Genomic DNA, 288,358 nt, shown 5'->3' with positions numbered 1-288,358 from the left:
AATGAAAGAATATTTTAAATTTGAGAACCCTCTCATGTAAATTACACCACAAAATTTTAATGCTCTGATAAATAAAGTGAAAATAAAAATGCACACTATCATTCTGTATTATCATTTCACTTGATAACTTATGAAAATGTAATTGAATGCAAGTAGTTATTAGCTGCCAATAGCACTGTAAAAATCTCAAAGGAAAGAAAAAAGGAGCAAAAAGAAATATCTGATATTGTAGTATACTGCTGGACTATTTGAAAAACTACAATATTAGCATGTAGATTCATAGAATCATAGAGTAATTGAATTATTTGAGTTGGAAAGGACCCTTAAAGGTCATCTAGTCAAAATTTCCCTCATTCAACAGAGGCACCTGCAGCTAGATTAGTTTGCTTAGAGCCTGTTCCAGCCAGATCTTGATTATCACCAGGGATGGAGCATCCACAACCTTTCCAGGCATCCTTGTACAGTGCTTCACCACCTGTAAGATATTATTCTGCTAACATCAGTGTCTCAAAGCTTGCTGGGGACACAGATGGACTTATACAAGTCCAGGCAAGTCCTGGGCGAAGGTGGTGAAATCCTTTGTCTGAAGGACATAGATGAACAAGTCCAGGCAAGTCCTGGGCAAAGGTGGTGAAATCCTTTGTCTGGAGAACTTTGATGGACAAGGCCAGGGGCAAGGAGAGGAAGATAAGCTGCAGCTAAATAGCTGTGAAGCGGTCTTTTGTGTGGACTTATCTCAGGATGATGGCCATCTCGGGGGGATAGCACATGACTCTTGCTCAAGCGCCCAGGGATGTCATGTAGGCAGGAGAAAAAGGAGGATAAAAGGAGGAACCGAAAACCATGAGAAAGGTGTCTGCCATCAGATCCCTCACCACCGAATTCCTGCGTGCTGGCGGATTCCCCTGGGCCTGCTACCTGAATCTTGCTGCTTCCTCGTGGATCGGCTCCGCGACTTCCTTCTGCCACCTGCTTGCTGCCCAAGGCCGGCCACGCTGCTTCTCTCTCCCCCCCTGCTGCTTCTACCTCGGACCATCGAAACGTCGTGCAACGGGATCACCGCTGGATCCTGGTGGTGACTATCCCCGCTTTACGCAATTCTTGCTTCTTTCCTCTCTTTTCTATCACCTTCCTTCCCTTCCCCGTCTCCCTGATTAGGATTATAATAAACTGGTCGGACCAATATTTGAACCGTTGTTTCTTAATCTCACGCTGGGTATATAATGTTAAAAGAACCTCATCTCCCTCCTATAAATCGGAGCGAGACACCACCCCAATGTAAAAAACTTTTTATTTATATGCAATCTAATTCTCTCTTCTTTAAGTTTTAAAACATTTCCACTTATCCTGTTACATTAGACCCATCTTAAGAGTAATTTCTGTGGCCCTCCTGTGGATGTACTCCAACAGGTCCATGACTTTTCTGTACCGAGAATTTCACATCTGTACAAAGTACTCCAGGTGAAGTCTCACCAGAGCAGACTAGAGAGGCGGGATCATCTCCCTTGACCTGCTGATCATATGTCTTTTGATGCAGCCCTGAATACAGCTGGCTTTCTGGTCTGTGAAGGCATTGCAGGCTTCTGTCCAGCTTGCCATCCACCAGTACCCACAAGTCCTTTGCCTTTCGTTCCCAGCTTGTATTGATAATGGAGGTTGTTGCAACCCAGGTGCAAGGCCTTGTTCTTGGCTTTGTTCCAATCTCATGAGGTTCACCTGAGCCCCACTGCTCAAGCCCACTTTAGTCTCTTTGAATGGCACTTCATCCCTCAGGCATGTTGAACACATCCCACAGCTTGGTGTCATCTGCAAAACTGCTGAGGATGTGCTCAATCCCACTGTCAATATCATTGACAAAAATATTACAGAGTAGAAGTCCCAGCACTTTGGATACCCTCCTGTGGGACACCACTGGTCACTGATCTCCATCCAAACATTGAGTCATTGACCACCACTCTGTGAGTACAGTCTTGCAGCCAGTTCCTCATCCATCAAACGGACCACTTGTCAAATCCATATCCAGTTTGGAGAGAAGGATCTCGTGGGAGACAGCGCCAAAGGGTTTACTGAAATCTAGATAGATGACATCAGTGTTCTTCTTTTGTCCACTGATATAATTACTCCATTCTAGAGCACAGACCAGAGGTGAAGTGTTGTAGGATCAGGTGGTCATCAGTGGTTACCAATGTGGAGAATATTGTTAAAGATGTTAAGATCAAAAGCTGCCTGTAGCAAACCTGGTTGAGTTCATGATCTTTAAAGAACACGGGCCTGGCAAAGAGTGGAATAAGGACACTGAACTTCAGGAGAGTGAACTTAAATGACCTTATTTAAGGATTTATTGGATAAGATCTCATAAAATAAATCCTTAGAGACAAAAGAGTGGAAGAAAGCTGGCTACTCTTTAAGGATGCCTTTCTGAGATCACAAGAACTCTCCAACCCTCAGAATAAGAAAGCAGGCAGGGCAGGCAAGAAATCTGCATGAAATAGCAAGGACCTCCTGGTCAAATTGCGAAAAGAACAGCAAGTACAGTGGAAGAAAGAGTATGTCACCTGGAAGAAAATAGGGATTCTGTCTGAAATTGCAGAGATGTGATTACGAAAGCCAAGGCACAGATAAAACTGAACTTGGTGAAGGATGTTAAAAACAACAAGAAATTCTACAGGTACATAGGTCAGAAGAGATAGGCCAAAGAGAGCATACCTCCTCTGCTAAATGAAAAAGGAGAACAGGCTAAAACAAGTATGGAGAGAGGGTTGAGGTACTCAATGAGTTCTTTGCCTCAGTGTTCACTGGCAGCCAGGATTCTCACATCCCTGAACTTCAGTTCTCTGAACCTGAACCGCTATGTTCAAACTGGGGGATCAAACTGTCCCGCACTGTAAGGGTGAAGCAAGTGTGAGACCAACTCATAAGACTGAATGTGCACAAGTTCATGAGACCAGATGATATGCATCCCAGAGTCCTAAAGGATTTGCGTGATGTAGTTACTGAGCTGCTCTCCATCATGTTTGAAAAGTGGCTGTCAAGCAAAGTCCCTGGGGATTGGAAAAAAGGAAACATCATTCCCATTTACACAAAGTGGAGGAAGGAGAACCGAGAGAACTACTGTCTGGTGAGAGTCACTCTGAGCTTGGGAATATGCATGGAACAGATCCTGGAACACATGTTAAGACGCATGAGGGATGAGCAGGTGTTCTGAGACAGCCAACACAGCTTCACCAAGGGAAGGTCATGTCTAACCAATCTGGTAGTCTTTTATGATGGAGAGACTGCGTTGTTGGACAAAGGTGACTGATGACACCTACCTGGACTTCTGCAAGGCCTTTGACATGATCCCTCACCACATTCTTATCTCTAAATTGAAGAGATATGGATTTCAACTATTGGACAGTTTAGTGAATAAGGAATTGGTTGAAAGGTTGCAGCCAAATGGTTGTGGTCATTGGTTCTACATCCAGGAGGAGGCCAGTTACAAGCAATGCCTCCCAGGGGTCCACCTCGGGACCGATACTCTTTAACACTTTTATTAATGTCATAGATGATGAGATTGAGAGCACCCTGAGCAAGTTTGCTGATGATGCCAAACTGAGTGGTGTAGTTGATAGAGCAAAAGGAAAGGAAGCCATCCAGGGAGGACCTTGATAATGTGAGCTCTTGTGAACTCAATGAAGTTCAACAAAGCAAATTTCAAAGTTTTGCACCTGAGACAAAGTAATCCCAGATATGTATACAAACTGGGAGAATTCCTTGAGAGTAGCCCCACTGAGAAGGCCTTAAGAGTCTTGGTTGATGAAAAAATTAACATAAGCCAGAAGTGTGTTCTTGCAGCCTAGAAGGCCAATGGTATCCTAGGTTCCAGCAGAAGAGGGGTAGCCAGAAGGATGAGAGAGGTGATTATCCCTCTCTATTCTGCCCTCATGAGGCCCCAGGTGGCATACTTTGTCAAAGTTTGGTGCCCCCAGCCCAGGAATGATGTGGAGCTTTTGGAGAGGATCCATAGAAGAGCCTTGAAAATGATCACCGGCCTAGAGCACCTCTCCTATGAAAATAGGCTGGAGGAACTGGCTTGCTCAGCTTAGATAGGAGAAGGCTGTGGGGACAACTAATTGTGGTCTTCCAGTATTTAAAGGCGGATTATAAACATGAGGTGGATTATCAACATTTTATTTGGGTAGATAGTGATATGACAAGAAGGAATGGTTTTAACAAAAGGAAGGGAGATTTAGAGTACATGTCAGGGGAAGTTTTTAATTGAGAGAGTGGTGAAGCGCTGGAACAAGTTACCCAGAGAGGCTGTGGATGCCCCATCCCTGATTGCGTTTAAGGCCCGGTTGGATGGGGCCTTGAACAGTCTGATCTAGTACTTGATCTAGCAGCTGGCAACTCTGCCTGTGGCAGGGGAGTTGCAACTTAATAGTCCTTGTGGTCCATTCCAACCTGTATGTTCTTTGTTTTCTAGCTCAAAGCTTGCTTCCTAGGGTATTTCTTGTGATACGACTGACTTGTCTAGGAGATGAGTGATGAGTGTTGCCGTATGGCAATCAACATCACTGTGTGGACAATTTTACACTTGAAAGAATTTCTCTGGAGTTGTTTGCCTTCGGAAGAGAGTGCTCAGGACTGTTTACTGGCGGGAGATCTAGCCTGTGACCAAATAACTCGAGCTTGCTGTGGGAATTTGGAGGATGATACTATTGTATCCTGTGAAGGTAAGATACAAGTGAGCATCTCCTTGCTCCCTCTTATCTGCCAGCAAGGCCCAGCAGATGGGAACAAAAGGAGTTCCTGCTGAGATCCAAAAGCCAGGAGCTGTCACTCCAGAAAGAGCTGACTCAACCACTTTGGACTTATTTATAAGTTTATACTACCATTGTAAAGTAGTCGCCATTATTGCTGTGATTACCGTTGTCATCAACGAAACAACGCCTGATGACCCACCACTACTGAAGACTGAGCCATAAACCACGCTGGATCCATGGAGGTGACTATCTCTCTCATGCTTCCTATAAAGACTCCTTGCTTCTTCTTTCCTATCTTTTCTATCGCCCTCCTTCTCTTCCCCATTACCCTAATTCATAATAGTGTCCATCCTCCCTTTCCCCATCTCCCTGATTAAGATCGGTAATAAACTGGTCAAACCAGCATTTGAACCATTTTTTTCTTAATCTCACGCCAGGTATATAGATATCAAAGAACCTCCTCTCCCTCCTATAAATTGGAGCGAGACACAACCCAAGTCATTCTATGATTCTATGATTCATTAGAAGGCCACTGTTAGTCAGGCAGGACTTGCCTTTGATGAAGCCATGCTTGCAGTCTTGTTTCACCTCCCAGTTTTCCATATCTTAGCATAGCTTCCAGGAAGATCTATTCCATAATCTTCCCTGCACAGAGGTGAGGAAAATTAAAATTAACACTTAAATTTGAAAAAAGAGAGAGAGGGAGAGAGAGCGAGCATGAGAACAGTTCCCTACTACCACAGATTATGCAGTTCAGTTTTCTGCATTTGAGATCACAGGAGTCAGCACACCCAGAGTGCAAGGAATGAGCCTTGCTCTGAGAAAATCACCTGCCTGATCATGGTGTCTAACCTGCCAAGTAAGTCTGTTCTCTAAGGTGTGGAACTGTGGAGCTCCTTGAGACTGAGAATGTGACAGTCTGATATCTTGAACAATTTCCCCCAGTCTGTACACAAAGGTGGGTCATTTCTGCATTCATATGTAGGAACATGTGCATATCAAAATTCAGTGAAAAATAGTCTAAACATGGCAATCAGTCTTAATTTCAGTTACTAGCTTCTCAGATTGTAACTTCTTTATCCTTTTTTAAACTAACTGTAATCATCAACATCATTGTTATCATCATTGTCCACTCATCTTTCTCTCATAGAGAGTTGAGTAGAATGTACTCTGTACGTACAAAATATATTAGAACATTAGCATCTCCATTTTAATTACATTAACTAAAAAATGAAATAATCCTATGTTTTTATATGATGATACATAATGATGTATTATCATTCTGTAAAAACAAGAAATTATCTGGGATTTTTGGTAATATGTCCTCTATCCAAGTCATTTTTTTCTATTTGAAAAAGAGTTAAGAGTACAATTTATCTTCTCCATTTCCCAATTAAAACTTCAGAAAAATGTGGCAAAGAGTAAGCACAAAAAATGTAACCATCCACTGCTGTTAACAAGAGAAGAGTGTACTGTAACCAGAGCCTTTCATTAAAAGTTTCCCCATCTCTCCGTGTGTACAGAGGTTACTGCTCTTCCAAAGCACTTACTGACAATGAAATGGCTGTTTGGAATATGGATTTGAAACATCCTCTCTTTCTAAAAGACAACAGTTTTTTGAAAGGCTTGCTGTTCTTCATTAGCTTCCTAAATACATTTAGGGTCAGCTTGGTGTCAGCTATGATTCATCTTCTAAAGCCTTACCCAGTTTACACTCAGAACAACAAAACATATACCTGATTATAGTGAAACACTAAGCTTAGTGACACCTTTCAGTCAGGTCTTCTCATGTGAACAAATGAAAAATTTTGCCCTATCTTCATCTTTTCTCTGTTTGAAGTTCTTCTGGTCACTTATTTCAGTTCATTGCCTGCAGTGCATTTCTACAACATCTTTTAACACCATTTGAGATCCTTAATCCTATAATAGGAAATTTGCCACTAACAACAAAGCTAAATACAGAGATATATTTCACATTTTACCTGTTCAGTGCAACTTCTTTTTTCTTCATCTTTCTTTTTTTTTTTTTTTATCTTGATCACTTTTGTGATAAAATAATATCTGTAATATTTCATGGGCATAGAAAAAATAATAAAACAAAGAAGTAACAATATAAAGAAATACATCATTCACTGAAGCAAATCTACAGAAAAGAATCTAAAAATCTATCAGAAAAGAAAAAAAAAACTAATCCACCAAATAATCTCCCAAGATAACCATTCTGGAAGAAAGAATTAGTCATACAAGTGACCACCTTGAGTAAGCTACAAATAAGTCTTAATATCAAGATACTATTTTCTCTTTATTGTACTACTTCAGTTTCTCTACTCACACTGATTGATTCACTTGTTTAATTTTCATCTCTCTTTACCTAAAGCTATGATTTATGTGTGTGGGTTGAAAGTAAAAAATAACACATTACAGATTTTTTTATTAATGAGGAACAGATGAAGAAAGTTTAACATTCAGTCAAAGGAGTTAGAAGATAATATTGCCATAATTTCACAGAAACTGTAGCAATAAATGGAAAATGTTTGTCCTAAAAAAGCAGTAACAACCAACATGCATGCACTCCTGATTTTAAAAAAGTGATTCATCTTATGAAATAATAGCAAATTCTTGAGGACACAGTTTCAGTGTGCATACTAACTTTATTGATGATTTTCTGAAAAAAAAAAAAGTAAAACATGTATTTATTTCAGTTTTTAGTCTTCTATCACAGCCACACTTGTATGATTTCATTTTAGGGACTTAATGTTGCTCCTAGTTATAGTCATCATATTCAAGAAATCTGAACCCTCAGTTTTAGAGAAGGTTGCTGGTTTAGTCTTTTCATTAGAATATTTTATTTTAAAAAAACATGTATTTTAGTATTGACAGTTATGCACTGAAAATACAATCTTTCTGGGGCAGAGTCATAAACTGTAAGGAAATTGAAAAGTATCGGGATTAGAACTCCAAATCTTAGACATACAGATCAAGCATTTGTTTTCCTTTAAGCTAAATGGACTCCCTACATCCCAAAAATTACTCTAAAAACATATTGGTTTGGCCCACCAGAGGGAGCCCATAATATTTCACGAATGGAAAAGGAACACACTGGCAATTACGTAGAAAAATAAATGAAAATTAGTGGTGGAGCACATATATGTGTGTTTGTATTTATTTATTTGCTATGCATTGCCTAGCATGGCTAAAATCCTAGCATTTCTGTTAGATAATAATTAGGACAGTAATAAGTGCATTTCCATGAAATGACACCAGGGACAGATATGAACCATTTTATATTGTAGTAAAAATTAGAGAACAGTAGCATGTTGAAGTGGAAGAAAGGCAAATTTTTATTTATGTCTATATAGAGTGTAATTATAATTTTGGACATACTAACGCTTTACCTTTACTTAATAACAAGAAAGGAGCAGCTGCTGAGCAAAATGCTACTTATATTTTGACCTTCCCAAAAATGACACAGAACAGACGTGGATATGGACGTGGAAAAAATCTAGATGAAATATGTCCTCCACAGAGATCAGATGGAAAAATGTGGGAGACTCAGAGCAAAGACAGTGAAATGTTTCTTGTGACTCTATATTTAAAATTATTCTCCTAGGTTGTTCCTAATAACATCACTGCAGAAACTATCCTTTCTCCAGGCATATTTTATTTTCCATGATTGTATCTTAATAATATCTTTATCATCATTTGCATACACAGAGGACGTTAACGGCAACATATTTACATTAAATTAAGGCTAACATGGGATTTCTACTTTTGGACATGTATTTTATTTTTCAGTCCTTATTACTTAACCATTTCCAAAATCCAAAAGTATCCCTTTCGTTTTTTTGCCATCAGTAGTCCTTCCACTGAGGACAGACTTAAAAATTCTCTATCTCTTTCATGATTTGATGAATTGCTGGGGCAATCCCAGCTATTTATACAAACTACACAAACTAAGGGAAGATCTCCTTGAGAGCACCCTGTGGAGAAGGACTTGGGGATCCTGGTGGATGAGAAGCTGGACATGAACCAGCAGTGTACACTTGCAGACCAGAACACCAATTTTGTTCTGGGCTCCATTAAAAGAACAGTGGACAGCAGGGAGAAGGACGTGATTGTCCCCCTCTACTAGCTCTTGTGAGGCCCCATCTGGAATACTGAATCCCCCCCTAGTCCAAGAGACATGGAGCTCTCAAAACAGGTACAGAGGAAGACCACTGAGATGATCAGAGGGCTGGAGCACCTCTCCTATGAGGAAAGGTTGAGAGAACTGGGCTTGTTTAGCTTACAGAGGAGAAGGTTCTGGGGAGACCTCATTGTGGCCTTCTAGTACTTGAAAAGAGCATGTAAACAGGAGGGGGAATTACTGTTTGCAACGGTTGATAGTGGTAGGGCAAGGAAGAATGGTTTTAAACTGAGACAAGGAAGGTTTAGGTTAGATATTAGATTTTCACTCAGAGAGTGGTGACACATGGAACAGGTTGCCCAGAGAGTTTGTGGATGCCCCATCCCTGGAGGTATTCAAGGTCAGGCTGGATCTGACTCTGGACAGCCTGGTCTAGTAGTTGGCAACCCTGCACATAGCATGGGTGTTGAAACTAGATGGTCTTTGAGATCCTTTTCAACCCAGGCCATTCTATGATTCTGTGATTCTGTGAATAAATTTTCCAACAGTTTTAAACAGCCTACACTTTTTTATTAAGAGTACTACATTTCTTTCTATAAGAGTAAGATTAAGTTTGATTCTAATCACTTCCAATCTCTGCAAAATTCTATCATTCACAAATATATGAAGATCTTTATCATTTTCTCTGCACAATGTACTTCACCCCAACTTGGGAGGCCAGCTTTCAGGGTAGCAAGGACATTACAGTTTTGAAGCTTATTCCTTCTTCAGCAGGAGTTATTTACCCATTACCTTCACATTTACTTTGTATGCATATTTAAATGAGAAAGTTGGAAAAAAAAATCGAAACAGATTTGAAAATATTTACTGAAAAAAAATTTAGTTCTCTTATGCCAAGTATATATTGAATTGGACTAAATTAACACATCTTGGCTTCTAACCGCTCACTTTAATAATTCACAGATAAACAATTTTGTTTTCTTACAGGTTTTAAGCTTTTGTTCACAGATTCACAAAAGAAAAAACAAATCTCGTAAACCATGTTGTACTAAGCTAAGTTCCAAAACTGGCTGACTTCAGTTATCTTTCCTTGCTGGTAGGTTAAAGTCATCAATTGCATCTTTATAAGCTATAGCTGCTGAAGACAATGAGAAGAGCTGAAAAAGTTAAAACAGATTTAAATTCTTGTCAAATAATTAGTTGTTATTGTCAGATAATCTCTCAAAATATATGCTCTGCACCAACTCATCGTGAAAATCAAATAATTTAAATAATACTCCTTATTCAAAATTTTTTCTCGTTATCACAAATTTCTGATTTATTTGCTAATGATTTCAAAGCTCTCAGAGCACATCATCCCCAGCAAAATTTTTAGGTAACACTAGACGTTGTGAGCCATTAGCTAGTCATCAATTCTTTCATTAAACAAATATGAAGCAGACTTTGATTATTCAGAATTTGATTACTTGTAAACCCCTTCAAATCCAAACTTTCTTACAGAGTCTCCCTGTAGTTTTACTCAATTGATTAACTCCAACTTGTTTATCACTAAACCACTCATTTAATTTAACAATCCACTACAGAAAACCTCAGTTAAAATGCATCTTGTGTCTCCTTCTTGGATCTTAAATAATTACCCATGTCTGCTATGTCTTCTTAATCTCTTTCTTAATGAAGATCTTTAGCCCTTAATAATTTAAGAGGATGTCAAGATGAGACTTAATAAGAGAGGAATCTTTTAAAAGGCATAAACAGTAGTAAATGTTAAGATAGTGGAAAATGAGCAGCACTATTCTGTTATCAGTCATCAAAATCAAGGATGAAATATGCCAGAAAGAAGGTGATTTGAGGCAAGATCTAATAAAGCATTTGGTGCCACAACAGATAGTTTTTTCTTAGGTTGAATGTAGACTGCTGAAACTGGCTTACACACTGCTCTGCTGAGTATCACAAAATTTCATGAGGTGGCTGGCGCCCAGACTGGATCTAATCTAATTGACTCACACCTAGCCATCCCAATTCGGTAGCTTAAAATGGGATTCATAATAGCCTCATTGCAAAGATCTTAAATGATTGTGGTGAGAGTGCATGCTTGGAGAGTGCTTACTAAGAGGCCTGACTGGAATCATGCAGAGAAACTGCAGTTTCTTGGTAATGATCTGACTTAGGCTGCTCAGTCTGTCAAGAGAAGAGCAACCCCAAATACGTGCACATTTCTATGCATTTTTCTAGGCATCTTGACTATTGCTAAGGAAGAATAAGAGTTTGGACGTAAATTCTTTGCACCTGTGCAAGCATTCGTAGCACTGAATTCCACTGAGGCTTAAACATATACAGTATCCTGTTGTTATTTGTTTCTTTTTGCATTCAGAAAAGGAGTTCAAAAGAGATGTAAAAAAAAAAAAAAAAAAAAAGTTAATTTATTTTTTGGCACATTTATTTAATAGCAGACAGTTGTTCCTCACTGATTCCTTGAAAGTTTTACTTTGACTAGAGAGAGATTGTACGAAGAAATTCTCACTGACTTCTCCATTTCTTTAAATTGAATAAGTTCTTTGTGTAAACACCTCAAATAATCATCCCAAATAATTTGTCTCATTTGTTAGGACTGCATTATGACCAATACTTTCATCTTACACCTAGTAAATACAGACATCACAGTTTGTGTAACGCCCTTCAAAGGATCAAGTAGTGCAAGTAGTTCTGCCCAACTTTGCATCTTCTATCAGAAAAAGCCTAGTACATGGAATGAACAGAATATTTTTCTGAAGGTCCTGGAGTAGGACAGAAATTCCCTACTCCTTAATGCAATCTTAAGCTGGAGTGTAGACTTGCAAGATCACAATGGACTAAAAGAAGTAGGAACCATTTTAGTAACTGTAGGAATTACTGCAGGCCATTCCTAGCAATACCATCTACCTGGATTAGCATTCATGGTAAGTTGAAGCAGTTTGTGCTTTGCTATATTGCCAGAAAAAGGAGTCAAAATGTGACCCAGTGGATATCCTGCAGACATTATCACAAAGCTCCACCATTTTATCTTTGACCAGATACCACATACTGTAGATAGTCTCAGTGCTCTGTGTTTTTAAGAGGTTAAACGTTCGCTGTGCTGCACAGTGTAGCAGCTATGATATTGAGAAGATGGTGAAATAGTCACTTTGTGAAAGCTCTAGACAGCCCTACAATAGATAGGATCATTTCTTTGAATCTCTTTAGCTGCAACCACAGTTCTGGGAGACAGAAGCAGAAGGCTGCAAAGGTATATGGAAGACTATTATATCAGTCTATCCTTGACCTATGAATCCTTTTGCAGTTTTTAAATAGGTAGATGCAACTAAAGCAGCTTGAGCTTTTGCATAAGTAGACAAAGGTAATCCAGTTGTGAAACTTATATTTAAAGTTCTAGAAAATTCCTGAGAATATCTTTCATTGAAAGCTATAAAGACCGCGAGGAGCACTCTCCAATGAATTTATGACTGGAGAAATGATAGTAAGAACAGAGTAAGAAAAGACAGTCAACATTCAGTATAGAGGCAAGTTACCAGAAAAGTCCAACAGAAGAACTGTGGTCACTGTATGCATAAATGAATGGGAAAGTGAAACTTAGTAAAACAAATTGGTAATAGTAGTCTACATTTGGTGGAATGAAATCTGAAGTTATTAAGAGTTGCTTTGAAGTTTTGTAACAAAGAGTAACATGGTAAAATAGATTAAATAATGTGCTAAAATAAAAATAAATTTTTTATCAGTTGTCTACTATCAATTGTCTACGGGCTGGTTTGGCCTCGTTCCATGACTAGCAAGGCTGGGGGACACACATAACCACACGCTGGGAAAGGGAAAAAGGAAAAAGGGGGAAAAGGGTAGGGAGACGTGCCTAAAAACAAAATAGCAGCTCCATGGAAACAAATTATTTTACTAAATAAGATATCAGAAGGCGAGATAACATAATATAATACAATATAATACAATTGAAGCTAATATATCAAATAAAATGAGAGTGTCTAAAAACTGAAGGACTCACTCTAATGCTGAAAGCAAGATGTCTAGCTGGGACAAGCAGAAAGGCAAAAGAGAGGAACATCTCATGATTTGCAAACAGTTTTATCTTTCCCTCTAAGTGGAAAACAGACACAGAACAATGCAAATTCCTCAGGGGTATGTAGTACTTCTTTTCTGAGAACCAGGTACCCAGAAATATTGGCAGTCCTTGGAACTGGAGTATTAATTTTTCAACTTCCAGTGCACTGCATGATGTGAAATGCTGATAACAAAAAATCAGAAAACCATGACTGAAACAAAGAAAAAATATATCCATTAAATTAAATAATACTGGAAGAAAAAAAGGATATGACACCAAGCTGGCAGGCAGTGTTGATCTGCTTGAGGAAAGGAAGGCCCTACAGAGGGATCTAGACAGGCTGGACTGCTGAACTGAGGCCAACAGAATGAAGTTCAACAAGACCAAGTGCCGGGTCCTGCTCTTTGTCCATAACAACCCTAGGCAACACCACAGGTTTGGGGAAGAGTGGCTGGAAGACTGTATAGAGGAAACAGACCTAGAGGTATTAGTAAGGCCAATGGCATCCTGGATTGTATGAGAAATAGCATTGCCAACAGTAGCAGGGAAATTATCACCCCTCTGTACTCAGCCCTCACCATGCTAACTTTTGTACCTCTCACTACAAGAAAGGCATGTTCAACATGTTCAAACAAGGGCAACAAAGCTGGTGAGGGGTCTGGAGCTCAAGTCTTATGAGGAGCAGCTGAGAGAGTTCGGATTGTTTTGTCTGGAGAAGAGGAGGCTCAGGGATGGACTTATCACTCTCTACAGTTACCTGAATGGAGGTTGTGGTAAGGTAACCTTCTCCCGTATAATTAGCAATAGGACTAGAGGGAATGTCCTGGAGTTGTGTCAGGGGAGATTCAGGTTGGACATTAGGAAGTAATTCTTCTCCAAGAGAGTGGTCAGGCACTGGAAAGGGCTGCCTAGTGAGGTGGTTGAGTCACTTAGAGATGTTCAAGAAAAGTTTAGTTGTTGTACAGACAGGGTTTAGTGGGAAATATTAGTGATGAGAGAATGGTTGGACTGGTTTATCATAGAGGTGTTGTCCAACCTTGACAATTCTATGATTCTATGATTTCCAATTAGTGGAAAACACTGTAAAACGTTGAGCAGGCTTAAGAGAATGAAAATTGTTAGGAAAGGAATAGCAATTGAAACAAGTAGGTTATGGTGCATAAACCCTTTGTGACACCACATTTTCAGCAACGCATACTGCTTTGGTGTACCTATCTCAGAAAAGGTAAAACAGAATATAGAACAAGAAGGGCAAGAAAGTTGATCAGGAGTATATAGTGGTTTCTGTGGAAAGATAAACTAAAAGGCTTTTCAGTCTAGGAAAGAGATGGCTAATAATAAGACTAGAGGGAATGGCCTGAAGTTGCACCAGAGGAGTTTCAGGATATTAGGAAAAATTTCTTCTCTGAAAGAGTAGTTAGGCACTGGAATAGGCTGCCCAGAGAGATGGCTGAGTCACCATCCCCGGGGTGTTCAAGAAATGTTTAGATGTTGTACTAAGGGACATGACTTAGAGGGGAAATATTGGTGATATGTGAACGGTTGGACTGGTTGATCTTGGACATCATTTCCAGCTTTGACGATTCTATGATTCTGTGATTCTATGGCTAAGAATGTAACAGCAGTTTTTAATGGCATGAAGAAAATAGATAGGTATGGCTATTCACAATATCACATATACACAGCCTTGAAGGAAACATAATATTAGAAATCAGTTGGTTGAAAAGAAGAGGAAACACTTTTTTTTTTTTTTTTTAATAAAAGCTATTTAAATTGTAGTACATACTGAAACAATTTAATTAATAGAAGAGCAGTCAGGGGTAAAAAAAAAAGTTGTAAGAACCCTCTGAATACCTGAGTCAGTCAAGAAAATGGGCAGAGGTTCTCCAAACAAGAAACAGAAGTGCCCGTGGAGCTCACAGACTCACAGACTATGGTGCGGCCTGTGAAGGACATGATGTAAGAGCAGGGAACTACTGTGAGGAGAGAGGAGTGGCAGAGAGGAGCAATTACAGACTGACTCAAACCCCATTCTCCATGCAGTGCACAGGACTAGGGGGCAGGAGTTGGAAACTCAAGAGTGAAGTTGAGGCTGAGAAGAAGGCAGGGAAGGTATTTTGGTTTTTATTTTCATTTCTCATCCAACTACATTTTAATTGGTAATAAATTAAATGATTTTTCCTAATTTGACTCTGTTTTGCCCATTACAGTAATTTGTTATTGATCTCCATGTCTTTTCTATCTTATTTTTTCCTCTTCCACAGTCTTATTGAGGAGGGCATAAAAAAAAAAAAAAAAAAAAGTATGAGTCTGGGTGGACATCTAGTGGTCAACAAATCTCAGCCCAACAGAAGGTTCTGTCAAGTTTTTCTAAAAAATATTCAGCTAAAAAAAAAAAAATAGTAAACTTGCAAAAACTGAATAGTTATAAGTATTTCCCAGTTTCCTTTCCTTATCTCTAAGTAACCTCTACATGCCACATCAGAAAGGAATGGGAAAACTTATCTCCTCACTTACCTGTTTTTCTGCATGAAAAAAGGAAGTGTTGTGCTTCCATATTCAGCTCATCCAGAAAGATAAGATGGCACTGAGAGTCCAGACAGTGGAGGACCAAGTGGATCTACTTTTTAGAAAATCATCTAAGTGAAATACAATGAAATTATCTTTCTTTTAGTAAAAAGCATAAGACTTCTGACATTCATACATAACTTCAATAGCTCATCCACAACTACTTCAAAGAAAGGAAAAAATAAATCAGTATGGAAATAGATTTCAATGTCAAGCACTAAAGGGATAATTATAAACAATAACGAAGACCTTTTTAATTATGAAAAATAGCATGACAGTATGCTTTTAAATTATATATAATGGAAAACAAGGTGAGTCACATAATCATACACCTTTTGACACATAATGATCATCAGCAATTTCATCCTGCCCCCATGTTAAGAATGCATAAAGGGGGGCAGGCTCCCTGAAGTACATGAACATGAATCTAATCTAGTACTCTGAAAATCGTTATGCGTTCACCCATAAGAACTGCATTTTTGAAACCAGTCAACTTATTGTAAAACAAGTGCTGGTTAAGATACTATGAAATATTCACTGAATATCTTCTAATATATTTAAATAACTAGCATAGGATATTAAAGATCTTACAGATACAACTTAAAATCCTTACTGAATTTGTGGAATGTAACCTGAGAGAACTGATGTACAATGTGTTGTTGCAACTAGTTAGATACCTTTAAACACAGTTGAAATATAATTAACTATGTCTGAAGCCAGAACATTAGCTGTGGATTTTTTGTTTGTCTGTCTTTATAACAAAAACATGGTATACATTTCAATAAACACTAATGAGACGTTTGCTTTCAGCAAAAAAACACAAATTCTGGTCCCATATTTATGTCTGTGATATACGAGTATTTATAATCTGACTTGGCTTTTCCATCCTGTTTAGATCATTCTGCTGAACATTTAGTGTACCCCCAAGGTTCAGGTCTAAAAATCGAAATTTGCCTTCACAATTTGAATTTAAAATTCAAAGTAGTGATTTGTACAGCACAAGCTGGGAACACACAAGGTTGGTAATGCAACTCATGCTTTAAATTTCTGGGTTTTTTTTAGTTTGACCCAGGATGAGAATGTTTCAGATATAGCAAATATATATAATAAATGACTACACTTCTTTACAACGTGCACAGGAAATCAGTAGAATATAACAGGAGACTAAATAGATTTCCGCTGCTTTGTATTTGTCAGGCACATGGTTTATTATGTAAAATTAGCAAAATAATGCATTTCATTTTTTGGGATGCCCACTCACACTGGCTGGAGGGGAAGATATTTTCACCTTTTTCCTGATATCTTAGTTTAAGATATTAAGACTTTTTTATAGATAAGTGTCTCAGGAAAAGACAATCAGCTATATTTTATCACCACCTTTCCAACTCATAAGAACTAAAAAAATTCTGACTTGCCTTTTAAAAGAATCACTTGGTGATTTCACCCTCTTCGGATGAGGCCATGCTTTATCTCAGCCACAGTGAATGGAGATCCCATGAGCAGTGTGTGTATAATGGTCATAACCTTATATTGCTACCTGCTTAGCAGTTATAATTATTATTGTCTGCTTTAATGGAGAGAAAGAGATTAAGTTAATGATAACATAAATTATAGATATTTTCTTTCTTTTCCTTTTCCTGCATCCATGCTAAAAGGTAAAATAAATCTTCTGTACTAGATATACCTGTGGGAAATAAGCATAGATGCTAAATAAATTTATCTATCTATATCTATTTATCTAGATATAAAACAAGGCCTTGGAAGAGAAAATAAACAAAAGGGTGAAACAAAGGGCAAAAATATATCTTGCAAAATCTTTTTAAAAGAATATTACTAAGGACAGATATTAATGAATTTAGAACCTTATGAATGTCAATGTCTGAGAAACCAATTTTAAGGAAAAGAGACTGCCAATATAGAAAGAAACATTAAGCAAAATAATGTTATAAGGTGAAAGTCAAGGAATTCTGGTAAGCACTGCTTCTAAAATGAAATCACACCTATACCTGCTAACTGAACTGTATCTTAACCAGATTGCCAGAATTCAGACTGAAAGATAGGATTTTGCAATATAAGATATATTACTGCTGGTAAAGAAGTTACATTCAGAGAACCAGATGGATCCAAAAACTTACAGACTTCACAACAGGTTCATGAGATCAGTGGTACAAACAGTAGTGAACAGTTTCTCCACAAATGGGAAAAGATCTTTATCAAAAGAAAAATATGACCATCCTTTATGAACTTTAACTTCTGGAACTTGAAAAATGAATTTTACAAAAGATTTTCCTAGAAACGGTCACATCAATGTCATTGTCTTTTTAAAGTCTAACTTCATTTATTACATCTTTTATCTCCTTCCTTTCTGGAAGCCTACTTTACAGACCTTGTCTTAGTCTGCCTTCCTTCAGCCTTCGTCCACCTGCTCCAATTACTCTTTACCCAGAATGCAATTTACAGCAATCAAACTGAAAAATGAGTCAAATTTGCTTATTGTTTCATACTCATATATGTAAAAGAAATTATGCTATTTCAGTTCTCATTATGTATTAATGTCAAGGAGTGCGATTTTAAATTTGGCTCTTTTTTTTTTTCTTTTTTCCCCTATGACTGCCAGAAAAGGCTTTTTTGATGGTTTGGAATTTTTGTTTTGTTTTCTTGTTTTTTGTTCTTTTTTTTTTTTCTCCTACATCTTACAAAATGATCTAAACAAATAAAAAGATGATAATTTCTCCCCCTGTATCTATTTAGAGAAATGATTCTGGCACAATATTTTAGCAATTATTTTCATCCTTTGGGTAGGAATAATATAAAGCACATGCAGTATTCCAACCAGACATCACTGCCAGGTGATGTATCAGGCTTTATTCCAGAGTACAACCTTACAGAGTAGTGCTGGGAACAAATTATTTATACTATTTTATTTTATTATCACTATTTAAAAATGCCAACATAACTTTTATCAATGTCTAAATAATTCAAGATAAATAAATATAAAAATAATATATATAAATATAAATAGAAATAGAAATATAATGAAAATAAGATAAATGTACGTTTAATTCTCTTAACTGAGTATTTGAGATATTAACTAAATTATGGAAAATGTAAGTTATTCAGGTATGAAATCTAAAAGATTATGCAATTTATTTGAATGCTATATATATCCTGTTTATTTTTTTCTTATTTTAGGGACTGTCTTACTCTGGAGAAGGCAGTTTTAATACCTCCCAAAATGGTCAGCTGCAATGATTATTAGAATTTTGAGCATTTCTATAGTCTTTCAGTATACAAATCCTGTTCAGACTTCTGCAAAATCACTGAATCACTGGCCACAAGGATTTTGTGTGAATATGCATTCACAAATATTCACAAAAAAAGCATCTGGTTCAAGTTAGGTCTGCAAGCCTTAAGTCACATTAGAAGGTCCTGTGCACTTTGGGCTCCATCTTTGTGGAAGCAGCTTAACAACAAAGAGGAAAATTTCTAGTGGAGCTAAAAATTAAACAGAGGTCACCAGATTATCTTCCTGTTAGGATTCCTTCAGTGATGTACAGTCTTTTATAACTTGGCTTTTAGGAATGTAAAAATGTGACTGGTGGGCAAGATGAGGAGAGAATTCTTCCAAACAAACAGAACTCCATTCCTTCACATTTCTTCAGTATTAACTTCTTATTTACTATGCAGTTAGTTATGTGCTTAATATAAATTTCTTTAGTTTTTCAGAGCAGATAAGGCTGGCACTGGAGAACAGTGCAGGAGGGAAGCACAGGTATCCCAGAGACATTTTACTTTGTGAATAATGACAAGGATAATTAATAATTATTCTCTGCCATTGGAGAATTCCACTAATTGGTAATCTCCTGCTTTAATAGTCCTAATATTTTATTTCTGCTTATTGCTAACTATGAGGTAGAATGTTAATGGAAATGTGGATGAATTATGTTTTAATAATTACAGCTGTAATCACATGAAATCTTGTATAGCTAATTCCTGTATAGCTAACCTTTAATTACAATACTAGATGATGTAGAAAACTGGTTGCAGTCAAAAACATAAGTTAAAGTGGGAAATCATTTTTCAGTACAAAAATACTTCTTCCAACATATAAAACAAGTTTCATATAGAGCAAGAACTGATTATGAGTTGGTAGATGGTGGGTTAATGCAAGGGGTAAGCTGCATAATGCATGAACATGAACAAAAAAGAAAAGAAATAAATGAAGGCAGATTTACAGAAGAACACAATACAAAAGTACCCAGCAAATTTTATAGGATGATTTAAATAACAACAGTGAAATCAGATGTGTGCATGTGAAAACTTCACACATGTAATTTGGTAAGTCAGTATCTACTCAATTTCATTTAGGATCAGAGTTTCAAAAAGATATCTGGAAATACTTTTTTGATCATTTTTCAGGATGTGAAAGACCTGCTCATTCCGTATCTTCTGTCTTACCTGCTTTAGGACTGGTATGGCTCATCCCAAATATCTCAGGAGCTCATCTTTGCAGGGATATAAATATCTTCATTGGCGTATTTAAATATAAAATCAAAATCACTTATGTTTATTTTTTTATCCACTTTATCTCATTTCTAAAGCACCTACAGATTTGTTCCTATAGAAGATTGCTTACAGATTGATTTTTTTTTTCTTAGAAAATTGTAATATACATTGAAAGTCTCTGCTATATAAATACCACAATAAGATTTTGATGTCTGTATTTATTAAAACTGTCTTGGCAACTTTAAAATACTTTCTAGAAACTGGCTGTGTCATGCTTCTGAAACAGTTTATTTAGGAAAGTTAGCCAGTCCTTACTGCAACACATGGCTCGCTCGAGGTGATGTTGTCAATTGAAGACCACTAGTTAAGTGATGTAATTAAACAGAAAGGAGTGCAAGTAAGGAAAAGACTGAAAAACTAGAAAAACAAAAGGACCAGTGACCTCATAATTGAAATTTAGAGCATTAGATAAAACTGAATGGATGGAAATTTTGAAAGAAGTGTCATCTTCACAAAGTAGAAATTTATGTAAGCCACTTAAAAACATGTAAGCATTTTTAATCTTGCTGCTACCTTCACTCACAGTGCCTCATTTGTAGGCAACTCTTTATTTTTATCCTGGAGATCACGCTGAAATAAACTGCCAAACATCCCTTACACTTCCATGCCATCTAATTATAGCCTGTAACACTCCAGAATGCTGACAGTGCAGAGCTATTGACTCTTGACACTCTCTAAAGCACTTAATTTTCTTTTCACACAAGTCCCTTTCAGACCTGTCAACGTCTTCATATTGTTTATGAAAAAAAGTTACATATTAAGATTTCAGGACTTAAGCACCTGAAGTCAAACTTGTACATAGACGTGGGCTGTTAAAAGAAGAATTTTATAAATGACAAGAGGAGAGCTAAAACATTTTTTTTAATAAACTTATCAGATAATAAGGAAGAAAAATCTGAATTTGCATGCAGATTCCTAGTATAAACTGAGATAATTTGAGGATTTTTATTAATTTTAAGAAAGATTAAGGAGGCAAAAACACCAACAGGTAAGCAGTTATTTCCTCTTCTTATTCTGTGATGTTAGGACTCATATTTTGAACTTGGTCTCATTCTGAAGAACACATTTAAACATTTCAGGCAAGAGGTGAAAAAGAAGTTTTTTCAAGATAACTTTTGTTGCTTAGTACTACCAAGAGTGAAATCTGAAAAAAAAAAAAAAAAAAAAAAAAGATTCCTTGTTTGAAGAATAAACTGAAGTATTTGTGGGTAATACACTATGAATGACCAAAGTGATTTTAAATATTTGGGGAATTTTTCTATCTAAATCTCTGGAGATTGTTTGTTATGTGTTATTGGGTAATATAACATCTAAACTCATATGAAACACCGACCGTTCCCATAAAAAGAACTGCTTTCAAGGAAGATTCAGGTTGGACATCAGGAAATACTTCGTCTCTGAGAGAATTGTCAAGCACTGGAATGGGCTGTCCAAGGAGGTAGTTGAGTCACTGTCTCTGGACGTGTTCAAGAAATATTTAGATGTTGTACTGAGGAACATGGTTTAGCAGGAAATATTGGTGATGGGTGGATGGTTGGACTGGTTGATCTTGGAGGTCTTCTTCAACCTTAGTGATTCTATGATTCCGTGATTCTATATATAGGTTGAGAGAAGATAGATTTTGTAAAACTTCAAATTATTTAAAAAAATTAAGATTTACACTCATTCATGTGATCAAAGATGAATATGTGAAACTGACTTAAACTTTGTGCTGCCTTGTGTGGTACTGTATCTGTATGAGACAGATGCGTACCACATATATTAAGTCATGTACTTACCAAGTTACTGAGTTAAACTAGCAATGACAAGTATTAGTATGAATATCAAATATAACTCTAGAGCATTTAATATCTGTTGTTTGTTCTTCTAGTTATTTTGAACATTCAGAACACTTGCAAAAATTCAACTAGTTCCTTAGCATTTCCAAATAACAAATCCAAGAATCACATTTTCAGATATTGGAGCTACTTTGGAATGTGAACACTAACGTTAAAAACAAAAATTTAATCTGGAGTTTTTAAAAAATACAAACTTATATTTCAGGTGGTCTGTAAGACAAACTAGTATTCTGTTAAGTGTAAATGAACAAGTGTTCTATTGCAAATAGGCCTTTGTTTAGAAGATATGGTCTATCATATCATGTGCAGCTTTCCTTTTTCACAAGACTTACTAATCATGATTATTATGGATGTGAAAAATATTGTTTTATGACTGAATATACAGCCTTTAAAAGCTGACATTGAGAAAACTAACAGTAATAGCAGTTGCATGTTTTACATGCAGGAGGTATCTGGACAAGTTTATCCTGTGGTAGTGAAGCGCCTGTGTGCTTGACAATCAGTGGGTCAAGGTCATTCAGATTTTTGCTAAGTGACACCAAACAGTGTGTCCTAAGCAAGAAGAATGATTAGCTAAAAAGATTTGGTTGCTTTTTAATACAGCCTTAAATTCTATATGTGTTAAGACAATAATGAAGTGCCTCTGGAAAGGAAGCTACATGAAACTGAACAAAGTTCTTATCATTCAATTATAACTCTTAGAAAGCAGGAAACCAGTGAAAAATAAATGCAAATATTTATTTGCACTCATGCTCCTCACTTTATTTGAATTAAAGATGAGTCAACAAGATAGATAAGGATATAGGAGAAAATCATTAGAATGCTCTGATTATACAGAATCTGATGCCCACTGTATCATCAGTAACTATAGTTTCTGCTTTTAAAGCTCTTTAACTGTGTTTTTCTTTCATAATGGTGGAATCACATGTGCTCTAAAAAAATTATTTCATCTCTTCTTAGCCCTATTCTTGATCCTGAGCTCTCACAGAAGCTTTCTTTTTCTCCAGCCTTCTTTTACTTTACATTTTCTGCAATCACTTCTTTAACTGACTTTGGTGTCTTGGAAGGCTGCTCCTCTTACTGCTCTAATGATTGCCCTTTTGCAGTGTTTCAGAGCTTTACTCTGCTGCTCCGCTGATCTTTCCCCTTTCATGCTCCTACTGTGGCTTTTCCTTTTCCTCTAACATCAGTGATTGCCTGAAAATATGTGGTAGTTCACTCCTGAACTATAAGATTTGCTTTACCTGATTTATCAAGTAGTGAATGACATTTTGTTAATCAGAAGACCACATTTTCTGGATATTCCATATTATAACAAGCAGAAACTTACACAGAGCATGAATATATGTATTACATGGAATAGTTATGCACACTTTTTCTTCAAACCTTTATCTCATCCAGCTGAAAACTTCTTACTTTCTAAAGAAAAACTGGAAATTAAGATGGCAAGAAGGTGTGGCAAAAGCATTAGCCAGCCTACCGAAAAGAGAGATTTTCTTTCTTAAAGTTCATTGTAATGTAATTACATGATTCCTAGAGATCCTCAGGATTCAATTTCAAGATGTCTGTTATTCACAGTCAAGCTGGAAAAGAACTCAATTTCTCAAATTTGCTTTATAGTTCACCAACCATTCATTGGAGTCTATATGTCATAATTCTATGAAACACAAAATTAAATATCATAAAGATATATTTTAGAGGGTTATACACAATCTATAAATATTTTGCTGCGGGTCAAGCTTTTAACACTCTATTTAATGATTTTTCTTCAGTAATTGCCCCATAAATTCCTCCTGAATGTGAACTTTAGGGGAAAAAAAAACAAATTTGTATTCTCTTTTCATGTATTTTGAAAAGACATCTAAGATGTCTTTACTCCATAATTAAATTATCTCCTTTTTACTGTTCCTTACTCTGTAAGTCTCTCTAATCCTATTCATAGAATAAGCTGAAAGAGCAGTGACAACGTTTTTCCTTTTTGAGATAGAAGTATCTTGCATTTAAGGTTATTCTGTTTCTCAGCAGCCCAAATTAGACCTCTGTCTTTTCATAAAAGAATAAAATGTTCAATTCTACAGCATTTCACATAAAATTTGTTGATTTTGTTGTAATGATCATTTGAAAACAAAAAATTAGAATGCAATAAATATTCCCTAAACCTGAAACACTCGGTAGTGTATTGTAGCTATTTTAGCAAGTTTCTTACTATACAGTTAATAAAATGAAGGCAGAGTACATAGTTTCTCATCAATATTTCTAATGTTAATTCATGAATAGAAATACAATTTTAGAGACAAAAATCCCATCCCGTGTTGTATGGCAGAAATGAGATAGAGAAAAAAGATAAGCAAGTAATACAGTCTGTGCATCTGTGCCAGAACTGCATAAGTTTAAAGGCAGAATTATACTAGATAATACCAAAATTGGCTTTACTCCATATTTTGCATAAAATTTCAAACACTGTTTCTTACTAATTTCTAAGAATAAGACAATTTCAATATTACAGAGAGAATAGATGGAAACAAAAAAAGGATCACCTTCTCATTACATTCACTGAGATATAACCAAGGCCATCATGAGGAAACACTAGATTTCCATATGCTTGCCTTCAATGTAGAGCACACTTACTCTCACTTTCCTGTTTCTTAACTCTTTCCCCCACAGCTGCAACCCATCTGTAGGAGAATGAGAAACACTGTATTCTTGTATTAATCTTAAAACTTGGATTTTATGTGTTTTATTAGGAGGCATTCAGCTTTAGTGGAGTTTGGACCACACTAACACAGTGTCCATTTCTTATTGTCTGCTGTTACCTCTGGTAGCCTGTTTAAGCTTTGAAAAATAAATAAATGAATATATTTATTTATTGAAGCTGGCAAACACCCGACAAACTCATCATAAGGTTTAAAAGATATGAAGGAAGGAAAGGCTGAATTCAGAATGATTAGTTTGACACAAAAAAAAACTAGAGAAGCTCAATTAATTTAACTTCACTACAAATAGAAGTCACCCAATTAAGTTCTGATTTTCCTGAGAAAAATTCTCTTATTTAAAAAAATATATATATATGTATGTATATATATATATATACCTGCAAAGGGAATAAAATGAAGTGAAAACTATGAGCTAAATCTACTATAGTTATAAGCATTTTTAAAATGTAGGTAATTAAACCATATAGCATTTTATATTCTTCGTCACTTGACATCTTTATATTAATTCTTGATACTTCTAAAAGCCATGCTTTGGTCCAACAGGAAATTACAAACTTGAAGCAGATACCACTTGAGAAAATTCTGCTTTTTATCATAGTGGCATTTCTAGTCTTGAAATCTATTACTTTACTTGCCATGTACTTCCCCTAACTATATTGCATGGCTGTATATGGGACAGCTGAACAGTATGTTTTATTAAAAGATGCTATGTATTAGGTGTATTACATAACTTTCGATATAAACATAAGGAGAAGGAAATCTCAACCAAGAACCTCATAAAGCATAAATGTCATGATCTTAGATGTTACTGGTGTACAACTGGATTTCAGTAAGGCCTTTGACAATGACCCTCACTGTCACAAACTTGAGGTTTTGCCTAAATACCGTGAAGTACTCTTTAGGTTCAGGTGGCTGCACATTCTCCTATATTGCCCAGAGTATGTGGAGTTTTTTCCTCGGAGATCAAAAACCATCTAGATATGGTCCTGAACAACCTACCCAAGATATTCCTGCTTGAGTTGGACTAGCTGACTTACAGAGGTGCCTTCCAACCTGTGAATTGTCCTCATGAAGTAAGCATCACAATTCTGTAATCATCATTTATAAGTGTAGTATGGCTGTCCAGCAGTAAGAAATGACAGAGCATATAGATAGAGATCTGGAGATATTTAGACCATCTCATGCTCTGCATGGTTAATATTCATAAGCTTCTGACCCTCAGTATTTTCTGCAGTACATCTATCCCACATATAAAAAACAAATGATGCATGAAACTTTAGGTTTCCCAAACTAAGATTGCTTTTGATCATTGACAATGCGGGCCTATTTTTAAATAAATTTAAATCTAGATCATTTAAAATATATCTTCTTTCTCTCACTCTCTCTTATTTTTTTAAAGGTTTTAATATCCTTTCATGAACAATCTCCATGTTTCTCTGTATTGCATTTCTTTTCCTTGCCCAGCATTCTTTTGATTCCTTTGTGCACTCAAAACCACCCAAGAAAAACAAATAAAGATGAATTCTAAAAGAAATAAGATGAAGACCAGACTCTAAGCAGGACCTTGCTTTGTGGTTTAATGTACTTATGTAGAGGATAATTATCTACTTCTTCTGGAGTCTGTTTCTTTTATGTTGTATTTAAATTAATTACTATGGAAATATTTGTATCCTGACACAATTGTGATTTTCCTAGAGTAAAGCTTAATAAAAAACTCAAGCTTTGTTAGTACAGACATGGGGACAAATTATTGCAGCTTTTTCTCGTATTTTTACTTCCAATATTGGCCACAGAACATTCAGTGTTGATCAGTCTATAAATGCCAAGTTTCAAAAACGTAAAGTTCAATTAATTATGTAAATACGGAAAAAGAAGAAAGCAAGTATTCAAATTCTTATTTGCTTACGTAAATGACAGCATTATTTTAAATATTGCACTGCAATTTTTTGCTTTTAATTCCTTAAGAATTTATTTTATCTAAACTTTAAGTTAGTACCTACCACATTCATTGCCGCAGTTACACTAGGATATGATTTTTTAAAAATAATAATAATACAAATAAAAAATAACTAAAGCAAATCACAGAGAGTGAAAACTGGAATTTGTGAGAAAGGTTCTTGTTCCAAACAGAAAAGTTTTTATAAACCAGCTTTCCCTCTCTGGAGAAAATTGTTAATTTAATAAAAGTCTCCATAAAATAGTTACCATTTTAACTGTTCTCTTTCTTCAAATGAATGACGTTACAGGGTATAGAAATAAATTTCTAAAAATAAGAAGATAGATAAGATTTTTTTAATAAACATAGAATGCGGGTTAACACATGTATTTGGTGGTAATATCTAATGTGTAGCAGTGTATCTGTAGTCTTTGAAAATCAGATGGATTGAATTTTAAACTTTAACAGAGCAATTATTCATTCTGAGTGTAAAATAAATAAATAAGTAAATAACCAAACAGTGAGAACAACTAAAAATCAACTCCCTTTCCTTTAGTCATTTATTGGTTTTGGAACAAACATTATTCAAGGTGAAATATCTGGAGAGTTTCTGTTAAATACTTTTGGTGATATTTTTTTTAAGTCACTGATATGTCATACCACAAAGAGAATTTATAAAAGCAGTGAATATTTCACTTCTTAGAGTTATTTTGCTTCTCTTAAAACAGAACATCCTGGAAATAACCCAACAAAGACTACTCCTGGTAGGAATTTCATCTATGTGCAAAAGGCTGTCACTGCACTTAAACTTCCACTTAGCTTTCAGAAGAGACCACATGCACAGTGAGGCAGTGTGACTTGCTTTGTATAAACATGACAAATATTTGAATACTTGAGTGCACATATGTGACTTTGTAAGATTTTAACTCTCCTAATTTTTAACTAACAAATCACATTTAACAGGAAAATGAACTCACCATGTTTTCTACAGATAACAATTTTCAGTCTTTTAATGAGATAATGGCACTGCCTTGGTGTGCCCTAGATAGTGATAATGAAGACCAAAGTAGAATTTTTGTTGTTGCTTAAAATAGAATAAGCAAGAATTCCAAGCTTAGAGATATTTGCAAAAAGTGAAGTTATAGGATAGTGTTACATAGAATAATTGTTTTCAAGGAGACTTTATGCTCATAACACGTAAGCAAGTGAAGATCATTGCCACTCACTGAACAGCATATTTTCTGTCAATATATACGTCTATGTTTTTTACAGAAAAACTCCAACAAAGTGAGCTACAAGTTCTATTAACTGTAAAATATGTTCATTATTCTATTATTTCCTTGTATGTTCTGGTATTTTCTATTATGCTAATTCTTAACAGCAAACAGATACTTGCCATTTCTTTTTTGCTATTCTGCCTCAAATTTAATGTTTCATTAAGTTCTGTGGTAGTTCATCAAAATAAAATCTTCAAAGGCTCTAGAGCAATCAAAGTAATATATCTCAGAATCCTAACATTAGTTTAAGTTATAGGTTATAAACTCTCATTTTCCAAAAGAGACCTGAAATTTTCACAGAATCACAGGTTCACCAGGAAGTTCCTCTGGGCAACCTCCTTCTAAACCTTGTTCTATACAGTTGCACAGGAAAGCATCCAAATGGGTCTTCAATACCTCCAGAGGGGGACACTCCACAACATCTTCGGGTTGCCTGTTCCAGTGCTCACCACTCTCACTGTAAATAAGATCTTCCTCATTATTATGAAACTTCCTATGCAGTAGTTTTTGCCCATTTTTCTTTGTCCTGTTGCTGCACACTGCTGAAAAGAGTCTGGACTCATCCATTTGACTTAACAGTTTGCATTTTTATAACTGTGATGAGATCTCCTCTCAGACTTCTCCAAGCTGAAATGCCCCAGCTCTCTCAACCTTTCTTCATACATGAGATGTTCGAGGCCTTTTATTATTTTTGAAACCCTCTATTGGACTCTCTCTAGAGTTTCCTTGTGTCTTTTTTGAACTGAGGAGCTTAGAACTGGACACAGTACTCCAAATGTGGCTCCACCAGCACAGACTAGAGGAGGGGGATCACATCCCTCAGCCTGTTGGCCACACTCTTTTTAATGCACCCGAGGGTATCATTGACCTTCTTGGCCCCAAAGGCCAATACTGTTTGCTCATGGCCAACCTGTTGTCCACCACAACATCCAAGTCTTCTTCTGCAGAGCTCCTTTCCAGCAGGTCAACCCCTAACCTGTACCGGTGCATGTGGTTATTCCTCTCCAGGTGCAGGACCCTACACCCTTGTTGAACCTCACCTCACAACTGAATGTCCAGTCTGTCTCACTGAATGACAGAACAGGCTTCTACTGTGTCTGCTATTCCTCCCAGCTTTGTATCATCAGTAAATTTTCTGAGAGTGGATTCTGTCTCATCATTCAGGTCACTGATGAACATACTGAATAATACCAGGCCCCTGGGGGATACAAGCTACAGCTAAACTCTTTGTCACTGATATTTTGAATATTTTTAACAAAAAGCTCTTGGCACAGTAAATGTAATAAATTGGAAGATAGGCTGTTAAGAATGCCATGCGTAGTTACTATTAGTAGCTACAATTCATGTCAACTCTTAGTATCTTTGCCCACTAAAACCAAATTAAAATCTCTCCATATAAATCATTTCATAGCAAATCTCTGCAAATAGACCAGTTTAAAATGACTGAAACTACTTTGATTAACTGTAAACTATTTATTTCCCTTGAATACTGTATTGAGTTCAAACATTTCAGAAATATGTGCCAATGGATTATAAATCAACCTTGCGTGGTCAGTTTCACAAAGTTTATTGTGCAATTAGATAGGCATAAAAGGAGTGCAAAATAACTTCTTTTTTTAAAGGAGTGTTCTTTTAATTGCATTTACTGAAAAGTTATTATATAAGATCGCACACAATAAAAATCTATTTCAGGTTTTATTCCAGTTGGATACATTATGCATGAAAATGCATGAACATAGTTTGTGGGGCAGTTTTAGGACATTAGTGAAAACTGCTACAGCAAACTGATGTTATCATTAAGCAGAAATGTCTTATTTATAGTGCTAGTAATTGATTAATCTTCCATAACTTTAAATTACAACATTTACATACAAAGTCAATAAGAAAACTTTGAGATAAATCTCCATATCTTCACTACTCTGAAATAGTTTCATGGTCTTTAGAGTCACTTGAAGAGCTGTTCCTTTCCACTTTCAAACAATGAAACTGAAATGTTGTTGCACACCAAGATAGCAAAGACTTTATGTACTTTTATTAAAGAAGGATCATCCATAGCTATAATGTTGGTGTTCTTATAAAGTGTACAATTTCTGTGTGAGACATCGATTACAAACACTGTCAGCCAAAATTCCTTTTTGAAATATTTATCTCATAATATTAAGATTGGTTATCTCAACTGGGTCTTCCACCCAGACATCATCTCATCTCCAGTTTCTATGGCCCTGTTGCATTTAAAAGACACAAAAAGAGGTACAAACTACAGTTACTACTCTCAATACTCCTTTTGTGTTAACTGGATTCATATTGTTACTCTGAGAAACCTACTGCTTTGCTTCAAAACTCAAGGCCTGTAGTATGAATTAAATAGCTTCTGAGGCTGCTGATCCATAAGTGGAAAATACAATTGGATGACTTTTGATACAAATATTTTATTCACTTACTCCTAATTAACTTTTTAAGTCAGTTGTTTTGCCTCTCATGTATTAAGTAGTTAATAAAGCCAATGTAAGTAATAGATTTTACATATTATTGTTATATGTTATGATATTGTTATATGTAGATTCAAATTCAGAACTTTGAATTTAAATAGCAACATCTGGATTCATATTCATAAATTCCATTTCTTATAAGTTTATTTGACAATGACATTTGGCAGAGGAAACTTACATATTTTAATATCATAGTATGTAACTTGACTAACCCTCCTTCCTGCCCCTTCAAGTCAAGACTCAGGATCTATCAATTTGTGCAGGATTAGATATGTCTACTCATATTACTAATTTGTTGTGTTTTTGTTTTTGTTTTGTTTTGGTTTGGTTTTGGTTTGTTGTTGCTGTTGTTAAGTACTTTCAGACCTTTTCAGGAGCTTTTTGTATTTTGGACTACATTCTTCATTCACCCCAGAATTTTCAGTCCTGACACGAAGAGCTCCATGAGACTTCTGTAGGGGAAATATGACAATTTTCATTTTTTATCCACTCTTTGAGGATTTGAATCGCAAAATTACTGTGCTAGAGGCTTAGTATAACACAGGTCAACTACCATATGAAATCTGTGCTGTGTCTTTTGGTACTTTCTTGGGTTTTTTTTGTTTGTTTTTGTTGGTGGTGGCGGTGGTGCTTTTTCAATCCTAAACAACAACAGATTTTGTTTTGGTTTGGTTTGTTTTTCTCTGACTTCTGGTTTGTATGTGTCCATGGAAATAATCACCTATACTGCAATGAGAGAGAGCAAACTGTAAAAACTTTGAAATCCATTTGTTTGACTGAATTACTTGCAGACTGTCTGACAAACAGCAGAAGGACTTCTTTGTATTTATGATCCCATTTCCTAGTATTCTACACACAAGTCTTGGTGGTTTCATGATTATTGCAGAAAAGAACCTTGAACAGTTTGTACTGATTGCATTATGTAAGAGAAGCAATTTATTGTAACATGAGTCCTTCAAGTGTTGCTTCAGGTCTTGTTTTATTGATCAGTATGTGAATGAGCATGATTTATATGAGAAGATGCCTTTTTAAGGTTAACTCTCAAAGCTCATTCCATTGCTATCTTAAAATAGGTATACAAGGACATGTTGGGTACTATAAAATTAGTTTGCAATACAAATACTATTTTGCTATGTGTTTCATTTTATTTGTGGTATTTTAGCTCCCAGTTTTGTAACAGAAGTAGAAGCAGAAAGTATGTTTTTCATTTTTGCAGATGTAGCATTAAGTCATATAGCTTAAAGCCTGCATATCTTTCTCATTTTAAATCAGAACATCATAAAATATGACATCAAGAAGTTAGTTGTCCCTTAAAACTGGTCTTTCATTCATTCTCCTTTGAATTTGGACCAAAAAGTCTCCAGAAATAATATAAATATAAGAGTGCTGGCCAAGTGTCTTACTTTATAAAGCCAAGTAACTAGAAAGAAAGATGGAAAGACATCCATTTATATATCTCTTAGGACTTTTCTGAGGAAGAAGCCCTTTTACATTTTTAGAAATCTGGGAGAATACCAAAAGAGCAATGGAGCAAATCTCAGGTAAAAAAATGCTCCATGACTTTGAGAGTTTATATATTAGTTGGTCTTTTTGAGTCAACATGGGAGATATCACACTTCAAGATATTACCTTCAAAAGTTCAAGGGAAAAATATTCTATTCTCTCTAAACGCTATCAACAGGGTTTTGGAAGTGGAGAAATCATATGTCATCTTACTTTCTACCCTTTGTTTAAATCTAGCAGATCTCCATAATCCACTAAAACTTTAACCAAACTAAAAATAAATTAAACACTGAAAAGAAAAAAATAGAACATAAGTATCCTATAAAAAATTCTACTTAACCAGAATATTAAATTTCTTTCCAGTATGATGAAGTTAGTATCTTGGAAGGAAAAAAGTGGTTTACATTACCTGTCAGTAAGTTCCTCCTCCTCTGGGGCTTCAAAGAAATAATAGTATGTAATACAAATTTTTAAATCACCTTGTCTTCGAACTGTTTACCAAACTGTGGCACTATCTTATTTAAAAGATGGAAAAAAATAAAATAAAATAAGATAAAATTCGAGTGCAACTAGGCTGTAAACTAGTTACAAAGATAGTAGAATTGATGAAGTCTTCTAAGATTTATTTATGCATTTGTGTCACGTTATCATTACATACACACTAGATTCTTCACAAAAGAAAAAGGTGTGAGGGATGACTCAAAATTCAGAAGGCCCTTTAAACCAAACTTTTTTTTACAGAGAATGTGCCTTCTTTTCTTAAAGCACATGACCACCTAATAAATATCATGGACTAAGCAGCTCTCCACAACAGATAGTCCAGTGCTGTACATTCAGTCTTGTTCCTTTGATCTCATTTATACTTTTGATGAAAAGAAAGATGTGTCTTCAGGAAAAGCAAAAGCCAACTCCATTTCTACCTGACTCAAAACTATGAAGTTTTTTTGTTTGATGGGGACAACATGAGGAATAACTATTAATTGCACTCTGTTTGAACTGGATTTTGAGAATGTCACCTTAAGAGAGAAAAGCCTAGCATTGGAGCCATTTTGCTGTCCAGTCTAAAAGCTAGGTATGTATTTCTAATTTATGTGGCTATTGTTATGCATTTGAGTGGAAGGTTGTGCATGACAAAGCAGATAGATTAGGTTCAAAAGGGTAACATTTTCTAACAATATATTTCCTAAGAGAGAATAGTTTGAGGAAATGTTAGAACTATCTTAGTAAGAGCAGAAGTAGAATATATGTGATTACACAGAACTGAATTGAGTCAAATTACTGAATGCAATTTCATATAAAACAAAAGATATGGGTATGATAGCTTTCAGGTCAACTAATACTTGGCATTTCTTATTCTTTCTGCCAGCAGCTCCATCAACTTTCATATTTATTATCAAATGCTCCAATTTGAAAATCCATCTAGAAGTAGACACTCGTCATGAAGTATTCATTCAATACTATCGTGTATGAGGAGAAATCAGTTCAGAAGGAACAGTAGGACAAGCATGAATGTTGTATATATGCAAATGTGAATAAAATGTGCTTATTAAACTTTGTTAAATGCAGGGATCTAGATTGTGATTTTATAGATGAGAGGATAAAAGAGCATTTTAAAGAAATTATTTAATTAATGATGAGGTTATTCACTGAAAAAGTTTCATCTTTTAAAAGCTGGAGTGTCTCAAAGACAGTGGATGAATGCTGGCAACAGGCAGAGTAAAAAAAAAATAATAATAATTAAGCCTTCAGTCAGCTTGATCAGCTTGAAACTGTGGCAAGATTAGAGACCTTTTTCCTCATTTAGTATTTTATCACTGTTCAAGTAGATAAACAGTGTTATATTGTATGTATATGTAATAGAGTATACATAATTCATTATGTAAGAGAGCTTTCTTACCAAGTGAGATGTCCCCATTTCTCACAGCTTTGTTTACCAGGCTTTTTGGATAAGCCAGTTAATTTCAACATAATGTTTGTAAACTTTTCCTGTAAATCTTCAGATATTTTTTAAAAACAAGAAGAGATGGACATTTCTGTCTTATATTTCCCTAGGATTCTTTCTTAATAAATCTTCAGTAATTTTAAATAATCCAGTCTAAGCCTCATTTTCAGTACCCATTTATAGCAGTGGGACTCACAGCCCACTGGAGAGTACTTGTGATGCCTTGTCTGGGAGGTTCAATTAATATCCAGGCATCCTCACATGTACAGCCAGGCTCACTAGATCTCCCAAGACCACCAAGCAGATTCAGTGTGCAATCCTGTCCTCCCAACCCTCACCACCAAGTCCATTACACATAAATGAGTCTAAAATAACCTCTGCATTCAGAATAATGCATAATTCACTGACTGTTAAGTCAAGAAAGTAAATGAATTTACACTGTAGAGATGGCAAGAAGTAAATGATATACATATACTTATGTATATTTTTTAGCTTTTGATGGATGAATAAATGTCAAAATTCCTTTTTGTGAATCCAACTATCGTACTGTTTTGATATTTTTGTGTTTTTTGTTAATACCACCAAACAAACAAACAAACACCAAACCTTAAGATATACCACTTTGTCACGGAAGAAAATTAGCATTTATCATAAATAAAAGAGTCAATGTTTGAATGAAAACTTAAGGGTAGAAAAATGTAAAAATACATTCCCTATTGACTACATGCAGATGCAAAAATACTCTACTAATTTACATCAGCTCAAAATTCAAGCTTCAGCTGATGTTTAATGATAGCATTGCCTCCAGTTTTATTGATTTTAATATGAAGACTGGCAACAGTAATCCTTATGTGGCTACCACTTAATTTATCTTGGAAGAAAACCCATATGGTTTATTTTTTTCAGACAATTAGCTAAGTTATATCAAAATCTGCCACAACAACTACATAAAAGTCATCATCATAGCTTAGAGACAAGACTAGAAAATTTTTTCTCATAATAAATAAAAATACTGTCAGAAAATATATTTTTTGCAATTTTTTTGATTTAAAACATAAAATTCTAAAACTTAAAAATATAAAGCAAATAAGAATCTACTTTTATTTGTTCCTTAATTCTTTATTGAAATGTCCAAGAAAATATAAGAAATGCATAAAACACAAATGAACATAGAAAATACGTCTTTATTACCTCTGCTAGTTTTTTTCACATTTCTGTACTAAAATCAGATTTTTCAGTGGTGGAGCCACAGAGTTTAAAGTCTGCTTAGAAATACTTAGAAACTAGGCAAAAAACTAGGTGCAGAATAAATACATTCACCTAACTGATTTTGGATCAATTAAAGCAACTCTGAAACAGACTTGGGAGGTAGTAAATTTTGAAGAGTAAGAAAACATGCAGCAGAAAAGCAGTCCTATTCATGCAGAGGATATTAAGCTAGTCCCTCCTCTAAACAGACTTATAGAGGAAGAAGTGAGTAATAAAAATCCTTTTGTCCAGGGACAAATGAGACTTCATCTTCATGTCAGAACAAAATTCCATTTCAGATAAAAAATAGTATTTCTGTGAGTTGCTCAAGAAGAATTTCACCCTCCTCATGATTCTATTAAACATCTATCTCTATTCTGTCATTGACATGTCTGTATATGGGAATAGATGAGTGCCTGTCTATGTGAGGAAAGATTATTTCATAGCTTACTAAAAGGGATGTTTGTGTGCCAAATTGCCATTAAACAAGTTTCTATATTTTTGTGAGTTAGAAGTGCTGTTCTCAAACCATTACACCTGTTTTAATCCCAGAGTTTGTTTTTTTACACAATTAAGAATAAAATCACAAATAAAACAGCATCAATGATGGAAAATAGTAAACCAGAGTTGCTGTAAATGCTAGAACTGTTTCTTCAATGTGAATTAAGAAATTTTCACTAGCCTTTCTCTTCAGGTAGGGTAACATGCCTTTGAGAGTCCTCTGTGAGATACACGTCTATTAATTGGGTCAACATCATCGGTTGGCTAGATTACTAAGTGTTTAGCTAAATTTAAGCTTCTAAATCCTCCATAATGAGACTTAATACAAACGTATGCACTTCATTGATTCAATTTTTAGTTGTGGCTTTTTGTTCTGTAGACTAATCATGCATATGTATAATTGTCTACTTGATTTTTAATGTGTTCCTGGAAAACACACGCAACTGGCTTTCTCCACAAAACTCTAGAATGGATTATGAGCTCTGAAGGCCCAAGTACACCTGGATATTTGTATTCCTTTTGGCCCTCTGTCCAAATCAATACAAAAGTGGAACTATAATTTAAGGAGAACTCAGGGAAAAAGCATCGCCAAGTGAATTGGAAATCCATCACCACATGCGACTTCCCTAACAAACAGGAAGAGCTGTTACATTTTTCAGTTACTTATATCAGCTCTGAGTAACCTGAGATGACTTCTCAACCTAGGGAAAGAAATGTGAGATGAGATTAACACTTGGAAACTTTAAGTTTGTTCTTACAGTATGCAATGAATCTTTCCAGGGGCTTGACTGTTGAACTTCATAAGATAGGCATAGTCTTATGAAAAACAACAAGTGCATATTTGCTTTAAGATTTAGCTCTCTTGGGGAAACACTGTGATTTCAGGCAGGAGGAGAGAGAAGTAGTGATGAGTCCACTCAAATGTTACTTCTCTCAGAACACTGTCTGACTTTGATGCCAGAAAACAGAGTGAAGGATTTTCAAGTATTTAGAAATATTTAGAGATCCCTATGTCAAACACTACCACCAGTATCCCCCAGCCTTATTCTTTTCTTCCCAAAGCAGCTGCTTCCCAGCTATTTGTGTATGAAAGAGCAACAATGCTGAATCCTAGCAACAGCTGCTGCTTTTTCCATGAGCCAGTCTGGGACAGTGGGAGCCCCTGCCATTTTTGCAGTACCAGGCTAGCATCAGTCCTGGTCTCTGGCCAACACTGCTACAGAGAGTGGTCTTTGATTTTAAATCCTGTCAGCAAATGTCGGCTCTGGCGTGTTTTGACTCTGCGCGATTGGATTACAGAGCAAGGCCCAACTCCAGCCTTCATTGCCATGCTATTTATTTAAACAGATTGAATGGGAGATAGGAAGCTAGGAAAGAACTTTACAAAATCTCATGTCCTTGGAAATGACTTTTTTTCTTTATCATTCCTCAAAGATTTGGGAAGATCAACAACAGCAACAAAAAAAGTAAGAAAGAAAGAAGAAAGAGAATATTTAAATAAAAACAAATCAATTTCTGTTTTTCGAAGATTAAAAAAAAACAGCCAAATTTTTGAGCACTCCAGTAAGTTTCGGGACCAGGGTAAAGCATACGACTTGAGCATGATCAAAGCTATTACAGAATTGCTGGCAGTAACTGCAGATAGTGAAAGCTTTGGCTTTTTCCCTTTGCCATCTGTTCCTGGTCCAGAGGAGGACTGCCTCCACCTCAGCTATGCCTAGGAGGAAGGTCGTGTTGCAAAGTGCTGCCTGTGGCATCTTCTGTGAAATGGCAATCACTTCTGCTAAGCTGAGTCCATCAGTATCCTGGCTGATGGTAAGTCTGAGGCTGGTGGTGCCAAGCATCTTTGTCCACAGAGGAGCTCTGGGAAGTTTGTTTCTTTCTCTTGAGTTTCCTCTTTTTTTAATATTTCTTTGCTCATTTTGAAAGGAAACTGAAAAACCCTAAATACAGACAAGTCTGTAGTGAAGTGCTGAAGGTGTTACTGGACCTGAAAGGCAGATACTCTGCATCATCATTAGTTAGAGGCATTAGAAGGAACCAAAAAACTGCCAGAATTACAGACAGCAGCAAAAGCTGCCTTCTTAGAGGATAAAAGTCTAAGCAGATAGGAAGCTGGATATGGTGATCTAATGAAGATAAAAATAGGAAAGTAAGGAAAAAAAAAGAGCAAGTAAGAATTAGAGAAGTAGGCTTTTACAGTATTTTACATCTAGGAATTAATGCTCAATATATAAAGTAGAGTATATCTTCAAGATGCCTTCTAGATCAAAAAAGACAAGATCTTCAGAACCTCTTAATTCTATAGAATGATTTCTGTACAAAGTATGAGAAATTCTGCATGATTTCAGTGGACTCCAACCACCTTACATTTGCAACAAGCTCAAAATTTCTCAACAAGCTTTCAGGTTGGAAGCATATTGAAGGACTGGGAGGTAATACTTCAGAGATTACCATAGCTTAAGAATTAAAATGATTTATATTAGGTTTTAACAGACTGAAGTAAATAGCAAAGGAACTTCCTTTTTTTCCAGATAAGTTTACCTCCTTAAAAGTATCTTAATAAAAATAATTTGTATTTTATTTAATGGAAAACATAAATTTGTACATTTTCATATATGTCATACATAAATTTTCATATATGTCTTCATGCACGTTTCTTTAAAAACAAGCATTTAAAAATACTAACGACATTAACAACAGAGTTATTTTTTTTCTCTTCTCCCTAAAGTGGATCTCTATCAATTCATTTACTTCCCTGAAGGTACTGGAATCAAGTCTTCATATGAAGTGCCAACAGTGTTGTTCATTTTTTAATTCTCAATATTAAATTTCTGTTTTCATTATTAGTTTCAGATGATCCAGCTAAAATGTGACTAAACTAGTAAGTTTTCTAGGAGGTGTAGTACCTTAGTATTCTCATCTGTGATATTTGAGGAGAGCTATCTGGTCTGTATCCTGTGATAATGGTGTTTTTAGGTTTGTTCTAAACAATAGTAATTAATTATTCTTGTCTACTTCTGGATTTCTTTATGCATTTTAATTCTTATAATTATTCTTTGGAGAGTTATTTCTTGAATGAAAACACTGTATTCAGCTACAACAATCACCACACTTTCCAGTTCTCATCCTGATTGGAGATTTCAACTACCCAGATGACTGCTAGGAAAGCAACATGGCAGGCTGCAAGCAATCCAGGACACTCCTGGAGTACACTGAGGATAACTTTCTAACCTAGGTAGTAGACAAACCAACCAGAGGAGAAGAGTTATTGGACCTGGTGCTCACCATTGAAGAGGAGCTCATTTAAGAGTTAATAATGACATCAGTCATAGAATCATAGAATCAAAAGGTTGGAAATGACCTACAAGATCATCTAGTCCAACCGTCCTCCCATTACCACTGCTACCACAAGCACTAAACCATATCTCGTAGCTCCTCATCCAGATGCCTCTTGAACACTGCCAGGGATGGTGACTCCACCACCTCCCTGGGCAGGCCATTCCAGTGCCTGATCACTCTCTGAGAGAAAAAATTCTTCCTTATGTCTAACCTAAACCTCCTCTGGTACAACTTGCAGCCATTTCCTCGGCTTCTGTGACATGCGGAAATCAAACCCTATAGCTTGTAAGGATATAGAGAAGATATGTTTTATTGGCAATTGTGCAAAAGCCATGGTGCAAAGGGGATAGCTCCTCCAAGCTTGCACACTGTCTGCAAAAATTGTGCTACAGATATGGGCCAAACTAATACATAATCAACAGTTTTCCCAGAATTCAGATACATATTCATTACACCCCTGAGAATTCATTAGCATGCAGGCCCTCCCCTCTTGCACGTGCATAGTGGGTCGTGGGATGAAGTTTTGTTCTTTCTCATGGAGGCTTCTGACCTTTCAGGGGGGGCATCCCCCAAATCAGTTTCTTCTTGCCCTGTGGACATCTGATCACATCCCTGCCAGATGTCCCTGGGTTGTTCTCAAACCTTATCAGCATGGCCTTCATCCCCATCTCTATCCCAGACCCAGTGTCTGCCATCCCTTATTTGTCTAACAAGCTCTACATTCTTGCTTCTATAAACTATCTCTAATTATTCCCCTTCACTCCCCTTATTCTCAGTCACTGTGAAGCCTTCTTGCCCTTTTACTTTCACTTATGGGGCCCTTCTCACCTTTCAATTCCCCCCTTTTCTTTAATCTAGCAGGAGTTCCACCTGTTAGATTACTCCTTCTTTAGCTGTTAATAGATCTAATGCCATCCTATTTTGGAGTACCTCTTTGGACAAAGAGGATACCTCCTCTGGGATTGCTCATAATGCATTTGTTGTGGCATTTTCTACTATTTCTAAAGTTGCACTATAGCCTTTTCCAGCTGAGCTACTCCTAAGACTAGGATAAGGGCTCTCACGAAGCTATGGTATCCTGTATTATACCTTACCAATTGGTTATTTATTCTTTTAAACCTCCTTGGATTTTGATAAGGGCTCCAAATAGTTCTCACTATGCCTGGTGGGAATTTGAGCTCTCCCATCTCTGCAGAGCCACCAGAAACCTCTACCCAAACAACACCTGCTCATTATACTATTTCCATTATGATATTCATGCCCACTAATGAGAGTGTTATTACTTTCCTTAACAGCAGCCATTGTTAAATATAGAAATGTAAGGTTGATCCAAATAGAAGGGAGAAGAGTGACAATCATATATTTAACAATAACAAATAAATAAATATAACACAAAACATAGTACTATTGCAACCAAAATACAAAATGTAACGGCACACAACATCACCTTGCCACAGACTCCACCCCGTATACACCGAGATAAAGCAAATTAGTAACCAACTCATCTTTTCTTTATAAGTTTAACTTTCAACAGAACACTTTCCTTGACAGACCAAGTAGTTCATCAGTATCTTGCAATAATCTCCTGTAACAATACTTTAGTTAGCCCAAGTGCCTTGTTAGTTCTACAAGGGAATGCCTCTGGCCACTGTAAAAAGGTATCAGTTACTACCAACATATAGCGATACCCCCCTTTCCTTGGGAGTTCTGAGAAATCAATTTGCCATCATTGCCCTTTCTTCTAAATCATTAATTAGATTACTATATTTTACAGGTTCTGACTCAGGTTCGGAGATTTTAAGTTTGCTGTCTGGAATTAAAGCCTTCTTCAACTACCTGTTCTGCCACCTGACCCATCATCTTATTTATAGTTTCCTATAGTGTTACCTTTCTGATGCTTTTACAATGTGTAATAGCCACACTCCTTGATAGATTCATGCTGTTTTCCTTGTGTGTGCAATCCTTGCTCTTTTCAGATGGTACTACAAGTGTGTAGCATCCCAAATACATAATTAGCCTCTGTCCATATAATTAAGGCTCTTGTTCAGGCAGTTATTTCTGCCTTCTGAGGGAAAGTCCCCACAGGTAATGGCTGTGTTTTGATTACCTTGTCAGTTGCAACTACTGCCTTATGGTTTCCTTGTCTCACAAAACTACTATCGTTGGTAAACCAGGTGTCTTCTACATCTTCTAAGGGTTTGTCCTTCAGGTCCGACCAGCTGGAATATGCAGCTTCAGTTGTTTCAAAGCAGTCATGAAATACTGGTTCTCCAGGAGTTCTGCTAAGGAAAGATACTAGGTTGACAATATTAGTTACAATTATTTCCACATCATCCTGCACTACCAGAATGGCCGGTATTTCAGGAACCTTTGGGGTGAGAGCCAATGCCCCCCTTTTACCTCCAATACAGTAGACACTGTATGAGATATTAAAACTGTTATTGTTTGACCTAGCATAACTTTACTGGCTTCTTGAATATTGAGTACTGGTGCAATCACCACCCTCAAGTCCACTGGTCATCCCTTACTCACTTCATCAAGCTGTTTGGAGAAGTATGCCACTGCCCTTTGATAGGGTCCAAGGCTCTGGACAAGGACTTCCATGGCTATTCCTTGTTTTTCATGCGAAAACTGCCAGAAGGGACTAGTCATGTCTGGTAGCCCCAAAGCAGGGGGCCTTCACGAGTTCTTATTTCAGCTGAGGGAATGTCCTCCTTGCCTCCCCATTTCTATAATATTTTGGCTTTACCAACAGTCCATAGCTGTGTATCCATGGTTGGCACCATCCTGTCATTCCTGGGAACGTATAGAGTTCCTTGGCAGTCTGTGGCTCAAGGGTTTGGCAGATAGCTTCTTTCCTGGCAGTCCTTAAGGTTTGAAGTCCTGTAATCTCATATCCCAAATACATCACTTGCTCCTGAGTTATTTGTGCATTCTGTTGAGAAACTTGATAATCATTTAAACCAAGAAATTCCACAGACTCACAGCCCACTGCACACAGTCCTCTTTTGTTTCTGTAACATCCACGTACTGCAGCAAGTTTCCACCATGGGATGGAGGAACCCAAGTCTCGGGTTCACAAGTTGACCAGCTCTCAAAAATCATTGAGCTGTTCTCACAAGCCTGGCTAACACTGTCCAGGTTAACTGAGTCTTTTTATCCCCATATTAGGGTTTTTCTATTCAAAGGCAAATAACCTTAGGCTTCCTTTGGCCAATCTGGGCAGAAAAGGCATCCATCAATCCAAAAGGTAAACTCCACCTACTCATTCCTTAACTTGGTTAATAAAGTGTATGGATTTGCCACCACTGAGTGTATGCATTCAACTATTCTATTACTTGCCTTCAAATCTTGTACCAAACTATAGCACTTGCTTTCCAATTTTTCATTGGCAGGTTTGGAGTACTGTATTCGTATTCAATTAGCAACCCAAACTCCAAAAATTATCTATTATTTCTTTTAACCTTCTACAGTCACATATCCTCAAAGGGCACTGCTTTACCGTGTCTGGGTTAACTCTTGCTTTTAACTTCTATTTAGGGCTGCACTTTTGGCTCTGCCAGGTATGCCAGATACCCACACTCTTAAGCATATCTTATTCAAGATTTCTGTAACTTCTGGGGCTACAACCTTGTTTTTCCCAGTTTGTGCTAAAGCTGAACTTACAATTCTCAATCAATTAATATTGTTTGATCTTTAGCTCCAGTTTTATTTAATTTCTTGCCAGAGTAACTTGACATGCACAAGACTTTATGTATTCCTCCTTGTTTTCTCAGCCTATATATAATTGATCCCCAAAAGCCTTTTGTTATTGGGCATTAGCTTCTACTACTGTTACAAAATCATTTACAGGTGGTAAGAGGCACCCGTATCCACCAAAAGATAAACCTCTTTATCCTGGCTGGGATGCTCGGTAGGGCAGAGCTATGCAAAGCCACATGCAGTCCATGGGCTGTGGATTAGACATGCCTGTATCTATGCTGATACTTTTCTGAATGTCTGAAAGAACAACAAAAGGGAAGAGTACTCCAAACAGTTAGCTAGCAGATTGATTCAGCTAGCTTTTCCTTTTCTCCTTATTGAAGTTAATGCATATATTTCTCATTTTATAGATATTATTCTGTCTGGAAACTTTGCAATAAAAATAAAAATGAAAACAACACTATTAGAACAACAGAAACAAAAAGATGGGAAAAAAATCTGTTATTTACATATTACTTCTGAGTAGTATCTACAGAGACCCTTCAAATTACTGAAATATTAATTGCATAGGCACTGCAGAAAACTTATTTTAATATTCTTTCAAGTGTCCATAACAGCTCTTACTAAAACATTTTAGCTTATTGGGTCAAGACTTGTACAGAGAATCTTGAATTTATAGAGCACTGATCTGGCAGACTGTAAGGACTTCGGCCTAGCAGGTCAAAGTCAATGTATCGTGCCTCTTTATATTAACATAAGTATAAAAAACAACAGCCTATGCCCAGGCACAGAAATATTGGCTGTATCTAGCTATGTCCTTCATCTATTTAAGCTATACTTCAAACTGGACTTTTATTTTCTCTGTTCAGAAAGCGTTCACCAAAAAGTAGCTTTATAAAAAGAGAAGTCAAATGTGATGCTATTATACCATTATATTAATGCCAATAAAATATCAATAATTTATTTATAGAAGCAAAACCAAATATATGTGTTGTCTTTAAAAGAATAGTTAAAAATTCTGCTTATCTAATATCATACAGTGATATCTTGATGATTTTGGTAATTACTGATACAAATAATAAATATGGTTTGGTCTTACAAGTTAATAATCAAAGAATGCATTTCCCATTCTCCACCATAGATACAGTTGGTATTCTAATATACTACATATGAAAAACACTCTTCTTGGATTTTGGCAAGTATTGCTTACATGGGTCCATTGCACTACTGTACTAGGACAATAAGTAAAGTAGTTATCAGCTGTGAGACCTTTACATATGGCTTTCTCCTCTCTTTCTCTTTGGATGTCACATGTTACGGAGAGCAAAACATGCTTTCAATAGGACTTCTCATCCTCTCTGCTTGTCAGATTTGACTGGCAGAGAATCATTTTTGGAAATTATAGGCAGTTTTTATCAGGACATTTTTCAGACCCTTGTCAAACATCCTACAAATAAAATGGCCTAGAAAATATGCATGCGTGGACATTTCAGTTTTGTCCTCTAAGCAAAAGTATGTACATAGCCGGGTCTTCTGTAGATCCCAGTGATTTGTACTTATGAAATAATGCCTTAATTTCCTTCTGATTTCCCTACCTGTGCAAGATTATTCTTCAATACTGTTACATATTTAAAGAAAAAAATTTAAACAGCATCATAAATCATTCAGCAAACACCCAAGCTCTATTCATAGCTATACATATGTTGCCAGTGACAGATAAATATAGCATCATAGAAATATACACACAGACTTTGAGAAAATATGCCTCTAGACAGAAACATATTGTGCATATGCAAATAACTGTCTGGCACTGAAGCTTTGCCCTTTAGTTTTCACTTAGCTGTATCTCTTTTCTACCCCTGCTCCCTTCCATTTTTCCATCTGTTTATTTTTTCAAATCTTCACTTAAGAATACTGTATAATCTCTCAAAACTCAAGAAATACAGTTCTGCAAATATAACTGCCAAATGTAACATACAATATTTCTTATTGGAGGGGGAAAAAAAGGATATAGAGGAAACTACATTCAAATTTCCTTACAAAGGTTACAGGAAATGGGTTTTATCCATTTCTTATGAACGATGTTCATTCCTGGTTAGATTTCAAGTCTGGTTGCTATACTTTAACAAAAAAAAAAAAAATTGTATAATTCAGGCCTTGCCATCAGCTTTCTTAATTTATTTCCCTGAAATGACAGGCCTGGCAAAGGCAGGCTGGCCTCTCAGATGTCTGGATTACACTGTAGCTATGGAAACAGGTGTTAAAGTGCTATGAATTTCTAGTTACACTGATATTCTGCACATCACGTCTGTACTGATGACAGGTTATTTTACATGCTGACCAATACAGGAGCATCAATCTTGTTGATTTACAGGAGGCCATCAGGTAAGAAGGTCCCTGTGATTGACATGAGGGGCCTTCCTGTGTCCTGTGCTCCCTCCATATCATCACACATATGGGCTAAAGCATGTAGAAACCAGTAGGTACCTGCTGTCACCAGGCAATGAATGGTGAGTGCCTGAAGCCAATTAGCAAAGACATTTCCAGCTCAGTGATTATTTTCTTGTTTTCTTTCTCAAAGGGAGCCAGTTTGTAGTTCACCCCCACATAGGTATTGAGGCTTTTCAGTCCTCTTCTTGAGCTTGCTGGAGGCAGAGTAAATAGTGTAAGAAAATGTGAATGGTTGGAGTGAGGGAGGGGAGACAAGGTTGAAAAAAATGTCTGTGAGACAGAAAATCACCTCTGCAACCAGCGATCACCTCACTGCCTGTCTACATGCCTGCTGCAGTAGCAGCAAAATGAGGGAATAAGCTGGAAAGTGACAGCAGTTCTCGTAGTCCTGGAAGGAATTCAGCTCAAAATAGCAGTTCATTGCGTTACGACTTTCCCTAAGCACAAACCGTGAAGTCAGAATTATAGCTTTTGTGATTCAAGCCAAATACCTGCTGAAGTCACATGTTTTCTAAGAAATATGCGTCTCCCCCAGTCCTGATCTCTCTGCTTGTTGTTTCGATACACCCCATGTTGTTACTTACCTTCTCAATAGTCATGTTTTTGGGAAAGATTCTTATTATAATGTCTGTGTGGACATTCCACACAGTAGCTCAACACCTGCTTACTCCTTTGTGCTATAAAGTCAGTCCAATCCCTTCTGAACCTGCCTCCTCTATCTAAAGAGCCTTCTCTTCTTCTTGGATCTCTTACTCATAACAACACAAATGGTGACAAAGTCAGATTTGGTGTCAGATTGTATCCTTCCTCCTCAAGGATTTGTATACTGAAAACTTTTTTCTCTTAGAAGAACCATAAAACCTCTTTAAAACAAAGATTATTTTCTAAACTACAATCAAACAATAATCACCCTGGAAGACTTAAGAAATTTGTCAATTTTGCTACGTAATTATAAAGTTCTTCTTGTACCAAAATATGTAAACTCTATTATCAGTGATTATTGAGCTGCATATTGAATTTCCCTAGGCAGAGAAACAAACATAATACTTGCCTGACGAGCTGTCTGTCATTTTATATTGTCCACAATTTCATATTGCTTTTCAGGAACCTGCATGTGGAATAGTTCAGTAATGTATTTTTCATAAACAAAAAAACAAATAATGTAGATGTAGGTTTTTTTTGCAAGTTGGTTGTCTCTTCACTAGCACTTAGCATAGTTTAAGTATTATCTGAAAATTCTTCCAAGTGTTAGTGATCTTGAATTGATTTCAGCGTGATAGGATCACGCCAATAGAAAACTCAGGTGTCATTTAATCCTTTGAATAAAATGTTTTATTAATGAAAATCAGAAATGAATGCATATATGATTTTGAAATATGTATGCAGAAAAGTTGAGGTGAAGATAGGCATGAAATTTTTATCTATAATTTCGGAGATAACATGTCAGTTGAAAGCAGAATGAGAAGAAAAGAACTCGATCTCTCTTGCTCATGTAGGCAATATCATACAAGTAAACTGAAGACATAATTATTGAATTTAAGCACTGTTTATTTGCATTATTATATAAAAGATGTGTAGAAGTCTTTCTTGTTTCATGCCCATGTTGAAAAACACTCTGGTTTTCAAACAGAGCATCCACTTTAGTATAACAGAAATAGTATGCGGGGCTTTATTACTGCATTAGCTAAAAATGAGCAAAACGCAAGTTTTGAGTAGTCACAGCATTGTCTAGTGACATCTGTGAACTCTCTAAGCTAATGATACTGGTTTTTTTTTCTGAGCTATTCAGATTTTAAAAAGCACTATGCACATGACACAGTGGGGTCTGTTTTGACTGATCACAGCAGGAACAAGTATTTAAAGGCCATCTCAGTTCCAAGACTCTTTTCCCTATCCAAGGTTCTAAGAGCTGATGTTTCAAAAGATTTCTGTATATAGACAAAAGATCTTAGATCCACTGCCTCTATGGCAACTGAAGTCTTAAAAAGCACCTCGTTTTTTCTAAACATAATCTATCTAAATGGCACTTTTTGCATTATTATATCAAATCAGGCCCTTCCCTAAGGAAAACCTGATTCTGTTCCATCCGGTCAAAATAACTGCACCACATGACACAAGGTTTGCTCCAATAATTCCCCATTAATATGCCTGCATTGGTTTTACGCACAGGTCCCAGAGGCTAATGAATGGATCATTAAATCTACTGTGCAATCAATCCCCAGAGTATGCTCATTCTTTGCCACATCACTTGTTTAAGGAAGCATTCTGCTTAATGGCAAAGGCAGAAATTATAAGCTCAGGAACAGATGATCTAAACAAATAATTTCCCTTTTAAAAATCCTTTCTGCAAAGATTTGCCAACGAGGAGAGTGAGAAAAAAAAAATCAGGAAAAAATTATTTTGAAAGCTGTATCATAAACAGGTTCAACTTTTTTTTGAAAAGCAGTTATTTGATCTCCCTCAAACATTCACACTCGTTCTCTGTAGGAAACTAGAGAGGCCCGTCTGGGTTGTGAGACATCTAATACACACATGAAGTGTTAAGTATCACTGGCTCTTGCACAGAAAATGTCATCGTTCCCACCTCCCAGTTGGCATCTTTAAATAGCTTACTTTATTTATGGTGTACATAGTGTTAATGTCCTTCAGTTGCTCTATTTTCAAGGATGGAAAAGCAGTTGCTAAGCATTTCTAAATGACAACCCCAGGGTTCATTAAAAATATGGCAAACATTTGCTAAGCTCATTAAGTGCAATTTTTGTGTGTGTGTGTGTATCAGATTCCTCCTCTGCATGCTATGCGTGACCAAACATCTATTAACCCTAATCCCATTGATGAGTCTGATACATTCAAACCACCAATTAGACAAAACAAAAGGGATATTTATTGAGAGACTCACAAATGGGTTTTCATATTGGTCTAAGCTGTTACAAAATGACAGTTTAATTCCCTTCTGTTAATCCCCACCTACTAGAGTACAGCCTTTGTTTGATTATAGGTTGTCAGATTTAGGCATTCTGATTGAATCAAAATTTGAAATAAACTAGAAATACATAATAATTACACTGACTAGGCACTGCTGCCTATTATATAAGCAGAGTAAATGCAACACACATTTTAAAAAAATGAAAGAGAAATGATTTCAGAAATCAAGTACTTTAAAGTATCAATTTTCTGCATTTAAATTAAAAAAAAAAAATCTCTTCTGTTTTCCTGTGATATACCTTTTGATACTGTCACCTATAGCCACTTTTGATGGAGTCACAGTTTTCTCTACAGTCACAGAAAAGGCATCTCACTTTTCCGAAAGGGAATAGCCTTTTTAGCTCAGATCCATGCCCCTCTCACTCCTCTTTTCAGCCACTGTAAAGCATAGACATTAGCATGAGTTCTGCGAAAGATTTTTAGTATAAACTGCCAAGCAGATAGTCTTGAGTATGTTGTATGAAAAAAAAACTTCAAATACATTTGCTGAGAAAACAGCTGCCTGTTTAATTAACGGTGCTTGTAATAGCATTGAAAGTCTGTAACATTTAAGAATATTAGCACTGGTGCTGATCTGTAAAGCATGAGCTGGGATGAATCAGAAAGGAAGGAACATTATTTATTCTCCAATACACAAATTTTAAAAAATTTATATTAAATTTTTGTTAATAAATGTTAAGTACTCACAGCACTACAAGTGAAAAAAACTACAATTAAATAGTAAAACATACATGTGTAGGTCGCTATAAAAGTAGTGTTTCCTATTTATTTTCATGGAAACTACAACAGATACACAGAGCACAATAACACTGACTTATTGAACAAGTTCTCAGCTACAAAACATTGTTTTTTCAATATATTCAGCACCACTAGCTATGCATTCTCATCAGTGATGGATGAGAGCTTGCAAATAAATATGTGCACCAGCTGAAGTAATCCACAGTTGCTGTTGGTAAAACACACCACCCACTACCTTGCTGCTCATATCCACTGCTGGTCTCCATAAACATCCAGAAAATTCAAGGGGTGCCATTTTTTCGTCATGAAGGAACTCAGTGACACAATTTTGTGTGTCAGTAAATTAGTATTTGTCAGAAGTCATTGTGTCAGAATGCCCTTCTATTGCCATCTGTCACACAGCAACAAAACATAATGGAATGTTGGTGGGAGTGATCAACACCAAATGCCATGTGCCATGCCACCAACCTCTGCCTCTGATATTGTGGCCAATATAAAATAGGAGATATTTCTTTCGGGTCAACCTTGATGTGCATGTGCATGTGCATGTCTGTGCGCAAGAAAGCAAGAAAGATTTAATTCTGTAGCTTTTTCTTAACTTCTGTCAAGGAGGGGCTTTGCTTTCTACTGAGGGGATTTTCTTTGGCAATAAAAATATTATGTCTGAATGCTGCATAAGGATCATTAACAACATGAAGTCATTCTCAAATAATCTCTGTTTCGCTAGGAATCCCAATTCTTACTAAGCAAAGGACTCAGAAAAGTGATTACAGACAACCTTCAAAGGGAAATTCCCACATTCAGTTAAGATTTTTAATGAGCTATTCTAAGCTTTATTCATCAAGGAGAGAAGCTGCTTCTCAGCTCAGAACTGTAATAATTATCTAGAAGGGAAAATATTTGTGTACGTACGTGAATAAACATAGAGACAATCAATCCTGTATTTTCAATTGGGTTTTAAAATAACTTACTTTCCCTCTAATCTTATATACGAAGGAACATAATTTACTTTCCTCTGGAAATGCTGTTTCTGCAGGATTTAACTCTATTAAGTGATCCTTTCAATCTACTAGTGTATACTACTGACCCTAAACCTTCTATCTATTTAATTACATAAAAGGTATCTAACAGAAAAACACTATCCAGTGTTTCCATTATCCGCTCTACACTGTTAAACTCATAGGTTTATACCTTCTCCAGCATTGATATGTCTGTTATCCCCAAAAAAATCTCCCCAAAAGAAATACCTTTCATATAAGTGAAACAGTATTTCACCAGTTCATTAGTGTATTTTCAGTAAATGTGATACAGTTTTACTTCATGACCAAGACAGTGGAAAGAACCACAGTGCAAAGGAATTCCCCAGTGCTGAACTGTAGTATGCTTGAATATACTTCTGCTTATTTTTTAAAACATTTTAGGCTCATATCGCCCCACTTCATAAAACAAAAGAAAGGAAAACAAAATATCATGGATTTTTTAATAACCTAAAATCAATAAAATGCAGTGAACGTTAATGTCTTAATGTTTACTGTGTGAAGTGGTTGTTCTTGTGACAGAAGAGAACGTGTGTTTAGAGTCTTATGAGGAGATAGTGATAAGTAAATGGCTCATGAAAAATAATAGCAACAAATCTTTATCTCTCAGGATTTTTAAAACTCAGAATTGCATTTTTCATTAAATTTGAATTAAGAAATTTTATCAATAACTTGAGCTTTTCAGGGCTGGATAATAAAACTAAAGACATTTGGTACTGAAGATAAAAAAAAAAAAAAGCTGATGCCATTTACAATTATTGCAAAGGTAAATGTTAGTGCCTCAGACCCACATGGAAAAATTCAACTCTGATATGCCTTCCAGCATAGAATAAAAGACTCCCATCACTCTTAAGGAAAAGGGTTAATAAAGGGATCAAGGTCTTAAGGACCATGATGTAACTTGGTCACATACTTTCAGCTTTATCCTTTTCGAGTTTTAAAATAAAACTGGAACCAAATGCTACACTGAATATTCTGTACCATTCCTGCGTGCTGAATTTTATTTTAAATAGAAGTTTCAAGCCAATGTATGTTATTTACTAACTGCGTTATTGCAAAGTAACAAGGGCAAATATAAGTAAAGCCATGCCAGTACTAATGAAAACAGGAAGAATAATTGCTCTTGAGAGTTCACATTAAAGTTTGAATGTCTTTAATTTTCTAACTCAAATCATCCACATCTCTAACTTTTTTCATTGTATTTATTCATTTTTAACAAACTATTTGGGGACCAATCGAAAAAAAAACCCTCAGGCTAAATGACTAATGTGCAAAGTTCAAATGATATAATGATATCTAAATTTGTTTAAGCAAAATATTTTTCAGCTTAAGTAGCTGTACAATAAAATACTTGGCTTAATGGGCATCAGTGGCAAGAAAATCTTTCAAGTGCTACTTAGGTAGACAAAAAAGGGCTGATATTTTAAAAAGAGAAATGGAATCACAGATGAAATCACAGGCAAAGTGTTTCAGCAAGGAAAATGAAAAGCAGATTCTCCGTCCATTTTTACCTTCAAAATCTTACAACCTCAGTTGCCTGTTTTAGTAAAAGCATACAAAACAGAGAACAGCACAGAGTAAATGTAGTAATAAAACCATTTTCTGCTTGTGGTAAATGATGAATTGGCTTAATTTAGCATGATATTTTTCCACAGGAAGATGACATATATGATCAAATACAACAGAAAAAATGTATAAGCTGCTTTCCTTAATTTTCCCTTACTGCTCCTACTCATTTTAAAAATAAATTTGTAATGATGTGGAAAGATTAAACCATGAAAAGTTGGATTGTAAGTTTGTTATCTCCTAGACTTCAGGTAGTGATTTACAACATATAATGTCAGGAAAAATTAAAGACAAAGTTTCTCTCAGTAATATTAACATTTAGAAAAACTTTTTTTTTTTTTTTTTTTTTAGGTTTCTAAGTGTTGATGTTGGTTTTTTTTGAAGGCTCTCATATTGCCCACTTGTTTTTTTTCTTTGTATTTCTTTGCTTTGCTGCACCTCTTAAGGTACAAGTATCTACAATACTATCATATTAGACACTCCCTTTGCACTGAAGTTGTCTTTATATTTTTATAAAATCATCAACGTGTACCTTTGCTGGCATTGTTAAAATCTAAATAATTGAAGTATATCACTGCAGATAGCTTTTTCTCAAATATTTGAAAATGTCTGCAGCAATGTAGTGGATTTCCCTTCTCTTCCTACTGAGGACTTCATTTATTTTCAAAAACTTTGTGAATTTACTTTGAGATATTTTTAAGTATTTGAGGGACTTTCTATAATATTCTAAAAGAAACAATATAAATGAAAAGAAAGAGAAGAAAAAATAGGGCAAAAACCTATGCTAATGGTGTTCACACATATAGACGTGCAAGAATCATTCCTGAAAATAAACAAGAATTGTTCCTAAATTCTGCAATTCCTTTGACTATCACTTTCTGTACCTTCATCTCTCTTAATGCAAAAATAGTGTTCAGTAGAGCTTGTTTTCTTAAGAAAGATTTCATGTAACATTGTGTTTGATCCTTTAACTCAGTTGCAGTTCAGTTAATTAAAACCTTTGAACATGATTTTTTCTAACTCAAAATAGAGTTGTGATACCAAGCAGAACTTCTGTGCTAAAGTCAGATGTATCTCTCCTGTTCAACAAGGAATGACTTTTGAACACTCGTGGCTGTTGTCCTCCATTTCCCTTATTCCAAGATATATTGAAACTAATACTTCAAAGTAAGGCTTTTTCTTATTTTAATGAAAGAATGCCTCACACATAGTGTGGAAATTGGGAAAATTTCTATACATTAGAAGTCCATGTGCTACAATCTGAAATCTAGCTATTTAGAATTTTTTCAATGCATATAGTTCTGTTTTCTTGCAGAGAAAAGAAAAACAACAGTTAAAGAGTTGTTGCTTTCTTACAAAAGAAAGTTATATTGCTTTTAAAGAGCAAAATATTATATAACTCATATTTGTATTCATTTATTAAAATAATGAAGCTCTTTTACATGAAATTTTTCTAAGAATTGTTTCTGTAAATGTTCCCCAATTAGCTAGTTTCTACAGAGACTTTTGAAATTCTCATTGACATTAATGTGATATAAACTGCTCTTCCTCAGCATCTCAGTAACAGTGTTACTCTTCCTGAGATACTCCTGAAAAGAACCTCAGAGAAAAAAAATCCATTTCACCAGTTCGCTAAGATTCATGAAATATTCTGAACGTGTCAAGCTTTAGTTACATGATGGAGTTCAGAGATTAACTTCTTTTTCTTCTTTCCAAAAAAGGTTTATACATTTTAGAGAGGAAAAATGAAAAATAAACAAAAATAATAATAAAAAGTAGGAGGGAATGGGAAGCTTCTTTTAAGAACGCAGGTACACACACTGAATTAAAAAATAAAACAAGTAGCATTTCAAGAGCTAAGCTGCAAATGGAAATTCACCTACATATATGGTAGAACTAAAACATTGAGACAGGTCATCCAAGAAATGCTAGCCTTTAAACCCAAACTTTGAAAATAGCATCTTTCTGAAATCATAAGTGTGGAAATAATACTTTAGAAAAGAAGGAAAAATAATAGGATTTATTTGCAATGCTTTAAAGCTGGAGGTGTGGCAGAAACTAAATATCTACATTAAAAGAAATGGTGATCTCTGCCAGCAGTGCATCCAATCTCTAAGCTCTTCAGGACCAGCTGGTTAGATAGGGCTTGCAGATTGTCCACAGGCTTACTGAAAATTATGCTAAAGTATCTTTCAGCTCACAGAGCTCTAATTTAGATGCATATCCAATTACAGTGGAACACCGGGTTTCTAGATCTCAACATGCTGATATTTGCTCCAAAGTAAAACAGAACAAAATGGTCCATGAAGGTCTCATTCATGTTAAAGTGGCTTCTGCTTAAGTCACAAGAGTCTTGTTAGTTACTGAGCAACACAGAGGGACCCATACAAGCAATAAACTTACACTACACCAGTATGTGTTGGCATTACATATGCAAATATTCATCTGAATGCTCTAGAAGCCTTGGCTAATCCAGTCAAAGTTTGGAGTAGAATAGAATGGGTTAAAGTAGAGTAGAGTAGAGTAGAGTAGAGTAGAGTAGAGTAGAGTAGAGTAGAGTAGAGTAAAATATGATAGGATAGGGTAGGATAGGCTAGGCTGGGATGGGATGGGATGGAATGCTAAAATGAGATGAAATATCAGAAATAATTGTGAGCATAGTTACTGTTCAGAAACAGATAAAACATATATGCCTTCTAGAACTGACATCTCAGGTTGAATTTTTTTCTCAAAAGTGTGCATTGGAAGAGTTACTCATTACATCCAGTCCCTCTTACTGCTAATAGGATTTGTACACCCTGCTTTGAAAATGTAGTCCTTTAGGCTGCAGTACAGTTAGCATACCAAGTAGCTTCTACAAACGACCAGGAAGACTGAATATGCAATTAAATTGCAGTGTTTTCTGAATCAGTAAGAATTGCTTGAAAAATAAACACTTGAGCTTAATGTATTATGGTCATGCAAAAGTGGCCCTCTTCCTAAGTGTCATTTATGAAAGTCACCCTGACCTCTTATCTCTGTGTGGATAAGTGTCTTTCAAATAAGGGAAAATCTGCTAACTATCCCTTAGAGCAGAACAATAACAAAAATTGCATCATTTGACTAAATTCAAATCTGTATTATTAAGCATATTGAAACCATATGTGGACTTCAATTAACCGAGATCCACAGTACTGCTTCAAAAGGAACAGAATATTTTGTCTATAAGCTCACTGGAGGAAAAAAAAAAAAAAACTATCTGAAATTCATGTAGTCATTGAGTCTTTGGACTGTTAATATAATATCCATATCTATTCGAGAGAGCCAACTGACATGCAAGAAATAGTAAAATAAATCACTTAACAAAGGTGGTTAAAACAAGACCAAAAATATGTAGCAAGAGAGAAAAACTTCTAGATTTAATTCAGTAGACAATAGTTTCCTTATGAAATTGACAAGTGAGTAGTTTTCTGCTCTAAACTAACCAACCAGAGCACACCCTAGATAAGCATGAATTCTTTGAGAGAGAAATGAAAGTGGGGAATCAAACATTTTATTTCCTCAAGAGTTACTCAAAACATTCTAACTGTATACCTTCACCAAGTAACTTTCTTTAATTTGTAGATAGAAAAAAAGAGAGGAGATAATAAGGCATTACATTTTATTTGTTTTAGATGCAGGTTGGCATCCAGGAAAATTTTCTTTAATGGAAATTTTATTGAAGAGAAACATTATCCTCACTAGACTAAAAATTTAGTCAGATGGAGTCACACAATTACAGATTGTAATCACAGAAGGGTTAAGATTGGAAGTAACCTCTAGTCAAAACATTTCTAAAGCAGGGACAACCAAAGCAGGGTGCCAAGGCACATGTCCACTTCTCTGGCCAATCTCTCTGGGCAAGCTGTGCTGATATGCCATTACCAGCACAGCAAATAAGTGTTTCCTACTATTTAGACAAACCTTTCTACATTTCAGTTTTTGCCCATTATCTCTTGTTGTCCACACTGGACATCATTAAAAAGAAACAGACTTATTGCCAGATTGCATCCCTTCAGATACTTACACACTTGGATGCGATCCTCCTGAGCCTCTTCTCCTCCAGGCTGAACAGGCCCAGCTCTCTGAGCCTCCTCTCATGGGAGAGGTGATTTGCCCTTTCATCATCTTGACAGCCCTCCCTGAGATACTTTTCAGGACATCTAGTCTTGCACTGGGAGCCTAGAATTGGACACAGTTCTCCAACAGATTCACGAATGCTGAACAGAGAGGAATGATCACCTCCTGACCTGCTCGCAGTATTCTACCTAATGTGATCTTGAATACAATTAGCCTTCTTAGAAGTAAGGACACGTTGCTTGCTCGTGTACAGCATGACCCCTTGATATTTTTCTGCAGAGACCCAACAAAATGAGGAGTCACAGCAAATGAAGACATCTTTGGAATAGCTCTAAGATCCATAAGTAAAATCAGTTATTATTTGGAATGATTGCGGTTTCCTGTAGGAACGAAGTAAGCACATCTTTTTCCCCATGATTATTGGCATAAAATTCACAGTTCACATAACCCTGAGAAAGACTGGGTTTTCAGCCTGTAGCTGATGATGCCAAGATCTGACCAAGTCTTTGTGATGGCTGAGAAGACAAAGTATTCCACTTCATATAAAGGTTTTTTTCTCTGTGTTCTTACAAATCAGCCACAACAGGGAAGATTACAGACTAGGCTCAGCAGCACTCAACTACCCAAAGCACCTATAGCCAAAAGATTTATGTGCTGGAGTGTACCTTACATGGAGCTTTCCTTTCAGATCAATGGGATTTCACAGGCATTGTAATATATTTACTGAACGGAAGCCATAAAGTTAATTATAGTAAAATTTATACTGAAATTGTTGTCTTTTTTTTCTGAGTAATAGTGAAAAAATAGGTTCAGGATGATTTTTTTTTTCTTTTTTTTTTTATATTTTTATGAAAGAATTTCAGAATTTAAAGCCTTTCTTGATTTAGGTGCCAAAAGCTTAGGATTTCAATGCTTGAACTGTAGTAGCACAGATTTCCATCCTTATTTATATTTTTCAGAAAAGAGATCCCACAGAGAGATATTTATGCTTGATTTATTTTTTAGAACAAAAGAGAATTCTTGCTCATCCACTACAGTCCTTCTGCTTAAACAGAAACAAAAGATTTGTCAGTCTCAAACCTTCCTCCAACACCAAATTTTAAATTATTGGAAGCATTTGCAATAGATTTTAGTGATTTCTTTTTCCTTTTTTGTTTTTCACTTCTGCTATTGGGTGAGATACTCCAAGGCAGAGTAGTGATCTATTATCTTTATTGTGCTTATATTTTTTAAAATGACTGTCAAGCCATAATGGCTTCATTAGTTCTTTAACTTCATCAACACATATTTGTAAAAGGAGTTTTGGAAAATGTAATAAATATTTATTAACAGGAATACACTGGTAGTATAACATCTGACTTTGGTTGAATGTCTAAAAACGTAAGAATAATAAATACAAGTATGGGTGAAATGTAGCTGTTTTTCTGGTCTTGTGAGATTTTTATATATTTGTGTAAATTATGTAGGGAGTCAATAATGTTATGACAATGCAATTCTCTACATTTACAGTATGAAACCAACTTATTTTTTTTCAAAATTATCAAGGAGATACCAAGAAAGGAACAAAAAAAATAGTTTAAGAAAGAAAGTAAACTTAAATCTGGAATCACTCAATTTTATTTATTTCTTCAACTCTGATGTTGGGACACACTGCTCAGCAATGCAAATGCTGAGGGCAAAAGCCCCTGGAGCATAAAACTCACCTTCCTGGAGAAAAAAACTTTCCTTCCCTTAATATTTGCTTTTAAGTTAAGTTGCAAAATAGCATTATACTGTGTGAAAAGATGCATGCATAAGTATCGACTTTTATCGTATAAGTACCAAGATAGAGTACAACTTCTTCTTAAATGTTCCTAACAATTCCTTCAGAGCTAGCAAATCCTTATACTTCTCCTCACCAAACTCCTACAATCTTCATTCAGTGCTCATGTAGTCCTTATTAAGAAAAACTCCCATTGAAAGCAATTTCCATTTTGTATGTAAGAGACATTGTTGTACTGGAGATAAGACAGAAAGGAAGCAGACTGTACCTCCACTCTGAGGCTATTAGACAGTAATTTCACCCTTAGTTTAATCTCCTGAACTGGTCTGCATGATACTGGAAAGAGGCTGTGAAAGATATTTCTGTGACAGAACTCCACACGATGTCTCAGACTAACTGGAATCTTGAGGTTCAAGAATTTGTGTCTGCATTCTTTTTTTAGTGCTCAAGTTTGTTTTGCAATTTTTTTGAAGCCCAATTAAATTCAAAGTATTCCAAGATCAGATATAATTTACTACTGTACAGATGACAGGCTAGTCTGAAAGAAGAATTATTTGTTAATTAATAGAAATTGCACAGGAGAAGCATTTTAAAAACTGTGCAGAATTGTGAGGAAACATCTACCTCCTGACTCATATATGTGTGATTGAACAGTGGGAAAGAGCATAATCAGACCAGAACTTCTGTAGTGTTAATCCCGTTAAGACAAATGATAGAACTGTCCGTAAGGGACAGTTGGGCTGGCTAGTTTTTGCCAAGTGAGAGAAGGCTTTAGAAACACTCCTGAAGGAGCACTGGAGCAAAGTCCCAGTACCTGGGACTCAGTGAAGTGATTTTGGTGGTTTCTGTAAAATGTTACATTTCACAATTAGCTGTGCTGTATTCCTGGCTTGCATTATTCTTGCCAAATGCTCTCTTCCTCTTCCAAAAAAAAAAAATGTCTTTTTTGGGGCTACTTTTATAGCTTAGATCCCATAAAGGAACCCATAAAGGGTTTCTTTGTTCCTGCTTCCACTTTGTTACATGACTAGAAACTATGATTTGCATTTACATGGACAGATGTGATGTGCATGGGTAATCCTTTAGCAAGCAGCATATCCAGTAATATTAACAATTACAGTATTTACAGTGTTTGAAATATGTATTTTTAAAGCAGAGAATTACTCAGAGAAGTCAGTTTTCAAGGAATAAGAAAATTCCTAGTGAAAAAGAAACATATGGAAAAACCACGTATATAAAAATGGATTATCAGCAGCAACAAAAGATAAAATACAGTAGTATGTCAATTTTTTTTCTGTGGATCAAAATGTAATGATTATTTAATTTGTAGTATTTTAATTAATGCAGGTGAGGAAAATATGCATTCAGTGTTAAAATGGCTTCCCATAAAATGTGGATGTTAGTATCATCATTTTCAATACAAGATTTTAGAATCATAATTTTCAATAGCAACCGTATACTGAGAAGAAATTCTCTAACTCTAAAGAGGTAGTAAACATGTATATTTCATTTCTCTGATAAATTATTACCATGAGTCAGTATAGATACAAATTACAATCACATCTAATGATGGCAACTTTTCACTTTGTCTGTAAGCATCACTGACCCTTTGTTGTATATGATACTGTCTGATTCTCACAGACTTGAGAACTTTGAGATTTTGTGGATTTTCAATTTTGAGGTATTCATTCCTTAAGTTACAAAGAAAGTACATGAATGATGTGATATCAGGCAATTCTAAAACTTGCTATGTCTATAGCCAAAAATTTGAAACATGGACTAGATAAGTACAGGTTTGTCATGTCTTGGTTTGTTTGCTTTTCCAGTGAAAAATGTTATACATAATTATTTACCTGAGGTTACACTGAATTAACCAACTGTGTTTAAGTAAGCAAATTAATATTGCAACTTCTACTCATCATGGCATTCCACATCATTACACCATGTAGTCCATTGGGAGTTAAAGAGTTAATGCTCCAGTTCTATGGACTGTCTCTATTTCTGGGTCCCTGGTCCTCAGAAGAGAAGAAAAACTATGTATCCCAGAAGGTTTTCACTGATTCATTTCCATTTTCCATCTAGAGGGAAAGACAAAACTGTTCAGGACTCATAAGACTGCCTCATCTTTTACTGCTCATCTCTGTGGTGTGTGACCCCCTAGCCATCTCAACTTCAGCATTAGAATATGGCCTTCAGACTTGGACACTTTCTCTATTATTTAATTTATTATTTTCAATCCCAATTATATTGTATTATATTATGTTATCTCTCATTCTGCTATCATATTTAGTAAAGTGATTTTCCTCCTTAGCTCACTGCCGTTGTTTTGTTTTTAGGCCCATCTCCCTACCTTTTCCCTTTTCCCTCTTCCCCCACTCCCAGGGCTTGGGTCCGTGAGGCCCCATATCCCATTAGTCATGGAACCAAACCTGACCAAAAGCCGTGACACTTCTGTAAATCTAACTTTTAGTACTGGGGGTTTCCCTTATCTTCTTACAGTAGCCATTTTTCACAGAAATCACAAGCCTTCTCTGCTGGCTGACATCTTATTTGCTTAGTTACCAGGAATCTTCCTAGAGCCTTTCTGCTCCAGGGAGCCCACTTGGAAAGCATGGCCTCAGGGCATGTGCTCTAGATGTTTTACTCCTGTAAAAAATGGAAGTTCTGCCACTCCAAATTAACAACCTTCTGGCAACATCGTCAAAATAAAGGCAATCATTTTGTTTCAATAGGATTTTTCTAGTGGCAATGCATGGGCTTTCATGAACAATAAAGGCACGAAGTCAAAATGAAGTTCACTCAGCTTACAAGAATAAAGTATCTTACAGTTTAACAATGGTTTTCTTATTTTTCTGTCTGCAAGCCTTACTTTCTGCAAAGCTGCACTTAGTGAGATCTCCCGTGTGAAGGGAAGTCAGAACTGTGATCACAAAAAGGGTTACAGCAGGAAGAGCTGTAAAACCGTCTCTTGAGATGGCTCCTTCTAGGAGGGCACCTTTTGACCAGAGCTTGAAGTCCAGTCTCCAGGACTTCACAGCAACAAGCATTCCCATTCATCTCCATGGAATTTCTGACTGATATAAGAGTGGCAGAGAGATCAAGGTTCAGCTGCTCTCTCTCTCATTTTTTACCTTTTTTCTTACAAATATTCTTGATTTCATTCAGCTTGGTTTTTTTTTCCCCTCTTACAAATATCCAGGCGTATGCATTCAAAACCCAAAAAAAAAAAAAAAAAAAAAAAAAAAAAAGTGAGGAACATATGTGTTTAAATTGAAATGAGAATAAAGCAGAAAATGTAAAGTAGAAGTTACTGTAAGATCTACTTCATTGTGTTTGCCAACTTCTGAAGTCTGGGAGAGCTTCCCATTTCTGTGTCCACTGGATATTCTCCAAATAAGCAATTTCAGCACATATTTATTAGAAAGTAGCAAGTCATCCAACAAATGGAAGGATGGTACTAAGTCAGAGCATTGTATGTATGATAATTCTACAAAAAATAATGTTTCTCCAGTCTCCATGTTTCCAAGTATGTCCCCCACTTTAAGTCATTTGTTATCCTCCAAACGGGAGAGATGTTTGCACATTAAGAAAGGGCAAGTAAGGGGTGGAAATCGAGGGAAATCAATTGTAGAAACTATTTCTATGAATCAGGCATTCTTTCTCTTTACTTTTCTCTGTTGACATCACTGAGGAGTTTGTTTGTGGGTCTGTGCACAGGGAAGATAGCAGCTGCAGCCATGGAGTGGGAGCAGTGGGAAAATTTTCGGGGGCAAAATACCTGGGTGCAAAACACCTGCTCTATTATGTATGTGGCAGCTGTCAATTGTTAGGGAATGAGACAGATCGATCATGTCTCAAGAGATAAGGAGCACCCATACCAGTCTGAGAGGTCTATACCTTCCAAGGAAGCAGGCGAGTGCAATGTCTGCATCTTCTCAGTGGTGCTGGAGTGAAGGAGGCAAAACTAACATTCGGGAGCCCTCCGGTTTTCTTCTGGGTCATATTACATACATCAGTTCTATTGGATGCATCTCCTTCTTGTATCCATTTATCTTTTTCTGAGTATAAAGATTTAGCTAGAACTTAAATTGATTAAGAAAAATTGAATTTTTACTGAATTTTGCTCTGTGATCAAGTGACTTCTGCAAACGAAAAAAAAGGAGTGAGAGGAGAGAGGAAAACTGTGTTAGATCATTGTTACTACATTTTGTAAGCAAAACAGTTCTGTTCTTTAAGTCTGAAAACAGTTTTAGAAGTTAGATTAGACTTACTTTTAAGAGGTATTATAGATCAGAAATACAATGGCATGTTTTATTCCAGATTAAACAAAATATTTCCATCCAGTGATTGAATTTGTCTTTGGACTCATTTGTTTAGCTCATTTAGTTCAGTCTACCTGCCAGATAAATAAGTAACTCAATTTGCATAGAGCTTGAATTCACCATGACCAATCAGGTTAAGAAAATAGTGCTTGGCAACTTTCTGGAAGAGCACTTATGCTGAATGCCACAAATTCACAGGAAAGGCTTGTACATGATTTAGATAAGAAAAAATATGTTATTTTAAATAATAATAAAAGAGCTTGCCATTGCCATGATGGTCTAAACAGAAAGATGTGAAATGCTTTATAGTGTTGGTAACAGAAGAGTGGGTACAGCTCTCTTTCCTGCCAGCTCCATGGTCCCATCTCAAGGACCACAGCAGATCAAGTAGACCCCTGAGTTCTCACTGGGTTCAGGATCCAGGGTGATTCATGGGTGAGTGAAAAACAGAAAGCTGTCCATGCTGATGTCCCCTCCAGGCTCTAGCACTGAGCCCATCACACTTTGGCACTGGGAGCCCTTGGTACTACGAGCCCCCTACCACAGTCCTCTCAATACAATTTTATGTTCAGAAATAAATCTCATCTTTATTAATGAGAAAATTAACAGGAGAGACAATCTAATTTCAGACCTAATAAAAACAAAACTAGGTGTATTAAACAAGGTGTATAAATGCTATGGGAAACTTTTTCACCAACGGTCATGACTGCACTCAACATAATCCAATTTGCTACTGAAAAACTGCATCCCACAGATTTCCCATTTCGGAAGGTCACTTGCTCTTCTAAGCCTTGCCTTAATTTCTGTTGCATTAGTTTTACGACTGTGAGAGTGGCCTTTGAAAGAGTTGCTTCTCTCATAGGCTCATTTTAATAATAGGATATGATTAAATAGATGCAATCAGACAAATACAGTTCTTTTCTCATTGGCTCTAATAAAAGTTCATGGTGGAAAGCAATCCAAGAAAAATCAGATTCACCGCCTCTGTTTGCATTGTGGTGCAAAGCTTGTCTGATTATGCTGAAAGGGCTTGTAGATTTGGTAGGAAATGCTAGATTGCAAGCAGAATATTATGTCTAAACATGACATGTAATTTACTGCACTTTCCCTTATTTCACCTACATCTATTGTCAGCTTTTTTCTCCCTTTTCGCCCTGGTTACAATAAGGAAAAAGGTGTGATAAAAGTCAAAAGGTTGAAATTTTAAAGTTACAGTCTTATGCAGATGTGCTCATTTGTTAAAGCTTAGCATTTAACCATGGGCCATGACTGGAATTTATTAACTCACTAAAAAATGGTAGTATTAGGTCCTCAGCCATTGTGTAGTGATTCCTTGCTTAATTATCCATATCTAAAGAGTTAAATGGTGGCTTTTGCTGATTTGTGATTCTTCCAGCTTTGTGCTGGTGTGCAGTGTACTATGTATTAAAAACACAGGTCATTGAGTACCCACCAAAAGCTCATTCTGAAAATACCTGGAGGAGACATTGAACTCTTCAGAAATCTGTGTGACAATACTTCATGTGTTAACAGAATATGTGGCACAGTAATGCATAGCAAAGAATCAGCCCAGGTGGACATCAAAGTGCTCTGTCTTGCCAGTGAATGCTAGAGAAAAGAACTGTAATTTTATTCCAATTATACTCTGAGTGCCATGATGTCACAGCATAAATTTGTACTTTTGCATGCAGCTCATGCTGGTGTGATGACAGCTCTTAAAATATTGAGTGATTGTGGGCCCGTCAGCATAAAATTATTCTAAGATGGTGCCTTTATTAATGCTTCAATAAATGCCATTCTTCTTGTGTTCCAAGGTGGCATTTGCAAATGAGCTAATTTCTCAACAGTAAAATAATTGTGTTGCATTTATTTTGCAAGGTGGGGAGAAGAAAAATGCTGTTACATAAAAGGGGTTCTTTTGCCATCAAAACTACATTCTCTGCAAGTTTAAAAAAGAACACATTAACTAAATGACTGTACAATTATTTAAATGAGCTTGGTGCTCTACAAAGCCATAGAGGGATATAAACAACTTTTTCAAACCATATAACAAAAGATGTGACAGCCCACTCACAAGAAACATTTCCTGAAAGTCAAGCACAGACTATGTTTGCTGATTGATGACAGATATTTTGGGGTTCAAAGTGTATCTATTTCAACAAACTAAATCCAAACCAGATGTCAGTTAACTTACTTCATAGGATCAAATGAGAAGTTAAGACAAGTGGAGAAACAGATTCTAACTGTACCTGTTGACTTCTATTGATTATAATCTTGAAAATAGACTGAAGGATTCAGAGAAAATGATAAGTAAATTGAATGGTGAAATTGAAGTTCTGACTTAAAAGGATAGATCCATGCTGACTGTTTCCTTGAAGTGTACATGGAACAACTCATTTGAGAATATTTTCTGACAAAATACACTTCTTATTGCATGTTTAGGTACTTAGTCTTAAAAAATGATGATTTCCCACATTCGATACTTAGTGCTCACAAATCTGAAATTAGTTCAGACACTAAAAATATGTAATTTTCTAAATAACAGTTTTTAGAAAGATCTTACCAAATATGGTTTAAAATGAATTATTCTGTGGGCCAAGCTGTTTTCAAAACCATATGTCCCTTTCCTTCCTCCATCCCAGGATGGCAAAAAAAAGTTACTAAACTTAGAATTTGTTCAGTCAACAAAACATTCTTTTAAATAAAAGTTAGAAGGATTTGAAAATCCTTCATTATAAAGTCTGCTATTAGCATTTAGAAAAATAATTATTTAACATTATCTGCTTAGTTTTATATTGGGTCTCAGTGCTTTTTAATCTGAAAATACTTAAAACACATCTGCAGTAAAATCACGATGAATGCAAATTTTACTAAATACATCTTAAAGAAAGAACATAATATAATCACTTTAAAGAAGAAAATGGAAGTTCAATAAGAGGAAAAAAAAATTTCTAACAATGCTTAAGACATGTGGTTTTTACTTATAATATCAAATCCTGAATGAGGCTTGATTGAATCAAAGCCTGCAACAATGTTTTTTGCTATGTGAGAACAGGTTATGCTTAAACACAGCCAGTCATAAACTTAACAAGAGAAAATGAAAGCAAGCTGACAATGTATAACTATTACATAACTCCAAAACTGCTGGAGGTATGTGTGGCAAACTATTGAAGTCTTCTAGTGTTTTTAAGTTCATTTCTGTTAGCTATTTGCCTACTATATCTATACTAGACACCAGAATGAGTTACATCCAATTAACGTCTAGATACTGTAAGTATAAAAGCAAACAGACCAGGAACTTATGTTACTGTTTGATTAAACTGTGAGGCTTTGCTATTAAACTCACAGTAACAGAACATGTTAATGACATCTATATAAAAAATTTCACTTTAAAATGAATGTTTCATAAGTAGCTGAAATATTCCTGCTCCTGGTAACAGTAATTCAAATGCCTACTAGGATGCGATAATTGGCCATGAAACAATTTCTAGAAACTGTTGATTTGTGACTGATAAGTAAGTCTTGGCACTTAGTCTCGAAAGCCTTTCAGAATCTCAGCTACCAGCAGCAAAATTATCAATAGAGAGTGGTTTTTTCCATCAAATATAATGAGTAAAAATACATATGTAACCATCAGTCAAATCCAAGTAAATCCATCACTACTACAGTAACACTGATAATATTTCCTACACGGAAAGGGAAAATGTTGATTACAATGTAAGTAATCACAATAGTAAAAATACAAAGCCACTCAGGAAATTTCTCCCTACAATCTGATGAAAAAACAGACAGGCTTGTCTCCAAATTTTTGCTTTGGAGACATCCTAGATTATTTTTGCTGCTTTGCCTCTACATTTAGTAAAATTTTACAGCTGGGCTTGTGTACAGGTGTTTTAGCATCTATACTGATTAAATATCTGCAAATATTGTAAAGTAAATTGTTTTCTTATTATACAGTGAAAAGATTGATGTAAGTATTATTCCCTTAACTAGCTAAGGAAGATCTAGAAATATGGGGAACTGGAAGATAGGGAGGAGCAAAGGAAAGATGGAACAGCTCTCAGGGGCACTACAGTTATATTAGAGACATTTCTGATCTTATTATTCATACCCTTTCCTCAAAAAACTGCTTAAAAACTGGCAAGGGAGCTTTAAGGTCATCAAAGAAACATAGGGAGGGAGAGTTTCAATCTGTGTTTTATTGCAAATAGGGAGCAAGGGACAAAGAGAAAACAAATACGTACATGACTGGCAAGACAGAAGTCTGGATTTACAAAATGACATATTTTAGCAAGGCCATAATCCAAAAGTTAAATGGAATGCATAACAATTGTAAAGAAGTGATTAATAAATATTGATTTTTGTTTTAATTTTTTGTTTCTTTTTGTTTGTTTGTTAAAAATGAATGTTTTTCTTGAAGCTTGAACGAAAATATGAAAAGATATTCTTCAGTAAAACATAATATATAATCAATCCTAAAAGAAAAGTTATATTTAACCTTCCTCATTCAAACATCTTATTCACAATTAATTTCTTCTCAAATATAATTTTGAAAAACATTCTTTAAGTGATAAGTGAAATCTCTTGACCTTTTGAAAAGAAGATCAAAGCTATTAAAACTATTTGTATCAATTAATATATCTGTGTGAACCTATTTTTTTTTTTTTTTGAGTTGAATCCAAGGTTTTGGTAAAGTAATTTGTTCTGCTGAAATACTACTCAGCTTTGATTCATAGAAAAATAAATTTTGGTGGAACAAACACAAGGAGGTTCACCCCCATGCTATCAGATTTAGACAATCACCTTTATCAGAAAAGACTTCTGTTTCACTAGCACTTAAATAATGCACACATTTTTGACTTTGAAATATTAAGATTCAAGTACAAGTGTTCCTGAAACTTGAGCTTAAGTGAATTTAGTCCCAGTTTTGAAGATATTCTTAAGGAGCTAGAGGCAACTATGGAGTAGCATTCCTGATACAGCCACTTGCTGTGACAGAAATCATGTTTTGAAAATTTGTTTTGATTTGAAAGTCTGAATTTTCTTGCTGCTCAAGAGGAAGAGATGCTCCAATGTGAGAGAACTAAAATGGTCATGAAAGGCCACAGTGTTGAAGTGGTGGCCCTCTGAGGCCAGGACAGGCTATTTGGAAGCTTTCCTGAAGGAAAGGATTCTTTCTGATTTGTGATCTGAAGACTTCATGAACCAGAGATGCTGTCTTACTCCTTAATAACCCACTGAATTTTCTTAATGAACTGCTACTGCAAAAGTATGAAGGCTATGTCTTGGTAGTAGGATACTGAAGAGACAGAGATGCTGAATGCCTTCTTTGCTTCTATCTTTCCTATGAAGACTGCCAGTTGGGAATCCTAGACCTTGGAGGGAAGAGAGAGTCTGGGGAATGGAAGGCTTCCCCTTGGTCAAGCAGGATATAATTGGAGACCATTTAGAGAAAATTAATTTGCACAGATTTATGGGCCTCTATGGATCCAACCAGTTGTGCTGAGGGAGCTGACAGAGGTGATTTCAGAACCACTCTCTATCATCTTTGAGAGATCATGGAGAATGAGAGAATTGACTGAAGACAGGAGGAAAGTCAATGGCATTCCAGTCATCAAAAAGGGCAAAAAGATAATCCAGGAAACCACAGGCCAATCAGGCTCACCTCCATCCCTGGAAAGGTGATGGAATGACTTGTCCTGGATGCCATCTCTAAGCAATTGCAAAAGAAAACGTTATCAAGAGTAGTCAACATGGATTCACCAAGGGGAAATCATGCTTGACCAACCTGGTAGCATTTTATGATGTCATCACTGGCTGGGTAGATGAGGGGAAATACGTGAATGTTGTGTATTTTGACAGCGAGGATTTAACACCATATGCTACAGCATCCTTGTAATGAAGCTTAAAAAGTGCAGTATAAATGAGTGAATGGTGAGGAGGTTTGAGAAGTAGCTGACTGGCAAAGCTTAGAGAGTTACAAGTAGCATACAGTCTGATTGGAGGCCTGTAACTAGCAGTTCCCCAGGGGTCGGTGCCAGGTTCAGTCTAGTTCAACAATTTTAATGACCTGGATGATGGGATAGAGGCCACCCTCATCAAGGTTGCTGATGATACGAAGCTGGAAAGAATGGCTGACACACCAGCCTGTGTCAAAGCTGTGCTACCACTTGACAGGACCTGGACAGGCTGGAGATTTGGGCAGAGAGGAGCCTGACAAGATTCAACAAAAACAAATATGGGAGGAATAACCACATGCATCAGTACAGTGTAGAGGATGAGCTGCTGGAAAGGGGCTTTGCAGAAAAGAACCCAGATGTCCTAGTGGACAACAGATTGTCCATGAGACAGCAGTATGCCTTTATGGCATAAAAGGCCTATGGTTTCCAGGTGTTGGAAATATCCAAATAATTTTGTCAGGACTGATAAAAGCAGATTTTATTCGCGATTGCAATGGCGGGCGTCCCGCAAGCAGGAGCGCACCTATGGACACAACATGACAGCCTTTATACCCTATTTTCTCCCCCTTGCCTCCCCCCTCTCCCCTGTTTCCCCACTGGCTGGGTACTCCAGGTTCACAATCTTATCAGAGGATTTACATTTGTTATTTACTTGTTAATTTGTTTTGTTATCTGGTGTCAGTCAGTCGCCATCCTGTCGTTTCCAAGATGTCTCAGGGCTCTTCTTGTCGTATTGATATGGTGATTTGCTTCCAAGTCTTCGTTAAACAAGGATCACCGTGGTGGGAGATGATGTCAGGCCTTCCGATGTCTCTTCAGGTGCTTCCTCGGGCATGCCATCACTTGTTCTCTGGTTTGATCTGGTGCTGGATATTCTTGCAGTGTGTATGACAAAATATACATATATACACCTATATACACCTATATACAGAGCGTGCGTCCCTGAGAAGGGTTATCTAGACGATAAGTGATGTAAACTATCAGAGATCTTCCCCAAGTAAAGCAGAAAGACTCCCAGAAAGAACTATGACAGTGGAGATCATGAAATAAAAATATATATATTATCCAATTCTAATGCAGAAACAACATTTGATTCCCACACAGGGGTGCATTAAAAAGAGCGTGGCCAGCAGGTCAAGCGAGATGATGTTCCCCCTCAACTCTGCCATACTGTCCACATTTAGAATACTGTGCCCAGATCAAAAAAGACAAGGATGTCCTAGAAGGAGTCCAGAGGAGGGTGACCAAGGATAAAGGGCCTGGAGCATATCCCTTATGAGGAAAGTCTGAGTAATCTGGGTCTGTTCAGCCTAGAGAAGTGAAGACCAAAAGGAGATATGATTAATCTTTATAAATACTTAAAGAGGCAATCAGATGAGGCCGGACTCTTTTCAGTGATGTGTAGTGACAGTACAAGGAGCAATGTCCAAAACCTAGGAAGTTCCATAAAAATACGCAGATGAACTTCTTTACAGTGACAGTGACAGAGCACTAGAACAGGCTACCCTAGAAAAATTGTGGACTCTCTTTCCTTGGAGATATTCAAGAACCTTTTGGACATCTATCTATGTGACTTATTGTAGGGAATCTGCTTTATCAGGGGGTTGATCTTGGTGATTGTAAGATATTATTCTGCTAACATCAGTGTCTCAAAGCTTGCTGGGGACACAGATGGACTTATACAAGTCCAGGCAAGTCCTGGGCGAAGGTGGTGAAATCCTTTGTCTGAAGGACATAGATGAACAAGTCCAGGCAAGTCCTGGGCAAAGGTGGTGAAATCCTTTGTCTGGAGAACTTTGATGGACAAGGCCAGGGGCAAGGAGAGGAAGATAAGCTGCAGCTAAATAGCTGTGAAGCGGTCTTTTGTGTGGACTTATCTCAGGATGATGGCCATCTCGGGGGATACTCACATGACTCTTGCTCAAGCGCCCAGGGATGTCACGTAGGCAGGAGAAAAAGGAGGATAAAAGAGGAACCGAAGACCATGAGGGTAGGTGTCTGTCATTAGATCCCTCACCACGGAATTCCTGCGTGCTGGCGGACTCCCCTGGGCCTGCTACCTGAGTCCTGCCGCTTCCTCGTGGATCGGCTCCGCGACTTCCTTCTGCCACCTGCTTGCTGCCCAAGGCCGGCCACGCTGCTTCTCTCTCCCCCCCTGCTGTATCTACCTCGGACCATCGAAACGTCGTGCAACGGGATCGCTGCTGGATCCTGGTGGTGACTATCCCCGCTTTACGCAATTCTTGCTTCTTTCCTCTCTTTTCTATCGCCCTCCTTCCCTTCCCCGTCTCCCTGATTGGGATTATAATAAATTGGTCGGACCAACATTTGAACCGTTGTTTCTTAATCTCACGCCGGGTATATAATAATAAAAGAACCTCATCTCCCTCCTATAAATCGGAGCGAGACAATGATCTTTAGATGTCCCTTGCAAACATGCAATTATGTAATTCTGTGATTCTCAATCTACCATCACCAGCAAAATTTAAGGACCATGACCCTCAAAGTCAAAACCACAAATGGTCACTGAGAAAAAAAAGGGCCAAGAGGTCACTGAGACAAAATATAGTACAAATATGATTCCTCATATCCAGACTAAGTACTTTTGCCACCTGACTTAGCTATACAAGGTAAAGATGTTCTTCTGGCAAATAGAGTTAAACTGAAAAATAATCATCACTTCCATAATAGACCATGCCATCTCTTCATAGCTTGTTTTTTAAAATGAAGATCATTCATAAATGCTATCCAAAGAAACATGATCTACAGATACTGATAATTTGCAGCATAAGATGATCCCTGTCAATTCAGTTTTTCAGATGATGCACTAAAATAGACAAAATGCAGACAACAACATGCAGAAGTGTAGTTGAAGAAGTGAGGATCAGCATCACGCAGAGATAAACCTGCCTACAAATTCACCAATGGGAGCCTTTGATCTGCTATCTCCAAATCCATTCCAGTCCAGTGTATGAAGCACTTTTCCTTTTCTAGCTATTAATGCCCTTTCTCTTCCTTTAAGAATTCTTCCTAGCACGTACCTCTTTGTGCAGTTTTTGCTCCTTAATTCAAATCATGAATAATAATCCTTACATACTGTCTTTTCTGAACTGTTGTCCTGTGTTTTGCTGTGAATTTCTCATATCTCATTTTGACCATTAGCTTTTCAGATAGAACATTCGTCCTGTAAATTTATGCTGCTGCATGTGTGTTTAATGCTAATAACGTGCAGTGACAGGGCAGGGCAGATTCATAAGCAGTGCCTTGAAAAAGAGGCAGCTATTGAATTCATAATCTGGCACTTCATATTCACAAGAGAGGAAAAAGCTGTCATCTCAGAGTGGGGAAATCTGCTATAAAAGGAACACTTTTTTCACTAATGGTTATTCATATACTCCACTTCATTATCAATTCCACGTAGTAGTGACTTCTTCCTAATGTTACTCATACCATAAACTCTGTTTGATAAAGCTTAAGTCTGTTTGATCTCCTCTATTTGTTAAAAGAAAAGTTTTCCAAATAAAAAGGAAATTAGACCAACGGCATTTGAACATAACACCCACATATTCCTGCCCATCAAAATTCATAGTACAGGGAACAAAACAAGTTGGAATGTAAAGTGAGGTAGACAAGTATCTCAGTGACACTTAAGAAAGAGCCACAAAAGAAGGGAAAAAGGAAACAGTGTTATGGGTAAGCTGAATGAAAATGCTTAGGAGCTGTAGTATTGAAAGTGAAATGAAAGACAGAAGGAAAGAAACTTGTAGAAAAACTATGTTTACAGAATTGTTGAGGGCCAAAATACAATTTTAGTTTAAGCTTCAGTCTTACAGTAAGCTGAGCACTTCTCCAAGATAATTTTACTCATTTTTCAGAGGGAACAGAAGTTCCGGGCTGCTTTATCTTCTACAGGAAATCCAAGAATTTACTTACAGTTAAAGGGGAACCTCACTGACTGTGCTCAGATGTTTCTTAAAAGCATTAGCTAGAGGTAGAGTTAAAAGTTAACTTTCTAATTAATTTTCTGTTAGAAGAAAAAAAGAAGAAAAAAAATGGATAGAATTTTCGGGGAGATCTGTGGCAGAGAGCATGAAAACTGGCTTGAAAATATACCCCCAGTTAATCAGGGTTTCTTGCTCCTGCAGGAGCACTTCCAGGCTTGCTTACTGATTTCCAGAGGAAGCAGATATGGCAGTATTCACATCTACAACTTCCTCCAGTCTCCCTCTACTACCGCAGAATGCCATCCTCATGGTGTTCCAGAGGTAGACCTTGTGGGACACCTTCTTAAGCTGCACTGCCTTCAGCACAGCTCCCTAATTGCAGCATAGCAGGAATCTCAGGATGAAGTTTGCTGGTGTACTAGCCTGTGGTACTTGCATTGCCCACTGTCCGTGATATTGTCCAGGATTATTTTTTAATTTATTTTCATTCCTTTACACTCTGTTAATAGACTGTTTTCTGGAGTAATCAAGTTATTTTACAGGCAACCAAAATTTCTATGCTATAGCAGTTCTGTCCAACTCACACCCTGGAGATTTCATGCAGCCGAGCCCATCAAACTAACAACAGCAACAACAACAAAAATAAATTATAAAAAGAAATAAGATACAGTAGCAAATTAAAATAAAATAGAGGATTCCTGAGGTAAAGGAAATAAATTTTATATTACTTCCAAAATTTTCAAATTCTGTAACATACCCCATCAGCTTTATAAAGTTAATAATAATAAAAGTTAAAAACATAACTTATTTACTATTACCTTTCTGAAAGGTTGGTACAAGGAGATTTCATTTTTGTCTCTGGCTTGGATGTGACAATAATATACACTGAATATGTGTGGTAGGTCTCTTTCTCTAAAATATATTCTTTATGCAATGTATAAAGCACATTGTTGCCCCAGTGGTGTAACAGGATGTGAGAAGATTTGGTTTCAGTGTATGTTCTTCAAAAATTACATTTATTTCAAGAGACAGGCATCACAATTAAACTTTAAAGAAAGCAGTTGTCCCATCTTATGAGTAAAATTCAGTGTGATGTTATATGTCCCCAAAAGCATCTTTTTATATCCCATGAAAATGTATTCATAAATAGAATCATAAAATCACAGAGTATTTTGGGTTGGATGAAATCTTAAAGACCAACCAGTTTCAAACCCCTTGCCACAGACAGCACTGCCAACCAGTAGTTCAAGTTGCCCAGGGCCGCATCCAATCTTGCCTTAAACATTACCTGATTACCCTTTTCCAGCCTTCTTGTAGACTCCTTTAGGTACTGAAGGGCCACAGTAAGGTTTTCCCCAGAATCTTCATCAGGCTAAACAAGTCCAGTTCCCTCAACTTTTCTTTGTAGTAGAAATGTTACAGCCTTCTGATCAGTGTTGTAGACCTTCTTTGGACCCACTCTATTAGGTCCATGTCCATCTTGTGTTGGGTACCCAAGACTGGAGCTATAGAGCTTCTCATCAACCAACAGCCCAAGTCTTTCTCCTTCTCTGCAGTGTTGTTCTCAGTCCATTCTTTGCCCACCTTGTATCTGCTTGAGATTGCCTGACCCAGATGCAGGACCTTGTACATAGTTAAAGCAACTTGTCTGAAGATATCTGCAGATGCTAGGGCTGAGGCCACATAAGCTTTGGCTTTGAAAATCTAACTCTAACACAGACAAAGCTGTTAAAGTACTAGCTTGGGCTCTGCACTGTGCTAGTAACAGGTTTGCTTTTCTAGTTAGGCATAACCCACATGTACCACATGCAACATTTAGTTGTGCAGAATAAAAGTAGTTAAAGAATGAGATAAGAAAGTGAATCTGTTCAGTAGAACAGAAGTCATACAAAACACTTCCTTCAAAAGAAGCCATCAATCTTTCCAAGTTTGAGAGCTTAGAGGGCCAATGAAATGCTTTGTGAGCAGGAAAAATACAGCAGGTAGTAGAGAGGCCATTGGACAAATCCCTGTTTGTAAGACGAGTCTCTTTAAAAGATGGAAAGCTTAAAGGCATGCTTTCAGCATGTTTAGGAGCTGTACTGGAATAAGTCTGCAGCACTGGCCAAGAGATGCTCATGGCCTGATGTATAAATCAAGCAAAAGGCTTTTGGCATCCTAACTCTCTCCATTTGAAGAATAAATGGAGATAAAAGGGCTAAGGTTTAGTACATGTGACAAGGATAGGCATTTTTACTGCTGAAAATTCCATATGAAACTTTTATGACCCTATTCACACTAAAGGACTTTTTTCAATGCTGTGGGCAAGAAATTAAACACAGTGTTTCAGTTAACATCAGCAGCAGCTGAGCAGCTGCTAGTAATTTCCAGTTAGTTTTCAGGAAAAGTTCCTTCCACTGTAGCTGTTTCCATCTGCAGAAAACCACACAGCAAAACTCTTCTTTTTAAGCTGTAATAGAGCAGGAAATTCTGACTCATTTTTCACTTTTCATGGAAGAGACTTCCTTCAGAACATTAAGAAAGGAGAAAAGGCTTCTTAGCTATTTATTTTTCTGCTTAGATAAAGATTGTTATATAGCCTAGAAAATGCTGTTTCTGAAAGGCTTTCAAAGATAAACCACCCCAGTGTAGATTCAGTGACAGATAGTCCTCTTAATAATATAAACTCAGGATGGAGGATGGGGCCACTGTTCTCTGCTGCAGTTCACCACTATGACACAGTTTGTACCATTCCTTCATTCTGATACTTCCACCCCTCCGTATCTCTGCAGTTCCTGAGCATTTTACCTTAGGGAATAGCTTCTCCAGTCTCTTCTCTTTATGAAAAGTAGCCTTTAACCATGACATCCCTTTTTTCCTCCACTTCCACCTCTTCCTTGTGAAAATGTGTTCTGGCATTTTGTTTTAAATGCCATGACTGTGTAGATAAAGAAACATGATGGATCAGATGCCCTATGACTAAAATGATCAAGTAATAGCAAAAGATCAATAATTTTGGACACCTAAATATTAAAAATCAAGATCCTCTTTGCAACAAAAATAGATAGCAGTTACTATTATTGTTCTACCACTGAGAAATCCATTCTACATGTTGGAGGAATCCATCATACCCTTTCAAGCAAGTACAGATGTACAAGGCCATCTCTATCATTAGAGAATGAACATCTATGTGAACAGACTTTTTGCTGGAATCATAGAATCATGGAATCATAGAATCACAGAATCTCTTGGATTGGAATAGCTGGGGTTAGAAGGAACCTTGAAGACTATTTAGTTCCAACCATTCTGCCATGGGCAGGGTTGTCACCCACCAGATCAGACTGCCAGTAGCCTCATCCGACCTGGTCTTGGACGCCTCCAGGGATGAAGCATCCGTAGCTCCCCTGGGTAACATATTGCAGTACCATACCACCCCCATTATTAAGAACTTTTTCCTTATATCCAGTCTAATTCTCCCTTCTTTTAGGTTAAAATCATTGCCCCTTGTCCTACCACTCCTTCTCTGCATAAAAAGTTCATTTCCTTTCTGCCTATAAGCTCCCTTTACATACTGGAAGGCCAGAAGAAGGTCTTGCCAGAGCCTTCTATTCTCCAGACTGAACAAGACCAGCTCCCTCAACTTTTCTTTATAGGAGAGGTTCTCCAGCCCTTAGGTCAGCATTGTAGAGCTACTATGGATCTGTGAACTATTCCCTTATAAACAATCTGTGGTTGATGTGCACTTAGTTAAAATATTTTAGCTGCAATTTTTGTACAATATTGTTTTATCCAGGGCTTTTGCTTTCTCTTTGTTTGGGGATTTTAGGGATTGTTTATTTGTTGTCGTTATTGTTCTTGTTAATTTTGTTTTATAGCTTTTTGTCTGAAAGAATCAGTTCAGAAACCAAACAGTAAAATTAAAATGTCTTTGAGGTCTTCTCAGTTCTCTTCTCTAGAAAAGACAAAAATAGTTTCCAGTGCTACATCCTGTAATGCCTGTAGTTAGCAACTGACCCAGTCAGATTTTCCTAGGCAAAATGAAAATGCATAATTATGGATATAATTTGCAAAACACTAAGAAGCAGATGAATACTTTTTCTTCTTTAAAAAATTGTAATTCTAATTTCATCAATAAAATATCAGCAAATTTGTTGTATACAATCTTATCCAATCTTATCCAACCTCAACCTCTCTAATGCTCCTCTCTGCATTAGTGAGCACCAGATCCAGTAAGGCTTCACCTCGGGTTGATCCATCTAATACCTGGACTAGAAAGTTATCCTCAACAGACTCCAGGAATCTCCTGGATTGTCTGCCACTTGCTTTGCCTCTGTCCCAGCAGATATCTGGGTGGTTAATATCCCCCATCTGGACAAAAGCCCACGAGTGCAACACTTCCTAGAAAAAAAAAAACTTGTGATGTTTTAAAATGAGCCATTTTACTTTGCATCCTCAGTAGACAAAGGCACACATACTCAGCCAGATAGCAGGTAACAGTATAGAAGTAGTTTCCCAAAAGTAAGAAGACCAAGAAATCTCTTAACATATGCTTTGTTGTTTATAATCGTGTGGGTGCTTGTGCCCTCATAGAAGAAAAAAAAAAGGGGGGGCACTATGCGTAGAGTAGGATCTGATATCATGTATGTATAATTTTCCCTTTTATAATTTTTAATATTTATTTTCTCATCTCCACATTTCTACTAGTATATATATTTAACATAAGATACACATCCATGAGCTTATCATCAGAATAAGATTGTACCATTGTAAGTCTCTGGAAATCAAGATGGCTTACAAAACTCACATTGACAATTATTTGAAAGTAACGTTGAACTGAGCACTAAAATTTTCCCTGAAGCCCTGCCTGCAAAATTCCTGTGTATCCCATAGGAAATGGTATCATATTTCTCATCTCATTAACATGATGCCATGGAGATCTTTCCAACACCAAAAAGCTGGTTTACTAATCTTATGGAGGAACTATACAGTATAATAAAGAGTATAATACTATACCAGTTTAATCTACTGCCATTTATCAAATACAGTAAGCTTTTGCTTGAAAGCACAGTTGCCATTCAAAAGTGCTCTGCTGTTAGTGAACTTGCCTCAGTAAAAGTCTGCTGATCAAAGCATATCAAAGATTTAGCCATGGATTCAAAAAGAAGACTTCAGGTCTTCCCCACCAATCACAATGTCTTTGTGCTGCCTCACCATCCATGAAAGGGTCCTGCCTACCTGCACAGTCTGCTCATCAGAAGTAGGTGAATACCAGATTCAAACTATCCAGAAATTAAGTTTCCAGTGTGACAGACTGGATTGCACCTGGAATTATACTTATTTTTGAAATGAAACAGTGGAATTCAAGCCTTGATGAAGCAAAGACCCTGTCCTATAATTTCCCACTTGCACCTATTTTATCCTGTTTGAGTGGAGGAGTTACTATTAAACTGCGTCATTTTCCACTATTACCAGCTTGTCACTGGAGTATTTCACTAAACCATCTTAATTGCTAAAATCTCACATTTTGATTCTTCATAAATACTGACTAAAATCAATTCGTTGTCAGGCAACAGCTGTAACATTCACTATTACTGCTTCCCAGAAAAAAAAAAAAAGAAAAAAAAAAAATCTGAAAAGTGTTATTACCTTCAGCCTTCAATTGGAATATCAGTAATAAAAATTTTAATACACTCCCCTTTCTTTCCCCAGAAAACTTTAAGACAGGTTAGCCTGTCAAGAGTAGCATCGCCACTGATCTAGCTGAGACAGAGAAAGAGGTTGTATATTCTCATTAACACCATAATTGGCATCTGGAATCTGTTCAGAAATTCTGATTTACTTTGTAACAGAGGATTATGGCTGAATTTGGAGTTCTTTGTGGTCTGCAAGATGTTTGTGAAATTCAAATATAAAAACTGTCAGTTATTCATTTCACAAAACATCCTACTTTATACTAATCCAAGGAAACATGAGCAAGTGCTTGAGGGGATGAAAATCTACAACATGTTTTGGTAGCTAGCCACTTAACATTATCATTCTTGGGCAGTCTCTCTGAGCTTCTAGAGTAAACTGGGAGGTATCAGGACTCAGTTCTTAGCAGACTTTCAGCACCTAGAAAAAGTAGTCACCCAGAAACCTCTTAATATTTATGAATTATTAATGTTTGCATCCTTTATTTTTTTCTTTTTCCTTAGTTTTGCTTTTCTGTGTGTGTTCACCTGAGTAATTAAATAGACTGATAAAGACATGAGTAGTATACTAACCAGAACCAAGGCTAACCTCTAAAGTTTGTTAAAACTGCCACTTTCAGTGAAATACTTTCATTTTCCTTTTGCAGAACTGGCCTACAGACCTTATTTGTACAATTGATGCCAGCAGACGTGCCCCAGGAATTAGGTTTTAAGATTTTTTTATGCAGAAAACAGGTTCAGGAAAAGTGTCAGTTTTACAATCCTGATTAATCTACTCTGTCATCATAAGAAATATCTAAAAACATATGACAGGATCAGCTCATTGATTTGTAATATTTTTGAGGCAATTTTGCTTTATTATTCCTTAATTTTATCTTCTTCATTTATGCTGAGGAAATATAAGTATAATATATATAAAATATATATAATTTCAATAACTCCTCCTAGAGAGTACTGTTTTTATAATAATTTTCTAAGCATTTCATTCTTGAGTCCAATTTTGTCTCTCAACCATATTACTAGTATTTCCAAAAGAAATTGATAACTTGTGTTATGGTCTTTAACCCAAGTTATTATGCTAGGCTGAAAAAAATATATATAATTCTTTGAAAGATATGAGAATCTCCTACAGATTCTAAACTATCCAGAATATCCAGAAAAGCATAAAAAAATTCATGCCCCTGGTAGACAAGAAGATGATTATGGAACTGGGGAGAAAGACTAAGAATTATCACAATTCAACTTAGATTTGTTCACTGGTAGCACAGTTAAAAATGAGTGCCATTGCTTTTTTTAATCCTTATCAGTTCATAACATCAGAAGAAACTGATAACAATTCATAGCTTGGGAAAGTTGAGTAAAGACGGAAAGGTCACTTGACTAAGACTACACACCGGCCAGTTACAAAGTCAGAAACATAGTAAGCAAGCTTGATATCAAACTTTCCCACTGCAATTAAGTTGAATGATTGCTCCAAACAGTCGGACAAGAAACATTTTTAAAGATGTCTCTTTCCAGTGAAAAAATGTGAAAGCTATGCATTTAGTGTATGAAAATATAAATGTAAAATCTTGTGAAATGATTAAGATCTAAAATTAGAAATCACAAGTTGCTACTTTTCTAAATTAAACAAGATATAATACTGCATTACACTCCTAAGTAAGTGTTTATGGTTTTTATTACGAATTTATATCAGTGATGGGAACTTTGCAAGGAACTGATATTTCACATATCTGTGTTTCACCCATGTGCAAATCTTAAACTTTAAAAAAAAAAAACATTATACATGTTCACATTTTATTTTGAAGAACTTACACTTACAGTCAAATGTCTAAGACCGCTGCTGATTCTATAACACAACTTGAAGTCTTAAGCCATCAGAGACCATCCAAAGCTGTAAGAGTCAAGAAATATGAAACAGTGAAATTACTAGGAGCCATGAAAACATGGCTCGTGAAAGTCACTGCTTTTGTGTAGAGTTACAAATTGAAATAGGTATATGTAAGGTTCAGGTATTATTTCTCCTGTCCTGCCACATCCTTGTAAGTCTGTAGAGAATTAAGATCAACAAAGAGAAAATTTGAATGGAACTTAAATTCCAGCCTCGCATGGAATAATTTCCTCTGTTCTAGAGAATTTACACATGAGACTATCTCAGTGAGGAAAAAGTTGAGACTGTGTTTGTCAGGAATTCATAATCCCTTCTTACTTTCCTTTTCTCTGTCCTTGTATGTGTACTTATCTGAGGGTACACTAGATTTTGTTTCTCATCTCCAAGGAAGTATTGAACCTTGGGAGTTGTCCTCCTGCTAGGATCTGATTGAATGGAAATTAAAGAGTTCATCTCAGTCATTCATGACCAGGAACTTATGTTCACTCAGAATCTTTTGAAATAGAAATTGCTAGTTGACTATGCATAGTTATGAGCAATAATTTTCAGACTTCACAGTAATCTTCTCATACCAGTTCCAGATGGGCACACAATATTGGAACACCATGGCTGTAATATTGAATTTGCCAGGTTTGTAAATCATCGTAAAACTCTACACATACTTAGTTCTATGAAAATACATAGCAGTAGAGGAGAGGTAATGTATAAATAAATACATTACACCTGAACTCCATCACAGTTCTGAGACTTCACAGAGTAGATCACAGGAATGAGAGAAAATGTTTGCTTACTACTATGTTGCTAGCATTCAATTTATACAATTCAATTTATACAAGAAATTACTTATTCACTCATCTTTAGCATTAACTCTTTCATTTTTTCATATTTTCATTTCAAATCAGTTTGTGTTATTTTAGTCATGCAGATATAAACATTGCTATTAAAAAGAGAAGTAATCAGTTTACCAATATCACAGTACTAAAATCTCTAATTACACATGCTTTGTTCTCCTCCATGTGTTATCCAGTATGATTTGTTAACATTCATATCATATATCACAGCTATATTTCCAATTATCATGGATATGAATGCTGTAGACAAAACAGATGAGCTTCAAGAATGAAAATCACTCCAGTAACAGGAACAGAACAAAATCTGAACTAGATTTTTTTTTTTCCACGCCCCAAATCTACAACTCCATAGTCTTTTTCTTAATGAAATCTTCTACCGCCTGTAGTGAAAAGTCATAGAAAAAGGGGAACAAGACTACAAATTAAGAAAATCTATGGATAATATTTTTAAGAGAGATTGCATTGCAAGAGGAGAAGTTGGTTCTTAAATGAAGAACATAAAGAAAGTCCCAGAATCAGAGAATCACAGAGCAGCCTGGGTTGGAAGAAACCTTTTATCTAGTTTCAAGACCTTTGCTTTAAGCAGAGTTGCCAACCACTTAATCAGGTGATATCATGTCACCTGGTCTTGAAACCTCCAGGGTTGGGGCATCCACAGCTTACCAGGCCAACTTGTTCCACTGCCTTATCACCATGTTTTTAGTCTGTCCACTTTTCAGTCTGCCTCCCTCCTGGTTACAATCTCTTTTAAGAACTGGAATTCTACAATGAGGTCTTTCTGGATCCTTCTCTTCTCCATGCTGATCAAGCCCAGCTCCCTCAGCCTATAATCATAGAAAAAGGTGTTCCAGCCCTCTGAACATCTTCATGAATGTCTTCTGGGCCTGCTACAACACTTCATATCTTTCTTGTGCTGGGGGCCACAGGTCTGGGTGCAAAACTCTGGATAAGACCTTACAATGGCAGGTAGAATTAAATAGTCATCTCTTTTGGATGCAGAATGGGACACTGCACCTAACTTGCCTCACTGTTCCTGCAGCACACCCAGTCCTTGCTCTACTGCAGCTGTCCTGTTCTGGGCCTGACCTGTTTAATATCTATAGTGATGACTGGATGAGAGGGTAGAGTGCACTCTCAGTAAGTTTGCAGATGACACCAAGCTGAGAGGAAGTGTCAATCTACTTGATGGTAGGAAGGCCCTACAGAAGGATCTGGACAGGCTCGATAGCTAAGCTGAGGCCAATGGAATGAAATTTAACAAGACCAAGTATGTTAGTTTCTGCATTTTGTCCACAACAACCATAAGAAATGCAATAGGCCTGAGGCAGAGTGACTGGAAGACTGTGTAGAGGAAATGGACCTGGGGACATTTGTTCAGTTCTCAGCTGAACATGAGCTAGCAGTGTGTCCAGGTGGCAAAGAAGGCCAATGGCATCCTGGCTTGTATCAGAAATAATGTTGCCAGCAGGAACAGGAAAGTAATCGTCACCCTGTACTCACCTCTGGTGCTCTGTTCACTTTTGGACCCCTCAATACAAGAAACATTGAGGCTCTGGAGTGTGTCCAGAGAAGGGCAACAAAGCTGGTGAGGGTTATGGAGCACAGGCCTTATGAAGAGCAGGGAACTGGAGTTAATTAGTTTGTTGAAAAGGAGGCTCAGAGGAGACCTTATCACTCTGTACAACTATTGGAAAGGAGGTGATGGCATGGTGGGAGTAGGCCTCTTCTCCTGAGTAACTAGTGATCAGACAAGATGGAATGGCCTCAAGTTGTAACGGGGGAGATTCAGGTTGGAAATTAGGAAAAATGTCTTTAAAAGGGTGATCAGGTGCTGGAACGGGCTTTTCAGGGAGTTAGTTGAGTCACTGTTCCTGGAGGTGTTCCAGAAACTTTTAGATGTTATTCTAAGGGATGTGATTTAGTGGAGAAATATTGGTGGTAGATGGACAGCTGGACTGGATGATCTTGGAGGTCTGTTCCAAACTTGATGATTCTATGATTTTATGATTCTCTTGCTCTGCTGGACAACCCCTCCTTTGAAGCAATCCAGGATACTGGGTCACGTACAACTTTTTATTCACTAGGACCCCCAAGTCCTTCTCAGCAGCACTACTGTCAATGAAGTCTTCTCCCAGTCTGTACACATATCTGGGATTGCCCTGATCCAAGAGTAACATCTTGCACTAGGCCTTCTTGAATTTCATTAGGATTTCACGGGCCCACTTTCAGGCTTTGTATGACATCCTTTCTTTCTACTGTATCAAATGTGCTACTCAGCTTGTTGTCATCTTCAAACTTGCTGAGAATGCACTCGATCTCACTGTCTATGTCATTGATAAAAATGTTGAAGAGCACCAGTCCCAAGATGGGCACCTGAGTGACACCATTCATAATTGGCCTGCACCTGGATATAGAGCCAATGACCTCAACAATCCAGCTGTGACCATTTAACTAACGCCTTCTCTGTTGAATGATCCAGCTTCCAAATCCATACCTCTTCAATGTAGAGATAAGATCACAGTGCAATACCTTATTAAAGACCTTGCAAAAATCTAGGTAGATCGCATCGATTGACTTTCTTATGTTTGCTAATGCCATATCTCCATCAATGAAGACCATCAGAATGGTCAGGCACAGTCTGCCTTTGGTGAAGCCATGGTGGCTGTCTCAGATTACCTCTTCATCTTGTATGTGCCTTAAGATAGATTCCAGGAGGATCTTCTCAGGCAGACCTTGAAGCTCACTGACCTGTAGTTCTCCAGGTTTTTCTTTGTCCCTTTCTTAAAAATGAAAGAGATGTTTCCCTTTTTTAGTCACCAGAAAATTATCCTGCCATTCTGTCACAGAGTTAACTTGATCAATCTATGCCCATGATAGGGGGGCAGTAGGCTCCTGGGCCACCCCGGCCCCACAAAATGGGAAGGGAAAGGGAAAAGGGATAGGGAGATAGGAGCTGGGCTCAAGGAAGAAAAAAACTAGCAGCAGTGATCTATGGAGGAAAACTTATTTCACTAACTATGATATCGGAACGCAAGATAACACAATATAATGCGACCTAATTGAAATTGAGACTAATAAATCAAATAAGATAGAGAGTTCCTGAGACCGAGTCAAACCTGAAAAGCTTGGAACGGCTAGGAAAGCAGCCTCCAGCACCCACTGCAAGGCCCCACCTGGAAGGGCCGGATCCCATGACTTCCGTAATGTATAGGGATAGGTACCAGGAATTGGAGCATTAACACTTTAACTCCCAGTGCACTACATGATGTTATGATGTGGAATACTGAAAACCAAAAAACACAAAACCGTGACACATCCATAACTTTTCAAATACAATGGAGAGGTGTTTTGTCAATTACATCAGCCAGTTTCTTCAGAATCCTAGGATGCATGTTGTCTGGGCTCATACCCTTGTACAGGTTCAGTTTCATGATGTAGTTAGTCTTGAACTTTCTCCTCCAATTCCCACCCAAAGTTTCAGGGCCATGAGAAATGTGGGAATCCTGACTGTCAGTGAAGACTGAGGCAAAGAATTTGCAAAGTACATCAGCCTTCTCCATGTCCATTGCTGTCAGTTCTCCCATTTCATTTATTAAATGGAGTAACCTTTTTTTGACCACTCTCTTTTGACCAATGAGACTAGAATTTCATTTTATTTTTCATACCCCTTGCCAAATGCACTTCCATCTGTCCTTGGATTCCCCCATCCCATCCCTGAATGTCCTGACAGCATCCATGTATTATTTTCAGGCAGCACATTCTTGCTTCCACTGCCTGCATATTTCCCTCTTATTCTACAGTTTAACAACCAGACATTGCTCAGACATGCCTCATCTGCTTGATTTATTATGCTGCTGAATGGAGAGCTGTTGTGCTCTCAAAAAAGCATCTTTAAGGTCTGCCAGCTCTACTCCACTCATTTATCCCTAAAGACAGTGTTCTAGGGGATCTCATTCAATAATTTCTTATACAGTCAGAATTGCAGTCTCTTGAAGCTCAGGGTTCTGAATCTGCATTTGTCAGGCCATACCATATACCTTGAGATCACAAACTCAAATACGGCATAGTTGCTACAGCCCAGACTGACTTCAAAATTAACTTCTTTAATAAACTCCTCTGCCTTGGTGAGCATCAGGTCCAGTAACACTTCTCCTCTGATTGATCTGTCTAATATCTGGACCAGGTAGTTATCCTCTTTGCACTCCAGAATTCTCTTGGATTGATTGCAGCTCACTGTGTTGCTTTTCCAGCAGACGCCTGGGTGATCAAAATCCTCCAAAAGGATGAGACCCTGGTTCTGCCTTGGGAGGTGTGTGTAGGAGGGCAGAATTTAGAATAAAACAACATCAAACAAGTACAATCTCACTGAATGAAAATCATCATCACAATTAAAATCCCAGCTGAGAATTTTCATTGAAAGGGGCAACATTTGCTAGTCAAGCTAAGAGAGATGTCTCCATGAACAAAACCATAGAAGCTGGACTAATGTCTCTATCTGGTATCAACAGAACAGTTTTCGTCTTTATTTATCCCCTGGTGATGTTTACATTAGAAGGCAGACAAATTTCAGTCCAAATAATTAATTTAAGACTTCTGTACTTCTCGAGTATGACAGTCATCTTCTTGCTCTACTAGGAGCACACTGTCCCTGTATGCCAGTGAACATCTTCCCAGTTCCACCCAAGTGATGAGATCTGCTTTACTAGCCAGTAAAACAAGTTGCAGAAGGATATTCTAACATTTAACTTGGATTGTGAATCACCAAATTTCTAGGAATCCAAAGACCTAAAAAATATACTGCTCCAATACACAATAACACATAAGTGTACAGGGTACATAAAACTAAAATAAAAAGGAATTGATGACAGTACAGATCTCTTTGCATATGAGTATACTATTGTACACTATACACATTAATGCATATTATCCTATTCTTAGACCTAGCAATGTAAGGGAAAAATTGCACAACATAATAAATGAAAATTACATAGATCCTAATGATTTATCTGTAGAAACCTTCTAGTAAACCTTCTAGTTACCTTCTAGTAAAATTGCAACAAAACACTGCATACAAGGATGGCATAATTCATATATATTTCAGTACTTATATCATCCTTTTGATGCTTCTTTTACATAAGATGATGAGAAACTGAATGTACAGAGATTAATTTAGGTAACAATTACAACAATTCAAAATTGCTCTAGCAACTATTAAACTTCATTGTTCTGTAGAAATTTTAATGATACATTCCTGAGTGAATAAAAGCAGAAGATGGTTAGGAATAAAATTGTTTCTATGTATGCTGTCACTACTGCTGAGAGTAATTATGCATTACTAGGGCGACCTGTTTGGAGTTCAGAATAACTTCATTTTTTCAGGTTAAATGCTAATATGTTATTTCAACAAGCAGCTGAGTTGTGTGAGTACTAATGGACCCATATTGCAATTGATGGAACTAGTATCAGATGAAAGTCTAGAGAATTTCAAAATGATCAACTATTACTTTATTGTTTTCTTCTGCTGCATTCTTGTTCCTGATCTGCCAACAGATTCAATCAGTTACTGGCTATTAACTATATTATCTACAGTCAGAGCAAAAATCTATTACAAGGAAAATATCCTTTAGGGGGTTGGTTTGGTTTTTATTTTTTCCCCTTTTTCTCGTTTACTCACTGCATGATGCAGTCTTAAATCAGCTTATTACAGCTTCACGTAATACACTTGAATTAATCTGTACAACATAAAAAGGCAAGCATAAGAAAAAATATAGAATCAAATATACTGAAGACAAATTTGTGGAATCAGAGCTGTGCAAAATCTGCCTATTCAGATTTTCCCAGGTTACAAAGAACCATACAACAGACATGCTGAGAGAACTGCTTGATTACATTTTAGGCTCACTCTGGAAGCCAAAATTGAAGCAAATTTCAAGAACCTTTCAAATTATGGATATGAACCAAAAAGAGAAGGAAAGTCAACAAAGAAATGGAGAAGAAACAAAGCAAACAACAACAACAAAACCCCACTGCACTTCATAGCTATTTTCTCCAATTCTTTTAAAAATCCTAAGATTTTCATCATGATTTTAATTTGAACTCTTCTGTAATTAGCTAAAATCTGCCTTAACTAAGCATATTGCCACTATCTATAACTTGTCATTAAGATCAAACCCTCATCTGCTATCATAAGAGATGTGTGTATTTTTTTCTGTATTGAGTATTATTGCTATGTCCTCATGTCCACTTCATTTTTTCACCTTGCACAACTGCTTACAGAGGTCAAAACTTGGATTTCTCCATTAATATTTGATATTAAAATATCACAGACCTCGTGAAACAATATTTCTCAGATCTCTTTAAGATGAAATCTGGATTGGACTTTTTGAATTAAACTAGCCTTTCAGCAGTATAAACATTTGTGCTGCTATGAACTAAAAACAAACAAACAAACAAACAAAAAAAAAACAGGAATTGAGTTCTACATTATCAAAAGCTACCATCAGGGAAATAAGAGTTTAAAAAAACTGTGGGACTTTTAAAAAACCTGTAAAATATGAGACTGCAAAAGGAAACTTTGTGAACTTTCCTAGTTGAGGATGGAGAGGAAAGATCAATCACTCGTTCTTTAAATCTTACTGAAGAAATGCTTGATCAAAGTTACTGGACAAGGAGGTTGTAAGGAAGTAGTCTTGTGCTGAAGCTCTGTGATTCTTTTGCAAAATTCATTCTCACAAGCTTTAGGTTCTGACATCTCCCAATTACATGCTTGTCTTTCCCCCCTTTGCTACAAATGAATCCAAGAATCTTATCTCTTCCAGTAGAAAACAGGAAAATACTGATTTTTAAAGAATTTTTATTTTATTACAAGGAAGATAAAGTGAAATTAGCTTGATAAATTATAAGTGTAAGTTAAGAAGCAAATGTAAATATACGTCTAAATATATATGTCTACTGCAGAAATAATCAATTTCCCCTTACAAAAATAAATAAATAAATAATAGATAGATAGATAGATAATAAAAAAAAAACAACAGCAGCCTAGTCATCAATGACTGCAACTGCTCAATAAACTAGGAAGTGGTTTTGCTTTCATATGTCTTGTCTTATAGGGTGGATGTTAAGCTAAAGATCAAAGTTGAAATGTCTTTATCCAGAAGTTAATTTCAACTCATCCGCCACTTGCATGATACCAAAGTTCATCATTGCTGCCAGGATTGCTAAATATGCATCATCTGAAAACTGAAAAAAGGAAGAAGAGAAATGAAGAAGAAAATATTCTTTGTTTACTACAACATTTGTTCAAACAATTTTTGTTTGAATAAGATGGTATTAGCCATAGGAGAATATTGTTAATATGTGAAGCTTCAATTGGCCATTAGCCATTGGAGAATATTGCTAATTGTTTCACTTCAGTTACTAAATTTAAGATCATTTCTGGTCCTAAACATTGCATTTAATAACATCACAACAGTCTCTTCACAGTAATTTCTGGCTAAACTTCCTAATTCTACACCTTACTGGTATCCACATATCTCTTTTTTTAATTCCACTTCCAGTGTACCCCACTATTTACTTCATTCTAAATACCAGAGCATATTTATATCTCTGAGTTTTTTGTAGATAATTTGATTTTATGTTTTGCCTCAAACAAAACTGCTTCATAGCTTTGAACAGCTAACATGGGCTATATAAATAAATTAAAATTTCGTGAAGTTGTTGGTGAAATTATTCTAATTTAAAACAAAAGAGTCTTTGTAGACCAGTAGGTAGATGGCTGATTGGTTTGAATAGAAGCATGAGGAAACATATCAGAAGATAAAAGCCATAAATTATGATTTGAATTATCTCACAAGCTCTTCATTACAGTAATAAAAAGAAAAAAAAAATACAACTACAAAAGCTGAAATTGTTCATCTCAAGTCTGCTAAGCAGAAACTATTATTTCTTTTTAGTGTCAATTCTACCTGGAAGTATATTCAGTGAAACTTATGTCAATAATTTATTTTCTGTATAATATCATTATCTTCTTTTTTTTTTTTTTTTTTTGACATTTCTTTCTCATTCCTGAACCCTTATGACAATATAAGTTGAAATTAAGTTCATGGCTCCATTTTGATTTCATAAATTGTTTGACTGTATTTGCACCTTTGACCACTGTCTCACTGCATCTTCTTTGGCCTTCAGACCATCAAACAATCCTTGTATGGAAACACCAAGGATTTTCTATAGTCCATTCATCCCTGTGCCAGGTGCTAGGTTCAACTATACCAGTGTCATCCCTGAGAGACATTTTGCAAACTGCTTAGTAATATTCAGAAAGATTTCATAGGTTCTTTAGTAAAATATGTAGGTTTTTTATGCCAATATCCTGAGTGAATCTTACTTGCTTTAATGTTAGCATTCTGCTTCCTACTCTGTTCTTCATAGGCACAGATTATTCAGATTATAGATTACAGATTATTCAGTCTCAGAAATAAGACTACATTTTTCCTCTGCTTTCTCTTTTGTGTACTACAGAGGCAATCTCGGCAACATATTCTAGCGTTTACTGTTCACACAGTAAAGGAATTTGCAATGCAATTCCTTGAATTCAGCATATAATATTTGCCTCATATCTTGCCACCAGGCACTGCAATGAAGGGCCTGGCTTCATCTGGTTTACAGCTTTTGCAGATATTTAATTCTCTGATGAGATCACTCTGACCTTGCTGTTCTCCAGACCAATCTTTCTTGTCCTCTGCTCATACATCATATCCTCCAAGCCCTTCAACTTCATGACCCTTTTCTGGACTCACTGAATGATGTCTATGCCTCTTTTGGACAGAAGAGCCTAGATATGGACAAAGCACACAGATATGTCTGACCAGCAAGGGAGGAAATACCTCCTCCCTCAACCTGCTGGGAGTATTCTTCTTAATGGATCCCAGAAGGATGTTGGCCTTTTTTGCCTCAAGGTTGCATTCTTAGTTTGTTATCTGCTTGTTTTTCACCATGACCCCAAAGTATTACTCTGAGAATTCCTTTCCAGTCACTTGGTCCCCATCCAGTAGATGTGCATGGATCTATTTTTCTATAAGGATAGCACTTTGTTTTTTCCCTTGTTAAATTCCTTAAATTTCTTGTCAGCCCATTCCTGTAGCCTACTGAGATCCCTCTGAACAGCAGCACAACAATCAGTGATGTATCAGCTTCTCCTCCTAATTTTATATAATCTACAAACTTCCTGAGGGTACATTCTGTCTCAGCTTTCAGTTCATTAATGAAAATAAACAGTTCTGGATCTGATATATACATCTGGGGCATTTCACTAGTGACTGACCTCCACCTGAACTTCATGTCACCATTCACAAACCTTTGAGCTCCATAGTTCAGCCATTTTTCTGTTCATTTTCCATTTATCTAGTTCATACTTCATCAGTTTGTCTAAGAAATTGCTGTGGGAGACAGCACTGAATGCTTTCTTTTCTAGCTGTCATAACCCCTCACCATTTAAAGTCTCCAGCTTTTCCCATCTTTTATTTTTTCAGTTGAGTATTCCTGCCCATTGATTTGCACCTTTTACTTTCTGGCTGTCCTTCCACATCAGCAGAGATGCATTCACCTCAGTTAATGTTTTCCCATCAAGGTTTGCATATCCTTTCACTAACATGATCTAGGCCTTTTGTACTAAACTTGCCTTGAAATGTGATGCAATATGTATGTAATATGTCCGAAGTCTTACCTTCTTATTTCCTATGTGGAACTGAACACACTGTTGAAGGTTTGATTGTCGTCTCTTTTCAGGTAGACAAAATCAAAGGCTAGCAGTTCTTTTTCTCTGTAGGATGAACTAAAAAATTGTTTCAAAATCATTTTGGTAAGACAGTTAAACTACACTTTTAAAGATGGACAAAAAGTATGTCAGAGAATGGGAAAGTGGATACAATACTACACTACAGAAGTGAGTACTTATTATGGGATGACAAATGTGTGGCTTTTTTTTCATAGAGAAACAATTGTGTGGATAGTTAGAAACTGTTTTCATTTCATGAAGCCTTATCTTGTAAACATTTCTTATATGATTTGATGGGATGACATGTTGGGGAAAAAAATCACAGGACAATTTCAGTCTTCAGCTGCAATATTGACAAAATATTCAACAACCCTTCAAAATGTTCACTTGTATTATAATAAAGCCACTACTAAGTGCTGTAAATCAAACGAGTACAGATGTACAAACTGTCATTGCTGTTTTTCTGGGCTTGTCAGCATTTCTGCTTCCTCTGCACAATTTAGATGTGCTGCATCCCCAGAGCTGAAATGTGGCTCACAGATTACCAGCCTGGACATTATTTTCTTCAAAAAGATCTGTGGATTTGTAGTAACAGATTTACTTAAGGAGAATCCTGTTCACAGTGCAGTACAATGAAAAAGCAAAAATGTTCTCATTTGTAGCTGTACATGAGGTATAAACCTGCTATCAGGTAAAACTCTGAGAAGGAAAAAAGGGTACAGGACTTCAGTGACAGAAACTTGCAGATACTTGACGTCTCCTGTGAGCACTAATCTTTGTACCATTTTCGTCTGTGCTACGTGCAAGACATTGTGCCAGACACAGGTTGAAACAGTGTCAGAGAGGCTGGGGTTATTTGGGTTCAGCTGCTATGTACCAAAAGTTATCAGAGTTACAAATCAGGTTAACTTCAATACTTACGAGCAAATAAGAGAGAAAAGCTTCTCTCAAGTATATTTTTTCAGTTTCTTGACATAAAAGAAAAGCCTTGATCCTCTTGTTTCAGGCAGTATGATGCCTTGAGGAAATAAATAAGTGCAATATACATTCTGTAAGTGTCTGAAGTCTTACCTTCTTATTTCCTGTGTGAAATTGAGCACACCACTGAAGGTCTGATTGTCTTCTCTTTTCAGATAGAATCAAAGACTATTGATACTCTGTAATATCAGTACATTCCTGAACACAGATTCTTGAAAAGGACTGCAGGCTTTTTTGTGGTCATTCTTCTAGAGGAAGAATGTTCTAATTGCATTTCAGTGGATTCAGATCTGAATAGCTGCAACAGATTTTTGTTGTCAAACTAAGAAAATTTTATGAAAACTGAAACTCCAGGGTTTGAAGGCACTGTCTAAACGCAATGGATAATTCCATAGATACTTGTTGGCAGATCTGTGATGTGGAGGCAGACACTTGTGTCTTGCTAAAGAGACTTACAATATCCTTGTTCTATGATTTTTTTATTTTTTTTTCACACTACCTCTGGACCAAAACTGCCGTTTCTGACACTTCACAAGCAATTAGTTTACAAAGTAAACACTGTCTAGTATCGTAGTACATATTCAAATATCCCATTCATCTGAAATTCAACTATGTATAGAAACTGATGTTTACCAAATACACAGCATATAAGTCTGAGAGGATATGCAGAAATAACAAGCAGATGAGAGCACAGCTGATCAATCTATCTGCTATCATCTTGGCTTGTATTAAAAGACGCCTCCAGTCATTATGGAGAGAAGACCCTTCAAACAATAAACTCAAGCCTCTCAGGGTTGTCTGCCTCTCTTTTTAAAGATGATGAAATAGTAACTCCTTACATAAACTATCACATTCATTTTATCAAGTCTTTATACTGTTATAATCACCATAGATATCATAAGTGCTAACTTCTCAGCTGTTCAGAGCATGATGGAGAAATGGGGAGTTTCGTATTTTCACTTGTGGAAAAGCTGCAACAACTGAGATTGCAGAAGAGTGGAGAGGTAGTAACTGCTGACTAGAACCTTCATAATGATCAGTAGACTAGTGGAGTGTAAAGAAAAAGTAGCCTTGTTGAGCTTGAAGAGAGCAGGATTAAGCTTTCAAAAATTGGGAAGCACAGAGAATATTTATGCTGAGGGAGGATAATATATGCATATAATCAAAAGGCATGGCAGAGTGACATGACATAGACCACACAGCCTCATAGCTATTTCTTCCTGGTATTCAAGGCAAAAATTCATGGAAGTGTATTTCCATGAGTTTCTTTGTGGGAAGTGATTCATTTCCTGGTTCTTGAAGCAGAATGACTAATACAGTTTAAAGAAAGCTTCAAATACACGATGTTTAAACTTTGAGGGACCAAGGTATCTTGGAGTGTACAGGACATCAGCTTAATTGTGTCATGGTTTTATGATTTTTGGTTATCAGTATTCCACATCATAGCATCATGTAATGCACTGGGGGTTTGATTGCTGATGCTCAAGTTCCATGTGCCTGTCCGGAGGAGAAAAAGAACTACATTTCCCCAGGGGACTTTGCAGTCAGTGAGGAGATACAACTCCTGGCAAGGTCACCTGATGTTCTCTTCTTTGCCTGCGCTTCTCCGTCTGCGCTTCTCCATCTGCGCTTCTCCGCCTGCACTTCTTCATCAGCTCAATTGGACTGCACTTCTCACCTCAGTGTTGTGGTGAGGCTGATCCATCTTTCAGACACACACTCTTTCTCTCTCATTATATTCTGCTGATACTATATTTAGTAAATTAGTTTGTTTCACCTCAGATTGTTGCTGCTGTTTTCAATTATTTTGGGGTCCCCTATTTTCCTTTTCTGGGGGCGCGGATCCACGGATCCCTCTGCCCTTCTGGTCACAGAACCGGACCGAACCAGCCTGTAAACTAGTGACATTCTTGGTGGAGAATGTGGGCATCAGTTGCTTTTTAGCTTTTTGAATGAATCTCTCTCTCTCTGCTCTCAGAGAGCTTCATTGGGAAAGTTTATCTGTTTCACCGGTACTCTCTGAAAATGTGACCTTGAAAAGTCCAGGCGGACTGCCAATATTCTAGGATATTTGTAAACTTTGAGTCTTGCTATCTTGCTTCTGTAAAAGAAAAAAAGAAAAAAATGCTTTCTCTTCTGAAACTGCCTTTCAAGGGGCTGCATGCAACTGTTTCTCCTTTTTTAATGCTAAAAACATACTGGGCCTTAATTAAGTTCACCACTTTGCTCTATGGAACAATAGGTATATATAATCAATTGAAAACACTGATGGAAATAACTATGTGGCACCTGCATACTATGTGGCATACCATTCCAGAGGAAGCTGCTAATTTTACAGGACTGGGGATTTTTAAGCAGGTTTCCAGCCTCTCCTTTGAATTCTTTATGCAGATTTTCAATGCTCACCTGATCACGTTATTAATCTCCCTGAACGTACTGCTCACCATTTCACTCAGTACTAGTATTTATTATATTTTGAGGAAGTCCTCCCCAAAACCAGAGAATACTGAGTGGCAGAGAATGTGGAGAGGCCTGGGAGAGACTTTAGAGAGATGGAAATCTTCGGTGTTATGGAACTTTACTCCTGAACAGCTGAAAGACCCTGAGAATTTAAACAGATATTTGAGACAGGAATGTTGCGGCTCAGGCAGATTTGAGGAGGCACAAATTATTTGGGGCCTGGCTAATGCTTATCGGGCCTTATTCAATGCTATCCTGGAGAGGGAGAGAGTTTGTGAAACTGAAAAGGAGAGCCTCAGGGAAAACAGTGCACTTGTGCACCTCAGCCTTGACAGTGAATCAGGTAAGTGGATGGAAGACTGAGAGTGACACAGAGGATGTTGGAGCAGGCAGCATATTGTACAAGCTGCAAGTTGACAGAAGCAGCTGATTACTCCTCCAGAGGTGGAAAGAGAGAGAACGTGACATAACAGAATTCTTTCTTCAAACTCATCAATAAACAGACATGCCTTTGTGTTGTCAACCAGCAGTAAAAATCCATTTTCATTGCTTCATAAAGGGTCTCATTATGTTGAAATAATTTAAGGAAAGGATTTGAGGTTTTTGCTTTGTTTGTTTGTTTGTTTGTTTTGTTATGGATAATAATAATAATAATAAACAAGAGTAATGCAAAAGCACGAAAGGGAAGTCTTGCTGCAGGAACCCTGAGCAAAACAAAACATAGTGAGAATACCAGCAAGGCCTCTCTGTCCAGATTTGGTTACAGACAAGTTTTTGGAATCTAGTTTGGTGAAGATGTGAAAAGTTTTTTAAGATCCATGCACCTCAAACAATATTATCTTTTATCTCTATAAGGATTATGCTACTCTAATCTTAAACTTATACAGATGAAAAAAAGCAAATTCGTCATCTTTATACAGAATTTGTGTACATGTGCATGTTTTCTAGGGGAAATTTTGTTGAGCTGATATTCAGAATTCTCTGGTAAAAATAAATACATAATCAAAATCAAAAATTGATGTAGATCTTTTATTTGGGAGACTTATTTCACAAAGACAGAAAATAAACTGTAACATAGTGGGGATGAGGGGGTCAAGAAAAGCAGAAATTGAAATAGTTTTTAGATTTCATTAGTTGCTCTATAGTTGCCTGACCTTACTTTTGCTATGCGTAACTTCTCCATTTTATGTTTGTATTTTTATTATCAATATGTTATACACAAAATATTACATGCAGTATAAGTTGAGCTTTTAAATGTGCACTTCGGCAGAATGACTGTGTCTGTTGAGAATCCTAGGTTACTTCCATTAGAGAATGAATGTCATGCTATTTATCATTCAAAAGCTAATTTTCCTTAGACTTATATTAAGGTCTCATATTTTATGGTAACTCCTGTATTATGTTGATATTGGCATTTTTCATGTACCCAGACACACACTGCAGCAGGTGACTGCAACTTTGCAAAGCTTTACTTGCTGGAAATAATCTAAGGGTAATTGAACATCTACAGCTATATCTAATCTGTATCTATATCAATAACCCCACCCAAAGTAAATGATACTGTTTGTTTATTTCATCAGTGACAGTAGAAGATCATTTGAGTCCCTGTGAACACACCAATAAAATTCCATTTATGTAGAGTATATGTTCGAGTTAATTTATTGATCTGAGAAAATGCAGGATTAGAAGTTAATCTATTTCAGCCTGGATACCTGGCAGCTGTCTTGCAGGAAGCAATTTCTGGCTTGTCAAGAATTCAGCACCAATAAAGTCAAACAGTTAAGTGGTGTAGTGCTTGTGATTTTTGATGTGAGTTTCTGTGATTTCAGGGCTATTTAGAAAGTAATGCCTCCTATTTTATGATTTTGGCCTACAATGACAGAAGCAGATGTTGGTGGTATGGTAGTAGAGGCTGAACCTTCCCCCCAATATTCTGTTACATTTTGTTGCTGTCTGACATGGAAGTGCATATGAAGCAAAAGTGTGTCACTGAACTTCTCTACACAGAAAAAAAAATGCACCCATTTATGTTCTTCAACACTTGCTGAACATTTATGGAGACTAAACAGTGAGTAAAGTGAGGCTGTGGATGGTGCATTTCAACAGTGATGACCTCCATTGGTGCAGATTGTTACAAGTGCAGCATGCAGGTTCTTGTCCATTGCTAGTGAGAGTGCATGGCTAATGGTGATGATATTGAAAAATACTGTTTTGTTGCTCAGAATTTGCTATTTCAGAAAGTGGTATTTTGCTCAGTGTATCTGTTGTAGTTTCCATGGAAATAAATAGTAGGCATTACTTTCAGTGTGAACTACATTGATTTGTACATGGGTATTCTTGCCATGGGTATTTCTGTGAGAAAGATGACTGGATTTGAGTTAACTGCAAGGTCTGCTTTACATCTGACATAACAGCATGAAGAGGAGCTCCAATGAAAGAGAAGAGCTTGCACATTCTTATTAATGAGTATTAAAACAATTTGCAAGATATATTATTTAGAAACTACAACAAAGTTTCACAGGGTAAGGGCCTGGGATTGGCTCCAAGGGTGGAGTACTCAGTGATAATTAACCTTTCAGATTCCTCTTAGGTTATAGAGTAACTTGTATCCTAATTGAAATTAAATTGAGGGAGACGAGGAGCAACAGCTTTTGCCAAACTATAAATGGCAATAAAATGCAGCAGCTTTAGTTGTGTACACTAAATTTTTCTCATGGAGCACTTGGAGGTGCTGATACTAGCACTAAATCAAATCCACATTTTTATCTGACTAGGTGAGGCCTTGGCACTCCAGTCAAGAAGCAAAACAGATGCAGATCCCTCTGCTAGCAGCATACATTTCCTGTGGATAAAGAGAGTAATTTTCTGTCCCCTCGGGTGCTGTCTGCACTGGCACTCAGTGAGCCTACAAAAAATCCATCTGCTCTCACCTCAGAGGAAGAAAACACAAACGGCTCTAAACAATCTAACGTTTCCTAGAGTTCTTAATGTGGAAAAGTCAATGCTTTTTTGCCTCTTCCCCTTTTTTACATAATAAAAACCTACAGGTTCCTGTCCTCCCCAATATGTTGGAAGCCTGCAAGTGTAAATGCAGCCATTCGTGTAATTTGAATGATAATCGAAAATAAGCGGAAAAGGAAGATAAATTTATCAAACTTGTGAGAATATTCTAGGAAAAAAGGAATTTCCTGAGGTAACTGTCCTTGACCTGGCTCTTTAATCGAGTGAAATTTCATCACTTTATCTAATATCATGCTTCATGCTTCAAGCTCCCAGCAATTCTATTTTAGTGTGGTCTAATGGGCAGCTGACACATCCACTCAGCACCAGACTGCATAATATGTGCTGACACACTGTGTGGTGAGCACCCTATTGAGAGCTGTTTATTTGTGCCTGGCAAGGGAAAATTTCATCCAGTAAAGTCTCTTCATAACAATTTCAGTCTCAGTTTTCAGGTCCTCTGCAGAATCCACATTTTGAGAGGTTCAGAAGCACCTGCAGGGAAATTCAGTCACTTATTTGGGTCGCTGTACATTATCTGACTTTAGGTGAGAGGTTGTGAAAGCACCAGTTACGGTTGTCTGAAACCTGAATCTAGATTGTGTAATGAAGAGTGTCATTCTAACTGCTTTGAAGCCAGCTCTTCTCAGAACCCTTGATTCAGTTTGATATTCTGAGGTTAACGCACTGTATTGGGACTGAAAATAGGAATGCACACAAAAAGCTTTTATATTTACTCAATTCAGTAAACATGGCATACTCATTAACAGCTATTTGTACACTGTAGCCATGGTGGGACTTCCTTTGATGTTCTGGTTTATGCTTGCTATTTTTCCTACAGTATTACTTGAGAGTAGAAATGGACTCAAAAGAAAAGAAAGAAAGAAAAAAAAATGTGGCTCTCAACATAATAGCAAAGGACATTATCATAAGCAAAGCTACACGAGAAAATAAAGGAATGACACAATCACAGAGATTTTGGCCTCTCAACCTTAGGTCATGATTTAATTCACTAAGGTAGATATCCAAGAATGTACATCTAAAGACCCTCCTCTTGTTTATTGGTAATGGAGAAATAGGCAGTACATAAAGCAAGTTTTACATGCACACAGATAGTAAAAGAATAAGTGCAGAATTGCAGAATTGCTTAAAATCTGTGTCTCATCAGGCCATCCACACCAGAAAGTATAACTACATTATATGTAAACATACAATTAATATATGCCTTAATATTTAAAGTATGAGTGGAAATAAAATTTGTTTTGGAAACATTGTGGAAAAAATATGTCTCATCCTTTACTTAACCTGCGTGTATTACAGCAGATTTGTTTTCTAAAAGGAAGTGACAAGAACACATACAGATTGCATGTATAGTATTCACACCTATGGCTTGCAGGAAAAGTGTGTTGATCTTCACTGTTACAAATGTAATCTGAACTTTTCAATCTTCTACTCCTGAATATTCAAAGTAAGAAGTTTCAATATTTATCTATTTAGGAGGAAATCACTAGCATATTTTGCAAAGAGGAAAAAGTCAATCCTACAGACATAATAAACATACAGACTTTGGTTATATTCATCACTGATGGATATACATTTCTAGGATTAGAATTAGAGGGTTTTAAGGCTTAGGTGCGTCCACTAGAGTTTGCAAACGCTATAATTTGCTCTCATACAGACTTGGAACAGTAACAGTACTGTTACTGTTACTACAAACAGTAGGGGTACCTTTGAGGCTTTTGAATCTGAAAGTGCAGGATATAGATCTGCATTTAATGCTGTCTCAAGAATTATGGTGAAAAATCTATGTACAACAGTAAAACCTTTGAATCTCAGTTAGTAAGGAACCAAGTGTAGAAAGATTGGAGTTTTTTTCTTTTTTCTTTTTCCTTTTTCCTTTTTTCCTTTTTTTCTTTTCCTTTTTTTCCTTTTTTTCCTTTTCCCTTTTTTCTTACTCCTTTTTCTTTTTTCCTTTTTCCTTTTTTTCTTTTTTCTTTTTTTCCCTTTCTTCTTTTTTCCTTATTTTTCCTTTTTCTCTTTTTTTTTAACAACTGAATACTTTTAAAGCATTTACTTTAAAAACTCACATTTCCTTAATTAGAAAACAAAAGAGAATACATTTTGCAACAACATATATATATAGTTTGTCACAGATTTCTTTATCTCTTTCAATGTTGCTGATTTTTAAGAACAGGAGATCACATAAACACTGAATTTTCTTTTAAAAGAAGATAGTGTGTATTCATTTTTAGTAGTTTATTAGATATGTGCACTCAGTAAGTTTGAATGCCCCACTCACAAATGCAAGAATGTTTATTCATCCACCTATATGTAAATAAACTAATAAATATATGTAAATAATATGAAAATCTCCACAATGTACAAGTAAAATGATTATCTTAAAAAAAAAAAAGAGAGAGAGACTAGAAATGAAACAGCTTTGGACACTTCAATAGCATTAACTTTGCCATCTTATACAGACTAGGAGCAAGATTGTTAGTGCACATAACACTTTCTAGTCTTTATCACAAAACAGGGTTTACCATAAACCAAATGATTACATTAGTAAGAAGTCATGTTTCTTTATTTCTAGACATTCTCTTGTGTGTTTACGTCTAAAGTTCCTTGAAAATTAATATAGTTTCATTTCAATAGTTTCATCTCCAGTTTCAGAAAAATAATTTCAAGGAGTCTGATGGAAGGAAGCTTTGACTTTTAAAGAAGAATGAGACCATATGGTCTGTAGCAGTTTTTCTGAATATGTTTCGGAGATAAGCTGCATCTCTCACCACAGTCCTTGGTCTCACCTTTGCCTCTTAGTTGTCATGCACAAGCTAGCTCAGCATCAGGATGGAAATCAGTTTATGGTTGAGATAGTAGGATGAAGGAGGGAAAGAAAAGACAAAATTATCACCCAGAAGAGGATTTGGGGTGTTTCTGAGAACTCCATCTACTTCTCCTTATCTGTAAGAAAAGGAGATGGTTCAGCACAGCCTCAGGGGCCAGACCATCATTTCAGGTTAAGGACAGAGTTGTCCTAGCTCATCAGCTTCAGGTCTGTAATTTTCTCACTCTCATGCAGCAGTGTCACTTCCCAGAGTCCATTTACAAACAGTGGAATAAATCTCAGGGGAATGAAGAGAGAATAAAAGTGACAATGTATGCTGCAGCTCAATATATGGCTACTGTATACAAAGCCCAGTATCAAACAAGGAGCCTGTCCTTGATCTCACCAAGTGGATCTGCATATAATAATGGAATAGCAGAATCTGTCTTAGAACATAGAATGGCTTGAGTTGGAACTGACCTTAAAGATCACCTAGTTCCAATCTCCTGCTGTGAGTAGGGATGCCACTTACTAGATCAGCTGAATGTGGTCTCCAGCTCATAAAAAGAGAAGGAATAAGAGAAAATACTTCTCATGTGCAATTTGAGCCCTACAAAATAGCCACCAGTAATGACAAGCTGGCATTTCATCAGTTGTCTTCCACCACCATGTGTCCAGAAGCAGCCTTCTGGACTGTATCCAGCAGGACTTGGAGTATCAAGATACATGCAAACTATTTTTCTCTCAAAAGTGATCAGTTATTCAGACTTGCACCAACTAATTGAGCAAATCCTATCCAAAGAAGATACACACAGAAGCATTCTGAAGATTCCTTAATACCTTTTTACTAGAAGAAAGGTGTACATCTTTCAAAGTCCTTCATCTGTAAAGGTCATAGCATGCTTCAGCCTCCAGCCAGATAATATATTGATCTTGGCTTCTCAGCCAGACTAAGTATTTAGCAGTAAATTTCAGTTTTCAAGGGAGAACACAGTAATTGTGCACACAATTTAGAGAACAAGGTAATGCAAAAAGGTCCTTTAATGAGCTTGTAGAAGGAGGAAACAGCTCAGAGAAAGTTATATATTTCAACAGTAAGCTCTATTCCTGCACTGCATCCTAATGAAATCAACATGCTATTTATCCAAATGTGTAACAAAGAAACATGAAAGCAGTGGAAAGAGAAATGTCAAATGAACAAACACTTTCTAGTTTTGTATATATATCTTTCCTGAAGCCAGAATTCAGAAGAAAAAGAAAAGAAAAAGAAAAAGAAAAAAGAAAAAAGAAAAAAGGAAGAAAAAAAGAGAAAGAATACAGAAAATTCTATCAGTGACTTCATATGAGATTATACATGAGAAAATGTGGAAATGCCACTTAGGACAACTGAAGAACTGAAAATAAATAAAAATTATTTTTATGTGTATGTACGCATATATGTGTATCATTTAAACACATGTAAGTATATATGCTTTTCATTTAATTATGAGAAGTTTTTCTAGTTGTGAATCTTAGCTAAGCCTAGTAGTTTGAAATATATTGAATAAAGTAATTTGGAAATGCTGTTTAACCTTGAAGTTACAGTATTTCTCTTGCCCTTACTATGAAAGGTATAACTAGCATAGAGTTTGGAGGCCATTGCTGAATTCCAGTTATAAACAGACACTTGGATTATTTGCAAAGCTATATTCATTTCCTTCAAGAACAATTAATAAGGAAAAAATCTTGAATAATGTAACTAGAACCTTCCTAAGGAACATACGATAACAAAAGCTGGTGAAAAATGCATTCATTTGGCACTGAAAGCATGTTACATAGCAACACACATATTACATTGCTTCAGCTTTTTGGCTGTTTCCATAAATAATGAATTTAAATTACACAATTAATTAAGGAGGCCTAGGGTTCAATGTGGAATCAATAACAATTTTTCTGTGCAATGCTTTAGGTTAAGATCCCCAAATAAACATTTAATTTAAATTTTCATAAGGGAGTTACTGTGTGTATATACCAAATGATTATTAAATGCTTTTGCAGAACAAGAGATTAACTATATAATGGATGGAACATCTGTTAAGCAGATTTTCATTTCAATATTCATTTCATTTTTAATTCTACTATCCATTTCAAGGTACTAAACTTATCCTACAGGATCTGTATGGATACTTTTTGCTCAGTACAACATTGTAGTATAGTTAATAGTAGCCTTATATGAATAAGGCTGTATGAATGGATGTGATGGCAGTACAGAAAAAAAGCATGCATAGGAGTACTAAGCTCTGACATAGAACCGGAGGATGATGTATAGATTTATGCTCTGCTCCACATGGGACAGGCTACTGACAAGCCTACTGATGCTCATCAGACTTATTCCCTAGGGATTTTGCCACAGGGTTGCACAAAAAGAAAGCAGAACCAGGTTATGGCAGAGGACGAATTCTTCACAAGTTGCTTCACAAGTGGCTTCCTCTGCTCAGTGTCAGTAGTTCTGAATAACTGGATGGTATTCTTTTCACAAAAGCAAGAGAAATGAGACAGAACTACAATCATACTTTTCTCCAGATGGTCCAAGAGAGCTGTAATTTGGTAAATGCCCCATTTAAGACATTCCACCGCTTTTGCCCCTGTCCTACCAACAAGTGTATCCCTTTAAGGACTTTTGAGAATCACTGGTAGATGATGAAATGGTGGTGAAACAAGGAAGATATTAGATATTTAACAACTGAAGAAGCTGTGATTTTTTTTTTTTTTAATACACAGAAGGGAACAACAAATCATCTTTCAGTCTCTTAATCAGACATTTTCAACAGCATGAGAATCAAGCTGAAGATCTCCAGGACACATTTAACTTAGTCTTGTGTTAAATTGATTACTAAAAATGTGGAAGTAATTTGTTAAATGAAAGCATTTGAATATGTATCATGAATCTGACTGACCTCGCCAAAATGTTTACTTCGTAATTGTTCACTGTGTGATTTCTTGCACTTTCATGGAAGCATCTGGTACTAGCCATGCTCCATTGTAGAAAACAGGGTTGGGTTGGATGGAACCAATATTCTTTTATGTACAGACATCTTTCTGTATTAATTGGAATTCTCTTTAAATCAAAACTAATTTCAATCCTTTACCTAAGCTTACACCTAGTTTCCACTCAGCTTCTTTGAAAACTTCATCAACGGTCTGAGTGCTAGAGCTAGCAATTTTTGTAACATTTTAGATAAACAAAAAAAAAAAGTCATAAGCATGAAAATTTCCAGCAATATATGGGTGTATCTGAGTATGTTTGATAAAGATGAGTAATTCCTCTCTTAAAGTAAGTGTATATCCAAGACATGAAATCTTTACCTAGCTGAATGCAAGACTTTCATCACTTAGCTTCAGCAATATCAAAATTTACCCAGGAAAAACAAATGACTTTCTGAAGGCATGAGAATGAGTCCGTGACCAAGTGGTTCTTGGTTACACAAAGTTCCATTGTAAACTCCGAATGACATAGTACATAGTGCAGCTGCTCCCTGCTTATGGGTGAAAATCTGTCACTCTAATTTATCTGCTCCTACAATAGCATTTCAAGAGACAATGGAAAGGATTAAATTCTAAGAAAGGAATCTTTTCTCTAAGATGTACTTTGAGAGTTACAGTATTCTTACACCAAAAGGGAATCCTTGTTCAGTTAATTTCATCTGTAAGCCATATACTGATTATGTTTTGTGAAAAAATACATCTAAGTTTAGCAATGTAAGTCCTGTGTAAATAAGGAGGTCTCACCTATGTTTAACTACAATACTGTTCATGTCTATTTGCCAATGTAACAGTAAAGCTGCATAATTTGGCCACACAGGTACCACAGAAGAGGCATTTTCTCTGGAGATCACTCTGTGTGAGAGACTCTGCATTTATAGTGCTATGGGTAGTTAACCTTTTTTCAACAAAAGAAATTCTGAGTAACATAGCCTATAATGTAGGAAGAGACAGAGATGAAGGAGTAAGGGCTACTGGAGTTCCTCTGGGATTTTTATTGTTGCTGTTGTTTTCTAGCATACTCATACTGTGATCACAGCATAAGCTTTTCTTTCTTGTATTGCTACAAAGATCACACTGAAAGTAATGCCTCCTGTTAATTTCCATGTAAATGACAACAGATACAGAGAGCACAATAACACTGTTTTATAGAGCAAATTCTCAGCTACAGAACACTACTTTTCAACATAATCACCACCATTAGCTGTGTGATCTCACCAGCAATGAAGAAGAACTTGCATGACACACTTATAAAAGTCTACAATATTGGACATGAGCCATTGTCTGCTCACTGCTGAAATGCACCACCCACCACCTCACTGAGTTCACATCCACTGTTTGGTATCCATCCAACATTCACCAAGTGTCAATGAATATCAATGGATGCCATTTTTTCCATATGGAGAAATTCAATGACACCTTTTCTTTATGTGCTCTTCCATGTCAAACACCATTTTGCCCCTCTGCTGCCATCACATGGCAATAAAATGTAATGAAATATTGGTGGAAATGTTCAACCTCTAATGCTAAACCACCACCTGCTCTGAAGTTGTGGGTCAACATAATAAAATAGAGGGCATTACTTTTGAAGCAACTCTTGTATAGTCACATCTTCACTTACCTGAAACAAGTTTCTAAGAATACCACACACATGCACCATTCTTTACACCCATATAAAGCAGTTGTGAGAAATAATTTTAGGTTATCATTCACTGTTGACTATATTTTCACCAATTATAACCAGTACACAACAAAATTCTGAAGATACCTCAAAATTATAGACAATCACAAATTTGAAGTGCAGAATGAGAAATTCTTTCTCCTTAGGGAGAAACTCATTTTAAATTGTCTTCAACTGTATTTTATGATGATCTTAATTTGGAAATATATCAATGAAACTGCATAAGGTATGCGCAAAAATATTAAAATATGTTTTGCAAAATAGGTAGGAGATACAAAATTCAAGTTCAAATTCTTTTCCAGATCAGAAGATTCAAATCTTTCTCTTCCAAAAAAGTTCCTAACTAGCATGTATTGAAAAGAGAGTGGGGTTTGCAGATTCTACTGATGGTACAGTTCTTTTTGCCTCACCTACAAAAGTTATCAGGGACACTTCTGTGACTCAGTAGCGGCTTGACAGATGCAGACCTCAATTTTCATGAATATATCACATTTTATATGAAAGTGAATAAGTCTAAGTAGGCAGAGGGCAAATAAGAAATTTGAGTTAGGATAAAGTCCTGGGGAAAAAACAGTAATTCAAATTATCTCAGTCAGAGGGGGGCTTAGCCTGCATCTCTTGTTTTCCCCTAGAGATGTTAACTCTGGGCCAAGAGAAGAGGAGAAACCAGATCTAATATTCAGTTTCTATGTTTCTGTGTGCTGCAGTCCGGAAAATCTTTGCTGAGGACCTTGACAAGTGGCCTATAATAAGTAAGATACACAACCTTATTTTTAAAACTGGAGAAATTACATTACATTTAGATTTTTTAACCTAGGCACTTTGGACATTTCCTTTCAGAAATGGTGATGCTCCGTGGAATGGGCCAAGGTTAGAAGGCCAAGTATATTTCAGCTCGTGCTGGAGAGTGCTTGGAGAGCAATAAGTTGGCCTGTGCAGTCAAGAAAATGTGGGATGCTTTATAAAGGACACATTGTACAGAAGATAAATAAAAAAGTTCGTGCCAATAAAGAAATACGGATGTTCTAAAAAATCCTAATGTGTAAATGGTTTAACATGAAGAATAATGCATATATTAATTATTCATCCAGATGAGGATGAAAAGATACGTAAAACAGTGTGCAGTATTTTCTCATATGCTTGGCTTTGTTATAAACAACTTGGATTGAATCACTCAGCATATCTGATCATAAAGACAGGAACTCATGAGAAGTTTAGTTTTCTATTGCGTTTTAAACCACTGGATTCACCATGGCTAGGAATTTGAAATCTTTAATCCAAAAATGTTGCAGAGACACTGAAGAGAGCTACAATCTCCAACAGAGCTGAGTAAAGCAGAAGCAAGGATCTTTGTTCTACTAACACGTATAAAAGGGCTAGTGTTTGATAGATGCACTGTATCCCTATTATATCCTTTTCTCTCATCAAAACATTTCAGTGCTCATCATGGATCTTTTCATGCTAAAATAATAACAATAAACACAAAATATGATCAGCTACAGTAGCATTTCACACTACCCATCAGTTACAGAGCTTGAAACAGGAAGCACCAGTTTCCAATTTGAAAAGGTTTGAATGGGCTGTCAAAAAGCCTCTCAGTAAATGTGTTCCATTCAACAGAAACAAACCCTGTGCAAACAAATCAAGTGGTGCAGAAATCCTTTGCACAAGATGATAGGCGAGGCCTCCATGCTGATACAGTATGCAAGCCAAGTTTTTATGTATTATGATGGCTGACCTCCAACTCCTGACATATTCATTACATTTCAGCATGTTGGGCACAGATTGCATTGAAGTGATGACAGCTACAAGACAGCCAACGAGGAATATGGGCATTCTGGCAACAGGTGGCCTTTCACTTGTACAGGGAAAGTTAATCTAGTTTATCATCAAAGTATATTATGCTCAAGGAGTGTCATGTTTTGAGAAGTCTTGTGACAGATCAAACAGAAAAAGCGTTCTTCCATAGACTCTGACATTTTTTTGTAAACCAAGCCTTTCAAACTGCTCTATTGTTTATGCTTGATTTTGGTCAGTTAAAAAGTTACTCCATTGTCTCTGGGTTCATATCATTGGCTCAAAATTACAGTTTCTGTCCTTCATCAAAAGGTGATGGAGGCACACCATTAAAACATGCAGCCCTGGGACAACCATCAGACACAAACAAGGGAATACTTGCAAAACACAATACTTCTCAAGGAAATATAACAGCTAGAAATACTTCCAAGAATGTACTTCTTTGGTGCTGACAACCACATTAGCTGCAAATCCAGTCTTGAAAATCTTGTCCCACTGTCCACTCTACTTATCTGCTTCAACAGACTGATGAAAACTATGTAAAATTGAAATCATGACAGAGTACCCTAATTCAAGTTGTAGATGTGAACTCCTGGTTTAATTTCTGTTCTGCTATTGAAAATAGGTCAAAGAAATACTATGCCGTAGTTAAAGAAAACCACTGATTTTACATATGAAAATATATCCACAGAGCTGACAACAATTTTTCTGCTGAAACTCTTTTGGAGCAGTAGAATATTTTCCAACTAAACTAAGATTATCAATAAAGTATATCTACTTTCCATGCAAATTAAAAAGAAAAGAAGCTAATAGATATGAATGACAAGGCAAGATCACAACCCCAAAATAATTAAAGTGAAAATGAAATCCAGAAAACCTGGTGTAGCCTCTCAGATATTGAAGTTTTAATGTCCTAAAATCACTTTTTATATTTACTAACCACTTTCTGGGAAACTTTCTGGGACTTAGCTGAGGAAGTAAAATTAGGAAGCAAAACGTGGCTGTAAAACTAGGCAGATCAAAAGAAATGTGATCTAACCAGGGAAACTAAGCCACCAACAGAACTGGCAGACTCAAACGACAGCTCAAACTACAGCTCCTGTTGAGTACTACGGCAATGTTTTCAAATCAAAATTTCAGGGCTTCAGTTGAAATATATTTCTTTCTAAGTTACCATCAGAATGGAAAATGTAGACAAGTAGCTTCACTACATTAAAAAACTGCCAAGAGAGGAGGAAATAATCTTTTTAACATTTGTTGCTAACAATGTAGTTAAACAAAATATTCCTGAATAAAAATTCAAATGTAGTTCAGCAGATGGCCAGTCTCAAAAATCCATTTATATATGTAATAAAGAAAACTGCTATTTTTGTAAAGGTTAGTGTTAATAAGGAATCTCACAAGACTTTTACTTATGTGTTGGATACTGTAGATGGTTTACAGGCTGGTTCAGCCTGGTTCCGTGACTAGTGCGGCAGAGGAATCTGCGGATCCACGTCTCTGGAAACAGCAGACCCAAATAATTAAAAACAGCAGCAACAATCTGAGGAGAAACAATTTACTAAATATAGTATCAGAATGCAAGATAACACACTGTAATACAGCATAAATAGAATTGAAACTAATAAGTCAAATGTAATGAGAGCATCCAAAAAAGCTGAAGACTTTGCACTAATGGCAGCAGTCGGGATGAACAGAAGCAGGAGATCCTGATGATCAAAAAGAGGGACATCAGGTGATCTACCAAGGCCTTTTATGTGTTCCCCCTGAGCAGGAATGATAACAGAACAGCAAACAGTCTTCCAGGGTATGTAGTTCTTCTCTTCCAGACTGGTGCCCAGAACATTAACTCTTTAACTCCCAGTGCACTGCATGACATTATAATGCAGAATACCAATAACCAAAAATTATAAAACCATAACAGTCACAATATCTGCCAGATCTGAATTAATACAGGTGTCATTTTTTGAAGTTTTATGTAGGGTGAAGAGTGTGTTTCTTGAAATCTACCCCCATTGCTCTTCGGATTCCATCATGGAGTTGTCTTTGAGCACATGAACGAAATTATTTTGGAGCATAATTTTAAGAGAGAATACATTCCAGACTACAGCACATCAACCACCTGTTTCATTCCTTGAAACCAGATTAAAAATAATCCAAAGATATTTACAAGTAAATGATTCATTGGTATATATTTTTATATATTTTTATATATTTTTTATATCTGAGGAACTAATTCCTCAGATAACATTGTCTTCAATACATCTCATTTGCCTTCTTGATAATCTCTAGAAACTGTAAGTATTTAACATATTTGACGTGACTAATAAAAATAACCTTCTTACGAAGTTTTCATACATACAAACATATACAACTGTAAAATATTTTAAAGTGAGTCCTGAGAACACATCACCTTGAAAAGTAAAGCCAACTGAGGAAAACAAACAAACAAACAAACAAAAGTACAGGAAATAAATTACAAAATTTTGAAGGATGTGACAGATGAAATTAAGCTTAGGCCATTATGTAATAAGGAAAAGCAAAGCGAAACACCAAGTATACTATATTTCATAGATAAATATACCCAGATCACTACCTATCATGAATAAGCATGGACAGTCACTACTTGACAGCTGCAAATATCTTCACTTCTGTAAGTTTCTTTCTGTGTATGTAAGATTGGCTCCTCATTCATCAGTTGCTTACCCCAACTGGTCTAGTGGATTACACTAGACAAAGAAAGTTCTTTGTTTACCGTGAGGTACATCTATAGGTCACATCTATACTCTGCCTGAATGTTTCATCTCATCTCATTTTCCCTGTGCTCTGTTTACATCACATTCTTAGTACTAGTCAGTTAATGTATGGTAGTTACATGACTGTAAATCACTTCTGTGCCATGTAAAGCAGCAGCTGAAAAAGGAACTCCTGTGATTCATCAGCCTTCCACAAGAGCCAAAACTGTGTGTTAGGCAATCATACTTTTCTGTCTCATCTTTCTGTTCCTCTAGAGGTGATGTCAACAGAAACACACCTGCTATGGCAATGCTATGCACTAAGAAAAAGCAAGCTTCTTTGACTCCATCACGGGGACAGAATCCAAAATGTTTGCTTTTCAGTCACCTGCATAGGCAACAGCAATGGAAATTATTGAGAAAGAAAGAAAATATATATATATATATATTATTTTCCTTGCAAAAATTTGGTTTTGGATGTGTTTTTCATTGACAGTCATGCTGCTACACTGCCTGTCTTGCATTTGACATGGAGTAGATATTCATTCTCTAAATGGTATTTCAGATATTTACATTACCATAACACGTATTCCTAAAGCTTGTATTGCAGTATTCTGTTGATGCAGTCACTAACAAATGAAATATCACAAAACTAAAATGCATCGTAAAATACGGTCTTATTCTAGAATAGTTCAGAAAAAAAGAAGTAAGTTTTTCCTCTTAATACAAAAATCCTGTTTATAAAGACGCACTGCAGGTATCTGAATATGTGTAATTTCATGGCAAGAACTTCCAATGGCTCTATGATATTGCTACTAATTTTTCTTAATTTCTTTTCTTAATAAGAAGAATTACCTCTATGTATTATCGTGCGAATTTCTGGAGGTACACACTAAGGAGCTAGTGTACAGTAACACAAATTAGATGCAGCATGTCTCCGCTTAATTTACTTCATGCTGTTAATTACCCATCTAGAGAGATTTTAATGATGCCACATTTAATAATCTAGATCTATCTGTGTATAAACACACATTTAAGCTGAGTGGAACTGATTCTACTTTGGTACACGACTGGTTAGAGTAACCTGGGAATTTCATGTAATATGATGTTGAAGAGGCTGGTTTTTACCAGTCCTCTTGTCAGTAGCAGATTGATAGCGTAGAAGACTTCCCTTGGAGCCACTTTGTCCTGTCAAGACTCTTGTGGCAAGTCACTTAATCTCTTGGTTCCTTTTATTTTGCAATCCAAAACAAAGGGCTCAGTCACGTGTAGTTATACACTTGATACGTACTCTACAAAGAGCTATGCTTCAGAGGCAGTTCCTATACTTTTCACAGAGCCCATCCTCTGCTGCACTTCCCTAACTTTTGCTAAAAAATATTATGATTTGAACAGATTAAAAAATATCTCTCAGCAAAGGAATATTAGCAAGTTACAAAGAGTCTTGCTATGGTAAGACTCCTCCGCTTACACACAGAAACTGAAAGAGGATATACATAAGCATCTTCAACTAGGTCTCAATGTGATTCTTAAATCAGCATGGAACTCATGGTAGACTCTTCCTGTGTTTAACATGAAATACATATTCTGGAACTTGTTGAATTAGAATTGGGAATATTATCTCCTTACATGTTGTTTCACAAATTCACATTGGTGATGATTTCATTTATCTTTCAGATATTTTATTTGCACCTGGCCTTCCACTACCAGTTTGGTGGATAGAGTTATATCTTCCTATTCTCTGTTCTCCACACCCGAGTACTATTTCACAGAACATATTTCTTTAGATAGTTGGTCCTGTTCAACATGATCTACTACCCTCCATACAAGTACTGCACTCTAGAGAAAATTGGTTGAGTAATAATTATCAGTACTTTCCATCAAATTGCAAGACTTCAGCCTATAGAAACATGTTCAGAGGATAAAATTTGTAAACACAGATAAACTTAACTGATCTGTGCCTTTAGGAACTTAGATTGACCAGGGAAGGAAAACTGTTGATTTTCTTTACAGCACGTTCCATCATAAATCATGAAGATGAAGCCTATACAGAGAGAAACATTTTATGGTTTGCATGAGGAAACGTGCTCAATGTTTTATTTAAACACAATTAAGTAGTAGGAAAGTTTGGAATTGATAAATTTCACAAATAACTCTTACAGTCTTAATCTGTCCTGGCTCCCTCTCATCATGCCCAGTATATTAAAGTTCTATTTAATGTTCTGAAATCTATAGGAATAGCAAAGTGTTTGAGCAATAGAAACTAAAGTTAGGAATCTAAACTTAAATGATGCTGGTATACATGAGAGTTGTGTAAGAACAATCCACTGTCATCTCTTTATCCAGAAAAATGACACTGCAAACATCTTGCAGTACAACTTGTGCACATTTTAAAAAAGAACGTGAATGACTTATTGTAACTCTTTCAAACTTATATTAATCATAACGCATTGACCACAGAAGATCACTGTCAAAAGAAAAACAGTGTAAATATCAGACAAAATAATTTTTCTATACTCTTGAAAAATCATACTATAGTCTTTGAAGTTTTACAGCTTATTAGACTTATCAGCTCCCTTATCTATGTATTAGCATACACTGAAGAATTCTTTAGACCAGATTTAATGGCAGGGCAAGTAGTTGCTTCTTTACTGTACTTCTAAAGTGACAATTTGCCTTACACCAGTTTCAAGATAAATATATTTTCCTTTTACATGAGTTGGAACATATCCCTTATAGTTCCTCTACAATTATATGTTTTTGGTCTCTAGAGAACATGAAATGGAATTTTTATTCACATAGTTCCTCTTCTGAAAAAATATGCCTCTTCACAATAAACTGGACAATTTTACATGTAAGAGTAGTCCACTGTATTTTTGATCTTACCAGGTGAAGTGTCCCTTGAAAGCTCAAATGATATTTAACTAATCACTAAATCATAGAATCATAGAATTGCTCAGGTTAGAAAAGACCTGAGTAGGAGGAGTGTGGTTGGAGGAATGTGGTTGGAGGAGTGTGCTACTTGACATCATTCTTACTAACAAGAAAGGGCTGGTCAGGGATGTGAAGGTTGGATGCAGCTTGGGATGGAGCATAAGATGATGGAGTTCAAGATCTTCTGTGGAAGAAGCATAAATAGGATTCCTACTGTAGGCTTCAGGAGAACTACTGGTTGACACTTAAACACCACTTCTTCCATCAGCATATACTTATGAGTAAGAAATTAGGGAAAGATGGCAGAAGGCCTGTGTGGATGAGAAATGAACACATGGGTAAACCAAAAGGAAAGGTCCATTAAATGTGGGGAAAGGGCCTTTGGAAAAAATTAGGAATGTTGTCAGGACTTTTAGGGATGCAATGAGGAAGGCTAAGGCCCTCTTGGAATTAAGTCTTGCAAATAAGGTAAAGGATAATAAGAAGAGGTTTTTTTTTTAAGCATGTCACCAGTAAAAGGAAGACTAGGGAAACTGCGAGTCCCCTATAAAATGAGTTAAGTACTCTGGTAACAGGGGATGGAGAAACGATGGAGATACTGAATGCTTTCTTTGCTTCAGTCTTAACTGCAAAGACTGCTCCTCAGGAATCCCAGACCAGGTAAGAGAAAGAGAGTCTGGGGAATGGGAGGTTTCCCTAGGGTTGGTGAGGAGATGGTCAGAGAGCATCTAGCCAAAATCAAAGAATACAAATCCATGGGTTCCAATGGGATGCACCCACATGCACTGAGAGAACTGCCAGAGTCCTGAACCTCTCTCTATCATCTTTGAAAGGTCTGGAGGATAGTCAGTGTCACTCCAGTCTTCAAAAAGGGCAAGAAGGATCCAGGAAACTAAAGGCCAGTCAGGCTCACTTCCATCCCTGGAAAAGTGATGGAACTACTTGTTCTGGATGCCATCTTGAAGCAATTGCAAAAAAAGAAGGTTATCAAGAGTAGTCAACATGAATTCACCAAGGGGAAATCATGCTTGACCACCCTGGTAGCCTTCTATGATGTCACCACTGGATAGGTGGATGGGGGGAAAGCATGGATGTTGTGTATCTTGATTTTAGCAAGGCATTTGACAACATCGCCCATAACGTCCTTATTATGAAACTTGTGCAGCATAGATTTCCTAGAAGAAGTCTAGTTGAGGGCCACAAAGATGCTAAAAGTCCTGGAGCATCTTCCTTATCGGGAAAGACTGAGTAATCTGGGTCTATTCAACCAATGGAAAAGAAGGCTGAGAGGGAATCTGATTAATGTTTATAAATATCAAAAGGGAGGCAGTAGGCAAATGCATGAGGCAGGCTCTTAGTGCTGTGTAGTGATAGGACAAGGAGTATTGGCCTTGTTGAATTTAGGAAGTTCCAAATAAAGGTGGAAGAATTTTCTTACAATAAGGGTGATGAAGCACTGGAACAGATTGTCCAGGGAGGCTGTGGAGTCTCCTTCTCTGGAGATATTCAGGACCCTTTTGGACTCCTACCTGTGCAATCTATTGTAGGGTACCTGATTTAGCAGAGGGATTGTACTCAACGAATTCTTGAGGTCCCTTCTAATTTTGTGAGTCTTTGGCAGTCCAGCTAAGACTGGTGATGTGTTCCATGACCTTCAAACTGGCATGGGGCCTGGTATTATTGTGTTATAAGAGGTTGTCTTCTTTTCTGGTCTAATTCTGGAAGTTTGAGGCTTCAGCTCAGTCAGCATAGTAGTGTAGGGCTCAGAGTTGAAGATTTGTCCAGATTCCAGAAAATCCATCTGGATCACACTTTTCCTATCCCAAAAGACATTGCACATCATTTTACCTACTGAGGGCTGCAGCTTGAACTTTTTCTTTGATAAAGAATTCACATGTTGCCATTTCATTGACTGCCATTTTGATTCTGGCTTGTAGTGCTGGCATCACAACTCATTACTGGCAATTATGTGATCCAGGAAACTAATATCTTCAGCTCTGTATTGGTTCAATAGGTCCTGACAAACTTACATATGGTAAGTTTTCTGTTCCCATCTGAGCATTTTTGGGACACATCTAGCGCAAACTTTGCAATATTTCAACTTTGTCAATGTCATTTCCAAAGCACTGAGGCTGATATTCAGCTTCATATACAAGTTCATGTCATAATTCACCAATTTGCACAGATGAGCTGATCTAGACAATCTTCATTTCATGGTGTGACAGCTGTGCATGGCCATATGGAACATGGCTTGTCTTTTACTTTCCTGTTGCCACTGCTGAAACACACTACCCATCACCTCACTGAGTTCACATCCACTGTTTGGTCTCCATAAATGTTTCAGCTTATGTAAATCAATGTCAGTGAGTACCATTTTTTCCACATGGGGGAATACAGTGACACACCTTCATTTCACATGCACTTCTATGTCAGACACCAATTTCTTAGACTGCCCCTCTGCTGCCATCTGTCACACAATAACGCAATGTAATGGGATATTGTTGGGAGTGTTCAACCTCTACTGCCGGACCACCAACATCCACCTCTGACACTGTGAACCAACATGATAAAAATAGAAGAAATTACTCTTGAAGGAACCCTCATAATTTATCACTTACTACCTCTAAGACTGCTCTGAGTGGTGCATTTATATATCCTATATATCCTAAACTATTTTTAGTTCTCCATTTGTACTTGATTAATGAAGAGAAATTGTCTTATGCACTCATAGTCAAGTGGTTGTCACACCCCACCAGTTAAGGGAGAGAGAGGTGACCAAATACACAAATCTTCCCACTAAGATTAAGATGAAAATGATACTTGTGGTCCAAAAACAATCATCAATTTTAATGAGAATCTCTGTACAACCATTATCTTAGAAGTATTGGTACCCTTACAATTTTTATCTATCTAAGCTATGCAGATGAGTTATGGAACTTCATAAGAAGATGAAATAAGCCTTGCATTACTTTACAAATTTATGAGAGAAAAAAAAAAAAAAAAAAAAAGAGGATCGGAGGGGAAATGAGCACACAGAGCAAGAGATCTCTGGGTTCCAGTATTGACCACCTCGTGGCACTGAGGGGGATCCTCAGTCTATGAGAGCATTTATCCAGAAGTTCCAAAGTCCCTAAGGTATCAAGTCCTCCAGAGCTTCTCTCAGGAATGTTTCTATGCCTGCTAGCTTTGGGGAGTTCATCAGCATCCAGTAAGTTCATTGTCAACATTTGCCATCAGCAACTTCATAGTCAGTAGTCTTGTAGTCAGAACACCACAGTAAACAACTTTACTCCCATAGGAGTTTTGAACAGAGCAACGCTCCACAGAGCTGTCTCCTCCAACCATGTCTTCAGCCTTTATTTTATTGTCATAGTGATGGTCTTATTTTGCAAGTGTTTGAGACAGTTCCAGGCACACCACAGAAGAAGTGTTTTTCCTTGTCTGCTACATTTGTCCTCTAATTCTGTGCAGATTAGTAGGAGTCCACTGTCTTTTACAAATGTTTAGATGATCCTTCTTTTGGAAACAAAACATACAATAGCAACACTATATAGGACATTGTATGACAATTTCCATCTTGGGAAAAGATTAAATCAGCTGTCTGGATCTTTTAGAACAATGATACTACAAATAAAGATGAAGAATGAAGCTCTTAGAAGGACTGAAATATATCCACGCATACTCAGACTTACTTTGTCATACAAAAGTGCTTGAAAGCACCATAAATTATTCAGTGTTTACTTTTAGCATCTGTTTAATTTAACAAAATAAGAAGAGACAAATTGCACTATTAGATCTTTTAATATCTGGGTATTATGATTTTTTTCACGAGTGCATATTCATAAATATGTCCTAGACATTGTTCAAATATATGTTAAATGTAACTCGCTGTCAAAAATAATTCAGCCTTTTATGTTACAGTTATAAAGGCATCCTCAACACTAAATATTCTGAGCTCTGGGCAATATTCAGTTAAAGAGATCAGATTCTATGTAGACTGGAACCCCAAGAGACTGGAGATGCCTGCTTGTGTCAAGCTGACAGGAATTAATTTATTCTGATAAATGTAAAAATGTTATCTTATGTTTTCAAGGCTATACTACTGCCTGGACATTTGCCTTTTATGGAGTATAAACAAAGATACCTGTTCCAAGGAGAGGCATAATTTTTCCTTCATTCCTTATGCTTCACCTTTCCCAGTAAAGAGTTATTAACAAAATATGGGATTTATTTATTTATTTATTACATATAACAAATGGTTGTGAAAAAGGACTTGCTTACTTTGAATATCGTGGCATATCATTCATGGTTATTCTAGAAGCATCCAGCCTATGAGAAAGGTCAAGCCTGTGAGACTTGGCTATCTTCACCAGTAGCAACTGACAGACTGATCTGAATGACAGGACAGTACAGGATAGAATACAGCTGGAACGGACCTTCAAAGATCACAGAATCACAGAATTGTAGAGGCTGGAAAGGACCTTTGGAGATCATCATGTTCAGCCCCCTTGGGAGGACTTTCTGCTTAACCTGCTGTCAATAGCACCTCTAGACCCCTTCCTCCTGAGCTGCTCTCAAGATTTTTGTCTCCCAGTCTATAACTGTGTTTGGCATCACATCATCCCAGGTGCAGTACCTGACATTTTCCTTTGTTAAACTTCATGTCACTGCTGATTGCCCAGTGATCCAATATATGTAGATCCCCCTACAGGGCCTCTTGTCCCTTCAAGGAGCAAACAGTATCAAACTTGCTAAGGATGCATTTCACTTCTATGACTAGAAATATTTAATAGTACTGGCCCTAAAACTGAGCCCTGGGAAATACCAGTATTGACCATTCACCATCCAGAAGTAGTACCATTTACAACCTGTTCCTACTACAACCTGAGCTCTACCATCAAACCAGTTAATCATGCAGCAGAGTACAAACCTGTTTGTTTCACAGTTGGACAATTTGTCCAAAATATGCCAGTATCAAAGATATGTTACTGAAATACAGAAATATTACATCTGCTACTTTCCCATCATGCACCAGGCAGGTTATTTTATCATAGAAGGAGATCAGATTACAGGCAGGACTTTACCTTGATGAATCTCCTTTAACTATGCTCGATAATGGCTTTGTTTTCTAAGTGCCTTTCAACAGCACACAGGACAACATTCCACATAAATTTTTCCAGGGACTGAGGTTAGACAAATAGGTCTAATGGATAAAATGTTGGATAGTTTCCAGTTGGCAGGGAACTCCCCAGACAGATGCAGTATCTTAAAGTATCAGGACATTTGTATATCATCTCAAAAAGTTATGTATAGCAAACTTGCTTGTAATTTGCTTCCACCTAAACTGGCTGCAAAAGCTGGCACAGTGAGAAACAGAAAGTTTTAGCCAACTGATTGTGAGAAACATTAAGCTCTGCTGACAGATCCCAGTAATTTGTGCTGTTGGGATAATGGCCATATGATAATTTTTTAAACCATGAAGAAATGAGTGCTCAAGGATGAAGTCTTGCAATACCTTGTGTAATACTCCAATTCCATAAATGAGGGTCAGAGCCCAGAGCCAGGAGTTCATCGAACAAAAATGTCATTATGCAGGGATATCTCCCCTAGGAACTTACCACTTACTTATTACCCCCTTCTGTCAAACAGATGAAAGGTTTTGACCTACTTTTTTTCTAAACACTTTCAGAACAACAAAAAAAGGTTCCAGAGAAAGAAAAACATATTTTCAGAATATGGAAGATGTGTCCTGCTTAGTTGTCTCACTTTCTGACCAGGTGTTTTTCTGACTGCAAAGAAATATTTGCAATCACAGTACACAGGTACACACAAAGCCCTAACTGAATAATAAACAAGCTCACACCAAGGAAGAAAAACATGAAAATTACTGGGTTTATGGCTTATTACAGACTTCTGGGTTGATTCATACACAAGAGCAGCTAAGCAGGCCTGTGATTTCCCACTGACATCATAGAGATATCATCGTTTCTCATGAGCAGAACAGGAAAGAACAAGAAACTCAGCAATGGCAAATCTGACATTTAACATGCAAGATGTGAGAAAGAAAATCAATTTCTCCACAAATCAAAGAAAATGTTTGCACCAATTTTTGGGTCATGAAGCTTCTGAGTTATGCCCAGTCTCATTCAAAGTCCATTACTTCTTTCACATCAACCCCACATTTTGTCACAGCGGTGTCATTCATGCATCTTCCCTTTACAGTCAGCTATATAAAGTAGCATGTAAAATGTGTTCTGCAAACAGATATTATATCCTATTTCTAACAGCAATGCAGGGCTGGATCACTTATGCTAACAAAACAAACAAAAACCCATCAACCCTGTGGTGGTAGATTTGGAAAAGACTGCTTTGAAGAGATAAAGAAAAATGTGCTGCTGGGGGTGGTGAATACAAAAAGGTTGCCCTCCAACTCTTCCATAGCTTCAAGTTCTCATGCTATTTGAAGCAGGAATGGTCTCTCACAATACTCTGCCCCAAGTTCTCTTGCTATATGAAGCAGGAATGGTCTCTCACAATCCTCCACCCCTTGGTACATCTACTCACTGATTCTCTCACAAAATTTCTGAGGAGATATTTATATGCAGTAGTGCAAGTTGAAGTTCACAGTGGTCTGAAAGGTAAGAGTACATCCCCGCAACTGCAACTGCAAAGTGAGGCTCCACCCACACTGCGTGTTTACTCCCTGATGGCAGTACCTCACTGTCTGTGTGATCTGCCTCTAGAAAGCAATACCGCTGTCTTTGTTCCATGAAACAAGCCAAATATATAGCACAGGAACGATGGCTGATCCACACACATCTGAGATCTCTCTCTTGCTGTATATGTCAACATCTCACATATGCTTGATGCAAAGATAAATGTTCTTAGTATTTGAGTTCAGCCAAAACATTTCACAAAATCTGCCTAAGCAGTAACTTCAGTGAACCAGATACTAAAAGTTCTATTCATGCTAAGACAGCAAGTTAACTACAATAATGAAAGTTCTTTCCATTGATTAATAGTATCATTGTTTTGCTGGCTGTGTAAAAATAGATCTTGAGCTCTGCTAGTTTAGTTCATGTTTGAATATCTCATGACACCACTTGCTACTCCTCTAAGGTCACTGAACAGTTTAACCTGTTTATTCTTCACAGACCTAACTACCTCGACACTTCTGCTGCTGCATAGGATGGATTTCCCATTTAGAAGTTTTTACTTCTATTTACCCATTAAAACAAGCCTCCAGGATACAAGAAGATAACTACAATATTACTGATTTCATTGTGCCCAATCCACAAAAATACACAGGAATATTTTCCTGATTTGGAAAGGATGTTCTGCACATCAGCTAACAGTTTGGTTCTTTATACAGCCTTGATAGTTCTGCCACAGATTAACTCATTTTTTTCTTAGAGAAATAAAAAGCTGTATTTTTTAAAGCTCTCATGCCTAATTCTATCATTAACAAAATGAAAGTTGTTCATATCATTTTCTCAGAGGGATGTTTTGAGAGAATCTTTGGGATTTTTTGAGAAGTTTAATTATCCTACAGATCAGTAGGGAAAGAGGGAGAAGAGTCTATTCACAGGTCATACCTTTATTTTATTTCTTTTTCTTTACAGCTACTAAAGAATGTAAGACCTGCCAGAAACCTATTCTGAACAGAAGAATGAAGAATGACTCAGAGGCCATAACTTAAGCTACTTCGACAGTTTTGATGTCACCTTGACCTAAAACACTGCCATAATTTAAAAATCATTCCTCCTTTGATGCTATAGAATTGTGAATGGTTTCCTTTGGATTAGAACACATCTATGTTTCATGTCATTGTACAGTTTCTAAATACTGGGTTTAAAGAGCAACTTGCCTACATCATTAGGAAAACAAGATTTTTAAGTTTTTCTGAACCTATTTTTGTGGCACAAGATTTTTTTATTTTTATTTTTATTTAGCTTAATGAGGATCTTACTTGTATTGACAATTGTGTGATTTCACTAAAGGAAAGCATAGCTAATATGAAAAAGACAGCAATGCTCAGACTTGTTCTAAAATCTTTGTAAAGCAGTTCAACAGAAATAAAATTGCCCATGCAGGGATTTCTTTTACAAAAAAAAAAAAAAAAAAAAGAAAAAGAAAAAGAAAAACTAATATAACCAGAATATCTGGATGTTGTCTCCTACTTATTCATAATTACAAAGTTCAACATTTCTACATGTTTTGATGTATTTACTTTCATGAAGATGGATCCTCAATGCTACAGTTTACATGATAGCAATTCTATATCAATCACTTTCCTCAGTTGCTTTATCTCTTTTAGCAGTTTCACTGAGAACCTCCATTTTCTGAGGGAAGGAAATATTCCTCTGATCTAATTTCAGCTATTGGATTGTAGATCATTTAGTTTGACAAAACCAAACGTATGGATTAATATGTATAATAATATTATACACCTGTCATTCCATTCTTCAGGCTTATATATATCTTTTAAAGAAATGTTGAAAAGCTGCCATAAGATCTACTATTGAGTCACAGAATTCTTCAAGTTTGAAACTCATTCAGTCTGTGAAAACAGATTCCACTTTGACGGATAACCTAAAAAATAACATTTGTCCCAATACAAAGCTGTGAATAACCACTTTCATCACAAAGAAAAGTCATCACTGGTTATTCATTCAAGGGATTCAGAAAACTTAATTCTCAAAGGTGAAAAGGTAACGAGAGATTTCCAGCAGGATATGGTGAGAGAGACAAATATAGTAAAAGCTATGTTGTGTTTCTGTATGAGCGCTACCAGCACAGTTCAGAAAAGCAAGAATTCTTGTTGTATTTAATAATGATTAAATAAGAATTGCAGTGAGGAACTGTGGAGCATTTTTTTTACACTGAACATCACCGCAAAGAGATTTTTATACACTCCAGAGGGGATCCTATTTAAAATCACATAATAAAGTTTATTCACTAAGATGCTACACTTATTTGGGATTATATAAAACTCTATATTCTAATTTTATTATGATCTTAGATCCAAAGCCATAGCTTAAGTGTTTATTTCTCATACTTTTTACTCATCAGCATGTATTTGAAAGAAGTAATAAATAAAATAGCAAGGGTGACAAAAGTCTTAACTGCACTGCTATTAAAACACTGTTCTCCAATTCAGGGTTTACTGTCTGTGGCAATTAGTGTTTAACCAACAAGATAGCAATTTCATTTTTGTTAGGGTTTTTGTATGTGTTTGTTTGTTTCTGTGTTCTTTTTTTTAACCAGGTATACTGGGTATAAATTAACAGTGATAGTAACCGTAAAAATACTGCAGAATTTATCAGAGAGTAATTCAGCTAAGTGATTATCTGCATGCAAGCATTTCTCTTATAAGTATTTTTTGAGAAATTTGTAAACTGCTTACAAGAATTTTATTGCAAAGGGAACTCAGCATACCAGAATTTAGTTCAATTTTACATTATCTTTGCTACTGATAATATGTTTTCTCTTATTACAAGTAAAGATGCAGCATAAAAATTGTATGTGTGGACAGGTATCACATACAGAGGTCTCAGGATTGTTTATACACTATTCTTTAATATATATTTGCTTCCTAAAAAGAAATATCTCTTTTAAGAATGCCTATTAATAACAATGAGATTACTTTCATAGTATTGGTATCAAGAAAGGTGGACTTCATATTTGTTTCCCCGGAAATATAGTTTTATTTTAATTCATGAAAAGAAATTTTATACCTTAATGTTTATTATTATTGTTATTATTAGTTTAAAACAAAATACTGTTCTTTCCCTGAGTAGCACTAGCATTTACAGTAGAACTACAGAAGCCAATGTTTTTCTGGATGTATGCATTTTTTTTTTTTCTTTTTGTTTGGCGGAGATTAATTGAAAGATTGCAAAAAAAATAACTTTATCATAAAGATGTAAGGATGTTAATAGATAGGTGTAGTGGAAGTGCAAAGTCATGGCTTGAAGCAGTGACTGAGCACCTGGTAGGAAGGTAGGGCCTACGTAGGGGAGCTCAGGTATAAGCAGCACACCTGAAAGACAGCTATTTAGCAAGTGGATGAAGTTCTGCCTGTTTGGGGAGATGTAAAAACAGTGGAATAAGTACCCTGCAGAAAAAAAAGCAGCAGAACATGCTGTGTTCTCAGCTGGTGGGCAGCTGTCTTGCTACTGGCTATGTGTCTTAAGAGGCAGCTGCTATAGACACACCAGGCCTCTCTCACCCATTTCCCAGCAGCCCTGGCAACTGCCTTCACCTACTGGCACTAACATTGCCCTTCCCTTCTCTCTTCTCCACAATCCCATGTACTGGTTAGATAAAGCTTGAGAAAGAGGGGTGAGCACCAAGGAATATATGCCACATCCTGCTTATAGTTTGCCAGTCTGTCCTGATGCTACAAGACACATAACAGCAGTGCCCTCAGCCCATCCTAGCCACCCATCATCCCTGTATTTCAAGAGACCAGGGAAGGGGCTGTGTCACATATCCCTCCAGTTGCATCTCTTCTATGACAACCTCTAAGCATTTGTCTACAAGAATTTCAGTACAAATACTGTCTTATTGATGATATATATGTTCTTGTGGCTGGTATAGCACTGATAGCCTGATACAAAATGCTTTACATTGATGTAAACAATGTTTAAAATTAGGATTATTAACTCCTAGAAAAATTACTCGTTACCTTGTAGCACTGTACCCACTGCATTCAAACTAAAGAAAACAATCACAATAGTTGGAATTTACCTTCTATTTCAGGATCACCTTTATTTTACAACTAGCTTACTAATAATGCCAGCTTTATTTTTTGAAAATGATAAGACATAAGAATATATGGCAACACATACTGCAAGCTCTCAACAGTTTTGCTAAAATGGAATGCCCTCAATCATAAAAGTCATAGCATAAGAGACTGCCCTGACTTAACCAAAGTTGTGAACAAGAGCAAATGCCTAAGGCTTGACTAGTTACAAAAAAAAGAAAAAAATGCATTAAAAAAGATTATTCATCAAACAAACATACATGTGTGTATCATGAACAGAATTCAAGAAATGAAACAACATACGTTTAAATACAAGCACCAACTGCAAAGTGTCCTAGGTGCATACTTATGTGCTATGCTGAAGAGATTTTGCAAGTGAAGACATTTGCCTGCTTCACTGACTCGCATCTAGTTATAATTAAAAAAAAAAAAAATCACAAAAAAAAAGCCAATTAAGAATATCTAACTAATGTTTTACACTGAGATACTTTTCTCTCTGCCACCATCCCTTTACAATAGTACAATGTTGGAAATGAATAATTATGAAGAAAACACCCTTGACACTAGATAAATAAATATTTTTATTCATGCATCTTTTAAATACATTATGTCTTGCTGTTTGAGAAACAAGCAAATGAGGACCGTAACACCTGCACCAAAGAGCTCTGCAATGACTAACAAAGCTAAAAGGATTACTATTTCTTTCATGAGGGAAACAACAGAATTCTGGAATATCACAGATAAAACACTCACAAAAAAAAAAAAAATTATTTTATTTATTTATTTTTTTTAATAAGTGAAGGTTTCTGTTAGTATTATTTGTAATTTTGAAGCACATGGCTGCTGGCAACCACTGAAGAATGACATCATCTTTGACCCTAACAATAAGAGTGATAAATATAGGAGGATTATTATCCATTTTCCATATGCTTTAATGCTACTTCCTAGCTTGTCAGAAATGATTGCCTTAGAAGCAAAGTAGTAAATATTTAAAAGTCTTCCTTGTTCGCAGATTTAGCTTGTTAACTGTGAAGGAAACATTAGCATAAATATCTTCTAAATAGTGCCATTACTGCTTTGTGCCTGCTCATGAGGCCAGACCAGAGATAGCTGTGCTCACCACCACCTATCCTCAGGAAAGGCCTTACTCTGCCTTTTGGATACCACCTCTCTTCTCCCGCCTGGCTCACCCTCACAGCCTCTTTGTTACTACAGGCCAACAGTCCCACTCCAGTGTGCCCAAATTCCCATCACTCTAATGCACTTGACACCTGATGTTATTGAACACTGCTACCTCTTCTTTCAGGTCCATGTCCTGGCTGCTGCTGGAGGCACAACACTAGCTTGCCAACACAAAGCACTTCAACTCTGTGGGTAACGAGGATCAGGGAACAGTTGTGAACATCTATTTCTGCATAAAATCACTTCAAGGGCATGGCTACTGGGTTTTTAATCCTCTCTCCAGAATACCAAGCTTTTCTTCCCCTTCCTATGGGCTGCAAATGGCAAGAACATCGGAAGACAGCTGTTGCCTGTTGTATTTTTATTTACTAATTTACAGCATTAAGGTCAACCCATGAACTGGCGTGCCAAATTATCAGATGCTTAAAAGCACTAAGATAATGAATTTTTAAAAAAAACCAACACAGTATTTTTATTTATTTATTTTAAAAGCTTTCTCACTTCTTTTTTTGTAGACTGTTGGAATTAAAACCAAACAAGCTCAGGGTATGTACATTAAGACAAATTTTCTCCCAAGGAAAAGGAAAGTAATGCTAATACATTATTACATTCTTGTGTATCTCTATTCATTTTTATATTTATTTTAGTTGATGTCTAATCAAGCAAGCTGATGTCTGGGATTACATGGCATAGAGGACATAAAACTTTAAGTATGCAGTATGTTGAGCTGTAGTTATAAAGGAAGACAATAGAAACAAACCTCTTGAATCAAACCTACTGTACTTGCCAACTTACATTTTTTCCAGACATACAGCTGCCCTGCATGTTAGACAACACTGAAACCAGGATATCTGTTTTACACTCCAGTTGTGGAGTTGTGGAAGCACTTACTTTCTCAAGGAGCGCTTACTCAGTTGAAGATTAAAGAGACTCTTAAAATATTGGCACCACTCACATGACAATAACAGCAGGGTCAAATCTCCTATCAGAGCAAATGTAAGCAATGTACTCGAGCACGTGCTCAGGCACACATACAATACCACTGAATTCAACAGTAATACAAGATGCATAAAGCACCTTTGCAGAAGGGGAATTGAGTGGGGCAGACTCTCAATAAACTAAAAATGTCTGCTGTATGTCTGTCGTTGGTTAAGGGTAATGTGCATTAATAAGGCTATATACTTACAAAATCAAGACAACAATGTTGGGTACCTGCACTCTCTCTCCGGCAGAAGCAGAGAACCAGTAACTCTAACATTTGCCTTCCTATAAAGTCAGTACAAAATGGAGAAATTCAGTAGTGAATCTTAAAGGAAGATCCTTTCATTAATTTTGAGACGAAATATACTGCTCTATGTAATTTCAGGTGAATGTGATTTGAAATAATTATTTATCTCACATTTTGTGTTAGAAACTGATACATTATTGCAATTTTTCACATAGTTATTTTAAATAATTGATAAATGTTTACCTGCATCAGCTTGCCCTTTGATGTTTGTCATATTATTTCTCTTTTAGAGAGCATTTACAGCTGCACTGCAGCTAAATTTTTACATATAGAGTGCAAATATACCAAGGAGTATTTATGGAGGCATCCTGCGCATTGCTTTTTGTTTTCATTGCTCTTCCAAACATAATCATGCAATCTTCTGCTGTTTTTAAATATCCACTGTATATGAAATTACATTTTTAGATGGTAAAATAGAAAGCTAGTAAGACTGAAAAGGTAATATTATTGTCTTGAAAGAGGGATTGGCAGTTTCAGCAACAAAAATAAAATTCTAGCATTTCCAACATTTTTATTTTGATTGACTGGAAAATAACTTCTTATGGCTTTAAAGCAGAAAATTACATGTATAGTTTTGGGATGTAAAATACTCTGGCTAAGTTTTCAAAAATAACAAATATGGAACTTTGCTGAAATCTCATATGTCCCAGACAAAAGCATACTATAATCTAAAAAAAATCTATATGTAAACATAAGAAAAAAATTCAAGATTTCATAAATGCAAAAAAATACATGCAGGACTATTTCAATTGTTTCATGGCAGACAAACCATTGGAAAAGAAATTATAACAGATAGCTATAAATCTACTGCTTGAGAATTTCTGTACAAAAAGTTCCATTGTGTTCATGTTGCCCACAAGACAGCTCTGGACCCATAAGGCATTTTTGACTGCTTTTTCCAGCAGAAGATGCAATACTTCTGTATAATCAATGGATATACAGATGGTATGGTATACCCAGGAGCTTGGCTGATGTAATTGTTATATTGGAGTAAGGAAAAAAAGTCACTCATCCTATCCTTGGCTCGCAAAATAGACTCCGGTGGAGTGGATCTCCAGAGAGATCCTTCCCCACTGGCAGTCAGCTCTTAAATGGGTCTAGGAGAGGTGGAGCCAGGCTCCACCCCTTTCTGCAGCACAGGTGAATTGCCTTCACCTGTGCTCCCGTGGCTGACTCATTGCTCATCTCAGATGATCAATCAGAGGTTCAGGCCGTGATTCAGCAGCTCTATACACTCCACCCCTTCACGGCATGAACCAATGATTAGGTTGACTAAAAGGGTGAGCTTTCCCTAATATAGAGATCCAATATACCATGACGCTTATACTGGGCTGATGACCAGAAACATGGTAGACACGTACAGCCTTGTGTTTGACTGTATTCGATATGTCTAACCACATGTCCTTGCCCCAGATGGGCCGGGCATGGATAGTCCATTCTTGGGTGGCCCACTGTGCAATCCACAAAGGGAGCCCTCGGTACACACCCCAACTATCCATACAGATTTTCAGGATACCATCACCGGGTTCCTTAGTTATAACCATCCACACGGCTCGCAGTTCTGCCCATTGGCTGCTCTGACCATCCCCCTCGTCAAACCAGATTGTCTCAGTAGAAGGATGGTATGCTATTGCTCTCCACTTGCTTGGGTTGCACTTTCTGGATTCAACTGTGTACCAGGCATCTTCAGGGATAAGGTATTTTCCCTCCTGAATGGGACTCTTCTGTGGTGGAGTGACCAGTATTTCTTTTGGTGCATCACTGTGATACATTACTGGGCCTGGGATCTTCTGGAGTTCTTCTTTCAAAGGGGATGAAGACAGACTACTCCTTTGGCTGAGATAGGCAACCCATCATGCCACTGTTTGTACTTGGGCCACCCCTGTTTTAGGAAGGTGGGTCAGATCTTTTAGCCACCCCGAATTGGCAGAGTGGTCTTGACTAATACTTCAGGCATTTGAGTTATTGGCTCTATTGCCTGCAATGCTGAATAGGCAGCCAATAACTGTTTTTCAATCATACTGTATCTTTCTTCTGCTCCGTGCCAAACCTGAGACCAGAAACCAATGGGGGTTCGAACAGAACTCTGACGTTGCCACAGGCCCCAACTGAAGCCGTCTTGAGTGATGTGAATGTCCAACTCGGCTGGGAGGGTAGGAGCAAATATACCCAATGCCTGGGCTTGTTTAACTGCCAGTTTCGCCTGTTGAAAAGCATCCTGTTGTGTTTTCTCCCAATCCCATAGCTGCCCCTTTTTTGTGAGTCTATACAGTGGCCTTCGCAGCTGTGCTAGGTGAGGTATAAAAGAACACCAATAACCTAATATATGTAGAAACTCTTGCAGCTGCTTTGATGTTGTAGGGACTGGGAACACCTGAACCTTATCTATGACAGCACTGGGTAGTACTTTGGTTTTTCCTGACCAAACCACCCCCAGGAATTTTACAGACACGCCCGGACCATGCACCTTGGGATTTATAGCCCATTCCCTCTGTTGTAAATAGGCGGTTAATGAATCTGCCACCTGTTCTACTGCCTCCAGTGAGTCGGATGTCAGCAGGAGATCATCAATATAATGATACAAGTTAACATTATCTGTTTTTTTCCAACTGGCCAGGTCACGCGCCACTAGATTGTGACAATACATTGGTGAATGCACGTACCCCTGTGGCAGGACCTGAAAGGTCCACTGCCTGCCTCCCCATGTAAACGCAAATTGATCTTGCGATTCTTCAGTAATTGGGATACTGAAGAATGCATTTGCTAAATCTAGGACACAATGATAGGTTTTTATCTCCCTACTCAATGTGTCCATTAGGGAGGCGATATTGGGTACAGCTGCATGAATAGGCAGCGTGACCTTATTTAATTCTCTGTAATCTACCATCATTCTCCACGTGCTATCCGACTTTTGCACTGGCCATATGGGGGAATTATATGGGCTGTGGGCAGGTCTTATAACGCCCACTTTTTCTAGTTCCTGCACCGTTTTTGATATTTCATCCTGCCCATCTGGGAGTCTATACTGTCTCACATTAATAATCCAGCGTGGTTTCGGCAGGCAAATAGGTCCATGTTTCGCATGGCCTCTTAATATTACCTGCACTGCCCGGATACTAATACATCTCTGTCGAAGTCTGAACTCTTCCACGGTTGTCTGGAGAGCCAGACCACATAGAATATCTATGCCCAAGATGTATTCCTGGACTGGGGCAATAGATACCTTATAGTCCCGGGGTGGGAGACGCTCAACCCCCAGTTTTAACCATGTTTGGGTGATAGGAATAGTTTGTCCCCCAAAACCACCAATCATCACTGTCTCCATGAAATTTGTTTGGATCTCCGTAAATGACTGATGTTTATGCTCCAGTGTCCACTAATGCCATAACTCTCTGAATATTTTTTTGGGACCAATAAATCGTTAATTCTACATGGGGCCTCCGGTCCCGTCTGGAGGCCCTAGGGGGACTAACATCCCTCGTCATGCCATGAATTGTGCTAGGGCCAATTCTTTTGCTTCTGGTGGCTCAGGCATTGTGGCCCAAGACACCTGAGGCGGCTTTTTTTTCCTATTATGAACAATGAAGTCTTCTAGGTTTCATATTGTTGTTGGTATTCTCTCTATAACCCTTACCCTTGATTTCTTAGGGTAGTTTCGAAATTTTTGATTGTCCTTTAGTTGTCTCCAATGCTGGAGAAGGACATGGTTGGGCTGGTGGTCAATCTTAGCAAATTGGACCCCAGCTCGAATTAGGTCATTAAACATTTGTTTTCAGGAAACCCTTACAGGTCCCGATTGAGGATCTCGAGTAGCCGGAATCTTGGTTTTAGTCACTGGCAGGACCTCAGCTTCTTCTAACATCCGAATGTTGCACCTAGTCCGCAGGCGTTCTGTCTCCCCCAGATCAGCTACTATTTGAGCCGCCTGTTGAACTACGACTTCCAAGGTCACCAGAAGGATTTAATATCGAAACTAAGGTCCCATATAGGTGGGAAGGGGCCTGTTGTAAGATTAAATCTTGCATACCCGACGAGAACTTGATTATATCTGGGCTATCATATGAGTCTTCATATATTGCTTCTCTCATACCTAACTCGCGAATGTAATTTTGAAGGTCCTTCATGAAGGACCATAGTCCTGTGTTTAATGGAATGTCTGTTTTATCTGGCTAGACCATACGGCATGCTGCCATTAACCAATCTATTATTGAGTGGTTTTCATTGCTGTACTGGACGGCAGAGTATAGTCTGCCTGACAGCAGAGTGTAATGTTATGGTGGCCAGCTTTGCTACTTCTGGCCCATTAACCATGACACTTTCTGCCCCTGAATCCCATAACCTGAGCAGCCATGCAGGTATACTCTCTCTCGGCCTCTGCCAAAATCGCTGCACCATGTCCATTCATTCAGTTGGAGTATATGGCCTGGCTGTTACGTGCAAATGTATTTCAGCAGGGAGCCATTGTTCAGGGGGCACCCCTGCCTGTCTATCTTGTACTTTTTTTGTTTTTTGAGTTATAATAGGACAGAGTTCCAGGGGGTCTGCCATAAGTGCAACCTCTAGATCTGACTTAGAACTCCTGCTTTCCTGTTGAAACAGGTCTGCTACTTTAGAGGTATAACTATCATCTATTGAAATACTAAGGACCTGGCCTAGAGACTGTAAAATTGTTTTTTTTCCTGTTAATACATTAAGTTCTTGTTCCAATTTGTCAATACAAGCTTTTAATAGCTGATTTTCACTTTCTAAGGTATCTGATCTTGTCTCAGCTTGATTTAAGAATTTATAGAAATTCCACAAGAAAGACATGATGTAAAGTATATTTGGCCTGCCTGGCTCGCCAATTGTATAATCAATGGATATACAGATGGTATGGTATATCCAGGAGCTTGGCTGATGTAACTGTTATATTGGAGTAAGGAAAGAAAGTCACTCAGCCCATCCTGGGCTCGCAAAATAGACTCCGGTGGAGCAGATCTCCAGAGAGATCCTTCCCCACTGGCAGTCAGCTCTTAAATGGGTCTAGGAGAGGTGGAGCCAGGCTCCACCCCTTTCTGTAGCACAGGTGAATTGCCTTCACTTATGCTCCTGTGGCTGACTCATTGTTCATCTCAGGTGATTAATCAGAGGTTCAGGCCATGATTCAGCAGCCCCATACAACTCCCTATTTCTCGCTACTGCATACTGCTAAGGTGATACTGCTGCTTCTGTACAAGGACCTCATTTGATCCAAAATTAGCTATAAAAAAATAGGCTTGGATAGGCTCAACACTGATCTTTGTTTTATTTGCATTAGAAGCAAGTCAAATATGAAGTACTCATGAGATGTGTGTGGGAAAAGTGACTTTCTCTAACACTAACGAGTATTCACAAATATGATACAAATTTTATGTAAATATGTACACACAGAAATAGTATTATTGTTGTACAGAGATAAAAATGTGAAGACATTCCTATGCCTCCCTCCTTCCCACCCATCCTAATAATTAGCTACAGCTTAACTTTAGCAAATAACATTTTCTTTTCTCTACAGGGCAAATCTATACTTAAATAAGATGTGAAGTTTTCTATGTATGTGTTCTATAGTACTCGTTATTGCGTAACACTCTATTTTCCTGGATATATTTATTGCATTATTTATCTAATCTAAAAGTTTCCTTTTCTCTCCTCTCCTCTCCTCTCCTCTCCTCTCCTCTCCTCTCCTCTCCTCTCCTCTCCTCTCCTCTCCTCTCCTCTCCTCTCCTCTCCTCTCCTCTCCTCTCCTCTCCTCTCCTCTCCTCTCCTCTCCTCTCCTCTCCTCTCCTCTCCTCTCCTCTCCTTTTTTTTTTCCCCTGAAGATCCACTTCACATGCTTTTCATTCAGAAATACAGCATTATATATAGCAACTAGAGAGGTACAATCAGTGTTAGCCAATTCTTGGTCTGACAGGCAAGAGTAACATCTGTTTCGTGATCATATTTTTCATTCTTATTTTAACAGTCATAAACACTTTCCTCAAACTGAAAAAGAACAGAGCTGGAATTCAGATTAAATAAGGCTTCTGAATTCTGAAAACGACACTTGCGTTTGTTCACCAATTTAAAATAAAATTGATCTTATTCCCAGAATGTCATATTTTGTATAAGTACTAGACAAAGTTTTGGCATTATTGCTCATCCCTGTGATTTTGAGGTTTTTTATCCCAGAAATACTGTTAACAATAAACATTCAAGACTAGGTAGTTTAGTCACTCCAGCCATCTATACAGGCACTCTAAAGAGCAGTTGAAAACCAAGAAGCCTTCATGCTAATAGAGTTAACGATAATAACCAATATCTTGGGAGTAGAGAACTTCGAGTGAACTAACCAAATCCTGAGTAGAACCTCTTATATACAAAGATATACCACCAAAAATAAAAAAAAGCAAAGTAAAATCTCTCTTTTCTATTTCAGAAGATCTCAAATTCTTTTGCTTTGAGAAAAAGATTACGTAAATATTTACATAGGAAATACAGGCATGCAGTACCTAACAAGGAATAAATACAGTAGTCACAGAAATAGAGACAAGTTCTCTCTGTTTATCTTTCTACATTAGCACAAGTATACCTAGAAGAAAAGGATCAAAACATACTTGAGTAATTTCCTGAAGTTAAGCCTCTGCTGCTGAGGGGGAAGGGAAGGGAATCAAAAACACTTTTTTCTAATGTGGGAGATTTTCTCTCTTCTTTGTCCAAGATAACACAAAAATCCTGCTACTTAACAGTTCTTTTTAATATTGGACTTCTGCTTTATGAACAGTTATATCTTCAAACTCACCTGAACATAAAATACTACCACACTTTACAGGACTTATATATCTACAGCACAATTTTTCTCTGAAATGTTTTACTCAATGTTTTACTTTGCAGCAGATGAAGTAGAAAAATTTAATCAGTTAGCCAGGATAAACTCCTAGAAAATCCAAACATGTTCTATGCACATAAAATATGCTCACACATAAACACAGACACAGATAAATACATACTTTATGCCAACAATATTATAAGTCCATGGTTTCATAAAAATTATAGCAATCAAAATAAGGATGAGTTAAAAAGGAACAGTAATAACATTTGCTAAGCAAAACTGATATAACTTGGACTGCAATCAGCATAGAATTGTGTCCTGTAAAGGACCCTCTAAGCAACTGGAATATTCAGGTTGCAGTTTAAATGAGCATCATAAAAGATATACTTTCTTTCACTATTTCCTTCACACCATTCCAACTTACCTATTGTAATAAAAGCTAACCTAAGTTTCAAGCTTTAAATTCAAATTCTTCCAAGCTAGCGCTTAAGAACTTCAACCACCGTCAGCATTCCTTTCTTTGACTAATTAACATAAAGAGTTTAATTATCAGGATTTCCAAAGCATTAAATATATATGTATATATTTATCAGGTAATTAGAAGTATTCTTTGTTTATCATATTGCTAAAAGAAAAGGTGGAGCTGAAAGCTTCCACAGTTTGAAAAGAATGAAAGAATTTAAAATGATGGAGAGGACAAAAACCAATTAGTTTCTTAAGCATGATCTATGATTTGCATGGTGTACTGATTTCACCAGACAACAAAGCTGCTCTTTTGTATACACAGCTGACTGAACCAGGATTTTGTGGTAGAAAAAAATCATATCAGGAAGCTGATATCTTTGTAAAACCAACAAACAAACAAACAAAAACAATGACAGCAGCTGAAGGGGAAAAAAAAAACAACAGAATACTAGAGGGGAAAAAAAAAAAAAAAAAAAAAAAAAAAAGCAAGTTCTCTTAAAACAGAAACCTACAAAAATTAAATAAGAATCAGTCAGGCAATCAGAGCAGGCTGGGTAAATCCCTTCTAAATTGCAATTAAAAGTTCAACAGTAGAATACGGCATTCAGCTCTGAAAACATAGTAAAATAAGCATATTCTATAAAGTAATTTGTTGTCTGGAGTAAAACCAGCACATAAGACATACTGGAGGTTTCTCCAGCCCAGGTTTTCCAGCTCTATGTTTGAAGAGGTTTAAAATAGTCAGATGAAGACACTTATGCTTTCACTTTCATCCTGATGCTGGAAAAGGAGAGAACGATGGTCTCAAAGCACAATTCAGTACTCTAGCTGCCAAATTTTCCATTGTAAGCTTATGGCCAGGTGCCTTCAAAACTATTTCTTCAAATTGCTGATTTTTAATTATATCTTATAGAGATTAATACTTATACATTTTAAGTGATTAATATCTGTTATAAAACTAATAAGAACCCAAGCACAGATAAAGAACTGTTTTATTTATTTCATCTTCAGAGTATAGCAAATATATATTTTTACACAATGTGAACAGCATAAAATAGTGCAGGACCTACAATAAGCCCGAGGAATCTCATTATTTCATACTTGAAAAAATGCAGCTTTCACACTTTGAAATGTTGCTAATGTAATCCATGCAATTGAGAAGGAAAAGGAAAAGGAAAAGGAAAAGGAAAAGGAAAAGGAAAAGGAAAAGGAAAAGGAAAAGGAAAAGGAAAAGGAAAAGGAAAAGGAAAAGGAAAAGGAAAAGGAAAAGGAAAAAAAGATCCCTGAAAGGATTAAGTGGTTGCATTTAATTGGTTTTCTACAAACCAGGATATGTTTCCAGAGGCAACTGTTAGCTGTTCTTGTGGTAACAGACTTTCTTTTGTGGAAGCTTTTCCTGAGCTGCCAAAAGCACTTGCCCTTTGGCAGGCAGCCAGCACTGATTTTAGATCCATAACAGGAGCAATTCTCTAACGTGGTTGCTTTCACTGAGAGGAGCTTTCTCAGCATTGTACTCGTGGTTACTGCAACAGTCAGCATATTCTTGGAAACATGTTTTAGCTCTAAATTAGGAATGAGATGCTGTAACACATTGCTCTAAATTTTGCACACCTATCAGCAGTAGCTTTTGAAGTGCTTCAAGATGATCCTCGTTCTCCATTGCCTTCCTGCAATTCAAGGTCTCCTTGAAAGTGGCAGCAAATGGCATTTGAGCCAGGTACCCACTCACCCAGCCCATCGTCTTTACAGGTGCAACTTCTCCTGATGTCTCATTTCACATCTCCTAATAGTCTTTCTCAACCAGCACAGGTTTTGAGAACACAGACTGGTGTTTCACCCACCATGAATTAGTATGTAATAGATGTAAGATTTTTTTTTAAGACACAGAAAAAAAAAAAAGTAAGGTGGTGGTAAGCTGAGCAGAGCAATGGAGATTCTTTCCTCGGTGGTTAAGAATAAATTGAGATAGGAAATACCTTTTACCCTTGTTTATTGCTCTGTCAATAAGCAGAAGGCAGCTGCAACACGTGATCCGTCTGGCAAGGGTCTTACATACTCAAAAGTCTTGTGATTTTGAAAAGCCAGGTTACCAGGATTCCAGTGTAACTTCTAAAACACATCTCTGTATTCTGGGAGGATTGATCAGCATTTCTTCATGACAACACATCTCATCAGACATCACAGGCAATCACTCAATAAGTCCCCGTCATTCCTGTACAAGAAAAGAACAAGAAATTTCACAAAACATCCTTTTGTTAATAATTCCAGTTGCAGTTAAATTCCACTCTTTTGAGCTCCAGCCACTTGTACCACAAGAGTATTTTTGCATGTCTCAGCACCTGATCTGTTGTTTCCACAAACCACTCAATTTGACCTAAAAACATTTCAGGTTCAATTCCTTGGTGAACGTACACAACAAAACACCATATCGTAATCGTTAAGAAGATGACTGAATGCTGAGAAAACCTCCAACTCCCTTCTTCAAGACTACTGGCAGGAATTCTTAAGGAACAAGATCTGATAAGTGGCATTTTCCTGTTCTCTTTCCAGTGAAGAAGAAAACGATTCTGTGAAATCTGTTAGAGGAGAGCTATTCATGTTCTTTTTCTTCCTCTGTTCCAGTCACTGCAAAAAAAATACATTACAATACCCTATTAACAAGGACTGTTTACAATGATGCAAGAGGAGCTGTCTGCTGACCCAAAGAGGACCTCAGCTTCTGTCTTAGGACTGTCTGCAGTATTTATTTAAAGAAATGAATATTGAAGAAAGAAAATCATCTTCAAAACCGTTTTAATCTGACTGTTTTCTTTGGACACTAGAAAGAGAAGAGCAGATAAACAGAATAATCCTATTCCAGTTTTATTTGGTTTAAATGATGAGTTCCTTCTTTGACAGTGAACATGCTTTTGTATTCTGTATTTCAAGTACTTCATGGCAAATGGTTACACAGATGGAACTATCTTGAAGATTGCTTCTCTCCGTTATTATAACAACAATTATTTTTAATATTTTGAATCCATCCGTGCTCTTGACTGCAATTAAACATTCACCTGTTTTCCAGAGAGTGCAGACCTAGAAGAAAAATTGTGTACACATTTATATCACTGCACATTTAGCTACACATTTATTTAAAATTAATATTGTGCCTTTGAACACTCCTTTCACCAACATGTTGCTTTTAAGGGAAATAGTTACTTATCACCAGTCCCCCTCTCCATGTCTAATTCACATTTGACTTGCTTCTACTGCAAATAAACCAAACTCAAAGTCAGTTTCCTACCATTTTTTAAATCCTGTGAAGATGAAAACAGTTTTTGTTTTTGCTTTTGGCTTTTGTTGTAGTTTGCTTGGTTTTAGGTGGTTGTTGTTTTTTTTTTTTTCCTTTTTTCTTTTAACTATTTATATTAGAATTCAAAGAAAACATTTTTCAAAAGCATTTTCTTACTCCAGGTATGAGCTATAGAGCCATAGGAGCAAAGCTGTTTAAAAGTGCAGCTACAAAGGAAAACTGTACACCCTAATACTGTCTCTAAAACCCAAGTCTTTCTCCCTAAGTAGAAATGCCTGAAAGTAAAAAGCAATTTGTTTGAGCAAGACTGGAAGAAAATGAAAGGACTGTTCCTTTAAGAAAAATATCTCTCTCTCTATCATTCTGAATGGTTGGAATACAGCTCTGCTAGTTTTGTGCTTCAGTTGAGCAAGTTACAGATATTAAACAGAATGGCACATCACAATAGGACATGAAATGAATTATAGCATAATGAGTGAACACATCTACTGTATTATTATACATAGTTACCTTTTATGTATTATGTAAAAGAACCTAACTTGAGAGATCCAACTAATTTTTCATTTCAAAAGAATTTTGTAGAGAACATTATGGCATCAATTACTTCAGTATCAAATACCAGATTTTTCTGAAAGCTGAAAGGTGTTGGAGGGGCTAACGGAGCTAAGTAGATCACCAATCACTTGGACAGCACTGATCTTAACACATCGCTGTGAGAAAAGCAACAACAAATTTCAACCCTGTTTTGTTATCCAGCTCAGCTCAAGGTAAATGGCAATGTTGCCCCGGCTCTCTGAAGAGGCTGCATGGATGTCTTAGCGGTGTCTTGGGAGAGGTGCACAGCTGCACTCTCCATCCTATTTTATAGGGAACTGCCTACACTGATGAGGGGTTTTTATTCAGTAAAACTGATGTCCTGTGGAAAATAAGGCAGAACAAAGCAGAACAAAGCACACTTCTCCAGGAGGAAATACCAGCACCTGCAGAAATAAGGCTGCTTGAAGCAAGAGGGGAGGCAGAGCACAACTGATTGCATCTTTAAAAAGAGATGACAGTGTGTCAAGATTCTGTAACTTCTGCTCAAACAAAATGGAGCACAAGACTCTTCAGCCATCAGGAGCATATTCAAGCTAAGGCCTTGATCCAAAGGGAATCCAACTGAAATCTATGTCCATCAGAATTTATGGGTGCTTGTATAGAAAATGTTTTACCTTAGCTTCTTGGATTATAATGGCTCATATGGCCTTGTGACATTTCAGTTATGAAAAGAAAAAGAATTCAGCTATAAGCACATCATCAGAAAAACAGGCTGTGGAAACTTCACACACTATATATATAGTGTCTCCAGATGAAAACAACAGCTTTTTTTGTTTTAGGTTTATTCATGTCATTAGTTTGTAGTTCATGTACATGTAACAGAACGCATTTACCTATTGGAGAGGTAAAATATTTAAATAGATTAGCAATCTCTATACAATTGATCGTGGTTTAACAAATGCAAAAATACAATCTAGAGTAATAACTTCATAATCTTTTATCTATTGAAAACCAAATACATTTTTAAGAAAAAATTTAAAATATTCTTTTATCTTACCTTGGTAAAGAGATTTACTGCAAACATGAATTTACCTACTCACCATGCGTAACCTTGTAAAAGAGGATAAATTTGAAACTCTTTTATGGAATCAATCACAGATTTTCCTATGGTTACCAAAAGGCTATTTAGAACTTTTTAATCACAGGGGATCTCGTTTCTAGTAAATCTCTGAGTTCCCTTTGGCTTTTGCAAAATATTAATCCTGTTTGTCTCAAATCCTCACATAAACAATGTTCATACGTTTTTATCAGTTTTAAAGAAAGTAGCCCATGGAATAAAAAAGTAAATAAGGATATCAGTGTAAATCAGTGGAGGCATCTTCTTACCCCTGGGGTTCATAGAATGGCTTAGGTTGGAGGGGATAAGGATAGGGTTAGGGTACGGAAAAAGAGGCTGAGGGGAGGCCTTATTGCTCTCTTCAAATACCTGAAATGTGCTTACAGAGAGAGTGGGGTTGGTCTCTTCTCACTGGTGACAGGATGAGGGGAAATGGCCTCAAGTTGCGCCAGGGTAAGTTTAGGTTAGATATCAGGAAAAATTTCTTTACGTAAAGGGTGGTTAAGCACTGGAACAGGCTCCCCAGGGAGGTGGTTGAGTCACCATCCCTGGATGGTTTAAAAACCGTTTGGATGTGGTGTTCAGGGACATGATTTAGTGGACGGTTGTTAGAGTCAGGCTAGTATGGTTAGGTTGCAGTTGGATTTGATGATCTTTAAGGTCTTTTCCAGCCTGAGCAATTCTATGATTCTACAACCTTAAAGATCATCCAGTTCCAACATCCCTGCCATGAACAGGATTGCCAGCCACCAGATCAGGCTACCCGCAATCCCATACTGCCTGCTCTAGTGTGCCTCCGGAGATGGAGCATTCACAATCGCTTTGGGTAACCCGTTCCAGTACTTAATTACCCTCTCAATAAAATTTTCTTCCATGCATCTAACCTAAATCTCCCCTCTTTTAGTTTAAAGACATTCCCCCTTGCCATATCACTATCAGACCATGTAAAAAATTATTCCCCCTAGTCTTGTGACTTCCCTTCAAAAACTACAATGCTGCAGTGAAGTTTCCCAGGAGCTATCTCTCCTCCAAGCTAAACAAGGTTTTCACCTTAACTTGTGGAACAGAAAGTATACAAGACTCCAAATATCTGTATGATATTTGGAAGTCCAGAAAATGGACTTCCAAGACAGACCATGCTTGTTATTATAAATGATGAGCAAGGATGCACTTAAAGGAAAAAAAGAGACATAGTTATTACACACTTCCTCCTCTGCCCTCCATTCACATAACAATCACTAGAAAAGGCCTTCAACTACCATACAATCTTTCGTTGACATTCACCCATATGGAGTCTGGGTTAGAAAAGGAGAAATATGATTACAGTTGTGATGATGTATTTATTAGAACGCTGTTTAGGGACTGGGAGTAAGCTTAATATTTTAAGTTTCTGGTCTGCCTGGGAAACTGTTACAAGCTTCCCTGTTACATTAAGTCCTCCTGAGACACTACTACATCTGAGAGTAACACCACAGTGCAAGGCAAATGCCAACTGACAGACATTACGATATTCCTCAGAGAGGTACCTCATTTTATACATGATCCTGCATAATCAGACACAATGTGCAAGCATTCTGGGTTCTGGAATATCTATAGATGCGTCAGGTTTTCACATTAGCCTGTCTTTTGGTCTCGAATTTCTTGAAGCAGTTATGTTAAAAATATGTTTCTGTTCTTTATGTAATCATCCATTGAAATAATATTATATGGTTTATAAGTGAACGCCTGAGTTAAAGATAATAGTTGCTCTTCCCACTTCTAATCCATAGATATCAAAGTGTCTTATAAAGAAGCATATTTATCAGCTATATTTTAATAAAGGGTAAGAGGCTAAGTTAAAGTATCTTTGCAGAAAATTTGTGTAACTTTCAATGAAGAACATTATCAGAATATCTGATTCGGAGTCTCTGTGGAATAACTGATCCATTATGGCCATTACTGAAAAAATGAACGTGATTTACATCAGATCTCATGCTCCTGCCAAAGCCTTGGCTATAGGCATACAAACTGTAACAGCAAGCAACAACAAACGTGCTTTTAGGATCTCCTATCTTGGTCAGTATAGAATTAGTAGGAGCTGATGTTTCATCTCCTAATTCTTTAATACAGAAACAAATAAACCTATAAACAAATGAAATTATAATTATAATTTCAATTATAATCAAGCAGTAAAGCAGATTAAAAAGTTGTTCACAGGAAACTTTAGGCTCATGGTTCAATCTAGACCTCTAGAACCAACTACCAGAACACCACATTTGTTTCTGTTCTTGTAAGGCATGAAAACTTCAAGAAACAGACACTGCGCACACAGAACAGAAGACAGTCCTCGAAGCCAAAGAGGTTGCAGACCAGGAAACAAGATAGGAAAAAGATGGACTCAGGCATATGGCTGTGTATCTGATGGTTGAGGTCAGTATCCTGCCCTGTTGACAATGCCACTGCTCAAGCATTTGCACTCAGTGTATTAGAGCAGAAGACTGAAACTGGGGCTTCCACCTCATGCTGGTCTGCAGCAAACTTATTTCCTCACAGAAGAACACTGTCAGATACCCAAATAAAAAAAATCCCTTACTGAAAGACTCACATTATAACTGAGAGAAAAGGGCACATCTGAGATGAGGTGGCACTGCCCAAGACAAAAGCCCTTACAAGACCTCAGAATATTCTCATCTTACAACCTATCCAGGGCATAAGAGCATGAGATGCTTTCAGGTAAGTTTGGTTCCTTTGCCTTTTATACTGTTATCACAAGCATGGGAATTCCCCTGGTGCTGAAGTCTCATGAGAGGCATTCAGGGTGAAGGTGATACAATATCTCCCTCTGCACTCCTACCTGTAACACCACACTGGGACTACCAAGTGAAAAACACTGACAAGATACTCCTTACATATTCAGTATTTCTGTGCCACCAGTGCAGGTCAATCATTCTGTGTTCCTCCTTCTAAAGAAATCTTTCGGGCAGCATGTGAACAACTGAGCTCACAAGCACAATAGCCAAGGGGGATTAAACCTGCTCACGTGAGCGACTGTATTATGGGGCACATCCCCAGCAGCAACACGAAGTAGCCTCCTGTATTTTCAGCAGGGTTCATATGGCATTACTCTTTAGCACCTATACTTTCACTGCTAAGTAGCTGCCTTCCATCAATACTGCTATGGCTGGAGTTCAGCAGTAAATAAAGCTTTCCCTGCCCTGCTCCTGCGGCTTGTCAAGTACACTGGACAAAGGTGCCACATAAATGTCACCAGTTATTTTAGGTGATTCCCTAAGGGAAAAGCTGCTATAAAAGATGTCAAGAATAAGTGATATCTCAGAACTTAGAGCAGGTACATTATCCTTTTAGTCTCCTCTCAGAAGCCATTGTATCAGATAGATGAAAAGTTTCACAGAGGTGACTGAGCACAAGTGTGTGTTCTGCGGTATTCTTAACATGCAGGAGAGCAGAGAGTTCTTTTCTTTTTTGAATATTTGTTTGAGCATGCCAGCTGCAATCATCCTTGTGACTGTTTTCTGCATTAGAAAATTCAGCCATCTACATTTTTCTTTTGGGTATTCCCCTACCTACCTATTGTATTTAAGCATTAAAACAGTTGGGAACCCAACTTCCGCTGGATTCAGCTGGCCTCAACCAGACCCTTTTTTTTTTTTTCAAAACCTAAAAGTGGTGCAAGACCACACACAAACTCTGTTCACATTTTCCTACCTTGCTCTTTGGTGTAGTAGATTCCGGAAAGCTATGCAGGATGATGGATAGTGATTTTTCTGGTGGACTGCTGTTCAGTTTCTGAAAAAAGTGTCTGAAAATTGAAAGAAAAAAAAAATGGAATAAGAGAAGTTAGATTATGTGAAACAACACTTTAGGTGATCTATCAAAGCAGTTACACGCACCCTCACATTTTTCCAGCCGCAGCACTGTCCAACCAAAGTATATAAATACTTTTGGCAAGATACCAGGAATTTTTGCTAGGCATTAAGAAAGGCCTGATCTTGAAGACAAGACTGATAAAATTTATCTTGCTGTCGGATAGCTGATTGTGTTTTATGTGGAATAGTTTGGCTTCTAATACTATTTATACTATTTTCCCCAACTTTTCCTGATGTGTAAGTGAAAGAAGTGAAGGGATACTCAGCAACCCTCGTTCCCAGGCCTCATCTCTCCCAGAAGCAGACAGAAAGCAGCTAGTACAACTGATGACCCCCAGCTCTAATCAACCTTCTGTACAGCAAAAAATCTCTCTCTTCTTCCAATTACTCAGAGCAGCTTGCAGCTCTGTTTGTACAGATGCAGTCCAGGAGACTCTGCTGAGCCCACATGCCCCAAAAATGACCACTGACAGATTGGAGAAGCATGTGCTGAGCCACCAAGCTCAAAAAAATCCAAACACTTCGGCTTATAACAGAAACAGATTACTTGTCTGAGCTGATAGAGTAGAAACCCAGCAAGTTTAAGTAGGCTGTGGCACATTGCATTAGAGCTTGAATAATGTGCAGTTTTCCTTTTAACTACTGTTTTTAGATAAGCAGTGTCATAATAAATAGACCTAGCAAGAAGCATTCATTTTTCAGCAGCAGTGAAGCATTCCAAATGAGTGCTTTTTATTTGACAGCCCTTCTCTCCCACTCACTTTACCCACCTACCTTTGTTCCCTCCCTCACACCAAACTTTTTTTCAAAATAAACATCGTTTAATTCCATTACCTTTATATATGCAGGTCAAACACACAGGAAGGATTGGCAGACATCCACTGCCCCCCAGCTGTGGGCACCCCTCCTTAAATGCCTTGCATGCTACTTTGAAAGCAGTCTGATCTTCTCTGCCTCTGGATCAGAAGCTGCAGGACCTCCAGCCTTCACAGGAGTCTCTTTAATTCCAGGCTGTGCTGTTTTCTTCATTTGCTTTTTGTGTTTGTGTTATCCTTCAAATTTAATGCCTTTTCATTTTTGATGAATAAACATCTGAAGTATTTTCAGATGACATTACTATCTGCTCTCAGCTTGCCAGCTCGCTAGATTAAAAGAACATAAACTCTCCTTGCATGACAGTCCCTATTCCCTTGATTTTCCAGTTTGTGCCTGGTAGGCCCTTCTCTCAATCAGGCTCATTTTCAATTAAGTTTTTAAACACAAGTGACCAGACTTGCACTCACTATTCCAGGCAAAGTCTCACCAGTGCAGTAAGACTTCCCTCTCTCTGCTGCAAATATCTCTCCCGATGCACCTTAGATTACATTTACCATCCCACCGGCATGCCCAGTCCAGGACTCCCTGCTCCTTCTCCTCCTCCTCCCCCTCCCCATTTATAGCAGATGAGCACCTGAGAAATTCAGTTAAGCAAAAGGTTGGCAAGACAGACGACCACTCCTGCTGTATCTATTTAAGGCTGCTCAGAGGAAGAAAGAGGCATAAATGAATCCGTAGCAGCTGTGACAGCAGTTGCTTTAGCCAGCCAAATTCTTTGAAAATGTCCCATTTCCATTTGCTGAGCAGCCCCCAAGATCCAGACCAAGCCACAAACAAGAGCATCTCTTCAGCTTTGGGATATTTCTCAGTTGGGAAGGAAGGAGTGAGAAAACAGCAGCAAAGTCACACGCACACAGACGCATTAGATACGACACAGAGAAATTATTTTGAGTGTTATAGATCTGAATAAACTAAGCAGAATTCCAAAGGAGATGGGTATTTTTTAAATCGGGCAAAATGTGTGTGAGGAAATAAGAAGATAACATAAACGCTGCTTTGCAAAAATATAATTTTGTTGAAATATTATCATCACTGTAGACACTTAGGAGGTTCTGCTGTAAAATAAGCAGAATTTTCTGTATATTATTGCTTCACATGTTCCAAAGAGAAAGCCCAGTAACCACCTTCGTTCTTTCAACCTCATTACTTTCTGTAAGAAAACCATGCCGTGTTTCTATTTTAGATTGAATGTAAATTGGACTTCACACCTGATACCTCAAAGCCAGGCTGAAACACATGGAAGTCTATTAACTTTATACCATGTATTTTAGAATGTTCTTCCTCCGCTCCATAAGCAGCTTCCAGCAACTGGGCAGAAGATTGACAGTCTGTAAGGCAACAGTGCATCTGTCTTGTTTGCACAATTGCTGTGCTCGATAAGGCCTTGAAACGCCCGATTCCCCAGATGTCATCCTTGTTCTTTTCTCAGCAGAAAATATCTCCTTATATTTGAATTCAGCTGTGTTATATCTTTATAAATAAAGGATATCTAGTATTCAAGTAGCGATTTCTGTGCAGAAGAATGTAACAACGCTTTCTTCAGGGCTCACGTAAGTCATCTCACAAGCTGCCAGGAGGCAGCGCAGAGGTGGGACTCCATCCAACACCTCCAGCTGTGGCCCCAGAGTCCAACCCCTCAGAAAGTACCACTCGCAGCATAAAGACAACACTGAGTGATAGTAAAAAACCTGGTGGATCCTTAAGATCCACCAGACAGATGTTCAAATGCATTCAAACATATCACAAAAAATACAGGTTTCTATTGCTCAGGAAATGAGGTTACATCTATCAGGTCACGCTGCCTATTTTTATGTCAATAGCACTGTCTCAAGCTTGGTTTGTTAAAGCCCTATTGTCTTTTTTCATTTATACCATTACTATGGATCGTGCCACAGTACATTTGTTACAAAATTCTTCAAGAACAATGATAACAAAACAAAGGCAACTACTGTCCTAAGCACTTTTTTAAAAGAGATTTGATTGAGAGATAAATATTAACTTGAATTCTTCCACCCCTTTCTTTATCTGAATATGAAAAGAAGATGTTATATAGATGCTTGCCTTGATATGATATTAAAAGACAATTTGAATATGTACACACACACACACACACACATATATATAATTTTTAAATATTTGTACTTACCGATTCTACCTTTCAGATGCATTTTAGCATTCTAAGGTAATCAGCTATGTCCAAGCCATGGATGCAGAAGTAACTACTAGACAGTTCCTCACTTCATGTATTTATTATGCATACAATATCATAGGCTAATTCTCCCAAAACAAGAAAAAAATGTATTTCTGCAACAACATCTTAGAGCATGTCCATGTGACTCAAAGCGACCCCCAAAGAACTCCTTTGCACTTGATGGCAGGTTTATGGACATGTTGTATATGTCAGCCTACACCATTTTTAATAATAAAAAAAGACAGTATAATACTGTTTCCTTGTAACTGAGACAGAAAATCATTTGCTAAGAGTAAGAACATTTATTAGTTTTGACATAAAAATTCCTTGCTGTGAGGTGGAAATGCTGTACTCCAAGTACCGGAAGAAATGTGAAATCTCAAGGGCTATGTTCAGTAACTCTTGGTTCAAAACCAGACGTGACAGGTGCATTATTTAAGAGCTTGTCAGAGATGATCTTGTACAGCATACTACTCCAGGACTCATCTCCTCCTATACCTGAAGGGGACTCTCATGTAAATACATGCTGCATGTCAAGCCCACAATGCCCAAACTATTTCCACCGCTGTGGTCACTACAAAACACTAAAAACAGTAAAAGTCTTCATTACTGAATGCAACTACTTCTCCCACAGAACCCACATAACAGTACGTCTTTGGCTGAGCCTCTTCTGCACACATTTGCTCTGAAAAATTCAAACACCTTTCATAGCAGCCATATTTGATGTTCTTAAACATTACACCAATACACTGCTGGACTCAGCGTCATTTTGATGCCAAAAAGACATAGCAAATGCAATGTCAACATGAGACAGTTGCACAGCAAGCTACTGCTCTGAATTTCCTGATTTCTGCACATGCAAAAATCTTTACTCAACAGTAATTTGCTCTTCATTCTTTCAGAGCATAAATCCTCAAGTAGAAGCGAGGTACATCAGGATTTCAGTGGGGGTGATTACAAATATGCTAGAACAGAAGAGGCTCAAACGTCCTAATTGTTAAAAGCAAAACAAAATACCACAAAAAAAAAAAAAAAAAAAAAAAAAAACATACCAACAAAACAGTCTGATTAGGTTCTGTAGCAATGAGCCAGAATTTCATCTGCATAAGTTGTGCTACATTTAGAACCCAAACATTCACTTGCAAAAAGGATCTGACCTATGTTTCAGAAGAGGATACCCCAGATATATGTGGATCTGCAAAGGTGAATTCCTGTTTCCACCAACCTTTCAGGAATAATAAAGAATCTTCTGTTTTGAGTGCCAGAGTAAAAACAAAGATAAAAAACTTGTTTGAACTATTCAAGTACAGACTTAAATTTGCTCATAATTACATCTGTTTATATACATATATACACACACACACACACTACACACACATACAATGCAGCTGAGTAGATTAAAAAGGAGGGAAATATCTACTTTGCCTAAGAAGTTGCATGAAAAATGTCATTTAAAATTTTCGAAAAATTCTGAATTGGTGGGAAAGTACTCCCAGCAAACACGTCTATACTGGCCAGTGAGAAAAGATGAAAAGATTAGAAAGAAATGGCTCTCCTAATGTATCACTGCACCAAACAATTCGTGAGGAAAAAAAAAGAATAATGAGAAAGCAACTTGAATGTCTGTAACTTGAATATGGAGAATGCAGGCCATACGTTTGTAGTACAAAAACCATCTGCGACAAAACATTCCCACACAAAATCACGCTCTGCAGCAGCAAGAGGAACTTAAGAATGAAAAAGGAAGGTGACCTTAAGTGTGCTTAACTGAAAAACAGAAAGTAACTCTACCACCTCTCACTTGCACTCAACCCTGAAAGGAAGAAAAATCAGGATGATTACTTGTTTAGCTGTGATAATCCTGGATTAAAGCACCAAATTCCTACACTGTTTACAAATTGTTAATAAAAATATTAATAAGCGGATATATGGCAGGCTGCTTTAAAACTATATTACTTCACTTTCAAAACTAACTCTGGTACAAATTCAAGATATGCAATGTTTTATTCTTTTTAAATGCAGGCTTTATTTTAAGAGTTTAAGGTAATTTCTTATGCTTGAATAACACAACATCTTCTGCAAACATTAAGCACGTGCTTTTCCTTGTCAGTAAATGTTGTACGCCCCTAGCCTTTAAAATATTTGGATGGTAAAATACAAGTTGTCTCCTACATAAAAACAGGTAAATTGCATCTCTTTAGACAAGAGTAAAGACCAACAAAAAGCATCTGTACAGAATTCATCTTCACAAAGCATTAGCGTACTAAGTACCAGAGAATCTCCATTTGAGTGAAAACTTACAACATTTTGGGGGATATCTGGAGAACTCCACTGTTTATTGCAAGGAATCTGAGAGCTCTGAGGGACAAGTAATAGCATTTCCCTACCACAATCTTCTCCACTGACAAGTATCTCAGTCACTCACAGTACAGATAAATGACCTAATCAGCTTAAGCCTTGTTTTAGAATTTCAGAGAAACAAAAACTTCTCAGACTGGAATTTATGAAGAAGCAGATAGCATGGACTGGACCTCACAGCATGATAGGTTTACACCTCCGGGAGTTTGTAACATGCACATCACTTTTAAATACAAGCTATGAGAGAAATATTTAATTCCAATATCCACTTAAAATATTTTCCATTTTCTTTTCCCCTGTTATGACTGGCGCAACTTCCTCCCTACTGAATTGTGCACAACATTTCTCCTAGTTCACTTTATTTTTCTTACCCTAATGTTTTCCCATCGTTCATGTTAACCTGCATCCTAACTCTGTTGAGTTCTTAACCAAAAACCTACTGTAGTCAAGAGACATCTTTGCATGGGTAGGAGGAGATTTCATCCCTTGATGACAAAATCCAAGTGTGGTACTCCAGTATACCATCCCTCACTCATATTCTGCTGAGCTCTGCAACTTTCAGCAGGCGTGGGAGCTGGAGTTGTTCTGAATTTCTCTGTCATGGAGGTATGTAATAACATAAAGCTTTGAATCAGATGAGAAACTAAACAAATGGGAAGTGACAAATTCCTAGGTGACATGGCTAAGACTTGGAGCCTTCAAGAGTTGATACCTCCGAACGCTGAGAGCCACTGCAGTCAGTAACCTGAGAAATTACAGATTAACTAATTTTGTTGACTGGGAAAAATGTGGTGAAACAGGACACTGTCTATCAGTGACAGCATGTATCTGCACTGGCATACCCTCTGAACATCAGTTCCCCTTACAAGCAGCATTCTGCATACTTAAGTGAGATTACTGTACACAAAATAACAAGGGAGGGAAGAAAGACTTAGGAAAATAGATATTAGAAGTTACTTATGTTTAATGCTTAAAAGTCTGAATGCACAAACAATAATCTACCATTATAGAAGTACTGGTGGTCAATACAATGCATTAGAACTATGTACAATGACACAGTTTAGTATCAAAATCTTTCTACAATGTAGAATATTACGAAACTGTTAATGACATCAAACACTAAGCACTTGAGACACCATTTTTTTGCTACCACATTTGAAACTTCAATGAACAGTCCATTTTAACTTGCAGCATCAATCCATTTCTAGTATGAAATTAAGTAATTTTCTACTTATACAATAAGATTTATCTACAAAGGTCTTTTAATTTTGATCCATAGCAGCAAAGGCACTGTACATCAGCAGATCCACAGACTTAAAAGATTTTTTTTAAAGCATTCAAAAAAAAACAAAAAAACTCACAGATCATATTTTAACAGCAACAACAACAACAAAAAAAGATAACATGTCTCTGGCACAATGGCTCAGTCTACATCCATTTTAGGGACATCCAATTGAGACTTGGATTGAACTGCTGGCAAACAAAACAAGTCTTTTTCCCAAGTGAGAATCCATTCCTTTTTGTATGTCGGAATGAGTGGTCTTGTAAATCCTACCTTGGAGGTCATTGCTTTTGTAGTTTGTATATTGGTAGGCATCCATTTTTATTTCAGTGCAGTTTCCAAAGAACATATCAAATATTTTTCATAATCTCTTGTAATTGAAAAATTGCCCAAAGACACATATCCCCATTTTCAAGGAAACATTGCAAAAGTTTCCAGAAGTAACAAAGGTGATTCTTTGAGGCAACTTATTGTACTCTCTACAATATAACAAAGAGAGGTGTTTATATTAAAAAACCTAGCTTGACACCAAAATGCTTTATGTTCATCAACAGAAAAGCATTGAGAACAAATCTGTACACAGGATGCTATATTAACATTGCAAATATATAAATTAGCACATTCTTGCTTAAAGTGAATTTATTTTAGGTGTGAACTGAATTTGCCATTCATCACAGGCATGTAGATTACTGGCTACAGTTTGCAGTTTCCTAAGTTTCCAAGACTGTCTAAAATAGTTAAGTTACAGCATCTTCCCACCAAATAATTATACTGTAATAACACTTAAAGGTCTTATCCAAGAACAAGATTAAAAAATATAACAAAGGTTTTTTTTTTTTGTTGTTGTTGGTTTTTGTTTTTTTTTTAATAGAAACTACAAGCCTATTTAGTGTAGCTTTCTCTATCTCCTGAACATCCTTCTCCAAAATCCCCAATTTATCCACTAGCAAAAACACAAAGTCTTCAATGCACCTTTTAAACTAAAGCCGGGCCAGACAGCTTTATTTAGTCAGTTCATTGTTAGAAAGCCTTCTTTACACAAAATAAATACATTACAGCTATAATACATAATTAAAGAGTCAGGTTCACCGATAAGTATGCTTATTCAATCTTCTTCCAAATAGCTATCTGACAGTTTGGTATCACAAGTTCTTAATGAGCATTCACAAATCAAGAGCAATTTAAGAAGGTCAAAATAAATTCCACAACTGCGATGAACATTTAAGTTCAAGGAAAACAAGAAAAAAAAAAAAAAAAGAAATACAGCAAAGTGCTAGGAGAAGGAGTTCTGCCTGCATTTAGATTTGTCTCTAATAAATAACTTCATAGACTGTAGCTTTCTTGTCCCCAGAGCCAGTGACAATGTACTTGTCATCCACAGAGATATCACAGCTAAGCACGGATGAGGATTCTTTGGACTACAAGAAAAAGAAAAAAAGAAAAAAGAAGAATTACATCTTTTCAATCCTTCAAACCAAAAGGGCTTGAAAATTAATCAGAAGAGTTTATAGACAGGAAATACACAGAAAGCTCACTTAAATACCAGCACTACAGGTTTGAATCTGAAGTGAAAGGGTGACAGCTTTTGCTACAAGACTTTCTACAAATTTGTTTCACCTAAAGCTCTATAGCTCTATAGCAACACAAAAGGGCAGCAAAAAAGGAAGGGAATGTTTTATTTAATAGACACAGAGATAATGTATCAATCCATCAAAAACAAGCAGTCTCTTGTATACGCTCTACAAGCTATGAGCATTTATTAATAGTTTATACATTAGTCTTTGGATAAAAATAAACTGAAAGAAATCTTATTCTTCCCTCCTTTCTCATTTTAATTCTTACGGAGAAACACTACAAAACAATCAAACAGAAGTAATTGTATCTCATCTCAGTATTTGCCCAATAGTGGAAAAAAAAAAACAAAAACTCCAGCAAAACTTACATTATCAGCAAAGATGCAAATATAAAAAAGACACAGTGGTCTAACAGAAAGGTGAATGGAAGATAGGATACAACAGAGTGCAATAGCTTTGTGCCTTTCCCAGCTATTCTGCTTTTTTTCAGATGATGTCTACGTATTGCCATATTTCACTTGCTGTGTTAGTGCGTTTAGTGTTTCCTGTACATATATATGCCAACGTTTTCTTTTCTGCCTGTCTCTGCAAGAGCTATATACTATCCAAATATACTATATTTTTGCAAAGAAAGATTACTGCACTACAGAAGTTTCTTTCTCTATCCCTCATTAAGAAAGCTGCAATGGGAATAACAGTTTCAAGCAAGTTCCTTGAAAAACAACTCAGACTTTTCTGTGGGAAGTCATTCCACCACTGAATACTCTCCACTACTAAAACTCAGAGCTTAGACTTCTCACGCCAAGACAAAATGTGCTGCTGTACTGGAAAACAGAAACATTACAGGTATCAGTACAGGTGAGATATGATCATTTAAGCAGGAACACCAGCTAGGTTAACTAAAAAATTCCCAGTATAGAAATACCAGTAAGTGAAAGTACATGACAAAAATCCTGCTTTCCCTTAATGGCACTGAACTGCCATTAAAACCAGGCACAGAAGGATTAAAAACAGCTGAAAAGCTACAATTTTCAATTCCATCCAACAGGATCCCTCCATAAGGATGTAGTCTTCAGTTCACCAGTGTGCTTGTCCAATCCACTGAACTTATGCACTTCATCTAAGAAAAACACATGCTGAGTATGACTTTCACTAGTTCAGCTACAAACAGGACCTTCATTGAATACTAATCTAACATGATTTGGGTTACACACAAGAAGGTTAAAAAGAAAGACAGTAAAAACAACTTCAGAATAAATGGTTACTTTATTGTAAAGTAATTACTAAAATGTTAGGAAGGACAGAAGTATGTCTCTTTAATATAGCAATTAGCCAGGAACTTCCATTTAAAAACTCCTTAAGCTAATGACTGACTGTGAGATGTGCAGCTCTACTGCACTATAACGTAATGTGGAAAATAGCTTTTAGGAGATTATTACCTGGAATATACTGGCTCCATAAGGTGTTCTCCAGGCATTAAGAAGATTATCTTTTCCAGTGCTTACAAACCATTTGCCTGCAACAGATTTTTAAATGTTATTGTTGCTTTTTCTTTTGAAAAAATGCACTCCACGCAACAGATCAGTCATAAGAACAACACATTCACATGTTAATGAAAAACATATCAAAAGAATAGTCACATTTTAAACCTATAACACTAAAAGGTTTGGTGACAACACAGGGAGTTTCCACAGAAAAAAAGAATGAATTTTTAAATAATTTTAATGCTTAACTTCAAAATCCAATTCTTAAATATCTCTAATCTCATCAACAGGCATTGCTAAAAGAATTTTACAGGAAAGAAAATACTGGCATGGAAGTATTTCCTTACCACAGTGAGCAAATTTGAGTGACAACACACAGCTCTCATGAAGATGTAGCTGATACTTGTCCGGTTTAGTAACATGCAGCACCTCGACGTTACTGTTCTCCATTCCTACTGCCAACCATTCACCAGTTGGACAATAGCCCAGTGAGAAGATCTGGAATTAGCACAGCACATGCTTCAATCAGTCAGGAACCAGCTCCTGATATTCTAAACTGACTTCTTGCTACACTGTTAACACTATGCAAAAACACATCATAGTCTGCCACAGAGTTACAAACATGAAAATCCAATTACTATAGTAATCAAGATAAATTAGTTCATGTAAACAAAGCTCAATATAACAAAGAAACCAAAAAACTGTAATACCAAAGCACTGAATCAAGCTATAAAAGTTAATGTCCTAGCTTATCTGACAGCATTTAAAAATATTTTTGTAAAATATTTTTGAACAAGGACCTACAGGAATGGGAACAGATTGCACTCAGGAACACTTTAATCTGGCAATTCTTTTATAAAAAGGATTCTCCACTGCTTTCATGGGAGAAGTACTAATCTGTCAAACAGAAATAACCCAGAAAGATGCTTAGCTGGCAAAAAGAAAAAAAAAAGAGCATGAGGCTAAATTATTTGGAGTGGTTTTGAGTCTTTTTTTTCATTATTATTGTTATTATTATTATTATTTTATAGAAGGGTTTTCTTTTCGAAAACCATGACAATTTTTTCTGAATATGCTGAAGCTCCAAAGATTGCACCTGTGATGTGAAGTCATGTTGCTGTAGCTGCCTCCCTTCTCTCAGGTCCCAGGATCTGACCGTATTGTCCAAGCCTCCTGTCCAAAGCTTGGTTCCATCATTAGAAATGTCAATGCAGCTGGCTCCATCTGTGTGACCCTGAAATTGCCTGAAAATATCAAAAGATTCACACATTCTCATACCAGAAAGAATCAGTTCTGATTATTTACTCAGAACAATTCCTTTTTCTTTTGGTCTCTGAAACTATCATTAAAGGAGGGAAAAAGGTAAATTGCCATGGAAATCTAAGATTAATTTCAACTCTGGGATGACCATATGAGTTTTGTGATGAATTGACAACACAATTAATGACACCATACAGCCAAGTGTTAATTTGATTTTGAAAAGCATTCTTCATGCATTAGGTATTCTGAGGGCCTTTGTTCCTGACTATTTAATACCTATATTTTGACTAGAAATACCACATGCTCCTGAAAGAATGTTGCGTGACTGTCAGAATTTGTTTGCATTAAGAAGAATCTGGAGAACAATGACAATTTTTATTTTTTTTTTTAAAGGCAGTCCAAATGGGAGCATCAGAGGATAAAAGCCTGCCTTTGTGTGCAATATTTAAACAATATATCTTAAAGCAACATGTATACAGTGCAGAGTACTAAGGTCTGTACAAGTGGCTCCTATCTATCTTACTGGTCATTATCACTGAACATCAACTCCAACTCCTAAGCAGTTCAGCTGTGCAATGAAGTGATTTACACACATTTGTATCTGAGACATATTTGCAGACATATCTGCTGGAACACTGATTAAAGTGATTGGAGTGTGAGCACAGTATTGCATGGAAACAAAGAAATCCATCTGTTCAAAGAACCTACAGCAATTTCAACACCAAGTGATCTTTAGCAATTAACAGTTAGGAAGCAGTTTGGTAGGCTTGAAATTATGAAACTCTCAAAACCCAGAAACAATTAAATAGATTTTTGTCAAAGTACTAGTCATTGCCTAGCACAAAGTACATAGTTATTGCCTAGCAATGAAATAGCAGGAGCAGCTATGCTGACACCACAAAGAAAGGAGTGCATTTATGCAGAAGAGCATGTAAGGCTATGTTTAATTAATTCTTCACAACTCAGTGATCTGGTTCTGTTGACCTACCTTACCAAAGTCTGGTTATGCAGATCCCACACTGCAATATTCCCATCACTACAGCAAGAGAAGCAGACCTTGGAATCAGGGCTGATCGCTAGGGCATAGCAAGCTGGAGCAGAAGATGTCAGCTCCGCTTTAATGCGTGGAGTCGGAGCTGCCAGGTCCCAAATGGATAACGTGCTGGCTTCTCCACCAACAATCAGGGTGCGGCCGTCAGGGAGCAATCTGCAGGAACGGATGTAGTTATCTCTGTTCTGTGGAGACAGAAGCCATCAAGAGATTACTCATGAGGAAAGGAAAACAGCATTAACATGAGAGCAGAAATCCATAAAAGTATTGTATTCCCTCCTGGTTTTAATGAGCCATTTATACTTATGACAATGATGAAGTATATTAATGCCAGAAAATTACATGACATTAGGGAAGTACTTAAACTTGATCTACAAAATTCAGTAGTGAGAGATATTTAATCTTAATTAGCATCAAAATGCAAAGACCTGAACCCAACTCCAAACAATTCAAGACAGCTGTATTCAACAGCTTGCGTAGAAAGTTACATTTTCATATGCAGTTTATTTCAGCACATTAACCTCTCGGCATGGGAGAGTACCAAATTCCCTGCACATCCCCCTGCTCTACTCCGCTCCGGTGAGACTTGCTGCCACCATCTAGGAGATGTCAGAGAAAAATATTTGGGCAATTTTCTTCATTTGTGCAGCGATTTGTGTTGCAATTCATTATATATCTACACATGCTGCACTGTTCTCATTTTATTGCCTTTGTAACAAGAAGCAACATCTTACCAAGAACTGGTGAATGACACGAGAAATACTGCAACAATGGTTCATCTTGTCAGCACATTCAAATAATTTGTGAATAACACTCTGGGATACTTTTAATTGTCACATTAAGACAAGGAATGCATTCACACACATGCACAGACAAAATACGTAACCATCTTCAAATATTCTCTGAGAATACAGCTGTAAGACAGCAATTTTTAGCATGATGGGATATCAAGCTTTAACACTGCCAACAAATGTCAAAGTTTACAAACAATATCTGCTGTACTGTCTTCGATCTTTCCCCTTACCAATACAATTTTAGGATATTAAAGATATTTTGATTCACTGGGGGGAAAAAAACACAAGTATTACAAGGAACATACTTCAAAATGCATTCTAAAAGAAACAACATTACAAATAAAGTATTAAGCTTTGATACCAATGATAGCACTCAAATAGGCACTGTTTTTGTATCTTAACAGTATCATTTCAATCTTAACACAACCTGCAGTTGTCTTCTACCATCAAAAGCTACCATTCACTTACCAGGCAGTCAAGCTGAGAGACAGGGCTCTTGTTGCCAGGATGGCTGATATCCCAGACTTTGACGCACCCCTTGCCACCTGTGTACACATGTCTTGTGGGGTTGCTGATGGTAACTGCACACACGACTTCCCCATGGTTCAGAGTGTTGATCTGACGGGCATGGCGAGGGATTCCTGGACCGATGAGGGCATCGGGAGGGAAAGGAACAGGCTGCATCTGGCCATCTGCACTTACATGAAATGAGTATGCCCTAAGAAGGACAAAACACAGGAGTAAGAGGACAAACACTGACAAAGTTCTTCTTCAAGACTTTTTCAGAAAACAGAATTATTTATGCGTTTCCATTATGGGCATTCAGTTTGTCACTTAGCTCCTTTTAAAGCTTTTTTTCTATAATATAAGAAAGAGATTATTTAGACATCTATAACAAGGATTTCAAAGTGTATACACTGATAGTCTTAACATGATGAGACAAGGGCCATCTATCAAACAAGCTGGTTTCTAGTGAGATACATAACACATCAATGCAGGGGGATACCACTACCTGCAGAGAAGGAAAGGACAGGTCAGGGCCCACTGAAAGACAGAAATTTGCTGAGGACCTCTGGGAGTAGCTGAGTGTCTACAGAACATTTGGATGCTCTAACATGTGGACTTCAGCTGGATCACTGTCTAGCTGTTTCAGACACACTACAGGTCTCACACAGTTTTACCGAAGCAGTGAAACCACCACCAGGAAGGGGTTAAGCCCCCAGGTATACTTGCTGACATCTGACATGACGGACCAGCAAAAATGTATTTGAATTATCTTTCTTCTTTTGAGTTTGCTTTCTTTTTCCTTTTTCTCTTTGTGTGTGTGTGTGTGTGTGTGTGTGTGTGTGTGTGTGTGTGAAGCTGACACAACAACTACAAAACCGCAATTACTCTTGCCAGAATTAAGACTCTCACTGAGAAAGAATGTGTTGTGTGACTGCCAGTTATGCCACCTGTGAATAACCTATCAACAGCTTCATCTCAAAATATTTTCCGAGGAGAACAGTTAGGTTGTGAAACTGCCTTGTTCTCAGATGTTTCTTGACAAGTCATATCTATTATAAGACTATAAACATTATAGGTAGGTTCACCTACAAACACAAGAGGTAACTTTAACAGAAAGCTTTAATTCCCTTAAAGCTTTAAACTTAAAACATCACAGAAATACTGATAAAAACAAAAAATAAAATGTAACAATGGTGAGGTTGAGAACAGCTTACCAACAAAAAAAAAAAAAATCACTTTATGATACTACCTAGAAAGCTCATTTCTTTAATTGTTGCTCAACAGTCACTGAAGAAGGCGGGCTTCAGAATTCAACTACTGAATTTGTTATTTAAGATTCATAGTATATTAACATCAGAACAGTAATTTTCATCAGGATAAAATGCAACTGCATTTTCGCCTTTCTGCCCTATTCCCAAAGCTTTACCAACTCTTCTCATCCTGCTCTCCATTTCTTGTTCCGACAGGCCTGAGTGAAACATCATATCATCATTCTCTATTTTTTGACATTAGACACATTCAGGAAAGGATAGGACAGATTTCTGTGGCTGTCAGAAGCAGCAAACTGCCAATAAGAGTAGAATCTTGGTTTCAATTATCACTACAGAAATCTGAAATAACTTTCTCATTATTTCCTTAATTCCTGTTTGCTGCAGTAAAGTACTGAAAAAAAAAAAAGAAGCTAAATCTCTAACAAAACAAGTGGAACTTCATTATCATCTCTGATTTCTGTATAAAGTTTCAATCATTTTGTACAGCGCCATGCTCGAGACTTTCTGTATGTTTTTATTTTCCAGAGAGATTTTAGCTAGGCTTATGAAGTCTAAAGAGAACAAATTTGAACAATTACAGAAATAAAGCTTAATTCTGGAGAAATTAATAACTACATTATTCTCATCCCATCCATTATTCCCATCAGCATCTATGATTAAACTGTTGCTTTTTAATTGTTCATAAACACTGAGAAATTCACACGACATGTTACTTAAGTAACTTAATAATAACAATAAACACTTAATAATTATTTCTTCTTTTCAGATTACCTATTTTTTCTATCCTCTTTGTGAAATATGTCTGAAGTGGAAAGAGAATTATTTGTAGGTAGATCCCTGACATACTGCACTTAAGGGATCTATTTCAACTAACTGCTCCATTTCAGCTAACATTCAACAGCACAGATTTTCAGAACTTTTATCTTAAAGGAAAAAAAAGAAGAGTATATTACAAAACAACAGTCCTGACAGCTGTGAAAAATACTCTACTTAAAAATAAAAATAATTATACTAAAGGAATCACAGATTTCAAATTCAGATTCTAAGGCTGACAAACATTTAAATGCAATTGCGAATTAAAACAGTCATCTGTACATCAGTGACCATTCAAAAACCTTTCAGATGCAACAAAACTTGAACTCACTTGACTTCAGATTCCCTCACCACATGTTAAATGTGAGCAGAAGGTCTGCACAATTAAAGTTTCTCAGACCAGACAAGCATAGCTTAACATAGCTGGTTACCCTTCCTGAAGCCAGCTTCACGATAGATGAACTTGAACAGTGCAAACATCTGAACATCTACAAATTTCTAAGTTTCCACTGCATGTGTAAGAAGAAAATCTCCATCCTGCAGAAATTCTTAATGTAAACAGCTGATCTGGAATCTGCTGCACATCAATTTTCAAACTTACAAAAATCTATCAGGGCAGAGTAGCTGGCAGAAAGTCAAGTGAGGTGAACTAGTGTGTGCTGACTAAGAGAGTTTGACAAGGTTTATGAATTTAGTGGTAAGTTTGTACAAAAGGGGTGTCACACAGGAAGTAGAACTGGAGACCGTCACATAAAACTCAGATCAATATCGTTTGCATCAATGCTTTATTTTTCTCCTCTCTAACTCAAGAGGGATGTGAGCACAGAGCTCTTCATATCTATGTAATTCTTTTCCTGAGGCTCACAACAAGTGATGCATGGTAGAGCAGGTCACTTTTTGCGGTCAGTTCCATCAAGGATGAATTTGAAGATTATGATACAATAATTCTTTCCAGTATTTTCAATCAAACAAAACATTTCTTTCTCTGCACACTGCTGCTTATACCAGCTGGTAAGTTTGCAAGTAATTGCAAGGCTTTTGTGAACAAAGAAATCATTTTTTAAACTGAAAAGCAGAGTACAGTGGAGAAGGAAAGCCAAGATCCCACTCCAATTTGTATTTCTATGTAAGACCAACCAGTCAGATTCAGCATGTAACACCTTGAAGTTCAAATCCTTTCTCTATTTGTCTCTTCTTCTCTATTTTACCCAATAGTTGCCAGTTGCTATTAGTCTTCAAAATAAATTTGCAAATACAACTTTAAGATTAAATAGAGTTTCTCCTTTCTTTGCCAAACAGCTATTTTTATTCTAATGCACAATAATTTTCAATAGCTAAGGGCAATTCTAATCAGCAAGGGAACACAACTTTAACAAATGAATAATTTGTAAAGTTGAATACTTGATACTCACGGTTTTCCTCCTGGGATGCCTGTGAGATTGGGAGGGATGCCTGGGACTCGCATGTGATGATGTGGATCAAAACCAACCTACAGTTTTCCCCAGGCAAAACAAAAAAGTATATTAAAGATGGAGACAGGCAAAAGAAGACAGTTTAATTCTCTTTCTCCATAGTAAACTTCCTGAATTACAGAGGCTAGATTTAACCCCACAATTCTTACATTCAAAATGAATTACTCAACAGCAGCTAACACTTACCACGGGAGATCTCCCATAAGCTGCAGCTGCTGCAGCTGCTGCAGCTGCTGCACTCATCTGAGGGGAAATGTTGTGCAGACCAGCATAGGCAGCTCCAGGACTGGTCAGTTCTCCATTCATACCAGCATGTGGCACAATACCAAATGGAGTTGGATAGGGACATGGCACTGCCATAGGTGTCCTTAAACCTGAAGCTATTGAAGCAAAAAAGAGAGAAGTCACTCATCCATGCCAGACCCATCAGAAGAAATGTGAGTTTCTCAAACAGTACAGTACATATACTGATATAACAGAGCATATTCATATGTATATAAATATGTATCTACATATCTATATCTCTCTATAGGTACATATATATATGCTGTTCTATAGTGCTGAAGAGCCAACTCAGCATCCAGTTTAAGTAGCAGTAAATTCTGACGCCTCTGTACACTAAAAGGAAACAGGTTTTGGGATGAATGGAAGCATCTTCACACTGCTGAGGCAGATCAACACTCACCTAGTGGGTCCACACCCGGAGGTTTGCCTGGCACAGGCCTCAGTCCAGGAGTGGAGTTGCTGCCTGGAGTTGGTGCATCAGACCGTGGAGTTGGGGTATTTGATTTAGATACAGGAGTGGTAGATTTCTCATTCTAATCATCAGAAAGAAGAAGGGAAAATAGTGCATTAGTTGTTTTACTTTTTTGACTAGTTGCTGTAAAGCAAGTAGAAGACATAAGTGCACATCTGATCAGTGAAATCTAGCTTTTGGGTTTGGGTTTCAAAAGTCACTGGCAATGAAATCCACAGAGACACTGAAGAAGACAGAATGGTTTAGGAATTAACTATAGCTTTCACAGCTTTCATTGCCCAGGGCATCTGTGTGATACTGAATGAGGTCAATGACTGAAGATCTCTGTGGCTTGACAATCATATTGGCAACACATGTTAAATCCGTCCAGTGGTCACAGACCTGCTCATATTACAAGCTTATTTGAGGAGCCACTGCCTTATAGATAAGAAGAGCAGAAAAAAAGCACAACTGACCAAAAACTGACACACAGATGTGGTACTGGTAACATAAAGTAGAGACAGTGATGGACATTAAGTCAGGGACTGTGCACTGCTGCTCTTGTGACAAGCTTGTTTATCAGACAGATTGCTGACTCTTGGGCCTGAACATGTCATTCCATCACCTTTCCTGAGCACTACATTCACTTTAAACTTTCTTTTATTTATTTTATTTCTTTAAATAATCACGTACCCTGACCTATGAAGAACACAGAAGGGAGTTACTGTGCAGCTCAGAAATGTGATTAATTTTGGCCGCAAACAGGAAAGGAAAGCATATCCCCGACTAGCTGACAACTCTTTTTTTGCCTCGTGATTTACAATATAAGTCAAGAAAGGCTCTTGTAAATGACAGATTACTTTTTAGATAGAAAATAAAAATTATTGTTGTTGTATATGGCCTGGTAATTCAAACAAAGCTAACAACCAAATCACATCCAAGCAAAACTGAGTTTACTATAAACCACAGGTACAGGCAAACAGATCAAGGAACCCCTGTGTACTCTTATTTATTCTAAGAATGACAGTTTTTCACATCGGGGAGGAGAAAAACATCTTTCAACACAGCACATCTATCATCTACCCACACCACCAATGAAAACAACCTTTTCCTATCCCTCCAAAAGGCTGCAGACTTCCTCCCGTCTGTTTTATAAAATTACTTAAAAAAAAAATAATAATAAATTTTAAACTAATGCTTCATAATGCTTTACTGAGAGTTGTACAAATTCAAATTGTATCCAGCTAGAAGCCTGGTAAGCAACTGTGTATTAACTCAGGTCAGGTGAATTCAGAAGCACTTACAAGGCTAAGTTCTTTGGATTTAGAGGAAGGAGTACTGCTGGAGGATGCAATAGACGCTGGGCTAATTGGCGCATCTTTCTTCAGCAGTCGAGTCTTGTCCAAGCCATTCTCCCTTGGAGAGTGTGCTGGGCTCCCCCGTGGAGAGGAAGGATCCTAAACATCAGCAATGTGGATTACTATTAAAAGTTCATACTAGCCAACAGTGCTTGTCCTGAGCAATTCACACTTTGGACTGAAGCTCTTCCATAAAGTGAGACATGCTCCTTTAGTCCTTAAGCAATTTAGTTGATAAAATTTTAAAATCAAGATGTATAATAACAGATTATTTTTTTTTTTTTAAGAAATCTTAAAAATTGACATAATTAAACATCAAAAATGATGTCTGAAGTCTGTAGATACTGAAATAGGAAAATAAGTCTCGTTCTTTAAGTGTCGAGCTAGAAAGGTTTGAGGCACGTGGCAGACCTGTTAAATTCACAAAAGAAGTAAAGACCAGAGTAAAAGAAAACACCATTAATGAGCTGTACTGGGCTGGATTCAGAGCACACTTTTGGGGTGTACAAGCAACAAAAAATGTCTTTTGTACACATAAGTGTTACAGATCTGATTTTTTATCCTAAAGAGAGACCTGATTGGACTCCCTCAAGCATTGCTGACTCTCTTCTGAAGGCAAAGGATGTAATCTTATTCATATCCAAAATATACAGATAGTATTGAAGACACCACCATCTAACCCCCACTATAGTAAGGTAAAAACAAACAAACAAACAAACGAAAAAACACAACCAGAAACATTCTATGTACCTCATTGGAAACATCAACTACCAAGTTGTCATCACTCTTTTCACCATCACTGTCCTGCAATAAGAAGACACATTGTATAAAAAATACATATTTAATACCCTGAAGTTTCCTAAGTAAAAAGAAAAATGAAGTGAAAGAAATGGAAAGCTCCTCACAACTACACAATACAGCCTCTTTTAAAACCAAGATTTATCCAGTAATAAAACTGCGTTATTTAGGTCACCTATGGTGCTTTTCCTTAAAAGGTTCCACCAGCTATAGTATTATTCCCAGATCAGTTTTCGGATCAGTGGATGAGAATGAAAATCCTCATCCAAAGTTGCACTGCACCAAGAAGTGGAGACAAGCTAGACCGCAAATTTATCAAGTTCCAGACTAATTAATGCTCTATCCTCATTCACTGCCTTCCACATGTTCTTTATTTATGTCATCAAAAATGCTATCAATCGTACACATACAAGCCTTCCAACCACTGTGAATGGTAGGTACAGACAGTAAGAGCTTAGTAAAATCTTGAACATCAATTTTAAAATTAGTTATGCAGTAGGAAATGGGTGAAGTTACAGAGGAACATTTAAGTTTAACAGTACAGAATGTCATTTTTTACTCACATAACGAGCTGCTATTTCCTTCTCTTCTGTTTTCTGTTTTTTACTCTCTGAAGAATAATCTGTCGAATTTCTGTGCTTTTCTGCTGTTCTGAAACTGGCTGAGGGAGATACAGAAGAGCTCTGCTTTTAGAAAAGAGATGAAGAAAACACATCAGATGGTCCTTCCAGACAGGACTTCTTTTGTCAAATTACCTCAACACAACCCAGTAAGATGATTTAGAGCTGTTTTTAAGGACAGCACTTTGGGTTTTAATCAGCAATAGCAATCCAGCAAGTTTCTTGTGTTAAAAGTGCTCAGTGCACTGCAAGAGACGCAAATAACGGAGATGAATTTACATTGAGTAGTTGATGTCTGCAGTGTTAGTAAGAGGAATGTAGAGCTATTTTGGACCATTTTGCAAATACTCTGTATTGGCCTAATTTTTACTTGTTTCCTGTATAAATATGTATGGTTAAATCAACACTGATCTCCCAGAAGAAGTCTATGTATATTATGCCTGTAGAAATCACAACAAGAAGAACAAAGACAGTTCAAGCTAAGACAGAATCACAGACTGGCCAGGGTTGGAAGTTACTTCAAGGATCATGAATCTCTAACCCCCCTGCAAAAGACAGGGCCATCATCCTCCACATTTAATACTAAACCAGGCTGCCCAGGGCCCCATCCAATCTGGCCTTGAACACCTCCAGGGATGGAGCATCCACACCATCTCTGGGCAGCCTGTTCCAGCACCTCACCACTCCCTCTGTAAAGAACTTCACCCTCATATCCAATCTAAATCTTCCATCCATCAATGTAAAACCATTTCCCCTTGTCCTGCTGTTATCTACCCTTTCAAAGATTTGATTCCCTTCCTGTTTATAGGCTCCCTTTAGGTACTGAAAGGCTGCAATGAGGTCACCCCGCAGCCTTCTTTTCTCCAAGCTGAACAAGCCCAGCTCCCTCAGCCTGTCTTCATATGAAAGGTGCTCCAGTCCCCTGATCATCTTTGTGGCTCTCCTCTGGACACTCTCCAACAGCTCTCTGTCTTTCTTGTACTGGGGGTACTGGACACAGTACTCCAGTTGAGGCCCCACAAGAGCAGAGTAGAGAGGGACAATCACCTTCCCATCCCTGCTGGCCACCCCTCTTTTGATGGAGCCCAGGATACCATTTGCTTTCCAGGCTGGAAAAGCACCCTGCTGGCTCATGTTAAGCTTTTCATCCATCACGACCCCCAGGTCCTCCTCTGCAGAGCTGCTCTCAAGGACCGTTCCTTCCAGTCTGTACGAATGCCTGCCATTCCTTTGGCCCAAGTGCAAAACCTTGCACTTTGCTATGTTGAACCTCATTAGGTTCACCTGGGCCCACCTGTCAAGCCTACTGAGGTCCCTCTGAATGTCATCCCTTCCTTCCACCATGTCAACTGCACCAACTCAGCTTGGTGTCATCAGCAAACTTGCTGAGCATGCACTCAATTCCATCACTGATGTCATTGATAAAGATGTTAAAGAGCACCAGTCCCAAGACAGACCACTGGGGGACACCGCTCATTACCGGCCTCCACCTGGGCATAGAATCATTGATCACCACCCTTTGTCTGCGGCCTTTCAACCAATTTCTTATCCATTGAGTGGTCCACACATCAAATCCACATCCCTCCTATTTGGAGATAAGGATGTGGTGGGAGACCATGTCAAAGGCCTTGCTCAAGTCCAGGTAAATGACATCGGTTGCCCTCCCTTTGTCCACCGATGCCATCACTCCATCATAGAGAAGCCACCAGATTGGTTAAGCATGACCTTCTCTTGGCAAAGCTGTGCTGGCTGTCTCAGATCACATGCTCATTCTTCATGTGATCAAGCATGTCATCCAGGAGGATCTGTTCCATCATCTTCCCAGGCACAGAGGTGAGACTCACCAGCCTGTAGTTCCCAAGGTCCTCCTTTCTCCCTTTCTTGTATATAGGAGTGACGTGACGTGACCCTTCCTCCAGTCATCTGGGACCTCATCTGACAGCCACAACTTTTCAAGTATGAAGGAAAGCAGCTCGGCAACCACCTCAGCCAGCTCCTTCAGAACCCTGGGATGCAGGCCATCTGGCCCCATCGACTTGTACACATTCAGTCTCATGAGGCGGTCTCAGACTTGCTCTGCCCTCACAATAGGGGGGGATTTACCACCCCGGTCCCCACCTAGAGATTTAGGGATGCAGGGCTCAGGGACGTGAGAAGTACTTGAATCCTGGCCACTAGAGAAGACCGATGCAAAGAACTCATTCAGTATCTCAGCCTTCTCTTCGTCAATTTAAGCCAGTTCTCCTTTTACATTTACCAAAGGAGGTACGCCGTTTTGGCCAATGTACCTGTAGAATGTCTTCCTATTGGCTTTCACATCCCTCGCCAAGTTCAGTTCTGCCCGTGCCTTGGCTTTCCTGATCTCACATACCTCAGAGACCTCATTAAACATCTGAATGAAGATTCCTAGTAAAGACTAAAGCAAGCTTCTGAGCAACAGTCCTGCAGCTGGAAATAGGGGAAAAATTCTGTACTCATTTTTATCCAACACCTTTTACAGTTTCCAGTTGTGTCTACAGGACAAGAATACAGTACATTGGCTCAGGGAAGTCATTTGTCATTATGTAGACATCACTTACCAATGATGGTTACAGAGCACATTTATGGGATGGGAAAAAATGGAAGGTAATTTGCACTTTAGGTGCTGTCATCCAGCAACACTGCTCTACTTCTTTAAACAATCAAGATGACATTTATCAATTCCTAACATATTTCCAGGGCTTGGTGGAGCCTGTACGCTTACACACAAACAAGGAAGTACTGAAAGATGCAAAATTTCTTCTGGGACTGATTTTAGCAGCACCAGCAGCTTTTGGCCCTAACGCAGGAAAGCATTTAACCAGACACTAAACTTTATCTCACGCTGAAGTCAATGGTTGACTGTACATAAGTAAGAATGTGTTCTGGTATTTTGCAGAATTGGAACTGACAGGAAAGAAGATGAAAATAATCCTCTGTTTAAACCCTGCTGGATGTCTGCATCTCTCTGTCCTCCTTATGTAAGAGGTGGAGAGAAACAACTAAAGAAGTCCTTACTGCTGGACCCTCTTACAGATGCAGAAACACTGGTATTGGTACTTTCTTCCACGTCTTATAGTAAGTTGTTTTTCTTCGACAGCTGTACAGTACAGCACTCTGGTTTTAGGGTTAACTGCATGCCTCTGTAAATATATTTTATCACAGTCACCAAGAACACAAACCCCAGAAGTCAGCATTTGTGCTCTGCAACTCCTGTTCCATTGCTGTTACTAAATGTCTTATTTCCCCAACATACTATACCACAAACTTCTGGCAATAATTAAAAACACTTAACCACAGATTAAGCTGCAGTCATTGCTCAATTCACATAACAGAATGTTCCTCCTTGCCTGGACACCCAGTTGCCACTTCTTTAAAATTTCCAGTTCTTCTCAATAGCAGCACAGATTAATGAACGGTAGAATTTGAAAAAAATCTTCAGCTTTCTTAACTGGTGACTGTTATTTATTCTTCTGAGTAAAAGCATAAGCTTATTTCTTATCTGAGTAGAAACAACAAATTTTAGTGAAGAGCCAGTGCTGAACACTGCCTTTCTCATTTCCCTCCCTCTTTCTCCTTTTGGCAGCATACATGGATTTCCTACCCTGAGAAAAGAACATCTTAAAACACGTTCAATGGTTTAGCTTTAAAGTAGATCATTAATCAATTGTTACACTGTAAATGACAAATTAAAAATGCTGTTGTTTGCACTGAAGAGAAAATGCATGCTTGGAGACAGTAGTGACAGTAAGCACAGAATCCTTAAAAACAGAACCTAAGTAGAAACACAGTATTAAATGGACTGATAGCTTGAAAAATGTATTTGTTTACTGCAGTGATATAGCACAGTCTTTTGCAAAAGATTTTAATAGCAGACTCCTATTACATTTATATTAATTTATAATTTGGGAGGTAGTAGCTTGTAATGTGAATTCAATTCATTATTTCTCAACTTCACCCTACAGAAAGCAAATTACTTTAAAACGAAGAAAAATAATCACCAGTAAACTACAAATTAGACTGATGTCTGAAGAATTAAAGTAAATTACTGCACTTATTTAAATAGAAATACTTATTTTCATGAATTAGAAACTATATAGTTTCATTTTTCACAATCTAGTTAGCTATGTGCTACAGATAACATTTTAATCTTTGATTTCACTGCTTAATAAAGTAATAAATTAAAGTTTCCTACTAGAATGATAAAGTAGTTAATTATCTCTAGCACATAAAGGATGAGTACCACATTGGGCACTGTAGCAATGCACACCGCTTAATGGTTTTACTGCTTCAAAGATGGATCAGACTTTATTCTGATATGAAAATATGGTATCCCACCTGGCATTTGTAGAAAAAATGTTGACACCTAATGATAGCTGATGAGGAGAGTGGGCAAATTAGTGGAGTGAAGGGTAGCATTAGAATCTCATTTGCCAAACTGAAATTTGGCCAGTGAATTTGGACTAACATTATTTTATCTAAAGAGTCAATTATTACTCAACAGATTAAACATTCTCGCTTTTCAGGTTACTAGCAGATCTGTAAGGATCTATCTATGTATGAGGTGTAACAATGTCTTCATGGCTTCCACTGACATCAAATTCCTACATATTAACCCTGTATCCACACACATTCTAGTTTCCGTGTCCGCAAATCTATGTATTCCAACTCCTCATATTTGCAAGCTGTGAGGCAACAACCACTGAACCATTTAGCTCACCAGATTCTGCACTGTTTCTTGATTAATGCATCAGTGCTATTTTAATATTGCCTTTAAGAAACAGGAGGAGAATGGTTACTGACAGAAATTAAAACATTCAGCATTACTCTTTGGCAGGCAGCAACTTAATGGGCCAGAGTCTTCATTTTAGTCACTATGGAAGTTTAGAGAGAAATAAGTCTTTCACACTGCTATTTTCTTCAACAAAAAACATTAATCTTCTAGAAAGAGTAGCATTTTCCTACTAACCAACACAGAGATTGCTCACATATAATAATTAGATCAGACACAGGAAACAATATTATTTGGGGAAAGTGGGTTACATTTAGTTTCCATTTTAGCAAAATGTACCAGTTTTTCATTTTCTGCTTAGGTAGGACGTTTTTATTCATGTTAAATACATCACAAAACGCTGACAAAAAACTTTTTAACAGATACATTTATAAAAAGGCTGAGCACATTGCCTTCTTCACATAACTGGCTTAAGAAGTGAAATAGTTTGTTTCTAGTGCTGGATCCACAGTATCTGTTGCACTAGACCATAAAACATGGCATGGTATACCTTACTGTGTATTTTGGGCAGTACTGAGCACAGTGCTAAACAAAAAGATTGCTCATCATGAAGGCCATTTGGAGTTTCACAACTCCAAATGGAGAAAAGCAGTGCATTTTCTCTACAACACTCACAGGGTACTGGCTCCTGGTGGAATATCAGTGCCACACAGGAACAAATTAAATTATCATAAAGAGGGCAATATAAGCCTCTTAGTGAGCCATAAAATTCTCACTGGTAACAAGGCAAACATCAGCATCCTTGCTTTCTACTTGCTATAATTAATACTTGAGACTGCCTGGAAAAAAGAGAAAGCTGAGGTACTGAAGTCACCATTTTAACTCCAGCTTCCATTGAAGTTACTCACATTAACAAAGATGACTCATGCTGTAGCAGCAGGGGAAAAAAAAAAAATAATCAATACGGTCAGATTGTGCAGTCTTCCAACTGCTCTCAAATCCTGTAAACCCCAGCTATTCATATGCTCGCTTCTGCAGAGGAAGACCTGGCCTGAGCAGACTAAATTATAACTGAATAGAATCACTGTTAGAAGTAATGACTAGAGATGACAGGATGAAAAGCCCTTCCCTCACAATAAAAGCTGGTAGTTCTTTAAAGCTTTCATGAATATAACCATTCCCCAGTGTACCCTTACTGCTAAAATGATCTATTTGGAGTGTAATAATTAAAACAATCATTGCCAACAAAGTGGGATTATGAGATAATTGACCATCCTGAAGTATTAAGCAAACTTCAGTAAAAGCCAAGGATGCTCAACGCTAAGGTCAATTACAGTATAATTACCTGAATGACATTATTGATGTTATAAAGTCTGTTGAAAGTATAAAAGAAACTATCCATAAAAATGGATACAGTATGTATTACAGTCCAGTGATGACTAGACAGCAATGCTGCTTGGTTGGACAGTTGGTGCCAACATTACACATGGACATACAACTGCCAGAGACCTGACAAAGGCATTGTCCTATCCTGGGCAGGCACTGGCTTCTGCCCTGTCCCTCCAGTTTTCCAGCATCCTGGGCTGTTGCATGGAGGCTGCGTGACGACCACCCTGCCTGTTGCTCTCAGAAACAACTGGCAAACTGCTTAATCTTTGGGTTTGTCTCATCCGCCCATCTGAAGCTGCTGGTATCTGTCCTGCCTCTGCTGCCTCTTAAGACAGAAAGCTTCAGAACATCTGTGTGAAGAGAACTTTCTTTTTTTGTTTGTTTCAAATTCATGCATTTCATTAAGTTTCCCCTAAATTTAGTGCTGAAGGAGCTAGTGAATTCAGCCCTGCTTTAGGCATGCCTTGCCATTCTGTAAGCTTCAAGTACATCCTCTCTCACCCTTGTCCTTCCCAGGCTGAAGGTCCTGCCTTCTTGGCCTTCCTCCTTTGAGCCACTCCATTCAGTTATCTGTTCAGCTGCCATTTCAGTGCCTCCTCCACTACATCACTACTGAGACATGGAAGCAGGACCACAGGCAGTCCTGCCTGCAGACTGGCAGATGTGCAGCAGTCACACAATATCCCTTTGGGCTACAGCCTGCACCACATGAAGCCACAACAGGAATGGCCACCACGAAGGCACCATGGAAGAAAACCTCACTGGCCACTGAGTTTCCTGTAAAGTTCTGAAGATGAGTTGAAGTGGAAGCCTTCAGGGAACCCTCCTGGACTCTTATGCGAAATGGTAAAGCATGCTGCCCAGCCATCTGCCAAGGCAACCATCACCCAGCCAGGAAAAAGAAAACAACCAAAAATGCAACTAAACAGCTCCCACATAGTAGGCCTTCTGCATGGCTTCAACTATAAGGGAATACCCATCTGTTTAAAAAATGCATTTGTTTACATACTTCTGTACACACATTTTTTTTTTTATTAAACTTAGGGAGATTGTGTGAAAATGCTGTAGGCTGCTCTGTAGGTACCATATGGCGTGTTTCTACAGGGGCTGCATTCCTGAGGACACCGATACCTCCACATTTATTACACATTTCTGCTCTTTTTATTACCACTACTGCATTCCAGTATCCATGCCAGCCCAAATGAATTTCCACTATTTGCTTAATTTACTGATGTTCTTCCTTTGCTGTCCTTGTTCAGGCAGTTGGGTTTTCCTTACCACTCTTTTCCATTTATGTAAACATAATGGATTGTGATCACACTGATACAGTCCAGAATGGGCCCATCAAATGAGGTTACCGGTAGACAATTATTGTTCCAACAGATATTATCAGTGGCAGCAAACCTTCAAAATGTTTTTACTGCTTATTTCCAACTCGTTTCTCTATATAGCCAACATGAAACCCAGCACCCAGTCTGCCATATTGCCACATCAAACTGACTTTGTCTCATTCCCTGCCTTCTGCCTGCATCTGCATTTACAGATATTGAACAAAGTCTCAGTACTTGTTAGTGAAGAATGCTTCTAACTAGCTCAGAAAGGCAGAATAAAGCTATTTTTAATATCACGTGACTCTGTCTGAGCTAAGTGAACTGAACTCATGGGTGCAATAATTATTTTTATAGAAACTATGATTAAAACGCAAACTTTGAAGTTTCATATTGCATTTTTACCCACTAATTAACATCATGAATTGCAAAATTAAAGAAGTTAATTAGTGAACAAGAGTGTCAAAAAAACCCATCAAAGTCTGGATATGCAATGCTGCTTCATATGCAATGAAATGGCCATAAAGAGCCCAGAGTATAGGCTGAGCAGTTTGTCTCCAAAAGACAAGTGTTCTCAAAACTTTCACATGTATCAAAATACAGTTATGTATATACATTATGCATATGCGCTTGTAATTTCTTTTAAAATATCCACGTATCTGTTTACATGGGTGATTTGCTTGCCCTGGTGGCACCAGTGTGGTATTTCATCTATCAAAAGCACTGAAGTCCAGATACGAGTGTTAAAATGAATGACAAACCACTACCATTTGCATGTTAATTCCAGTCATGTATTTTAACATGATACACTTATCAATTTGCTATAAGCTGCACAGTCCACACAGCAGAAGCTGCAGATACCTAGCAGTTTTGACATGTAATGCTATCAGCATGTGCTGTTGTTTGTTTGGTCCCTCCTGGTGTCCAGGTGCACACTGGTGGCAAGAAAAGGAGGTGTTTAAAGCAACAGTAAGGGCTGCTGGCTAGCCTTTCAAGACAGATTTTTGCAATAAATCCTTTAAAATACAGCTTCTCCAGTAATCACCAGCTGAGGGACGTAACACATTTAAGGCCTAATCACTGCTGACACTATGAGGGTCAACACATAGCGAGAAGAACCAACATGGCGTAAGTGTAAGCAGTGAAACAGCAGAAGAGCATAGCTATGAGGCAGAAAAGGAAACACTGATTTAGCTTGAAGTGCATCTTAGCACAAGCACGTGAAGGTAGTCAAATCAAGGAGTGTGGCAAGAATAACAAGCATCCTTTGGTAAGCAGGACAGTTTGAACAAAGGGCCTGGTTTAAGCAGGGAACAAAAGAAAAATTAACAGATGGGTAGGAAAAGGAGTTAAATACTTCTGCTACATTTACAGAAGCTTCAAAGTTCACAGATTACATTTACCATCAGGCCTGCTCTTGTCCTCATCTGCTAACTTGTAAATATTAAATTTAATTGATGGTAAAACAACACAGGCATTGTGAAACATCCTCCCCTTTAATCCACAAAGCAATTTACCATTTCCCACTCATCGTCCCTCACTTCAGCCTCCTTCCCTTTGAACAGATCCCAAACTAAGACCACAATCTTCAGCACACAGAAGAGCAGGTGACTAGGCCAGAGTGAAAAGATACACAAGGCGTTAAAGGAGTTACAGCTGGAAGAGGGAATACAGAGAGTGGGAGCCCCAGGGCACATGCACGCTGCAAAGAGTTCTGTACCTAATCATGTCAGAACAGGTAAACACTCCTGAACAACCAATGCACACAAGTGCAGAAATGATACCAGACAGGGTGAATTCTGCTGCTAGCATTTTGGAAAATAAATGCCAAAATCTGAGACAAGCCTGCTTATCAGTCATCACAGAATACAAAATCTTAAATGTTACTTCAACCAAAATCAGACACTGAAACAGAGGGGTCAAAGGTCAGTAAGTTAGAGATTGAGAAGGACTGTAGATAAATACAGTCAGCTTTGGAAATCTGAAGAGAGCTGTGCCAAAGAAAAACAGAACTATAGCTCCACTCTCCTCAAATATTTATTTGGGGTTCCAATTACTGATCTCTCATGCTATTTCCTTCAACAGAGACCTGAAACAGTTTGAGGAGCTGTAGCAAAACAGAAGCAGAAAAAGAGAGGAAAGTACTGGGAGTTAACTAGTGAGAATGAGCAGGGGAAAGCATACAATCACAGGATAAGAGAAAAAGCTCAACCAGCCAGAGCATTCAATGCAGCAATTTAATTGTGGGCTCACCACCATGAAAGAGAGACAGATAACCACCAGCATGCATTACAGGCTTTGATTCAGCAGCATGCCACAACACGAGGAAAAGCAGTGGCCCAAGCTTTCTTCAAAAGCTAGTGATAGATGCACAAAGAAAATTCCCGACATCCAGTATATCTCTAGAATATTAACACTAATTATATTTCCACAGCAGCTGAATTTGAACTGAGCACACAAGGTAATTTGGTTAGTTTCAGAGCAGTAAGAAAACACTAAAGAGGGAATGTTTTATGATACCCTTTAAAGGCCTGTGTCAGTATGTTTTATAATTTGTTAAAAAAATATCGGTTAAGGATCAAGAAATTACCCTGAAGAACAGTCGGCTATTGCTTTGAGCCCTTTCTCAGACTGAGCACCACACTAAAACTGTTATCCTTTCACTTTGCACTGTGATTAAAATGGACTGTGCGGCACTGAGCCAAGCTGAACATGAACACTTCCCTGCAGTGGCTGAAGCCACAGGGGTTATAAAAAATATCATCAGTACTAGCAACTGAGGTTAGGAGGTAAAAATAAACACACCTACACCCCCGCCTTAATTTTCCATGTTAAAGTAATAACACTCAGGTTTTAAGCTTTACCTTCTCTGGGGATAGCTGAGTGGATTCCCTTTCCATATGACAGGTCCTAATAACTCTCTCCTGGGATTTACATTCTCTAACTCTTCACTTTGACCAGAAGGATATAACCTGGCACTAATTAGCTTTTTTTGTTAGTGCAAAACCACAGAGATCATGTCTGAAGTCAGCCTCGTGGGACATTCCATTTAACTGCCTTCAGCTGCCATCCCGATCAGATACTTTGCCCCATTGCCTCACATTTTTAGTTTTGGTTCCATTTAATACAGGTTATATCCATGGCAAAGGCATTAGTTTGAGTTTTCACATTTCTGTTTTTTTTCCACTGTATGAATGAATTTCCACGTGTGAATTTATTCTTTTCACTCTGTTTGTCTCAGAAGTATTTTAAAGATGCTTTGCTGCATATGACCAAGGAGACAATACAGAAAAGCAAATGGTTCTTTTTATGCAATACTTCGATGATGCCACTAGTGATCTTTTTCCAAACTTTCCTATTTCCTTCATTTCTTCCCCTTATTTTCAGTCCTCCTGAAAAGCTCCCTAAATGGCAACAGAAATGTTATTTTTACTCCAACATTGCTTTGATCATTCATGTTTATCTCAGGTACTAACTCAGAGACAGCAAATTTGCTCATTTCTTCTTGCACTGGATCTTGTGCTGTGTCTGAAAACCCTAAATATGCTTCAGCCTTTTCTAGTACTCTGTGTGATTAAGGAAGCCAGACCTACTGCTAAGTACCCAATGAAAACAAAATTCATGATTCAATCAGTCTTTTAATTGTGCAGGTGGATAAAACATGGCTGGGTGCTATTAAATATTTGAAAATTCCAGTTCATGCTGATTCTGAAGCAAAACATTTTCTCAACAATCTATAAAAATATTTTCCAAAATGACATCTTTGAACACTACTGTTCGCCTCTCTGCCCAAATAACATCCAAGCCCATTATTTTTGCTTCACTTCATCTACATTTACTTACTTATGTTCCCAAGACTCTTGTTCAGGAAATTATCCTATTTCCTATTCAGGAAAGCACTCGAGCAGATGCCAGATTTGAGGAACACACTTTGATCTCAGAAAAGTCACAAGGCAGATAAAGAAATAAGAAGAATGTATTATGTAAGTTTAAATGTATAAGAATGTATGTGCTGAACTCTGGATGCCTACTGCATGCTACCTTGAATCAGGACCTCAGCTGGTTGCAAAAATATAACTGTCCCCAAACTCATTTTTCAAATCAAGGATTTTGGTAAATGGAATGGATAGAGCAACGCACACTTTCTGCAGTCAGTCTCAAAGCAGTTACATCGGTATATAATAACATATCATATGTACAGCACCTACTTAGAAGATGGAAAAAAAACCACGCTGTTCTTCTGCCAGACTTTTAGATGCATTACAACTTCTGAACATCCTAGAGTTCTGCCAAGAGAAGCAGTAGTAGCTTATATTTTTCTGGGCATTTCATTATTTATATTAGACAGGTTATGCTGTGAATTTTTTAAACGTTAAAAGTACAATCAAATACAAAGATTTCCAGGCTAGCTGGAAATGGTTTGATGTCAGCAACGAGAAGCCAATGCATTTTTAATTCAGGCTAGAGGATAAGAAAAGCAAAAATCTCCCTCCAGTACACCCCCATGCACTCTGCCAAGAAGTTAAGTGTGATAACTGGCATGCACATACATGATCTTCCGTTCAATTCAAATGAGTTATCTTAGAAAATTTGTGAAGACTGTTCTCCCTCATTTAAATACTTCATAGTACAACCCATCTTCCCCTTTACTTTGGTTAAGGGATGTCTACAGTAATCCCCCTCAAATAACATTCTGGCAAACACTTCCTAAATTATGTAATTCACTAGTTCAACTCTACTGTTACAATCACTTTCAAGGAAGACAAGTATAATACATTATCATTATAGCTATACAACCCTGAGCTGAATTTTCCTTGGCTGAATTCCTAACATTTTAATGCTGAAACTGATCTGTTTTTAAAACATCATGTGAAAGGTTTTTTAAATATCATACATGCTCAAGCTCTTTATTTTAAATGGTTTAGAAACGAGCTAGTAGAAACAGGGAAAAAAAAAGTTTTGTGTTTTCTAATCTAGTATTACGTACATTTTAAAGAACAACAGACATGTTTCGAAACAAACTATTGCAGTGTACAAATTACCCAGAAGGGATGGAGATAACAATACCTACAGCGTGGGTTCTGATCTGCAAAGAAGTTGGCGTTTCATCAAGGTTGTCTAGGAAACCATTTTTTAAATTTACTTAGAATACAAAATGAAAGATGTTTATTTCCGTTTGGGATGCCTCTGGAGAAGCTGGCAAATAACAAGCTTATTAAAATGACAAGTTCAAGGTACTTTCCTTATTAACTGTAAATAACCATCCCATGAGCCAATTAAGAACAGAGATCAAAGGCCAAAGCAGTGCTATAAAGCCAGGAGTCACAGAGTTAAGAGAAAGCCTCCTCAAGTTAATGCAGCATGGGAAATTCCTCTATCCAACATCCACTCTCGTAATGCCTTTTTATTCTGGCTTTGGACCAGGCTAAAAACTTACACCCATGCATTATTGGACACCTACACAAGTGGCTTGCTTCTATGCAGAGCCAGGAACTGTTTTAGTTGTAAAGAGTGATCCTGATGGGACTTGAAGCAGCTAAACAGTGAGGAGGCAAGAAAAAAGTGTTGGGGAGGTATATAAGAATGCCTGGCTCCAACTTGTAAAATGGGTTTCTCAGTTGGGAAATTTTATTAGATCCCACATTGCAGCAGCTTGTCAGTGAATCTGTCCTCCTTAGTAGCTGCCAAGACTGTGACTTTACAAGTCAGAAGTCATTATACTACTAACCTGACCCCTACTGCATAATTTGACTACAACTATGATCTCTGCACATATCAGCTTCAAATGGTATCAACACAGGGCATGCTTGTCCTGATGAGTGAGTGGGGTCCTTTCACCAGGTACACAGAGTACTGCCATCAATTCTCTTGCTAGCATTTAAGAAGCTGAACTGCAAGTCATGCCACTGTTTACCAGTCAATACCTGGGCTGCTTGAGCAAGAGTACACTCTGCTCCCTTGCAACGCCACCATCCTCAACCTCAGTTAAATCCTGCTCAAAGAAAATCTCCACTCTCTAAACAACGTTTCATTAGTGCTTCTTGAAATTAGAGGACAGATGTGAATATACCAAGTCAATTTCCCTTGATTCCACTATCTGTCCTTGCCCCTAACATCAGCAGGTGGAGGGGAGGGAGTCGCTTTTAGGATTTGTAGTGACTGGTAAGATCATCAGACTGAATACTGTGTGTAGACTTCAGTTTTGACAGTAAATGTAAATTTCCATTTAAAGACACCTAGAGCACCAGATGGAGCTCTTACAGTGAGAAAATGTAACAAGCTCTTTCACAGCAGGCGCAATTGTATTCCGAGCTCCAGCCCGCAGATGGAAATTCTTCTCTGACTACACGAATCCCCACAGGGAGCTTTCACTACCAACGAAAATCACATTCACCTGTGGGGGAGGTCCCTCTGCAACTGCACCAGAGGAAATGAGGGAGAGTTCTGAAGTTGTGCAGCATTGTACGTTGGCAGCAGCAGGCTGTGCCAACCCTGATGCACAGCTGAGGAATCTTGCTTTACAGATGCGAAGCAGCACAGCCCAGCGAACACAGCACGAGGCTGGAAGAACAGGGAAGAACAGCAGGCACAGGGTTGAGCTGCTTGAGTCATGCTGGCAGTGATGCACTACCAAGTCGAGTCAGTGCAAGTCATGGGTCTCAGTGGTGGTGCACCTCACATCACAGTCTATACATGCTGCACATCAGTAACATGGGATCCCATTGTTGCAATCTCCCAGTACTAAACGAGTTTTCTGCTCATCCTTCTACATCTATACAGCAATATTGAAGGATCTGCACAATGTAGAAAGCCTCAAGGAAGGATGAGGGTTAAGCCAAAGCTTCTCTTCTGAAAAAAAATGGACAGAATCTAGATAGTCAACAGAAACAGGAATAAGCTCCAAAGGACTGAGCTGGCAAACTAAGCCACAAGAGCTACGGCCAGAAAGAAGCATGCAGCTTTTGCCCACAATGGGACGCAATGCAAAGATGATTTTAAACAGAAAAATTACATAAGAATGGTAACGCTGATGCCTGAGTAAGAAACTAAAACTGGGAAAGATAGAATGCTGTGCTTACATTTGAGAAATCTAGACTCAGTACTCCATTCTTTTATCTGACTGGTTGAAGTCAATTAAGCTTTTTCATGCCTCAGTTCATTATCTGTAAGATAGAGATTATTTGTGAAGTCTGCAGAGCCTTTCCTTCCCTTATAGAGATTGTTGAGAGCAATACTGTGTTGAAGATTTGGAGGTGCTCCAGTATAAACAGGGATGGGTTCCTTAATATCTCACACTGAAATGGACAAATGGGGGAGGAGGCAAAGAAAACACTTTTCTTTGTATCAACACCAACACACTACTACAGCAATCTAAACAGCTTGCCTAAATCAAACTTCAGCAACTAGCTGCTCTACAGTAATTTTAGCCCATTCTTAGTTTGTATAAATATGTATCGTGAAGACACAGGAAACTGAAGAGAGGAAACATTTCTGTATTGTACATAAAGCTAACCAGCTAAACTAGACAGACAAAAATCTGAGATTTTTGAGTATCTGAGTAAATAAATGAATAACCCCACCATTTCAGGAAGAATGTATTGCTGTTTATTGTTGGTTTATTTTTTTGTGTGTACATGTTTTTAAACTACCCATGGTTAATAAAATTAACCAGCAAATCTGCTATCTGCAGACTTGTCTTTGAAATTATTTTTCTCAAATTAAACTTATGCAATTGAAAGGTGAATAAAGTCAAACTTGCAGCTGTTTACAAAACTCAGATCTATACTTTAGAACACATTACACCATCTCAAAGACAGAGGGATGTCAGATAAACCTCTCTAATTTCACAGAGCCATTCTTCTCATCATCACTCCTTCCTATACCCTACCAAACACAGTCTTTCATTGCTTTGTGCCATGCTGTGTCTGCACTTACAGCACTCCATAAGTATGAAAAACAAACAGAGTGTTTGTTTATCTGATTAAAATCTAATGTAAACGATATTCAACCCAGTGGCTCAAGGCAAACTGCCAGTAAAGACTTTCTGTGCTGAAGGTTGTGCATAGCCTACATAGGGCACTGTATCTCTGTCAATTTTCTACAGCCATCTCTCTATTCTACAGTTTTGTCCTGGTTTCATCCAGGACAAGTTGATTTTTAGTTCTTAGTGTCTGGTATGATGCCATGTTTTGGCTTTAGGAGAAAAACCAGTTGATAACACACTAATGTTTTAGTTGTTGCTGATCAGTGCTATATGGACCCAAAGACATTTCAACTTCATATACAGTCCTGCCAGCAAGGGTGTTGAGGGAGCCCCCTGGTTCAGAACCAAGTCAGCTGACACAAACTGGTCAAAGAGATATTCCACACCATATGCGGACATATGTGAAGAAAACTTCAAAACTGTGGGAAGTTGGCTGTGGCTGGGGGCAGCCACTGCCTGGGGACAGGCTAGTTATTGGTTTGTGTACGGTGAGCCATTGGCTGAGCTGCCTGCTGAGTTAAATCACAACATTATTTAATGACCTTTCCCATCTCCACTTATTTCTATCTCGATACCTTAGCACTTCACTTTCTTACCATTTGATGCCAGTTTATATAAAACAAATCTTGCAGCATAATGCACAATCACTTTGTGAACGGGGTAAGCTCAAATTCAATCTCAACTTAGGCACTACGCCACTTCTCTCCCTTCTTCTTGCTCCTTTAATCACTATTAATAACTATTGTTACTCCAACTCAAATTCCTTCCAGAAGCATTTTCCTGCTCTCAGGTCTCAGCTTCCAAAAACTTTTGCCTTCTCCTGTTAAAAAACAGCTTGGGGCCATTCTTAGGGGGCTGTTCTTACAAGTCCATGAGCAATGAAGATTAGCCTAAACAGCTAACTTTCTTTGATAAAGTAGAGAGAAAAGTGTATTCCACATGAAATCAGAAAACTATCCAAGTTTCATTAAAAACCATCCAAGCAATGCCACTCAACATTCATGAGTTATTTTTCCGAGTTTCTGCATAATTTAGATGATTCAAAACTGGATTTCCCAAATGCTCTGCAGAGATGATTATGGGACAAACTTGTTTTGACTGGGCTTTAAATCTCTAATTCTCAGAGATTTTTCATTTTTCCTTTATTCAGGGTTGAAATTTGCTATGAGAATTTCTTCAGCCCCCTGCAGAATTCTTGAGAGTATTCCCTAAAGAAAGAGACAAAAAGAATCGGGGATTCATCATGCACAAGCTGATATTTACAGTAACACCACTCCCAGTACACGTCTGCTGGAAATAGCTTGATATTTCTTCACTTTCTTTTAATATTTGTAGGATTAATAACAAATTCAGGCCCTGATCCGATAATATTTAACATCTGGGCAAAATGTTCCTTGCTGACGTCCACAGAGCTCTAGTTTGGCACAACAAACAGACTGCATGTTACAGAAAACTCAGCAGTGGCAGCAGTAAAAGGCAATTTCTTCTTATCTCTTTTTGCACTTCTTTTGTTAATGTGAAGAGACTAAGAACAATATGGCAATCCGAACAAAGGAGAATAAAGAAAACACTCATGGACGATTGCTCAAAGTTTGTCCATAAGTACCACGATTACCGTGCAACTATGGCATTTGGTTTAGGACAACTTGAAGCTCCATGAAAACAGGGAACAAAAGATATTTGCATGACAACTTCAGTGCCCCGAGCCCTCTGCGTGCCTCAAATACCACCAGGCACACAGGCTGCAGCAGAGGCAAGGAATGCTTCAGAAAGCCATACAAAACTGCATTCTCTCCTTTCACCGTAGTGGCATCTTCATCCCTGTGAACTCTATTTGCCACTTTCTAGTTGACCTGCCCAACGCTCAAAGGTTGATTGGTAGAAGAAAGCTGTAGCTGCAGTAACAAATATGAAGCATCTCTCTTGCTAAGTGCTAACACCTTCCAGACCATACACCAACTTCCTCCATGACCAGACACAGTAACTGTATTTCACAACACATTAAATGCATTAAGGATCCCACACAAACAATGCTGAGGCACAAAACTCAGAGCCAAGATGGCTAGAACAAGCTTGAACATCTTCCAGGGCCAGAACTGCCTTTTTAGCAAAGATATCCTAAAGTAATTCTATTCTTCTCCCTCTATTCTCTGCCATCCCTCATGACAGCTCTGAAAAGAAAGACAGCTGGCAAAAAAGCAGCAGTAACAAACTATGAGTCAGACAGAGGTAGAAAGGTTAGACTCTGGGAACCAGAATGCATAAGGATAGGCCTCTCAGACACCTATTTTTAAATGCTTCCTTTCTCTCTCCTTCTTCTCTTCTTGAAAGACTAAATGCAAAATGAAATCATCTTACAGAAGGATAGCCGCTTCCCCCCTGTGCTCAATCATTCCAGTCACACTGTGTTGTCCAGTAACCTGCATTGATAATTCCTCATGAATAAAATGCCAACATTATCACCCTCAGCTACGTTGTTGACACGCTTTTGCTATTTCACTAAAAATACCATTAATTTTCTGGCTTCACAACAGCTGAGCTACTCCCCATTTGAATATACAAAAGAGTATTTTGTTTAAACCAAATTAAAAGCGTTCCAGTAAATGACTTCAATTTTGCTGGCTAAACTACTTCAGTGTATACCATTCTATTTAATCCTCTCTTTTCCCAACTCTACCCCCTTCTACCTCCCCCTCCTTTTTTTTTTTTTTTTCTTTCTCCTTTTTTCATACTTAATCCTTTCATGCTAGAAGCTGGATTTGCCCAGCAAGACATCCACATTCAGAAAGAGCTTCAAAAATGTGGTTCCAAAGAGTTAAGGCAATGGTGAAATTGCCTCTGCTCTGTTTTTATTCACCTGTGTTTGCCAAAACATATTTAGCAGTTAAGAAAGGAAGAAAAAGGGGAGGGGGAGCACAAAAACAGTGAACACACCTTCCATTTCCCATCCTGTTAAGTGTCGATATTCCCCATCTAAGTAAAAAAAAACAAAACACTACTATTGCGAACCCCTCCTGGTATCTCAACACTTTATTTGTTCCCATTTGTATCTAATGCTTTTGTCAACAGTTCAACAAAAGTCAAAGCAAACAAACCCACTACAAACACTGGGGGTAACAGCAACAAGCATGAATCCTTCACAATTATCCACCCCAGCTGCTCAGTGCCCGTCCAGGCTGCTTTCATTTACAACAGTGTCAACAAAAGGCTGAAACCCAATAACTAGGCGGGTCAATACTACCACTGTAAACCCTCCAGAGAAGGAAATGCTGTTCTCCTGCTTTACTGCTTCAGCAAACATGTAGAATAATTCAGTTAGATAGACAAGTGCTTGCCTAATCACTTGTTGTTTGAATTATTCAAGGCTTTCCCCGTTAACTACTAAATGATGGCTCTTCAAATATTTCCGAGAAACTACCAGATGTCCAACAGGAGAAAAGGAAACATTAGGCAAATTCGGACATAACAGAGGAAAATGCAAACCTATCGAAAGTGTAATGTTCAGAGGGTTAATGCCTTCCTACTCGTTTTTTCGGTTGCTACTATACAGAAAGCAAAGAAGTTTTAAAATTACAAGTATGAGGCACACATTCATCTATTAATTGCCTGATTTTTATACAGCATAATCAAGGCTGCTGTCTAGAGAACATGTAAGTCGCAGATACAAATAAGCACAGCAGTCAGCTAGGTGGATGTAGGCATCATGCATTTATTCCCGCATCTCTCCCTTTACACTGCTCATTTCATCTCTTACTAATCACCCACTTTAGTGTTTCGTTCTCTTCAGCTCTAAGGTGAATGCTTCTCTTCAGCTCTAAGGTGCTTTTCTTCACAGGTTTCACGGGAGTTCATGTTTACACTTCCAAAGAGCAGCGTAAACACAATGCATTGTACAACTGGTTTAAGTGTTAAGTACAACATTTCTTTTACTTCTCTTCGGGTAGGAAACAGCCATATTTAGAATTTCCATTCCTTTGTTTGTAGGCTTTAGTCATAGCCACACAATTGCTAACATACTATTTATAAGCTTTAAGAAAACAGATAAATTAGTTAACAAGTGGTACTTGTTTAAATTTTAGAAATAATTCAGGAAAAAGCCTGGATGTGGACAACTGTTTCATCTAAGACCAGTTTACATATACATCACAGTGTAGTTGGACAGATATACATTTTGAGCCAGAACACTGTATCAAATACACTTATAAATATTTTATTTTTGACATCTACCGTCGCAGTTCTGCATGCTGAATAGCATTCCAAAGAGAATCCCTGGCAGTGTTAAGATTTAGCAAAACAGTAAAAGAAATTCTGTCTGTATGTCAAGTTAAAGCACATAGTTTTGTTTTTGTAATTAAGATTACATATCATATTTTAACATATTTTGTATGTAAAACAGTTTTAGAGTGACTGCACTATAACCAATCTCTGGAGTTCTGTGTTGCCAACACAGAAACCTCTTTCAATCAAAAGAATTTTCTTCCCATTCCTGTCCAAAACAATTATGAAACTACTAAGCAGATGTGCCTATGTCACTTTGTGATCAGCGCTGATGTTTGTAGGCATTTCAGCCCCACACTGCTTGGTGGGCAGCTTCAGTTACATTTACTACTATAAATCCAACCACTGCTTTACTATAAATCAAGCTAGTGCTATTTGCAACACTGACATTGCTTATCACTATTTCTAAGAGCAGTACCTTCATTGCTTCAGTCGATTAATTATGTCTAAGAAATGGTTTAGGGTTCATGGGGACCAAAGGCACAACAGGGAGGTACCAGCATACAGAAAACACATGGTATCAAAAGGATTACATCTTGCACAGACGAACTGGAGAAAAAACTACAGTCTGGCGCAAGACCAAGGGTGAGAGATAATATCACACAGTAACTTCTCCTTTTCCTTATCCAGAGGAGCAGGAAGAGCCCCCAAAATGGCGTATTCAACCTCTGCCATCGCTGGAGGCAATGCAGTTAGCAGAAAACTTTCATGAAGCACATAAGAGTCCTATAGAAGGTCTGCTAAATACTTAATTGCTTTCAAATACCCGGCGGTGCGACATAAAGCTTCCCGGCTACCTAGGTGGTGACCATACAGTGCTTTTTACAAAGGCACCATATGGACTCTGGACAGGCTGTCTTTATACTGAAAGCAAGCTGCCTTTCCTGCTCTGACGCCAATCACACATACTGACAGAGCACTGGAAAGACACTTTACTTCAATAGCAGAAAATGGGTTTCTCTCCTCCCACAAGGCTTACTGCTAACTGATTTTAAAGGGCTTATTTTTAAACTATTCATTCAACATTATTCAGAATTCCTCTCATATTTTGCAATATGGAACTGCAAAATAGTATTTGCAGGTCATTGAAATAAACTCCTCGAAGCAGGGGAGAAAAAACAACACACTTGTTTCCTACCGAAATTGCAGTTTGGTATTTTTAAAAGAAGCCCCAAAATAGAGGTGTGACAGACAAAGAGCATCAACAAATATAAATACAGCAAACAACAATGAGAGACAAGACACTTGAAGACACAGTTATAACTACTTCAAGCCAATTAGAAGGATTTCCTAGTATGCCCACGACTGTAAAATCACACGGAGAAGGTTCATGTTAACTAGCTCAGCACTGGCTTTTTAACTCAATGCAAGCAACAGACTTATATACATAGTCTGTCCACTTGTTATTGAAATAAAGTAAGCAAAGGACTCAGAAAAAAGTTGCAACGGCTGCCAAGCCAGCTGTGTGGCAAGAGCCAAGCTCACAGCACACATCCCGCACACAGCCCAGCCTCTGGGGCTGCCCGGCTGTACCTCCTGTCCACAATTCCATACAGCTATGCCACACCACTAGCTGGACAACCTCAGCAAAATCATAACTGCTCATTACTCTGGCTTAACAAGGATCATACAGCACAGAAAATGCTTTATGCCCTCACAAAAACTAGCTTGAAATATGCCAGCTTTGCTGCACAGAGAAGCTGCAGCAGACCACTTATCCTGAGAGCAAAAGAAGGAACAAGCCGTGTTGATAACCTTCCCTTCTCCCACCCCTCCGCCCCCCTTACTTATAAGCACGCATTAGGGAAACTCCCACAGCTGCATTTGCTGCCTTTCGAGAGGCAGAAAAAGTGGTACAGCTGTGCCTGTTCATATTCGTATGCAAACAAGAAGCGTCCGGCCGGCTGCAGTGCCTCACTTAAAAGCACCTCGGTATTCTTTGATAAGAATGCAGCTTAGAAAGGAGTGATTCGGAGCAATCTGCCGTCCCTGTAATGCAATTAGCAGATTAGAGCAGCATTTCACTCTCAGTGCTTCATTAAAATCCCGGCTCCATCCAGCATTAGCTGCCGATACGACATACGCAGTGTTCCCCCTACAGTCCTCCTGGAGACGCAATGTTGGACGGTGGGGTGAGAAGCTGCCAGCATAGCCTGCAGCCCACCGAGCCAGGACGAGGGAGACCCACTACTCTGCACAGCCGGGAATGAGCTCCGTGCCTCGAAATGGTGCACAGAGGCAAGCAGGCTGCCCGTTGGGTGTACCTCCACACTGCAGAGCAGCCAGCCCTGTCTCTCTTTACTTGCTGCCATCCCATGCGAGTGTAGCAGAAGGGTGAACTCCAGTAAACTACAGTGTGGACAGAAGCAATCACTTCAGTCTTTCACATGGCAGGCCAATGAACCCATGGCGACCCAGATTGGCTCAATGTTTTTACACTTGTTTCCCCAAGTGTGCCATGAGCAAAGGCAGCAGCAGGGTGGCCCTAGCAGCCCTCACACAGGCACTGGCCAGTACAGTCCCACCAGCACCCACAGAAGGGCATACTAAAAAAAAAAAAAAGGCAAAAAAAAACCCCCACGATTAATTCACAGATGTTCATGCATTTCACACACAGGGTGCCCTGTGGTCCGTTGCCCGGGCAACGTGAGACCACCGGTGCGCGCTTTATTGGCTTTATGAAGTACATCTAGGGGGTTATCGTCCGAGAAACACAGCATGGTAATTGCCAGGCTTTTCAGAAGCCTCGTTTTGTGTTTATCCACATTTAACCCTCTGAGTATGATTAAGAGCATTGCTATGCATGCCTTGTGCACAGAGGAATGGGGAAGGAGGGATTGATCTCTGTTTTCAGCCTGAAAACCCCAGAAAGCATGTTCCTGTGATCACTCCTGCCTACTCTGCCTCGGAGGCTTCACCTCCAGGCTGCAGAGAGGCTGCCCTGCACAAGTGGGGTTCAAACGGCAGGGCCTGGGCTGAGCCTGGCATGGGGAGAAGCCAGCATGAGCATGGCACCAGTATGACAGGTTACCAGCTTTGGGCACAATAGTTTTACCATCAACTTTGAAAGGGGTAAAAAAAAGCAGCACTGACTTCCTACACAAGTTACAAGGCATCCGGAAACCTCATTTTGGATTCTGCATCTCATGATCCCACCAAGATGAGGTCGCCACTGCAGCCACTCTGAAGGAAGGCAGTACATCCTATGCCTCAATGACATGTGGAACTGCAGCGTCGCCTATATACGCACGCCAATGAGCTGGAGCTTGCCCACGAAGGATGGGGTCACCATCACGAATGTCACAACTCTTGTGGCACCAGCATCATCGTTGTCAGCAGCAGCACACATCAAGCATTAATCTGGCTGGAATGGAGAGCAAGAAGGCGAGGGCAGCAGAGGGAATCAGTAGAAGAAACAGCTTACATTCAGATTCGCAGGAGAAAGAGCACCCAGAGACAATCATTTCCTGGGAAAAGCTGAAGCCTAATGAGAATTTACTCTGCCGCCTTTATTCACACAACCAGCCCTTTTGTGGCAAGGGCTTCCTGAGTGACAGGAACCCAGGGCCCCTTAATAGGATTTCCATATTATTTCCAACACCTGCCTAGAAGTTATTTGTTTACATTGAAGGAGGCAAGATTCTCAAATCAGACATCTGCTTCTGGTTCAGGCATATCTTAGGAAACCATCTAGAAAGAAGCTTTGTTGCTATGGAAACATTTTTATTTTCTTCCCTCTTTAGTTGGCTGAAAAACATTAGCATTTCCAATTTTTTGTTCTTCAAAAGGCCAAATGTTGCTCGCACAAAAACACAGAACTTTTCGAATTGTTATGCCGAATAGATTAATCCAGCTTCAGATAGTTACTTAATTATTCAACTCAATTACAAATGTACTGGAGAGAAGCAAGAGGCATGGTGCAACTTTCCTACAAATTCTCCTCAATGGCTGGTTCCCGCTGGCCAGCATAATTGATTCTTCCCTCAAAAACACATCCAAACCTAGGCAATTCGTGATGCACTCAACAATCATAACAACTTAGGAATCAGTCAGACCACTCATTTCCTTCAACTTCTAATAAAATCTTTCTAAGAAACTGAAAACATTCTGACTTGGAATATACTTATTTCCCAGTGCAAGAGAAGAGACAGTAAGAACAATGAAATGCAAACATTAACCAACTACTAGCAGTCAATGACTTTAGCCAAAGGACAGAAAGTTTCATTGCCTTTCACACATGTCACTGATTCTACAATACATTTAGAGTGCCCAATGAATCCACTCATTTGCATTAAAATAACGGATCTCTCAAATTACTTTGGATATAAAGGTCTTAGCAACTCAAAATACAAATTGCTAGATACAGAGAAAAAAAACGGATCACATTGCCAACACTGATCTATAAAGCAGAAAAGTAGCCATCTAGTTTGTTTCCACTTTGATAAAAGTTGATGAACACTACCTATTTTCTCCCACCACTTTGAGTAATACCTGTTTAACCTGATCTACAGATGCATGCTTTACTCCAGACACGTTCTCCCTGAATAAACTAGTGTAAACCACAAATGCTAGCATACAGAATCTGATTTTAATTGCACACTTAAGTTATAATGAGAAAGTTAAAAATATATATAATAAATAAATACACTCCCTTTAGTTCCTTCCAACTATTTTACATTCTCTAAGACTTCACTCTGGAGAAGACCTTTCCACCCACCTCCCCACCCCAGCAAACTTCCTCTTCCTACTCTACAATGTGAAGTCATAATCCTGTATTATCAACAACATCATAGTCTGTTGCCATGAAAATAATATACATGACAGCTCAGGTTAGAAATTACAGCTCATGTAAGTGTTTGCCTCCTAGGTGAAGAAAGCATCTGGAGAGAGAATATTTGAGTTACCCTAAATCACCAAGTGGCGAAATAAAGTTTAATAGTGAGAAGAACTGTAGGAGTTCATCCAAATGTTGGCACACAATAAGAATAAGAGTCACCGTGCCTTAACAGGCAAAAGGATGCAGTGAAAGAGGCCGGAGTACATTTATATATAGAAGACATTAAAAAGTCACTGGGTAGAGGAGGAGAAACTATCAGACAAGGCAGAAGCAACTAATTCTTTGATAACAGAGTACATGCTGTTACTTTCATAGGAACTAAATTAAAATTCCCAAATGATTCCATTAAAAAGGCAAATGATGTGACACCAAATGACAGAAATGTAACTTTAAAAAAAGATACACCTGAGGTTCATTTTTGTGTTTTAAAAATCCGTTAAAAATCACAGACTTGAATGAAGTCTAGCCATGAAAAGGTTACTACAATTAAAAAAAAAAAAGTAATGCCAAAAACATCACTCTGTAAGATAGACCAAGATAACAAACAGGACTCTGCTAATTAATATTTGTTCTGCTTCAGCAGACAGTTACTGGACGAGACTGCAACAAACAAGCATGTCTCACCCAATCACATCATTAATCCATTCACGTTCACTACCTGAGGACCAGCTATGCCCCACAGATATTTATTCATCTGTTCTACAAACAAACAATTACAACACATTTTCTGGAATTAGGGCACCTGTTACATTCAGCACAGCTTACATGCCTAGAGGCAGATATCAATTAATATTGAACAAATTATTGTATTGCAAGTTAACAGAAGTTACTCATTACATTTTGGTAATGCTACCCCCAAAACACCCATGAAGATCAAAAAACACAACTATAGTAGAGCAAGGTTTAGTTAAAATGTGTTCAGCTCCAAATTATCACTTCATCCTTACAGAAAGCAAAATATACGCAACGCCTTTTTTCTGTACAGAGAAAGGCACACACAGAAGCTGTGACATGAATACAAAATACGTTTTGATTTTTACAAGCCTATGAAGTGCTTTTCAGCTGAGTGGTATTAAAGAACCAAAATAAAATGATCAGGAAATAAATTCTGTAACTTTCTTTAGGCATGCAACAGATAAGTATGTTTCTTTGGCTCGCTGAATAGTAACTGAATGTAACGGCATTTGGCAAGAGACTCACATCACTGGAGGAAATCTCTCTTAAAAGAAACTTGACAATTAAGGTGAAGTCTACTACAGTACCACATGTCAGCTTGTGGTGTTCCTCTACCAGGGAAAGAATAAAGTCTGAGCAACTCAATTACATTTGGAAATATCCAGTCTGCTGATCCTATTTATTTATTTAAACTACTTTCATCTTTATAGAAGCATTACATTCATACAGATTTTCTTTTTCCCCCCCCCCAAGTATCACATAACAGCTGCAAGAGCAAGCAGCTTACTCTTACTTACATACTACATGAACAGAGGTCTAAACACTTAATAGTGGCTAACAGCCCAAGAAGCTAAATTGAGACAAGCTCAAGTTTTAGCAAGCACCAGAGCACCTGCCACAAGAAATGTAAATGGAATTGAGTCTCACACCAGTCCCCTTTCTCTGAATTTGCTGCATGTATAATTATTGGCTTTCTCAAAGATTAAGGCAAAAGTAATCTCACTGCTAAAACCACTTGAATATGCCCTGACAGACTACTTCTCGTTCACTAACATGTTGGACGGAAATTCATCTCAAATCTGCATTTGATTTGTTAATTCAGAAACTAAAATAATCCTTTCATGTAAACTTTTATTTCAAAAATCTCAAACAGGCTGTTTTATTCCTGCCATAAGACTTCAGCTTTTAATTATGGACTCTTATTGCTGCTGGAACAGTAAAATCTGACACAGAAATGAAAAGTTTTCACAATGTTTGCATGTTTTACTACAGGTATGGTTTCAGCCCCAACTAACTTACAATTCAACTGAAAAGAACCAACAACAATACAAAAAACCCCAAACCCATACATAGATAATGTATTCATGTGTATAAAGATGGATTAATAACAGATATGGAAAAAGCTGCAAGAGCAAAATCCTGCATACAAGATTCAGAAGGCTTTGAGGTTCCTGAATATCTTGGTAAGAGATACTGGGGACAGTGATGGGTTCCCATCAGCCAGCATCTCGGGCTGCTTTACTCTATGTGCCTCATACAGAGCCACAGGAAGAGACTGCCAGCACTTGATAACTGTTTGCCAGGTGACACCTTCACACACAAACTGCTTCCTAAGGTACTTCAGAGAGTCACTTCCACGGAAGAGATTTTTTTTAAGAACCAGAGAAACTTTTGTCAAATTTGTCCCAGAGAAGGTAGGTGAGGAGCGAGGCCAGGAGGAATGACCTGCCTCATGCATCAGCAGTCCTTACAGGAGGTGGAAAAACTCCCTATAGGAGCAATTAGAAAGTAAGAGCACACCACAGCATCTTCTACTTATTTATTAGTTTAAAAAAAAAAGAAAAAAAAAGCCAAATACATTTAGTACCTTACAAATGTGACATATCAATACTTCTCAAAAAAGGCATACGGCTAACTGCTGAGGAGTTTGTTTGTCCTTGCACCTGAACGCATTATATTCCCTCAGAGCCATTAGGCCAGTACTGCACTCTCAGCACAGTCTGTGTGCTTGCTGCCCTTCCCTCTCCTGTCTGCATGGAGAGCAAACCCATGACCTACTTTACTGCATCTTCCACACTTCAAACTTCGTGAGGGATTCAAGGGAACTAAAACCAACACGAAATCAAACAGTTCCCAAAGCCACCCTCCTCCACAGAGCTTGCTGTGTAGATGATGGTCTATTATTTAGGAATAGCTTCTCAACAATCTTATATTATCCAGAAGGTCCCTACGAGGTTTCAGCAGAAAACTGCTCACTCCAGGGAGATGATAGGAATGATGTAAGCCTGGGCTGTCTTATCAGGCAGCAAACATTGTGTTTAGAAGACTGATACAAAGTGGAATGGAACTGTGCCTGAAAAGAAACTTCCGATGCCAGCATGCCTTACTCCACAGTTCCAGCCACAATATCTTGGCTTCAGTGCTCACCAATGACAAGAACAACTCACCACAGGCTCCAAAGAAACTGTAGGACCTCATACACAAGAGGTATCATCAGCCCAGTCCTTTCCTTCCTGCTCTGCTCATTGAAAGGGATAGATCTCACACACTAAGTACCCCTGTGCAAAGGAAGTCTTTCAGCACAGCATATATATGATGCTAGGCAGAGCTAAGGAGAGCATCTCAGTGAGCAGAACTGTAGAAAACAAGTTTCCTGATCAGAACTGCCCAACTAATCAAAGGCACTGGAAGCAGTAGCAAGAAATGGAGGGGGGAAATGCTACACCTACACCATGCTCCTTCGTACCAACGGGTAGGGTACCATCATTATCTGAAGTGTATACTAAAGCGTAAATTTACACTTTATGAGCTATTCTAAAATCTGCCCTGCTTAATAATCTGTATCAGCAAGAAAACACTTTAAAGTGTCTCTCACAATTAAACCCAGGCACAACCTTGTATAAATCAAAATTTTGCTACTATATCAAAATGTTACACTGGGGCTGTATAATGTTGCCCATATCCTCATTACATGCTACACTAATTACTACCAGCAGATTCAGAATTTTCTGCACATTAGAGGCTTTTAGAAGAGCTATAAAAAATTTCAGGCACCATTAATTTAAATTTGTATTGAAATTTCTTTTTGACAGATGGCCAAAAATTACTTATTATTTAGAGTACCAGAGCTGCCTGTTTGCACATTAGAAGAGGAAAGGGAAAAATTAAAAGCAAGAAAGAATTTTATGTCACGTTCATTACCTGTTAAATGTTAAGGAGTATTATCCTGCATGAATAAATTATTTCATATAAGCACACAGACTGCAGCTGCTGGCAACTGACACATTCTGGCTGACAAAAAATATCTCAAGTCACACAGCAAATGATCATAAAAAGCCTCTCTTAACCAGGAGCCACTTAAGGGAGGACAGATCGATAGAACAAGCAACTAACTGCTACTCTGGGCATCACTGAAAACATTTAAGGAAATTAGCAAACTATTTCACTTTGCAAAGCTGGAAGCAAGCCCTGTAATGCTGACTTACAAGGCAACTCACAACCTGAACACAGTATGAGACAAACATTTACTTGTCATTTCAAAATAAATTGGTACAAAGTGGTGACACCCTCCTCTCAGTCTGTATGGATAACAGTGTGTTTGAATCATTCTAAGTAACTTCAGAACAACCAAACAAAATCAGCCTTTTTGTATAAACACCACCACAATATTCATACCAGCATAAAAACCTCAACATCCCACAGATACTAAAGGAACAGGACTAATACATTTAATATAATCATATATTTAAATAATATACTTAAAATAGTCATATCCGATACGCTAGTAGTTCTATTCATTCACCTTCCTGAGTGAAAGGTCTGTGATTTCAAGTATCCTGGTAACCAAATATACTTTAAGAAATGAAGTATTTTTTATATTCACATGTTTAGATATCTGCCTTACTTGTATTTTTTTGTCTAGGTCAGGAACAAAAGAAAAAATGAAAATCTACTGAAATTATTTGCTCAGAGAGAACAAGGGATGTTCTGCCAAAATCATCATTAATCTGTGCCTGCTTTCACTGCACAAAGCAGTAATTTCAGTTTCTAGCTCTCATGACAAAGAAGACGAAGTGAAATCCGTCATGTTGTTGTCCTATGTTTGCAGATAGACAGCTTCAATGCCTTCGCTGCTCACAGTAAAAACTGACAGTTCCTGTCAGCTCCCAGTTCTTATGCAGAACCATGTGGCTAACAGTAAAACTGACAACAATCGGCTCTGTTTCATTCTGTGGGGACACAGCAAAGTTGCCAGTGGCAGAATTAGATATGTGGGGATGGGTGCAGAGCACGTCCTCACCCACAGGTGCTGGAAAAACAAAGGTATGTCTCCATGCACAGCAACCCCCAGAGGGACAGAACTCTGGCAGGCAAATCCCATACCTAGCACTTTGCTTCTCCAGATTCTGTCCTCAGCTCACAATTAATACAGAATTACACAATATCCCAGTTGGAAAGGTCCCACAAGGATCACCAAGTCCTACTCCTGGCACCCCACAGGACCTCCCAAAAATCAAACCATAGTTCTGGGAGCACTGTACAAACACTCTTTGAACTCTGGCAGCTTGAGGCCATGCCCACTGCCCTGAGCAGGCTGTTCCATGCCCACCGCCCTTTGGTGCAGAAACCTATCCCTAACCCCCCTCCCCTGACACAGCACCATGCCGTTCCCTTGGGCCTTATTACTGCCACAGAGAGGAGAGCTCAGCACCCCTCCGCTCCCTGTGAGGAGCTGCAGCCGCCATCAGGCCTCCCCTCAGCCCACCTTACTCTGGGCTGAACACACCCAGGGACCTCAGCTGCTCCTCACACACCTTCTTCTCCAGACCCTGCATTATCTTTGTAGCACTCCTTTAATGCTCTCTAATGGTTTTACGTTCTTCTTACATCGTGAAGCCCAGTGCGGGACCCAGTGCTATAGGTGAGACTGCACAGCAGAGAGCAGAACAGACAGCCCCTCCCAACGCCCACTGGCAGCGCTGGACATGCTGCACCCCAGGTATGGTTGGCCCACTGGGCTGCCAGGGCACACAGCTGGCTCATCTTCCACTTGCTGTCAACCAGAGTCCCCAAGCACCTTTCTGCAGGGATGCTTTCCAAGTCTCTTTACAAATATCCAAAGCCACACCATTCCAAGTGCAAAATTCAGCACTTGCTCTTGTCAAATTTCATGGGATTAGCAACTGCCAGTCAATTTGTCAGCATCCCTCCAAAGAGCTCTTTTTACCCTCAAGGGAGTCAACAGCTACTCCTATTTTAACATCATCTACAAATTGGCTCAGTATGCATCCAAATCATTTATAAAACATTGAAGAGAACTGGCTCTATAATGGAGCCATATATAAAGGACATCCTGCTGATCCTGTGACAGCACAGGTCTTAGGTGTATTCCTAGTAGTCTCATCAAATACACCTAAGACCTGTGCTGTGAACACTTCTTCTATTGTTTGTCCAAACATCCTAAGAATAAGAATCCAATCCTAAGAATAAATCACATTTTCTAAGAAAAGCACCACTGAAAACTTGACGAATCAGTTGCAAGTGCTCACTAAGGTGGGTGTATGTCTTGCCCTTCGTATAAGCACCTCTTCCATTTCATACTCACGATCATCTAGAAATGCTTAATCTTATGCTCCTCAAGACTGTAAAGCCATTCAAGCTCTAAGCTGTAACTGCATCCAGCTATCCAGGCCTTGCAGGTAAGTGTGCAACTGGCAACAACTGCTTCTGCTGTAAGCTAGTAAGTGACCAGCAGCAGACAGGAGACCAGATGGATCCAGGAGAGGGCAGAGCCATGATACACCTCCCCACTCACGGCATTAAAATTCTAGGAGCCTCTCTGAGACTCTAATGACAATGAAGCACGGACAGGAATCCAGGCACATATGTTGAATCACTGCAGTATGCACTACTGAATGCTCAAAATTACATGAGGTGCAAAATATGTATTACATCTGCTTATAAACACTACCATTCACAGGATAGCACAGGTATATATGCTACAGAGTCATTCACAACCTGAAAATTGACTTTTGGAAGGGGAACATAGGGCTCTTATCTGCTTGCAGAACAGGAAATGGTAGTTTCTTCCTCTGCAAACTGCTGCTGAAACAATAGCAGTGTGAGACCCCCACATTTTCTCTACAAGTGACACAACCCTTCTTTCCATAACTGCCTTGAGATGGCATCATGTAGATCTATCATAATTTTGGTTTTTACAGCTGCCAGAGACTCAAAACTTCTGACTAATTATTTCCGTTTCATAAGCTTATACAGAGACTCAGGGTAGCCCTCTTTACCATATCCAGGAACAGCCTTTATGCTGAGGAGCCAGTCAAGGAGCAGTAGTGCTGCTGCCAGCCTCGCTGGATACATGACCTGCAATTCTAGCTCCACCGTCTAATGAATGTTAGACAGCCTATCCAGCACTTCATTAATGAGCATGAGAGTCACGGCCCAGTTTCGCCTGGTGACCACCACTATTGGCCATGTGTGCACTAAGCAGCTCTTTTGAACCACTCCTTCCACCTACAAAATGGAGTCCTACCTTAATGGAGTCTCTGTCTGCATGTGGAGCAGCCACCATGTGCATGGAGGACAGAAGGTAGCAGCAAGAGATGAGGAGGAAGAGAGGAAAAAGAAAAGTACTAGTTAGTTTACATAAAATTATACATTTATCATACTCGGAAGAAAGAATTCTAATATCTGTTAAATAATAAATTGCACAGATGTTAGCTTTTTGCAGTTAATTATTAATATTCCACAGCCAGATTTACAAAACTGGAACTCCACCATTTGAACACACCTTCTAGCTACCAGTAGGCAATAAATACTAAAGCAATTAGTTAGTAACTCTTGCAAACATTATTTTTAATATTTTTTTTTCCTAGAATAGAAGCAGGAGAATTAGAAGAAAAAGAAGAAAACAGAAATGAATGAAGCCATGCAATCATCTGGCAGCACTCACCTCTTTGGTGATCGTTATCATGGTGCTTTTTTTCATCCTTGATTGGGAGGTGTGACTGCCCCCCCAGTGCACTGGACAGTGCTAGAAGGCCAGCACTGCTGCCAATGGGGGGGATTGCTGGAGGCTGCAAGCCTGAGGGGTGTGGAGTGAGAGGTACAGGGAGACCATGTCCATGTGACAAATGCTGGGCCTGGAGTTGTTGCTGCTGTGAAAAATGAAACACAGATATTGAATTTGTTAAGGGATCTTAGGGCTGTTTCATTGATCCTGTACATCAAACATAATCAGTCAGATCAGCCAATACAACTGACTGACTCAGGTATCAACACTCAAAAACACCCTGGCATTTTATAAATGTCTGTATGTTTGAATGTAACACAGTCTGTAAACTTCAGGCTGAAATAACAAAAATGAAAAAAAAAAAAAGGAATTTTCCAGTGTTAGTAAAAATGGTGTTTTATTCATCTGACAGCGCTATTATATTTTATTCTTGCTAGCAGAAACACACCATGTACACGTCTAATCAAAGCATATGTAACTATAACAGCAGTTATATAATGCAAAAAATAAAAAAGCTGAAAATTGAGAAAATTAGCGTTAAACAGTTCTCCCAGCACTACTGCACAGCATGCAGTGAGAGTTAATTTGAAAGAGAAAACCTGAATTAACAATCCAGAAAAGGAAACTGGTTGCAGCCACCGTTTTAAGCCCTTTAAGTGTCCTCAGCGGTACTTGAGCAAATTACTAAAGAAAATCTAATGTAGCAAGGCTTGGGTCCTCCTGTAGGCTTGTTCAATAATGCTGAAATAATTGGGCACTCTGTGCACGTTTAGTGATGCTCGAATGGAAAGCTAGAGGCCTGCCCTTGTACTGTTCTCTAGCTGCTGACTCTGTGTTGTGACAGGTTTATTTGAGTGGGACTGTGATGCATGCACCAGTAACTGCGCTGACAAGAGTTTAAAGTCATTTTTACCAGTACACTGGCAACACATAAAGCCCTTGAGAGGGTCAAATTGGGAGTGCTTGACCTCAACCAGGGCTGCATCAAGCTCTGTGCTATACTAACCACTGTGGGTAGATAGTTTGTTGCTACTGAATGGGAAGGCCAGAAAAAAAATTAACTTAAATACCTCTCAAGAGAGACGTATCTAGGTTCAAGATTTACCTACCTATTGTCCAACTAATTCCAGCTCCTTCAGTAACTAGATTAGCTTTGAAATTTTCTTGTAGCTTTCAAGCAATCACTTCTCAAGGCTCATAGTAAATCAAATCAGAAAACCTCTAAGATTGTTCTCTTCCCTGCATGTCTTCATAAAGGACATAGGAAGAGGAAGAAATAAAAACCCGTTTTGCATAAAATCATTCCATCTGAAATTTCTTACTACAAGGCTAAGCTCATACTTCTGTTTTTCATTTGAATATGAATTCATTTCCCACCTCACAATCTAGCTCTCTAATCAATCAAGAGACAATGTGCAGCCCACCTGATTGTTCCCTCCCCTCTTTAACATGAATCTTTACATATGGGTAAGCTGAAAGTGAAAGAAAGCAAGTCACATGCAACATGCCACCTAACTCATGCAGTACACTGGACAGGTACATCCCTTAACACCTTCTTGTGAAGGTACGGATCCTTGTCTTACTTTTATAAATACAGCCCAGTCTCTGGAATCTGAATGGCGGAGGCAAATACATGACACCCGACTTAGAGCAGTGCCAGGAACAGAAGATGAATGACCCAAAAGGAAGTGAGGAAAAAAAAACCACACAGAAACACACACACACACACACACACACACACACACACACACACACACAAAAAAAAAAAAAAAAAAGCACAAAAAGAAAGCTGGAAAGAAGATTTTTCCAGGTAGAAAAAAAGGATCAGTCCTCTCACTGCTTGCAATCCTACGTCATTCAAATAAGTATCCATTCTCACAGATGTATCAAACATTTCGTTTCTCTGGTGCTCTTATGGAATGATGCTTCATTGCTCTGAATTTAAAATTAACTATAACAAAATAAAACAAGAGCCAACTGTGTGTTGTTTAGCTTCAGGGTTTGACTGGGGCTTCCTTACAAAAGGGAACAAGCTGACAAATTGGATTTGTGGGGGACTGCAGGGAGGTTGGAGAAAGAAAAAAAAAAAAAAAAAAAAGAAGATAAACAGAGAAAGAAAAGGAGTGGACAGAATAACCTGTGATACAGAATATCAGCTTTCATTTTAAATGCAGAATTCCCCAGTCCTTTTAAAAACATACTATAAATCAGTGCAAGAACATGTCTGCCTTAATCTGCCAGGGGCTTGAAGCAATGAAAAGAGCTTAAGAATATCAGTAGTGATGGAGCTTCTGGTCTTGTTAACTATTTCAAAGTTGATCAAAAAATGCAAGAAAAATTGCACTCACTGCATATTTCTGTACAATCCACAGAGAACCTACTCAATTTGCATTATATGACCTCCTCCACGGATATGGGATGATTTCCAAAGAACTTGAAGAAAACTGCAATGCAAATGTAATCTTTTGCTGTTCTTTGTTGGGAGTTTCTCTACATAACTCAGCAACAAAGCAGAAGAGATTCTGCATCTTGGATGTAACAAACATTCTTAACATCTCCCAGACATTACAAGTGCATTGAGAGAATGTAACCGCACGTCAGTGCAGTGGCTTAAGATCATCCAGAAATGCATAGTTGGCCTAGTTCATCTTGGCCAAGAACTGATGATTTCTTCACAACTTGACTTAGAGATCTTTGAAACTAACTGAAGAGAGTGGGGAGAGAAGAAGAAAAACAAACAAACAAAAACAACCAAAAAACAATGTTGCATGGATAAAGTCAAACTCTAGTTTAAAAAAAAAGAAGTAAAAATGCTAGGTATATTTTGCTCTCAGAATAAAATGTGGGGACAAAGTTGGCAGTAATAATGTCAAATAAAAAAAAAGAGAAAAAGAAAACAACCATAAATGATCATCTAATTAAGTGCCGTTTTCCAATAATCATACTCAGGAAGACAGAAAGTGGCAGAATCCCTTCAGCTGCCTTTGACATCTATTACTTTGTTCAAAAACCCACAGCATTCACAGTTTAGTTTTGCTTTTTCACTACCCATCAGCGTCACCAGTGAACATTAGCTTCCAGGATGGCCTGTCTGCAGCTGCTTGGTTACAGAGAAAGCTAGAAAAACACAGGCAATTCCTTATCCACTGGGCGTCACATTAGCACTACAACACGATAAGAAAAAGACATGGTCTGCTCTTTATCCCTCAAAAAGCCAAAGATACAGAGGAGTAAAACAAGTGACAGATATGCTCCCCCACAGAAACATTCCAACAGAGATAGTTGTTTACATTCATTTCTCTCATACAATGAATTTAGATCATCGAATCATAATATAATAGAATAACAGAATGGTCTGGGTTGAAAAGGACTACAACGATCATCTAGTTTCAACCTCCCTGCCATGGGCAGGGTTGCCAACTACTAGACCAGGCTGCCCAGAGCCACATCCAGCCTGGCCTTGAATGCCTCCAGGGATGGGGTATCCACAACCTCCTTGACACCTCCAGCGTGTCACACCACCATCTGTGTGGAAAAACTTCCTCCTAATATGTAACCTAAACCTCCCCTGCCTCAATTTAAAACCATTCCCTCTTGTTCTATCACTATCCACCCTCGTAAACAGCCGTTCCCCCTGCTGTTTATACGCTCCCTTCAAGTACTGGAAGGCCACAATGAGGTCTCCTTTGAGCCTTCTCTTCTCCAAGCTAAACAAGCCTAGTTCCCTCAACCTTTCCTCATTGGGTAGTTTCATAAAAATTTAAAATTTAAAAACCTGCAAGGAAAGCCTGAAAATGAGCCAATTGAGCCATCACGTAATTTTCTGATGTTGCTGTAATGCTTTCACTTCCCACTTCTCCATCTCCTCTTTAATTTGCTATTCTTAGTCATGTCATTTGTGAACCCTTAGAATGCAGTTAACTTTACACAATCCTAGCACATTTGAATGCAGTATGCATAAAATCAAGTATGCATTTTCATAATGGGTGAAAACTTGCAAAGGCAGTATACCAGGCTATATTTTGCTGTAAATCTTCCAGAACTATTTAAAGAAAACAGCTACTACAAAGCACCCCAAATTTGTTCAGTTAACAAGGAATACATCTACACAATGCTACTAGGTTTCAAAGTTTTTAAGAACTATCCAAAGAACAAAAACATAAGAGCAAGGGTAAAACCAGAGAAAGAAGTCAAAAAAGAAAATTATTTTTGATAATAAATTTAAGATGACAGTTTGTTATTAAAATCTGAATTAAAAATTTCTAGACTTATTAATATATATCAAATAGAGTATAGTTGCTACTAATCTGTTTTTGTTTTTTAAATTCTGAATATTCTCCTACATAGTCTACAGTAAAAAGGAGAAAAAATAACTTCCAAAGCCATGTCTAAGAAATGAATAAAAAAGCTTTGCAAAAGATACTTACCTGAGTATCACAAATTTTTACAACTGGAATTATTAATATTGATGCTTTATTTAATTCTTATCCCTGTACACCTAAAAGGATCAAATGAAGCGAAATATGAAAATAAACTCATTAAGAAATTAGTTTCTAATGCTCTCTTGTTATAGTCAGCACATCAAAACCTTATTTTCCTGGAAAAGGTTCAAGTTTTTACTGGATACTTTCCAAGAGTCACAATAATCTACCATTTTCCCCTCATAGACCCTGAAAGCACACAGCCACTATCCAAACAATCTGAATGTACACCTCTAACCTGAAGGCATTTCTAAAGTTAACAAATGAACACCTCAAAAAGATAGATCTATATTCATGCACATACTACCCATACCTGCTAGGGAGGATCACCAAAATATCTGAATAAGATAGCTTTATGAAATTCATCAGATAAAGTGATTTCTTGTTTAAAGAGATTTGTTATTATGACAGTATACATACAAGATGATAATTGAGATAAAGATTATTGAGATAAAAACAGTGGCTCAAGAATATAAAATATCAGTGGTTCAAAGACCAGTAAGAAATGGAAGTATGTTGGCATGCACAGATATAGGTGTACTGTTTTTCTCTTTCATGCTTGTTTGCACCTCCTGATATTATCCACACTGCATTTCTTCTCTTTTCTGGCATACCATACCAATACAGTTTTTTTGGGTTTTTTTTGTTTGTTTATTTTCTTTTTATGTTAAGATACGATATGGCAAAATAGCATAGAAGGAGAGTCATGCAATAGCTCCTCCAGTGGAATGATCTGGGACATACATGCACACATAAAGAGACTGTGGTACAGAAATAGGATCTTGAGACCAGTCTTGCAATAGAAAAGCGATCATTTTGCAAATAAGTGCATCCACTGAGAAAGGACAGTACCGGAGATTGGTAGGAAGTCTATACGCCAAATACAACTTCCCTGCAGCAAAATTAAGTGCTTCACAAGGACAGTGAAAACAAGAAAAAGAATTTAAAAACTACAGAATTGAGGGAAAAAAAAAGATAAATTAAAAGAACAACAATAAAACAAACAAACTCTATGCAAATGCCAAAGTTCTTATTCACTGAGAACCACTGATTTCTGCTTTTGAGGATTCTAATTAAGGAAAACAAACTCCACTCAGAAAACTGTGAGTAGAAGGGAAAAAAACAATAGCTGTCATTAATAATTAGGGAAGCACATTCCTACATAAGTAACCAAGAAACTGTCAGAATCATGTATTTACAAATTGTCTGAAATCTTTTAAAGTGATCTACAAGTAAGAAGTCAATTCCAGAACTACACTGTTGGGATGAAATGTAATATCGGTACAGAACATTTCCACTCTTAATCATACATACAGGAACATCTGTTCCTGTTACACATTTTACCAAGTGCCTTCTCTTCTTTGGATTTTTTTTTTTTTTTTCACTCAGTAAAACAGTATAGAGGGTAAAAGTAACAACAACAGGAGATCCACTATGAAGTCAAAGACCTGTGGTTAAAGAGGCTAGTGTTTCAGTAAAGAAAAAAAACTCACTGCAAAGGGACAGGTGCGTTTTTCCCCAGAATCTTAGAGTTCAGTAGTTCACTCTTCTGCCTGCAGGACTTCTCTCATTTTCAACAGAGAGAAGGCTCTTCAAAATCACTTTCTATTATCATCTCATATAGGGCAAAGATTATTGTATAAATTATGCTAGTTCAGCTCTCTTCTTTTTTTTTTTTTTTCCCCATCCTCTTGCTAGCTTAGGAAAAGAAAATTTACATTAAGAGAAGGCAGACAGCACCAAGTGCAGCTGTGATCAAGGTCTTATCAGAAGAAATGCCAGTGGCTTCCCACGTGCCATACATTAGACAAATAAGTCAAATTTCAGGACAGTAAGTAGTGATTAATAGACTCCTTAGTTCTTCCAATGCTACTCTATGTTTTGTCATGGCTGCAACACAGGAGTCCACACTGTGCTGAATTTTAGCAAGGTGTTTGGGATAAACACCTGGGTTGCTGGAATTGATCCATTCCTTCCAACCCATTCTATACTCAAAAGACTGCTATTTCTGCTGCAACCACACCCCTGTGCAGATCATTGCAATGCCTGCTCTTCCCGGTGGTGAGCAGTCTGTTCCCAAGAAAGTTAGCTGTTAAGACACAAGGCTACCATTCTCTCTCTCTAAGAGAGATGACCTGACTGAATGTACTAAACTTCTCCCTTTCTAACTTAGTGCCCAGCAGTCAACTAACCAAGATTTAAAGTGATTTCTTTTGCTCTAGTACAGCTTACCTGTTACAACAGCTTTGATAAAAGGTCTTGACAAGGATCAAATAACCTACATTTAAGTCACAACTCTGAAACTTAAAAGGGCCACTTGCCCTATTTGCCTCAGCTTCTCCCAGCTGTAGAACAGCTGAAGCAGTACTGCCTCATATCAGAAACATTACTAGAGGAGATTCAATGCCTGTGATGCATTCATATATTGAAGAAGTTGTTGTGAAAAATCCAAACATGAAGTGGAGAATTGTTTCACTAACAGAAGTAAAACATTTTGAAATTTCAGACAACTTAAAGATCTCTTAAATTCCATCTTTCAAGACTAACTTTACATCTGGAAACGAAGTATTTTAGTCTGCATCCTTGTAACTAAAGTTCTTGCTCTAGATAGTATGATTGAAGACATGTAAGAAACTACTCATATTCCTCCAAGGAGGAAAGCAAATGTTGAACTGATCCACTGTTTGGACACCTAATCCTCATTCATTGTGTAGGTAGTATCTGAAAACTTTGGAATAAGTTTAAATGACAAATATATAGGCCTGCTTGTAGATGATTGCAAAACACCATGGTTTGAAAACATGGCACAGTAACAACAGCCTTTAGGCTACGCAGTTCAGTAAGGATGTATGTTTAGATGGGCTGCATTTCCACTGAGTATGTAAGCATTGTTAATTTCTCACTTGAGTATTTTTTGGGAAATCCTTGCCTTCACATTATACACTATGTCTTCACTTTAAATACTATTTATCTTCCAAAGCAAAATTATTACGCCACCACTGAAGTATTACATAGCAAACAGTGGACCAAGAGTCTGACAGAATGTGCCAAATCTGTATTAGGTTGGAGATGGAGGCAGCTTCCGTGCACTGGAGTACAGATCAGTACGGCAACACTGTTTTCTCCTCTTTATTTCCTATTCATGAAGGAAGTCATAAAAAAAAAATACTGTACATATTCATGCTGTAAAGTATGAAGAAAATTCTCCATGGGACTCCTTATAGCCATACTGATTAATCTTAATTTAAAAAAAAAAAAAAAAAAAAAAAAAAGATACAGTGGTTAATTAGCATTGGTGCCAGAGTTTGGAGAAACAAAAGGCAGAAGTTAGCTGGCCTGCCAGATCAGATACAATATATGAGCTGTAGTACTTTTGTCATATGCACTTACTTTAGCATAACAAGCAGGGCCTCTGGCATCAGCATATTGGCAGTGGGATGTAATAAATGGTCTGCACTTCACCATGCAACATGTTACTGACTGCTCCTACAGTGATATACCAATATAAATTCAGTAGCTACAACAGCTTGTGTAAAGAGGAAAACAGTGGCAGCCCATTCCAAGTGTAGCAACAGCATTTAAAATCCACCCTCGGAGAGGTTTTTCAGTAAATATGGAAGCTGGAATTATGTGCATTCTAATTATTTCTCTCCAAATTCACTATAAAGATCTTCTGTACTTCATTTTCATCCTTTTTAAATTAGGATAATGCTACATACGGTAGAGACTAACTGAAATCAGTCCTCACCTGCAAGACGCTCTGAAGACAGTATTTGAAAAGAAAAAAAACAGAAAACCACCTCTTCCCTTCTGATCCTCAAAAAAGCAGCATCTTTGACCTAGCCATACTTCAAACAAATTATTCAAAAACAAAAAATATTCACCTAAAAGCATCTACATCTACAATTTCCTCTTCTACAGTTCTATTTCAGAGACCAGGTAGTGTCAAAAAAATTGCAGACCACACTTCACAGGTTCTTAGCATACAAACAGCAAACAAGAGTCATTAAATAGGGAGGTATGAGTTTCAGTATTTCTTTAGATAGACGAATGAAGCACATATCCATTAAGTCAATCTCGTCTGCCACCTTCCCACTATAACAATCTGTGTACAATATGCAGCAGGTGGCCACTTTGTTTTGCAGTATTTAAGCTTCAACCACCGCTTAATGCCAGCACAGCCCTTGAACAAACAATATAGAAAGGACCTGAAGAACCTAAGAGGGGTGACTTGTGCCAGTGCTACAACACAGGCATTTCCTTGCCCTTTTCCAAGCAGGAACAAGTCTACCACACAAACTGGACCATTAAACATTCTTAATTTACAGGAAAAAAGCTTCCGCTGTACCACCCTGTGGTAAAAAGTCTGCCTGCAACTGGGCATTGTTTAGGAGAGCATCCCTGCTCCTGTTAAGCTTCAAGGTAAGGCGTTAGCCCTCCTCCATCATCTCACTGTCAGCAATGTCAGCCTAGGCCTGCTCCCCTCAATCAAAAAAAAAACCACCAGAAGTCCCTCTCCTCTCTTCTTCACTGCACAAGCACACACAAAAGGCAGAAATAAGCTACCATGCAAGGAGTTGAAAATGCTTCTGCAATGCTACAAGTACCTTGACACCTAACAGCAGAGCTCTGCACCACTGGTGCCCTGGGAGCAAGAGCACGCAATTACACTAGGTTTGTATAACAACTTCTGTGCACCACATCTGCACCACAACACTTTCAAAACTTTGCATGGCTGCAGAATAGCATATAGTGTATTTAAACAGACATTGTTCTCCTCATCAGTAGACACAGAATTTGCTCAAAAAAAAAAAAAAAAAAACCACACACAAATTACACACTTTCTGAGATGGGGCAAACTAGCACTTCACCTTCAAACACAAGAACAGATTTTGACTGGTGGGGTATTAAAAAAGGAGCTTGATAGCTTCACAGTTATATGCCACAATACAGAAGCATCCTTTCTTCCAATAACTGCCATTTGCTTACATTTAAAATAGATAGTAAAAGTGACATCATAAAACAAAATGCTTAAGAATTGAAACAAAGCCTTTTTCTTCCCCTTTTTCTCAGATGTATAGAATGGTAAAGGCAAAATCATTTAAATCATTTCCTTAGTAATACAAGTAATATTTAAATAGATTTAATAGTGCTGCTCCAAACCAATGAATTATGAGTTTAAAACCTATTAAAATGTAATGTTTTTTTCCTGAGCTGAGGGGAGAGATTTAAATCCACTGAATTTTAATATTTCAGCTTGAGCTGCAGGAGGTAGAGAAAGTCCAAATGAACTATTCCATCAGCATCATTCAAGCATGAACATTTTAATCAGTTTTACTTCCTTGGAGTTCTCTAACACAGTTTACGCTGTCATTCTGAAAGCACTTAACACAGAGAGTGTGAAAAACCACCAAGGCTTGTTATTGCCTTTACAATTGATGGCAAATAATTTTGCAGACTTCCTATCATTAAAATGTCACTGCTAAAAACTGAGGTTCAGCATTTCTTGTGCTAAACTGCATTTTCTTTGAACACCATCACATACCTGTTCTTAAGTTTTTGGTGCATTTATCTCTCCTGTGATAAACAGACACACAAGTAGTAGCCTCCATTTCTTTCTTAGTACTCAAACAGTTGAAAACCAACTATTTTAGAACGGAAAAACATAGTCTGGTAAAATTCTTATAAAGTTACAAGTTAATTCCCTGGTTCCCTTCAACCGCATTCACACATTATGTTCCTATTATATAGTATAATGGATTAAAAAAAGAATCATTTTAAGACAGTTAGATGACTCAGATTAATAATACAGGAAATGAAAACATCATTCCTAATTAGATCATACTGTTGATTTAAGGCTACAATTTGAGCATTGTTCCAAGAGTGTGATCTTGCAGTTTCCAATTTAAAAACACGGTAGCTACGACACTTGACAAGACCAACTAGATGCACCGTGTTGCTCACACATTTGCACCCAACCTGGAAAGGAACAGCTGAGTGTGCACTACAACTCCTCCAAGCAAAAATCCTACACCACACTCCCCATGGCAAATACCAGATGCAGATTTATAATCCCCTTGCAGCATGCTTATGACACACAGTTTTGGTTTAGTTTTTCTCATTGTATCTCTCAAAAAGAAAATGGATTACATTTAACTTGTTTCAGTCCGTCAACAGCTTTAAACTGAACATGACCTGTGAAAGAAGTCATTATAACTGTGTTTCATTTCATTAAACACAACGAGTTTATTGTCAGGAGAACAAGCAATCTCTCCGGGTTCCAGGCTCACTTCAGTATTTTGCATTTAAACTGCACGGATCAGTGATTTGGTTCATTTACCAATGAAGATAGAATAATATTGCAAAGTTAAAAAGGTGCTTCATCAGATTCCATTAAATCAGAGAACATTCATATAAAAATATGTATGTAAAATACAAAGAAAGACATGATTTGTGTACATTCACTTCTTTTCTTGTGCCGAACTCTATTCCAGCAAAATCCATTTTAAACTCCAGCCATTGCTCCACCACTCAAACCAGAGCAGTTCTGAGTCTGATGAAACACAGAGGCCCCAAACACAAAGGAATTTATACTACATTTATATTTCAAAAACTCATGATACTGCTTCTGTTTTCTTCCACTACAATGGGAAATTAAAAGAAATAGGAAATTAAAAGAAATATTTAGAGAAGTTATAAAGAGCAAGCAAACATTAGAAGCTTTTAAAATATCACAGTGTTAAAAGAACATGAACTCTGTCAGACTAACTCAAGAACAAAATAATATAAGACAATATAATTAGAGCCATGATATCTAATTATGTTCTTTTTTTTTTTTCTTTTATCAGTATTCACAAAATACGACAAGCCTCTTTTAATACCATACAACATTTTCAGACTCTCAATCTATCTAAGTTCAGATGTAAAATTATTACAGGTGTTCATAGAACTAGAACTTAAGATCTTCTGATAACCTGTTGTTTTATTTATTCTGCTTTATTTTTTTAATGAATCTCCTTAAGACTGAATTAGATTACTTCCCCTTAACATGGCATTTTCAGTCAGTATTGCTCCCATTTCTCTAAAAATGAAGAGAGATGCTATGCAGCATTTCCTAAATCAACATAAAACAAGAGTGAAAAAAGGAAGCACTGAAAGGTAAAATCACCCTTCTGAGGGAGATGAAAGCTATCCCATTTTAATGCACAGAAACAAACTTCAGACATTACAAAAAATTCCAGCAATGGAATCTCAATTGTCTTGAAAAGATAAATTCAGATAGCAAAATACAAAATTTTCTTCTATCTGGTGGGGGCAAACCAACAGAAGTAACTGTGAGGCTCCCAGACAAGCATCCAATCTATTCTGAGTGGTTTAGCGATTCATGAAAACACGATAAACTTAAACAACAAGTGCAATAGGCTCTACATCAATAAACTTTTCTCATCCCTAGGATGCAAATTTCTTTTCACAGTGTCCCTAATATATGCAAAATGGAATGACAAAAATGTACACAAATAGACTGTCATATGCATGGGTATGTGTATACACACGCACACACACAAAATGGTATGTGCACACACACCAACACTACACACACGCAAAGCAGACACACAAAAACTTCTACAACAAAGAAGCCAACATTTAGCTGCTTACTTTATGCAAAGAATGTTAATAGAAGGCAGTATTTTTGGTTAGGTAATGAAAACTAATAGGCAAATTATTCATCTCCCACTTTCCCCACTGGAGCATAAAAGACGTACAACAAATGTTATTCATGATTCTACACGACTCGCTCTGATTCACCTCCTTCTTTCTAACGGGCACTTCAGAGGAAATAAAGGTTACTTTTTTCCATTTATATCTTCTAATTGACTACCAGTGTTTTTTCGTGGTCAGACGGATACAAAACAGAGTTAGAAACAGACTATTAAAAACAAGCTACAATCAGACCACTGCTCTACACTACTGTCAGCAATGATCAGAGAGTCCTGATTTCCTTGTTAAAAGACAGAGGCATAATTGAAGCAATATCTTCACTTCAGATTGATTGTTCTGCGACCCTTATCCACATCTTCACTCAGCAATTTGAATTTTAATGAAAGTAAATGGAATAATTAGCATTTCAAAGTGTGTTTGATACACTGAATTAAAAAAAAAGGAAAAGACTTTTATGTATAATCTATACACAAAAGAAAAAGCATTTGGGAGGGGGCAGAATATGGGAAGTAGAGTTGTAGCGTCTTCATTAGAATAACTTAAACAACTGCTTGCACCAGCTGCATAATTATACACGTGAATAATGTGCTATTAAGCTATGACTCCTCACCTTTATTTTATGTAGTGGGAACAGCCATAGCTTTTGTTATTATGCCTTTTCTCACCAGTCATAAAATGTAAACATTGTGGCTGCCCACATCCATAAACCTTGCAGGGGTTCCACACTGAGCCCATACCACCAGTAGTAAAGCTTTTACAAGAAAGGCTCAACACACACGTATTTTCAGATAACTGACTGGGAGCCTGGCTCCTATGAGTAAACCAGGGAAGGGATATTTTGCTGTATGTTATTTCCAAGATTTTTTTGTTATAAAAAGTAACCAAATTATTTTGCAAAGTAAATATGAATGTGTGGTGAATATTCATAGTCTAAGACTACCGTGCAGAAAAACACATGAGAAGTAGCAAAGGGCACAATTCCTTGTTAAAGCTTAGTGTCATACAAAAGCTGTTAGCATGGTGCAGAAGCAGACTAGCAGGCAGTATACAAAGGAAGCTACATAACTTAAAAGAAAACAAATACCCGTCCAACTTCAGGGAATGGATACAACACAGGCATTAACGTGTTTGTCTTCTCTACACACTACAAACAACATTTTCAAGCAGTAGCCAGCTACTGACATTCTCCACTGCCCCCAACTTTAACCCACTTGAGGGGAAGGGGAAGGGGAATGGAAGGTTTTTATAAATGCTATTAGAGCTGAAATGGAAAGATCACATACCCCAATGATTGCGTTCAGTTCTGCCATGGTTACTTGCTTGGCACGCTCCACAGCCTGCACCACTTGTTGTTGGTGCTATAAATGAATCAGAAACAGAATAGAATTATTTGTTTTCTAAATTACTATGCACAGTTTTTTGTGGTTTTTTTTTTCCTTTTTCATTTATCAATCACAGGTTTGAAATGATAGTTCTCTATTAGTCAAATTCTGTAAATAAATGCCATTACTTGCCTGGAATACCCTTGCACCAAAAAGACCAATTTTACAACCCATTTGAGGACCCTGCCTTCCTTCTGTTCATCAATGCGCTCCCAAACTTACACGTCACCTTTAAAAGCAAATCATTTTCCTTACAGTCACAGAAACATCTCGATTAAAAAAAAAAAAAAAAAAAAAAAAAGATATACTGAAAATGAAAGGTATGTGTTTTCAACAAGCACACAGTGCCCACATCGCTGAAGGATACAGATTCTCCAGCTTGGTACATTTCAAAGCATGTCAACCATAAGAATGAAATTTAAAATGCCATTCACAATTCTGTCAAACATGTGAGAGAGAACTAATTATTTCAATCTCCAACATATAAATTTTAATAGCTTTAAAAAGTCCATTAAAAACACATGGTCTAATTAACAACACATTTTACAAGCTTCAGTGGTTATATTATCTCAGTTTGAGTGATACTGTATTCCTGCAGTAAATTCAAAATTACTGTATGCTGAAAAGTGATTGGTATTTGAAAACATTGACTACAAATAAAGTCAAGTCCTAATCCTGCAGCCAGACCTGTGCCAGTTTGGAGCTCCACCAGTGGCAAATTCCTTTGTACATGCAGCCGTGTAGGGTCGAAATTATAATGAGAAATTGGTGCAAGGGGCAAGAGGTGGGGAGGGTCCAGGAAGAGATGCAAGCAATTGCATGCTCAGTAGTGGGAATGAATCACCTTTGATTTACAGCCACAGACTGAGCATAGCAAAACACCTCAATCTCCACTCAAGGGAGGAAGGGCTCTGTTGCGCCTAGGTTTGACATCCTCAGATGTGCCAGTTCCTGGTGCTCCCCACTCAACTATCTTCATTACAAAATGGGGACAGAGTCTGCCATGCAGAAACAAAAATGGCCTTGTCACTTACAAATTCCCTCTCCTAAAAGCTCCTGGAACGAGGAAAAGCAAGCCTGAAAATCCACCTGTAACCATGAGAAATGCTAACCTCAAGTATAGAAAATAACAAAGGAGGTAATTTAGAAACATTCCTGGAAGGAAGAAAATGGCTTTAAGGTTTGTTTGTTTTTAAGCAAAGAATAATTAAATGAAGGAAATGCCAGGAGAACAAGTAACATACTATGGCAAACATAATCACAGCAGTCCAATTTAGGGTTTTCTACAGGTACAGTGCAAACATAAACCAAATCTGTCATTAAGAGCAGCAAACGTAAAAATGAAAAACAGGACTGAACATGAACAAATGTGTTCTTGGCATTGGGATAAAAGACTGCAGTGAGTGGCATATCACCATCACAGATAACAATTAAAAAGAAAATTGCAATTCTCAAGCCTCAAGTTCCTGACGATGCATTATCACCTCCAGATCATCACATGGTGAGGACATTACAGCTTACATCAATAAAGTAGCTGAATGATCTGTGATATATGGTTTTATAAGACAAGAAGTGACCAAAAAAATTACCCCACCAAATTCAGGTAGAGGTCAACTACACCCCAAAAGGATCACAGAATTTTTGATCACATCATCAAATGAACAAGAAAAATCCTGATCATTAAAAAACCCTCTCATTTACTGAATGGATTACAGCCATCATTGGTTTCCTGTCATTTCCTAGGTAATACTTTTTTTGCATGAAAGTAAAGACAAGAATCCAGCCCTATGTATAAGCATTCTTCTTTACAATTGTAATATCCATCTACTCAAATTCCATCCCCAGGGCCACAGAGAGGAAAAACATCTTCCAAGGAACCTGCAGAATTCTGGTCTGAAAATCTCAACAGTGTTATAGAAATGCTTGAAATTTTTGTCTAGGCTTTGGAAAATTAAGTGGACTCTACAATAGTTCAAATGGCTCTGTTTCTTTTACAGCATATACACATGCAATGGATCTGAAGAGTATTTGGGAAAACGCTGTTTCATTCCCAGATGAGAGAAGTGAAAGTGGAAGGGTCAAGCACCAAAATCTCTCTTTAAGTCTCTCTTTAAATCTCTGCTGAAAAACACTGTAAGACAGAAATTCCCTGACCAATAACACAGAGCATCTTTCATTGGTTCTAATAGGTTTGGGATCAAGCCTTCATAGAGAGGAGAAAACCCATCAGCCTTGTAAAGCTGAACCTAAATTAGGTATGCTAAAAACAATTAAAACTTTCTGTTGCTAGCTGTTTTAACATTGATTTAATCTTCAGTGCCATGGTATGCACAACACAGAAAATATATGGTCTGTAATTAACCTTTCCATCACTTTCACCTCAGCAGAGCAACCTAGCCGCATCCAACTTCCTCTCATACCCCTTCGACCCCGCTGGGGGTACTGCCCCACGTGACCTCTAAGCTAGTTCAAATCACAGATGCAAACAAAACACATCAGTGCATCACAGCAAGAAAAATTAGAGTGGCCTCCACATCAACTCACACCTTCTTGGCATGGGGATCCCTTACTCATCGAATCCTTTGTATATGAGGGGATGAGAGGTTTCACATCACTGACCACACACTAGGCAGTCTGAAGGTCTCTTTATCTGGCAGAGCATACAAGGAGGCACATGGTATTGGTCCACGGATATAACGTGGACCAAATGCAACATGATGGGCAGGCAGCACCATAGAGGGCAGGGTAGCTGCCAGACCAGACCACTGCTGGGGTCCAACACTGTGCTTGGGTGCACACCCCGCACACGCTCCAGCAACCACTGGCATCACATTAGCACCAAGCACTAGACTACCCATCAAATGATCATGAAAGACTAACAACTAAATTAAAAAAATACCCCTAAATAAAATACTTTTACTTTTTTGTCAGCTACATGAAGAAAGGGTGTTGCATCTTTCACACATTCTAAAGCCAGCCTACCTTCTTGTATGCAATTAAATGACAAGACCACTACCTTCAGCTATGACAAAGCAATATTTTGCATACCAGACCAGAGCAATGAACTTGATGCCCTGCCTCGCTTGTCATGCAGACTAGTATAATTTCTCCTTTTTAACTTCTTCTCTGTCTCCGCTGTTCATCCCTTTCTGTTTTCTGCAAGGAGTGGTGTCTGCAGTTGCCTTATGCTGGAAAATCTTCTCCTTTTGGTTTCATGGTGGGTAGAGACAACAGAGACCACAAGAAGGATGTAGGCATTTTTGCAATCACATTGTCTTACCACACTGTCACCTAGCCCTGATTCCTGTGCATGCATTGCAGCATGGTGGAAAATATCTGTGGTTTTTTTGTTATTGTTTGGTTGTTGTGTTTGTTTTTTTTAACATATTGGAGCTCCACGCTGCTTCCAACAACAGGGGAGCCAGGCTGATGGCAGCCAAGCAGTGAAATTCCCCAACGTACATGCACAGAAATTGGTGTTAAAAATGTCTAATTCCAGCCTTCCTCCAGTACCACTTATAAAACTCAATGCAAAAATTGCAGATAATTTACTTTGCAGAAGCAGGCAAATTTACTATGTTTTATTTATAATATTTTGTTGTTGTATTATCTGTCTAGAGGGAGAACAGACCAGGTCTTGCTTAGGAAATGAAACAGTGTTATTCTGAAAAGCCTGATCTAGAGACAGCATAATGAGATGAGGCAGTACTGAAAGCACCAGTGAGCAAAAACACAATTACAGTGGAGTACAGCACACACTTAGAAAGCTAAGAAGGACCGCTAGAGTCACTGAATCTATGCACTGCAACTCAGACAAGATCTAATAACCACTTCATAAGATTCTAAGAAAACTACTAGCAATATATGCATAAATTGCTATAAAGATGTCTTCCTTGGTAGAAGGATTACAGATATGTGATAGCTTCCTTATACTTTTCAGCTCATCCTGGGCAAGTCTAAGATGGGGGAAAATAGTTTTTTCTTCTCAGCCTCTCAAATCTCAGACCAATAGTTACTGCCTTTTGAATAACATTCAGAGACCCTTGCTCTGCTTCTATATAATGCACTTAATGTTCTTCATCCAAACTTACTAAGCTTTAGAAGCTCCTCTATAGAATATCAATATAGAGAAGAGTGAGCATATTATGGCCCATGTCTATCCTGCAAAAGGAAAACCATCCACTAATAGTCAAGTGCTCGAGAGGAAAGGACCGCATTTGGGAATACATGCAATATTTTCTTCTGATTGTTTCTTTGCACATATGGATGAGTGGCATCCGACTGCACTCCTAAGTCAATGTGACCACCTTGTTTTGCATGGGAACTGAAAGCTATTAAAGAGCAAGTCTTCTAGCTTGTTATCAGCCAGTTGACTGGAACAGACCCTAAATCTTCAGAAACATTTCTGATAGCTTCCTCCAGCCTACACAATACTTGCAGTGTAAATCAGACAACTTACATGTGTGTGTGTGTATAAACATAAAAACAGTTGATATTTACCCAAAATTAAGTAACCATGATCCAAGAGCAACTCTGTCACACCAAAAAATGCCATAATCCAGCACACGTCATTTGGCACTCAGGATACACAGGCCATGTAGATAGCAAGAGCCACAGGCTGCACTGAGACTCACATACAAACCATGTTGACAAAACAGGAACCAGATTCCACCTGAAAACCACACATCTGAGGAAATGTCACACTGTGCTGCAGCTGGTATGGTGCCCAATTGAGAAGCAGCATAAATTAGCAGAGGTGCGATCTACAGCTTATACCCAAAATGAATGGTCTCTAACCAGCTAGATCATAAGAGGATGCGAACATCAAACTATCTACACCAGCTGCACACTATCAAAACTATGTTAACTGAGTGCTAAGAAGCTCCAAGTATTTACCTATAGCCTGTGGGCACCTCTTTCCTCGTATTTAATAGAAAGTACCTTGAGCGCACCAGTATCTCACAATATCACACAGAGGTGGAAAATGACTATTGCAACACAGGAAGTCTGCAACAGCAGCACAAATTGAACAATGATCACTCCTGAGGTTCATCTCAAGCCTTGACCACAAAGTCACTCTTTTTTATTGAAAAGGGGAAGTTTGTATTTCTTAATGCTATTTTTTAGTTTTCTCAAGCTGAAGTCAACATAAAAACAATACAGTATTTGACTGCATATATAGGAAGTTTAAAAACTTTATTTTTGATGTATAGTTAGGTAACCTAAAGCACTGTAAAGCTGACTGAATTCTTGTGTCTGGAAAAATTCTTGAATATTTTACTGGTAAGCTCCTTGAAACAAAGCAGGCAGTAGTACACAGAAGGGTGACATATTGTAATTGCATTCATTTCAAGAGATCTCTAGTGATTTTGGCCACAATTTCTTACTTCTAAGTGAGTTATCACAAGTCATTGATTCCTTACAAAGTTAACAAGCAGTAAGACAAGTTAACCTGGTGCTATTATGAGGCAATAACGTTGCCATCAGTGCATGTAACCACTGCATTTTGCTCATTTTTCCCTCAGGCACAATAGAAAGGAGTCGGATCACATTTTTCAGGCACTGTTCCACAATTATACTGTATGCAAACTGCATAAACAGCAAGAGCATACTGCAATTCAATTCTCTATTAATCTAGATGATGAAATAAAGAGGCTTCCATTAAGACACTTAGTTCTTAAATATACGAATTAAATGGAAACTAAGACTGGCGGAATGCTTGAAAATGAAGACCAGTTCTCTTTTGCCTCATCAGCATATGCCAATACAACCTGACTGTAAAATGTAATTGTATAATAGAGGTCAAAGAATCACTAAGATTTTCTTAATTCTAATATGAAAAGTGTCACCTTCAGTAGCATTGTCAAGACATGTGCTTCCGCATTCTATTCTTCTACTCCCTCTCCTATTTTACTAGATAAACCAGAAAATACACTTGCCTCCAAGTAATGTGTACAGCAGCTTTTTGGAAGTGATCCCTTTTGTCTATGTCACCACATATAAAAATGCCTTATTTGTGAACTTATTTTGACCTCTCAATTTCCTGTATAGCTCAAAGAGCTTCAACATCACAGAGTATGCACAGAGAAGAAGTTGTAAGACTTGGTAAACAAGATTTATGCAAACAGCTGAAGGAAAGTTTGTGGGTCATGGTTTTGAAAAGCAGAAACCATGGGTCTGTTTCCAGACCTATAACTTCTTAAAGCTCTGACCTAAAACCTAAAAAAGTAAACAGCAGTCACAAAGCACAATGACACTGCTGTGTTTAAGCCTTCATGGGGTCATACTGTACCCATGACAGAAGTGGAACAATGTAATTTTTTAAGTTTACAATCTCAGCCATCTCTGTTTTCTATCTACGTAGTTCTTACAGCAAGCATGTCAATGAGAAGATGTTGCAATAGTTAAGTTCAGAGTTATTTTAAAGTGATACCCTCCATGCTTAGCTTGAAGTCCAGAATGTTGTCAAACACTGATCAAGGTCCTTGGCTCATAGTTCAAAAGTTACTGCAAGCGAGCACCACAAGGGAGATAAGCCTTGACTGACAAGATGTAAGAAATAAGATGCAGAGTGATCACAGTGCCTCCTCTCTTTCTAATACATGCACTTAAATTGTGCTAATTCCAGCTTTCAGAAGAAGGACTCCCGACTGATGCAGCTGCGGGCACTGGAGAGCAAGATGAAAAACAGGACAGAGTCTGAACTCATCTAAGCAGGATGACACTCCAGCTAACTAAATCTAACACTGAATCTCAAAATTTAGTGTATTTTCTTCTTTTAAATCCATATAAGCATATAGAGGCAATAGAGGCTAACACTTCCAAAATCAAAGCTGAAGGCCAAAATCCATCAGTCATTGTGAACCAAACATGTCTCTCTTAAGATGCACTCTAAGCTCTCTTTCTTCATGACAAGAACCATGCTTGCTCCAGGAAAAACAGGCTGGGATCTGGAAGCAGAGCGGCACGACCTGCTATTACATACTGTAATAACACTCTGCTCAGGAATTCTTCTGAAGATAGCAGTTCCAGTAGGAGTATACTGGCACAAAGTTTCTAAACACTGTACAGCATACTCTGGAAAAGATGTCTCTGTCATAGAAATGCTGATCCTGTGCCTTTGCCAAGATCACAGCTTTGCCTGCCAAGAACTCAACCCTGCCTTTGTTTCAAAATGGTGACATTTTTGTGCTCACTTTAGCATGAGTATGAATCAGCTTTACACCTCATTTTTATGTGCTGTGTTATGCCTGCCTACCCCACTTCCCCAGCTCTCTCTAAGCAGCAGGTTTCATATGCTAGAGATTGAAGGGGAGGTGAGTGGTGAGACAATGGAGCATCTGCCTAGGATCCAGGTGGTGAAGTGGTAACCCCCACGCCTTGAGACCGCCTCTGTCAGGAAAGAAAGAAAGGTGGCTGTGGTAGGTGACTCCCTTTTCAGAGGAACGGAGGGCCCCATATGCAGACCAGACCCTAGCCATCAGGAAGTGTACTGCCTTCTTGGGGCCCGAGTCAGGGACATAATCAGGAAACTCCCCAAACTGGTTAGGTCCACAGATTAATTTTCATTACTCATAGTTCAGGTGGACAGTGATGAAACTGCTCAAAGAAGCCCACGAACTATTAAAAAAGATTTCAGGGGTTTAGGGTGTTCAGTTCAAGGAGCGGGAGCGCAAGTGATCTTTTGTTCTATACCTTCAGGGGCAGTGACGGACATGGAGCAGGCTTGGAAAGCACAAGCAATTAATAATTGGTTCAGAGGCTAGTGTCAAGGCAGAAACATTGAGTTCTTTGATCATGGGGCAGTTTACCCAGCTCCTGGCCTATTGTCCGTGAATGGAACACACCTGTCTCAAAGGGGGAAACAAATCCTAGTGCAGGAACTAGTGGGGCTTATCGAAAGAGATTTAAACTAGCAATGACAAGGAAAGAGGACAAAACAGGGCTCACAAGAGATGAGCCTAGGGAAACAATGCTTGAGCTGGGGGTGAGGCAGATGACTCAACTGAAGTGCATCTACACCAATGCACACAGCATGGGCAACAAACAGGAAGAGTTAGAAGCAATTGTGCAGCAGGCTATCTATGACCTAGTTGCTATTACCGAAACATGGTGGGACCACTCCCATGGCTGGAGTGCTGTGATGGATGGCTACAAACTCTGTAGAAAGGACAGATGAGGAAGGAAGGGTGGTGGTATGGCCCTTTATATCAAAGACTGTTTTAATGTTGAAGACCTTGAAGTTGGGAATTATAAAGTTCAGCGTCTATGGATAAGGATCAGTAGAAATGTCTATAGGGGCAACATTTTGGTAGGGGTCTGTTACAGACCACCTAATCAGGATGAAGAGAAGGACAAGGCATTCTATGAGCAGCTTGCAGAACTTATTCTCATAGTAGACTTCAACTTCCTTGATATATGTTGGAACACAGAACAAAGGAAGCAGTCCAGGAGGGTTCTAGAGTGCATGGAAGACAGCTTCCTTACACAACTGGTACGAGAGCCTACCAGGGGTGATGTCCTGCTAGACCTGCTCTTCACTAATTGACAAGGACTGGTGGGAGATGTGAAGGTTGGGGACTGACCTGGGCAGAGCAACCATGAAATTGTAGAATTCTCTGTTCTTGGAGATGTCAGAAGGGTGACTAGCAAAACTGCTATCTTGAACTTCAAGAGGACGGACTTTGACCTGTGCAGGATGCTTGTAGCACGGATCCCTGGGGAGTTGCTCCTTAAGGGTAAAGGGATCCAGGAGGCCTGGACACTCCTCAAGATACAAATCTTAAAGGCACAAGAACAGTTGTCCCTTAATGCTGTAAGGAAGGCAAGCTGTAGGGGAAGATCGGTGTAGATGAACTGGGAACTATTGTTGAGACTCTGGAAGAAAAAGAGTCTATGTCCTCTGGAAGAAGGGACAGGCTATTTGGGGAGATTACAAGGAAATCGCTAAGGTATGCAGGGAAGAAGTTAGGAAGGCAAAAGCCCAACTTGAACTCCGATTGGCCACTGCAGTAAAAGAGAATAAGGAATCCTTTTACAAATGTATCGACGGTAAGAGAAGAACATTCTTTTCATTCAAGTTCCATTCTTTACTTGATGCAGCAGGAAATGTGACCACTGAGGATAAGGAGAAGGCTGAGATCCTCAACACCTTCTTTACATCTGCCTTTAATGGGCAGATCAATTATCCTTAGGGCGCTTTACGCCCTGCTCTGGAAGTCTGGAAGCTACACAGAATACACTCCCAGTGATTCAGGTGGAGACAGTTAGAGAGCCCCTCCTCCATCTGGACTGTCACAAATCCATGTGACTTGTGGGACTGGACTCCATCCAGGGTGCTGAGGGAGCTGGCGGGGGTGATTGCCAAGCCACTGTCAGCTATCTACCAGTGCACCTCGTTATCTGGAGAGGTCCCAGAGGATTGGAGGCTTCCCGATGTGACTCCCATCTACAAGAAGGGCCATAAGGAGGATACGGGGAACTACAGGCCTGTCAATTTCCCTCAGTACCAGGGAAAGTTATGGAGCAAATCATCTTGGGTGAGATCACACGGCACGTGCATGGTGTCCAGGGGATCAGGCCCACCCAGTCCAGGTTCATGAAAGGCAGGTCATGCTTGACCAACCTCATCTCCTTCTATGACTGGGTGACCAGAGTGGTAGACAAGGCAAAGGCTGTTGATGCAGTCTACCTAGACTTCAGCAAAGTCTTCGACACCGTCTCTCACAGCATTCTCCTGGGGAAACTGGCTATCTGCGGCATGGACAAGTATACCCTCGTTTGGGTAAGGAACTGCCTAGAGGGCCCCTCACTACAAAAAAAGACATTGAGGTCCTGGAATGTGTCCAGAGAAGGGCAACAAAACTGGTGAGGGGTCTGGAGCACAAATCTTAAGAGGAGTGGCTGAGGGAAATGGAATTGTTTAGTCTGGAGCAGAGGAGGCTCAGAGGAGACATCATCATGCTCTACAGCTTCCTGAAGGGAGGTTGTGATGAGAAGGGGTTTGGCCTCTTCGCCCAGGCAACAAACAGGACCTGAGGAAATGGCCACAAGTTGTATCAGAGGAGGTTTAGATTAGCATAAGGAAAATTTTTTTCTCTCAGAGAGCAGTCAGGCACAGGAATAGCCTGCCGAGGGAGGTGGTGGAGTCACAGTCCCTGGCAGTGTTCAAGTGTCCTCATCCTCAAGTGGATGAGCAGCCACGAGATATGGTTTAGTAGCCTGTGGTAGCAATGGTAACAGGAGGATGGTTGGACTAGATGATCTTGTAGGTCCTTTCCAACCTTGTGATTCTCATATTCTATGATTCTGTGCAGCAACTGAAAACCCATAACTAAAAGTACAGTGATTCTGTAGCAAACTACAACACCAGTGGTTTCTTGTTTTAGATCCAAGCAAGACTTGAATTCTGGTCCCCCAGTGATATTAGATAATTACACATCATTTAGTTACCACAAACCTATCTTTAAAGGCAAAGAGCACTGACACACTCATGAACATTGCCAAGTTCTAGTTCTGATAGCATGATTTTCTTCTCAAATACAGGCAGATGCATGCATACACATACACACAGAGCATTAGCAGAAACGGCTTTTAGAACATAGCATGACTAACAGCTCCCCTGAAAAGCAATGGTACTTTACGAGACAGCTAAAAAGGCAGAAAAGAGTCCTAGGACATTCTCAGGTACAGACACATTTTATGAATGCACTACAAAGAAATACAGCTTCCAGCTCTAACTTCTATGCTATAGCAGTGAAACCTTAAATTAAACAGAAGCACACACAATTCTTTGTCTATTGCCCCAGAGGGGTGAGCAAGAGAAGCCATCACATACCCAATGTCTCCTTTCGTGAATCACACTGACTCTTCCCTTCACCCATGCCTGCAACTTCAAGGCTTCATGCAAGATCCAACCAACTCCCCCAGATTCCAGTGCCCTTCAAAGTATCTACTAAACATTCAAGATAATACCAGCAAATTGTAATTTCAAGAATCAGCTTACAGTGAGTTTCGATGTTCTGTCTATATTGCAAAAATACACAGAAATAATAAAAGGATTTAAAGGCAATAACTAATTCGGGATGAGAAAACAGGCAGAAAAAAATTGCATTTATAGGTCTGTGGAGCATCACTACTCAGAACACCAAAACAGAAGTTTCTGCTAAACTTCAAAGCTTTCTGCCAAGAATGTAGCATAAATCATGCCTTCCTACTGTTTTGGAAAGCTATCCTCTGATTTCAGATTGACGAAGTCAGAACCAGGAACAAAACTACATTTGTACATGACAGCAAAATATTTGAACAACTAAAAATTTGTTTAACACATCACAACACTCTCCATTTCAAGTAAGTACATATAAATTACATTATAATGGAATTGGAGAAGATAATGAAATTACAATGAGGATAGCACACTGGAAAGTCAAATGAAGCACTGTAAGATTCTTAAGTGAAGTGTCTCAAAGTCCCACTTCAACAAGAGGGACTATAACAAGGCAACTGTTTAGACTGGTATGAGTACAAACTACTACCTACCTCTTGGGACAGGAAGGGAATGACTTGGGCACATATAGCGTTCAGCCTCTTCACAATTTCTGCCTGCAAATGACAAGCAGAAAAAAGTTTCATTATATATATTCTCAGACCCAACTGTCAACTGAGAATGCAGAATACATGTTTTTGTTTGCTTCTATCTCCAGCCACTCTCTGGCTAGCAGAGCTTAACAAAAATCTGATGCCAGTTCAACAATTTCTAAAAGCCCATCACTTCCAACTAGAAAGTTTTCCTTTAAAACAAAACAAAACACAGTTTAGAAATTCCATATGATACATAGAAATGTTCACTTTCACTATGTAATCAAATACATTAATTTTTAATGAAAAAGTCTTCAGTAGATGTAACAAGAAGATAAACAGAATACTGTGGATTGCTCTAAATTCTCTCCCAGGAAGCAAAGGAAGCATCACTTCAAATTACAGCAATGTAGCCGTAAGTGAGCAAATAAGCCAGTTACTTCTATATGCACATTGTGTTTCATGTGAACATTAGCAACATAATATACAACTTCACTGGAAATCATTTTACCACGTATCTTCTAAGGTTAGATGTTTTGCACTATTGTGTAATATTTTTGCTATGACCAAACCATGGATTAACAGCAGTTACTTTTATTAAGCAATTGTGACCAGAAATGGGTAATAAATGATGTTTTATTTCTATACTGCAGATCAATTCTTATTCTGTGTATCTATTCTGCAAATCTCAATAGAGATACAAGAATTATAGCTTGGGCAGCAGAATATTTAAAGTAATGTTGACTTTCTTGCAATAAATTGTAACTTTCTTGTAATAAATCATAACCAGGGTTAGTTTCTCACTATATAGTAGGACAGAATATTTTTCCAGCAGAATTATTAACCATGTGACAAATATGTACAAACTTGTGCAATCTGGGCTTCCTTCCTTTACCAGCAACCCCTCCAGCTTTTTTTGCTATACAGTCCTCAAAAATGCTTATCTTTAGAAATGACCCTGGAACTGAATGGTTTAGAAACAGCAGTAAAATGAGAGAACTGTACGTAAAATAAACTTGTGCTCAAGGAATATTACAGTTACACAGCCAGGTAGCCAGAATACGTGGTATGCTAGAGGTAAGGTACATGTGAAACTAACTCTGCCCCCCTTTGCATACTGCGTATACACTTTTGAATAGTAGTACACACTACTTCTCAATACAATTTCTTAATTTCTTCAAAATCCATTAAACTCCTACAGATTATTTATATATCAATATCTACACAGTACCATCCCAGCAACTTCTCACTGATTTTCATGGTTAATGCAAGTACCATTAAAGTATCATTAAATTCATGCATTCTAACACTTATTTGACATTCATATATTGTTTTATTAGCAGTATAGGCACCTTGAATAACACTTGAGAATATATCCATCACAAAGTTAAATCATCCTCTGGTTGCAAAGGTCAATACATGCCTGTAATATTCTACAGTCTAAAACTTAAAAATCCCTTTAATAGACAGTGTTTACTGTACTATTTTACTTCATACTATTTTACTTGTTTTACGAAGTACTTGTTACATAAAGCAATGCAGGGAGGCACAAGGTGTATGTCTAACACCAGACACAAAGACTACATGATCTAGCACTGCATTATTTGAGATCCATTGTTTGATTAAGGCTTTGTAGAACATAAGACAACTCACAGTTCCAAAGTACCTGTGCTACAGTGGTTCAAGCACCATCAATTCAGTCATTTCCAAATTTTGGGTCCAAGCCACACCATTGCATTTTCTAAAATAATCTCCTGAGTGCCTTAAAATCAGAGACTACATATCCTGCTCTCTGAGGCTTTTCCACGTGAAAAAATGCCCCAAAACACTGTAGTCTCTGACTCATACTGAAGTCTCCCTCAGACATTCAGTTGGTAACTCTGAAAGGTTTGGGGATTCACAGATTTCGAGGCCAGAAGGAACTATTAAAACTGTCTTATCTGACCTCCTAAGTAACACAGGTAATAAAATTTCACCTACTTTTCCATCAGACTCATAAATTCTAGTTTAGCCAGAGTATAGCTTAGTCAACCAAAATAATTTAATTCAACGTACTTCAGGGCATGTCTCCTAAATTAAGGTATTAGGCTACAGTGTTTTTATTTTAATAACTCCCCTATCCACATGGAATCATATGCCTCTTTAACTGTTCTTATGGCCAAAAAATACATGAAAAGTGTTCTCTCAGTATTCACACAAAAATTTACCTCAGGCAAACTCTGAGCCTGGGCAACACCAATCCAAAATGTTACTTGCAAAATGTTGTAAGCAGCTGGTATAGGTGAGCAGCAGGTTCCACAGCTTTAACAAACCTTTTGGTAGTAGTTCTAAAATCATAGAATGGCCTGGGTTGAAAAGGACCACAATGATAATTGAGTTTCAACCCCCCTTCTATGTGCAGGGTCGCCAACCACTAGACAAGACTGCCCAGAGCGTCCAGGGATGGGGCATCCACAACCTCCTTGGGCAACCTGTTCCCGTGTGTCACCACCCCCTGTGTGAAAAACTTTCTCCTAATATCTAACCTAAACCTCCCCTGTCTCTATCACTACCCACTCTCGTAAATAGCTGTTTCCCCTCCCGTTTATAAGCTCCTTTCAAGAGTCCTGCTGGATGCAGAACAGTGAGAGTCCACCCAGACAAGAAAGTGAAGCTAAGCAAGGCGGCACCCAGCCCCACATATACGAGGATCTCACTGTGGGCTTCAGGGGACACCAAGACCCCCATCAGTATTTCCCAGCTGGCCAATCAGGCTTACTAGGCCAGTCATTACAGTTAGGAAGCTTTCCTAGGCATAGCCACATGTAAAGACTCCGTCCTTGTTAAACTGGTCTTCATTTCCTCAGCAATGAGCTTTCTTAGTTGTGTGGCTGTATATATAGTTATGTTTTAACATCTGCAACACTACATTTGGATAAAAATCATAACAACTTCCATAAATAGAGTTCCTTTGAAGCACATGAATAATTACTAAAAAGTCTTGGGAAGGGGAACAAAAGCAGAAAGTACTCAGGAGTAAGTGTTCCATACCATCTAATGGTGAAAGGGAGTGATGGAGTCACCTGAAAAGCAAACTGATACACCAGCCCTGGGAGCAAGGCACTTCAGGTGGCACTCAGCAGCAACAGAGCAACTCAACTGAGCAGCAGGACTTCACCACAGGACTACAGAAGTACAGCTACCAGCCCTTGGGTCCACATGCTGAAGAAATAGAGTGCTGGATACCTGCACAAATGCTAGGAATGTTACAAAGCTCTAAAGCCCAAAACCTCAAAATTTCTTATCTACATTGTCTGCCAGAGCCGAGGAGACTTCATGAAGAGTGAACAATTTGCTTTATTACTCCACAATGCTTAGGCCTGGCTCCAAAGTAACTGCACTTCAACATTCACAGAATATTATTGTCTTTGGGTACCCCTTGCTATTTCCAAAAAAGACTTCAAGAACCATAAGACAGACACTGAGCTATTATCAAATACTCAAGGATGAAGCCTTTTCTAACCCCAATCTGACAAATATTTTGGAAATTTTATCATTAGCCTTCCAGTAGCTGCCATTTTTGCTGCTAAAACTCTAATTCTGCTTAGTTTGAGAAAGAAAAATCAGTTCTCTTCACACCCAAGTTAAGAGAATGGTCTGCAGATGAAAGTTCACCTGCATTTGTGTTAGATCACATCATGTTCTTCCAAGCATCAGGAACACACCACAGCCAACCCTCCTTCCAGATGGCAGCCACACTGACACTCTGCAGATGTGTGGGACACATACAGCAGAGACATGGCAGGGTTTTGCCTCCATGTTTGGGAGCGACACACGATGCCTGAAGCAGCAAACAAACTTTTAAAAGGGATTTTCTTTTTTCCCAAATTTTCATAGAAACAACCCATCTATATCATATTTTAACCATCAGCAAATATCTATAGCAAAAGTATGGACAAGCTGTATGCACACACAGCATGTTTGCTAAATTACAGCAATAAGCAGATTACCAGAGGAGGAAGTAGACTACGTGATTTGAGAATTTAAAGTGCCTTTACACACACCTGGATAAAATGGTATGGAATACATTCAATGTTTTATCACCAAGCTCTCCTCATGCACCCCTATGTACTCAAATAGCCAAATGCAAAAGGTAAAAGGCACTTTCAAGCAAATGCTTACTTCCAGTGTAAGGATGGCAAGACTGTCAGAGGATATTATTTGTGTTGCCTTAGGAATGATGTCTGCATTACATATTTCCAGTGGTCCAGAATTGAAGAGTTAACAGCATTCAATGATGTCAGAATATTTTCTCATTACTGTGTTCCATATTAGGTATTAAATTAATGATCCTAAACCATAGCAACTCAGAAACAAAACACGTCATTTATGCTTTTTTTTTTTTTTTTTGCTTAATATGAAAAAGAGCAGATTATGTACAAAAAAAAAACCCCAAACAATCTGGATCACACGTTTTCATGTAGTGAATACAAAGTATCCCATCTTGACACTGTAACTACTTCAATTAACTGTAAGAACAATACTACAGCAACACACTTGATTATTTATTGTAACATAATAAAAAGGAGCTAATTGACAGACCTAGGTTTCTGTCAGGCCACCCTACAATCCAAAGATGAAGCAATGGTAACTCATGCTAGCAACTCCATAGGTCCATTCCATTAGACCAGGCCTGAAAACTCCCACTTTACATAATGTGAAAAGAGATTAAACAAAAACAAGCCTGCTTTATGTTTCTACACTGACAAAGATTTTTTTTAAAAAATCACACTTAAAAAACCAGCATAAGGACTTCTCTTTTCTCTTAGATGCCGTGCCTATTGTTTTTTTGCGATCAGCCCTTTTGGCAGGAGAAGGAAAAAGTATGATTTCATAAAATCAAGCAGCCAGTTCCTCACACTGAAAGCTAAAGTTGCCTCAGTTACACTGCTGCTTCCAGGGCCATCTAATTTTGCCTCCTTTTTCCCATGGGACAAAGCCTTAGAGAGGCATCATTTATTTACAGGCCTTCCCACTGGGCTCCAGTTATCGGCCAATAATGCAGAGGACACACACTTCTAATGGCCTATGTTTTGAAACCAAGTCTAATCTAATGGCGCAGTGCCCAAACTCCTTTTCCAGAATAGCCATTAAAGGATGTAGGTTATTGCTATTGTCACCATTGATATTTGTCACTGTAATGTAATTAGAGCCCTAAAATGATGCATTACAGCCCTTGGCACAGCTTCTATTAAAATCTTTTCTTCTGCTCACTGAACTGTGACCTGCTTTCTGATGAATAATAGACAGACAGCTTTAGGGTGAGGAGCAGATTCATCAAAGAAGTATTTTTCAGCATTGGAAATATAAATAAATAAATAAATAAATAGAGAAAGGGAATTCAAGAAGAAAAGCGCAAGGAAAAAGAAAGAAAAAGCACACAGCACATTTGAATTTCACCTGACCACTTGAAATTCTGATTGCATCTGATGAATCTTTCTTAGGACAATATATTCTCAGCCTGTGAATCACACGGTTAATCAGGGCTCTAATCTGCTATCCATCAGCCTATGCCAGCACTGTAACTTCCAATCAAATTCATAGGTTATGTGGGTCACGCATCCCTGAACATCTACATTCACAGATATCCCATTTAAACCGGCATAGATTCTGAAATGCTGTTGTTAGGGTTACTGAATGTTATAATACTATTCAAAGCTTTATGAAAGCTCCTGATAAACAGCAGCTAAATTATTGCCTGTGGATACAGCGTGATGCCCTGAAATAGCATTAATGGACCAATAAAAGGACAATTGTTCATGCCAAAATATAAAAAGGATAGCTTTTGCTGCCATAGTTTGTCAAATATGTTAACAAACACCGACACTTCTATTACTCCTTTCCCTAAACACAAAAGACATTTGGTTTTGCATAGGAGCACACGAGCATAGAACCATAAAGGATGAGAGAGAGACAGGCAGCAAAGGTTCAAGTTAGAATAATCTTTTCAGTTATCTAATGCAGGCATGTACTGTTTGCTCTCTTTGAGAGCCACCCACAAAATACACTATTTTAACAGTTTTAAGTTCTTTTCATAACCATTCACACAGTTCTTTTTTGTTTTGTTTTAAATAATGAATAAGTGTCTATTAACTATAATGTTGACATTAATAAATATTAACATTATTAACTATGATGTTAATAGGTACTTTGTTTTGTGTATAAACACACAGCAAAATCACTATGCTGGAATCTGGTCCAAGCAAAGGAATTAAGGCCTGCATCAGTCAACAGTCCCTTTACAGTATGAAGACAAGGATCCACCAGAACGACAGCTGCTCAACTCCTTAATTCTCTGAACATTTTTTGACTAAAGCAGCAAAAGAGCAATATTAAAATAAAAATTAATTGCCTAAATATGCAGACAAACACTGTAAAAAAATTTGACCTCTAAGCACACAAGAGCCTTCAAAAGACTGAGTATTTTTGAAAAATGTTCACTAGATAAACCTGAGGGCAAAGCTGAACCTAAGCTCTCAGGAGGCAGCCCAGCCCACAGCAGGAGCTTGTGGTCCAACATCTAACAGCAGCACACAGGAAGAAGCATGTGACCACTATGCTCCTGAGCCTCTTTCACAATAACAACTATGAGTTTGGTTTGATTCATCCTTGCTGCACACCACTAAAATTAGACCTAAGCACACAGTAAAATATGGGAATACTTTTTAAGTGCCTCACTAAGTATTTTAGCATATATCCCAATTCTTAGCACAATTGGAGCCTAAGAGAGAAGCAAGAGTCATATAAACCTCAGATACTGAAATACTCAAAAATGTTCTAATACATAGGGAGTTCAGAATCCATTTGTTGCTTTAAAAAATTTCCACATACATTCCTTTTTAGCAGAGCAAAAAGGAAATTGGGATTTCATTTATATTATATAAACTTCAGAAAAAATTTTCCACTATATTTCATGAAGTTCTGTAGTTATTACAATTATAAAAAATTGCTGGTAAAGAATTACCACTGGAGGCTGCAGGTCTGTCAGTGGAATGGAAACAAAACTACTATATATGTATTGTTGAAATAAAACAGAATAATAAAACACTATTGGGAAACCCATTTCAGCAGCCAGGAGGAAAAAGAATATATGCAATTACACTTTCAGAATAATAATCTGAAATAACTGTTATTTCAAGTTTAATTTGTTTTACACAATGCAGTCTTTGCCAGAAAGATCAATCTACTTTATTAAGTGCTTACCAAGAGCGTATACACACCCCCATAGTATCTAAACAAACATTTCACAAATTAGTGAGGAAAAAAAAACATTATTACACTGTATGAGACATATCATGATCCCAAATAAAGTGAACAAAAAAGCTAATCTTAGTGTTTCACAGAAAATTAACTCTTCTTTCATAAAGAAGAATGTATTTTGTTTTAATCACAGACCATTGTCTGGAAGCACTTATTCTACTTCTACAGAACTGGAGAAAATATTGCAAGCCCGGAATATAAAACTCATCTTCAGCCATAAAGGAATGCTGTTTGGAAACTAAGCTACAATCTAGCCCTGTAGTCAGGAAGAACAGAAGGCAAAGACCTCTAGCAAGAGGGACATCAAACAGAAAATTTCTTCTTCATTGTATGCAATGAGCAACTCAACTAAGAATGCAACAATCAGACTCTGCTAAACAAACACTAGTATATTCTCTCCTTGCTTTCCTAATCAACTTGCTATGACAAACACCATAACTAAGACCACGAAGTACTGTAAACTCAATTCTTACAATTCATAAATTAACTTAGGTGTTTATTTTGCAAAAAGTACCAAAGGCAGCAACATATACAATAAACTGTAGAAGCAGAATTTTCAAAATCAATTTACTAACATAGAACCCAATCCGTGGGCCGCTGATGTGAAATGATAAGACACAGCTTTTATTTAATGTCTCAAGAAACACATGGAGTTGAACTGAGCAAGAAAAGATACATACTGAATCATTTATGATTAAGACAATAAAAAGCAAATCAAGTAAGGTAACAAAGACGCTCGAAGCCTGTCACTTGAGGAAGTCATGTTTTTTATCAATATTGACTTCTGCATGCAAGTACCGGCACAGAAATGTATAGCTTGGAGTCCCCATAGACCTTCAATCCTTCCAGCCTCTACCAGGAAGCAAGCTGCATTCTGTCTGAAGTGCCAGAAGTAGGAAAGCACCCAGAAGAAAGGCTGCAAATGGAATTTAAAATGGCAAAAAACTGGCTTCAACTTCTCCTCTCACAAAGACAGAGGGAAGCAACTTGCTCAAAAAACTGACTTAAACAAGTAAGAAGAAGACAGTGCAAAGTAGGAGGAGGTGCTGTTTCAGGAAAGCCACCAGTAGAGCTCTCTAGTACCCTAGACAATATTGTCCCAGTACATCGCACCAACCCTCAGGGCAATTCATAAGAATACATATTTTGTGAGTTATAGCCTGATGCTACAAGAAAGGGAAGTTTCCAGCTTTCTCCACCAACTAAATGAATCTGATTTCACACCTGGGTTTTATGGAGGTTATTTTAAGTTTAGTTAAGCTTTTTTCTTTTTAAGCTTAGAAACCTGTGGCATTCCACTAAGGCAGCTATAGCCCTGGGCTCAATCTTTTGCATCCCCCACATAATTGTAATTAGGTCAGTTTCCCATGCTGATGTCTCCCCCAACCACTGCAATGCAAATGCATATGCACAATCATCACTCTCTTACCACTTGACCCTTTCCCTCACAAGCCCTCCAAACAACCTGACCGCAGTTCTTCTGCACCTGCTGGAAATGACACAAATCAACCTCTGCTTATCCTTACAACTATATGTATATAGCACTTTTAAAGCCTACTTTTAATTTATTCAGATGCAGTGCATCCCCTGTTTATTTAGAATACAAGATCATGTTCTGCTTCTCAGGAGTAAAAGGAGAAGTAATCAAAGAGAAATACTGCTGATCAGTAGTTTCAATCTGTACGTCGTAAAGAACCAACAAAAGGTAAGAGTCAAAACCTATTCTCAGGAGGCTTATGCTTACCTTGAGATGTCCTTACCTGCCTTGGAAAAATATTAACGAGACAGCATTTCAGCAAAACCAGATTGCTCTACCAGAGCAATCCAAAAGGAACCATGCTTTTAAAATTTATGCACAGCATGATTAGGAAAGAAAACACCGATGCTATTTTAAAACTAATACTAAAATCATTTTGCCTCTACAAAATAGGATTGCTTCACGCATCCAGCTCTCACTCTTGATCTCCACCAGCAATCATCCTTCCTTGGCAAGCACACACAAAGAAAGATTCAGAAGAAGTTATGGGCCACCATTACCCTACAGATTTTCTCTGGTTTTAGTGCCTACTTTGGAATAGCATGCTTCCAGAGTTATCACTGGGAAACTGATAAGCTATGAAGACACAGAACTATGAAACTGTGCCAGACTTCCAGTTGCATGTCTAAAGTTGCACTGTTTTCACCTTAAAACTTGCAGAAAACACTGCAGCCAGTGTTAACACATAATATTCTGCTTTTCTCCAGACAAAAAAAAATATATGTCTTTTCTCTAGCAAGTGTTGTACTATTCCGGATTTCAGTGATCTACACTCATAGAGCTGATTAATGAACTTACTAAAATGCTTAAAAAAGAAAAAAAAAAAAGCTAGTTCCTCATAAAAACAAGAAAAGCATCACAGCTATTAAACTCAGTTTATTCCTTTCAAACTCACCTGCACACCAGGAATAAGGCTTTTTGCAAAAAAATACAGTGACCTCTTTTCTACTTCTCGTTGCTTTTACTTACCCATCTCACCCTTACAGGCCATAGAAGTTGAAGCACATGGTCAGTTTGAGTCACTGAGAACTTATTTATGTTTGCTTCTATAAATGATTATACTTAGGATCAGCACACTTGCATGAAGTGTGTTTGTTAGGTCTAGTTACAAGAATTCTGCTAGAAAGCAGTCAGATTCCGTTTCCAATCTTTCATCTCCTCTTCTTCTTCTTCTTCTTCACATAAGAGGGGGTACAGTCACAAATTAGTTAAGAAATCTAGCAAAAATTCTTATTTATTTAAGGGAAGGTAGTTTATGCACAGGAAACATTTTAACTCCTTTTCCTCTGCACAATTTCCATACATTAAGGTAACAGATTTTTGCATTTAATTTACTAGATACAAATCTTTTTAAGCCAATACACAGAAAAATATCATTTTAATAATACCCCCAAAAAGATGAAAGAATAGCCCAATGGATTTTACAGTAAAGCTATAATGAAGCATCAACTTTGGGATCTTGATAATCACAAAAATCCAAATAAAGCATGTCAACATCTCAATTTTTAAACCCAGTAGAAGTTGATTCCTTCTGAAAATAACTAAATGGTTCATACTCCTTGACAGTATTTTAGCAAGTCTCAGCTAACTGGAATCAAGTGATTATCTGAGAATCAGACTACATTTAAGACATCTCTCTCCTTTTCTCACATACAAATAACTACTTTTTTTTTTTAAGCAACACTGAACAGAAAAATGAAAAATACATAACACTAAGGGCATGCAGCAGAGCCCATGTCCTTTCACTCTCAACTTAACTGCAGGTTTTAACTTCAGGTACTGATTCTTGATTTCTTCCTGCTTTGAGAAGACAGCACCATGCTCCCATAGAAGTACCAGTCACGAATTTCCACACCACAGTATCCAGAGGGTGGGCCAGCTAGGCCAAGCAGTCACTGGTCTTGTCACTCAGGCCTTACTCCATACCACACCACATAGTGACAACAACAAGCCAGGACCCCAGTTCATTTTCACTAGGGTAGGCTGCCTGCAGACTAGGTGGGGTGGTATTACGGAGCTGGAGAGATGAGAGATTCACCCAGAAACAAATCCTGAATGTTCCAGTATTGCACACATCTCCACCGCACAGACTACGTTGCTCCATATTCACAATAAGCAAATATGCACTGCCACCATTAATTTAACAGGAAGGCATTCTTGCTGCAGAAAAAAAGCTGCTTGCTTTTCTATGAGCAACCACAAAGTCACAGTCTGCAGCTCTGACTCCCATTGTGTAGAAAATATTGATATGAATTGTCAGGGCTTATAATTTCAATCACTGTGGATCATAACTGCCTCTGCTCACAATAACTCTTTTTCCATTTCAGCATTTCTGCAACTGGAGTTTCCTGCAGCACTTACTATTTTTCTCTTAAGTGGACGAGGACTAGGAAAGAACAGGTAATTTTATCCTTCAAAATGTGAATATCTAACAAGTGGTAGTTTCACTAATGAAGTACATCTAAAATAATCAGACAGTTTACAATACTCCTTTTAACCTTCTAAGAGGATACATTTGCAAAGCAAATGTTAAGACACTTGTAAGACATGAATGTGTAATACATCCAGGAAATTCACTTGTCCAAGACAGTTGGATACACTAAGTACATCCTGATATTCAATTCGTTTGAATGGCATTCCCCCAGTAAAACTCCTGCCAGGACAGACTCTGAATCAAGCAACATTAAATAACATTCATCTTGAAATTACAGCACTACTATCGAAGTTTTCAAATACCTTTCATCCATGAAGGATTTCAACTTAACATGAACTTTTTAAAGCAACATGAAATTTGAGAAAATGCTATAAAAAGCAGAACAGGAGGTTTGGAGCAATGGAGAATTATCTGGTGGAGAAATGTAGATTTCATGAAATCTATTCCAGTGCTGTAACTCCCTGTGAGATCACACTTTGTGTGGAAAGCTACTATGAACTACATTAATTTCAGACAAACACTTAAGGTGCACCATATGTTAAGAATGCTCTTCATCATTCTGCATACACAGACTTCAATAAAAATATCTAGAACACATAAAGTAGGTCAAATGCAAGCAAATGAAAAGGGTAAGCAATCAATTCTACAAACTGTTTAACTTTATGATAACAATATCAACACATTTCTCCTTCAACATGTTATCACTCAAACAGGATTTCTTCACAGTCCATCTCAGCACCACAACTCCTCTGCAAGTAACTGGGTCTGAAACACAGACAGCACTCTCACCAGTGGTGCTGTATCTGCCTGGAAGATGAGCTGGAGGAAGGCTTTGGCTGTAGCTTTCCCATGCACTGGTATATAACAGGCAGTGAAGGGGCACCATTTCTGCCATTCAGCTGCTCTTGTTCACCACCCCTGTGCTGCCAGTTCTGCAATGGGAATTGGGTGAATCAAACAAGGAACATACCCAAATTAAAATGAACCCCAACAACATTTTTTTTTTTAAATACAAATATCATTCCCACATCCAATTTACTGTGACTAAACCCAAAGAAAATGACATAAAGGCAAATGCTGGATCACTCCATTATCGATGCCACCTCTTGCCAGGTTGAGGCACACAGAGAACTGCAGTCTCAGACACCAAAAACCTCTGTGCCGAGACTCCTTGTGAACACTCAACACCCTTCTCCTTTAAGTCAGAAAACAAGAACACAGTTAGAAGAGCAAACCGCAGTGCAGTGTTCTTGGCAAGCTGCACTTGCCTTGTGACAGATACCGAGACATCTCCCGACATGGGAAGGCTTTGTTTCACTTCCTCCACCATGCTGCAACCGCAGTGTGCTCCCATCAGCCATAGAACAACCTCTCCACCTCCCGGGTTAGTATAGCTGCTCCAGCTGCAAGTTTCGACTGGTCCTTGCAGCCACCTATGAGATTATACGGTAAACCAAGTCACCCATGAACAATTGCATGGTGAGCTCAAAATAATGAATAAAAACTGGTGAAAATGAGCAGCGAGCATCCTAGCCTGATAGCGGTCAGATGAAGTAACTAAACATTGTGGTCAAAACTGTGAGAAAGAAACACACTCATAAAACATTGTATGCTTTTTTGGTTACAGCAGACAGTATGACTTTTTTTTTTTTTTTTTTTAATGGATCTGTGGCTTTTTGCCACGGAATAATTCTATGGTTTACCAAAATGCAGTCTTTGGGCTTGTTAATTTCATATTTACTTGGCTAGGCCTGTAATCTCTCCACTCTTTTAATTAAAAAGGTTTCAGACAAGTGTTCATAATAGTCATTTGAATCCTAATATTTTTACCCACAAAAACTCACAGAGGTTTTATCTATTTTGGTTTACGAGAGCCTGTTTTGCACAAACTATTATAATGATTCCCTTTCATAACAGTAGTTTCCCATGACAATTAGAGACTTAGTTGTGCTATTCTGTTTGCATTAGAAATTTGCCAGAATACAAGAAAGGAAACCTTGAAATCACTGAACTACCCATAGTTTGTTTGCAAACCTGTTCATGAATAATCCCTGGCTGTTTTTCACAAAGACAATGGAAAAAGCCAGGGGGAGGAGGAAGGGAAATATGTTTGATGACTAGTGGATAGCTCAGACTGTGCTTTCTTTGTGTGAGCTTCAGTGAAGATAAAATTAAGTTGGAAAATATTAACCTTTAATATAAAGGGAAGGCAGTTTAAAATGACTGATTTCTTTATTGAAAAACTCACTTCTCACTACTGCAACATACCATGTTGCGTAGGCGAAGGCAAACGAAAGAGAAGTGAGAAAAATGTTTTTTTTTTTAACAGTCGTCAACAAGGGCTGCATCGACTCTGCCACCACAGGTGTAACTTCAGCTCATAACCACTAAACTGAAGTTGACTGAAACTATCTGCAGAACTACCCTTGGTGACCTCTGGGCTCTCAGGTTGCTGTTAGAAGGATCTGAGCAAATTTGTCAGAGGTGGTTACAGAGCACCTGTAAGTACTTCAGTTGTACTTTTGGATAAGAACTCTATGTACCTTAAAGCACTTTATCTTAGCTCAGGACTTTTAAACAATGTTTTAGAAACGGATGCCATTTTCATCCAGTGCAGCCCACAGGTATACCCATCTACTGCAAAACTTCCCCAGATTTCATTTCATCTGGCTGTAAATTAGGCTTCTTCCACCTCTGCAGACTAAACTAGACTAGTAAGGAAGAAACCAGGTCCTGAACAGCTGCTCTCCATCCCAAATTAGCATCTTTCTCACTAAGAATAAACAGGAAAGGTAGTGATAGTGGGATGCTCACATAGACACACTGATCTGTTTTAATGCTCTAAGTCCCTTTGCTTCAGCAAGGTGGAAAAGCACAGCAATGTTTCAGAGGAAAACACCAAACATTTACCCTATGCTGTACTATAAACAGTCTTCTACCTAGTATTTCTTTCCAACTTCATTTTAGCCTCAGAACAACATCTATAGATTCTCATACATGTGGGGTTATTCATAAGCTGAGAAGTGAAGACTTGAGCAATGCTGTGACCCTCACTGTTTAGTACTAAGTGGGTTTGCCTAATCTTTGACAACTCAATGCCATTAACTTCTTCTAATCTCTGTGACAAATAAATTTTAAAAAAGTCTTTTACAGATTCACAGTCTGTAAAACAGCAGAAATTCCAGTGGAGTTAAAAAGAGACTATCTCAGACTACTAGATCTGCCTGGAATGAGGAGGCGTAGAAGACTTCAACAAAACCTGTATTTTCCTCATCTTTACAATACTATTGCTTATACCAGAGAAACAAGATCCCACCGTGCTGCAGCCACTGGCTATACAGCCATAAATCCCAACTCTGGCATTTGCTAAGGTTTGGGCAGGCTCCTGGTCTCAGGGGCAGGAGGCACTCAGAAATAAGTTGGGGCAAGCTACAAGAAAGTTTTTTTTGTGTTGTTCTGTTTCCCCCCCCCCCCCCAAAATCCTACCTAGTTAAAGTCATAGTATTATCTCATTTTCCAGGTGCAGAAAAAAGGCTGAAAAGACAGATTACTAAGGAATGAACCTCCTTAATACAAATTAAAGTACAGACTGCAATACTGCCAAAAGGCACATCACTGGAGCTTGCTAATTGCCGCTGTGATGAAAAAGACACCAGAACTCACACGGGAGACAAAATGAGGACAAAACTGTCTTGGAAAATAGCAGCCTGCCCCAAGCACCTTACAGTCTAGAGAGATAAACACAGGCACTTGTAAGTGACTCCCGTGTAATAATATCTCACCTCCTGTTTCTTAACATATATTGGTCTCCAAAAACTCCTCTGTGGTAAATTACGCTCCAGGATAAAGTATTATTTTCACTTCCCAGACAGAGAATTGAGGCAGTGGAGGTCACAGGTGAAGTCTCAAGAAAGTATGCAATGAGATTTTTAATAATGCCTAAACAGACAAGTTTCCTAATTCAAGCAGAATATTAACAGATAAATGCTCAAGATTTCCAAGAATTCCTAAGAGCAAGATGACATCTAACCACACCTGTAGATACATAAATGCACGTACGTATCTTAAAAAACGTCATCCCCATATAAAGAGACTGGATTTAGACATCACAGTCCAACACTATGGTCTTCCCCCACTCTCTTCCCCTCTCAGGGATCACACCATGCTGAAGTCACCAAAAACACACAGGAATGTCAGCCTCCAGCACTGCAGCTCCCCCTTAAGTACTTCTGAGCCCCCTCCCGGACATGTTCAGAAGTGTCTTTGGCATCTAGCTCAAAACCAAGCCTGGGCAAACACTTCCACTCAGCACTCTTCCACCCATGTCCCCAAGGGAGCTGAGAACCCCTGCCAGAATGATTCCCACACGAAACACAGCAGCAGTCACGTTTGTAAAAAGTAAAAAAGGGTGGAGAAGAGAGAAACTTCTATGTAACAGCTTAGTGGTTTAGAATTTAATCACAGCATTACATATATTAATTCTTTCTTTACTTCTTGTTCCCACCTCCTAGGAGCACACCCTACCTATTAGGCTTCTGTGAACTCTGGGAAGGAAATAATCCCTGTTCTTCCACTGCAGATGAAAAGTTCCATTACCAGATTCTGTTTCCAACCATTGTACATGGTAAGAACATCGGGGGCTAAAACACATGGAAAGATCTGGGACAAGGACTGGAACTCAGCACAACATCTTCCAGACCACCACAGACAGTCCTTCCAGGGCCAAAGCACAGCTTCTCTCCTCTTTCATATCCACTGAACTATTAAGCAGCTCATGCAAACCAAACAGCTTTCTGCTGCATCCCCAAGTCTCTACATCCCCTCCTGAGACACAAGTCTCCTTAGCAGACAGTAAAGCAGCTGAAATAAGATGAACTAAAGATGTTGCCTTGTCCAACTTTTTTGTGCTTTTTATTATTATTAATTGTTGTTATTATTATTGGAGTCTTTTTTGTTTGCTTAAGAAAAATATGCTGTGTTCAGGCTTTGAAGGAAAGTTTAGGTCCCATTCTCCTAAAGGTGATTCTGAACTGACACTACCTAGTGAGAGCAGCATGTTGTAACAGCACTACTCGAGGTGTCCCAAGCAGTGTAAGATTTAACACAACATCCACAACCTCAACATTCCTCTGTAAGCTGCACTCAGTATGTGCTGTACCTCTTTAACTCCACAATGAATTGCTCAGCTCATCCCGGAAGCTCCCTCCTGCCCTTATTCTGCTGGCCCTACAGCCCGGAGGTGCAAAGGCAAAGACTTAGCAAACAATGGTCAAAAAGGATGGTCCAAGGTCTCACAGGCAGCCTCTGACAGTGTAAACCAGAAACTTTCACTCAGAACTTCGCAAGTCTCAGATCCTGGCAGCTGAATCACAGCTACCTGGGAGCTTTGTGCTTTCCATCTTATTAACATTAAGAGGCGTTTCCTCTGTCTACAGACTTGCAATCTCTCTAGGTTCCGCTGCAGGCTTAAAGATATTTCATGACCCTTAATACAGCGCATACTTATAGCACCATTTTTCCTTGAAAGTGCATGAATTAAGATTATTCCAGGATTCTCACCAACACAAAAAACCTGGCAAAAATTAACTCTTTAGAAGAAAAATCACTATTTCCAGGCAGAAAACAGAGCTAAGTAAATTGCATCCAAATAAAGGATAAAATATCATAATTTCACACAGTGATGCCAGTTCGCACAACATCTTGTATACGTGTTTCTAAACTCCTCTTAAGCGGAAACCCACAACCAGAAAAAAAAAAAAAAAACACCCCACATGTACACTCTGGGGACTCTACTCTCTCACAGTTCTCTCTTTGTGGTGCTCTCTATCCCCTTCTTTATCTACAATTGTTACCCTCAGTTAAATGTGGCTTTAGAAAAAATCTCAGACAGGAACACTTCCCCAGAAATTTCCAGAATGCCGTAAGCATAGAACTGTAAGACTTTTCTTATGCTGCCAACAAGGGACATATGATGAGTATATTGATGTCACCAGTCTGCAGAGATAAACCAAGGAAAGTTGTGAGAGGGAGAGGGATAAATGCCTTCTACAGATGCATGGAAAAATGACTTTCTCCTGTTACCCCTGTCAAAGACACAATATTAGTTTTGCTTCATTTAACACTCATCTTCACTGACTGACTTAAACAAAGAATGTATATATGACTTACTTTTAAAGAGTAACATCTCCACATTTATGCATGGACAGATATATAGCAAATTACTCCAACATAAAAGTTCTCTGATGTTCAGAGAAGTCAGTGCTTCTTCCACAATTATTGTTCTAGAGCAACAAATACAAAGACCCTCATCAATTCCCGGATTTTATTTATTTTGTTTAGAGGGACACTAAGGGAAAAAGTACACAGTTCATTCCCAGAAGCTAAGAACTAATGAAAGAAACTGTAAATAACCAACCTGTTCACAACGCAACAGCTTTCTGCAACTGCAAGGACAGAAACCCAACTGGTTAAACCTAGTCTAAGAACACATTATCTGCTCTTTGGTAATATACTGATATAAACATGGCGTCTGTTTTACGTACAAAGTCTTTCCACCTTTCTTGTGCTATTCACACTATGGGCTGATATTTTCAGAGGTGTCTACTTTGTACCAAGTCACATGCTTTATGAAATTACAAAGAGTAGACAGTAGTAGTGTTGTAGTTGACTCTTTTGCACATCAGCACAGTGCCATCTTTCAAAGGGGTTATACAGAATGAATGGTACTGCAGGGAAGTACAGGACGTGAGAAGAAAACTTAGTAACTAGTTTCCTCCAATCAATCCCCATTCTTTGCCTCCTCACTGAAATGAAAGAGGTTTGGTCAGCTTTGTCTATGCTGCTTTTGATTTTCTTCTCCAGACACTATTGCAGCACCAGCTCCCCATTTCCAAACTATCTTGAAATACAGTTAACACAGAAGCAGGCAGGAGAATGACTCCTGACATCTCCAGTGTTTTTTTCTTGTGGTCCCAAGGGTATAAGGACAAAGGAAAACCCACCACATCTAAGGCACTGCTGGACCTCATTACAAAGCTGACATAGGTTTGTAAGAAGTCCTCCTCTCTCAACAGCAAATATGTATTTCTTCAATATCCTGTGATTCTCTAGGGCCTCTCATCTAATAATGGAAGTTAGCAAATTAAATCTTACATCACTCCTGTCATGTAAATATCACCATATTTCAGAGAGGGAGAAATGTTCAGAAATTTTCATAAAGGGATGCAGACTGTGAGTTCAGTGAAACCACAGCTGCTAATTTGTCACACACTCTCCATTAATGGCCTCTTTCCTAGATCCAAGAGTCAGGCCCACAGGTAAGCACTTAAAAGTACCCACAGTAGGAAACAGAACACTTATCAACATTGGCTTTCCACTCTAGGCATAAAGTATCCTGTAAAGTTTGAGCACTTAACTCATATCTCCTCACTCTGCAGCTGCCATGAAAAGCCAGCAGATCCTCATGCCCCTCCTGATGCCAAAACCACAGCATAACTTGGCTCATCTCTTGGAGTCAAATGGCTTCAAAAAGCCCACTTTGGGTTCTTGGCTGCCCAGCAGCTGCCTGATAGTCCTCCAACCCCAAGTGAGATCTCACAGATTAGACAAGAAGCCAGAGACACCACAGGGGCCTCTTACAGAAACCCAGCCATGCACGGCCCTTGGCTTGGCACCTTCATAAAAACATGGACGAACACTGCAAAGTCCACACCTGACCCTTCCCTGGGCCATGATGAGCTTCACAGCAGCTATTTTGGTGCACAGTGCACCGCTGTGTTTTCAAAATTAATCAAGAAATGTTTTAGCCACAGAATACAGCTGTAATTTCCTTACTCATCCCTGAGAAAGGAGAGAAATGGCAAAAAGCAGTTGCCCAAGATAAATCTTAAGATCATTCCCTTTTCTCCATGGTTTTAAAAGCTAAAATTTTAATTAAGTGCCAATTCACATGTTTGCTGGATATCTAAATAACATCCTCCTGGAAGTCCTGTAAGCTACCTGCATCATAAGAAATGAGCACCAATAAGTTCCACCTCTGCTGCTGAGAAGCAAATGGTCACAAGAAAGAAAATGAGTACTAAAATGCCTTCACTGTTTTCTAACAACTCATTTTAAACAATGCCACCAAGTTAACAGCACAAATGATGGCATCACCCATCGAGCAGCTGTGGAGAAGCATACCCAAGAGATGCCAAAACTCTATGCATCACCCTGCAAGCTCCTTCCTGCTGCCAGGAGACGGCTGAGGCCATGGCATTGAAAAGTACAGAAACCTCCAGCTGCCTGCTCCCCTTTACACCCTACCATCACCTCAGCTGAGCTTATGCCACATGTGTTTGTCCTACTGTATGCTAATTCTGTGGTAAGGGGCCCTTACCAGAACTCTGAAAATACGTGAGGAAACAGGTCCTTTTGCTTTCAGACCCACTCCTTGAAAATATAAATGTGTCCCTGTACACACAACTGACTGAAGTCCCTCTGATGCACCAGCATCAGCTTTATCAAGCTCTCTGTACAGACGAGTGCCCAATCTATCATAGGTAGCTCAGTCCCAAAGCCACCAGTGCTTCTTCTGAAGAATACCAGGACAAGGGACGCAAGGTTTTTGCCTCTGCAAACTCCCCAAGCCATCAAGAGAAGCCCAGCACATAAGCAGGCAGGAACGAATACTTGAGAAGCTTACTTCATTTGAGTTAGAGGAAAGAACAGCATTTTTAAAAATTAAATGCTTTCAGTGATCATCTACAATGTGCACCAAGTATACAACACGAGCCAAACAAAATTGACTGGCAGGACCTATTAGCATGCAGACTCTTCATAATATGAAAGGGACAGATTTTGATTTTTGCTCAACTGTGAGATGCTTTGCTGAGGATTTAAAGCAAACACAAGAAAAAAGACAAGCACACATCCTCATTGCCAATGTTCCACATCCCAAACGTAATAGTGAGAGCTCTTCCTCCTTTGAAGAAGTTCAATCTCATCCAGCAAATGACAGAAGCTTCTGGCAATACAAGATCGTGTGGAGAAATCATTTAAGCAGACCGAAAGAAGGAGGCCATGTCAGAAGACCTCTACTCAAAACAACATCATGTCCTGTGCTCCCTCTCTTTCCAACACTGATGGGGAAATCACACGTATGTTCATGGCATCGTGGCATAAAATACTCAAAAAAAAAATTAAAAAGCAATTCTAAATTATGTATGTATGTATATATTTTTATGTATATTATATGTATATTTTTACTTTGTATTATTTTTCCTTAGTAGAGTACAGCTCATACATTTTCAAGAATAAAAAATTATTGTTGTAATTGCAAGCTGCATCAGATGTCCGGCTTCCTGAACTTTACTGTGAACCTTAGGAGGTTCTACTATTTACTAGCAAGAAACTATTACAAAAGAACACTGGAGAAAAAACTAAGAAATATGAGCCAAGTGCAGCTTGGCAGCTTAAAATTAGAAGAGAAATTAAAAAAAAAACCCCGAATTTACTATTTATCTCATGATTAATTTTCATCCAATCTTGTGATTTTCTGGGGATTGGCATGACTAACATTTAGAGTTGGCAATAGAGCATACATACAAATACATAACAATAAAGAGACCAATTCAAGTTTACTGTGGGGACTATAACTTTGACTGGCCTGACATCTGCACATTTAAACATCTCAGCCATAACATCACAGTGTTTAATGCCAGAACATTACGTACCTGTCATAGGCTAGTAAAAATGATTCTGTAAGTCTAAATCCTATCTACACAGGCAAGAAAAAACTATGTACAGTTCTAGTCACCATTTGTGATATATTTTGATTATATTTTAAAAATACTAAAAAAGAAAGTTACATACACCTTCTCTTGACTACGCTCCCACTACGCTTAACTACTACATTTGTGTCACCACTACAATAAAGAATATAAAGGAAAAAATTCCACGTAAACATTACTTCAAGGTAACAGTACAACATGAAATTAGAATCTTGAACCAAGACAAAACCTGTAAAAATACACCTATGAACAGAGACACTGACAGATACTCTTAGAAACACCTAATATTTTTACATTTTAAAATAAAGATTACTTTCTCATTTAAACCTTCAATTTATTTCATAGAATTGGATTTCTGGAGTATGGATAGGTACAGCTTCAAGTACACTGTCACCTGTTACTTAATGTGAAACTCGGGAAGTAAAAACTGATGCTTGTGTTATCATCTTTACTCTGTTCCCTTTGTGCCTTGTGGGTAAATAGGTTTTCTGAAAATCAGCGGCAACAGAGGTGCTAAATCTGCAGACAGCAGCAGAAGTGACTTCTGTAACAATTATAACTCCTCTGTTCAATAGCACATGTCCGTGATAAACTTGGTGCTCTGTTCTATTCTCACAAATTTCTACAAACGGCAGGCTGCCTCTTATTAAAAAAATCAAAATATGAGTAAGACCAAATTGGTAACTCTCAATATAGGTAATATTATGTGTAAAAATAAAAAAAATTCTGTTTCTCCACATATGCTGTAACAAACTTGAGGGTATCCCCCTCACTGTACTCTTCAGAGAAAAAACAGAATCTCTGCCCTAAGGAGCCTCCAGTCACGATTATTTCACATCCTTGAACCTTCACGCTAAAAGTTATTTATTTCAGTTGCAGAACCAAGCAGCCAAAGATTTTCAAGCTAGATTTACAGTAGCCTCTGCAGCCTTAATTCTACTTTCCTAATGTCTATTTTGTGCAGTGAAAGAGGTCCTCTAGGAAAAGCGGTAATGAGATCAGTGAGTGTATAGCCAAGACCTGCAGCACGTTGCAGACACACAATGGGGCAGGATCAAACTAACACACACACTGCAAAGCCTGAGCATTCTAGCACCCACGCTTTGAGAAACCTCTCTGCTAATTAATGTTTCTTTTTTTTTTTCTCTCCTGTGTTTAATGACCTTGGCACTTATTTTTTTTTACACCTGAAAGGAAGGCAAATCTCATTGTACAGTATGCTGCAACCACAATTACACATGAAATGGTGACATCGCTCCTCACTCCTCTGGCTCTGACTGCTCAGCACGAGCCTCGCAGTGTGGCTGTGCCTGAAGTTGCACTAGCTGTCCAGGAGCAAGATCCCCCTCACCATCCTTCACCTCCACAGCACCTAGGGGGTACCCATCACAACATCCCTGACTGCAAACAGTAAAGGTGACAGTTTCTTGCAAGGAAGAAGAAAACAAACAAACAAAAAAGCCACAAATTTCTGTGAGAATTTTTGATACCACAAAAGTGTTAGGCAATCCTAGCCATAGGGTCACCTTTGGCTTCCCGGGTAACTACAAGTGTGCCCATAAACATAGCCAGTGAGGCGGTATTGCAGCAGTTAGGATCTTTCAAAGGCAGAGAAACACTTTTATTTATAAGCAAACACAAGTACAGCCTTTTGCAAGGAAAAGCAGAACGTATGACTTAATTTTAAAGTTTGTTCAGCATGTTTTGTGCTACTTCCTATGTCTTAGGCATCTGCCTGAATTGGCAAAACAAGTGGGTGAAAATGACATATTCGTTTACTTATGTATGGTAAAATAAGGATGAAATGCAGGCTGTCATCCTAATACACATTATTCTGAAATTGAAGGGGGCAAGGTTACTTCAACAGTAACAACACAGAGAAGTGCAAACAACAAACTGAGTAAATTAACAGGTCCTCTCCACGGAAAGCTTGTCCAACATCTGTGTCAGGGAAAAAAACATCTTGTTTAAGAATTGAGCCATTAATACAAAGGAAGAGGTTTCTGGTTTAACTGCAGAACAGCATATTTCTTAAGTTCTCATAAGCTTGTAAGCTGTTCTACTGGCTTCAGTGGTTAAATAACCTAAAACTCAGACAAACAAGCCTCAATAGTCAAACCGATTTGACAATCTATTTTTTGCATTTTGTGACTTTGACGTAAAAGTCACTTGTTTTTCTCTTCCTCCTTAACAGTCCTTAGGTGAGCTGCAGTCTTCAAAATTTCACTTCTAATCTCTCTCATCTTGAAGTTTTCCAGTTCAGTTCTGACTACCCACTGCCTGTATCTCTATTAAATATTTCCTACTGTTTATAACAGAGAACAAATTTAGCCAGTAAAATTTTAGCTGGCTTTCCAGCTATTCTTCATACAGAAGACAATATATGTTCAGCTGCTGTCTGTTAGAAAAATAAGGTTTGCACACATACATGCACACACACCCACGCCGAGCGTAGCCCACTGCTAATGAAACAAAGAGTGCTTTTCTGTTACATACACAGCGCACACACAAACCAATTCCCTGTGATGTACGTGTTTTATGGCTGCAAAGATGAAAAATGGTCAAAACTCGGCCCTAAATTAAACAAATTGATTCCCATCTTTACCCTTTTACCAAAATAATTTACTAAGGCTTAAGAAGCAAGCAGACTCAAGGCTGGGATGTCGTACAACCCATATATTAACTCAGTCAGCAATAAATCTCCCCTTACTCTCCAAGCTCCATACTATTTTCTTAAATAGCTCACTATAAAGCCCCAACCTAATTAAAAACAGCTTTTTCGGCAACAGTGGCCTTGATTTCACTTATTTACACATTAACTGCAGCATCCGTTTGGCCAATCCAGTCTATTCCCCATATACCACGCAGGGCCTTTTATCTGCCCTGGACAGCATTTTCTCCAGTAGATGAAGTAGATGCCGATTGATTTGCTGTCGAGCATGGTAAATTAATAGCAACAAATTGCTGTGGGCCCCATCTCACTGCTCCACCATGCTTCGGCAGTTTTGCTTTATTTGCTCCATGATGGGCAGCAGTCAGGCCTCTTCAAGTCAATTTCTTCTTAACAACCTGCAATACTTTTCAATGGTGAAAATAGAGCCGTTCCTTGTAAGTCAGAAATCAATATCCTATTGCCCTTAGAAAATGCTAAACAAGCAGTATTGGCAATCCACTTGGTACTAGAGGGTATCAGATATAATGCAAATCCATACCGCTTCCCTCCTCATAGTTATTACAGTTTGCTAAAAGGTTCCTAATGCCATTTATCATCATTTACCATCGACTACTGCAGCTATGATTATGATATCCTATCAGCTAGTAGAGCCCTTTCATTTCTATCCAATTAATATTTTAGAAGCACTCAAATGGTTGTTGCCCAAGTCTTCTAATAAAATTTACATGGATTGAACTGAATTTTTTTTTTTTTTCCCGTTACTCTGATCTTAAGAAGTAATTTCATTTATTTTTCAACACACAGCTTCTTAAGAGATCTGAATTTTCCTTCAAAAATGCTGAAATCCAGCATTCCAACGTGTGAATTAGTTCAAAGATGGAGGCCTGACCAAAAAGAGAGAATCAGCATTTACGTACTTCCACTTCTAAAAAGAGAATGGAAATAAGAAAAGAATGCTCTATCCTGCTTATGCCTTTCATCAGTCTCATTCACAAATATCCGCTGTCTGCAGCCAAAATACAGACACTTATTTTAAGTGATAATTACAATTCTCAATTAAAACCTTCAGAAAGCATGTTTGATTACAGCAATTTAAATAAATTGTTTACCATAACATTAAAACAGCCTAATTTCAGAAATTAAACCAAATGACCACCAACAAGTAGCAACACTGTATTAGAAACATAGTGCTGTATGCAAGTATTTATTCATGAATCATTCGCTGAGCCTCAAAAAAAAAAAAAAAAAAGCAACTTTGTAGGAAATGGATGTCTACAGATCACACTCACACATTCTTTATTCTAACACTGAGATTTACAGTCACAGAGAAGTATCTGTTCATAGTGCAATCCAAAATCCTTAACCTACTTTTTGTTTGTTTGTTTTCTGGAATGTGTCTATTTTGAAGCTCTACTGATCCCAGTAGAGAATATCAAAAATTAGCTTAATGTCTTAGGCTATAACACCACATGTCACAACACACCCCACACTTGTATTAAAAAAAAAAAAAAAAAAAAGAAAAAGACTAATTCTACGAGTCTAATGCTATTTACTCAGTTACCAAAATTTAAATTAATTATGTTCTCAAACATAATTGTTAAAAATTGGCAACATTATGCAGGCTTAATTAAGATTAAATCCAATTTACTAAATGCACTTTAATTGGTACTAATTACATTAGCTTTCCTTTCAGAATGACAAATTCCCTATAGGTTTCACTTTAATAGTCTTCTATCAAAATCAACACAGGATGACTGATGATGAGCATCACACGAGGGGTGGGAAAGCAACGCTCTCCCCTTCCTCCCCCGCCCGGCATGCACACACACTATTGCTGTGCTGCACGTTTATCCTTTTATCAATTTGCTAAGTCACAGAGTCATGACTCCATCACAGCCATCATTTTCTGTTCCAGTGAAAAATTTCTCTAAAAATAAATACTGTGGCTGGGAGCAGCCAAGAAGAACAGAAGCTTTAACAGAAAAATACACAAAGGTTTCAAATGTCAGGGCCACCAATTACTAGGGTACTTCCAAGGACTCCAGGGAGTCCTGCTCTTGAACCCTTTGAGACGCAAATCTAGTAAGTGAATAAGCCTAACCTGATCTCAAGAACTCAGCCCAATTACACCAAAGGGCAACTTCACCGCATTATTGCCTGCTTTCCATTACAAGGGCATCCAGCAGTACATCTGGAAAAGAACCTAAGAGTAACCAAAGCTGTCTGCCCAAAAAAAATAAATAAATAAAGACAGATATGCCTCTGTGCTAAAGTGAAAAAAAAAATAAAAAAAATAAAAAAAAGAAAGAAAATATAATAAGTAAGTGGTTTGCAGGGCTGTCTGTATTTCATAATGTGATAAACTGCCCTCTGGATTTTTGATATGATTGAATTTAGAAAGCTGGGGGGGAAAAGAGGAATAGAAGAAGAAAAAAAGAAGAGCGAATCGCTCAATTTCAGTCGAGGAAAATTCAAAGATCTGAGAGGAAGAAAAGCGAATTTAAAGTGGAAGAATAAAAAAGATTCATGCACATCAAATGAAACAACCAATTCCCTATATACACAAAATTGGGCCCCAATGCTGCCATCACAAAGCAAAATGGGAAATACGTTGCATTTGCTGTTGCAAGAGCAGAAAGTGAAAAAAATACTGTGGGAAGAGCAGAGGAGACACGGAAGATACAAACGAGTATCAGATTTAGGAATGATAGCAAGTGAATTTCTTAGCCCCAGCTGATTTGAATCAACATCTGACAAAATATTTAAGTGCTTTGCATGAGAGTAGAATACTTGAACTACTAATTCGAACAGACTGAGCAGTACTGGAAAAGGGTGTTTAATTAAAACTTAGGTCCTTTGTCATCCTCATATTTAGCTGAAGCTAGGGATTTAATTTTTTTCAGAATATCATTGACATTTCCATTGCCGTAATCATACACAATTTCTGAAGCATTTAGAAATTAAAAATTGAAATCGGTTTTAAGTGAGTTTCCCCTACGTCGAACAAACTAATTACACATTTTACTTGCAAGCCAGTACTGTCCCACACCATTCTGCATGGTTAGTTGAAGTCTACATACAACTAATTGCTGTACGTACAAAGAACCCAGGAATATAAACAAGTCTAACTGCAATAGCCGCTCTCAAACGCAAGTAAGAATACACCACGTAGGTAGGCTGCAGAGACTCTGGACTGGGTGAATTGTTCTTGTGCATGACACCATCTCTGCTTTTCAGACAGTACCCAGACAGCCCAGCTGTTCTGCCACCCCGCATCTTCCACCTCACAGCATCACAGGGCCTGGCTCCAAGCCAGGCATTGCACCCACGCTCCACAGGTCTATGCAGGGTTTCCAAAGCTCTGCAGCATCAGAGGCAAATCACTCCAAGGACAGAAAACCCTTTGCCTTCATACTAGCCTATAATCTAACACAAACGGTCTTCAGCAGCATTGGAAGTACTGGAGTGCTAATGGGACACAAAATATAACAAACATGAAAAAAAAAATCTGAATTTAGTTTGTTCTCACTGAGATAAAGGAATTCCGTTTCCACAAGCCAAGAAGTTCCACATCCACTACTTTGATCAGGAACACATACAAGCCAATTGTCAGATACACCATCTTCTCCCATTCAACCATTTACTTGTCGTTCACCCTTTCCAGCAACATGGGTGAACTGCTCAACCATTTGCTAAAATGAGTTGTCAGTATTAAACTCCACCGTATTAAAAGTTCTTTCACTGGAAAAGAGGTCAGATGTTTAATTCATTCTTCTCCAGAGAAGGTTAAAAACACACATTACTGAATAAGAAATTCTGATTTACACTGCCATGCTCCATACCAGTAATTTCCTTCTAATCTCAGCCTAAGTGCTAGACTTCAAGGCATAGAACCAAGCGAAATATCACCCTTCTGGAAAGCTCCTTTACCCTTTCGTTTGACATGCTGAGACACTTGCTTTTTGAGAAGGGTTCAGGTAGGCAACCTGGGAGAGACAGCAACATGGCTGCACATTGATTGCTGCTGTAGCTCCAGCTTAAAACAGCCCCAGTTAACTGAGAACGAGCCCTTTCCACACCCAAACACATGTCCCTTGACACCCAATATGCATTCACAATGCAGCTATCACTCCAAAAAGGTGGCCCCAGCAGCACAGGGCCAGGGTGACTCAGGGTTGCACCCCTGCACACAGTGTGTTCCATGCAGCCAAACACAGGGGGGGTCTGGGCCAGCAAGGAGCGCACAAAATTTCCAGCACACTACAGCATGCTATTAAGGCAACTCACACAACAAACATCTGGTTTAAGGCTGATGGGAGAAATTACAGTGAGCATTCTTACACAAAGCAAAATATTTACCTACCTGTTTATGCATTTCTATATTCAGCCCATAGGACATCTCATAATACTACAAAAGAACAAAACGACTCTGTTAGACCTTACAATTTTTAACAGTCATTCCAAAACTTGCTCTGACTCAGACACTATCCATACAAAGACAGAGGCCCAAAAATGTTTACTAGCCAGGAGAGCTCCTGGAATTTGACAGCATTTCGCAGTTGCCCATTCTTCTTGCTGTTTGTTTTATCTGTGTCACTTCTTGGCAAATCTACAAAGGATGGCCATAGAACAAGCAAAAAAAAACAGACAAAAAAAATCACAAAAAGTAATCACAGCCAGAGTTACAAATTAGAAGCAGAAAAGCACATAGAAAATGCTCAAAATTTTATTCCCTAGCACACATGAAAGATGCCAAAAAAAAAAAAAAAGCCTGAAGTGCCTGAAGCCAGACAAACGTATAAATCAGCAGACAACTCACAGAATGGTTATTCGATATTTTAAATTATAAACACAAAAAAGCTGTGACTGGATGGCAGGGATGAAAAGAAGGCAGGGAGCACATCGGACAGAGAGTCAGGCAGACATGCCAATCTGACATCCCCCATCACAGGGAGCAGGGTCAGCATGCAGCTCAGTGGCACACCATCCTCAGGACTTAAGCAAATCAGGCATGAAAAAGACAAATGCAAGCCTTAACATATGCCTGTGCTCCTGGTTAAGAATTTTTCAAGGTTATTTTTTTTTTTTTTGTGGATACAGGGGAGTTATTTGTCAGGCACACATAAAAAGCACCTAATCCTTTGTAGATGTACAAGGTAGCGGGCAGCACAGGCTCCTCAGAGTCAACACAATCCATCATGCAATTACGTGCAGGGAGACATTTTCCTGCGTGCCTCACTTGGCCACACAGTCCATAGCCCTCTAAGAAACTCCTCACATTCAGAGCCCCGCCATTCCCAGTTCAGTAGAGCGATGCACAGCAGCACAGGAACAACAGCTCTCCTAAGGCAGGGACTTTGGGGCCACAGGCATACCTGCACAACTCTGAACACAGTACGGGGGGGAAGGGGAGGTGGAAGCATTACCCCAGAACACTTTATGACAGCAGAAGGAAACCAGCAGGAATAAGCAAATCATCCCCAGAAGCACTGCTGGAGTTACAAGGGATGTGCCAGCATGGTAAGGACACGTCCCCCATTGCTCAAGACATTAAGCGGCAAATTTTGCATGGAGTATGGCTGCTGCAAACAAGTTACAAGCCCTGAACTAAGAACTAGCAATAGGAGCACTGATGTAGCCTCACAGCAGCAGCACTCACTGCCATCTCTCTGCTCGCCTCCAGCAACCTGAGTGTATCTCAGTCTCAACACACCGCACTTACAGACACTCTAACTGACACTTACAGACACTCTGCAGCTCACTTACCATGACATAATGCCGCTGCATCTCTGTCTTCTCGCTGGCCAGCTTCTCACATTCTAGCTTTAAACTGTGCAAGACACAAGAAAAGCATGGGTGCTTCGTCACGCCAACCAATACCCTCCCACACTCGGGGTCCCCCCTTCCCAGCGCTCCCCCACGTGCAGACAGACAGAGGTATATCCCGGCTTCTGCCCGGGGCTCTGAGGGGAGGTGCACTTTTCCTCCTTCAGGAGGGACTGCAGAACACCTCCTCACTCCCGGGCCGCTGTTCCCGGACGAAAAGCAGAGCGCTGGACGGCAAAGCACAGCATACAGTCTCGCACCTACAGCGCTAAGCCTGAGGAGCCACAGAACAAACCCGCGGTTTGGTTTGGGAAGTTTTTGTTTCCACGAGTTTTATAAAAACCTTCTGCTTCATTAGGAGCAAAAGTACATCCACGCTCCGAGGACACAAAAGTTACCGCGCTTCCGTCGGGGGGTTTACATTACCGGGTGGCAGACGGGCAGTGAGCTGCTGCGGGGCAGCGCCGGGCACGGACAGCTTCGGTGAGGCGCGAGAGGGGCAGGGCCCGGCCGCCCCCCGCCCCCGGCGCCCACCCGAGCAGGCACACACGAGGGACAGCAATAGTACAGCCACTCTGGGGCAGGCGCCGGGCAGCGTTACCTGTGGTACTGCGCCTGCAGGAACTGGAACTCCTCCTTAATCCGATCGCAGGACTCGGAGATGGTGAATTTAAAGGGCTGCGCTGGCTGGTGCGGAGCCTGCAAGCAAGCGACACGGTCGTTCCGCCGCCCCTCGGTCGCTCTGCATCCCCCGACCCCGTGCACTCCGACACGCCTCGGGGGTTTCGGGGAGCGGGGGTGCCGCCCGCGGGACCCGGAAAGGCCGCGCGGGGCAGTAACTCGGGGCGGCGGCGGCGGACAACAATAAGAAAATGGCTCCAACTCGGCGGGCCGCGCCGCACTCACCGGGTGCCGGGTCTGCGGGTACATCTTGCTCAGGTCGCGGATCATCCACGCCGCTTCGGGGGGCGCTGGCGGCCGCGCTCAGGGCTCAGCGCTGGGGCGCGGCGACAGCAAGGGACGCCCCGGCTCCGCCGCCCCGGGGCTGGCTGGGCACCCCGGGCGGCAGCGGTAGCGAGGCGCGGCGGCGGCGTCCCCGGGGCCCGGGGGCCGCTGCCACATCCCCCGGGGGCGGGCGGCGCCGAGCGGTTCTCCCCCAGCACCGCCGCTTCGAGCGCTCCGGCGGGAGAGGAGGAGCACGAAGAGGAGGAGAAGGAGGCAAGCAGCGAGAACCCCTGGGCCGAGGGCGCTGCGCCGAAGATCCCCGTACACAGTTCTCCGCCTCCTGCAAACTTTTAGTGCCGGCGGCGGGGCAGCGGCGTCGGGCGGGGCGGAGCGGGGCGGCGCTGCAGCGGGGCCGAGGCGCGGGGGCCGCTCCTGCCGCTACCGCATCGCGGGGATCCACTCGGGCGGGTCGGTTAAAAACAAGATTAAAAAAAAATAATAATAAAAAATTAAAAAATTAAAAAGAGGGAGAGAGAGGACGAAGACGGTACGGTCCGCGCTGTTTTATTTGTATTTTGATTTCTGATTCTCCTCCGCCTGTCCAAACTCCGGGAAGCGGCAGCAGCGGGCACGGAGCGCCGCGCCCGGCCCACACTGCCCTGCCCTGCCCTGCGCCCGGCGCCACCGCTCCACGCCGCTCCCACCGCACGCTCTGCCGAGGTGACTCCTTTGACCAAATTTAGCAGCGCCTCGTCATTAACATTCTGATACATATTCACATCGGCCGGAAGGCCGCCGCCCGCGGGGCACCCTGGGAGCCGTAGTCCTCTCGGGAGAAGGCCTCCCCGCCCTTCGCGCGCGCGCCTCCGCCCGCTGGACTTCCCCTCCCGTCGGGCACCGCGGCGCTTCCCACCTCCCTCGCGCGCCCCCCTCCTCGCTCTGCCCAAGAAGGGCGTCGCCGGCGACCAATCAGCGGCGCCCTCGTGTTAATCGCTGTTCTGTATTAATGCCCATCATTTCGCCGCTGACAAATGGGCACAGGGGCCCGGAGAGAGAGGGCGGAGGAAGGTTGTCCCCACGTGGGAGCCTGACGTCTCACGTGTCCGCGACCAATCTAGGCGGCAGCCTGGGCCTCTCCTCTTCTATTTCCCCGCCGCCTGAGGCGGAGCTTTGAGATCGCCGCCGTTCCATAGCGCCGGCGTTCGAACAGGGGAAACATTTGTTCAGCTGTCAATCAAAGTAACGTGGGGTGATGTCGGCTGCCGCGCTGCTGCTCCCGCCGCGTTCTGCGCGCGGGGTGGCGGCGCGGCGGGAGAGGGGACGGGGGGTTGTGGGGTGGGGGCGAGGCGGCCTGCCCACGCCCAACCCAACGGCGGCCGCCTGACCGTGCCGACCGGGAGGGCCGCGCGATAACGAGGGGCAGCGGCGCCTGAGGGCGGTGAGGGCGACCCCCGCCGGGCGGGTGGCGCGCAGCGGTCGCAGTGCTGTCGGGGCCGCGGAGCCCCGCGCCGGGGTGAAGCGGGCGCTGCTGCCCTCCCGCGGGGTTGGTGCGGCCGCCTCAAGTGGTGCGGGACTGGCGAAGGCCTCTGCCCCGCGTTCGGCGGGATACCGCGCAGACTGGTGTCAGATGCCGTGCTCTCGCGTCACGCGCTGCTCGCCGCCGTCTTGTTTTTCTTCTCTACCCCACAACGTGGCCGTGGCAGGCAGGGATGCATCATGTTTGTAGTTGCCGAACGTGATATAATTTAAGTCTTCTTCCTGCCGGTTGTACTTAAGGGACCAAATCTACTCTTGGTAGTGGCTCCGGTGAAAGGATGTTATTCTCAGCTTCTCTCAAGAGTGAGGCTTAAAGGTCTGACCTTTACACGATCCATTGTGAAGATACATGTGCATTCAAAGGGGGCATTTTCTGTCAGTATTCAATGGGTGAAGAACTGCCGGATCCAAGGGCCAGGGTATTGCAGGTACAATAAGAGTGTCTGTAAAATACCTGTGAGAAGGACCGCATCTGGATCTAACGACCAGCTTGGCCGTGGCGTGGTTGCCTTCTGTGGGCTGCAGGCCTCAGGAAATGCACCCCTGGTGCTACCCATCGCATCTCAGCACTCAGACACTGCAACAGGGGAGCCTCATTTCCCAGAGAGCAACGATTCTGTGCCGAGTCGTGCTGTGTCCTAAAAGGACCTCTTGGCAGCTTCTCTGCCAAGCCTTGTTGCAGGCAATACCATGCACTGGTGCATATGCGAGCGATAGGCTCGGAATTTTTCTCTGTCTGCACCTGTCATGCACCAATTTGCCTTAAAGCAGTTTGTATTCCTGATGAGCAGGAGTTTAAACCTGCATACAAAATAGATGCGGTTTAATCACGTCATTCTTGATGGCTATATTCCAAATCTGTAGTCTCAAAACTTTCAGTCGGCAATTAATGCTCTGATAATGGTAGCTAAATTATACATAGGTACTTTTTCTGTAGTAGAATCTCTACCACTCCTGGCACTCTGGCTGAGGCCTGCAGCTGTGGAGCAGCCCAAGGTCTTGATGGAACATTCCATGACGGTTCTACCTTGCTCAACCGACTTCTGAAGGCTGGTCCAGTGCTCAGGGCCGCTGGGTGCTGGAGCAGCGTGGTGACAACATCTGTCCACCTCTTGGAGGTGGTGATGGCATCCGTCTTCCACCAGGGTTCAGGAGGTGCAGAAAAGAAACTCATCTTTCTGTTTTGAAGTAGAGTTTTTAACCAGACTGCTTCCAATATGGTGCTTGCTAACTGACCACTATGTGTTTTGTGGCAGGTGATTCTGAAGCCATTTTTGTCTAAAATAAAGTAAATCATTGAGGAAATGGACCAAAATATGTCCTTCCCACATTTTGTTTTTCCATGACTGAAAATACGCACAGCATCATTAAGCATTTAAATACTCCCTTCTTCTTTGTCACAGATTTCATTTCCACTGGAATGTTCACATTTGCAGGGATTATAATTGGCGCTCCAGTGGGTTTTAGGTCTCTAAATATCTTCTGAAGATATGGAGGTAAAACACCCGCCTAATTGTGAAAGGAATGCTTTGCATATATCTAAACCTCCCAGCACCAAAAAATACTTTTAAAAGCTTGGTCGTGAGCATTGTTCACTAGTCACTGCAGCTCTTTCATCTCCTCTGAAATGGAGGATGTTCGTGTGCGCCAGGATCAGGTCTTGACTTTCAGAAGTATGACTGCACAGTCTACAAATGCCTGTCGCCCGGGTGCTCAAAAGCTTCTCGAGAGCAGAACTGTTGTGGGGTTCTGCAGGGCTGTATACATCTCTGGAAATACGATGAGCAGATTCAGCATATAATTTTAGGATCAGATCCTCAAGATGGAGAAGGACTAGTCCAGTTGTATAAATAAACACTTGGTCCAAAGAAACTGAATTAACAGCAGGGTTTTTTGTTCTTTTAGCCCTGTCTTAGATTTGTCGGTCTGAAAGGAAAGGTATTCAACACCTTAGCAGACAAATGTATGCAGCTTTTCTGACAAAGCAGTCCCTTTTCTTTTGGAGGGCACTTTGCCAGTGATGTTCAGATAATCTTCAGCACTGTTCACTCTCGTTTGCCCATTAGTCTTCAGTGAATTTATGTCACTCGAGGAAGGGCAGAGCTAGGTTTGCTCAGCTCTAGCAAAATATGTGTGTGCATACTTAACTCTTTATGGAACAGATCACTGGGTTTTGCATAGTTCTGCAATGTTCTGGCAAGATCACAAAACTCAGAACTTTAAGAGAAAGTGCTTGCCAATTTTAAGTGATGTGAATTAAGATTGGAATGTCAATGTCATTCTATTTTCCTATCTTCTGTCACTTCTGACACAGCCTTGATGGATCTTTAAGTATAGGTGGTTTTGTATTTAAAGTTCCTTGTTTTTTCCTTCTTTTATTAAAAAAAAAATATATATCTTTTATGGTAGGTTATATAACCTGTACTATTATTTAGCAAGTAGAGAAAGTAGCTTTTAAATGTTTTACACATCTTGCTAAAGATTTCTCATAAGTGAATCAACTGCAAGAAATATTTAGGCAGCTTTGTAGGCACAGTAAGTGTGTTGAGTTTTAACCAGTGTAAATAACCCTCCTGAAACCCTCCTGAAACATACTAGCTTGGGGTTGCAAAATATCTCATCCATTGTTTTTCTGCTATGAACTGGTTATTTCAGTCCTATTAATTCAGAGCTGATCTGTTTTTATTTACATGTTAAGTCTAAAGTCTAAACTGAACAGAACAGAGTCTATATGTGTTTATGTGTATATTACAGGATAGGTAAGAAAGACATTCTATTTTCCAGCTTAAATTTTCTAACCTGCTCTCACCTCTCTCTGGTGATCTTTTTACTGTTGAGCCATAGCTTTAATACCAAGACTTAATGTATGGTCCAATTTTGAGGCCATTTTTATGTAACATTACAGATTTCCTGTTTGGAATGACTGTAGCTGAAGACATCATAGTTGTGCGTAGTACTGCAGCTTATTACAGTTTATTTTGGGACTGTGCTACTAGGACACCGTGCTTTGTCAGCTGTGTTCTCACAAATACACATGTGCACATACACAAACAATCACAAAAATAAAGATGTTAAACTCTTTGATGAATCAATCAGTTCAAAATGCCTTGTACTAATTCCTACGTTAGTATATTTAACTGCACTCTGTAACAAACATTCAAAAAGATAAACGCAGGGAGATTTTCTGTTAAGTTGGCACTAAGTTCTCTCTGCTTAAAACTTTTAATTATGGTGTTAAGTCAGGTTTTACAGGTAGAAGAATGTGACAGCATGACACCCGTTTTGCATTCTTCTGTTTTACAAGAGCTATCAAGTGACCTTGTCTCAGTATGTTTTTAAAATGATCACTACGGACAACTTCTACATTAGTCATTAGTGACCTTAGGGGTATGTTGTAGTTAATAAGCACATTAAGAAAATTTATGATACCATATGTACTATCATGATTTATAAATCAATTTATATATAGCCTTCCCCCCCCCCAAAAAAAAAACAAATCTGTGTAAAGTACTTGTGTGTTCCAAACTGCTTTTTAATGAAGTCTTTACATTCTTCGTTAAGACAGCCAAAATCCCACTTTATTTATTTTTTACAAGCATTGGTATTTTGCATTCATGGTCTTACTTTGTTGAGGGTTTTTTTCTGCAGGCTTGCTTGTTCCATTTCATCCAGACTTCGTGCAGTGACACTATTCAACTCACAGGAAACTCACTTGGGATGTGTGAGGAAAAGCTCTGTTAAAGTTCACAGAAGTTTTATCTGCAGGAAAGATAGTGTTTTAGACCCCATCATATATTGGATTTGCAGATTTAGGCAGTGCAGAATGATTAAGGCAGATACTTGAAATTAGAGTAGTTTTTCCTGGGTGGTGTTCCCTTTCTCATTGAAATATGTGAACAAGCAGTAAGGATTTTATTTTTTTCATGTGGCAAAACCATGGCAAATTCTTTGGGAAGTAAACTCACTTCACTCGTAGAACTCTTGCAAAATCCTGTGCATCGCTAAGTTTTACTTGCACCTTATTAGCAAGATAAGAGCCTATTCACCCACTTGCTTTCTATAAGGCAATGGCTTAGACTCATCTGCAGTATTTGAGCATCCACGAGACTGTTCTCCTAACTTCTATCAACATTCTTATAATATGCTTATAATGAACATGGAACAATTATGATGTGACATCATCTGAGAAAGTTGGCCCTAAACAAAGTATTTTCATGCCATTACCTCACAATCACATCACAGCTAAGTAAAAATTACAACCCTGACAAGAATGCAACAATATTTCTTAGTGTATTTTATTCATAGAACCCTTGTTAATCTCAGTAAAGTCCATCGGTTCCTTTTCAGCATATGATCCAAATTTTTCTTAGTTACCAAATAATTATTTGCGTTGTTTCACTGGTTAATATGTGAACAAAATCACAGTTACAGTGAGGAAGAAGTCACCCAAACTCAAATGACAGAATCTCGCATGCATTCACCCCCAACATAAGGACAAAATTATCCATCCCACAAGTGATGACTTCCTAATAAAAATGTGGCTTGCCATCTTCTCTAACCATGTTTCAGTGCTTAATATGACATTAGGAATCTGCTAACAGTATTACAAGATAGGGAGAATTAACTTAGCATGCTTTCTTGCTACCAAAGGTGCACGCCATGGTCCCGCAGGTGAAGTTCCCCCAATGCTCACAATACCATTAATGAAAGTCACTTTTCAGCCTCTGACACCTATTAAGTACTGAATAAGTATAATTCTTTAAGTCCTTAATTCAAAATTTCTTAGGTGCAGTGAATACTCTTCTGCATTTTTTCAAAAGATTAGCTTTTAAAAAGTACATACTGTATTGAAAAGGATTTTTTTTTTCCCCACACAATATTGATAAAAGAGAAAGTACCACTGTTTGGAAATAAACATTGTGAAATTATTTCAAACCACATATCTTGTAATGCAAGAAAACTACCTAAACCAGTTGAATTTTACAAGTGAAAGATGCAATAAGTAATATAAGAAGAACTGCACTGAAAGACGTCAAAATAAAGAATAATAATAAAAAATGAGCATAATACTCATCTAGAATATCATGTAGGTTGCTGTGAAAGTAATGCCTCCTATTTCTTTCCATGGAAGCTACAACAGTTACAAAGAGCATAACAACAATAGTTGATAGAGCAATTTCTTGGCCACAAAACACTATTTCTAAACGCTGTCACCACTGTTAGCTATGCATTTTTGCCAGCCATGAACAAAACCCTGCACACCACTCTTGTAAAAATCAGCACCAGTGAGGTGACCCACTGTTGCTGTTGCCACTGCTGAAATACACCACCCACCACCTCACTGTTTGATCTCTGGAAACATTCAGCAGGTGTCCATGAATGTCAGTGGGTGCGATTTTTTCTGCGTGGAAGAATTGAGTGATACACCTTTACTTCATCTGCTCCTCCATGTCAGATGCCATTCTGTTAGATTGCCCCTCTGCTGCTATCTGTTATACGGCAACAACGTATAATGCAATATTGGTAGGAAGTGTCAGCCTCTACTGCCATACCACCAACATGTGCCTCTGATGTTAGAGGCCAACATAATAAAATAGGAGGCCTTATTTTTGGAACAGCCTTTATATAGAGAATAGTAGAATAATAGCTCATTGCTTTTGTACGACTGTATTAACATTTACTTACCTTTGTAAATATGGATAAACTGAGCAGTACATAAATATTTTCTGGGGTAGAATTTAATGAAAACATTTTGAACTAAGTTTCAGAATATAAATAAGATTCTGAACTTCTCTTTTTCACATTATATAATGCAGATTTCCTTGTTGCTCTGAAAGGACAAAGACGCCGTTTCTCTTTTAATTTGCAGTCATGTACTGATGTTGACTTCCGTGCTGTTACTGTTCTGCAGACTCAGCAAGCAATGTGAATTAGAAGTTTAGATATTGTGTGTTGTGAAACAGTTTTATTGTCTTTGGAACTTCCTTAGGAACAGCGCTCATGACTAAGATATACGCACCTCTTTTAATAGCCATATTTAGTAGCAGATTAATGTGTTTAGCAGAGAATGGTTTAAAAAAAAAAAAAAGCTTCTGTGTATTTATTCTTATGAAACAATGGAAAGCTGTAATTCAGCAGCAGTGCAGTTTTACTCAAAATACACATTTCATTCCTGTGGAACGGGAAGAATAATTCCTTTCTAGTTTTTATTCAGAATTAAAATAGTAGAAATAAAGTGTTTCAAGTACGTTTACACATCACAGTGTAAACGTCCTGCTATCTTACAAGAGTGCTGACAGTTTTGAACTGTATTTAGCGTATTTCATCACTGAAAATTTTAAATACTGAATGGATTTTGAGAACCTCTGAGTGCATTCTGCTGCTATTTCTGTTTAATGGATTGACATACAGCGACCCTAAATAAGATATGCAAATTTGCGTGGTGTCAGCAGTCATTTCATCCAAAAAATGGTCAGCATTAGGCTTTCATGAATTATACGTGTATTTCAGGGTGATATGAAAAATACTGTCAAGTCATCAGATTGTGCCAAAGCAGCATGTGAGATGAGGTTAACTTTCTGTTCTCCCTGTTCCTCTGAGTCCAGAGATCTGAAGGCTAAATTCTCCTGGCATCATAATATCCCCACATTTCAGTCTTGTCTTTCTTGTCTGCTGCATACTTTTCTTTTCTACCTTTGTAGCAGAGAAAATCAGAGAAAGGTCCAGAGTGTTTTCCGTGAGATGGAGAGCAGCTATAAATCTCCTGGAATGGAACAGAAGGGGTTCTGGAAGAGGTGAATAGTGAATATCTGTCCTCTATTCTAGATATGTGTATTTGTAGGAAGGGTTACAGATCCACTCTTGCTGAAATTCGAGTGCAAATGTGAAGTTCTCTTTGCTGGAGGCTGGTGAGCAGACCTTTAAAATCCACAGTTAAGGGATGTAAAGGTAAAATGATTGTTGTTTGAAGGACTGTTTTTGTTGGTGTAACTGCTATAGTGTAGTCATCCTCACTCCAAGTACTCAGGTATCAGCAATTCTTTAACCCACACCTGTCTCAAAGGTAAACAGTGAAGTTCTGCTTTTGATAACTAATCCTTGTTGATAAAGCAATCTCACAAAGGCAGAAAGTTTACTTAAAGTAACAGTGAATAGGGATTTACTCTCTGATTGCTCGTAGCTCAAGTGAAGTGAGCTTTACTTCAGATTTAATGACACTGCTTTGGATGAATACTGGTATAAAAGACAGAACACCAGTGAGAAAGTTCATTTGGGAAATAAACTTGAGCAATCAAATCTTCTGTTTCCTAAACAACATGCAAGTCACACCGGGTTGAACTGGATGGGAGGTGGCTGAAAACAAAACAGGGAGTAGACTACTAAACAAACTTTTTTTTTTTCTTCCCATAAGACAGTGCCTGCCATAGCAGAGTCCTTATTAGAAAAAGGAAGGGTTGAGTAAACCTGAATATAGTCAATGAAACAGTACCCCCTTTAACAACAGTCAGTCACATCCTGCAATCAAACCCATGCTAGCATGTGGCCTGTTCAAATAAAAATTACTGGACCAGAGCCAAACAAGAACGAGTAATTGATAATGTGTTTTTTCAGAACCCACCCATCCATCAAATGTGTCACTCCTCCATAATACTTTATTGCCCCTTGTGGAGAAAGAACTTTAAAATTCATCATGTGCACTTAAAAACAAAGTGTCCTTGTCCTGGTTATAATGATTCTCTTTTAGGTTGGGTTTGTTTTGTTATTTAATTACATTCTCTTCTATCTGGCATTTTTGTACAGATAGTCGCTGGAAATTTCTGCTGCTCTTAAACAAAGAATCTTTTGTGCTGTATCAGCCTGCATTTTCCTTGGATTATGTTGTGCTGGTGTCTTTTTACTGACTTCAGCACTGGAGTATTGTAGTCAGATCTTCACTAAGTAGACTGAACAAACAGATTCATCGGCCCTTTTTCTGTGCTGCATCTTATTAACTGATCTTTGGGAAATGCTCTTTATATTGTTAGGGCACATGCGCTATTACAAACAATAAATTAACCTTAGCTGGGGGAACCTACTCCTAAGAGTAACTCAGCAGAAATCAGTTTATAAAAGCTTTTCACCTACCAAATATCAGAGATATTTTTTGTTATAGTATGCTGTACCTGTTTTCTGCACTGACTTCTTACTATTATATTTATTGAACAGATATTATGTATGAAGCTGTATAATTTCTCATTGCAAGAAAACAACAGAAAGATAAATGCCAGATTGAATTCAGAATTTTCTCTTTTCCTCAAAATTAAAGGACAACAGTGTGCACAATTTTAGGAAGAATACTATTCTGAATTGGAGGGCACTGTCCACAGATCCATGGTATCAATTTTATAGGAGCTGCCAATGATAGCTTTTGAGTTACAGACTACAGTTTTGCTTAGAGGTCAAATGCCATGATGCTAATTAATTCATGATGCTTTGAATTGTGGTGTTTAGACTGCTTTTGAATATTATAAAATTTTTGGGCTTGCAATCTTCATGCAAATGTCAGCACCTGTGACAGTGGAGGAATAGTAGCACCTGGAGCAGGCAGAGATTAGAATGGGCATGCAGTTCTTGTAGTAGAGAAAAACAGGGGTATGCTTACACCAAGGAATGTCCTCCCCACACTCCTCAAACAAGATATGCATGTTCTCTGATCTGGGAGGGAAGGAATTTGAGTTTATGTGCTGTCACTTGCTCATCCTTTCACTTTAAGAAATTCTTTAGCTATAGGTTTATACCATGTTTTTAAATTAATCAGAAGTTTGTCACCTGCCCCTCTCCTTGGAAAGTAAAGACCCAATAAGAATGAAAAGGAATTTTGCAGCTCCTCTATTCAGGACTAATTAGCTAAAATATAATATCCTCAGCCCAAATTCTGATTTTCAAACAGTGCATCTAGATCTTTGAGACACATATCAAATCAAAGTAGGAAAAAAAGTGCATATTACAACTGTGTTAACAGTTCTGCTGCTCACTTCTTCAGAGAATCTAGTTTCAGTTTTGCTGTAAGAAAGTGTGATAGGACCTGCTGTAATTAATATTTGTGCAAGGCTGTGGAATCTGTAAATTATTAAATGTGTTTCGTTAAGAAGCTTCAAGGTTAGTACATGTAAATCCTGGAACCCCCACAAAGACATGAAATTCACATTCCCCTTGGCTTTTGCTGGGGTTTTCTCAACACCAGTTCCAGTTCTAGTTTCACAGTAATGACAAATTTGTCATACCTGAGAAGAATCCCTGTGAAGCTCTGTTCTAATAGTTGCAACTGAGTCAATAAAATGTTTTAAACATTTGTTTAACTTCAAGCTATCAATTCAGTTGAGCTAGGCACAAGGTTGAAATTAAGCTTATGCCTAAATGACTTGCTGGACTTTTACCAGACTGTTAGGTTTGTGATTTAGGTATCTTTCTTAAACTTGCTGAGATCATCTCCTTATTTAAGGCTATATAGTCAAGCTGAAAGTGGTGGTGGACCTAGATTTCCATCTGGGGTAAAAGATCCCTCAATACTCACATGTACTTTACTTATCTAAACATTGACTAATATCTGTTTAGTTATCTAAACATTCCAAATGCTAGTGTGTGTGACTCATACTCTTGTTACTTCTATCTCCCAATAATGCAAGGCTAAATCCTATAGTGTTATAAACCATTGTGTCTCAGTCAGCTGCAGTAAGGCTACTGTGATTTACATGTCTGAAGATACGTCTCCTGTTCTACACTACTTTTTAATGTCTGTGTTACGTTTGTAGTACAGTATATAATTAATGGAAGTAGAAATATGCATTGCCTCTTACACTTATGGAGCAGTCTCAAGTAATTGTAAGAAGCCTGTTACTGACAGAAGACGCTGCTGAACAATGTGCATTGCATTGCAATGTCAGGCTTATAATCTGTATTTTAAAGCTGAAAAACAGGGTTTTTACTTTAAAGTAGGTGTTTGGGGGCTTATCTCCATGAAAACAAATCTCTGCATAGCCGTAAGATTCTGAGGTGTAGTTTAAAACAATATAAGGTAATATGTAGCAAGAAGTAGATGGTTTTTTTTTTATGCTTAAAACAATTCAGCATTTCAGGCAATAGCCTGATATTTATTGTTATAGGTCGTGTGATTCATTTGCACTATGTGTTGCTTTGTATCTATTTAGTAGGATAAGTTATAGACTATTGTACATCTATGATATAGAAATAACTTTATTTGAAAATAACTGTTCCTTTTAATTACTGCATTAAAATATCTATCACTCAGTATGCTGTAGGCAATTTCAACTTCTTTCTGATTAGTTTCTGGGAATACATTATTTACATTTGATATGACTATTTTTGTTTTGCTTGTTTGTTTGTTTTTAAAGAAATGTGCAGTATTACAACAATGAATAAAATTTTGTTTCGGTCTTTTGGGATAACAGGTTTTATTATTATCCTAACCATACAGTTAAAAAGAGAATAGATATTTTTTTTTCCAATACTAATCTCATTTGAATGTTTTGATTTATCAAAACATTCCATGTTTACTTAAAAAAAATACATTTTCTGCTCCCTAGAGAAGTCCATAATGCATTCAGTAGAAATTGAGCATGAGAAAAAAGTGTACTCAAATGACTGAGTAAAATTCAGGGAAAACTGTTCAGGTTTTCTTTAGTAGATATTTGTGTAGTTGAAAGTTAGTGATCTATGTTTAATGTATGAGTTACATATATCCTGTTGGGATGAGAATAAAGCACATTCTTTCACTTAAATATAACTTGTATACTCTTTCATTCAATTATAATGCTACTGTGAATTAAAATACTGATAACTTAGAGATTTTAGCTGAAAGGTAGATGTTCAGCTTTGGAGAACCATGATTCTTTTTACTTGAGAGGTTACATGAAATTAGGATATTTTCCTAATAGTGAATTTGATAAAGTCCCTATAGTTCATATATGATTTAAGATTAGCCTGACTGGAAATGGCATTATTCACTTAGAAATAGCAAACCACATAACAGCCTGGGACAGGAAGTGAGGTTCTCTACCTATATGAAGTTAGAGAGGGAATTTAGAAAGCAATTATTAGAACTGGTACATGGCCAGAATCTTTGGATTAATTTATTAGAGATTATATATTAGATCACACCTCTTGTGTCTCTCCGCTGTACATTTTTTTAGAAAATCCTAAAATATTTTTTTCTGTTCTATTTTAAGGAGAATGCCAACCTCATCGGTCAGATTTATGTTTCAAAATACTTTAGTATGCTTAGTCTTCAACAGTTAAGCAATCAGTATTTAAATGGTGGTGTCATTTAAAAAAAAAAAAAAAAAAAATGTACTGCTAAGAAGTTTCCAGGGCTCTACAAGGAAGGCTGAAATGAATAGATACGGTGAAAACTAAAATAGTTCTCTACTTCCTTGTAAAACACAGCATGAAGTCCTTAGCCTGTCAGGTCTTTAGTAAAATTCTCATTAAATTGGTAAAGGAAGGATTTCAGCATGATACTGTCAGTACTCACAACTTTATTGCCAATCTTGTTAAAATGCCTAGTATTTTTATTATATTCTCAGCTCTGAGCTTTGTTTTATAGTGAAACTCTCAACTTGTTAACTTGTTTAAGAAGTCTGGTGCTAGGGACCTCTGGCCTCAGACTTCACAGAAGGTTTCGTTCCTCCTAAATAGGTGGTTTTGGATCTTGATTTTAGACAAACATGACAACCATGCCTTGCATCTTGCTTCCACATCAGTCTCCATGTCCACACTTGTCATTAGCTGAGCATTTGTACAGCTAAGGCAGGAGTTGCCCCAGGACCCAAGCTCACTCTTCGCCATTATGTACGTGTTGTCCAAATGTTCTCATTTTTTCACTGTCATATTAGCAATACCAGTGCAGTGACAGTTCTGGCCAAACTGGACATGCATTGGCTGCTTCGGCTTAGAAGAGTTTCTGAAGTAACTAGAATTGCAAATTATTAAGAGTAGTAGTACATGGAAAATGTTCACTTCCCACTAGGTTTGTAATACTAGCTATCATGATCATCATCATGTCCCAAAGGTGTATTTTAGGCATAGAAACAGCCATCTTGCTAAAACAAAAATATATAGGAAATAAAAGTAAACATAATGCAGATGTATCTCTGTTAGTACTTTGAAAGAGTGCTGAATTTTGCCAAGCATACCTGTGAGATGGAGTTGATGCGAATTCAGGATATGGGACTTCTGGTTCATTTCTGTAAGGCTCTTTACTTCCCCTGAGCATTAGGAATCCCAGAGCTGTGGATATGCTAATAGTCTTGGACTTTTTTTAGTAAATTCTCATGCACATTAAAATGTGCATGCAACTTAGAATCGTGGAATCATAAAATTGTTTGAGTAAAAAGGAACCCTTAAAGGTCATCTAGGCCAACTCCCCTGCAAACAAGGACATCTAGAGCTAGATCAGGTTGCTCAGAGCCCCATCCAGCCTGACCTTGCATGGCTCCGGGGATGGGGCATCAACAGCCTCTCCGGGCAACCTGTTTCAGTGCTTCATGAACCTTATTGTAAAAAAACTTCTTTATATCTAACCTAAATCTGCCTTCTTTTAGTTTGAAACCATTCTCCCTTGTCCTGTCACAACAGACCATGCTACAAAGTCTTCTTTCTTACTGCCCTCCTTTAGGTACTGAAAGACTGTGCTCTGGTCATCCCAGAGCTTTCTCTTCTCCAGGCTGAACAGTCCCTGCTCTCTCAGCCTGTCCGTATAGGAGACGTGTTCTGTCCCTTGGATAATTTTTGTAGCCCTGCTCCCCAAAAGGTCCTCCTGTACTGAGGACTCCACACCTGGATGCAGTACTCCAGGAGATATCACAGATTCATGTCCAGTTTGCCATCCACCAGTACCCCCAAGTCCCTTTTTGTCAGGGTTGTGCTCAATCATTTTGTCCCCCAGCTGTTAATGATAGTGGGGATGACCATGACCCAGGTGCAAGACCTTGCTCTTCTTACGGAAGGAGATCACAGGGCACCTGAAAAGTAACTAAACTGTACATTTATGAATAGACAAAAAATATACTGTTTATTTTAATACAAGTTCATAATTTTTTTGTCCCAAGTCATAATTTTCCAGTGCTTTGCACGCAAAATATGTAAAGATAGGTAATCATCTATTATTACCATCTATCATGCCATTCCTTCTGCCTGAGCAGAAGGCAGAAAGCATTTTTTGTGCTCATTTTCTGTTTTGAATATCATTGGCAGTAAGCAGTCCTACAAAGTTTCTCATGTTAGTACAAACAGTTTTATGAGATTTAACGGGATTAGGAAATATTGGTACTGGTACAGTAATGAACTGGTTGCTCTGTATTATTGCTTCAAACTTTACTTTGCACTTGTGGACGCTAAGAGATTTTTCATGCTTATTGCAATTCATTTAAAAAAATGAGAGTTCCTTTCATCTCGATATACTAACATATAAACTGGCCATACAACAGAAGAGCCCACACCTATACAGTAATTTGTACATCTAGCCATAAATGAAAGCCCAGAATATGTGTACCAATTATATTGCAGGCTCATTTCACTAGGCCAAAATCAGTTCCTTCCATTTAATCCAGTGATCTGTGTGTGCATTTTTCCTACACTTGTTGCTGACTCAGTTTCTGTGATAACTGAGAGTATTTCCCTGGAGTGCAATGAAGATCCAACAACTGATATGCATATCCAAAAGGTCCTAAAGTTTTTTGCTTTCCTGTAGTAAGCAGTTCACTTTTAATTGATATGCATCTTAGCATGAGAACACTCAAGATTTCTTGTTTAAAGAACAGACAAAAATGAAGGACTGTGCACTAAAGAAAAACAGAAGCACAGATTTCTTTATACCTTTTTTGAGTGAGTGTGTATGGTTCTTTGATCATATCAAAAGAAAATTGTTGATGACATCTGAAAAATAAAACAACATAACATATGGCTGAAAGCATATCAGCATAGTACTTCTGTTTTTACACCAATTTTTACTGTATTTTCCTGAAGTACATTTCTTAATATGTTACAAAATATATTGAATTGTTCTCAGTTTTGTTATTTAAGATAGATTTGAAAATAACTAATTATTTTAAGCAGCCTATCATCATCATACAATGTTTTTAAAACTTTTTTATCACTTTCCTGCTTGCTGGAATAATTGTGAAAAGTGCATATTACAAACCAACATTTGTAAAATACAGTGCATGAATTTTAAACAAGGTGTATGTCCTATGCCATAATTCCATGAGTGACTGATGACAAAAGCACAATATAAATTTAGACAGTGAAGTTCCTTATCATATGATCTTATGAGTATTGTGCACTCTCATGCTAGAGGTACTAATTCTGATGGAAGTGAGTAGTTGACTATGGTTAAGAACATCTTTTCCTTACCAGCTGAAAGACATAGCAGGAGCCTCCAAACTGTGTATGTTAGTCTGATCCATGATTTGTTCCAAAATTGTAGTTTTTTTCCTTTTCAATCTATTTATTCTAGTCCAAAGGCTTCATTAAATTAAAAATGTATCCATCCATCATCACATCAGCAGAATTTCAAGGGTGTAGCTTCTAGCAACAGAACCAAGTTTAGATAATTTTTCACTTGGATTCACTGTTAATTATAAATAAATACATGTACTGTAAGTTCATGTTTTGTACACTGATCTAAATAGCTATCTGTTTACATTCTTGCTAGCAGCAATATTTATTATTATAGATTAACTTTCAACCCAAAGTACTCTTATGGATTTCAGTTTAAAGCTTCAGAATGTCTGTTTCTGACAAGTAAATCTGAGTTTATTTCCTCAGAAGACATGGACAAGTGGTGTTGTTACTATGTGCATAGCAGGGAACTAGCAGTAGCCAAATGGATGACCTGCTTGTGGCAACACGGGGAGCTAATGGCATAGCCTGGAAAAGAAATGGAGCATCCTAAAGATCTATATCCTGCTCTGTGAACTCTGCTGCCTTTCACTGTTATAGTTTCAGCCTTTTTTCTCCCTGATTGTTGGGTTAAGAAGGAGGTGAGAGTTATTAAAGAATCTGGAGAATTAAAAAGAAAGGAAAAGTTTAAGATTTCTCAGTGGTTATGCTTAAAGTCTGTACGTGGAAGAAACACATCGCTTTCATACTCTGCATTTTAAAAAGCCATGATAAAATGACAGCTTGTACCTTTGTGCAATGCAAGAAAACTGATAATTGAAAACCTGTGAAGGGCTCATGTCATGTTTTTAATGTATTCCTGTTTTGTATTCTGAGTAGTTTTGTTGTTGCTATGGGTAGGGGATAGATTGAACTGATTACATACTGTGTTATAAATAAGTGAATTTTGTTCCCTGAGAAATGATTCTTCCTTCAGTAACAGGAAAAATAAACAAGGGAAAAGGGATACATTTAAGTTTGCTGTCAAGTCTTAGCTGTTCCCAGACTTTCAGGTTTCTGTTCTCAGCTACCATATTCTAACTAAAAAATATTTTTCTTTTAGATTAAATTTCAATTTCTACATGATTTAAGAAGTGACTTCTTCTAGTTAACAATTACCTGCAGCTATACAATTATTGGATAAGCTGCTTGTCTGCTTGAACTGCAATGAAGAGTGCGAAAAAATGTGTCTTTAATCTTTGTTTGCACTCCTGTGATTTTGAGACTGACAGGGGCCAGATTGGTTTTGGCATAAATTACAGCTGTCTGAAGCTGTTCTGTAATGCTGACTACCTGAGACTCTGTGGAATCAGTCATAACTGAAGATCAGTAATAATGGGCCATGCCCTTTAAAGATGCTCTAACAAACAGGGAGTCAGCCAGGTTAGTTTTCCAAATGGTTTTTACAACTTGGAAAGAGGTAAAAAACATCACATTCCAAGTGCAGAAGCAGCCTTTGCAGGAATGCGTGGTTCTGCTATGAAAAAGCTCACCTGGGCAAAAATAGCATTGTATTGGCCTTCTGCACTCCAGTAGGTAAATGGATCTGGTTAGTGGCTTTGACTAGTCAGTTGAAATTCACATTGATGTACCAAAACAGCTGTCAAGATCAAGAGTTAATACAAATCTAGTTTAACCACACTAACACAAACTGAGTTGTATCTTGTATGGCGACGTAGAATCAGTACTTGTCATACAATATCCATTGTCTTTCATTTTTTAAATTTGTTTATTTGTTTGTTTTTCTAGATCACTCCTGTCTCTTTCAGTTGAAATGAGCAACCAGTCTTATTATCTGATCTCCCCTAAGAGGTACATTCCTTCTTGCACAGTGGCTGGTAATGCCCAGAACAATTTGTGTGACAACCTTACAGGCAAATCTTAGCTTTAGTTATCAGTGATTATCAGGGATTTCCTTGATGTCTTTCCTCTTATCTAGAGTCTTTAGCCTTGCTTTCAAACTAAACAGCATCTTTGTGTTGCCAGTGGTGATAATGTGTAAGAGGATCTTTAATTTTTACAGCCCCATTCATTCAAAAATCTCAGTGGACTTTTAAAAGTGCACACCACTTCACACACACACACACACACACACACACACACACACACGAAAAAAAAAGCACAGCAAAATATGGTGAGATATTTAACCTTTAGTTTCACCACTGAAATGTAGGACAATGCAGAATGTAGTAATTATCAGACTGCTCTGAGCTGCACCAGACAGGTGTCCAGAAGAGAAAAGGAAGCAGGAAACTATATCATGCAAACTGCGTGGAGAAATTCTGGTAGACCTCCACATGCAAATTGCAATTTTGCCATGATGCTGACTTTCCCAAACATCTCCTTGGAAAGTACCATATTGTCTTTAAAGAACACAAAAGCATACTTTTTTTTTTTCTTCTCAGAAGTAAAGTAGTGCACTGAAAACAACTGTATGAGATTGAACACAAGAACTATTTACATGACCAGCTTAGCGTTTCCTAGAGCATTTTCATTTCTACTGGTACCTTAAAGGATTATGTTTATCAAGATGAAAATAGGTAGTTACTTTATTCCATTGTAATGGGTTAAGCCTCTGTATCTGAGTTTTTATGAAGTTGATGCGGGGAGAAGAGAAGGAGGTAGCACTTATTCTTTGATGTGTATTTGTTATTTGTACTATCATACACATACACAATGGAGATGCAAACACATCCAGTGTGGGCGTAAAAATAAAGATTGTTCAATATTCATAGACACCTTGAAACTAAATGCTCATTTTTCAATCAATTAAAAGTGCTTCTTCCACAGTACTTTTCTCAATCTTCTGTGGTATTAATATATTGTGTTCTCTGCTTGTGTCTTTTCCATTCTTTTGAATGCTGTGTTTTCTTTCTGCACACTGCCAAAATTGCCTAGTTCTGATGCAGGATCATACTTTTCTTCCCCACCTGCCTGTTTGTACACTTTGGGCTAATGTTAATAAACATCCCTTAAAGACAATCACTTTTAATCTTATCAGAGATGCCTGTGTGTAAGGGTGAAAATTAGTTATTAGCTTAGCTTTTCAGCCATGCATAATAGGATGTTAAAATCAGAAATATTTGCTTGGGGCCATGAGAAGCATCCCACTCTGAGTTTACAAATTCTGAATTCATAAAATGCAACATATTTAAAATAAACAAGTAGAAGGCAAATGCCAGCTTAAAATGATAAGTCTGTTTTATTTATATAAGTCCTTGTGTAAAGAGTCTAAGGCATCTTCTTGACTGTAGTAAGAGAAAATCATTCTGAATCTTTGCTGATTCTTATTCCACCTCACCATTTTTTATAACAGGTAATCAACAGGAAAAGCAGTGTCATGCTCTTCTCACATGAGGGACTCTTCTCACAGGGGACTTTCCCCTGGTTCAAGTCAGCTTGGTACCTTCAGCATCAAACATCCGCAGTCCCCACGCAGTACCTTAAGTCCCAGAAAGAAACACCACCAAAGCAAAGTCATCTGGAAAAAATGAAAACTGTTTCTCATAAAACAGTGCAAATCTTGTTCTCATACTTGTATTACAGGTGTAAAGTTCATGTTGTTTAGAAAACACATAACCCAAAGGATCCTCTCTTGATTCTGCACTGGAGCATCTGAAGCAGGACAGAAAGCTGGGATCTCTCTCTAAAAAAACAGTGAGAATTTTTCTCCACTCTTTCCACTTTAGTTAAAACAGCCACAGCAAAGGATATAGAGTAGGTGATAGTTCCCTTGGGATTATCTGCTTTAGAGCTGTGGTAATTGGCAATGAAAGCAATCTGTGAGTTCAGACACTTTCAGAAAGACTTCTATATGTTTCAGTTCTTCTCCTTTGTCCTCCCCAGTACCAGCATACTTAAAATGTCTCACAAAGAAACACTGGTAGTCATCCTGGCTCCAAATGCATTTATAATACAAAATGCAAAGTTGTATTCTTGTCTGCTGGATGACAGCCTTGAGTATTTGGATTGCCTACCAAGTGTTGATGAAAAGCCACACAGATTCTTAATTCAGAAACTCCAATTTTTCCTCTGTTCCTGTGTTCATTTTCTTTAACAGCAGGGGATGACTTACACTTTCAAAACTGATTAACATTTTAAAACTGTGGGAGCAGTTTGTGTGGCATTTTCAAGTGATGTTAACCCTTCAGCGCTTTGCTTTCCCCCTCACACCTTATTATAACTTTTATTTTCCTCTGAAAAGCAGTTTCCCTTAGCATGTCAGCACCCACAGAAAGTAAACATTTTGCACTATGCAAAAGACACCGGAGACATCAGTGATGCTAACTAAATTAAGGCATTACAAATGGATGGAGATTTACTAGCTCTCACCTTGTTTTCTTATCCACATGGTGAAAGTAGGATGCCTTTCCTTACAGCTTTGTGAAACCTAAACATTTTTTTAATCCTTTCCCATGTCTTGCTTGCCATCAAAATTATGTCTTTGATATGTCTAATGACAGTGTGACTTACCCTTTTCAGTACTTTCTCTCCTCAATCTATTTTTTTTCTGTTATGCCCTGCTTCACATGCATGAGCACACTGATGTACGAGCAGAGGAGCTACTCTCCAGTGCCCCAAATTCATCTTTTGACTGTGATCAGCTTTGCTCTCAGGCAGTCAAAGCGCGCTCTACAGCACAGCTGAGGAATACTGTTCACTTATAAATAAATACAGTAACTGAAGGCATTTTTCCCTACTCATAGTCTGACATGTAGCAGCAATGCTCAGCAGATCATTTCCAGCTGAGGAAAACTATTAAGCAGTGTCTGCAGACAAGTCTTTAGTCCACTCTGAAGTGCTGCCAATTGTGAATTGAAAAGATCAGTGCTTCTTCAAGTCCACTAGTAGGGCTGATAACATGACTAAAGATCCCTAAAGAAGGGATTTAGTTCCATCTTAGTGTGAAAGAAGACAGTCCCCACTAACCTTGCTGGTATTCTTATTTGAGGACTGACTTTGCCCAGTGGCAAAGAACATGAATGAGAGTCCTACTCACTGCATACTATTCAGCAATTCTCTGCAGTGACATTTGACTCTGTTAACATAAGTTTCTTAGGTTTCTTACTGTTTTTCAATAAACCAAAGTCCAGTAACAGGACAGTTTTCGCACTCTTTTATACCTAAGAACACAGAGACAAAGCTACATTTCTGTTTTCTACTAAACATAGTGATAAGATCCTTAAAGTGGGGTACAGATCATCTCTCTTTTAACTTACCAGTTTTAGAAGGCCAGAAAATTTGTGCATGATCCAGTAGTCAAGGAGAGGAATGAAGAAAAGACAAAAAAGGCACATTTCATCTGCATCTGAAAACAAAATGTCCATTTCTCCACTTCAGTCTTTCAAATGTAGTCTAAATATTTTCCCCCTTTCACTTTCTGGCTGTATTTTAGCTGAATTTCATCTCCTAGTGCCATGATTGTCCCTGAAGATTGCTTGCTTTGAAGTTCCATTTTAGTCTCTGCATTCTTTGCTGGGAATGTTGGGTTTAGAGTACATTTTTGTAACTGATCTGGTAATGACCATTCTTCAGCATATGTTAACTTCTAGATATGGTAAAACTGAAATTCTCTGCACCCATGGCAACTGAACTAAGAAAAATGGAAAATGAAAACCACTGAGGAGCCCAAGCAGAAATACCCTTAATATCCTCACAGTTCAGAATCGTTTTCTGAAAACATGGCTATTTTAACAATAAGGAAAGGAAAGGAAAGGAAAGGAAAGGAAAGGAAAGGAAAGGAAAGGAAAGGAAAGGAAAGGAAAGGAAAGGAAAGGAAAGGAAAGGAAAGGAAAGGAAAGGAAAGGAAAGGAAAGGAAAGGAAAGGAAGGGAAAGGGAAGGGAAGGGAAGGGAAGGGAAGGGAAGGGAGGGGAAGGGAGGGAGGGAGGGGAGGGAGGGGAGGGAGGGAGGGAGGGGAGGGGAGGGGAGGGGAGGGGAGGGGAGGGGAGGGGAGGGGAGGGGAGGGGAGGGGAGGGAGGGGAGGGGAGGGGAGGGGAGGGGAGGGGAGGGGAGGGGAGGGGAGGGGAGGGAGGAGGGAAGGGAAGGGAAGGGAAGGGAAGGGGAAGGGAAGGGGAAGGGAAGGGAAGGGAAGGGGAGGAAGGGAAGGGGAAGGAAGGGAAGGAAAGGGAAGGGAAGGAAAGGGAAGGAAAGGGAAGGAAAGGAAACTTGGCTTTACTTTTTTTACTTGGAAGGATGTACAGCTCATTAAATGTTGATCTTCTTTTGCTAAATAGGGTCAGGTGGAAGAAAATCTTGCTTGTGGTGTTGAGTACCATAGGGCCTTAAAAATCTTCCAAAGTAGGAAAATCTTGAGCATGTGATGTTATCAAAAGAGTAATTATTTATTATTTTAACCTATGACTAGCATTTTGAGATAATAGTTGTTTTGCAAAAATTAGTAGCTTCTTAAATGAAATTTGGTTAACTCTTGCAGACAGAAATAGTTTTCAAGTTTGGACATCGTAATTTTCAACATACTGTGTGAGAACAATAAGCAAGAGAAAGAGGAATGCCTCATTTCTTTCCCTCTTCTTTGAAAAGTTTCATATTAATATTCAGGAACAACCTCCCTTTTCTAATGTTCTTCCACTAGTCATATTTTAGTTAATTATCTTGGTTATCCATTGTAAATAAAGAGTAGGAAATCTGCCAGTTTCATTTTATTGTGGTTTTGTGCTTTTCCCCAGTGAAAATCTTATCTCAGTTTTTTACTTTCCTTCCTTCCTCATTAGGAAGAGCAGATGCATTCCATCAAAGAGGTTATAGATTCATTCAAGCAGCTTCCTTTCTTTACAGGTACAAATCAATAATTCCCAAGCATTATTAGTGTTGTGAGTGTTAACCTACACAGAATACAGCATCCTTGGAAGCTCAAGGTGAGTCATGTGAAAGAATAGAAAAGGTATTAAAGCATAAAAGCTGATGAAGTCATTGTGCAAATGCTCCCTGTGACTATTGCCCATCCTAACTCCTGTAGAGGTGTTAGACTAAAGCAGTCATGTCAGAAACACAGGCACAATGCAGATGCCAGTATTCTCCCTTCACCCTGCTAAAATAGCCTAGAAAAGAAACACAAAACCCCACAAAAATTCTTCCTGCACCTTTTTAGTCATTTATCATCATTTTTGTCTATGTGAAGGAAGATATGAGCCTGTATACATTTTTACACTTATTATATGTAGGTTGGTCTGAAAGTGATGCCTCCTATTTATTTCCCTGGAAACTACAACAGATACAAAGAGCACAATAACACTATTAGATAGAGCAAATTCTCAGCTACAGAACACTACTTTCCAATATAGTCACCAACATTAGCTATGGATTTTCACCAGTGATGTAAAAGAGCCTCCATGCCATGCTCACAAATATCTGCATCATCAAGTGATCCGTCACAGCTGCTATGATGGCATCATTGCTGGGAACATGTTGCCCCCACAGTCCATCTTTCATCAGCCTAAGTGGAAGTCAGAGGATGCCAAATTTAGGCAATATAGTGGATGTGGTAAGACAGTTCAGCCAGAACTGGCAATGTGCTCCACAGTCTTCAAACCGGTGAGAGACCTGGCATTTTTGTGTTGCAAGAGAAAGGTTGTTTTCTTTTCTGTCCTAACTTTGACAGTTCAATCCTTCAGCTCTGTCAGCATTGCAATGTAGCATTCAGAGCTGATGATTTGTTTGGGTTCCAGGAAATCCATAAGGATCACCCCTTTCCCATCCCAAAAGACAGTGTACATCAACTGAGGGCTGTATTTTGAACTTTCTCTTGAAATGGGGAATTCACTGTCAGCACTACATGGACTGCCATTTTGACTCCGGCTTGTACTGGTAACAATGCATTTAATTACTGGTAATGGTGTGATCTAGAAAAGTGTCGCCTTCAGCCTCATATTGTTTCAATTGTTCCTGACAAACTAGCATATGACATTCTTTCTGTTTCCACTGTGAGCATTCATGGGATCCATCTGGCACAAACTTTGTGATATTTCAATGTTGCCATCATCATATTTGATGCATTGAAGCCAATACTTGGTTCTGTACACTGTTCCCTGATTGTAATTTGCCAGTTCACATGGATGAACTGATTAAGATGCTCTTCAGTTTGTGGTGTGTCAGCTGTGCATGGCCATCTTGGAATGTGGCCTGTCTTTCACCTCTACTGAAATACATCAACCACCGCCTCCTGTGCTTGCATACACTGTTTTGTCTCCAAAAATGTTCAGCTTGTGTTAGTGGATGTTAACGGGTGCAGTTTTTTCCCACACGGAGGAACACCTTTGCTTCATACACACTTCCATGTCAGACACCATTTGTAAGACTGCCCCTCTGCTATCATCTGTCACACAGCAACATAATGTAATGTTGGGATAATTGGTGAGAAGGTTCAATCTCTACTGCCATACCACCAACATATACCTCTAATATTGTGGGCCAACATAATAAAATAGGAGGCATTACTTCCCTAGCAGCATTTGTATTTTGAAAGTTTGTTCTAAAGTACTTTATCTCTTCAAATTAAACTCCATTCCTAGAGACATACATGTCAATTATTTTGTAATGCTACAAAATCTAATAGTACAAATATTGCAGGTATTTAATAAACACAGGGCTGAAAGGAGGTAGTGAAATTATTCATCACCTGCACAAGTTGTCACATTAGAATATGAAACAAAGAAAAAGTTACATTCAGTTCAGAAAACATTCTCTTCAGGTTTGCATATATACCCTTTTATTTCCTTCTGAAGTTTTCAAAGTTCCCCCCACACATATACTTGCTTGGAGCCTTATGAAACTGAAATGTCAAGTGAGAGCTTCTTTATATCATGTTCTGTCAATCAAAGCAAGCAAGGCTTTATGCATCTGTTGCTAGTATATTGGCACTTTTTGAAGAGTGTTTCAGAGGGAGTGAGAATAAATAAAGATCCTTCAGGCACTTTCTCATTTATGGATGAGGAATCAAAGTAGTCTGAAACTTCATTTTCAGGCTGATACCCTGAAGATTGTTGGCTGATAATTCTGGATGGAACAGCTTATCTGGGAGGATTAGGGAGAACATGGGCTTCCTATTACTGCTGGCTTCAGCCTATTCAGCTGGGCAGACTCTGTCACACATTATCTGTGCCTTTACATATGTCACTAATCTTATCTATATCTTTTCAGCTCCTTCTGTTGGAGCTGTGGTTTCCTGTACCTAAACCTCCCATTTCTTCATTACACCAGCTGTATAGGCATTAGCCTTCCCTAACAGCCTTTCTGCACTGTGTCATTCAGTAATGGCTAGTAATGCAAAGGTTTGAGAAGGTAATGGTAGTGCTTTATCTCCAATCTTACAGGCCTCACATCAGTATATTAAATGCAAACTTCCCTTCCTACAAGCCTCCTTCATCCTCCCCCTGCCAGATTTGACCAAATCCGCTTAACAATAGAGTATCACTACAATCGTTAAAAATAATGGAAGCAGACGATTTGGGAAAGATATATATACCAGAAGGGTCAAAGTAGTTTGTAGCCAGCAGAACAAAGACATCAGCAGAACTAATTCAGTGCGCCTGCTGTTCTCTCCTATGCAACTAATCAGTGTTACGAATTTAGTGTTGTTTGCCACTGGGATGAAGTAGCTCAGAAGAAAGAGATTAAACCCACTGAAAATCCCTGCTTTTTCTAAATTATAGAGGGAAGTCCCATGCCCAAACCTCTTTCAAGCATTTTCTTCCCTACTCCAGCTGGCACTCTGCTGAGCTCTGTGGTTTCCCTCCTATCCTGTCTTTGACTTTCTTCCTGTCGCAGCAACTTTCATGTCTTCTTTTCTTCCATAGTCATTCCTGTTTCTACATCTTCTGCCATTTTCAACTTACTTCGTTGCCTGTTTCTGTAATAAAAATGAAAATAAATGAATTTTTAAAAATGAAGGAAATGAAACTAATGAGATATCACTTTGCCCATTTATTTTCTCTCTCTTTTAACAGTGTTTTTGATGTCAGATCTTTGGGCAGTAGCTTCTATTTTTGTGCAGTTCCACTGTGACTGGTACAATATACTTCAGAAAAGAAAAAAAGAAAAATAATCACTCATCTTCATGACTCTTAAAAGTGTCAGTGCAGTACAAACTGGAAGAAAAAATATGTATCACTGATTTCTGACTAATAACTCACTAAACAGCACTATCTGTTACTTTATTTAAAATTGGTAATTCAGTCAGTTCTATGTGTGATTAATTTTAAATACATAATGGAAATATTTCTTCATGTTTTTACTGCCTATGCATTTTGTTTTACTTTAAATTGCCAAGTTATTACGAATCTGTATCATGTCTGTTGTCTCAAGGTTGAAACGATGAGCTTTATCTGAACCTGACAAACATAATTCCTCTTCCTCATAAATGAATGCCTTGAATGTCATAGTTTCCCCACTCTGCAAGCACAAGCCCAGTCAGGGCCATGTCATTTAACACAAGCCCATTTTTTATCCTTTGACAAGCAGAAGTAACAAGAAATGTAGCCTGTATCCCAAAGCTATACAAATGCTACTGAATTATATAGTAAGACAGTCACAGAGTGTTGTGTTTGCTCCAGCAGTGCTGGCAGCTGCAGGAAATAATGTGCTGCAGCAATGGATGATTTTCTTAACCACTACCAGTCTGTCAGAGATTTAGAAAAGATTCTTGCTGTGGACACTGCAAGACTGCTTTTTTTCTGCATACATAGGTCTTTTGTGGTCACTCAATTACATAAAGTAGAACTTAATTTCTGTCCCAGGGAAATTGTTTTCACTTCTGTAATCCAGTTGATTTGTTCTTCCCTATTGCACATGAACTTTTTCAATGAGCACTGGGATAAATTAAGCATTTATTATGGAGTTCACTTTGTCTCCAGGTAGCTTGTCTAGCTATGCATCTCACCAACTGAAATGTATGGACTTAAAGAGTGCAAGGCTAATTCTGTACTCTGGATCTAGCATTTCATTGTGTGTACCTGAACCTCTTTATTATGTACACGTTATGAAGAGATATGTGAGGTATCTCTTAAATACTTAATTTACAGTCAGTCCTTGTCTGAGTATATGTCATTTATGAAAGGATAACACATGACATGTGGACTCATCATTAACCCAAGGTAGCAGAGGCTGCTACTTCTCATTCTGTTCTCAGCCCCGCTACAGAGTTACTACATGACCTTGCACAAATCACTTAACCTTTATGTGACTAATTTTATCCATCTATAAAATGGGGATAATAAAATTTTTAGCGACACATACCAGGATGATGAGAATTAATTAATGCTGTAAAGTTCCCCGAGAAAGAATGCTTTATACACAGATTCTAATATCACTAGTTTTCACTTTCTGGCTCGTCTTTGGCAATTACTTCTGGCTGAGCAAAACTAGTGGAAAAAACACCTAGATTTGTTAGCATTATTTAGATCTACTTTGCTTCAGTGATGGAGCTTACAAAAATACACTGGACAATCAACCCAAGAAAAAACACACAGTATTGTCAATATTGGTTGCATGTCTGTATGCTCAGATTACCACGAACAGCGCTTGAGCATTCAGAATTTCATTCAGAGTCCATAATGGACTCTGAATTAGCATATGGAAAAATAGACATTTTTACTGTGTATGTCTGTCCATAGTACTGAAGCTGCAAGAGCCAATCAGTTGGCCAGATGACCATGTGCACATGGGATCATGCATTCCCCACATATATTTTTGAATCTATATGTTCATCTCTCCATAAAAATCAGTTTGCTTGGATTCTAGAGCAATTTGCTAAAATAAAAGCAGTATGAGTTCTACTGGAAAACTCAATTTGTCATCTGCTAACACGCTGAAATTTGATGGGATATGACCTCATTCTGCAAAAAGTTATAAAGCATTAGCATGAAGAGCTAAATATACATGTCTAGTAGTGGGGGAATGGTGGCTAGTGGTAGATCAAAGATTACCATGCCTCTTCCTTCTGTTACTTATGCACCATTTTGCAATAGGCTGTCCAAATCAGCCCTAATCAATTCCTGCTCAGATACAGTGAGACATAAAGAAATCCCTATATGGTATGGAAAAATCATTCTTCAGTCTCCTAATCTATCATTTTATTTGAAAGATGCATGGATTTGTACTTGAAACTGTCACTTTCTTTCTTTCTGCCAATAAGGGAGAATATTCAAGCTACTGTGGTTATTGCAAACTCCATCCAATGTACGCACTCAAACAAGCATAAGAGTTTGACATCACAGAACTACAAAGAAAGCAGAAAGCACCAATATTGTCTGTAGGTGTCAGTAAAACAACTGCCTCATCCTAGACTAGCAGGAAACCAGCTGATTAACGGTTCAAGATCATGCTTGGTGTGACTTGAAATACTACATGGCAGGCCCTAACTCAAGTGCCCTTTTAAATTAACCTCAGAAAATTCTTCATCATAAAGAAAAATTAATTCTTTGTGCAATGGAAGTGATTAACCTTCAAGATGATTGGAAGTTGTGTGGGGGAGATTCTGCAATCTTCGAGATGTTTTAAAATGGATGCATTAGGAAGAAAGCAAGCACAACAAATATGTGTCTATCTCTGGTTTACTTTTGCAATCCATTCCAGAATATTTTGTTGTAAAAATGTTTTCTCTTTTAAATGATCAAAGAAATATGTGATCCAATGAGGTCAACAACTGTACCAAGTCAGAACAACACAAATGCACTTAAAAGTCCTGTTATTGATGATGTTCACTGAAGACAGAAATGTGCAGGTCCCCAGACTTTTGAAGAAATATAAGTAAACAGAAAGTAAAAACAGCCGTATGGACGGGGAGTGCTGAGCATGTGGATAGAATCTTTCCTGTTTTACTAAGACTGTGAAATTTAGGGGGGAAGGGTTGAATTCATGTTCTTTACTTTCACCTCATAAGAGCTGGCTTGCTATTATGGAAGTCTGAGAGCTAGATTAGTTGTGACTGTAGAAATCTTTGGTATGAGTAAAAAAAAACTTTTTTCTTTTTTTTTTTTTTTGCAAACTACTAAAATTCTTTAGAAGCTTACATTAATACTTACATTAATAATAACAGCCAAAGAATATTGCAGAAAGTGCTAATCATTGTCAAAATAGATTAGCTCTAAGCATATGCTCCCTTGGGTCAGACAAAATAAATGTGTTGTTCCTGGAAAATAATAATAATAGTAATAGTAATAATAGTAATAATAAACTCATGGTAATAATAATGCAACACCAACTAGTTCTGTAAGAAACATGTAAAGCCAAGCCATAAAGATTTAGAAGTAATGTTTCTTTGGGATATTTTGATTCTATATGTTCATATCCTAAGCAGATAATTGCACAGAGTAATTTCCTCTCTGACTACTTGTTTTATTCTCTCTCTGGAATCCTGTGTTCCTTGCACTCCCAGATTCATTTCAAGAGAGGATTTAGGGAGACTGATGCAGATGAGTTTTCCCATTTATTCACATTAAAAGTACATTTAAAAGCTTTCCTGATGCAGGACACCATCTTTGAGGCCACTCCAATGAAGCACCCAACTTCTGACTTTGCATTAAGTTTTTCTTCTCCCTCTCTAACATACAACCCGAGCCTGTCCTTACTGTTGTTCATACTAATTCACTGAACCCTAACAAAGTGGCAGATTTTTGGTCTTTTTCTGTTTTCTGTTTCCCAAGATGTACTTTTTCCAAGCGATGCCTCATAGCTCCAGAAATTCCTTTTTCCTTCAAAAGCCAGAAAAAAAACAGTCCATTACCTACTACTTTTCCCTTGCTCAAGCCACTTTGCAGCCATTTATAGTTACACCCACTACATTAACCAGATTTCTACAATGTGACTTTTAAAGTGGCAGGGATCTCACCTGCTTTTTTCATGCAGCTGATCAAGAGACTTACAATACTATGCAGCTGCAACAGACAGAGGTTTATAAATGTGTGTATAGTCCTCTCTATATATGCATACAAGCCATGGACATGACTTATCTCCCTTTGGAGTAGGTTCACTTATAGAAATTTATTTTTAAAACTTGTCACCATTTTAGGGCATTTTTATGTTTGTTTTTGTCCTTATGTTTTGTTTTACATAGGCAGCGAGTCTTTCATACTGGACCAAAGTAAAATTAGTTGAAGGATATTTCTTCTGGAATGTCCTGAGGGGTATTTCCAAGGTGCTCCCCACCTTATGTAGGTGAAGAATGCCACCCTTTTTTTTCTTCACTTTATCTTAAAATTTCATTTTCTCAAATTATTACCAGTCAGTGAAGATGATTGTCATTATTCATATATGTACAAGTTAACCAAATCCAAAATTAATAAATAAGACACGCTTCTGTCTCACTAGATGTCAGGTTTTGAATGCCTCATTGTGATAATAGATTTTTTTATTTTTATTTTTATTTTTATTTTTTTAATCACGAGTCAAATTGTAGAATGTTAGACAGTGGAACAAGGTAAAAGTAACGCATTCTACCTGAGGTCCTTACATGCACTCAGTTTTTATAGTAGATGATAATAAAGTCAGTGCATCCAGATTCTTCAGAGAATAAGAGAACAAATAACTCCATGTTCAAGTGCTGAGAAACTGTGGCTGGCACCAGCACATTACTGCAATGGCTAGGAAAAATGCCTTTTCAGAGGCTCTATCATAGCTCCTGGATGTCTAGGAATGTGGCCGCCATCTATGCTAATAAATACAAGCACTGCTGAGTGATCCCACATGCCAGAATGCTATTGCCATTGTCAGCAATGCAGACATCTTCAACAGATAGAAGTGAAAGCAATAACGAAAGACCCAACACAGCAGAACGAGCAAGCACTCATACATATTGTACATTATTTACGCTGATGCTTTAGGTTTTTTGTATGCTCTATCAATATCTTTCTTCTGTTTAGGCAGAGATGTTTTCTCTTTTTCTAGTAAATTCTAGCAGTCACATTTCTGAAGAATTGTACTGTTGAATTTTTAATCTTTAAAAGTATATGTATTCACAACGGCTTTTTAAAATTTTTCTATATTGTGTAGCATGTTTTATTTAATATTCACAAATATCTGAGGACAAACACTACAAGTCTTGGCATGTCCTCTGAAAAAGGGTGATATTATTTTGTTACATCCATGCTATCAGTGTTTCAGTGTGTGCAGAACTTCTTATTAAAACAGTAATCTTTAAAAGCATCTACTGGTCTTCATTTATAAAGAAGCCCATCTAACAAGTCTATTGAACCCTCCATAAGCCCTTTTCTAGCCTATTATAAGCTGCAATCTCTTCCTGTAAAGAGCTCAGAAAATTATGTAGCCAGAATTTTTGATCTAAAAACTTTTGTTAGAGAAATATATACATAATACATATACATAAATGAATGCTAGTTTAGATCTGAAATGTCAACAGTTGCATATTCTACTATTTAGATTTTTAAAAACCCATCAAAAAAATAGGTATTCCGTGCACCAGAGTTATTTGCAGTAGGGATTATGTCTGTAGCTGAGCCTTTACACTATTAGATTCTTATCTGTAGGAAAGTTCTAAGCCACATTTACGCATTTAAATCAAAGTCTTGCCTGAAGCAAACAGCCAAATACTCTGTATGAGTACAGTGCATACCTTTGTTCGAGCTTAAATTCAACAGCAGTTCTACATGTACATTTGAATCAACTTCTGCCCAAAATAAACAGAAAAGCCAGCAAATTACACCTTAGAAGTGAAAAGCATGATGAAACTGAATTAATACTTAAATTTCCTCTTGCTTGCATAATTACCAAACATCAGAAAAGCTTTATAGATATGTTCTTTTTCTACTGGAATTTTGTCTACTGGAAAGTAAGTTATGTGTTTGGGGAAGCACTAATCTGTATACAACACTGGCACATCTTTGAAGTGAAGAAATAAAAATAAGAGCACAGATCTATTGGTAATATAGATTTGTTTTAAATGCTAAATAATTGTTAATTCAGAAAGTAAACATAAAGTGTGCAAATCTTTCAAATTCATGAATATATTTTCAGAGGCAGAAATGCCATGACCAAAAAAAAAAACAATGTAGCAGGCTTGGTGAATTTTGTTGAATGCTTGATAAGCTCACAAATCTTTTATCTTAACACTTACTACTGTTTGAGACTGGTGAATAATTTGCAATGAATATTTCATGAGACACATGTTGCCTTCGTTTTGCAAACAGAATAACTGCAAACAGATCATAGTTTTCAGATTCATTTGTTATTTGATATTATTTTTGAAATGAAACCATATAGGTTAATCCAAACCCATTATCTGCAAATATCTGACAATTCAGTTGGGCTGGTTAGTTGTGATGAGACAGATAAGTCATGAGATAATCCTTCTATTCCTGCAGGGGAACAACAAGTATATACTTCTGGTAGAAATGTTTATATGTGCGAATATGATATTTAGTTTTAGTGAATACCTGTGCAAGTGATAGGGGAGCATGTGTTCTGTGGCCATTTGTGCCAGTAAAAGGAAATCATTCAAATGCCCATAGAAAGCAAACATAAAAGGGAATTGTGATTATTACGTAGTCAACACAAAATACAGTCTCATTTTTAACCAGCAGAATGAATTAACAATATGCTGTTGGGATAAAAGATAAGTGACACTGAGGCTACAAAGATTATCCCAGCAGAAGATATTTGCATACTATTTGTCCATCTCCTCTTCTTGTACTTGTTTGATGCTCTTGGGTACCTTTTGTTAAGAAGAAAAATAGTTACTAGGCAGTTACAAACCAGACTGATTACAGTAGCTACAGATATCCAGTAGATGTTCTCAAAATTGATTTTGTTCCACGCTATGCTGGCTAACCATTGTCCTCAGAGTTGCATGAAAGGGTGAAAATCACTTCTCACTTTGTAATATACTTCTTCTATGGCAGAGGCTAAAAGGAGCTGGGTCAGAGATGCTGTTACAGAGACCTTAAATAAGTGGAAGATCCTTCTAATAAAGGAAATCTTCTCTAATGGCATCTCATCAGTTTATAACCATTTAATCTCTTAGGTGCAAAATTACTTGAATCCAGCTTGGAAACTGGCATCTGTTTTCATAGAACAATGACACACTGAATACTGTACAAGATTAGAAAATTCTCCCAGCCTCTTGGTACTTTTTCCAAGAAACAGATCCAAAATGGGCAAGCCCTGTTCTTCTCTTTATATGAATTGGCTTCTCAGTCAGACAGTCACACCTACCACCTAATATCTCGCATGTTTTCTCTGTGATGGAAAAAGTGAAACCCCACAGAGTATTCTATAATGCATTAGCTGTGCATAAGCAGAGATTGGGAAGAAAGAGCTACCTTAGTCAGCTGTGTTTGAGTTTTATTCAGAGACTGATCAGAACTACTTTTGTTGGTGCAAGATTCCATCACACTGTGCTAAAAACCTATGATCATTTTTTAAGCTTAGGCCAGACAGAGAATAAAGGTAAGATAAAAGCTCTAGTACTGGTTCTGGTACTGACAAATTGCAAAAGTCCAGTGTAGATAGGAATAAAAGCATTTTGATTTGCAGAGGGATTTGAAGTACTGTCATTTCATTTCAGTGGTAATTAATCACCTGCCCTGTTTATGCGTTTAGGTAAACCTCACTAAACACCCATCTTCATCTCTAGGTAGCTAAGTACTTGCACGTGTTTGACATATAGCATTTAAAAGAGGCTGATGAGGCTTTAACAAATCTCTGGCAGAATGCTAACGACAGAGATCCTGGTCTGCGTATGACTGCAAAATAATTAGTTAGGAAGGATTAACTGGAATATAGTATTACCTTATATCTTTACTTCCACAAGTTTCTGTAGGCTAAAAGAACTTGCTCTCTGAACAGTACTTACAAAAACTTTTTTAAATTATCAAGAAGAAAACAAGAAACTGCAAAACTGTTTTCCAGCCACACCAAAAACAGTGATTCTCTTGCCTGTAACTGAAATCCACTCTAAAGCATGTGGTTGAGTAAATGTCAGCCAAATATGAATGTATTATGCTTATTTGGAGATCTCTTGTTAATGACTATTGTGCAGACCACCCCGCTGCACAAAGTGTGTGGATATAAAGGAAAATATTCCTGTATAGCGAAATAGCAGACATTCGGACCACTAGAGAATACCATTTCCTTTGCACTGACAACACTCCCAGTGAGTCCTCATTCTCTCTGGTAAAGAGAATGGCTTTAAGTGAATTCCTTAAAAAAGAAAAAGAAAAGAAAAAAAAAGAAGAAAAAAAAAGAAAATTAAAAAAGCAGCTGCAGTGTGCACGTGGCATAAGCAGTTTACTAAGGCATTACAGTATAGTGTCATGCAGGCCTTTATAGAAAATCTGGTACTCTGGTGATAATGTGTATATTCATTCAGTATAAATGACTAAGTTCAAAAAACCATACAATGAATCATGGTTGCAAGGCCAGACTTACTTTGATTAACTATGCTGATATAATGAAATCCAACAGAGCAATCACTGAAACATTTAACTCCAAATGTAAATCTTCTTGAACTCTGAAAAAAGCATGTTAAGCAATGAGAGGTGGTGTATAATACAGCCATATTTCATATAATGGAAGTGGAGGCAGTTGTAAAGGAAAGGGAATGTTAAAAAGTTGTTATGCTGTGTTTGGCAAGAATGAGTCATTTTAAATGTGTCAATCATGATAATCCAACATATTTTTAATCTAAAGGTCAATAGAACCAGTTTCTATAGTGGTACAATAGTTATGCCAAATATGAAAGCAAGCATTTATAAGATGATTTCAAGCATTAATACAGTATCATAATGTGTCTTGGAGAATTAATCTCAGCTTTAAATTGAAGGGCATAGATTGGTCAAGGTAGGAGAATTTTATTAAAAATGTACTGATATAACCCATGATGCTTTCATTTCAGCAAGACTGCTGTGCTGAATTCCCATATCTCAGGCATGTCTTAACTATATAGATGAAAGGTGTCTTTTCTGCCAAGAGACAGAACTTGCTTTGTCTACGGGAAACTTAGGATCTACTATTAAACTTCAGAGCATGAAGATTTCATAGTATGGTTACTCACTGTACATCTAGACACTGAGGTATGTATTTCTTCTGAGAAAGCACATGTGCCTCAGCACCATTAAAGCTAACAGAAGACTACCTGTGTCCAGGGAAATCTATTTCTGGGGAATTCTTTTCAGTACAGACTTCAACTCAAACACTCAAAAAAGATTTTCCTTCAGTATTCATTTCTCCCCTGTTCTGTCCCTTTTGTGATTAAAGATGCCTAACGTCCACACAGTTCTTTCAGCTATCAATAGAACTGTTACGAACACAATGAACACAAAATGTAAAGTATGGGCATAAAGACTCAGGCAAGCCAAATTTTGATTTTGGGTTGTTCCAGCAACGCAGTCAAAAGGAAGATCTTTTGTTTTCACTGTTGCTTGCCAGGAATATATACGGTGGAGGACAGAGAGCAAGAAGCGATATAATGCACTCTGCTGTCATAGCTAAAGAAGGTAAGACCATTGCTGGTAGTGTTGGGATACTCTTCTATAAGTCTATGTTTATCCAGAGATAGGGAGAACCTGGAGGGCAGGCCACAGAATTGCAAAAGATGTTAAATGTCTTGATGGCTGCCTGGTATTCATTTCCATGTTAAGTGGGGGCAAGAAGAGAGTCCCTCTAACACTGTCTTCTATCCTCTTCGCTACCAAGTTGAAATATTGATCTTGCCACAGAATAAATGTGTTCAATTACATTTAGATTATACAGAGATTATGCCTCATATCATGTAAGGAGTTTTAGTTTTGGTGCTAAAGACTCATCATCAGATTTAATCTTAAACTGGATCTGAATAGAAAATTATGGGATTCTCCAACATTTAAGTGAATGTGAAGCTTAATAGACTTAAAATATTTATGTAAAGCAATCACACAGAACATGACAACAATCGCTGAAGAATACATACAATAAACCTTGGTGTTTCTGATTACTTTTACAGGACATTACAGCACTTGCCTTAAAGCAAGACTCATAATCGAGAATCCTTCAAAACTGTTCAGTTTGAAGAAGTGACACTCTGAACAAAATATGCTTTGATTTCCTCTTCTCCCAAGCCTCTGCAGAGATGGTTGTACAACAACCTTGTGGTTTAAAAAGAGAAAATGAACTTTGTTGGAAAATATCTTATGCAAATTTCGTAAAACATCACTGGGTACAAAATTGCATGCATTTATGTGCAAAAGTCCATCCTGTGAATATGTTTGTTGCATACTTTGAAGGCCAGCTATTCCATATCATATGGACTTGTCAACTTTCTAGGTTATACACTCTGGAGTACTTCTGAATGGGACAGACTTCAGCATAATGTTAAGTGTGATGGAGAACTGAAAATTTTTCTTCTAGTTCTTAAAAGAATGTGATTGAAGCACTTAAAAAAGGATGCAGTGGGATTTCAGGAGCTGAAGTTCTGGCTTGCGATTGAAAAGACTCAGCAACCTCATCTTGGAGGTGCTATCGCTCACAAAACACCAGCTTCTCTGACTCTCTCAGATTCCCCGCCAGCCGTGGTAGTGCATGCTGAGCATTCTCACAAGCAGGGAAATAGCGGCAGCAGATCCCCAGGACTCAGAAAAACACTGTCCTTACAAGATGGCATGCAGTTCTGCTCAAGAAAATATGTAAGCATGTGTATAAGATGAAGCACAGGCATGAGTGCCCCACATAATTATGAAATACTAGGAAGATGCACTTATTCTATTTCATTCAACTATTTCATGGAACATGTGATTTTTATGTATTGGAAATGAAGCAAATCGACTCAGTCAGACTGTCTCAACAATTTGATTATCCACTTCCAAACACTTAAGGATTTCTTCACCTGCCTCTAATTCGTATAATCAATAGCACACGGTGAAACTGAACTGCCCACGAGGTACAGATAGAGTTGATTTGGAACAGATATCATGAGCTTGCTAAGTTTTTTCTTCCCCTCACCCTCCTGTGTAGCTACGGGAGGAAAGCTGGGACCAAGCGATGGGGAGCTGCCCCGCACATCCTGCAGAAGTGAGTCCTGCAGAGACCCCTGCTGGCAAGCTCAGGAAGACATCACCACCTCTCTCCAAGCCTTGGCCACCGCGTGCCTGCAAAGGTACGTTCTTCCTGAAAGACAGTTGAATCTGTCACTCTCTTTTCCATCCATTATAATCTCTGGTTGTTGTTGTTGTTATTGGTTTTTTTTTCCTTTTTTTTTTTTCTTCCATATCTATCTTATGGAAGGATTTCTTCAAAATCCTGATGGTTGCTTTAGTTATGATGGTAGTTGCTGATAACAGACAACTGTCAACTGAAATTTCCATAAATCACACTCCATGATGTAGGGTAGGTAGGCTACAGCAATTATATATTCTTTGGCAGGTACACTGACCACTGAACAGTGAAAATGTGTCAACATTAGAAAATTAAAAGATATATATTAAGAAGTTTAGATCAGAGTATTGCAGCGGTATTGAGGTCAAATGAACACAGTCAAATGAATTACTGCTTTTTCATTTTATAGTTACAGCAGATTAAAGCAGTGGGGGAAAAAATAAAAATCCCAGCAGAATTACATATCTGTGATAAACCTCCAAAAGCCCCAGTGGTGGAATAATCTCAGATCGGGCAGCAATTTATGGGGCAAGTATGAGAAGTCTTAGAAACTGTAATATGGGAAAAAGTCAGTGTAAGAAAGATTTAAGTAAGCAACACTGTCTTCAGCCAGTACTGCTGCTGTGTGTACATCCCTTAGGTCCCTTGAGTGATTATGCCAATATCTGCAGCGTTAGGATTGGACACCTATTAATCAAGATAAGCAAATCTTCACATCTCTGCTGTGAAGAATCATGAACTGAGGGACTAAATATAGGCAAACAGATCCAATAACTTTATCCTTACAGCAGAGTGACGTAAGCAAATATAAATCCCACTAGTGTTATTATAATGCCTGCCAAGTTAATTGAGAACATATTCGTTTCTTCAACTAAATAAATTACTGTTACAATTCTATGACCCTGAGGTCATCTCCCTTAGGAGATGCCTAGCACTTGAATTAACAATTCAGCTTGTCACAGTAAGTGGCCTCAGCCAGTCAATGCCAAATAAATACTGCTGAAATATGCATTTAATTATCTTAACACTTTAACATTTGAAACACTTTCCCTGCCAGCACTTTTGTTGTGGTTGTTGTTTGGTCATTTACTCTGGATGAGTGAGTAACTTGAGTCTAGCCTTTGTAGACTCTGGTCCCAGAGGAGATCATAGCCAACACTCATGGACAAAACTGGCTGAAAAAAGGCTATTTCTTTCACGTGATGGAGTAGCAATTTTTATCCACATTATTTGTTTTGCTTATTGTAACAAGCAAACACAGCCAACAAACTTTTATGAAGTTTCAAAAGTATGGCCCTCCAATTTATTTTGCCAGATTAAATAAGGACAAAATGCCTTCTCTAATGAAGAATTCATGTACTGCCAAACTCAGAGTTACTTCAGCTGAATTAAAACTGACATGCAAAATGCCAGTGAGCTCACTACAAATGGCTTTATTTTAGAAATGATGAGATTCAATTTACACATCAGCTAAAGCCTATTACAAAAAAAAAACATTAAAATATAATTTTCTTTCAAAAGGAAAAGCTGCTTTCCATCCTCCTGACTTGCTAAAATTCATCTTAATGAATGCTGCCTATTCCCCATACTTCTAACCCTAGCTTAAGTTCTATGCATAGGCTATGCACGGAACTCCTCAACTGGAGTGTGTAGTCTGTTGAGGAACACATAGTAAGTTATAATTTAGGCTACTCGTATAGAACATTACTCCCCAGAAACTGGAAAGCTCCTAACCAATTTGCAGCAAATTGGAATAGAATTAAATTAGCTATTCACTTGCATCACCATAAGTAAGAGCTCGGCTTGGTCCTGTATAGAAAATGATTTCTACTTGAGAACAAATGATTCTTATGTTCTTATCTCCCTCTTTTTTCCCTATGTAAATAAACAAACACATATCTAAGTTGCAATACAAAAGACTCTCATTTTGCAATAATTTCAAATCTAATATTCATGACTATTAATTCTTTTAAAGAGGAGAATAAAAGTGATGACAGTCTGCAGACTAGTAGACTTCATACCTTCAGAAATTTTTTTCAGAAAAAAATGGTTCATTAATTTTTAAACAAGAGACATTCATTATTATACTTTCTGTGACAAGACTGATTTTTTTTTGTAAATGATGACCATAATTGATAAGCCTCTTGTAATCTACAATGCTATTACTAAACAGTACAATTTATATAATGTCTTCACTCTAGGAGTCTTTGCTTTTTTATTGAGGAGAAAGATCAGATAATGACTGAGATTATGGTATAACACTATTATTTTTAAGGATATTACACAAAACATATATAGTTTATATTAATCTTTAAGCCAAACTTAATTAGGCTGTGGTTATTTAGCCAGAGAAAGAACTGAAGGATTTGTCATGACTCTAATGCAACATTGATGTTATTTCTAGTTGTAGAGAAATGTAAAAATTAATTTATAGCCAAGTGACATTTTTACAAACTAAAACATTTCTACATCATTCATGTACTTTATCTAATACCAATGGAACACTGTGTAAATAAAAGTTACTTATGTGG

At 38.1% G+C, this 288,358-nt stretch overlaps 1 protein-coding gene, 2 long non-coding RNA genes, 1 other non-coding gene and 1 pseudogene across 10 annotated transcripts; 2 read left to right on the top strand and 3 right to left on the bottom strand.

Moving 5' to 3' along the window:
* Window positions 1-5,450: 5,450 nt before the first annotated feature.
* Window positions 5,451-5,612, bottom strand: LOC116217560 (U1 spliceosomal RNA). Its single transcript, XR_004162254.2, has one exon. It is a non-coding gene; the product is annotated as a U1 spliceosomal RNA (small nuclear RNA).
* A 63,512-nt stretch (window positions 5,613-69,124) lies between these two features.
* Window positions 69,125-120,178, top strand: LOC146542219 (uncharacterized). Its single transcript, XR_014880401.1, has 2 exons — window positions 69,125-69,490; window positions 118,683-120,178. It is a non-coding gene; the product is annotated as an uncharacterized LOC146542219 (long non-coding RNA).
* Window positions 120,179-127,677: 7,499 nt separating this feature from the next.
* LOC146542218 (uncharacterized) lies at window positions 127,678-128,386 on the bottom strand (annotated as a pseudogene).
* An 18,386-nt stretch (window positions 128,387-146,772) lies between these two features.
* Window positions 146,773-249,510, bottom strand: LOC100544843 (transducin-like enhancer protein 4). 7 transcript variants are annotated; one of them, XM_085212777.1, is made up of 20 exons: window positions 248,720-249,510; window positions 248,415-248,512; window positions 247,754-247,817; window positions 246,351-246,395; window positions 218,235-218,297; window positions 206,598-206,672; window positions 193,055-193,259; window positions 192,635-192,651; window positions 160,790-160,912; window positions 160,179-160,232; window positions 159,375-159,527; window positions 158,020-158,152; window positions 157,521-157,714; window positions 157,275-157,351; window positions 153,740-153,989; window positions 152,415-152,662; window positions 151,263-151,410; window positions 150,514-150,664; window positions 150,122-150,198; window positions 146,773-148,526 (listed from the first exon to the last, which is right to left on the bottom strand). In XM_085212777.1, the coding sequence occupies exons 1-20, from the start codon at window positions 248,762-248,764 to the stop codon at window positions 148,419-148,421; spliced, it is 2,328 nt and encodes a 775-aa protein (XP_085068903.1). In that variant the 5' UTR covers window positions 248,765-249,510; the 3' UTR covers window positions 146,773-148,418. The 7 variants fall into 7 exon arrangements, with proteins under 7 accessions (XP_085068903.1, XP_085068905.1, XP_085068904.1 ...); XM_085212779.1 differs by having other exon boundaries at window positions 193,055-193,256; XM_085212778.1 differs by having other exon boundaries at window positions 160,790-160,909; window positions 248,720-249,509.
* Window positions 249,511-249,749: 239 nt separating this feature from the next.
* On the top strand, window positions 249,750-270,564 carry LOC146542217 (uncharacterized). The gene is made up of 3 exons (XR_014880316.1): window positions 249,750-249,997; window positions 266,480-266,542; window positions 268,047-270,564. It is a non-coding gene; the product is annotated as an uncharacterized LOC146542217 (long non-coding RNA).
* Window positions 270,565-288,358: the final 17,794 nt, after the last annotated feature.

The sequence above is a fragment of the Meleagris gallopavo genome, chromosome Z (assembly GCF_905368555.1).
Source record: "Meleagris gallopavo chromosome Z, MGAL_WU_HG_1.1, whole genome shotgun sequence".
NCBI lineage: Eukaryota > Metazoa > Chordata > Aves > Galliformes > Phasianidae > Meleagris > Meleagris gallopavo.
Note: the sequence above shows the minus strand (reverse complement) of the source record. Positions and strands in the feature narration are given on the sequence as shown.

Bases quoted from the DNA above. Each gene is read 5' to 3' on its own strand.
- LOC100544843 (XM_085212777.1), bottom strand. From the start codon at position 248,764: ATGATCCGCGACCTGAGCAAGATGTACCCGCAGACCCGGCACCCG. The intron at 246,396-247,753 runs GTAAGTGAGCTG...GTTCTTTTGTAG, and splicing joins TGCAGCGGCATTATGTCATG to TATTATGAGATGTCCTATGG. The intron at 160,233-160,789 runs GTGAGTAAAAAA...TTCTTATTGCAG, and splicing joins AGGAAATAGCAGCTCGTTAT to GACAGTGATGGTGAAAAGAG.